The sequence below is a fragment of the Dryobates pubescens genome, chromosome 31 (genome assembly GCF_014839835.1).
Source record: "Dryobates pubescens isolate bDryPub1 chromosome 31, bDryPub1.pri, whole genome shotgun sequence".
In the NCBI taxonomy this organism is placed as follows: Eukaryota; Metazoa; Chordata; class Aves; order Piciformes; family Picidae; genus Dryobates; species Dryobates pubescens.
In genome coordinates, this window is record NC_071642.1 from 2,542,210 (window position 1) to 2,823,958 (window position 281,749).

Sequence of the window (281,749 nt, forward strand, 5' to 3'; positions counted from 1 at the left end):
TTGCAACCATTTTAGTCTGGAGCAGGAATTGGTTTCTCAGTCTGTGGCAGCTTCTCTTGCTCTCATTAAAGCCTGTTGCAACAAGAAGGATTTCTCCTGGCCTGGGAACTGGGTTTGCCACTTGGGTAATTCCATGAAGCAAGAAAGGCTGCTCCTGTTCCTCTGGAATGTGAAGCACAGCTGCTGGGAACTCTGTTCTGCTGCCTGGGACAGGGGGCTCTTGGGGTTGGTTTGTGCAGGGCTCCTAGAGCCAGCTCCTGCTGAGTTGGCATTAGGGCCTTGCAGCTGAAGCCTGCTCCAGGAGCTGGTTTTGCCCAGTGTGGTGTCAGCAGCCTGCTCCCCCCAGGCCCCAAGCTGTCTCCTGCTGTTCCAAGCTCCCCCCCAGCCCTGAGGCTGCAGGTTGGCCAAGCTGGGGTCTGGCCCCTCGTGGCCCCAGCAGAGGGACAGGCAGGGGCTGCACTGCCTGGGGATGGGGTGGGCAGGCTGGGCTGGGCTGTCAGGTGCCAGGACATGGTCTGGGGGCTGCAGGTGGCCCTGGTGAGAGGGACTCAGGGCTTGGTGGCCTTCCAGCAGCTACACTTGAGCAGAGTCGTTTGGGATTGGCCTTTGGATGTGGCACAGCTAGGAAGAGAGGGAGGGCTGAGAGATGATTACTGAGCTGTCACCAACCTTTCCTCCTCCCAGAGATGCTCCAGGCCCCTCAGCATCCTCATGTCCTCCACTGGACTCTCTCCAGTGGTTGCTCTTGAACTGGAGAGCCCAGAGCTGGACACAGTACTCCAGGTGTGGCCTCACCAGGGCAAAGCAGAGGGGGAAGTTAACCTCCCCTAACCTGCTGGCCACACTCTGCCATCCTGCTCTGGCCCTTTCCTTTCAGCCCCTTCCTCCCTTAACATGGATGCTGTGGGGAGCTCAGGCCAGGCTGAGCTGTGAGCAGGAGCCCCTCTCGGCACAGCCCTGCCCAGGGCTCTGGTTTAGTTTCTTGGGCTCCAAGATGCTTAAGCAGCTGAAGGAGGCAGGGGGAAGGCAGGTTGGGTAAGCTCTGAGCTTTCAGCACTGTCACTGTTGTCTTACAGGTGACAGCAGTGTGAGGCAGAGGCTTCTCCAGGCAGCAGAGGAGCTGAGCTGCTTTCTCATCCTGACCTTCCCAGCTGCCATGGGAACCTCTGACAACCTGAGCAGGGAGTTCTCCATCTGCCATGGCCACGAGCTCCAAGCAGGGCCTCTGGCTGCCTCCTGCTCTGGTGAGTGGTTCTTCACTGAGCTTTTGCCCTCCTCCAGAGCCAGGCTGGCACCTGGACCAGCTCAGGGGGGTTGGCAACTGCTGCCCATGGGTGGGAGCCTGAGCAGGCAAGGGGCTGGGATCTCCTACTTGTGAAGCCAGTGCCCCACAGGAGGCAAACATGGACAGAGCAGCAGGGTGGAGATCACCAAAGCTTTTAAACCTCATGGTGGGCACAACCCACACTGTGGTTTCTCAGGGAGCCATGGCCCTGGCTCCTGCCAAGGTCCACCCTGCCACAGCTGAAGCACCAACAAGTGTGTGTCTGCCCCACTGCAGCCACAAGCTCTGCAGCTGAGCTTGCTGGGCTTGTGAAGAGGGCCTGGTTTTAGGAGGAGCAGAGAGAGAGAGAGGGAGAGCAACCTGCTCCCTGGCTGTGGGCACCAGAGCCCTTCCTCCACCCCCCCCAACCCCCCACAGAGAGCTCTGGCAGCAGATCCTTCAGACAATCTTCCTTTAATACAAAGTCAAGATATCTACATACACTGTGGTATGAAAACCACTTACTGGTTCAGTTGGGAACAGTGTGAAAGCAACAGCACTTTGCTCTCATACAAAGGAAAAATAAAACCAGCCTCCCCTCCCTCCCCCAACTCCTCCAGTAAGGTTTTTTGTTCTTTATTTTTTTGAGGCAACAGACTTGAGAAATTTTGGGCAACTTTCACACAAAGAAGAAGGAAACTCTTGAAGAAGCCTTTTTTTAGTTCCTTTCTCTTTTCTTTTCTCTTTTTGTGTGTGTTCAGTTAATGGCAGGGAAGAGCTCCTGCTGGGGCCTCTGGGTGGCACTTTTGCTGGCCAGGATTTGTGCCCCTGCTAGGAAAACAAAACCAAAGGGAGAGCTGCAGGCAAGCAGCAGCCAGGGCAGCAGGGCCTGGCCCTGCCCTCCCCACCTCTGGGGGGCAGGAAGCCTTCTCCTCCCCCACACTTCCAGGAGCTGTTTTTGCCTCTCCAGCTCAGCTCACAGACTCTGGCTGTTGCCTACAGGCCACCTTTGATGTCAAAGCCCTCTGTGGGTGCTGGTGTGGTGCCATGGCTCTGGCTGGCTGCCTCCACTCAAGTCAGACACTGGTGGTAGTAGGTCACAGACTGGGTTGGAAGGGACCTCAAGGATCATCCAGTTCCAAGCCCCTGCCATGGGCAAGGACACCTCCCACTAGCTCAGCTTGCTCAAGGCCTCATCCAACCTGGCCTGGAACACCCAACCAGGCTTGGATTCTTGTCTCCCAGTTCAACCCTGCCCCTGTCCAGCCACAGCTGAAGGGCTGGGGAGTGAGGCTGGCCCTTGCCTGCTCCTTTCACCCCACCCCCCCCAGGTGATATGTCTGCAGTTGTAAACAAACCAAAGGAACAAAGAAACCCAAAGCAGTAATGAAAAAAAAAAACCAACCCAAAAAAAAAAACCAAACCCAAAATCCAGCAAGGAGAAATTTCTGTCCTTAAGGTGAGCAAAGTGAAACCTTTGAACTGGTAGGGAAGGGGGGGGGAAAAAAAATTAAGAGCAAGATGTAGAAGTAGCAATTTGCACTGCATTTTATAGAGCACAGCCAGTACACAGAACATTTCTACAGTGAAAAAATAGAGACTGTCTTTGAACAGAATATGAACAAATAAGCAAAGTTTTCTTTCCTGGTCTCATTTCAGTGACTGAGAGACTTTTGGCTGGGGGTTGCTGCTTTGTTTTTAGGGGGGGGGGAAAAAAAAAGGGGGAAAAAAAAATAATAAAGAGACTGTTCAGGAAAATAAAAAACAACCACCCAAACTAGTCCCAAAATGAAAGGTCAGGTCACTGGGTACAGGTACATGGATGCTTTAAAGAAAGCCACTCACAGGATATGCCACTGGATGCACCTTGCTTTGATCCTTCCCCCACTGAGTCAGGCAGCTAAGGCATGGTCCTAGCTGTGCCCAGCAGGAGCTTGGTGGAACTGGGCCAGTCCTGAGGGGCTCTGTCTCCCCCTCTCTTGCTCCCCAAGAGCTGCTCTGCTCTGCTCAGGGTTGGCAGCAAGAAGCAAGCTGGAAATAACAATTTCTGCTGGGTGCTTCTCGGGCTCCTCTCAGAGAGATGCTGCTGGCCCTGCGTGGCAGGGAGCTGGCAGGAGGTGTGGGGGCTGCTGGCAGCAGCAGTGGGGGCTGTGTGGATGTGCAAAGAGAATGGGGAAGGGGCTGGGCCAGCACTGCATGGGTTCCTAATGCCTTGGTGTCAGCTGGATGTGCTGGGAAGAGGGGGGACAGAACCAGCAAACCCAGCCCAGGGGAGCTGCCACCCCCTCCACCTGGCCCACTGCTGTGTGAGGAGGGGGGAGGCCACAGCACACAGCCAGGCTGGGGGTTGCATCTCTCTCTCTCTCTCTCATCTTAAATATCCTAAAAAATAAAGGTTGGAATTAGAAGAAATGAGGAATGTTCCAAGTATTCAAAAGGTGAGCTAGAAAACCTCTGGTGTGGCCAGGGGCCTTCTGTGACTGCTGTTTGCAAGGTGCCTGTGAGCCCAGACTCATCCCCACTGGTGCTACTGAGGTTCTTAAGACTCCAGCCAGAAGCTCTCCTGACCCCCTCAGGTTTGCCTAAGTGTTGAGATTGATTTAGTTCCTTTCCTCCTCTTGTCCAGAACAGCTCCAGTTCTGCAAGTGACTTCCTTTAAAGACTGCCAACTAGATTAGTAAATAAACTTGAACTCTAATGATGTAACCAAAGTTGGTTTCCTTCCCTTCTCCAGCTTCTCACAAGGTGGGATTTAGCTTTTGGATCTGGTTCATGATGTCCTTATGTCCTCCACAGCGAACACCACTTGAGGTAACAAGAGCAGTTCACCACTTAAAGCAGTCCCTCAGCAATCTCCTGAGCTGCCTCTTCACTGTCCAGGTTACAAGATGGAGTTCCTGAAGGGGTGTTCCTCTCAATCCTTCCCCCCCCTGCTCCCCAAAGCATTGTCCAGATGAAAAGGTTCTTCTTCTGATTCAGTTTTGTTAAGTTCAAGCTCTCCTCCTGGGTCAGAAGAGGCCTTCCAGGACTGAAGTGGTTGGTAGAGTCTGCACAAGGGATGGCTTTTTATGTTGCATAGTGATCAAAACTTCCCAGATACTCCAGAGCTGCCTGGTAACAGAATTGGTATTCATCCTGGGGAGAGGAAAGAGAACCAACTTCAGAGGTGGAAACAGCTCCTGGAGACCCCTGCCCTGCTCCTCAGCCAGCACAGCACCTGGGCAGGATCCAGGGCCAGGCTTTTGATCCCCAGAAGCTCTGAACTACTGGGAAAGGAAATCCCTTCAGCCCTGGTGGAGTTACACAATGGTTGGACTGGATGATCTTCAAGGTTTTCTCCACCCCAGACAGTTCTGCTGTTGGTTCTTCAGGTAGGTACCAACCAGGGATTCACAGAGTACTTTGGGTTGGAAGGGACCTTAAAGCTCATCCAGTTCCACCCCCCTGCCCATGGGTAGGGACACCTCTCACCAGCCCAGGTTGCTCAAGGCCTCATCCAGCCTGGCCTTGAGCACCTCCAGGGAGGGGACATCCACAGACAGTTCCAGTGTCCCCCCACCCTCACTGGAAAGGATTTCTTCCTCCTCTCCACTCTGTCTCCCCTCTCCCAGCTCCAAGCCATCACCCCTCACCCTGTCACTCCCAGCCCTTGTCAGAAGTCCCTCCCCAGCTCTCCTGCAGCCCCTTCAGGTACTGGAAGGCTTCACCTTGACAGAGGCCGAGTTCCCCAGCCCTCCTTACCTCTGTTTGCACCATTGCAGGTCGTTGTGTTCGCAGCATCTTTACTGTCTGGAAGATGTCCACCACCCCCTCGTAGCGCATCCGCTCCAGGACGATGCTGAGCGTGATGAACACTCCGGTCCTGCCCACGCCAGCACTGCAGGGACAGCACACCACAGGGTAACAGCAGCCTACAGCCCTCAAGTGCTTGGTTACAGCCTCTAAATGCTTGGTTACAGCCTCTAAATGCTTGGTTACAGCCTCCAAATGCTTCTCTGCACGAGGTGCTGATGGTGTGGCTGAGCAGCTCAGCACCAGCATAGAATGACAGAATGCTAGGGGTTGGAAGAGAGCTCTGGAGATCATCCAGTCCCAACCCCTCCAGTCCCAACCCCCTGCCAGAGCAGAAATGAAATTCTTTAAACTAGCAAGAAACTCTTGACAGTGAGGGGGGAGCAGGTTGCCCAGGCAGGTTGTGGCTGCCTCCTCCCTGGAGGTGTTGAAGGCCAGGCTAGATGAGGCCTTGAGCAGCCTGGGCTGGTGGGAGGTGTCCCTGCCCATGGCAGGGGGTTGGAACTGGATGAGCTTGAAGGTCCCTTCCAAGCTAAACCGTTCTGTGATTCTATGAAACACAACCCAGCAGTGCCAGAGGTGCAGGAGTGGGCTAGAGCTGGTAAAGAGAGACTCCTAATGCTGCAGGTCAAGCAGTGATGCTGTGGTTCCCACCTCCCTCACTGCAGCAGGTCCAAACATCTCCCCTGGACAGAAAAGGTCCAAGTCCCTGTGGGCAATGCCCTCCAGGAAGGGAGATGAAGTTGGTTGGCAGAAGCAGCAGTGTTTGGCAACCCCCCCAGGAAAGCTGCCTGCATAGATGGGGTGGGAGAGGAAGGAGACAGCTGCAGGGTTTGAATTCCTTCCTGCTCTTGCCCATCCTCAGCTGCATTAGATGTTTCCCTTTTGCCTACCTGCAGTGGACAGAGATGGGTCCATCCTGGCCAAACTGCTCCTTGGTCTTATGCACTTGTCCAATGAAGTCAATAAAACCTTCTCCTGATTTTGGCACTCCTTGTTCTGGCCAGTCAGTGAACTGGAACTGCCGAACAGTTCGTGACTGCCCATCCTGGGGGAGACAAGAGCACGATGTAGAGCAGCCTCTGCTTCTGCTGCTCAATACAAGAGGCACCAAAAAAAGCCTCTCTTTTCCTTTCTTTCCCCCCTGCTACTTCATAAAGGAGCACAAGAAGTTGACCCAACTTTGTGTGAGAAGAGATAAGAGCTGCTGTGTCAAAGGGTGCAGCTGACCTGTCTGGAGCTGGCTTGTCAGGACAGCTCTGAGCTCCTGGCAGGTGAGCTGAGAGCCCTGAGCCCTGTGAAGCCTGCACAGATGGAGCCTTCAGCACAGGAACAGTCAAGGTGAGGGTCTGGCCTCTCTATCAATCTTGAGAAAGAGTTGCTGTGGTGTCAGAATTACAGCTGACAGGAAGATAAATCTTGTTCTACCAGGACTGATGAGGCCTCCTCCTCCTCAACCTTGCAAATAGAATCATCAGGTTGGACATTACTGGCAGCCACAGAGGCAGGAGGCTCTGCCTGGGGAGCAAGGGTTATGTTTGCTAAACACATTTCAGAGGGCACTGAGATGTTCCTTCAGAGGGGAAACCTGGCACTGACCCTAAAATTACCTAACTGAGGGTGTCCCTGTGAGCATCAGTCAAGGTGGCTCCTCTTAAAGCCAGGGTGCAGGCCTGGGGCTTTATCAGCTGTCTGGGGAGATGTTGATGTTCTGCTTTCATCTCAGAGGAGCTGCCAGTAAACCCCAAAGCTGGGTCTGTGTCTGACAGTGACTCACTGCTGTCATCAGGCAGCACAGCTTGGAAAACTGCTTGCAGTTTGTTAAGGTCTGTTCAAGGACAGGCTGGGTCGGGGTGCTGTGGTCCTCCTCACAGCTGGGCTCTCCCTGCTGCTGATAACCCCAGGCTGGCACAGTGCTGGCACCTTCTCGTAAGCCACCTCCCCTGCTGTGTGGCTTTGAGCCCCTCCAGCCCCAGCTGAAGCCCTCCCAGGGGGTTTAACCCCCTCCAGCCCCAGCTGAAGCCCTCCCAGGGGGTTTTACCCACCCTAGCCCTAGCTGAAGCCCTCCCAGGGGGTTTAACCCCCCCCAGCCCCAGCTGAAGCCCTCCCAGGGGGTTTAACCCCCCCTAGCCCCAGCTGAAGCCCTCCCAGGGGGTTTAACCCCCCCCAGCCCCAGCTGAAGCCCTCCCAGGGGGTTTAACCCCCCCTAGCCCCAGCTGAAGCCCTCCCAGGGGCTTTAACCCCCTCCAGCCCCAGCTGAAGCCCTCCCAGGGGGTTTAACCCCCTCCAGCCCCAGCTGAAGCCCTCCCAGGGGCTTTAACCCCCTCCAGCCCCAGCTGAAGCCCTCCCAGGGGCTTTAACCCCCTCCAGCCCCAGCTGAAGTCCTCCCAGGGGGTTTAACCCCCTCCAGCCCCAGCTGAAGCCCTCCCAGGGGCTTTAACCACCCCCTAGCCCCAGCTGAAGCCCTCCCAGGGGGTTTAACCCCCTCCCCCCCGCTGCACCCCTGCGGCTCAGCACCTACCCTGGCGTCGGTGACCTTGAACTCGCGCAGGATGTACTGGGGCATGTTGTACTCTGCCATGGGGTCCACCACGAAGTACTGGTAGCGTGCAGAGCGCTCTGCTGGCCAGTACTGGTGGCACTTCTCCTGCCAAGGGGACAGGAAGGTCAGTGCCAGCCGCCCTGCCGCCGGCGCCCGCTCCGTGCCCCTCGGGCGGCACTCACCCTCCCCATCTCGCGCAGCTTGGTCAGCATCACCACGATGGTTGAGTTGTTCTCCCACAGCATCCTCCAGAAGTCCTCCGTGGTCTCTGCCAGGGGCCCCTGCGTGGCGATGTAAGCCTTCTGCTGCCTGCAAGACAGCACAGACCCCGGGGGGAAGCTCAGGGAGAAGGCCTTGGGCAGCAGCTTTGAGACACAGCAACACCAGGTCCCTAAAACTACCACAGGTGGGGCCTGGCCCAGCCCCTGGGGGTGGGCTCTAGGCTCAGGGGCATGCAGGAGGCTGCCCAGGGGCAGGGGGTGCTGCTCAGCTGTAGGAAGCTGCCCAGGGGCAGGGGGGAGCTGCTCAGCTGTAGGAAGCTGCCCAGGGGCAGGGGGGAGCTGCTCAGCTGTAGGAAGCTGCCCAGAGGGGAGCTGCTCAGCTGTAGGAAGCTGCCCAGGGGCAGGGGGGAGCTGCTCAGCTGTAGGAAGCTGCCCAGGGGCAGGGGGGAGCTGCTCAGCTGTAGGAAGCTGCCCAGGGGCAGGGGGGAGCTGCTCAGCTGTAGGAAGCTGCCCAGGGGCAGGGGGAGCTGCTCAGCTGTAGGAAGCTGCCCAGGGGCAGGGGGGAGCTGCTCAGCTGTAGGAAGCTGCCCAGGGGGGAGCTGCTCAGCTGTAGGAAGCTGCCCAGGGGCAGGGGGGAGCTGCTCAGCTGTAGGAAGCTGCCCAGGGGCAGGGGGGAGCTGCTCAGCTGTAGGAAGCTGCCCAGGGGCAGGGGGGAGCTGCTCAGCTGTAGGAAGCTGCCCAGGGGCAGGGGGGAGCTGCTCAGCTGTAGGAAGCTGCCCAGGGGCAGGGGGGAGCTGCTCAGCTGTAGGAAGCTGCCCAGGGGCAGGGGGAGCTGCTCAGCTGTAGGAAGCTGCCCAGGGGCAGGGGGAGCTGCTCAGCTGTAGGAAGCTGCCCAGGGGGGAGCTGCTCACCTGTAGCCGTCGATGAAGCTGGCGTTGATGTAGTCGGAGCCCTCCACGCCGCGGATGGGCTGCAGGCAGACCCTGGTGGTCTCGTAGGGCATGATGTTGACCAGGCGGTTCTTGAACTTGTTGCAGGGCAGGTTGGCGCTGATGAACCTGGAGGTGTGGGCCTTGGAGTTGGCCAGGCGCTGAGGGCAGAAGCAGAGGCACAACCAAGCTGCTCAGCAGGGGCTTTGCTTAGCTCCCAGCCCCCTGCCAGCCCTTCTCCCCCTGCCCTCCACCGCCCGGTGCGACCCCTGAGGTGGGCACAGAGTCTGAGCCCTTTCCAGGATGCAAAGTTCCAGTCTGAGGAGGGAGCAAGTTCAAGCTTGAGTGGGAATGCCCAGGGAAGCCTCCTGCAGGAACAGGTAGGTGTCCACTGGGAGCTGCAGTAGCAGAGAAGTCATCCCTTCTCTAGCATGGAACCCAAAGTGATCACCAGCCTTAGAAAGGCTGCCTGGCTGCTGCAGTGCCAGCAGAAGGTGATGCTGAGGGGATGGAACAGCTCTGTGAGGAGCAAAGGCTGAGAGCCCTGGGGCTGAGAGCCTGCAGAAGAGCAGCCCCAGAGGGGAGCTGAGCAATGCTCAGCAAGAGCTGAAGGAGCTGCGGGGGGAAGAGGCTGGGGCCAGACTCGGCTCAGTGGTGCCCAGGGACAGGACAAGGGGCAAAGGGCACAGACTGGAAGCCGGGAGGAGAAACTTCTTTGGTGTGAGGGTGCTGGAGGTCTGGAGCAGGCTGCCCAGAGAGGTTGTGGAGAGCTTCCAGGCCCACCCTAGGCACTGTGCCGCTGGGCAAGCTGCTGTGGGTGCCCTGCTGGACTCAGAGCGGATGCTCTCCAACCCCAGCATGCTGGCACCCCCCGATTCAGAAGCGAGCAGCTGTGAGGAGTGACTCCTGTCCCCCGCCCCCCACCTGCCCTCACCTTGAACTCCAGCTCCATGCCCGTCACGTGCTCCCCCACTTCGATCTGCGCCAGCTTCTGGATGTAGGTGTAGAGGTTCCTGGCTGGGACCTCGGTGTTGCCACAGGCAACAGCCTCCAGCAAGGCATCGTGGATGAAGCTGTACTGATCCTCTGTCTGCACCATGTAGTTGCGCTGGGACCTCATGAGGGTGACGTGGCCGTAGATGTCCACAGTCTTCTCGTGCTTGATGCGCTCCAGCATGGCGTCGATGACGATGAAGCAGCCGGTGCGGCCCACGCCCGCGCTGCGGGGCAAGGCACGGCCTCAGGCCGGGGCACAGCCTCGGGCCGGGGCCAGGGGATGGCCCCCTGCCCCTGCTGGTGCTCCAGCAGGCCACCCGTGCCCGGGGTCCTCCCTGCACCACCGGCGGCAGCAGACAAGGGGTAGGAAGAGAGGCACGAGGCAGGGAGCAGACAGCAAAGGTGCTCCGCGGCTCAGAGCATCACAGAATGGTCCTGGCTGGCAGGGACCTCCAAAGCCCATCCAGTCCAACTCCCCCATGTCCCACAGCACCACACCTCTGTGGGTTCTCAGCACCTCCAGGGATGGAGATTCAACCTCCCTGGGCAGCCTGTGCCAGGCCTTGAGAAAACTTTCAGTGAAGAATATTCTTCCAATGTCCAACCTGAACCTCTCCTGGTGCCACCTGAGGCCATTTCCTCTTGTGCTACCAACCCCCACCTGGCTCCAGCCTCCTCTCAGGGAGCTGCACAGAGCAAGGAGGTCTCCCCTCAGCCTCCTTTTCCCCAGGGTGAGCAGCCCCAGATCCCTCAGCTGCTCCCCACCAGCTTGGTTGCCCTTCTCTGGACCTGCTTCAGCCCCTCAATGTCCTTCTTGGAGTGAGGGGCCCAAAACTGAGCCCAGTACTAAGGTGTGGCCTTAGTGGACTAAGGTGCTGAGCACAGGGGACAGGTCCTGGGGACAAGGACCTCTGCTTCCACCCCGAGTTCACAACCTGCAGCTTTCACCCTGTTCAGCTCAGTTTAGCAAAAACCTCCCAAGCCAAGTCTGGTCCAGCGGCACCTGAGGACAGATGGAAGATGAAAAGCTACCTCTGGTGAGGTGCCTGCTGCCCCCTCCACCCTGACCTGGCCACCTCTCCTGCCTCATCTGTGCCCTCCCCAGGGCAGGAGCTCTGCTGGCACACGCACACAGCTCTGGCAGCTGGAGGCAGGGGAGCTGTGGGCTGGCACAGAGGGCTGGCAGGATCTGAGGGCTTACAAAGCAGCTTTAATCACTCACATCTTTCCCCAGCCCAGACCCTCCTGATGCTGTAATGAGGAACACGTTGTCAGCCCTGCTCCTGTGTGTTCTTGTGCCACATCAAACCTGTGTGTGCTGGGCTCTGGGGGCTGTGCCTCTGCTGCTCTAATAAAGGTTTTCCTTTCACTTTTCCAGTGCAGTCTCCCCCTTCCCCCCCCAGGCTCCCTTGATGTCTGCTAATGAGCCTGCCTGGCACCTCAGCCAGGCAGGTGACTGTGGCAGGAGTGGAGCAGCTGAGGTGGGAGCAGGCTGCTGTGTGTGGGGAGCTGGCAGCTCTCTGCCTTCATCTGGGGAGAGGGGCAGCTGATAGCCAGCTGCAAGGTCAGTGATAAGTTGCCCACTCACAGAGGCTCTTTAAAAGGCATCCTCCAGGATGAGCTTCCCCCAGCAGCCTGCAAACTGCAGATGTCTCCTCAGTGCCCTGTTACCTGCAGGCTCCTCCACACCCTCCTGAGGAAGAGGAGGATTTGTGTGAGCTGAGGCTGCCAGCAGTCCTCCTCGGGCTGTAAACTGAATGAGGGATCAGCACCTGCCCACAGCAGCCTCCAGTTTGTCACTATCAGAATGGCACTCAAAAAAAAGCCCTCTTTCAATCACTGTCAGCTCTGCCTCCAGCAGCTGCAGCTCTGCCTCCCACACACCCAGCAGGGCCACCCCAGGCAGCTGGCCAGGCCACACTCCACCTGTCTGGCCAGCTCTGGAGCCCCCAACACAAGGACATGGAACTGGTTAAGAGTGAGTCCAGAGGAGGCCACCAGGATGATCAGAGGGCTGGAGAACCTCCCCTGTGGGGACAGGCTAATTGTGGAGGTTGGTTAGTCTGGAGAAGAGAAAGCTCCAGGGAGACCTTAGAGCAGCCTTCCAGTACCAGGAGAGCTGGGGAGGGACTTTCAACAAGGACTTAGAGTGACAGGGTGAGGGTGGTGGCTTCAACACGGAAGCAGGATTTAGATGAGCCATTAGGAAGACATTCTCCCCCAGGAGGGTGGGGAGGCACTGGCACAGGCTGCCCAGAGAAGCTGGGGATGCTCCCCCTCTGAAGATGTGCAAGACCAGGCTGGATGAGCAACCTGGGCTGGTGGGAGGTGTCCCTGCCCATGGCAGGGGGCTGGAACTGGATGATCCTGAAGGTCCCTTCCAACCCAAACCACTCTGTGATTCTATGATTCCTCCTTTCCCTCTGTGAGGAGCAGCAGCTCCTGCACACAGACCCAGAGGCCAGCACAGCCTGGGGCACTTCCAGTGCTAACAGAACCTGAGTGCAAACTGAGCACTCCTCAGGAAATCCTGCATCCACCAGCCCCCTGAGCCTCCTGCTCAGATGCTGGCCAGGAATCCACTTCCCAGGGCCTGGGCAGGGGGGGTCCTGGCTGGACTCAATCTCCAGAGGTCCCTTCCACCCCTACCATTCCGATTCTGCTGCTGGCAGCTCCTAGGTGTGAATCAGCATCCTCCTGACCTCTGCCTCCCTTGCAGATGGCCCCATGCAAAAGCCAGGTGAAGGGCAGCAGTACCTGCAGTGCACCACGATGGGACCAGCATCAGGAGGGTTGCAGGTCTTCACCCTCCTCAGGAAGGCCAGGAAGGGGGTGGGGTACTCGGGGACGCCGTGGTCAGGCCAGGCTGTGAACTGGAACTGGCGAACCTCTCGCTTCTCACTGGAGCCATTCTGCAAAGCCAGCAGGGCACCAGTGGTGCTGTGAGGCCCCAGCACAAGGCCACCTGCCCTGCTCCTGCTGTGTGTGCAGAGTGTGGCAGAGCCCTTCTCCCAGGGGAGGAAGCTCACCTTGTGAAGGGAGAAGGTGCGGACGCAGAAGGTGGCCAGCTCGATGGTGTCCAGCAGCGTCACCTGGATCATCCCATAGGTGTCTGTGCCTCGGCCTGGCCAGTACTGGTCACACTTTATCTGGAAGACAGGAGGCATTCCTGCTGCAACAAACCCAGCAGAACCAGGAGAAGCTCACTCCAGAACTGGCCTGATGCTGGCCAGGGGAGAGAAGGTGCAGCAGAGTCTTTCCAAAGCACCAGGACAGGAACAGACTCGGTGTGGAAAGCTCCTACTGCCTGAGCAGAGGCTCTGATGCACCACATCCATCATGGAGACAACAGACTGGAATGATCCTGAAGATCAGAGTGGATGTACTGGGGCTTGTTAAACAAGAGAACTCGATGTGAAGCTTGCCACATGATTAACTCCCAGACAGACCCAGCCAGCACGCCCTGGGATTGAGTGTCCTCTGCTCCTGGAGCTGCAAGGGAGGCTGCAGCTGCCCAGGGTGAATGGTTTGGCTTTTCAAAGCAGTGAATCGGGGCAAAGCTGGCAGAACCCCCCCTGGTACCAACGTGGGCTGCAGATCAAAGGGATCTGCTGTTCCCCCACTCCCCAGTCCCCCAGGATTGTGACTAATTTGTCATCCCTCTCATGCCTCTCACCCGTGACTTCTCCTCCAGCTTAGTCATCATAACAATGGTAGCTGAGCGCTGCTCCCACACCATCCTCCAGAAGTCCCCAAAGGTCTCGGGCAGAGGGCCCTGGGTGGCAATGTAGGCATTCTGCTTCCTGTAGCCATCGATGTAGTTGGCATTGATGTAATCACTGCCCACAATTCCTGCAGGGAAGCAGCAGCAGCCAGTCAGGGAATCCTGCAGGACCGGCTTGGAAGCTTGAGGAGATCTTCAGAGGAATGTCAGGAGAGAGCATTGCCCTGCAAACCTCAGCAGCCTTGGGGTTTGTAGAGGAATTCTCCTTAATGTTCCTCCTGCCCTGCAGGCAGGCAAATAACTTCTTGCAGGAGAAGAGAAGGCTCCAAGGAGACCTTCCAGTGATTAAAAGGGCTGATGAGAAAGCTGGGGACAGATTCTGAGCAGGGCCTGTTGTGCTAGGACAAGCAGTGATGGTTTGAAACTGAAAGAGGGAGACTCAGGCTGGAGAGAAGGAAGAGTATTTTCAAACAGAGGGTGGTGAGAGCCTGGCCCAGGCTGCCCAGGGAGGTGGGAACTGCCCCATCCCTGGAACCATTCCAGGCCAGGTTGTCTGGGGCTCTGAGCAACCTGCTCTAGTTGCAGGTGTCCCTGGACTAGATGACCTTTAAAGGTCCCTCCCAACTCTTAAGATTCTCTGATTCCATATTAAAGAGACCAAAGAGCAAGGCTGAAATCCATGATCATCTTCCTGGAGTTGGTAACAGGAACAGAAATCCTGACCCAGGGCTCTTGCTCCACTGGTCTCAACCAGGACAACCCCAAGTCCTCATCCCAGAGCCTGGGCAGCCAGCACCCCTGGATGGTCACTGTGCAAAGCCTGATCCCACGAGGGAGCTGCAGCTGGACAAGGGGAGGGATAAAGCCAGGCCTGGTTCAGCCAGGCAAGGCTGTGCAGTCACAGGCTTTGACTTGCCTGCTCTCATTTATGAGAGGCTTTTTCCACCCACACAAGCTCCAGGCTATTGAGCTCCAGCTGCCTGCCTGTGTCCCTGTTTGAGGGGCTGGGCTGAGTGGCAGGAGGCACTGCCAGAATGAAGAGGGTGATTGGGACATGGCAGGAGAAAACTGCCCTGGAGTTACAATGGGCACTGGCAAGCACTGATGGTCAGGTTCAGCTTTGGAGAGGCAGAGAGGATCTGTGCCAGTTGGTGATTTGGCCCCTTCCTAACTCCAGCAGAGTGGCTGGCAGGGCTGGCAGGGCTCTGCTAACCCATGATTAACTCAGGACACAGCTCCTAACTCCTGTCTTGAGGGAAGCCAAGGGTGGGGAGCAGTACCAAGATGCAATTGGGTTGCTAGTGCTCATCCTGCTCTAGCAACAGACATTGCTGCTTCTGTTGGCAAGGGGCAGCCCAGGCTGAATTGCCTGCCAGCCCTCAAGGGTACTTGGCAATTTCAGCTGCTGGGAGAAATGGCTTTTGATTAAATTTCTGGAGGGTTCCCTGCCCCCATGCCTGCCCAGTCTGAAATTTCAGGGGGAAGGAGGCTGTGCAGCAGCAGCAGGAACGTGATCAAGGCTGAGCTTCCAGAATTAATCTCCTCCCTGCCCGCCTCAGGTCCACTCTGTGCTCTCAAATGGTGGCCATGAGCTCCTGCAACACTTCCCTTGCAGAGCACTCATGGAACTGAAGTCCCTGCTGCTCCCTGACCGAGCAGACAGTGTCAGCCTGCAGCCTTGACAAACCCAGCTGTAAACCAAAGAGAAGGCAACAATTCCTCCAATCCTTTCCTCTCCCAGCCCTGAGTGCAAACAGCAGCCTGGCAGGGAGGAGCAGAGCAGCCAGGACCTGCCACAGCCTCTTGCAAAGGAAACCTTGGCCCAGCAGATCTGCACCAGCAGCCCCTCATGGTGCCCCTTGGGCAGAGTCAGGGCTGCTGCCTGCATCCAGCCCTGTTCTCCTGTCAGCAGAGGCCAGCATGAAGAGTCCTTCACTTCTGCACAGGTGCTCCTCTCCCTCCCCTTGAATGACAAGGCAGCTCCTTGAGGACTCTGCTCTCCTTGGCTCATACAATATTAATCTCAGGAGGAAAACCAAGCCAGAAGAGAGTCATCTGCACAATGAGGAATGCTTAAAATCACAGACACACACAATCATTTGGCTTGGAAAAGACCTTGAAGCCCATCCAGCCCAACCAGCCGAGGCTGGGACTAAACCATGGCCCTCAGCACCACAGCTCTGCCTCTTTGCAACACCTCCAGGGATGGGGATCCAGCCACCTCCCTGGGCAGCCTGTGCCAGTGGTGGAGAACCCTTGCAGTGAAGAAGTTTCCTCTGATGGCCAAATTTTCTTTCCTGCAAGAGTGGTCAGAGATTGGCACAGGCTGCCCAGGGGAGTGGTGGAGTCACCCTGGTGAGGTTCAAAGGTGTGGCCATGGCACTGTGGGACATAGTTTGGTGGCCATGGTGGTGTTAGGACAAGACTTGGACTTGATGATCTTGGAGGTCTTTTCCAACCCAAACAATTCCCTGGTTCTACACAAATGGCTGCCCCCAGTGCTGACTTCTCCCTTCTCCTCAGTACAGACACACTCCACTGCCACCCTCTGCCCTGCTCCATCGCTCCTTGTGGTCTGAATTCTTTAGTCAGAAAGGTTTGGAGCAGAGCTCTGCAAGCAAAGGGGAGACAGTTCCTTGATAAACCAGCCCTTGAGGCAAGCCACTGCAGCTCCAGGGAATGGCAGTCACCAGACTTCAGCAAATGCCTGGTTTGCAGAGCACCTCCTGCGTGCTCAGCACCCAGGGAGGTGTTCAGAGAAGAATACAAAGAGAGGCTAAGAGGGAAGGGAGAGGATGTGCAGCAGGTTTCCCTGCAGCTGCTTCAGCCCAGAGGATCACAGGATGTTGGGGGTTGGAAGGGGCCTTTGGAGCTCATTGAGGCCAACCCCCTTGCCAGAGCAGGACCACAGAATCTAGTGCAGGTTGCTGTGGGAGTGGAGGTGCCCCAGGGGTGCCCCAGGGGTGCCCCAGGGGTGCCCCAGTACCTTCGATGGGCAGCAGGATGACGCGGGAGTGGTCGTAGGCGATGACGTTGGCGTAGCGGTTCTTGGGCTTGTTCACTTCCAGGTTGGAGTGCTCCCAGGTGAACTGCTGGCCAGGGTCAATGGACTGCAGCAATTGGGAGAGAAAATGGAAGGTCAGAGGAGCAGAAAAGCAGCCAAGCAAGCTCTGAACACCTTGCTCTGTGTGGGCCAGAATGGCTCTGAAGGCCTAGCTGAGGAACGCAGCAGTCACCGTTTGCCCCCTCATGAATGCAGAGATTCATGGAATGGGTTGGGCTGGAAGGGACCTTCAGGATCAGCCAGTGCCAGTTCCAGCCCCCTGCCATGGGCAGGGACACCTCCCACCGGCCCAGGTTGCTCAGGGCCTCATCCAGCCTGGCCTGGAACACCTCCAGGGAGGAGGCAGCCACAGCCTCCCTGAGCAACCTGTTCCAGTCTCTCCCTGCCCTCACTGCCAAGAACTTCTTCCCCATCTCCAGTCTCTATCTTCCCTCCTCCAGCTCCGACTCACTGCCCCTTGTCCTAGCTCTACAAGCCCTGGACAGGGAAGGGGAAGGACCTTGGCCTGAAGAAACTGCCTGGTGGCTTTTTCCTGGAAGGGATGAAGGAATAAACAATGAAATGCACTGGAGAGAATAATCCTCTCTGCCTGTCCTGCTGATTTATGCCAGGTTTGGTGGCTGGGGAGGGTTTTTTCCCTCCCTCTAAAGTCCAGCTGTCCCAGATATGGAAATTAGGTTAATTACGTTTACCTCTAAATCCTCAGCCAGAGAATTAAATAAAACAAGGGCTTAATTCCTTCATCATTTCGCAGAGCCCTTGGGGTTTGCCTCAATTGGAGGCTTGGCAGGAACGTGCTGAGTTGTTTCCTGCTGTTCGCTCTCCCTTCTCCCTGCCTGCCGCTCCTGGGTGGTGGGGACAGGGTCCTGCGTTTGTCCCTCTCCGCTTGCCGGGCTCGCCCCTTCGCAGGCGTTTGCTGCCCTCCACTGCTTGTGGCAAGCCCAGGAAGGTCCCCGGCAGCGCTCAGCTCCGGCGGCGGTGCCGGTACAAAAGCCGGCGCCACAAGGAGCATTCCTAACTAATGGGTATTTATACAGTTGTAATGTGGCTGTTTGCTCTCCAGCCCTCTCATCTCCCTCGCACTCATTTCATTAGCGATGTTTGTTTAGCTCTGGCTCTCCCACTAGAGGAGGTTGTGCTGGAATGGAGCCAGGGCACTTGGGATATTGCATTATGCAAATCAGCCTTTGAAATCTGGATGGAGCGAATTAACAGGCTGCTGTTCCCCCCTGCACCCCAATGTGGACTGAAAGACGCCAGCAGAGCAAATCCACCTTCTGCAGCCGGCTTCCGCAAGCCAGCCTGGGGAGAAAGCATCCCAGCAGCAGTCCTTTGTTGAGGAAACACCTCCTCACTGTGCCTGCAAGGTCTGGAGTTGTTGTCAGGCTAAAAACATCGAGGCACACCACCAGCAGTCCAGTCCCGCGGTCAAAAAGCAACTTGTACCCAAGGGCACCGGCAGCTGGCATCAGCACTGGGATTTAACCACTGCTGATGCAGCCACAGCGCTGGGAGCAGCCAGGAGCAGCTCTGTGGCAGCACACAGCCTTTGCCCAGCTGGTGATGCACAGCAGCACTGGGAACAGGGGGCTGCAATGCTCTCTGCCTTTCCCCCTGCCTCAGCCTGTCTTGGGACTGGTCTGCCCTGCCCTGCCCTCTGGATAGTCACTGGGAATGCCACAGGCCAGCAGCCACAGCTCAGCTGCAGGAGCCCCTCCGAGTAGCCAAACACTAGCAGAAAGGAGGGGAAAAAAGCCCCAGAGAGGACGAGGCAGGCAGAAAGCAGCTCAGCTGCAGCTGTGGCAGCTGGGGAGGACTTCTGCCTTGTACCATCTAACTTCAGCTACCCCAAACATCCCTTGGCTTGGTCCTCTCCATGTTCAACAGGAGGCAGCCCAAGGACAGATCCTCATCCAGTCACCTCCACAAAGGGAGCTCAGCTCCTGCCCCAGATGCCAGCTCCTGGGACAGGGAGGGACCAAGCCTCTCTTGAACGACCTGGAGCTGAACCCTAGCCAAGCACCAAGCAAGGATTTCACTGAACACACAAACAGCTTTGTAATACAGAATGAACCAGGCTGGAAAAGACCTTTGAGATCATCCAGTCCAACCTATCACCCAGCACCATCTGATCAACTACACCATGGCACCAAGGGCCTCCTCCAGGCTCTTCCTAAACACCTCCAGGGATGGTGACTCCACCACCTCCCTGGGCAGCACATTCCAATGGCCAATCTCTCTTGCTGGGAAGAATTTCTTCCTACCATCCAGCCCAAACCTCCCCTGGCACAGCTTGAGACTGTGTCCTCTTGTTCTGGTGCTGGTTGCCTGCGAGAAGAGACCAAGCCCCAGCTGGCTACAACCTCCCTTCAGGGAGCTGGAGAGAGCAAGAAGGTCTCCCCTGAGCCTCCTCTTCTCCAGGCTAAGCAACCCCAGCTCCCTCAGCCTCTCCTCACAGGGCTGTGCTCCAGCCCCCTCCCCAGCTCTGTTGCCCTTCTCTGGACACCTTCCAGCACCTCAACATCTTTCCTAAGCTGAGGGGCCCAGAGCTGGCCAAGTCACCTCAAGCAGAGCCTTCAGCTGCGTGTTCAGCTGGCTGAGGGCCTGCTCCAATTCCCTCCATCCCCTGGCTCTGCAAACCCCTGCCCAGCATCCCTCTTGCTCCTACCTCATACTCCTGGGACAGTTTCAGGTTGTCATTGGCTTTGAGGTGCTCTGTGTGTTCAGCCAGCTCGGACACAGGGATGGGTGGGTGGCTGAGCATACCTAGGAGAGACAAAGACAAGCAGGAAAAAGGCTCTCATTTAAGTCATCACTACCAATCCACAACCACTGCACTTTTGATAAGAAAGGAGGGAGGGAAAAAAACCAAAACCCAAAGAAAAGCAAAAATAACTAAATTACAATGTAAGATCTGCAATGAAAGTAGGGAGGTTAGAAGAGAAGAGTTCAGGGCTCGAAATTGTGTCCTTGGAAGTCAAAAACCACCAACAAAGAACCATCAAGGAAATCATAACAACAACAATAAATAAGAACAAAGAAAAGCCACCAACCAAAGCAGTAAAATGAGAGTGTGCCCAGGATGGCCCCGTGCCCAGTGAGTAACTCAGAGCCAAAGCAAAAAGGAAGCTCCAAGGAGCAGCTGTGAGAGAGCTGCTCCCAGAGTGGACTTCAAATGAGCAAAGGCTGCCGGAGGATCCCACGCAGCAAATGGTGCGGCGCCTGCCGAGAGCAGAGCCCGGCTCCCACGCAGGAGAAGGGGCAGGAGCCAGCCAGCCGTGGGGGGTGTGGGGCAGGGGCAGGGCATGCAGATGGGGGGGAAGCAGAGGAGGCTTTCCAGGGGCTGTGCTTTGCCCTGCAAGCTTCTCGGTCAGGTCCCGGCCGCGGCGGTGGAACCTTCGCCGCTCCCAGGAGTCATGGAATCAGGAAAGGGGAGGGGGCTGGAGTGGACCTCTGGAGAACATCCAGTCCAGCCCCCTGCTCCTGCAGCTACTCCTAGGGCAGCTTGCCCAGGATTGCAACGTCCAGGGGGGTTTGGAAAGGCTCCAGAGAACAAAGCCCCTGCTGCGGGGCTCTGGCACCCTCACAGCGCAGAAGTTCCTCCTCAAGTTCAGGTGAAAGCTCCTGGGCTCTACTTGGCATTCCCTGCTCCTTGTCCTCTCACTGGCACCACTGAGAACAGTGTCCAGCACTGGCTGCCCTTCCCAGTCATGGCTGGTGGACCATGTTCCTCCTGCGGCACAGCCAGGGCCGGCTCTGTCCTCACCCTCCCTTTCCTGGGGCAGGTTGTACCAACCCTGTCACAGCCTCTGCTCTGGGGGATGGGAAACAATCTGCTGGGGAGAGGGATGCCTCCTGCCCCTGGTCCAACCTGCTGCCCCTGCAACCCTCACCAACATTTGTGGACAGCAGGGAACAGCCTCCACTGCGCTGAGCTGTGCTGGCACTGGGAGGGCCACGCTGCAGCAGCCTGGGCAGGCGAGGCACAGCTCAGCCACCACCATGGCTCAGCCGAGCAGACAGATGTGGTTTTCAGTCTGAAGTGTGACTGGAGTATCCTGCCCTGAGGGGGGAGGTGGAGCCCTGGGAAGAGCAGGGATCCTTCCCCTCCCGCCGTCTCCGTCGGCTTCGCTACAAGCCCAGGTGGAAAAGCTCTCCGTGCTTTGCTCATCTGCATTGGACCATGGTTTCTCCAAAGGCTTCCCATGCTGTCTGCCAGCCTGCCCTGCCGTGGAGGACAGCAGGCAGGCAAGGAGAGCAGCATGGCTGAGAAGCCCTGGGCAGTGCCCCCGATGAGAAGGAGAGGAGTGGAGGAGGGATGGAAGCCAGGGAGAATTTCGAGCCCCGTGGGTGTCGTGTGAGGAAGCAGCGGCGGTGGCAGCAGCGCGGTCAGAGACTCCAAAACTCAGCACAGAGATGGCAAAGCAAGCATGACAGCCTCAGTTTTACAGTGACTTCTGGAGAGATGCTGCCTCCCCCAGGCCTGGGCACAGGACCAGCCTGCCACAGGGTGGGGATCTGAGCCACCACTCCACCAGGTCTCTCCTAAGCTACCCAGACAGCTATTTCCAGCACGAGGAAGTCTGGCTGCAAATAGAAGCGAGGGGAATAGACCAAAAAAAGCCCTCACAAAAATAACCCTGGAGGCTGTGCTGGCTCCATTCTGGGCTGCTGAGGATCAGGGGAGAAAGTCTCCTGCAGTTCAGGGAGGAGGAGCTCCCAGGTGCATCTTTTGCTGACCTGGTGAAGAGGGGTTCTTCCTTTGCTGCCCAAGGGCTCTTCCTTTGCTTCCCACCTTGGGCTGGAGGGTGGCTGTTGTCCACCCCAATAACCCAGCGCTGGATGCAGACTGGGGGTCTCTGGAGGAACTGGTCCTCTCTCTGGCAGTGTGGGATGGGAGGACCACACTGGTTGAGGGACCAGAGGTCAGAGACCAAACCCAGTTCATATTCTGAACACTTGACTCAGTGTCTGTCCTTCTGCCTCTGAAAGCAAGGGCTGAAGAGAGCAGCAAACACACCTCGAGCTGTAGCGTTAGAGCAAAGCCAAACCCTGCTCAGAACAACTTCTGGAACTCAATAAACCATCTCCAGATCCCTCAGGGTCACCTCCTCACCAATTTCTTCCCCCTGGGCTGGGCCAGAGCTGGGCCAGAGCTGGGCCACCACCACTCGACTCAGCTGCCAAAAGCTACAGGACCTTTGCTGCAGCATGCCAAGGGACACAGAGCTGTAAATGAGATCCCAGTGATGGCCATGGAGCTTAAAAGGGAAAACACAAACCAGAACCCAGTAACAATGAGCAAGCAAGCAAAGAAACCCAGATTCAACTTGGCTGCCAAGTCAGAGAGCAGTGTGGAATCACAGAACTGTTTGGGTTGGAAAGGCCTCTCAGATCACCCAGTCCCACCAGCAACCCAACCCCACCAAACCCTGTCCCCAGGTGCCACGTCCTGGCTTCAGCCAGGGACCAGTGTGGCTTGAAGGACCACACAGCAAGGGGGAGGTGGCAGCTGGACTGGGACACCATCCACAGGAGCAGTCAGCACCAAAAAGACCAACATTTGGATGAATCCATTCAGAACTCCCATCCCAGCTCCCAGGGCAGCACCTGTGCTTCTCCATGGGTCAGCTGAACACTCACAGCCCCTTCCTTGCCCAGCACAGCAAAGAAAAGTCAGCCCCCAGCCCCCCCAGCAGAGCTGGAGCTTGGCTTCTAACAGGGATGAAGTTTTTCAGAGCCATCTGACGTTTCAGTCACTTGAATCTCTCTAACCTTACCACAAAGGACTTGATTCTTTGTGCACCACAGCCAGCTCACCAGAAGCATCACCCTGACAGCTGCTGCATGGGCCAGGGCTGCATGGCACCTGGCATGAAACCCAGGGGGTGTGGAGGACCATGGAGAGGCCTCTGGGCTTTGTGCCCCTGGATGCCAAGCCACAGATCCCTGCCACAGACGGGAAATGGCCCTGGGGGCCTCTCCTCCTGCTCTGCCATGACAAGGTGCCTGTGCTCCTCTCCAAAGAGCGAGGAGACCCTCAGCTGCAGCTCTGCTTTCCTCTTGCCCTCCCTGACAAAGCAACAGACAGAGGCACACACAGGGACAAGGCTCACACCAGGCTGCACAGACCAGGGACATGGAACCAAGCTTCAGAAACAAGAACATCTTGGACAACGAGGAGAAAAGGCAGCTTTGAGACCCAGGCTGTTCTCCAGAGAGACACAGAAGGACAGACAGTGTCCCCTTCCCCACACACACTGCTCCCAGGGGCTCTGTGCTGCTGCTGCTGCTACCCTTGGCTTGCAGAAGGGGCTGGGGTGTGATACTGTAAAACTGGAAGCGCAGTGGAGACACAAGAGATGGCAGAGACGAAGGGGATGAGATGTGCAGACACCGCAGGGGGACAGAGAGCCCAGCCAAAACAAAGCCAAAACAACCCCAAACAAACCCCAGACGCCCCCAAACAACCAACCCCAAAGGACAACAGGGATGAGACAGAGTTGGAAAGGGACAGAAGAGAGGGAGGGGAAAGAAGGCAAAGAAGAGTCAGAAGAGTAATTATTGCAGTAATAATAATAAGTAGTGTGGGGAGGGAAATGAAACCAACAGGAACAAAAACACACAGGAACTAACTTTCCAAGTCAAACTCAGGGTCACTGAGAGGGCTGCTCAGACCAGAATCTGCAGAAAACAGTAAAAAATAAATAAATAAAAAAGGCAACACTGGTAAAAAAATTTCCATGCTAATAAACCAACAAAACAACAACCAAAAGGAAACAGAACGAAACCAACAACAAAGAAACCAACACAAACCTCCAGAGGGAAAGAAAAGTCGGGGGGGGTATTTCGGGTGCGGATCAGGCTCGGGCAGGACCTCTGCTGAGCTCTGCTTCCCCTCCTCCGAGCTGCAGGGCTGCTCACACACACTCCCATCCCCACAGCCCTCCTCTGGCTTGCTGCTGGGGACACAGGGGAGCCTCTGCTTGCTGGACCTTAGGTCATCTGGCTGGAGAAGAGCTTCAGGTCCTCTTCTAATCCACACCACGTTTAATGCAAGTGACCTGCAGAGCCTTCCCCTGCAAGCTGCAGCACAGCCTCTCCAGCAGCACGCTCCCAGCTCCTGGCTTTCCAGCCAGCTCCATTTCCACCCAACTGTTTGTGACCAATTCTCCCCCAAGCCTTTCAGACCTTCTCCTGCTTTACAACCTCTCCAGCAGAGGAAACTCCTTAGATCAAGTGCCCAGCAGAAGCAGGCAGCCAGATAAACTCTGGCTTGATGAACTCCTAAAGCCAGGATGACAGCAAAGCCTGGCAGGCATTTCAGAGCTGCAGACCTCTCCTGCTCAGGTTGCATCTCTCAGCTGTCTTTTACAAGCCTCTTGGAGCAGCAATTCAGAGGTCCAGCATGACCACACCAGCAGGGTCAGGGGACGACAGCCTCCCTTCATCTATCACCTGAAGCTCAGAACTGCCCTTGAGCTGACTCTGCTCTCCTGTGGGGCCAGGGAGAAATACCCAGCAAGGGAAACACAGAAGCAGCACTTCAGCTGCTGCTCAGCAGCCACAACCTTCCATCTTCATTTTGATTTCAGCACAGGTCTGACTTAGGGGAGGAGCAGCTCCTTCCCCAGGCTCTCCCATCACCAGCTGGAGCCAAGCTGAACTCTCCCAAAGGGAGCTGCTGTTTGCATCCTCTTGGTGTAACACTGAGTCCAGACAAATGCAAACTGCTGCTGAGCTGCAGCTGGGGGCACTCAAAAGGTCTCAAACACCTTCAGACTCTCCTGCAAGAGTACCACTCAGAGCTGATTTAGGGACCTGCTGATCTGCTCTGCTTCCAGGCCCTGCATTGAACCCCCTTCCAACCCTCAAGCTACCTAAGCTTGGGCTGATACCAACAGGTTGTTCCTAACTCAGCTCAGTGCTTCCTTGGTGCTCCCCCCCCCAAATTCCCTCTCCTTTGGGCAGCCACTGCCTTGCCAAGCTCGCCCTAAGAGAACTCAGACAACGCTAAGGACAGGACTGGGACGAGAAGGGGAAACAGGAGCTGCAGAAACATTACTAAACAAGCACAAACCAGCAAAAAAACCACAAACAAACTGAAAACAACAGCCAGCCCCCCCCTGCCCTCCCACCCCCCAAAAACACCACCAAACAAAAGCACAGTAAATTCCCTTCCGACTCCTCAGGCACCAGGAGCTCAGAGGCAGAGGTGTGAAGCAGTCACCGCTCAGCATCGCCCAGTGTCTGTGGGGGTGAGGACGTGCCCCTGGCTGCTGGGGGGTGGCTGAGGTACCATGCAGGCAGCCTGGACATGCATGTGGATGGGGCACGTGGCTGTGCAAGGAGGAGGTGCAACTGAGCCTCTCTGCCCGGCAGCGAAGGGCTCCAGGCTCGCTGCTTGCGGCGCTGCCGCCTGCGCCGAGCGGGGAGATGCCGCACGGGGCAGGGCTGGCTCCTAACCGGAGCATCCTGGCGTGGCTGCAGCAAGCACCAGCTGCAGATGCGCTTGGAGCACTCCTGCACGCTGGGCAACCTGCCAGGCTTCATCTCCATCGCCCCTGGGGATCTCCCGGTGCGAGCCTGCGGCAGTGCCGAGCCTGCCCAGCGGCCTGGGGGGGCTGGCAAGCTTGGCGCTGCCGCGGTGCTGCAGCTGTGTCCTTAGCCCAGGATGCAGCAGTTGCACTGGGAATCCAGGGAAGCCCTTCACCCTGCCTTGCTAGAGCCTGCACAAGGTCCCTGAGGTTTCCCAGCAAAGGTTTCTGCCAGCAGCCTCCCTTGGCACAGACAGGGCTGGCTGCTCCTGGGCTGCATCCTGGGTTAGCTCTGGGTCTCAAGGCAGCAGGGCAGACTCCATGCAGGCAGGAGGGGGCTAAGGGAAGGGCAGTTGCTCCATTCCTGCCTTCCCAGGAAGAGAGGCTGGTCAGCAGCCGGTTACCTGGGGTCTGGAAGTTGATTCTCCTCATTTCCACAGGGTCCTTGGGGTGGTGAGGGGTGATCTCAGCATTGTTCAGCAGGCATTTTGTCCTTGGCTCTGAATCCTTCCTTTTGCTTTAACAAAAACAATGAAGGGGGAAAAACAACAGAAAAACAAAGCAGCTTAGCTTAGGAACCTTCCAGTCTTCTCAGGTCCTGCTCAGGCCTCAGCTCCCACCAAGGTCAGGGAGCAACCAAAGATGTAAAGAAAATACATTGGGGAAGGGCTGAGCTGCACCAGGGCAGGGCTGAGCTGCACCAGGGCAGGGCTGAGCTGCACCAGGGCAGGGCTGAGCTGCACCAGGGCTGAGGTTTTGTCACTGCTGTATGTGATAGATTTACAGTGGCCCAGCAGCCCCTCAGCAGCATCCAGACAGCTCTGCAAGATTCCTCCCTTCTCACAGCAGTATGGACAGGCAGCAAGGAGCAGCCCAGGTGCTGTGGACTCCCACCTCAGCCTCCCTGCTCACACAAACCTCCACTGAACTCTGCAGACCTCTGCAGCCTGAAACATTCCAACTCTGGCCAAAGCATTTTCAGCCTGAAAGAACCAGAGCCAGGACAATCATTTGGGAAAGCACAGAGCCTCCTGGCCATGACCTTGGATGTGAAGCACTGACACTGCTCTGCTGCCTGCTTCAGGAGCCCTCTGTGCCTTGCTGCAGACAGAAGGCAGAGCAGCAGTTTTATGCACAGCCCTAAAACTCTGGGTTCAGAAAGCAGAGCAGACAGAGCCTCTCCCATCACAGCTGTGCCTGCTGAGATCTGTCTCACCTCCTTGCCAGAAGCTGAAGCCCCACTCCAACCTGCCAGCTGAGCTGCACATCTAAGTGCTTCCTAATAGATTTTGCTCCAAATGGGTTAGGTTAGCTGAGGTACTTGAAAAGTCTCTGCTGACCTGGCTCCTTCTCCTTGAAAAGGACTTGGGAGCAGAGCCCAGTGCTGATCTGAAGTTGTGATGACCTCTGGCAAGGGAACAGTGACAAGCTGTGGGAGCAGAACTTCTGCAGTGGGCAGAGAACCTGCACCTACAACCTGTGGCTTGCAAACACTGTCCCAGGCCTTACAGCAAGGCAGCTGTAGAGCTGCTGCCTCCTCCTGCTTGGCTTGCTCAGAGGCCTCCACAGAGCTGCTGCCTCCTCCTGCTTGGCTTGCTCAGAGGCCTCCACAGAGCTGCTGCCTCCTCCTGCTTGGCTTGCTCAGAGGCCTCCACAGAGCTGCTGCCTTCCCCTGCTTGGCTTGCTCAGAAGCCTCCACAGAGCTGCTGCCTCCTCCTGCTTGGCTTGCTCAGAGGCCTCCACAGAGCTGCTGCCTCCTCCTGCTTGGCTTGCTCAGAAGCCTCCACAGAGCTGCTGCCTTCCCCTCTTGGCTTGCTCAGAAGCCTCCACAGAGCTGCTGCCTCCTCCTGCTTGGCTTTCTCAGAAGCCTCCACAGAGCTGCTGCCTTCCCCTCTTGGCTTGCTCAGAGGCCTCCACAGAGCTCCTCACTTCCCCTGCTTGGCTGGCTCAGAAGCCTCCAATAATAAGCCTGCAGCAATCATGGCAATTGCTTGGGCAGAGAGGGGGTGATCCAGCCCACTTTTAGCTGCCTCTTAATGGCATTGATAGGTGGAAGCAGTGGCAGGAGCCCTGCCAGCCCTGCATGGGGCAGCACTTTGGAAGGGCACCGCGCTGCAGTCTGGGAGCAGTGTATTTTTGCTGCAGTTCTGCAACTGCTGTGAATGGTTGGCTGGCAAAAGCCATCAGTAACTTCCAGGGAAAGCTCTCCCAGCCTTGGAAATGGCTGGGAAGAAGTCTCAGTTTTGCAGCCATAATCAGGCTGTTAGAAGTCCCTTGGCTGGTGGGGTAAGAACAGCTCCTGCAAGAGGGTGAGGCCAGCTCAGCTGGTGAGGTTCTGCTGCCAGGATGCCAGTGGCTCAGGGACAGCCTGTGTGGAGCAGCCAGACATGGAGAAAACCTTCTCTCACCCCTGACTGCCACACAAATGAGTGTTTCTCTGCTCCATTAACCCAACATTTTATGAGCCATTTACTGTCACTGCTGCTCAGCTCGAGGAAGGACCATTCCATCCCGGGCTGGACAAGCAGGAGGCAGCTGAATTGCTTTGCTTTTTGTGTGCCCTGCTTCAGAGATGGTCCTGAGCTTGTCTGACACAGGGCTGCTGTTAGGACAGACCTAATGATAGGAACAACAGAGCCCCACCACCACAGGCAGCAAACACTGCCTAACACACAGCAACAATCACACAAGGGTAGGGCTTGGAAGGGACCTCTGGAGACCAAGTCCAACCCCCCTGCCAGGGCAGGTCCACCTGAGGAAGGGCACAGAGGAACAGGCCCAGACCAGCTCTGAATGTCTCCATCATCTTTGAGACCATTGAGTCCAACCTATCACCCAACACCATCTAATCAACTAAACCATGGCACCAAGGGCCTCCTCCAGGCTCTTCCTAAACACCTCCAGGGATGGTGACTCCACCACCTCCCTGGGCAGCCTGCTCCAGTGCTCTGTCACCCCTAAACTGAAGAAGCTCTTCCTCAAGAAAGAACCTAAGGAAATGGCAAATCTGATGCTCTTACCTGTCTGGTTTGCTGTCCAGGAAAGCAGTGGAGAGAAGACAAGACAAATGTTCAGGTTAGAAAGGACTTGCAGAGGAAAGGGAGAAGCTTTTGCTCAGCTCTAAGCCTGCTACCACAGTGGCAGGTGGGACCAGCAAGGATTACTTATCAGGGCTAATGGACACCAACAAGGAGCAGCTGAGCACTGCTGGGTGTTTCCAGCAGCCTCACCTGGCTGGGATGCAGGAGGCACATCCAGAGCCTGAGCAGAGGCACCTGTGCAGGGCAAGGCTGCAGCAGGGCTGAGAGCTCCCTCCAGCCTGGGTACTCAACGTCCCTGGCCACAGCTGCCATCCTGCCCCTCCTCCTGGCCTGTTTTGCTCAGCATCTGCTCCCTCTCCTGTCCTCTTCCACTGCACAGTGTGCTCAGAGGCCTCCCATCCTCATCCACACACCACCAGCTGCTCAGAAAGCCAAGGCAAAGGGAGAGATTTCCAGGGGTTGCTCCCTCCCCTCTCCTGCAGGCTCACATTCCAGCCCTGCTCTCCTCTCCCAGCTCCAGCTGAAAGCCAGTCTGAGAACAAGAGAGGTCTCTGCTGACCCAGAGCAGCAAAGGTGCTCTCCCTGCATGCCCCCAGCTGTGCACACATGGAACACAGAAAGGGGAGGCTGTGAGCAGTGATTCTGGAGGAGAAAGGCAAGAGACCTGACAAACTCATGGCACCCCTGCCAGCAGGGGCTGTCTGTGAGACAAGCACAGCTTCACTGAGTGCCAGGGGCAGACTCTGAGGCAATGAGTCCCCACCACCCACTGCTGTCTCTCCTGTGCCTCTCAGACCCTTCCAGGGCTCCTCTCCCTGGTGCTGGTGGAGGGATGTGCTTTCAGCTGACAGCTGCAGGACCAAGGAGGAAAACCCCTTTAGGGGCTGCAGCTGGGGCCATGCAGAATGGGTCAGAGGTCTGGGCAGGAAGCATCTCTTACTTTTTGTAGAGCAGAATGGCAATGACGATGCAGATGATGAAGACCACGGCCAGGACGGGCCCGATGACCCAGATCAGCCCTTCCTCCCCATCTATGATGGGCTGTGGATCAGGGTTGTCCAGCTGGATGGGGTCAGAGAAAGGACTAGCAGCAAAAGTCTGCAAGACATGAAAGGTGGTGGGGCACAGATCAGAGCTGGAACAGGGACTGAAAACCAAGGGCAAGCAAAGAGAATTCCAGGAGAGCAATCGCTGGGCAGGAGGCACAAACCACACAGCAGGGAAAATGCCCTCTGCAGCCTGCAACAGAACTGCTCTGGCAGCAGCTGAATGAGAGCCACCACCCTCCTCCAGTGCTCCAGGCAAGACAGACCACTGAAAGACTGGAGAAGAGCAGCCCCAGAGGGGAGCTGAGCAATGCTCAGCAAGAGCTAAAGGAGCTGTGGAGGGCAAGAGGCTGGGGCCAGGTGCCCAAGGACAGCACAAGGGGCAGTGGGCACAAACTGGAAGCCAGGAGGTTCCATCTGAACAGGAGAAGGAACTTCCTGGAGCAGGCTGCCCAGAGGGGTTGTGGAGTCTCCTGTGGAGAGGTTCCAACCTCCCCTGGCCATTGTGCTCCTGGGCAAGCTGCTGTGGCTGCCCTGCTGGAGCAGCAGGGTTGGGCTGGGTGATCCCCAGAGGTCCCTTCCAACCCTGACCATGCTGGGATGCTGTGAAGCTGCAGACTGCTTTGTGCCCAGGGCTCACCCAAGCTGGTAACCAGGAGGATGCTTGTAGAGATCTCTGCCTCTGCTCCACCACATCCCTGAGGCCTCCCCACTGCCACAAACACACAACCACTTTTTCCAAGCTCTCATGTAACCATCTGGCTTTTGAGAGTCAGAGGGGATTACAGAGAAAGAGGGAAGGGATTGAAACAAGAATTAACACTTGCAAACAGTCTGGGTCTGGTGACTGGAAGAACCCAACCCTCACTGTTCCTGGTGCAGGCCAGGATGCCATTGACCTTCTTGGCCCCCTGGGCACAGGAGATGTGGGTTGGGGGTCTTTGACCTCCATCAGCTCTCAGCAAGCCTGCAGTGCTGGGAGCTGCCAGGGCTGCAGGCTGTGGTGTGTGAGGGTGCAGTACCTTGTTCTGAAGCAGAAACTACCCCCAGCTGCAGTAATCTGATTGAGGAAGCACTCAGCAGTGTGTCAGCCCTAATCCCTTCATAGCCACCACCCAGCTCAGGAGTTACTGGGGGGGAACACAACAAATAAATAAATAAAAACAACCTTCTGCCAACCCTTCATTTCCAAGAGCTCCCTGCTACAATTCCACAGGGGGATTTCAAACCACAAGGTATTAGTCTGCTCCCCCTTGTGCAGGAGGGAGGAGGCAGGTAAATATTGAAGCAGTTGTTTTTCAGCAAGCCAAACACAGCCCCTCTGGAAGCAGCAGAGGTGCTGAAGGGCTGGGGGACACAGGGAGGTTTCCACTGGAAACTGCTCCCCTCTCTGCTTGGCCAAGCAGCGGGTTGCTGCTCTCCAAGCAGGGTGTCCAGGGGCAGTGCCCTGAGGAATAAGAGGACAACCTCTGCAAGGATGACTCCTTGTAAAGGGCTTTGACCCAAGGACCTCTATCCTGAGCAGAGAGTTCAGGACTCCCCATCCCAGACACTCATCTGGAGCATGTCACAGAACCATGGCTGGAGAACACCTTTAGGATCATTGAGTCCAACCATCCTCTAACTCTGCCAAGGCTGCTGCTAAACCATGGCCCTCAGCAAGTGCTGACTAGGAAGACCAGCAAAAAGCAGCAGCAGCAGTGCACAAATGCTTGAGTCACAGCCTGTCTGCTTGGAAAGGCACTATCACAGCATGCCTTGTGTTGAAGGGACCTGTAAAGCTCATCCAGTCCAACCCCCCTGCAGTCAGCAGGGACATCTGCACCCAGAGCAGGTTGCTCAGAGCCCCACATGACCTGCCCAGGACTGGTTCCAGGGAAGGGGCAGCTCCCACCCCTCTGGGACATTGTTCCACCACCCTCTGTGTAAAAAATGTCTTCCTTCTCCCCAATCTGAATCTCTCTCTTCCAGTTTCAAACCACCTCCCCTTGTCCTGTCACAAGAGGCCCTGCTCAAAAGTCTGTCCCCATCTTCCTTATAAGCCTCTTTAAGCACTGCAAGGCCACCAGAAGGTCTCCATGGAGCCTTCTCTCCTCCAGGCTGCACAACCCCAACTGTCTCAGCCTGGCCTCTCAGCAGAGAGGTTCCAGCCCTGCCAGCACTGCTGTGGCCTCCTCTGGCTGCCCCTCCAGCAGTGCTGTGCTGTGGACTCCTGAGCTGGGTGCACATTTCCTGCATGCAGACAGAAGCACCAACAGCTCCAACAGCCACATGCAGAAGCTCAGCAGCTGGCCAGGAAGGTCTTTCCTAAAAAAACAACCCCCAAACCCTCAAACTCTGGCATCTGGTGTGGGAGAGTTGTGGAGAATGCCAGGGGGGCGGCAGGGAGGGATCTGCCTCCTCCTGGTGTGTGGCAGGGACAGAGGGGAACGAGCTGGAGGGGGCAAGAGAAAGCAGGCAGCACTCACGGCCTCGGGCTCCTGCAGCACTGCCAGGATGAAGAGGACATATTTCTGGCCTGGCTCCAGGGCTCTGTTCTCGAAGTTGTCGTAGTGCTTCATGTCCCCCAGGATGAAGTGTGAGGGCAGGGAGCGGAAGCGGGCGGCGATGTAGGGCTTGGGGAAGTCCAGCTGCCGCGAGTGGCGCAGGCTGCGGCGCCGCAGCCGGGCGATGTCCTGCACCAGCTGCAGGGAGCAAAGCAGCACTGAGCCCTGGCGCCCTCAGCGCCACCAAGGAGAGCTCCACTCACACTGGTCACACCTTAGCTGCTCAGTGTGGAGCACAGGTGCCCCAAGCCCACCCTTGCTGGGTTCTCGCTTCACCATCCCACCCAGGACAGCTGTCTGCTGCCTCCCAGCAGCTGGCTTCAGTTCCACCCACACTCAACTCCCTCCTCCAGGTCCATCTCCTCAGGGCTACCCCAAGCCCCCCCTTGCTGGGCTCTCACTTCACCATCCCACCCAGGACAGCTGTTTGCTGCCTCCCTGCAGCTGGCTTCAGTTCCACCCACACTCACCTCCTCCAGGTCCATCTCCTCAGGGCTGCCCAAGGGGTTGAGGAACTGTCCTCCCCGGGACTTCCTTAGAGGCACCACCACAATGTAGTAAGCCCTGAAAGTTGGGAATGATGAGAAGAAACAGAAGGAATTCATCTCCTTCCTCAAGGCACAGAAGCAGAGGGTGCTCACTCTGCTGTGGGAGGCCCAAGCAGCCCCACTGCCCCCCCAGTGCATTCTGAACTTAGCACAGCTGCTCCTGCTGCTCCTGGAACGAGTCTGGATTCAGTGGCAGCCCCACATGACAATTCTCCTTGTCTACCCTTTGCATGCCCTTAGCATCCACTTCCAGCTCTGGGAAGTGGCTCCAGAAGGCTAAAAAATGCAGGGAACAGCCCCTTGCAGGTTTGTAGCATGGCCTCCAGCCATCAGGGCTGACCCTCCCAAGGGAACCTGAGCACCCCACGCCTGCAGCCCCCGCAGACACCTACTGGACAGCCACAGGGCTCTTCACGTCCGGCAGAATCACCACCACGTTGCCATCAGCATCAGGCTTGTGGGTGACCTCTGGCTTCCTGGGCAACATATCAGCTGCAGTCCAGGCTGCCACGTTCTGCTGCAAGCCTCCCATGCTGTTGCCTCTGTTCATGAGGACGAAGTTGTAGAAGGTGCGAGGCCTCAGGTTGGTGATGAGCTTCTTGGTGGTGCGGCCGTCCACGTCCACGTTCAGCCCGTTGTACTGGATCTGCAGCGGGGCAGGAGGCAGCACAGCTGGCACCATGGCCACAGCTGAGGCTCCTCAAAGCCACCAAACTCCTTCCTCCCCCTTCATTGCTTTGGTCTGCAGAGGACATGGGGCGCTCGGCTCTGCCAAGGCTCCGTCCTGCTCTGCCGGAGCTGGAGCCAGCAAGGAGCCATCTGAGCGAGGAGCTCTCTGTCCCTGGTGCTCATCACAGGGTCCCCAAGCACAAAGCAGATGCAGACCAAAGCTTTGAAACTTCTCTGGAAGAGCAAATTTCACCTGGGAAGGGGAAAATGGAGCTAACTTGCCTAGGGAGGAAAAGATCTGGGGACAGAGGTGGGGAGTGCAACCCAACAGCCCTGACTGTCAGCCCTACCACTGGCAACCTGTGCCAGTCTCTCACCACCCTCATGGGGAAGAACTTCTTCCTAACCTCCAATCTGAATCTCCTCATTTCTAGTTTTGCTCCATTCCCCCCAGTCCTATCACTCCCTGACACCCTGGCATCCAGAATTCCTGCCTCTGACAACCCCTTAGTCAAACAACAGAGAAGACCCCCAGGCAACAGGGAAGAAACACAGCTCCAGCTCCTCCATTCCACTTGCCTTGTATGGGGTGGGGGAGTTGTAATTCTCAGGAAACTCCCAGCTCAGAAGGACAGAAGTCTTGGTCACCATCTTCACCTTGAAGTTTTTGGGTAAAACTGCTGAGAGAAAAGTGAGGAGGAAAAGGAGAAAGGAGAAGAAAAGGCGGCAGAGGGAAGGAAGAGTAAGAAAGAGAAGGGAGAGAGTGTCAGGCAGTGGGAACAGGGCCTGCCAGGCCGGGTCTGGCTGCTGCTGCAGAACAAGGGCTCGCTCCCTCCTCCACACTTTGCTTGAGTATTGCCAAGGTCCATCTCCCACTGCTCCCTGTCTGCAAGCCTAACCCCAGGCAGGGGTGAGGAAGGCTGGGGTGGCTTTGCCCCACACACTTTATGGATCTGGGTGGCTGCTGCAGGAACGAGGTGCTGGCTTTCTGAGCATGCTCAGGTGAGGAAACCCCATCCCAGGTCACCTTTGGAGGTCTGCTTTGGTTGCTTGGTTTTTGTTTTGGTTGTGTTTTTTTTCTCAATTGCTTTGTTTTGATAAGATTTTTGTTTGTTTTCTGTTCTCTTTTGGCTGTTTGCAAAAGCTGAAGAAAACTCTGCCCACCTGTCGAGCGCCTGGCCCCCCACCTCAGGGGCCAGAGAAAGCAGGGTGTCCGGACTTAACTGAAGTAGAAAGCGGTAAAAGGAACTTACCTGGCCCAAGGCAGAGGGGAGCTGAGGGACTGAGCGTGACGCCAGAGCGCTCTGCATTTACTCACGAGCCTGGCTGGGCCTGGCTTGGCCTCTCCAGCTCTCTGCCTCCCGGCACCAGCCCCGGTTACAAGGAGAGAGAGAGAGGGAGGAGGAACCGGTGAGTCCTACCTTGGTCCAGCTGGAACGTCCGATACTGGACGGTTGGGCTGTAGGGCCCGGGGCCTTTACTGGTGTGGGCACGGATTTTAACATCGTAGGCAGTGTTGGGTTTGAGGCCGTTGAGGGTGTAGGAGTTCTCTGGGGAGGGGGGCAGGTCTCTCTCCAGGGGGCTGCCAGGGGACCCGGCCTCCCGGTAGGCCACGGTGTACTTGACGATGGCTCCGTTCCGCTCGGCCAGCACGGGGGGCAGCCAGCCGAACTGCACCGACATGGAAGTGATGTTGCTCGCCTCCAGGATCTGGGGGTAGCCCCTGGGGATGTCTTCAGGGGTGGTGAGTTCCTGCACAGCTTCCTCCCCGAAGCCGGCCCGGCTCTTGACGGCCAGCCGGAACACGTACGTGGCGCCCTTGTGGATGCTGCCGGCTGTGTACTTATCCTCCGTGGCAGGGAACTCCAAGGTGGCCAAGGGCTCCACGTCCTTGCGGCCAAACTGCAGCCTGTAGCCCAGCACCTGGCCTTCTGCATCCAGGGGAGGCTCCCATTTCACCAGCAGAGTGTTCTCCTCTGTCTGGTGCACGGACAGGATGGGCTTCCCTGGGACTGGGAGAGAGGAGAGACAGCTTCAGTCAAACCCGCAGGAGAGCTGCAGCTGCTGCCACAGGTTCCTCAGAGCAGTGAGCAGGTTCCAGCTCAGCTCAAGTAGACCAGAGAAGAGGAGGCTGAGGGGAGACCTGCTTGCCTCATAGAATGGTTTGGGTTGGAAGGGACCTTAAAGGTTGTCCAGTTCCAACCCCCTTGCCATGGACAGGGACACCTCCCACCAGCCTCATCCAACCTGGCCGTGAACACCTCCAGGGAGGGGACACCCACAGCCTCCCTGGGCAGCCTGACTACCTGGAAAGAGGCTGCAGTGAGGTGGGGGTTGGTCTCTTCTCCCTAGTGATAAGGGATAGGACAAGAGGAAACAGCCTCCAGCTGCACCAGGGGAGGGTTAGGTTGGAGATGAGGAAAAATTTCTTTGCTGCAAGAGCAGTCAGGGACTGGCACAGGCTGCCCAGGCAGGTGGTGGAGTCCCCATCCCTGTAGGGGTTCAAGAAAGGTGTGGCCATGGCACCTGGGGCCATGGTTTAGTGGCCATGGTGGTGTTGGGTTGATGGTTGGACTCAATCATCTTAGAGGCCTTTTCCAACCAAAACATTTCTCTGCTCTGTGACTCAGTGCACTTCAGTTACCCTCCTGTACACCCAGCTGCTGCCACCCACCCGTGGTGCAGGTGGATGTTGTCTGCCAGGTTCAGGAAATGAGAGGCGCTGCCAATGTGTCAGCTGTGAGGTGCTGACACATCCCTGCGTTTATTTTCTTCCCTTTCCTCAGGAGGGAAAGGGCTGCAGCCTGCCACAGCTGGGGAGAACAAACTCTGCAGTCCTGACTCCTGTCTTGGTCACTCCAGCAGACAGATTCCCAGAGCAGGGAAGAATGAAGGCTGAAGTCTCCCAGCTCCCATCCCCTCTCTCTCCATTACTCAGCACAACTCAAGCAGAAAGAGACGAACAGATTGGCTCAGGCTGGGAAGTCCAGAGCAGCTGAGGGTAAAGTAATGAAGGATGGGAAGGGAAGTCTGGGCAGCCCCAGGTCCCGAGCAGCAGGCAGGAGGCCAGCTAAGCAAGTCTGGCAGGCATCTGATCACCCAGTTGGGTACAGAAAGAAGTGGAAACAGCCCAAAATCTGTGCGAGGCAGAGGGCAGGGAGTTGCTGCTTACTCTCTGCAGTTTCTCTCCTCTGGAGGAAGGGGAAAGACAGCTGAGTGTTGGAGTGCTTTCAGTTAGCTCCCTCCTTAACCCCTCCACTTTTGGGGGGATATTGCAGGAGCTGTGCCTCTGTCTAATGAGCCCTGGCACCGCCTGACTGCTAAGCAAGCCCACAGCCACAGTTAAATGACATGAGCATGCCTGGAGGTTCCTGAAGCTGGGGAAAGCAGAGCATTAATTCCAGCAGCTCACGCATCATTTGCACTCAACTCCACTATTAGAGAGCTCATTTCCTTCTCCCTGCCTTGCTGTTTCTCCTAGGAATGGAGTTAGGAGAGGGCCCAGCCCACGCGCGCAGCAGGAGCCCGGCCGAGGGTCAGCAGGCTGGAGAGCTGCAGAGCAGCTGATGGAAGGAGTCAGCTGGCAAGGATCCTTCTGCAGAGTCAAACTGGAGAAACCACTTTGCCTGACATCTAAACAGTTGATGAAGCAGGTTGAGGAAGGTTCAAGTCCCACTCTGAGCCCTGGTGAGGCTCCACCTGAAGTATTGTGTCCAGCTCTGGGCACCTCAGTTCAAGAGAGCCAGGGAACTGCTGGAGAGAGTCCAGCAGAGGCCACAAAGATGCTGAGGGGCCTGAAGCAGCTCTGGGAGGAGCAAAGGCTGAGAGCCCTGGGGCTGAGAGCCTGGAGAAGAGCAGCCCCAGAGGGGAGCTGAGCAATGCTCAGCAAGAGCTAAAGGACCTCGGTGAGGGGGCAAGAGGATGGGGCCAGACCCTGCTCAGTGGTTCCTCAGAGATAGGAAAGGAGCAACAGGTACAAACTGGAACCCAGGAGGTTTCATTTGAACTTAAGGAGAAACTTCTGTGGTGTGAGAGTGCTGGAGCCCTGCAGCAGGCTGCCCAGAGAGGTTGTGGAGCTCTGCAGAGCCTCCAACCCGCCCTGGGCACTGTGCTCCTGGGCAAGCTGCTGTGGGTGCCCTGCTTTAGCAGGTGGGGTTGGACTGGATGATCTCTAGAGGCCCTTTCCAACCCTCCCCATGCTGGGATGCTGTGACTGTGAGCAGGGGGATGTGGGCTTGCCTGGGAAACAAATGCTTTATTCACTTCAAACTGTCAGAGAACATCTGGGGAGCAGCGCTGGGAGAGCCTCCCTTGGAAATGCCTCTGAAAGCCATTAAAGAGCACAGCAATGCCATTACCTTTATGCCTCCAGTTTTTATCACCAATGTTACCATAATCAGCTGAGCTTGAAAATATTACATTTGCACAACAAATGTTGTTGAGAAGAAAGGTTGAGAAGAAAGCATGGAGGGAAGGGGGAGGGGGGGAGGGAAGTGTTTTATTTTGCAATTGGTTTGGAGAGGAAAGGAGAAAATTGGATGTGTGACTGTGTTTAAATTCAGCCCCTAGCCCTCAATGATAAAGAAAGAAATCTCTCCTCTCAGAAGGTGTGTTGACTCAACACTGCAAGGGAGATAAGAATGTTACCCAGCCACTGGAAAGAGGTTGGGGTTTTTTCCCCCCCTCTTTCAAAAATAGCTATTTCAAGGTGGGGGAGACTGAGGTGGGGAGGGGTTTTTTGGGGGGGGTAATAGCTGCTGTGCTGGAGACAACATCCCTCTGTGACTGATCACCTGCACTGCAGATCCTAATGGGGAGAGATGAGGGAGGGTGACAGAAGGGAGTGATGAGGGAGGGAGGCTGGGAGAAAGGCTCCAAAAGAGAAAAATGACCAGGGGAGAGAGCCTTGGCAAGGGGGAAATGCTGCTGCTTTGCAATCTTTACAAGTCAACACCATGACCTCTGGCTCTCCTGCTCCTCAGGGAATCTCTGTGCACCAACCATCAAAGCTGCACAGGGCCCTCAGCCTTTGCTCCTCCCAGAGCTGCTCCAGGCCCCTCAGCAGCTTGGGAGCCTCTGCTGGATGCTCTCCAGCAGTTCCCTGTCTCTCCTGAACTGGCGAGCCCAGAACTGGACACCATAGTTCAGGTGCACTCTCACCAGGGCAGAGGGAGGAGGGGAGGGGAACCTCCCTGGACCTGCTGGCCACACTCTCCTGCTTCACTAGAAGAGATTTTGCCCCCAGGGCAGCAGGGCATTTGTTGTGGGTCTGTCCTTCATAGAGGGAGTGGGATGACAGAAGCTGAGTCTGGAGAAAGAGCTTCTTGGCTTTAGGAAAGTGGTGAAAGCTGAGGGCTCAGGAGGGGACTCTTACCTGCACCCTTTGTGGTGACCACTTTGGGTTTGCTGCGAGCACCATCTCCCTTCATGGTGTAGGCTGCTACGGTGATGGAATAGGAAGTCTCAGGCTGGAGCCCAGCAATGATCATCTCCTGTTCGTGAGATCCCAAAGGGAAATCATGTCAGTGTCCAGGGACACACACACAGGGACACCTCTCCTCCTCCAGGAGGCTCAGCTCTTCTCTAGCATGCAGGAACAGTCACTGAACCTGAAACCAGGGGACACTCTAGGGCAGCTGGCAGGAGGATGAGAGCCACATTCCCTGAGCCAGAGGCAGGCACAGCCTGGCTGCTCCCAGCCCCTGTAAGCACAGCAGGGCTCTGCAGGGCTCTGCTTCAACACCTTCCCTTCCACATCCACCTCTCACACAGGCCCTATCTCAACACAAACCACTTCAGCCATCAAAATGCTGTTTGTGCTCTTCAAAGTGTTCCTCTTCACTCTGCAGCCTCAGAGGAGGTCTCAGTGGTTTTAGGGAGATGACAATTTCCTTTTTCCCCATTCCCCCTCCTCCCTTCTCTCCTCAGAGATGTTCTTTAATGCCTTCATAGCATTAAAGGGATTGCTTCAACATAAAGCACACAACAACACTTTCTCTGTGCTCTAAAGCTTTCTGCCCCATCCCCAACAGCTCCCTCCTTCCATCCTCTATCAGCCTCACAACACACCTGCATCCCAAGAGCTTTTGTTACAAGCCTGGCCTCAAGAACAACCCTTCCCCAGGAAGCATTCAGCCCTTCCCTTCCCCAGGAAGCATTCAGCCCTTCCAAGGGCTGTGCTGTAGAAGGGAGCCCCATGCTCTATCAAACAGGATGAGTGCACATGCAGCAGGGTTTTCTCCAAGGCCCTGGGAAGGAGGGAGATGTGGATGCTGTCCATGTTCTCTGCCATCCCTCTCCCATCACCTCCCACTGCCCCTTGCTGCTCTCAATATTGTATCTCAGGGTAAGCAGATGGGGAGATTTGTTGGTCCTGAAATTCCCTCTGTTGTCCCCAGAGCTGAGCAGGGTGTGGAATGGCAGAACTTCCAAACAGCAGGGTTTGCATCACCAGGTTTGGAAGCCATCAGCTACAGAGACAGGTCTGTTGTCTAGAAAGAAACCTGTTCTGCTCCCACAGCAGCCACTGAGTTTCATTAAGATGGCCTCAAGTTGCAGCAAGGGAGATTTAGGTTGGGTATTAGGAACAATTTCTTTGCTGCAAGAGTGGTCAGGGATTGGAACAGGCTGGGAGGTGGTGGAGTCCCCATCCCTGGAGGTGTTCATGAACTGTGTGGCCATGGTTCAGTGGCCATGGTGGCGCTGGGTTCACGGCTGGAGTCAAGGACCTTAGAGGCCTTTTCCAACCCAAACAATTCTATGGCTCAGCCTAACCATGCTTTGCCAGAGGTGCCTGCAGACCAGCCCATCTTTAAGTGTATGTTCAAGGTAGTCCTAAATTCAAGGTCCCATCTGTTTCCCCATGAAGGAGCAGCAGCAGCCTCCTGGATCCTCCAGAGCCGAGGGGAAAACCCTGCAGCATCGCTGCGTGCTGACGAAGGAGATGATCACAGAGGGGTGGCAGAGCAGAGTGAGGAGGGTGGGGACGATGCATGGGGACACCAAGACTGAGCTTTAAAACAGGCACACTGGCACTGCAAAAGGTATCACAGAAAAGGAAAACATCACAGCACAACAGGAAGGGACAGAACCAGGACGGGAGGACTTCTACTGGTTTTACTTACGTATTCAGCAGTGTCATCTGTTTCCCACTGGGCAGAGAACAAGAGAGGTTTTGCACATGAGAATACAGGAGGGGAAAGAAGGGAAAGACAGAGACACAGCATGAGGAAGGAGTCCCTGAGCAAGCAGCCACACAAGGTCAGAAGTTACCAGGCCAGCATGAAGGAAGAAGTAGAGTGGGAGAAATTAGTAGATTCCACTGTGGCCTTTTTTTGCCTGTCATAAAAGACTTCCCAGGCACAGGGAGGGTGGATGGGGTTTAGTTGAGTGCTGGGGCAGCAGTTCAGACTCTTCCACACTAGCTATGAGTGCAGCTGAGCTGCAGAGAGACAACACAGACCTCATCACAGAGCCATTCAGCCACCTGCCCCAGAGTCAGGCTGCCTGGGACGAGCAAAGGCGGCCAGAGCACCCACCCCCAACTCAGGCCTTCCACCAGAGGAGCCTGGAGCAGCAGGCAAGTGCTTACCTGGGCATCAGCCAGCATGATATCCTTGATCTGGGGCAGCCCCCTGGCCTCCCCGTTCTCCATGCGCACATAGTGGACCTGGTAGCCGCGGATCTGGCCGTGCTGGCGGCTCTGGACTGGGGAGCGCCAGAACACCTGGATTGCAGTTGAGTTCAGCACCTCCACCTCCACCTTCCGAGGAGGGGCACTGGGCACTGCCAGGAAGGGAAGCAAGGCAGGAGAGTCACTTGCAGATGTCTGTCTGGAGCCTGTCACTTCACCTACGGGATGCACTTCATCTCTGGCACATCCTCACTTCACCCCTGGGATATCCTCACTTCACCCCTGGGACATCCTCACTTCACCTCTGGAATATCCTCACTTCACCCCTGGGATATCCTCACTTCACCCCTGGGACATCCTCACTTCACCTCTGGAATATCCTCACTTCACCTCTGGAATATCCTCACTTCACCCCTGGGATATCCTCACTTCACCCCTGGGATATCCTCACTTCACCTCTGGCACATCCTCACTTCACCTCTGGCACATCCCCACATCCACTCTCCAGCCCTGAAAGCAGGAGGAGACTTCCCCCATAGCTATGCCATCATCTACCATGGCATTTATTCAGTGACCCAGGGAAGCAGCTCTGGGGGATCCAATCAGAGGACCACAGAGTCACTTTGGTTGGAAAAAGGTCTTTTAAGATCATCCAATGCAAACAGTCCCTGCTCTCTCTGCCTCTTTTAATCTGCATGGCTCAGATCTGCATGGAAGCAGCTCCACCTCATAGTGCAGCCATCCAGGTACTTCCAGATCACATCCTCAGGACAAAGCTGATTTGTAATGGGCCAGAAAAGCTCTGCCCTGGCTGTGGGACATGGGGTGGAGAGGATGTGGAGGATGGCTTGCCCTTGGACACAGGTGTCAGAGCAAACCCAGAGGAGGGCTACAAAGATGATCCAAGGTCTGGATCTGCTATGAGGATGGGCTGAGGGAGCTGGGGGTGTTCAGCCTGGAGAAGTCTCTGGGGCACCCTTAAAGCTGCCTTCCAGTACCTGAAGGGATCCTACAGGAGGGCTGCAGAGGGACTTTTCATGTGGGTGTCCAGAGACAGGACAAGGGGGGGGGTTTGAAGCCAAGGGAGAGCAGGGTTGGACTGGAGCTTAGGAAGAAGTTTGTCAGTGTGAGGGTGGTGAGAGTCTGGGCTGGATGAGGCCTTGAGCAGCTGAGTCTAGATGAGAGGTGTCCCTGCCCTCGGTTAGAGTAGATGATCTCTGAGGTCCCTTCCAACCCAAACCATTCCATGATTCTATGATTCCCTTGTCTCTCAGGCAGGGGAGGTGGGTTGGTGCCACCTGCCACTGCATCATCTCAGGCTAGGAAAGGAAGAGATGACTGGGATGGAGTTCAGGAAACAAAACCACAGGGCATGCCAGCTTCATCTGCAAGCCAGCCACAGTGCCTGAGCAAGGGATTGTCTCCACTTGGGCTGAGGTTCAGGGAAACTGGAGCCACACTGGGGACAAACCAGTTGCTGTTTCTCCAATTCTTTTTATCTGGGATGGAGGAAGAAAGCCTGAGAAGTTTGGAAGGGACTTCTGTTAGTTACTGAGCTCCTACCTCACCCTTCCTGTCGGGGTGCTCCCCCTCCATGCACACATTCCTCTTTTTCCTTGGGTTTGCTTTATTGTAGGAGTACCAAGGAAACTGGGCTGGTTGCTCCCTGTGTTTGCCTCTGAACTGGAGTGGAAACTGCTCCTCACTGAAGGGATTTTGCAGGTTTTAACAGATTCTTCCTTTCCACCACTAATCAAAACTTGGCCTGAGAGGAGTGAGTAACAAGGAATGTGTGGGAAGAACTCTTAATATTTTACACCAGTTCCTGGCAGCAGTCATCTCCTCTCCTCTGATTTCATTTCTCTGCTGCCTCTCAGCTGCTTCCTTGCTCAGCAGCAGCTTTTCAAGAATTGTGGTGCAGTCAAGGCTCAAAAGACAACCTCAGAGACTCATCCCTAAAGCAGGGAAGGACAACCCTACAGAGCCCTGCTCTTGGAAGGGCTGGGGAGCTGGGGGCTGCACATCCCACAGCAAAGGTCCTAGTCAGGGCTGGGTTTTGTCCCACACAAGCCATCAACATAAGAACTTCCATCTAACCATGAGAAGGAACTTCTTTAACTTCAGGGGGGGTGCTGTGCAGCATCCATTTGCTTCCAGCTGGGCTGGGCTGGCAAAGTTAATCTTGGGGGGTGGAACTTCAACCCACCACACCCCCAAATCAGGGTGGGGGAGGGAAATCACAGAATCAATAAGGTTGGAAAAAAACCTCAGAGATCATCAAGTCCAACCTGTCACCCAACACCCCATGACTAACTAAACCATGGCACCAAGTGCCACATCCAGTCCCCTCTGGAGCACCTCCAGGGACGGTGACTCCCCCACCTCCCTGGGCAGCACATCCCAATGGCCAATTCCTCTTTCTGAGTGCTGAGTACAGGGCAAGAAGCAGAGAATCATAGAATCAATAAGGCTAGAAAAGACCTCAGAGATCAGCAAGTCCAACCTGTCACCCAGCTCCCTCAGCCTCTCCTCACAGGGCTGTGCTCCAGACCCCTCCCCAGCCTCACTGCCCTTCTCTGGACACATTCAAGCGTCTCAAAATCCTTCTTAAACTGAGGGGCCCAGAACTGGACTCAAGGTGTGGCATCAGGGGAAGTTTAGGCTGGAGGTGAGGAGAAAGTTCTTCACTGAGAGAGTCACTAGTCATTGGAACATGCTGCCCAGGGAGGTGGTGGAGTCACCATCCCTGGAGGTGTTCAAGAAGAGACTGGATGTGGCACTTGGTGCCATGGTCTAGTCATGAGGTCTGTGGTGAGAGGTTGGACTCGATGATCCTCGAGGTCTCTTCCAACCTTTGTGATACTGCAACCAGTGCTGAGCGCAGGGCACAATGACTTCCCTGCTCCAGCTGGCCACACTATTCCCGGTGCATGCCAGGAGGCCACTGGCCTTCTTGGCCACCTTGCTGGCTGTCAATCAGCACCCCCAGGGTCCCTTCCTGTTTGGCAGCCCCCCAGCCTGAATGGGGGGAGGGAGACAAACCCCGCAGGAAGCAGAGGCTCCCTTACCATCCTCATCGGTGCGGACGATAACCGGCGAGCTCTCCGGGCCCGGCCCCACCTCCGTGTGAGCCACCACGGTGACGCGGTACTCGGTCCACTTCTCCAGGGACTCCAGGAGGAGCTGACTGGCGCTTGGGGGGATATCATTCACCTCCTTGAGCTCCGTGTCCTCGGAGTCCAGGGCTCGATAGTGGACGCTGTAGCCAGCCAGGATGCCATTTTGGCTCTCAGCCGGAGGCGGCCGCCAACTTACCAGAATGGCAGTGGATCTGGTGCTGACGCATTTTACGTCTTGAGGGGGGGCAGACGGTTCTAGGAGGGGGGGGAAAATTCAGGAGGGGGGAAAGGGAAAGAAAAAAAAGGGGGGAAAACAAAAACAAAAACAAAACAAAAAAAAAACACAAACAAAAGATGGGAAAGGTAAAAAAAAAAAACAACCAAAACACAAACCAAACACAACCAAAAAAAAAACACCAAAAGGAAACAACAACAACAACAACAACAAAAAAAAAAAAGAAAAAATGGTAACGGAAAAAAGCTAAAAATAAAACGTACGAAAATTTGGTTTTAGGAAGATAAAATTAAAGGAGAAGAGCTTTTTGTTGCTGTCTCTTTTTGTGCTTTTCCTCTTTTGTGGGGGTTGTTGGTTGTTTGTTTTGTTGTGGGTTTTTTTTTTTTCTTAATGGAAAAGAAAGGGGGGAAAATAAAAACAAAACCCAAAAGGCGACAGAAATGCAATGGGAAAGCAAAAGTGAACCACAGCGTCGGAGGGGCCGGAGGAGCGGAGGCGGCGAGCGGGCTAGCCAAGAGGGGTCCTGCTGCGTCTGTCCGGTGTGGATGGCACTGAGATGAGCACCCAGCTCTACCCCCTGGAGGACCTGTCCTTTAGCTCCCTGCTGGTCAGGCCACGCTCCTTACAGTGGAGCCCACTGACAACCTGCCAGGAGGCTCCACCGCAGCTTGTTTGCTGTGAGGCTGCTGGAGGCCTGCGGCAGGCTGCCCAGAGGGGTTGTGGAGTCTCCTTCTCTGCAGAGCTTCCAACCCCACCTGGGCTTTGTGATCCTGGGCAAGCTGCTGTGGGTGCCCCTTGGACTGGGTGATTCCCCAGAGGTCCCTTCCAACCCCCAGCACTCTGTTTTCTGTCAGTCTGGCAAACCCTGCCCTGGCAAACGCTTCGTTTCCAACCTGCAGTCTCTGGGACCTCGACTTTCTTTGAAGGGATTTGGGAAAAGTAAGTAAGAAAAGCAAATCTTTTGCCAGGAGGCTTAAAGTGAAGAGTCTGCTTCCAGATGGAAGTTGTTAGTTGTGTACAGATTGAAGGAGGTGAAAAACCAAGGGGGTGGTGCCCAGGATATTGCCAAGCAATGAGCCCACAACTTGTTTAGAGAGGAGGGGGTTAGAGAAAAGACTTGCAGAGGAGCGAGGCAGCAGCCTTGCCACGGTGCCCAGGTACCCATGGGGGCTTCCCCAAGTGCCAGCAGCTCTGCCTCCTGTTGCACGCTGCCTAACCTACATGAAAGCAGTATCTCTGAAAGCCCCAGGAGGACAAGCCTGTAAGCAGGGCTCCATGCTCATGGAATCACAGAATCATTCTGATGTTCTCATGGTGGCAGCAGTCAACTGTCTGCAGGCTGACTGTGAGGAGCTGGGAAGGTGTAAAACCACAGCTGCCAGTGCAGGGCAGCTCACCCTGGGGCTTTGGTGAGCTGCAGCTGGTCACTTTGAGTGCTGCCTGCTCAGCAGGAAGCAGGATGCTGACAGCAGCTCCATCAGAGCAGAGGTGTGGGGCACATACTGCCACGGGGCTGTTCAGCCTGGAGAAGAGGAGGCTGAGGGGAGACCTTCTGGCTCTCTACAGCTCCCTAAAGGAGGCTGGAGCCAGGTGGGGGTTGGTCTCTTCCCTCTAGTAACAAATGATAGGATAAGAGGAGATGGCCTCAAATTGCCCCAGGGGAGGTTTAGGCTGGACATTAGAAGAAACTTCACTGAAAGGGTTCTCAGACACTGGCACAGGCTGCCCAGGGAGGTGGCTGAATCCCCATCCCCAGAGGTGTTTCAAAGCTGAAGAGACGTGGTGCTGAGCACCATGGTTTAGTTGGGATTGGAATGGTTGGGTTGGATTCAAAGGCCAGTCCCAACCCAAACAATTCTGTGATTCCAAGACATGGCCAGGCCCTGAGATGTGGGGAGAGCTCAACAACCTCAGGTTTGGTGATGGAGATGCCATGGGCCTGAGCCCTTGGCAAGGACTGGACAAAGAGTCTGCCCCTTCTGTGTCCCACCTGTAACCTGGGCACTTTGGGCAACCTCAGGCCAGGCTTTTCCAATCACTGGTTACAACTGATCAGCCCAAGTGAGCAGAGATGATACATCCTGAAGGCAGCCCTGCAAATCTCTTCTAACCCAACACAGTCAAACTGCCAGGAACAGCTCTGAACTCTGCAGACACTGCCAGAAACTGGAGGGGGTTCCTTATAAACCCCCAAAGCATCAGCTGTAAGGAGCAGAGGAACAGGTAAAGGCTGCTCACTGTTTCTCATTCCTCTCTTGCTTTAGTGAGGAGTGATTTGCTCACACCTCATCCTCCCTGAGCCACAAAGAGTCTGCCTTGAGGACTCTGCTACATCCAGTCCCACTCTGCCCAGTTTGCACTGGAGTGGAAGCCACTTTGCTTTGCACCTGCCTCCAAGAAACAGCATGAAGTGGGTTTTGCCTCAGCCTTCCACCTCGGTCCAGTAGGACCTTTTGGGTGCTGTTCTCCTGCTTCTGTGCTTTGTGGCCCCATTCTGGCTCTGTTTTAAAAGGGGCAGAATGAAAGCCCCTCGTCCTCAGGAGCCCCAGAGCAGAGGGTGCAGACCCCTGGCCATGGCTAGCCACGCAAAATAATACAGAACATGGCAAAGGAAGAAAACCAAAGGGAACAAACTGGAAAAACCAACCAGAAATCAAGCCAGTAATTTGAAACAAACAAACAAAAAACATCAGAAAGGAAATCATAATAATAAAATAATACTGATATAAAAAGTGACTCCTTCCAGAACATTCCCAGTCTTGTTTTACCTACCTTCCACGCTTCAACTGCTAACTTATAAAGACTTTCTCATGGGAGAAGAGAAACTGAGCTATGAGGCCAGACCAAGCTCCTGGTGGGTTTCTGCTCATGACTGGCTTTTCAAAGGCCACCCTGCCCCACTGCTAGCCCCTGCCAGCAGGGCCTTGGCTATTGCACTCAGGGCAATTTTGGACCCCAACCCATTCTCTTTTGCTAAGCTAACAGGACAGAGACCAGAGAGCAGGGTGGTAGAGTCCCACTGATGGATTCTCATCCCCTCTAGCTCTCTCCATCTGCTGTGACATCTCCAGAAGGGAGGTGCACTGCTCCTTCCCATACCCCACAGTCCCTTTCAGGGCCCAGAGGAAAAGGCTCAGTGCTCTTCCAGCACCTGCCATGATGCTCTTTGCTTCTTTTTTCTCGCCACCAAGGGCTGGGACGATTAAAAGCCACCTTTCCTGCTTAGCAGTCCAGCCAGAGCCACCAGGGCTGAGAAACCCACTGCAGAGAGGGTCTGACCTGACCTACCCTTTCCATCCTGAAACTCACTCTGAAAGCCCCAGTAAGCAGAGCTGGAGCTCCAGCTGGCCCTTGGGTGCGCTCTGCGTGGCCACGCTCGCTCACTCACCCTCCAGGCTCCAGCACAGGGACCTGCCGAGAGGCCCTGGAGCGAGGCTGCCCTTTGGGATGCTTTGCACTTGCTCTGGTCAAAGAGGCAGCCAGGTGGGTGGGTGATGGGGGAGAAGGCCCAGATCCCACCCGGACCCCCTCCCCGTCACTCTCATCGGCTCTACAGCACCTGGATGAAAAGAGGCACCAAGTGCTGGCTGGCCACACTGGAGACGCAGCTGGGGGGCTCATGGCACTGTGAGTTTCCTTCACAATCCAGCCCACCCTGAGGGACCTGCAGACCTGCACCGGGACAGCAGCCAGGAGCTGGCAGCTGGAGGCAGGAGGCCAAGCATCACGACCCAAAGGGCAGGCTGTGAGCTCACCTCTGCAACGAGCCCCTTCGCTGGAAGGGGAGGCGCAGCACAGGAGAGCGCGTGGAAGTCCCCCCCAGCCAGGAGATCATCCTGGTGGGCTGCTGGGGGGTCCCAGCTCTTTGGGAAGCCCTCCCCACCCTCCCACGGGCTCCAGGCCATCCAGGAGTGTGTGCAGATCCCTGCAGGACAGGGTGGGCTGTATTTGTGAATCCGCTTGAGACCAGCCAGTACTCACCTGAGCTGCACCTCTTACATGCTTTAAAGTTGACTGTCCAAGCCACAAGAATGACCCTTACTGACCTTGTACAATACAGTGTTTTTTAACCCTTTAGGTACCATAGACTTTGGATAAGGTTTTGTTTCACTTCATATACTGTGAGGAAGGGGGGGAAGGGGAGGAGAGCAGAGCTAATGGGTGGGGGACACATCCTTACTTCAGAAGGAACAGGGGTAAGGAAGCTCCCTTGTTCCTCTACACCTGCACATGCAGCCTCACAGCACCCACCCTGCCAGCCCTGTCTGCTGACACATGCTTTGCACTCTGAAATTTCTGAGTAGGAGAGTTGCCAAGGAGCCCTGGGAAGGTCATGGCTAGTTAGAAAGGGCAAACCATCAAATCTCCAACCATCAAAATCTGTTACTTTGCTGTTTTGGTTTTGGTTTTGTACAGTCTAAGTCTCTGGTACTTGAAGAGTTAAAACTCAGCTACTTCAAGAAGAAAAAGATACTTTACCTTTAGTTTAATGGATTTTACTTTGGTTATGATGCTCAGGAGGAGCCACCCTGACAGGGAGGTGGTGGAGGGTGTTGTGCAGCAAGGTGTGCAATGCAGGGAGGGCTGCAGCATGCAGGCTCATGCTTGCCAGCTGAGCTGGGGGTGGGCAGAGAGCATCCAGCACCTGGGCAAGGCTGTGAGAGGACCCAGGAGGCTTGGCTGTTGCAGACAAGATGCCATCATGGTGTGAAACCGCCCAGCGAGAGGCAGACAGACAGAGAGCAGGGAGCTGGTTTCATTGGGCAGTGAGAGCATGCATGCAGGCAGGCAGACAGCAGAAGAGAAAAGAAAGAAGAGCCATGGAGCAGGCCAAGGAGGAGCTGAACGGAAAAGGAGCTGCAGAGGGGAGACACAAAAGCCTGTCCCGAGCCAGAAGGTCTTTGAGCCGAAGGATGTCGCCTGGACCAGGGAGAATTGATTCGTTCCTCCAACAGCCAGCCAGGAAAAAGTGCTTCACCGAGTTACAGGACACTGACAGCTCCCAGCTGATGTTCTCAAGAGTGTTAAATTAAAGGAACTCTCCCCAGGAAAGCTGAGCTACACAGAAATAAACCAGGCCTCATCTGGCCGGGTGCCAACTTAGGAAAAGCCCCAGAGCCTTCCCCTTGCCCAGGTCCCCTTCTCCTCACCCTGCAGGGAGAGATTTTCGGTGTCACTAAGGCCTGCTGCCATCAGCTCCCACAGCCCTGAAAGCACAACCCCCAGACCCTCTTTTCCTCCCCTCCCCACCAATCTCAAGGAGGGAAACCTCTTGGAAAACAGAAGCAGAGTGTGTGAAGTTTGACACTTCTTTTTCAGGTCCCTTCAGTTCCTCTTCCCCCACCCCCACAGTGATGCTCCCTCTGACAGTACCACACTGGGATCAGAACCAGCAGATCTGCAGCAGAGTCAGGAAAGGATTTTCCTTTGGTATGTGAAGAGAGGAAGAAAAACAATAGAAGGACAAAAAAATTGGAAAAAAAAAAGGAGGAAAAAACAAACATTTGAAGGAAGGAAGAAAACAAAACATCTTTAAATGGACTGGAAGCCTGAGAAAGCCTCAGTAAGGAATTCTGCCTGTGCAGAAACAGACTCACTCCCCTTTCCTCCCACTCCTGGGGGGAGAGAAAGAGAAGGAGAGAGAGAGAGAGGGGAAAGAGAGAGAGAGAGACAGACAGCAGGACGTGACAGAAATTAAAACAGAAAGCTGGGGCAGGAGCCCAGCAGAGAGCCCACTGCTGTCCCTTGTTAAGGGCTCTGAGGGATGGGAGCAGGAGCTCTCTCTCCTCACACTGGTGACCAGAGCCATTTCTGAGTTAGTTCTGCTCCCGGCTACTCCAAACTGCAGCGCAGTGATTTAGTAGAGATGAGAGGAGACAGAAAACACAAAGAACAGCTGCCACAGCCACTCATGCAGTGAAAAAAACACCTCGTTTAAAAGCAAAGATCTGTGAAAAGCCCAGGTTGAAATATTGCCATCCAGGGTTATTGTCCCCAGGGCAACAGCGAAGGGAGACAATCCATTAAACTAAAACCAGCACCGTTTGGGTTGGGTTGGCTCCAGCCTGGTGTCATTAATGTCCCCCCCAGCCTCCACATGACTCCTCTCTCTCCCAGAGCCCAAATGGGACCACTCCCAGCACTTGCTGGGCCAGCTGGCCTCCTCCCCACGGCTACCAAGTCGCTCAAGGGGAAGAACACCACAAGGACTGCTCACCCACAGGCTGGTGAAAACGTTGGCCTTGGGATTAATCACCTTCCCTTCTCCTCTTCCTCCCAATTGCCCCCCACTGCCTCCCTGCTCCATTGCTTGTGCCCCGCTCTCAGACAGCTGCTGCTCAGTTTCTGCTGGTGGACAGGCAAGCTGCTGTGTGATGCTGGGGTGCTGTCCTCCCTGAGCATGCTCAGCACCAAGGGCCAGCAGGGCCCATCAGCCAGCTCTCTGCTGCTCCCCACCTCATCAAGTGGATGGTGCTAGCTGGCCTCCCATCCCTCACCACAGCATGCACCAGCCCCACTCTTCATTCAGTCTCAGCTCTCTGGGGCAGCAAAGGGAGCAGGCAGCAGGTCCCAAAGGGGGGTGTGTGTCTGTCTGTGTGTCTGTCTGTGTGTGTCTGTGCGTCCCACCACCTGCCCACCCCCTGCAGAGGAGCCCCAGGCTGCAGCACCGCGAGCGTCCGCCCCACAGCTCCGTACCCCTGTGCCCACCATCTCTGGCTCCCTGACTGTCTTCCCCTCAGAGAAGGGTGGGAAAAGGAGAGACACCTACTAGACTGCAAGGTGCGCTCCCTGACCTCCGGGGTGAAGGCCCCCAGGCCCAGAGCCGAGCGGGCGGCCAGCCGGAAGACATACTCAGTGTTGGGCTTCAGGCCTTCCAGAGTGAAGGAGGTCGCCGGATCGAAGTTCTTCTGCACCTGAGGTGGGCAAGAGGGGCAAGGAACAAAATAAAACCAACCAACAACGACAACAAAAGCAGCAGAGGCCAGCCCTGCCCAGCCCCCTGCCCTGCTGCCCTCTCTCAGCCACCTGGGGGAAGGGAGGGATGTCCCCCAGCCCTCTGCTCCAGACTCACCTCCCTGCCGTGGTCTCCCTCCTTGTAGAGCAGCTCATACTTGACTATGATCTCCTGGCGGGGGGGGCTCCAGGACAACACGATGCTGGTCTCCGTCTTGGCGTCTGCTCGGAAGTTCATCGGCTGCCCGGGGACTGGCAGAGAGAAGGAGCCCATGGGGCACAGGAGGCAAGGGGAGAGACAGCAGACGCCACATGAACTTGGCTGCTTAGAAGACTCCTACCCTGGCTTCCCCAAAGCCTGTGTGTGCTGAGCATGTCAGCAGCAAGATGCCAGGCTGCAGAGTGGGCAGGCCCTTCCTGGAGGGCAGTGCAGGGATAAAACCCACTACAGGGCTCCAGCATGCCCAGAGCTGCTAGAAGAGTCCTACTGGATCATATGCTGGGCAGTGTAGAATCCAGCCCTTCCCACTGCTGCCCAGTGTGAGGAGATGCTGGAAGTGGGAAGCCCATGAGCAGCCCACTGAGGATGCAAGGTTTCCTCACCAGCACCCCACAGCAGAAGCAGAGCACCCCAAAGGCTGCCGGGTGACAACCTGGGAGAAACCAGCTCTTGTTAGCTCGACACATCAGGGCTTTGGTTTCCTCCCCTCTTAGAAAAAAGCCAAAGCAAGGCTCATTTCCCTCTCAGCTCTGAGAAGGCAGCTTCTGAGTACTTTAGGAAGAGTTAAGGTTCATCATTGCTTGGGCTATTAGAGGCATTTAGACACTGGAAGCATGAAGATATCTCACTTTGAAATACAGCCCAGCAGAAATGGATGCTCGCTGTGAAATTGTTTTCCCCACCCTCTGCAGCAACAACCTTTCCCAGAAAGCTCAGCACCAGCCCCTCCAGCTCCAGCCACTGGGCCAAGCTTCCTCCCAGAAGGTGATGTCTTATTTTAACTAAATTGAATCAATAATGGAAAAAACCCACTCTGGTGACACTGCAGCCACAGCTGGATGAGGCTCTAGGCCAACCCCTGCCCCTCCTGCAGCTCAGTGCATCCCAGGTCAGTTACTCCTGGGAAGAGGAGGCTCCAGGGAGACCTAACAGCAGCCTTCCAGTACCTAAAGGAGGCTACAGGGAGGATGGAGAGAGACTGTTTGCAAGGGCCTGCAGTGACAGGACGAGGGACAACGGCTCCAAAGTGGAGAAGGGCAGATTTAGATTGGATATCAGGAGGGTGGTGGAACACTGGAACAGGTTGCCCAGGGAGGTGGTTGAGGCTCCTTCCCTGGAGGTATTCAAGGTGAGGCTGGACGAGGCCCTGGGCAACCTGCTCTAGTTGGGGATGTCCCTGCTGGCTGCAGGGGGGTTGGACTGGATGACCTTTGGAGGTCCCTTCCACGATTCTATGGTTCTGTGATGCAGTGACACTGCTGCTCACCTCCTTGCTGCGTCTTAACCTGGATGGGGTCGGACAGAGGCCCATCTCCCACGGAGGTGAAGGCCAGGACCCGCACTGTGTAGGTTTCATCCTCCAGGAGGCTGCCCACCGTGGTCAGGAGGCTGTCATCCACGTTGTGCTTCTGCCAGTTGCTGACAGGCTGATCAGGCTCCATGGTGTAGTAGACTCGATAGCCACGGATCTGCCCGTTGGGCTCCACCGGTTCCTCCCACTGGATGATCATGGTGGTGCTGCTCAGCATCCGGCCCTGCACGTTACGGGGGGCGCTGGCAGGAGCTTGCTCCCCAGTCCGAGTGACCACTGACTCACTGGGAGGCCCCTGCCCGATGCTGTTGACTGCAGAGACCCAGATCTCGTACTCAGAGTTGGGGCTGAGCCCCCCGATACTGTAGCGCGTGGTGGTGATGTCCTCTTTGATCTGGTAGGGTCCGTCCTGGCTTTTGGACTTGTATTCAATGACATAGTAGGACACAGGGTCTGGGTTTCCCGAGTCCCAGGTGATGGTGATACTTGTGGCTGTCGTCTCTGTCACCACTGGGGTCCCAGGAGCCTTGGGGAGCGCTGGGAAGCAGGGAGAGGAGAGATTTAAGAAAACCCCCCAGCTGCTGAAACGGTGCCTAATTGGGCTAGTTAAGGGCTGCAGGAGCCAGAGGCACAGCACCAATCACTGCTCAGCAGTCGACTAAAGCGCTGCTGAAACGTTATGGACCTAGTTACACACTCTATTATCCTCCTTAAACTGCTCCATCAAAGGGAAAAGCGTTCAGCTAAACATCTGGAACCGCCAGCGGAGAACTCCAGCTGCACATCCGCCGGCTCCGGGGAAAGCAGCTCCGCAGCAGCTCCTCCCGAGCTCGCAGCCACATCTTCTGCAGCCAGCCTGGCAGCCCGGCTCCAGCTCTGCTCAACCTCTCCACGTCCTCTCCAGACAGGAAAAGCTATCAATATTTGGAGTGCTTCCTCTCAAGCCACAAACACGTGTTAATATTCATCTCCCCTGTCCCTCGGCTCCCTTTGGAGCTTGCTGGAGACTGCACCTTTGTGTGTCCTCCTTGCTTCAGACCCTTTCCAACCTCATCTCCTCTAGACTGGAGCACCTCTAAAGCTCTAACTCCTCCTTTCATCTTCTGACTGGGAAAGACTGCAGATGCTTACAGGCAGGAACATGAGGGGGAACAGAACAGAAATAAAATGACACCAGGCAGAAGGTAGCAGTGGGGCAAGATTCTCCATCTGAGGAGAGAGGATGGATGGAAGCAGGAGCAGCATCTCTGACACGGCAGCTTTTCAAATTGATAGTGGAGGACAAGGAAAAAGAGGAAGGGGAAAAATACTCAGGGAAACAAAAGAGCACTTCAGTCCAGCCCCAGGCATCCTTCTGCTGGCACAAGCCCACTCCCTGTGCACAAGCCGAGGAGCATCACGGCCAGGGTCACTGCTCCCTGCTCACTTCTGGACAGACCTTCCTCAGTCAGATCCATCAAGGTCCTTCAGCCCTCCCCTTCTCCGAAGCATTTCTCTTCCTCTCCCCCACCCACCCGCAGCCTTTCCCACCCCCTCTGTCCCCAGACCCCTCGTGGGCAATGCCATCACTCGGAGCAGACAGCAGCTCGCCCAGAGCTCTACACTCACCCAACCACAGGGGCATCACCGCTTGGGTTTTAATACTCCCCTGCTGAGGACAGAATAGATTGAAGATTGCACCCGTGCTCCTCCTGGGAATTGCTAGCTGGAAGCTGGGGTTACTTCCCCACTTGCTGAGGCAACAACGGCCACTAAGATGCTGGAACTAGGTTCTACGGCAGGGGCACACATGCCAGAGATCCTCAGGGCCTTGGCTCAGTCTCTAACCTCAGGGAAGGATGGCATGCAGGCTCCAAGCCATGCAAGGCTCCCTGCAAACAGCCCAGCCAGCCTCACATCCCAGGACAGACAGAAGCATGCAGGGCTTGGCAGCAGAGTTCTCTCCACAACAAACAGCTCAGTTGTCCTAAAGCCAGGCAAGACCTCAAGCCACCAGCTTCCTCTTCACTGTGGATCTCTGTGTGTGGGATGCCCAAAGACACATGCACAGACCCCAGCACATGGCAACGGCGCTGCACAGTTTGTCTCTCTGCTCATGCCCACAGACCCAGACATGGACATCAGGCTTGTACCAACAGGGCCTGGCACACATGCAGCCAGGGACCCACATGCCCAGGCAGCCATGCTGCTCCTCCTCCCGTGCACACACACACTCATGCACCATGACCCTCCGGCATGCCCAGCTGTGCCCCCAGACTCCTCCTGTGCAAACCAGGCTCACCCCATGCAGACAACCACAAGGCCACAGGCAGAAAGAGGTCCCCATGCAGTCAGAGGGTGACATTCCCACTCGTGCAGCGACAGGCAGGCACCAGCAGGGCTCTGCGGACACCCACGTGCACCACGCGCCCGCATGCGCTTCGCGCCCACGCTCAGGCCGACCCCGCACCCAGTGCCTTGCAGCTAGGTGCAGCCAGGCAGCAGCTGGCAGGCTGGGGCTGCGCATGCAGCGGGGCACACCCCCACCCCTCGCTCTCGCAGGCGCTGCTCACACTCCCTTACATTTCACCGTGATCTGAGCAACAGCTTCTATGACTCCCAGGCTGGACATGGCCACGCAGGTGTAGTTGGCTGAGTCCTTGACATCCGTGAGCTCCAAGACATTGCGGCCCACGGGCATGTCATCCTCGGGGGTCAGGTCTTCTGCTCCCTGCATCCACTTGACGTAGGGCATGGGGGAGCCCACGGCCACGCAGGTGATGTTGACGTTGCCCCCGGGCATGATTTCGTGGCTGACAGGCAAGATGGAGAAGCGAGGAGCCACGCGGCGCACTGCGGACGAGACACACAGAGGTAACACAAAAAAACCACACCAAACCAAAGCAAAAAGGAGAACGAAACAGAAGTGAAACAACAACAACAGCAACGACAACAAAAAAAGGAAGGAAAAGGAAAGGAAAAAAAAAAGGAAAGAAAAGAAAAGGAAAGAAAAAAAAAAGGAAAGAAAAAAAAAAGGAAAGAAAAAAAAAGGAAAGAAAAGGAGAAGGAAAAAAAAATAAGAGAAGGAAAAAAAAATAAAGAAAAAGAAGGGAGAAAAAGAAAAAAGAGCAAAAGGTAATTTAAATATAGATGGGGGTTTGGCATCGTTTATTTTCTTCCTTCATTGAAAACAAAACCAACAGCAACAAGAACAAAAAAAAAAAAAAGACAAACAAATAAATAAAAATTAAAAATAACTAAGTAATAACAAAAAGCTAAAAGCAAACAGAACAGAACAAAACAAAATAGAAAGGAAACTTCAAAGAAATGTTTACTTCACAAACAATATAGAGAATATAGACATAAAAGCGGTATTTCATAGCAACAGGGTTCCATTGATCAAGATTAGACCCATCACAGCACAGATAAAGACACAAAAATTTATTAGCAATTTCTCATCTTTACTGGCAGGAGCTGGCGTGGCGAGCGGCCAAACATCTCCTCCGCGGGCGCTGGGGCCCCCAGCTCCCCGCTCCTCCCTCTTCCCCCGGGGTCCGACCCCCACCTCGCCTTCTGCCCCACGGAACGGGCACAGCCCCTCCACCACCCCGGCCTGAAGTGGTCCGGCTGCCTCCTCCCCTCTGCCACCGGCCGCTCCCTGCCCGAGGGATGCTCCGCGGGCGGGGTGGTGGCGGGGAGGTGGTCGGGATGGAGATGGAGACTTCTCTGGATTTATTGTTGTTGGGTTTTTTGCCTTGTTGGACCCAGAGAATTCAACAAAGAGAGAAGCATCACATCTCCAAAGAGCAGCCAGACACCACGCCAGGGGCCAGGAGGCAAAAAAAAACAATAGCCCAAAAAAAGGGAGGAGAGGGAACCCCCGGAGCGGGGCACAATTTAGTCAGTGTCTGGGTGTGAGAAGGGTCCAGGGGGAGGCAGGCCCCCTGGAGCCAGAAGCAGTGTGGAAAAGATGAGAAACTCTAATGAAATTTTTGTGGTTTTCGGGTATAGAAACCCTAACGAAGCCTCTTTAAGATCTGACACGGTTCCATCGATAGATGCAGCTCTCAGAGTCACAAACATCATGCAAAATAGGTAAAAAAATAAAGAGAGAGAGAGAGAGAAAGAGAGAAAGAAAGAGAAGGAGAGAGGAGAATGCAGAGAACTATCGTTTCTGGGCGGCTAGCAAACGCCCGTGTGGCTACTGGATAGAAAGGGGAAGGAGAGAGGAAGGAAGGAAGGAAGGAAGGAAGACCAAGGAGAAGGAGAACCAGGAGGGGAAGGGAGAAAGAAGAGAGAGAAAAGAGAGGGAGGGGAGGGGGAAACCCACTTTAATGCTGCATACTTTTTTCTAGCTGATGTGACCCAATGTGGTGGCTCACATTGTCACATCTCAGCCCTGGCAGAGTCATAAATAGAATAGAATTAAGAAGGAGAAACGAGGTGATGAGACTTGACCGTGGAGGAAAACAGTGACATGTTCTGTGCATCTCCTTAGCAGAGAGGTGGATGCAGCTTCCAGACCTCACACAGGAAGAACATGGACGCAAAGGGGAGGGGGAGGTTTCCTTGGCTCCATTTTCTGAACTGTCTGGGCTGCCCTGGCCAAGCTGGGTGCTCTTCCTCAGGGGGTTCAAAGCAGGGCAAAGGAGAAACGTGGAAGGATCAGAGGGGCCCCAGGGAGGGAGCTGAGGGTGAGATCCCAGCCCGCAAGCAAAGAGGAACGGACACAGACCCCGAGAAGATGCAGGAACAGCAGCAGCTGAAGGAAGAAAGGAGCATGGGAGGACTCCAGCTTCAGGACAGCCATGCAGAAAACTGCCCTGGGGTAGGGTTAGAGAGGGAAACAGGAGGGTTAGGAGTGCAGGGGGCCTGACAAATCCCTGTCCCTGCTGCCCTGTTCTCAGGTAACCTCTGAAGAACCTCCATGAAAACTCAGTGGCAGCTGCATCCATGCAAAAGCAACGCAAAGGGCAGCAGAGCTTGGCCTGCCATTGCTCTTCCCAAGTCCCAGTGCCTTCAGATGTCCCCCAGAACTGATGCCTTGGGATTTTCTTGGTTTCTCTTCCAGTCCCAATTCCCTGGCTGCTGCTCAGCATTCAGGATCTTTTCAGATGGGAAGGATGCTGCCAGGAGAGGTGGTGGCTGGTTTTCATTTACTGTGGCTTTACTCACCAAAAGCCAGCTACAGCCCCTGCCTCCTCCTGCGAGATGTCCTCAGAGAAAGCTGCAGTTTAAAGCTCCTGCAGTTACCACTACCCAGGAACCAGGACTGAGAGGCAGGCAAGAGAAGACTTCCAGAACTGCAGCATTAGGAGCTCAGAGAAGCCAAGAGAAGGATTCCTGCATGCAGGGACTGTGAAGGGAACGGGGAGCATGCCCTCACCTCCAGTGTTGCTGGGCAAAGGACTGGAGCCTGGAGGGAGAGACTACAAACTCACCTGGACACTAAGCCTAGAAGATGACTTTGTGATTAGAGAAAGGTGTAGGGAGAGTGCCAGGGATTTTGCACAACCTCAGGCAGCAGCACCGGCTCAGAGCAGGCAACATGCTCCTTTCTGCCTCCTCTCCCACTGCCCTGGAAGACTCCTAGCCCTAGACATGAGAAGCTGTCCCTGCTGCCTGCTTCAGGAGGGGCTGCACTTCAGAAAATGGAGCCAGGTGAAGACCACCCCCGTCACAATCTGAGACAAGATGGAGAGAACTTGAACAGAAACAAGTGGGGCCAACATGCAGACAGATCTGGGGTGGGGATGACTCTTTTTTTGTTGCTTGTTTTTTTTGAGGGGGGGCTGGTATGTAACCTTCTGGAGAGGGGAGGCAAGGTGGGAAGAGGTGAGGAGAAATGGGGGAGACACAGGCCGGACAGGATCTGGTCAGCAAACAGCATCAACAGCAACAAACAGCGGCAGGTGGGATGCAAACACTGAGTTGTCATGGAAACAGAACAAGACAATTAATCCAAACCGAGGCTAATCACAAAGAAATAAAACCAAACTGAAAGAGAAAGGGAAAAAAAATAACCCAAAAGCAAACAAAGAAACCCCAACAAACCCATAACAACAACAAAAAAATAAACAGAAAAAGAAAGAAAAAGGAAGAAGGAACCAGAATTTAGTAACTGAAAAGCATCATCTGATGTAAGGTGGAGTGCTGAGAATCGGAGTCTGAAGGGAGCAGCCTGCTGCTGTCTGCAGGGGCTGGGGCAGGGACGGACAAGATCCACTCACAAAACACAAGCTCGGGGCCAGGGAGCAGAGCAGCTCTCTCCACCCACCCTCCTCGCAGCACCCAGGGGGTCAGGTCAAGCTCTGGGGGGTCTCAGGGCAGCATCTGGCTGGGTCAGCGGCGTTGGGCACACTTGACTAACAGGGAGCCACCAGCACATCTGGGTGCCAGCCCAGGGAAAGGGAGAATTTGGGGCTGGGCTGGCAGCAGGCGGCTGGGGCCCGGAGCAGGCAGTAGCGCTCTGGCTGCGCATCCTGGTTTCAAAAAAGCTACACCCCGCTGTGTGCACAGACCTGCAAACATCCACACACCGGGCTGGGATGGGGTGATAGCTCCACCACTCAATGATGGAGACCTCAGAGCATCCCTAGATACATCCCTGCTGCGGCTCAGGGCTGGGACAACTGCATTTTACGCTAAGCCTGAGTTGCACTTGTAGGGCTCATCTCTGGGTACGAGGAACCGCCACGCTGCAGTCCCTTTGAATTCCTACACCACTCTGATCTAGCTGTTGATTTGTCAAGCTGAGGTTCTCTGGGTCAGTGTTCAGGTCAGGGCCTAGGAGGAGGAAAGCAGTGGTGGGAAGAAAGCTAGAGATTGAATCAGGAGCAATTTCAGCTCTAGGCCCAGCTGGGTTTCACACAGCACAGCTGAAAGAGGGAGATCTTCCCTGGAAAAAAGGCAGCCAAGAGATTCCTTCCCTTGTGCTATCCACATTCGAAGGACCAGGAAGAGCAGTTGGGATGGGGCAGCCAGGGCTCTACTTTACAGACATTTCTCTACCACTTTGACCAATTTGGGGTTTCCAGAAGCACCTGTGCCCCGAGTTTCAGGGATGTTTGGTTTCCACGACAGCTTTGTCAGACCTCGCATGCGTACACAGAGGTGCATGCTCCATGTGCAACATCTCCCGAGATACACACACAAGCAGGCACACACAAACACACACTGCCAGTGGCCAAAAGACTCTCAGGAGCTTTTTTCAAACAAGGATACAGCTTGTTACTGAGAGAAGTGGATTTTAGAGCTGGACATTCATGGTGCCAAGTCAAATTGTTTCGATGCAGAGAAGCCATTTTGGAGGCACAGAAAGGTTTTGGTTTGCTTTCAAGTGCAGTTAGTTGTGAGTCTGTTTAATGTTGTCTGTTGGAAAAAGGATTTCCCACAGGCAAATCTGCCCCCTCTCCTCTCCCAAAATTCTGCTTAATGACACTTCCACTGGGATCTGAACTGATCCAGAACTTGTCACCCCCCCTCGTAAAGCCAATTGGTTTTGTTGCTGCTCACGGAGGCAGAGGGCTTAACCCAGTTTGTGTTCTGTGAGTGGCATTTTGGCTGCATTGCTCTTTCCAAGAAGGTACCAATCAACACTGCTACGGTTCCCCACCACCACCACTCTGTTCAGAAGAGAGCTGGGGTCCACAGGGTGTGAGAGATGGTTTGGAAAGGGACAGACTTACAGACCTGATCGGAAGAGAGACTGGGAGATCCAGGGTTGACTTTTGCAACACCAGAATCCATCCTTAAAATGTGTTCCCAGGATGCTGCCAGTGAGAGAAACCTGAGGACCAACCAACCAGCTTGAGGAAAACCCTCTGGTGCCCCTTTTTAAGCCCCTTCCAGATTAGCTCAGGAAGAACAAAAATGCTGGGAGAGGAGGAGAGAGGTGGGGGAAAGGAGAAGGTAGCAGCCGAGGACTCATCACTTCAAACCCCGATTCACATTAAACCAACTCAAAGAGAAACAGATTTCAGCTCAGAAAGAAGAACTTAATTGGGGGGGGGGGGGGGGGGGAAGGGAAATAAAATTAAGAAAACAAACAAACAAACAAAAAAAAGGAACAACAAAAGAAAAAAAAAAAAGAAAAGAAGGAAAGGAAAGAAAAGTGAAGTGACTGGTTGAAAAAGCACCAAACAAAACCAAATGGTATTAAAACATTTTGACACTCAGCAAGCTGCTGCTCCAAATGAGGTGAGAAGGCGGACATTATTGGCCATTTTGGTGAGGCAGGACTCATTCCGTCTCGCTCCAAAATGAGGGAGGGGTGGTGGGGGGAAAACGGGGGAAAAGGGTGCCAAAATAATGTGCAGCCTCTAGGTTATTAGTGAAGCTTAGATTACACCTGTCCTCCCCTCCCAAAAGGTGGTCTGGCCCTGCCCCTCTGCTCTCCGTGCAGCCGCCTCTGCCTCCTCCCTCTCCCCGCTCCAATTTGCGAGTTCGCTCCGCTCGTGCGGCTTTGGATTTCCGACCTCCGTCCCTCCAGAGGACGAGATGCTGCCCTCCTCGTGCCCATCTCCTTCCTCATTTCCTTCGTGGCAAATAAGAATCAAGAAGTCAATAGGTCAATAAATAAAGAATGAGACCAAGGCTTGGCATTTGGTCTGGAGGAAATCCATCACCTTCCCAATCATCATTGCTTTATCCACTTAAGACACATCAGGCTGGCTGAACACCTTTGGTCTTTGGTAACGATTTGATTCTGCTGTATTTGGTTTGGTTTTCTTTTGTTTTGCCTTTCGTTTTCCCCCTTTTTTTTTTTTGGCCTTGTTTTGTTTTGCCTTTTTTGTTCTGTTTTGTTTTGCCTTTTTGGTTGTTTGTTTGGCCTCATTTTGTTTCCTTTCGATTTGGTTTTGGTTCTCTTTTCATTTCCAACAGCGCCGAATAGAAAGACAGAATCCGAAGCCCAATTGGTTTTCAAGCAGCTCTGCAACGTTTCAACACAGACTTTTTCTTCTTTCTTTTTTTGGTGCTATTTGATGGTTGTGGTTTGTTAATTTGACAAGGTGTAATCTAATTTTTTTTTTTAGGTTTTTTTTGTTTGTTTTTTTTTGTTGTTTTTTTATCCCCTAAAACAAAGAGAACAGCGATGCAAAAGGTGTAAAGAGACACAGGCAGGCAGAGATTTCGAGATCAGTACAGCACAGTGTTCCTGCAAAGTGCCCTCTAGAGAGATAAAATATAAACACAGAGGTTTGATTTTTGGTTTGGTTTTTGGTTTGTTTTTTTTTTTTTTTTGGTTTTGGGGGGGTGGCTTTTGGTATCCATTTCCCATTTCCTCGATACCCTTGAGAAATCCTTCTGCAGAAACACAGCAAAGGTGGTTTGGGGTTGCTTTGTTGGCTTTCCAACTAGAATTTCAGAGCTGAGGACACCCCACCTATGGCCAAGGTGCTCTCCCTACCCACGGAGGGGCTCAGGTCCCACTGAGGAAGCATCAGGAAATTCTCCCTCCCTCGGCTGCAGGGAAAGGGCAGCGCAGCGGCAGCCGCAGGCAGCAGTGGAGGTTCTGCCTCCCTCCTTCTCCACTGAAGAATTCATCAGTGCTGGGCTGAAGAGGTACTGAAATGCCTACATTTTAAACTAGCCTTGTTCTGACCTTCTGCCTATTTGTTACAGCTACAGTGCAAGTGAAATGATTTCCTCTCTAACCTCTAAATGGCATTGAGAGCCAAAAGCTTAGCAACCGTTCCACTCGTCTGCCGAGGGCTGGGCTTGATGGTCAGATTACACAGGAGCCAAACTTCACCCAGGAGCAGGCTACAGGCTAAATGATTTGTTAAATTACTCACATTTTAATATGTATTTTTAAAAGCTCTATTTCCTGAGGCCCTGGGCACTCTATTTCTGCATTTTCTAAGGGGTTTATTGGAACTGATTTCAGCTGGGTTTGCTGTTAGGTGGTTAGCCCTGGCCCTGTTTTCGTTTTGGGTCTCTCAATGAGTTGAGGCGTTCCAGGGAGCCTTGACAAACACTTGAAATGTTCTCAGCAGGACCTGGGCTGCACAACCTGATTCTGGGTGACTAAGCTGTACTTGAGTCCCACAGCAAAGCCTAAGCAGGGCTCTTCCAAATGCCTGCTCAACCACTGACACCTCCCTGGGCTTGGAAAGAACAGAGCAACAAGAAGCTGGAGCTGAGGGGAGAAAGGATTATCCCTGCAACACCACAGCTGCTGCCTTTTGTAACTCCTGAGGGGGCACCACTGGGAGAAATGGGGGGGGGGGGGGGCATTGCTTGTTCTGTTAAAACTCAACCCTGCCAATTTGCCCTGTGCCAAGAGCAGCAGCTCTGCTCACTCAGGAGGTGCTAAAACCTGCCCCACACAGCTCCACTGCTGGCTCTTCCTGCTTGTCCTGCTCTGCCCTGGGGAGTACTGTGGCCACACTGGGAGTCCTTAGGTCCAGTTCTGGGGTCCCCAGTTCAAGAGGGATAAGAAACTACTGGAGAGAGTCCAACAGAGGGCCACAAAGATGATGAGGGGCCCAAAGTACCTCTGTGAGGAGGAAAGGCTGAGAGTCCTGGGACTGTTTAGCCTGGAGAAGAGCTCTCAAACCAGCCTCTCTTGTGGCCATCCAAGGAGAGCCATGAAGCTCTCCAACACCACAACTGAGACTTAAGTCCTTCATACACAGAACTTGGAACCTGTCCTTTCCTGCAGTCACTATGGGCCAGAAGCTTGACAGTGTTTGCATCCCTGGGGAGACAGAGAAGCATTCAATGAGGCTTCTGAAGGCCAGGTGAGTTGTAGAGCTCCCATAAAAATCAGCATCATCCCCATCCTGAGGCGTGTTGGCTTGCCTGCTACAGCTGTGGCTTCCCTTTCACTGACTGCAGGTGAAACCTGGACAACTAGCTCAGACTAGAAACCTTCCAGCACCCCAGGCTGGAGGTAGAACTCATCTCACCTATTTCTGATCTGCTTTTGTGCATTTGACCTTGGATATTCCCTGCTGGCAGAATCTTTGCTCTTTTGGACCATGGCATGATCATTAATAATACAGAAGGCAAACCCTTAATCAATAACTTCAAGCCCATGCCCACAGGAGCTCTTTTAGGCAGGCATCAAGCCTCTGTTTCCTCTCCCAGTGTCATTCCAGCCTATCAGGACTGCATCCAATTTAGCCTTAGTTTCTTGCTGTTTATATTACTACTATTATTAATTATTTTTATTGGCTCTTAGGGAAGAATTTCACCTGAAAACCTTCTCAGCTCACAAGAGATTCTAGCAGCAGCAGCAGCCCCAGTTAGAAAGATTTTATAGAAGAGAAAAATAAACAAATAATAATAAAAAAAGCAATGGAGGATAAATCCCTTTTTAATTGCACCTAAATCCTGAAACTCAAACTCCTATTCATGAAGGCAAATCCTGTAATTAGTGGTGATTATCACCTTTTAGTCCTAGGCAGGAGGGAGGTGGGATGGGAACACCTCATTTCAAATCCTAGTTCTTCTCTCTTGCTCTTTTTCAATAGAATGAGCCTTGGTTGGTTGGTTTTGGTCGATTTTCTTTTGGGTTTTTTGCTTTGTTTTTTTTTTTCTTTAAATAGAGCATTGGGGCTGGGGGATGTCTTTTGGCATCAACGTTAGAAAGCCATTCAGAAAGACATCGTCACAACAGTGCAGCATTTGGGAGTGGTACCCTTGGAGCTAAGAGGAGAGGGGGAGAGACTTGAAAGGGGAAGGGGAGAATACCAGCACTGAGGGTCCAAGCACTGAAATCTCAGCATTTTAAGGAAAAAAAAGAGAAGGACAGAGAGAGAGAAAGAGAGAGACAGAGGGAGAGAGAGACAGATACTGTGTCAGTACTGCACTGGATTTCTCAAAAATCACACAGCTTTAATACCTGTACACTAGGAAAGCCCTTCCTTGGGTTGATTCTTGGGTGGTGAGGATTGATGGGCAGAGGGAAATGCATCCCCAGGGAAAGGAAGGGCATTCACTTTGCCGCGGGCAAAAGCACCAAGCACCAAGGGTACAACTAACACACTGCGACCCCCTCCCCCCTCCTGTTCGCTGTCCCATGTGGCTCCCCCAGGCAGGATGCTCACATGGGAGGCAACAGGAGCTCTGTGGGGGATAAACAGGGAGATGAGAAGAGGGAAAAGAGGCATTTTTCAGCTAGAATGTCACTTGTCAGATTTCTTGCTGCTGTTTTACAATAGAGATGCAGCTGCCAGATGTGTCCCATCAGCCTCTTTTAGTGTCTGCCACTGCTGCAGTTCTCCTGGAGAAAGGAGGGCTCCACCTTCCCTGGGCCTGGCTGGTTTTCAAGGTGGGTCAATAATGGTTCAGTGACAGGGAAGAAAGGGGGTGACAGGGAGAGGCAGAGATCCAGCTGCCCCTCTGCAGAAGGTGGCTGGCTGCCCTCCATCTCTGACACTGCAAGGGCAGGCATCACCCTCCTCCAAGGGGATCTGCCAGGCTCTGCTGGGGCACACACCGGTGCCAGGGGAGAGGCAACTGCCTGAGCCAGGAGCAGAGCAGGCAGCTTTCTGCCTCTCCCCATCCTGGGCTGCCAGTAGATGACCTCCCCTAGGCAGTGTCTTAGCTCTGAACTGGAGGGCCAGGCACCAATGAGCAAGCTGTGGGGAAGCCCTTCCGAGGGATCAGGAGCTTGTTTTGAGCGCAGGATGTGGAACAAGAGCCACACCTCCAAGAAACAGAAGTGAAACAATAACGTGAGCCAGGGTCTGCTCTTAACTCTTGGAACAACACACCCTGGCTGCTCACCATCTTTTCCACTTCCCACATCTCTCCCTTTCCTCCTCCCTCCCCGCCTCCCTCCCCCCCCAAAACAAAGGCTCGTCCCAAATAAGCAGGGCTTCCATGGACAGGCGTTAGAGCTGTGTGACTCCTTTCCTCCTTGGAGGGATTGAGGAGTTCAGTTACCAGCGGGTGGGCAGGAACACTGGCTTCTCACAATGCGTTTGGAAGAGACTACTACAGCAGCACAGCATCACCAAAAAAAAACAGAAACCAAAACGACCACCTCGGGAACTCAAGAGAAAGCAAAAGGAAAAAACAAAACAACCCCAAAACAGAAACCAAAACCAAAACCAGAACGAGCTGAGAATTTCCAAAAGGAAGAAAAGAAATCCACTTGGAAAAGAAAGCAAAGAAGAAACCAACTGAAGGAATAATAATAATAATAGTAATAATAATAGTAAAAAAAAATAATAATAGCAAAAATAATAGCTAAAATAGTAAAATAGTAAAAATAATAGTAATAATAACAGAAATAAAAATAATAGTAAAAATAATAGTAAAATAGTAAAAATAATAGTAATAATAATAGTGAAAATAATAGTAAAAATAATAATAGTGAAAATAATAGTAAAATAGTAAAAATAATAGTAGAATAATAATAAAAATAATAGTAAAAATAATAGTAATAATGATAATTAAAAAATAATAAAAATAATAGCAATAATAGTAAAAATAATAGTAAAAATAATAGTAAAAATAATAATAATAGTAATAATGATAACAGAAATAAAAATAATAGTAAAATAGTAAAAATAATAGTAATAATAATAGTGAAAATAATAGTAAAAATAATAATAGTGAAAATAATAGTAAAATAGTAAAAATAATAGTAGAATAATAATAAAAATAATAGTAAAAACAATAGTAATAATGATAATTTAAAAAATAATAAAAATAATAGCAATAATAGTAAAAATAATAGTAAAAATAATAGTAAAAATAATAATAATAGTAATAATGATAATAAAAATAATAATAAAAATAATAGCAATACTAGTAAAAATAATAGTAAAAATAATAATAGTAATAATGATAATAAAAAAATAAAATAATAGCAATAATAGTAAAAATAATAGTAATAATAATAGTAATAATGATAATAAAAATAATAGTAATAATAGCAATAATAGTGAAAATAATAGTGAAAATAATAGTAAAAATAATAGTAATAATGATGGTAAAAATAATAGCAATAATAGTGAAAATAATAGTAAAATGGTAAAAATAATATTAAAAATAATAATAACACAATAATGTAATAATAGATGTAATAATGGTAAGAATAACAGTACTAATTGTAAGAATAAATAATGATAATAATAATAATGATAATAATAATAATAATAATACCACAACAAAACCAACAACAAAACTCAAGACAGATTCAGATACCGAGACCAACAGAAAAAAAAAAGGTAAATGAACCAAAAAAAAAAGCCCCACCCCCCACCCCCCCCCAAAGAAAAACTCAATGTAAATCCCAGAATCAAAGTGGAAAAACCAGGAAAGGAAAGTGGCATGCAAAGAAGATTGTTACATTCTCCTATCATGCATCAGGCCCAATGTCCAAGGCAAGGTAACCATGACGACAAAAAGGTGCAAGAACTCAGCAACATTACCAAAGGATGCATAAAGAGAGGCCCACAATGCAACTCAACTCATCTCGGCGAGACCCGGGAACGGGCGGGTCTCACTCTGCTTCGAGATCTCTTGCTTTTTCTCGGTTCGGTTTCTTTAATCGATTGATTCAGTTATTTGTTTGGGTTGTTTTGTTTGTTTTTTTTTTGCATTCTTTTTTTTTCAATATATATATATATTTTTTTTTTTTTCAATTTTGTTTTGGTTTTTGTTTTGTTTCGTTTCGTTTTGTTTTTTTTTTTTTGCTCTTAAGAATGTAAAAATGTGGGTAAAGAAAGTAAAAAAGAAAAAAACCACACCAACCTTCTCGTAGCTCTGAGGGATGTTAAGGGGGTTTGATGCGGAACACAATGACATGAGGAGAAGAGAAAAATAGGGGAAACACAGAGAGAGTAAAAAAAGGCCTTCTCAAGGCTGTCAGCTGCAAATTGATTGTTGTTTGTTTGAGGTTTTTTTTGCTTATCTTTTTTTTTTTCCTCTTTTGTTTGTTGTTTTTTTTTTGGTCTTTTTATTTATATATATTTTTTTTTTCTTTTCTTTTTTCTCTTAACCAAAATAAAAAGAAAGAAAGGTTAAAAAAAACAAAAACAAAAACAAAAACACCAACAGAACCAACCAGAAAAGAAAAATGAAGAGAGTAACTACCCTCTCGTCCTGCCTCCCTGCCTTTCCCCCTCCCCTCCACCTAAGTACCTTTTGGTTAAGACCAACCAAGCTCTGACCGTGAGCAACCCTAACTCGGGAGCGGCACCCACAGAGGTGCCGACCCCAGCCAGGAGTTCCCACTTCTGCAAGTGCCATCTGCTCCTTGGAGAAGAGGGAGCAGAACCTGTAACCAGGCAGAGGAGACCCAGTACAATGGAGATTCCAGGCTGGAAATCTTGTTCCCCAAGCCCATGCGCCCACCGGCTTCCCCTCCCTCCCCCTTCCCCCCGCCGCCCCAACCCCCAGCTCCGCTTGCACTAACTCCAGAATGGGACTGAATAAGGAAAAAAAGAAAATCATTAGGAGAAGAAAAGAAAAGCAAAAGCAAAAACATTTCCTTGCAGTGTTCAAACTTACAACTCCTATCCCAGGTGCTCTATAGAGACAAGCATGTTATGGGAGAAACAAGTCAATTGGAAACACAGGAGTGTTCAAGACTCTTTCCAAACAACAAAACAAAAGGGGAGGGGAAAAAAAAATAAAGGAAAAGGAAAAGAAAAAAGGGAAGGAAAAAAAAAAATATGTGCATGAACTTTCACCTCCCACCAAAGCAAACCCCAGTTCAGAACTTTGTGTTACCTTTCCACGATATCAACACACAAGAAACAAGGAATTAAACAGCATGAAAAACACCCAAACCACAGGCCCAGCTTGCTTACACCGAGGTTTCTGCACTCTCTCGGCCGGCTAAGGCTGGCTTTGATCTCAGGCAGGGCTCAGGCAGACCTGGGCTAACTGGGATAGAAAGAGGGCCAGCTCTGCTCCAGGGCTGGAGACAGGCAACTCCATGGGTACCACACCTCTGTCTCCTGGGTAGTTTCCGAGTGGCCAGAAAGGGAGAGGAAATTTAGAAAGAAAAGAATAATGACAAAGCCAAATCCCCCTTTTCTTGTCCTTTTGGTTGGGTTGTTTGTTTTCCTCTTTGGAAACCCAAGCTGCCTGCAAAGGATTGAGCCCTGAATTGGCACCAGATCCAGATTCACACTCCCCTCACCCCCTCCCCAAAATAAACAAGAAGAATTTGGGAGGGGGAGGATAGGGGGGGGCTAGGGCAACAAGGTAAAGGGGGGGCCAGGGGTGGGCAGAAAAATTTCAGACCCCATTTTCCAGCTGGCCACAAAAGGCTCTTTAAAAATGTAGCTGGGAAAGACTGAATTATTCAAAAGCCTTCTCTCCATGTGCATGTGATTCAGTGAGCGTGAGACACGAGAGAGAGAGAGGAAGAAGAGAGAGAGGAGGAAGTGTGCACACAGGAGCATGGCTCTGCAGGGGGCTGCAGAGGTAACGTCGAGTGTAGGTGGGAGGCTTCCTCTGTCGATGGGATGGAAATGGGAACAGTTTGCTGGGATGGAACTTGGCTTTTTTGGGGGTGCTTTTATTTTGGGGGTTTTGTTCCTCCCCAATGGTATTTTTCTTTTTTTTTCTTTTTTTTTTTTTTTTTTTTTTTTGTGTGTTTTGTTTTTTCATTCAATTTAAAAAAAAAAACAAGTGGAAAGGGCCAGCCCTGCTCTCTCATTACCAAAAGGGTTTGGTTTTGGTTTGTTTTGGTTTTTCACTGTGGAAAGATATTAAACCAAAGCTACACACAAAACAGTTTGCAGGTCAAGAGAGGTTAAACTGAAAATGACAAAGAAAGCTGAGAGGTTCTGCCCCGTTGGGTGGGAGAACATCCAGGGGGCGTGAAGGAGAAGCCAATCCCCCTGGGTCCACTGGAGGAATCTGTCTGCTGTGGCAGAGATGGCTGCTGGCCCTCTCCAGCTTTCTGGTGAGCCTGTGCCCGTGGCCAGCTTTTGTGCCCAAGGAAGCCAGGGACAAATTACTGCTGGCAAAGGGAAAACCAGCTGGGAGTTGTGTGAGGAGCGAGAATGCAGCCTCCGGTCGTGATCTGCTGAGATCCAGGGGACAGAGAGCTCAGTGGAGGGGGCTGAGAGGGTCCTCCCCTCCTCTCACACCCACACCAGCAGAGCTGAAACCTTCCCACTTGCAGAGAGCAGGGATCCTTTGGGAGAAAAGGGGATCAGGGGCTCTCTGCAGCCAAAGCTGTTTATCCCCTGGGGGCCCTGCAGGTCTGATGCTGGCAGGGTCTGGGCCGCACTATTTCGGGTCCCACTCGACTCCGCTGCAGGTGACCCTTGCACTGCCGCTCTGCAGCGAGCCACCGGCACCAGTGAAGAAGGCTGGGAGCAGAGGCATCCCTCTGCGAGGATCCGAGGGACTAAGGCACCATCAGCAGAGAGCTGGGGGGGCAAAGGCAGGCCCTGGTGGGAGATGTGTGGCAGCTGGTGAGCCGAGGAGCTCCCTACCTCTCACGTAAAGGTTAGCAGGGGAGGAGTAGCGCACCCCGGCGCTGTTGCTGGCCACGCACTCGTACTTCCCCTGGTCTGTCTCCTCGCTGCTCTCGATCTGCAGGCCACCTGGCAGGAGAGAAGAAGACCGCAGCAAAGACACCATCATCACCACCTGGTTTTGTTGTGAAGACAGAGCAGCAGTGGCAAGCCTTTTGCCTTTGCATTCGTTAAGACCCAAGGAGGGAGTTCGGTGCCAGGAGGGAGGTGCAAGGCTGCAGCGGCTTGCCCAGAGAGGCGGTCGAGGCTCCAGCCCTGGAGATGTTCGTGGTCAAACTTGATGGGGCCCTGAGCAGCCTGATCTAGTTGGAGATGGCCCTGCTGACTGCAGAGGGGTTGGACAAGATGCCCTTCGAGGGTCCCTTTCAACCTGACACGTTCCAGGATTGCTCCCCTTGGGCTAACGCACACTGGGACACTGCCTGGGCTGGGAGCTCTGGAAGCAGCGAGCCCTCTGTCAGCATCAGCTCATGGCTGCGCTCATTGTCACAGCTGGACACACACCCAACAGGAGGAGAAAATTCAATACCACCCCCCCCCACCCCCCCCTCTGCTAAGTGTTATTCTCCATTCTGAAACGATCAGCAAAAGCACAACTTTTGTGGCTCCTGCAATGCAGGCATTCTGCACCAGAACTCAGGAAATCCACTTCAATAATCCACATGGCTGGGAGCCCCAGAAATCTATCAGCAGGAGGCTGACTTTTCTCTTGCTGGATTTTGAAGCAGTGACCAGAGAAGCAAACAGCTTTGTCACCCACCGCCTATGGGATCCCGGGGGAGCGGTTTCATCACCGCTGCCTTTGTTTTGAGCCTAAATACCCAATTCAGAGGAAGCCTCCTGGAGATAAGAGCCAGTGTGAAAAAGCACATTACAGATAGTGAATATTCCCAAGGGGAAATCCCTGTAAATACTGCACTGGAACTTCAAGAAAAAAAAAAATTTGCCTGTGTGCTTTACACCAAGTGGGGCAAAAGGATTAAGGTTGCTCTGAAAGCTGCCTATTACTGTGGCTGAGGAGAATCTATGCTGAGCCCATACTAAAGACTCCTGTAAGCAAACATGCAGAGATCTGCAGCATGTAACTACATGGAAGAAAATTGCCTCATTTACCTCAGAAGGCTTCGTCCCTGCAAAATTCCAGTTAAAATACATACTAGATAAATAATTCAACAGGCTAGCAAATGTTTTATGTATTAGGAGTACATGATTATACTACAGATATGGACAGAGCTCTCATGCTCCAAGAACTCTTAACTCCCAGGGCTGGGGGGAAAAAAAAAACACAACACAACACAAAACCAAACCCAACCCCCAAGATGGAAACCAAACAATTGCAGCGCGGTGTAATAGTATTGATCACATCCTAAGTGAGGAAAGTGCAAAATGATCTCATTGCTGGCTGCAGATACAGCCTCTTCAGGAAGGAAAAACCCAAGGTGTTCCCAGGAGGAGGGCACACAGCTGAGGTTGCTCTGGGTGTGCACGGGTGGCACGGCGTGAAGCTGGGAGAGCACTTCTGATGTGGGGGTGACAGCGCCACTCCTGCCAGCACCCGCCCTGCCTGGGAGCTCCCAAGGGCACAAAGGATAGAATTGTAACCCCCCAAACCCACCCCCACCCCAAGCCACTTCGCCAAAGTGGCTTGATTTCAGCCCAGTCTGTGGCTATGTCAGCGTAAGAGGAGTGAGAAACTAAACAGACTAAAGCTTCGCAGGGAGACAGCAGCTGAGCAGATTCCACACCCAACCACAGCTCCTGCAGGCTCTGCCCGTGGAAAGCTCCAGGCAGGGGAGAGCTGGCCAGGGAGTTCTCCCAGGAATTTCTCTTAATTTGGACAAATCTGGGGCTTTCTTCCACTGGTTCCAGACAAATGTTTCTGTGTGGCTCGTGAGCTTTGCTCCTCTGAGCATACACGAGGGGAGACCTGGAGTACTGTGTCCAGCTGTGGGCTCCCCAGCTCAAGGACAGGGAACTACTGGATAGAGTCCAGTGGAGGGCCACGAGGATGCTGAGGGGCCTGGAGCATCTCTCTTATGAGAGGCTGAGAGCCCTGGGGCTCTTCAGCCTGGAGAAGAGGGGATCTGATCAATGCTCAGCAAGAGCTAAAGGGCCTGTGGGGAACAAGAGGATGGACCTGGGCTCTTTTCAGTGGTGCTCAGTGACAGGACAAGGGACAATGGGCACAAACTAGAACCCAGGAGGTTTCATTTGAACTTATGGAGAAGCTTCTTTGGTGTCAGGGTCCTGGAGCCCCGGAGCAGGCTGCCCAGAGAGGTTCTGGAGCCTCCTTCTCTGGAGAGATTCCAAACCCTCCTGGACATGCTCCTGTGCAACCTGGTCTAGGCAAACCTGCATTAGCAGGGGGCTGCAGTGGATGATCTCCAGAGGTCCCAACCCCTTCCACTCTATGGGTCTATGATTCTAGGAGACTGAACCCCTCTGCAGAGCAGGAACAGAACCACCAGCTGCAGGCAGGCAGCTCTGCCAGGGAAATAAGGACTCACCCCACTCCTCTTGTCCACTGCAGCTTTGCTGGTGAATGCAACAGTGGAAATTACACTGCAGAGAGGTCAATGAGTTTTCAGCACTTGTCAGGAGCCAACAGAGATGATGTGTGAAAAAGTAAATCTCACCTACAGCACCTCCTGTTGCTTTTACCAGCAGAGAATTATGGACTTTAAAATTTGCCAGTGTGGGCAAAACCAAAGCAGGATCTTCCTAGGGGTGCACACCCAGTCCCTGCTGGCTTTCAGACACAGCTTTGAGGCCTGGTATCATTTTGGCTCCAGCAGAGAGACAGTGCAGAAGCTACTTACCGTGGGGATCTTTCCCAGAGAAACCTGAGGGTAAGAGGAGGGGGGAGGAAGGGGAAAGAAGGCTCTGAGGTCAAACAAATGAGTGAGCTGAGGTGCTAAGTGCTGAAGATCTGTCTGAGCAAAAAGGATTGGAAAACTTCCTCTGCCATCAGTGGCTCAGCAGCACTTTGCACCAATCAAGAGAAGGTCCTAAGTATTCACCAAGCTCTGATAGCATTTAATGCTTAAGATAAACTTCAGTCCTTCACAGTCCTGGAGAGAGATTAGCTCTTAAAACTCTGCCATAAATCTGAGGCAGCGCAGCCTGGGACGTTATCGGCATAACAGCATCAGTGTCACCAAGAGCACCCAGCAAACACAAAAAGGACATCAGAACCACAGAGAAAATAAAGACAGGTGTGGAAAGAGCAAAAAAAAGGAAAGGAAAAGAAACACCCAGAGGTGAAGAAGCAGGACAAGGAAACAGAGCAACAACAAACAACAACAACAAGAGTCTGTGTTGAGCAGAGGTCAATGGAACGGGGACTGAGTGGAGAGAAGTGTTTGGAGAGTGGGTGAGTGAGTGGGCTGGGGGTGTCTTACCTCGGATCGGTGTACCTTCTGCAAAGGAAACAAAGACAAGAAGTGAACAGACTGTAAAACCCCAAACACCTGGACTGCCTGTGGGAAAAGGACCTGAGTCAAGGAAGACAGTTCCCAGTAGGAAACTTCCTGCTCTACCTCATCTTTAATGACAGGGACAGACTGAAGAGGGCTGGGGGGGGTCCTTCAGGTGGGGATGCCCTTTTGAAAGCAGTCCAATTCAGCTGGCTGGTTACAGAGCCTCCGTGGCACTTGGTTTCCAAAAATCTTAAGCCTGGCTCTGTTTCCTAGCTAAGGATGCAAAGCAAATGCTCAAGCTGTCAGCTACCATTACTGCTTGCTGCTTGCAGTGATTTTCATCACTCCTGGGGCAAAGGGTTGGCGTCACAGCCATGTTAAAGGGACATCCAGGTACCTTGCATCACATTAAGAGTTGCAGGTTTGATCTCACCTTTGCTAGCAAATTCCCAGCTCCAAACTTTAGCTCTTGGCACAGATGTGTGAGGAATTCCACACCTGTCCTTGTCAGGACCTTCAGTTATCCTTCAGTGGCTCGGCACCGAGACTGAAGCCAGATGCTCTGCGCTAGAGAAGGTTGTACAAAGGGCTGCACCTCGTGCATCTGCTCTGGAAGTCTAAATGCCAGTGCAGGGGGGCGTTGTATGGGGAGAGAAGAGTCCTGCTACAGTTGCCTGTTGACTGCATCTCCCCTGGGTTATGTTTGTTCAGCCCCACTCCAGCTGTCCCTAAGTGCCTATCGCCAGCCTTTGGCTGAGGCAGGTCTGAGAGATGCGAGAAGCGAGGCGGTGGTTGGTGAGCCACGCCACAGCCCGTGCTGAAATCACTGCTCCCCCTGCTTCAAACTCCTCAGGTTGCAACCATCTTCCTTTGAAAACATGGCAGGTCCTTTTGCTCACAGTGGCATTCAAACTTGTCACACAGCTTATCAAAGAGGGGGGTTCAGTGGGTTGCCTTTTACCCAATCCTGAGAACGGGGCAGATTCCGCAGTTCCGAGCAGTGCCTCTCGCTAGGGAGGTGACAGCTCCGCAGCACCTCCCAGCCAGGGCTGCTACAGCACACCAGAAACGTCAGCCTTGCACCCTCTCCCCTGCCCCAGGAGGTGCAGCAGCACTGCCACCCCTCAATTACGGATGGGGACCCAAGGGAGAGGTGAAGCAACTTGCCCAAGGTCAGCGAGGGAAGTCTGTGGCAGAGGCGAGAACAGGAGCCGAAGCCTCCTGTGTGCCAATCTTCTGCCTTAACCACAACAAACCCCCAAACCCTTCCCTCCTTCTCCTTCAGCCCTGCTCATCCCTGTGCTGCGGTTCAGTCCTCCATTTTCAGGATAGAAGGTAAAAATAGATGGATACTGATTACAGGTCACCTTTGTTCTTCAAAGGAGATGAGGGAAGAGAGGTATTACGGTGTTAGGATATTAGAGTCTAGTTATACTCAGCTTCTAGTTAAGAGGTTAGGTTATTTGCTAGAGAAAAGTTAGCATCTAGTTAGGGTTAGGAACTAGCTAAGGTTAATAAAGCAGGCTGGTTAGCTGTCAGGACAAAGGCTGGAGAGACAGTGCTTGGAAGAGGAGGTGGGGAGCATGTACTTGGGCAGATCTCCAGACAGGAGACGGCAGGGAGGTTTGAGAAAGCGAGCAAGAGAGAGAGGCTAAGCAGCAAAGGGTTACAGTTCAGTTCAGTGGAAATAAAAACAGCCTCTGATACATCCTTCTGTCTCAAAACTGGAGTGAAAATCTGCCATCTGTGGCACAAAACTGGAACAAGGCTAATGGGAAGAGGGTAGAGGAGGGGAAGAGACCCCAACATCACCCACTGCTAGAAAGCTCCTTTGGCCTTGGCTCAGCCTGGCAGTTTCCTGCAAAGGTTCCCTCTAATTGACAGGAGAAACATGCTGGAAGTTGGAGCTGTGGAAGTGCAGACACAAGAGCAGCCATTACCTTGTGTCTGGAGGTCACTTACTCCCTGTTCCCTCTTAGCATCAGCATTGCCCCTGGAAATTGGTTGTCAGCAGCTCTCAGACTGTCTTGGAGAGCCAGGGGAGCCAAGCAATGCCACCTGGGTCTTCCCAGCTCTAACTCTGGCAGGTGGGACACAGGGGTGAGGAGCAAAACATGTTTTAGAAGATGCTCCACAGCAGGGATGGAAGGGGGGCAGAATTTGAATCAAAACCCAACTGAGTAACAGGAGAGCCTTTGAGTGGTGGCAGGGACACAGATGGTAGATTTTCACTGTTGGAGTTTCACATCTAACCAGCTTCATGTTCAACACAGGGGCAGCAGGATGGTGCTAGAAGAGGACCCAAACCACGTTCAATCGTTCTGAAGGACTCTGCCAGGTCTGGGGAAGTTTGGGAAGGAGCTGGGGGAGGGCATTGGCATTCAGGAGCTGGCTTGCCTGGTGTCCTACCACTGCAGCAGGCTGACCACTGTCCAGGGTGGGACAAGGGCTCCAGCTTTGCAGGAAAACTCAAGGAGGAAGAACTCATGCTGGGCACTAAATCCTGAGTGAAGAGCTGGCTCTGAGGTGCCACGTGCAAACTATTCATATTGCGCTGCACAGCCTCCCAGGACCTGGGGATCTGCCTATTTAGGGCAAATTTTGAGGCTGTGTGAGCCCAGATGGCCAGAGCCCAGCATTAAGCAGCAGGGGCAAAAGGCAGCCTCTGGATTAGAAAGGACCAAGGTGGTGCCAGGCAGAATTCCATGTGCAGGTCATCCTCTGTCACAGAGGATGGGATCTGCCCTTCCACCATCCCTTCCTCTGACTTCCCTCAAGCCAAGCTGCATACAGATTCTCCAAGCCTGGCAAACAAGGAGAGGAGGAGGAGGGTCAGCATTGCCATGGCAATGACAGAAAACACATCCCCACCTTCTGCTGGGCCACGTGTGAGAACATGTGTGTGTGTGCTCTGCTCTGCTCCGCTCCCCAGGGCTGCAGGCAGCTTTCTGCTCCAAACAAGCAGGCAATCATCAAGGGGCTTCTGCAATTGGAAATCGCCGGATCCTGGCTGACAGCTGCGATTGCTACATCCCCAGGAACAAAAGGGGACTTGGCACGGGCAGGAAACGTGACGTTAGCCCTGCAGCCAGCCTCCTGCCTGCCTTCTCCTGGGACAGAGATGATCTGGAGCGCGGCTGGGGGTAGGGGTGGGGTGGGCTTCTCTTTTGCTCAACCCTTTCCCCCCCACCCCCATAGCTGATGACCTGTGAGTTGGAGCTTCAATCAGAAAACACTGCTCCCCCCCACCCCCAACCCTCTCCCCTTCTGCAAATGCCAATAACCCTGTCAGATGTGAAACTCCAAAGCCTCCCTGCAGGTGTGAACACAATTATCACAGTTCCAGGGGACAGGCCATTGTGTAATTGGGGAATTCCAGGACAACTGTTGCTATGACACTATAGATATATATATAATAAAAAAGGAAAAGAAAAGAGAAGAGAATAATCTGTGCCATGGTAGGAGGATCATATTTAGCTGTTACCTCTTTAGACAGATACATTAATTAGGATAATGATGGGGGTTTTTGGTTTGGTTTTGGGGGGGGTGGTTGTTTTTTGGGGTAGCCTGCAATGCCCCTGCAGAAATTCATTTCAGAGGGCAGAGCCTCCCTGCTGGAAAGGGTTAGTAGAAGAAATGCACAGCATGCCTCTCAAGAAGCTGTTACAAAGGGATTAGTGGGAAGGGCAAAGGGTTACAACTCTGGCCATCAGCAGGTTTGGGGGTTTTAGTTCATCAATGATTTCTTTTCTTAGGAGGGGGGAGGTTTGGTTTGTGCTTTGGTTGATTTCTGATTATATATATTATTTTTTTTTTTCAATTGAACAAACTTACCAAAGGTCTCTGAGTGTTATAAAATAAAAGTGGGGAAAAAAAAGAAAAGGAAAAAAAAGAAAAAGGGAAAAAAAAAAGAAAAAAAAAGTTTGTTATAGGCAGTTATTTAGGAGACAGGAGACACAGACAAAGACACACAAGGCTTGAGTGTTTCTGGGAGGGCAGGAGGTGGCTGCCTCCTGCTGCCCCCCCCTGGGTGGCACGGCTGCTCCAGATGGCCTCAGACTGCTGGCATCAGGGCTAGGCAGCAATCTCCCCTTCTCCTCCACCACCCAGACCACTTCGGTGCTTAGCCAGCCTGGGTCCCCAAGGCTGAGATGTCCAAGCTTGCCTAAGGGAAGCAGGAGCCCTGACAGAGGCTCTCCCTGCTCCCCTTTGGCTGCTAAAGCAGCTTCAGAGCCCCCAGGCATTGGATTGCCAGCTGCTAGGAAAGCTCCTCTGGAGATGGAAAGGAGAAGGAGAGATGCTGGCTAGAGAAAGGCTGCTATGGTTAATGACACCTCCCCTGTTTCTCCACTACATTGAAGAGTCATAACACAAATGGGTCCCTGGGATGACGTGAACATAATGACCACGGTCTCAGAGGTCCATTTAGGTTGCCAGAGAAGCACCCAGGGTTAATATGAATGAGAACCAGATCTGGACACAGCTACCCAGTCCTGCAGAGCTCTGTGCATGACATTTCACTTGTACCTTTTAATGAGCTCATTTGCATGTTTGCCACTAATTCATCTATTGATAAAAAGTCAGTTCTCAGCACCCTCCATAACAAAGCAGCAGGGCTGCTGCCATCCTGATGGCTTCATCTCCAGGGCAGAACCTGGGTGACTGTCCTGCCCTGCTGCTCTCTCAGCCTGTCCCAGCCTCCAGCAGGGAGCAAGGCACAGGGACAACATAGCTGCTGGTTTCTATGCTCAAGCTTAACACAGTGCAGCACTGGAGCTGTGATTTAGTGCCAGGGTCACTCCCTGCACTCCCATCCACATGGAGCTTGTCAAACACCCCTTGGCTGGGTGTGCTTGTTAATCCCCAGGGAGCTGGGCTGGAGTCACCCTCTGGTGACCTGTGCTCTTTAGCAGTGTCCTGAAGCACCCAGTGCCCTCATGGGTGCTGGTGCCACACTTGTGGCAGCAGAGTTTGTTTTCTGGGAAAGATGAGTGTGCTGAACGCAGTTCTGGCTTGAGCAGCACTCAAACAGGCATCACCTTGCACACCATGCTCAGGATGCAAACACACACCTGGATCTGCTCTGCCTTGGGCTTGAAACAGCTCCTTCCACTGCCCCAGACACCAACACAGCACAGATTACCCTGATGTTCAAATGTCTTCACAGCACAGAACCTGCAAGTTCTGCAGGACCATAAAAGCAGATGGAACAGGAGCAGCTGGAAGCTGGGCAGAGGGAGCCTCATGAAGTTCAACAAGGACAAGTAGAGGATCCTGCACCTGAGGAGGAATAAACCCCTGCACCAGTACAGGTGAGGGGGGACCTCCTGGGAAGCAGCTCTGTGGGAAAAGAGCTGGGAGTCCTGGTGGACAACAGGCTGGGCAGGAGCCAGCAACGAGCCCTTATGACCAAGGTGGTCAATGGCATCCTGGGGTGCAGCAAGATGAATGTGGCCAGCAGGTCAAGGGAGGTTCTCCTCCCCCTCTGTTCTGCCCTGGTAAGGTCCCATTTGGAGTACTGGGTCCGGTTCTGGGCTCTCCAGCTCAAGAAGGACAGGGAACTGCTTGAGAGGATACAGCAAAGGGCTCCAAAGATGATGAGGGGACTGGAACATCTCTCTGATGAAGAAAGGCTGAGGGACTTTGGGCTTTTTGGCCTGGACAAGAGCAGCCTGAGGGGGGAATCTCATCAATGCTGATCAATACTTCAAGGGTGGGTGTCAGGAGGATGGGACCAGGCTTTGCTCAGAGGTGCTCAGCGACAGAACAAGAGGTAATGGGCACAAACTTGAACATAAGAACATCTGAACATGAGGAGCAACTTCCTTAATTTAAGGGTGATGGAGCCCTGGAGCAGGCTGGTGGTGGAGTCTCCATCTCTGGAGTCATTCCAAATCTGCCTGGATGCCATCCTATGCCACCTGCTCTGGGTGACCCTGCTGTGGCAGGGGGGGGTGGGACTAGATGATGTCCAGAGGTCCTCCCTAACCCCTCCCATTCTGTGATCACTCTGTAGCATCCTAACTGCCCAGGAATCTGCTCTCCCTTTCACACAGGCAACAGGTTTCCACCCCTAAGGCCAAAAGGGATGCTTCAGGGTTTCAGCAGTCTCCTAATTCAAAGCAGCTGTAAATGAGATTAATTCTCAGCAGGTACCTCCTGATTTATCAGAGAGGCCAAGAGTTCACTGCCAGGCAAAGCAATTCAGTGGAATTAAAATGCAGAGCTGGGTTGGCTTTGAGGAAAACACCAGATCAAACCCAGTTTAAGAGTATAAAGGCATTCTAGCAAGATGAGAAATGCATTAAAAATGATCTGCCTTTGCATTACTCACACTTCAGATCCTGGGCACGGAGCATGAGCTGATTCTAGTTTACCTCTCATTATTTATGCTGAGTGATTTCTTTAATTTGCATTTGCCTCAGCTGTGATGATAAAACAAGGGAGGTCAATCTCATCTCTGGTTGTGGCATTCAACAGCCCATTCTAATTCAACAAAGCACTTGGAGGAGCAGCTTGGAAGTTTGCTTGGCTGGAGAAGGACCCATTTAGGCAGGCTGTTCAAAAGCCAAGCTGATCTGGAGCTGTGCTGAATCTTCTCCACTGGTAGCTCACAGAACTGAAAATCTTTGTCCAGGATCTGTGCTAAACACAGGAAGAGGAAAAACCAGCTGGTGCCACTCTCTGGTGTTCAGATCCAGCTTCACAGTGGGCAGGAGTGGTTCCCTCAGAGCCAGCAGTGGTCTGGGCAGGAGCAGTTGGCTGACCCTTGCCTAGCCAACTTGTGAAATGTCTGACAGGAAGAGAGCAACCCCAGGCTCTGCATCCCAGCAGGACACAGAGCTGTTGGAGCAAGTGCAGGAGGCCACAAAGATGATCCAAGGGCTGGAGCAGCTCTGCTATCAGGATAGGCTGAGGGAGCTGGGAGTGTTCAGCCTGGAGAAGAGTCCACAGGGACCTTAGAGCTGCCTTCCAATAGCTGAAGGGATCCTGCAGGAAGGCTGCAGAGGGTGTCTAGAGACAGGACAAGGGGGAATGGTTTGAAGCTGGTTAGACTGGAGATTAGGAAGAAGATCTTCAGCAGGAGGGTGGTGAGACTCTGGAACAGGCTGCCCAGGGAGGCTGTGGATGCCTCCTCCCTGGGAGTATTCAAGACCAGGCTGGCTTGAGCAGCAGAGCCTAGTTGAGAGGTGTCCCTCTAGTTGAGAGGTTGGAGGAGACGATCTCTGAGGCCCCTTCCAACCTGAGCCATTCCAGGATTCTCTCTCCCTACACCAATACCATTCTTTGGCCAATAGAGACCCTGGAAAATGCTCCCTCTTGTTTGTCCAAAGGAATGTTCTGAGCAGCTGAAGTGAGAGTGGGGCTTGCTGGGGTTAGTTTTGCTCAAAAGGTAATACTTCCAAAGTCTGTTTTGCATTTGCAGCTATCAGAGAGATCTTAGGGTGTTGTTTAAGCTGGGAAATGGAAGTGCTTCTCAGTAGTCCCCAAAGCTCAATGTACCTGTGCCCTCCTTGCATGCACACACACACAGAGTGAGCTGGCAGCTCCAGTGAGGATAGGACCCAGCTCCTGAACTGGGAGGGTTAAGAGACGTGGTGCTGAGACACACACTAAACAACAAACAGAAAGCAAACAAAAGAGACAGATGGACAAGCAGATGGGGAAAGACAGAAAACTGACAAGAGCCACGATGCTGGGGTACATCTGCCCATGGAGATCACTCTGTGGGCAGTGCCACTGACCACCAAGAGGTCACTCCAGAATGCTCCCAACTGCTCTCCAGCGATGACTGCAGGGACTTGATGCTGGAGAGATCTTGCAAGAGCTGTTCTTCAGTGCCAGCTTTGAAAGCTTCAACTTACACCAACAGGATCATTTCTGACAGTCAGAAGCTGCCTGAGCTGTGCACCCTCTATCAGATGTGTGTGGCCTAAAATGCCACATCTGCTGTAGTGGTTTTCCTTCTTCCTTCCCCAGTTCTTGGCCTGAGGACGAAACCCTCAGCCCCCATCCGGTCCCCAGTTTCCCCTGAGCACCATTATCCAGTGAACTAGTCCTGCATCCCCTGGGTGGGAACCAGCCTCCCTGCTGGGACTCCCTTTGTGTTACATGAGCAGTAGGATGGGTTGGAGAGGAAAACACCTCAACCACTACTCAAGCTGAGGAAGAACAGGAGTCCCAAACCCAAAGGAAAGCTAACATCCCGATCCGTACCAACGGCGCCCGTCTCTGTCAGCCCTCTCTTCTGCTTCAGAGCCCTCTGTCTAGTTCTCAACCCCTCCAATCCCACCCAGAGACCTTACCTGATCTCAGTTGCTTTATTCTCCCATTGCTGGCACTGGGGTCTACAGGCAGGAAATCTTTAAACCAAGTGATCTCTGGGTCTGGGTTCCCACTGGCTGCACACAGCATCGTGGCCGTTCGTGTCCGCTCCACCACCTTCAGCTGGGGCCCCATGTCAATGTTTGGGAAGCCAGGAGGTAGCTGGTCCTCTGAGGGTAGAGAACAAAAGAAGAGTGGTTAAAATACCTGCTAGGGAGCTGTTCAGTCTGGAAAAGAAAGAGACCTCAGCCCAGCCTTCCTGGATTCGAAGGGGGCTACAGGAGAGCTGCAGGGGGACTCTGTACAAAGGCATGGATGGGGGTGATGGCTTCAAACGGGAAGGATCTGGACTTGGATGGGACATTAGGAGGAAATTCTTCCCCATGAGGGTGGTGAGGCACTGCAACAGGTTGCCCAGAGAAGCTGTGGAGGCTGCAAGCCAGTTTGGATGGGGCCTTGAGCAATCTGGTGTCCCTGCTCATGGCAGGGGGGGTTGAATGTCCCTTCCAACCCAAACCAGTTTAGGATCGGATTCTGCCTTTAAATGCAATGCCTTAAACCCCCTGGGGCATGGGAATAGCCATTCCAAGTTTCTCCAGCTCTCACACCGAACTCCTCTGTCAGGTAAGTGACCTGCTCTGATTCTTCCCAGCACAAGCTGCACCCCCCCTGCTCTGCAGAGTGCAGTCTGCACAGTCACACCGAAACCAGGGATTCATCTTCTGGCTCCAGACCCCACAGTACAAACCAGAAGTGCCCAAGAGAAATAATGAAGAGGGCTGTCAAAGGCAGGCTGGAAACTCAGAGAGAAAGGAGAGGAGAACAGTGTCCAGCTGCAGTTACCAGAGGGGACACACAGAACAACGAGGAGCCAAGAGCTGTCAGACAGGGTGTGAGCTTCAGATTTATTAACTCAGAGTGCTGCTGCCCTCGAAGAAGAAGGAGGACAAGGCACCAGCACCTAGAAGAGAGGCTCCACGGAGCTTCCTGCTTCCTCTCAGCCTTGCCTTTGCCTTCGCTAATGAGGGTGAGGAGGGCAGCCCGAGCAGTGCTGACTAATTTGTGATAACTAACACAAACCCCAGAGCTTCCCCCATAATCTTGGGCATGACCTCCTAGCTCCCGTGGAAGGGAGCTGCTCTGGGCTGGCTGAGGCAGCTCAGGAATGTGCCATTTCTCCCCTTTCCCCCCGGAGAACCCCAAACCTCCGGGGGAGGGCAGCGTGGAAGGAGGATGCCAGCACCAAGGCGAGGCTTCACAGGGAGTCTCCAGCAGTGCAAGTGAGGTGTGTGGAGGGATCACAGCCCCGGGAACTTATGGCATTAAATCCATCCCCAATGCAAGGGAGGGAGCAGAAAAGGTGGGATTTTAAGAAAGGGAACATCCATCACAATCAGTTCCCCACTGAAAGCAATGGGAGCTCTCCCAGCAGCAGCAGGGATGGCCTGGAAACCCTCTGCCTTGCTTGGGAAGCATCCCTGCCAACTGCAGACACAACAAGAGCTCATTTCCTACTGCTGGCATGTTACCTGTCAGCAGGAATGGAGCCAAACTAGGTAGAGAACCATCGATTCATGGGCTTGCTTTGGTTGGAAAAGCCCTTTAAGACCCTTCTCTAACTCTACCACATCTGGGGCTAAATCATGGCCCTCAGCACCACATCTCTGTGGCTTTAGAGCCCCTTGAGGGATGGGGATTCAATCACCTGCCTGGGCAGCCTGTGCCAGGGTTTGAGAACCCTTTCAGTGAAGAAGTTTCTTCTAATATCCAACCTAACCCCCCCCTGGCATAACTTGAGGCCCTTTATTCTTGTCTTGTTACTTGGGAGAAGAGACCAACCCCCAGCTGGCTCCAGCCTCCTTTCAGGCAGCTGTAAGGAGTGAGATGTAAAGGCTGAAGCCAGAGATGGTGGACAAGGGAGGATGGCAGTGGCCTTGCTTTGTGGGTGCCTTTTCCTCTAGGATCAAAGCAGGCTCACCAGATGCCAGCGCTGCTCTCCACCAGCTCAGGTAAGAGCTGCTCCACACTGCTGTGCCTCACACTCCATTTGTAAAACTCCATGAATTCAGAGCTCAAGGTTTGTGCTGTGCTCTGACTCCTGAGGCCAAGAAACTCTTGACTAATTCTGTTATTAGCAGCACGCAGCTACAGTGGAGAAGAAAAGGCTTTAAATGCCTCAATTGTGTGTTTAAAAACCGGCATTGTTTCCTCCCTCTGACCATTGCTGGAGAGCTCTAAAGGCTCTATTGTGACTCACTGGAGAGTGAAATGTATTAACCACACCTCTCCTCCTCTACCAAAGGAATCTGACCACAAACACCAACCGTTTTATACCTGCTCCCCTCAACCAGATCCCCCAGCAGGGCCAAACTGGCAGCAGTGGAAAGGTGCAGCCATTTTTGGTGCATCTGAAGCACCTCTCCTCCGGGGCACTGCCTTCAAAACCCACCTTTAATTAGGGACCTGACCCAACCCTCGGGAGTTCTCAGTTCACCAGGCTGTGCTGGGGCACTGCAGGAGTCTCCCAGCACCGTGTGCTTGAGCTGCAAAACCCCGGCCTCCCCCCGCTGCAAGAGTGAGCTCAGGACAGAGGGGCCCTGGGAACGGCTCTGCCTTTGCACAGCTTTCAGCCAGGCTTTTAACGTCCTCCCTTCCCTTCTGCCCTCCCTTCCCTTCTGCCCTCCCTTCCCTTCTGCCGTGCAGCCAGCAGCGGCGGTGCGCTGGGAAGGAGCTGCTGCCGCATTGGCTGCAGATGACATCATTATTGATTCCTGCTTTTATCCTCTCCCTGGCGATGCTCCTGCACCTGCCTCCAGCCCCTGGCCCTTCATTGCACACCGATTAACCCCCAGAGGGCACAACCCTCCTGCCTGGCAGGGGTGGGGGTGTGCCTGCACACGTGTGTGCCTGTGTGTGCTGGGGGAGGCCTGCTCCAACTCTGAGTGGTTCTAATTAAACAAAAATGTTAATCTTGCAGCACAATGTGCAGAATTCCTCTGAGTTTAATTAAAACAACTGCGACTAGAGGCGTGAGCAGACTGGAGGATCAGAGCAGTGGAGGAAGCATCTCTGAGCATCACATATTGCACTGATTCAAGGGCTCACATTTCCTTCCTGCCAGGAAAAGTGAAGCTGCCTCCATCCCCTAACAATTGGATTCCCTCTACTAATGCAATTACAACCTCAACTCAATCCCCACAAGCCATGCACACACACGTCCTGCCACCCTCCCCAGCAGTCCCCAAACAGCACTCACAACTTGGGAGCAAATAAAGAAAATAAGGGATGGCTTGGACTGGGAATTCTCTTCCTGAAAGCAGCCCAGGAAAGCTGCAGGAACAGAAGAGCCAAGTTGGAGATGCTTCAAGGGACATCTGCAGAGGGACTTTGCATGAGGGTGTCTAGCGAAAGGACAAGGGGGTAGGGTTTGAAGCTGAGGGAGAGCAGGGTTAGACTGGAGCTCAGGGAGAGGTTCTGAGGTGAAACTCTGGAACAGGTTGCCCAGGGAGGTTGTGGATGCCCACCACACCAGGCTGGATGAGGCCCTGAGCAACTGAGTCTAGTTGAGAGGTCCCATGGCCCCCATGGCAGGGAGGTTGTGGTAGATGATCTCTGGGGGAGACGACCATCCCTAACCTCAGAGATAATCTCTAAGGTCCCTTCCAACCTAAGCCATTCCATGACCTGGGCAGCTGGAGATCATGGGAATCAGGCTAGCTGAGGCAGGCAAATGCTTTCACATGCTGCACTTGCCTTATTAACAGAGCACCCCAAATACCTGCTCTTGGGCTGAGCTCTTTAAAGGTCCCCCCATGACAACAGGCTGGCAAGCTGCCTCCGAGCCACTGAACAATGCAGGGTGAGAAAGAACAGAGGAGGACGGATGGAGGGAGAGGCAGGGAGAAGAGAGAAGAACACTCCAGTGTTCATGTATAATATATCCTAGCAGAGGACATGCTCTGTGCTGGGGGACATGCCTGGGACCAAGCTGGAGCACACAGACATGCAGCAGCAGCAGCAAGGGTCACCAGCGAGAGGAGAGGGAGACCCTGGTGCTCGCTGTCCCCTTGTCACTGGGGGAGGTGGCAGCTCTGTTGTTTAGATAATTAGCTGTGCTGGAAATGAGGGTGAGAAGCAAAGATAAAGCTTTTGCTGCTGCTCTTTCTCCCGCAGGGTGTGCAGAGTTGTTTAATAATTTAGAGGAGAAGGAGGGTGTGAGCATGGTGAGACACCGTGGAGTCGACGCAGAAAGCCACAATGAGGATGCTGCTGAAGCAAAGACGAGAGGAAATGGCCTGAAGTGGTGCCAGGGGATGTTTAGGTTGGAGATGAGGAAAAATTTCTTTCCTGCAAGAGTGGTCAGGGATTGGCAGAGGCTGCCCAGGGAGGTGGTGGAGTCCCCAGCCCTGGAGGTGTTCGAGAAAGGTGTGGATACGGCACCTGGGGACATGGTTTAGTGGCTCCCCTGTACCCTCAGCTCACTTGTCTGCTGACAGCATCAAATCATCCTTCACATGAGATTCTCTGCCAGGCTACCAAAGGAGGGGAGGGAAAGTACAATCTGTATACAGGAATCATCATTAATAAGGCTGCAGAAGATCATCAAGTCCAACCTTCTACCCAACACCTCCACGACCACTAAACCATGCCCCCAAGTCCCACATCTACTTGGATTTGAACACCTCCAGGGATGGTGACTCCAGCACCTCCCTGGGCAGCCTGTGCCAATCCCTGACCACTCTTGCAGCAAAGAAATGGTTCCTAATCCCCAGCCTAAGCTTCCCCTGCTGCAACTTGAAGCCATTTTCTCTTGTCCTGTCATTAGTTACTTGGTGAAGAGGCCAACACGAGCCTCACTCCAACCTCCCTATAGGTGGCTGGAGAGAGCAATAAGGTCTCCTCTTCTTCAGGCTAAACAACCCCAGCTCCCTCAGCCTCAGGAAGCAATAATAATAATAATAATAGAATTGAAAACTGCAAATCTTTCCTGGGAGTGTGGAGCTTAGAGAAACTGCACCAAGAGCCTGTGGTGCCAGTGTCCAACTCCCTTCCCTTCTGGCCAGGCTGTAATGACAAATGACAGCAGTTGGAGTCAACAGTAACTGGAGAATGCTTCCCCAAACCACTTTCTTTCCTTTTCTTCAGGCCCTGCAGGAATCAGGTTTACAGGCAGTCTGTCTAGCCAGCTGTGGAAAGAACAAGAAGTCTCCACAGCCCTATCAAAACTCAGGTCCCTGGAGAAGCAGAGCAGGAAGGACAAACAGGCCAGCAGAGCCTAAGCTGAACGCTGTCCATCACAAGCTCTGCTTCTCAGAAGCTCCCAGAGGTTTCCACTCCTGCAGCTTCCTGTTTTTAAGTGAATTCATGTGGATTTCTGTCAGGGTCTGATCCAGGAGTAGTCATCTGCATAAGCAAAGAGTGGGTTGCTCTCAATCCCTTCAGCAGCTGCATCTAGTAGAGAAGAATGGATTGGGTTTTTTCCTGCTGCCCATGAGGCTGTGTGCAAGGGGCACGGAGGCAACCCCACAGCTGTTGATGCCTGTGGACAGCATGGAGGTACACACCTGTGTGCCTGACCTGCACCATGAGGGCTGTGGCACACTGCAACAGGCTGCCCAGGGAGGTGGTTGGGGCCCCATCCCTGGAGATATGCAAGGTGAAGCTGGACAGGGCTCTGAGCAACCTGATCTAGTGGAAGTGTCCCTGCTGACTGTAAAGGGTTGGACTGGATGAGCTCTGGAGGTCCCTTCCAACCCAGACCATTCTATGATTGCATGACTGAGATCATCACTGCACAGCTCCTACAGAGCCCATCCTACACAGCTTGGAACAGCTGGGGCCCAGGTTTCCAGCGTGCCAAGGTAACAGCTTCTGCAAGTGACAGCTCACATTCATCTCCAAGCTGTGGAGCAGCCCCCACCTTTATGCTTAGCAGTAGCTCTGGAAGTGAGGGAAGAGAGACAGAGAGGAGGAGGAGGAGAAGGAAGCCTTGAAAAGAAAGGTGGAAAAAAGACAAACAGGAGAGTGGGAAGAAGAGAGGAAGGGATGGCAGCATGGCAGCTCTGCCCTTGTGGGGATGTGAGGATTTGTGCTTGGGCCTTTTAACTTTCCCAGCACTTAAAACCACAGATCAAGAGCAGACAACCTCTGCTGTGTGAAAGCTAAGGAAAGATTAAGGATGGAGTAACTCCAGCTGAGCAGGGAAGGGGAGGGGATGCTCCAAAAACTGCTTCCTTCATGTTTCTCAACATCTCAGCCCAAGCCTACAGCTAATTAGTGCTCCCCCAGACTTCCTCATCCTGGGTACCCCTAGCTGCTGCTTGCACAACTACTTAACAAAGCTACCATCAAGGTCCTCCTAGGCAGCACAGAAGAGGAGCAAAGCAGGCAGCAGCCTTGCTCTGGTGGGATCAGCAAGGTGTGGAATTGGTGGGGGGGGATGGGGAGAGGCAGCTCGGCTGCTGTCAGCTGTCTCTCTGGCTGACATGTCTATGATGTTGATACCGGAAGGAAGAGCTGCACAAAGACACAGATAGAAGCCTGGTCCCTGAGGACACTCCCAGAGCTCAGCTCATCACTTCAGCAGCTTTGCTTTGGGAGGAGAGCATCACAAAAGCACCAGGAGCACGCAGGGGCTTCATGAGGGCAGCAGCAGATCCCCTGCCCCTGCCTGTAGCTAAATTCAAGGGGTAGAAACTTGGAATATGACTGCAGAGGAGTCCTCCTCCCAAACTGTCACAGCCTCCAAGGAATCTCTGGGAATGAGTGTGAAGAGGAAGGCTCCCAGCCCGCTGGGATAACCACAGCTAGACTCAGTCATGTCACAAAGCACTGTTCCAGCTCCTGACAGATACAGCCCCCCACGCACTGCTAGCAGAAGGTTAAATGCCATGCCAGGCAAGGCAGCTACACACAGATCTGAGTGCACCTACACAAATCTGTCAGGCATGAACATGAGCCAGCAGCATGCCCAGGTGGCCAAGGAGGCCACCAGCACCCTGGCCTGGAATCAGCAATGGTGTGGGCAGCAGGACTAGGGAGGTGCTGGTGCCCCTGTGCTGGGCACTGGTGAGGCTGCACCCCAAACACCGGGTTCCGTTTTGGGCCCCTCAATCCAAGAAGGACATTGAGGGGCAGGAGCATGTCCAGGGACATCTCCTGCTACAAGGAGAGGTCAAGGGCTGCTCTGGACTCACTCCAACAGCTCTGTGTCCTCATGGTGGGGACACCAAAACTGGACACAGTATTCGAGGTGGGGTCTTAGCAGAGACTCTTGTGAGACCCCCACCTCAAATCCATCACCCCCTTGCTGCTAGGGTCACTTGCATTGCCCTGTGGTTTGAGTAGAGAGCACCAAGCATCCTTCCCCCTAAAATGGGTGAGTTTTAGCAAGCAGCTTGGCTTAGTGTTTCACACAAGGACTTCACAGATCTCTGGGGTAGTGACAGCAAACACCTAGAGGCACCCACAGCAACAGCATATTGCTCCCTCTCCCACATGGAGTTCAGGGAGCAGATTTCAAACAGATGACATGAAGGAGGCATCCCTGTAAACATCCTCTGCAGTGGGGACAAGGGGAAAAAGGAACAAGAACAAAATGGAGAGGGAAGCTGTTTTCCTGGAGAGTGGATCAGAGCATGTCAGGGGTTGGAAGGGACCCAAAGAGCTCATCAAGTCCAAAGAACCTCTGGAAACAGGGAGGATGCCCAGAAGAGGTGTCCTGCAAGAGGGGAGAGGCTGGCACTGCTACCAAGGGTGTGAGAGCCCAAGCAAATGCATGATCATCATCATCTCAGCTCATCAAGAGAGTCCTCTGTGAAGAAGGCTCTCTTGGGGGTCTGAGTGAATGGTGCCACATTGCTGTGGTGTGTGACCTGCCCTAAGTGGTCCTGCTTTGCCAGGGGGTTGGACTCAATGATCTCTGGAGGTCCCTCCCAAGCCTTTGCATTCTGTGACTCTGGTGCTGCTCATAAAGCTGGGGAAGGAATTTTTATTGGAGAGGAGGGAAGATCATGGAGTCTTTAGATAATTCAGGTTGGAAGGAACATCACCATATCATCCCATCAAACCTCCTAAAGTGGTCCAAGTTTAGCTTTGTTTCCTGCCCAGCAAGTTTATGACTCTCTGGGGCAGCAACAGCAAACTGACCTGAGGGGTCAGAACAACCCAAAAAACCTTTGTGCCTTGGCCACACATTTTGTTCACAGCCTTCCCATTCATGTAAAGGGAACAGGAGGGGCTGGAGGGTCCCTTCTGCCCTGTGACACTGCCCCAGGGTGGGCAGGCATGCTCTTTACCTCGGAGGACAGTGAGCTTGGCGTGGACGGTGACCTCCCCGTGGGGGTTCTGAGCAACACACTCATAGATGTTCTCATCCCGCGGGGTGCGGAGGGGCTGGATCCTCAGGACAGCTCCTGCACTTTCATCAAACTCAATTGTCTGCAGGAGAAAAGCACAGACAGACACACAGTGAGGCAGCAAACCTGCTTGGGTTGCCAACAGAAGGCGCATTCCTGCTTCTGAAGGAGGCACCAGCATGTACCCAGGCCTGTTATACATCCTCGAACACACCTCAGCGCCTGCCAGGGATCTGTCCCACACCAAACTCTGACTCTGACCACTGAGCCACCAAAACTGCTGTGCACTCTGGCAGTGTGTGCAGGTTGGGTGCTCAGAGCACAACTGTGATGAAGGAGGAGGAAGCAAACCAAGCAAAACCAAAGCAGAAATGAACCCTGCCTTGCTCCTCCATGCAGGGGCAGCTGACACCACAGAGCTCCTCTCAGCACACAGCTGCCTGGCAGGGCTGAATCCCACAGCAAATTCCACAGGATGACCTCCCAGTCCTTGCTCCTCCACTCTTGTTTCTATCTAAACAATGCCAATTGCTTGGGTCTGGTTGCCAGCAACTGCATGGTTCCCTCTGGGCTGTCCCAGGGTTAAAATCATGACCCACTGATGGGTATCCAAGGTGTGTTCAGGGAGCTGAAGCACCAGCAGCTCAGCTGAGTTTCTTAGGGAAGGAAAAGGCAGATTTTTATTATATCCCAGGAGAGGGAAAAAAACCAATAAAACAAAAGAAAAAACTCCAGTGAGGTAAGTGAGCCAAGTTCTCTCTTGCTTTGGAACAAACCCAGCTGCTGACATGGCCAAGAGCTTGCATTTCACTCCTGCTGCTGCTACAACTCCTCCCCTTCCAAACCTCCTTTTATTATCATGTCTGAAAATGGCCAAAGCAGAGGACTGGCTGCTTTGTGTCAGTCTCTCTCTCTCTCTTTCCACACAGACTTCAAGGACATCTCTTACCTCAAACCTCTGAGAGTTCACTTTCTTCCCTTTCTTGTTCCAGGTGACCCTTGGCTTGGGGTCTCCAGTTGCTTGGCATACAAAGGAGGCCACCCCTCCTGACACACCAATTTGGTCCACAGGTTTTTTAATGAACACAGGGGGACCTTTAAGGGAGAGAGAGAAAAAAATGACACCATTATTGGCACAAAGGAAAAACAAACTCTAACAGACACTGCTTGTAATTAACAGCAGCATTAGCACTGCGATTCTCTAACGATCCCAGATGAAATTAAATCTCCTGGCCTTTTAAGAACAAGCAATCTTTACCTCCATTCAACAGAGCAAGAAACTGCAGCACCAAATGAGAAAGGCCCTGGGCCTACAAAGAGATTTCAATGCAGTGATCCGGCCCAAGCCTCTGAGGAGTGGACTTTCAAACTGGTTTGCCCAGGGGAAAGTTGGCCTCGCAAAGTCCATCTAATGATCATCACCAAGAGCTGGTAAAGCTGAAAACATCACCTGGAGCCACTGAATTGCACCCTGCCCCCAGATCCTAGCAGACCTGGGAGCAGGGGAGATTTATAAGAAGAGGTAAAGCTGAAAACATCATCCAGAGCCACTGAATTGCACCCCTCAGATCCTAGCAGACCTGGGAGCTGGGGAGATTTATAGGGAGAGGTAAAAGGTGGGACAAGGACCATGAAATAAATGGAGCAGGAAGATAGCATCTAGAGATCTTGAGGATGGTGGTGTGAAACAAGGTGATGCCAGTGGCTTTAGGGTGTGGAAGCTCCTCAGCACCTTTGCTTTCAGCTGCAAATCTTTCCTCTGGCCTTCACAGGTACATTTACGCAGCAACAGGTGATAGGACACAGCCCAGCACAGCAAAGTTGTGATCCTTTCAAAACCACCCGGTTGTCAAGACCCAAGAGTGGAGCAACCAGGTCTGCAGCCTGCTCCTGCAGTTCCCCTGCCCACCATGAGACATCTTGAGAACACCAAGGAATTCACACTGCTGAAGTTCGGAACTGAAAGCTCCTCTAAGCCCTCTCAGAAGCAGATGCCCAACGTGCAGTGATGCCTCAACAACCACACACAGGGCCTGGGGCTGCAGTTTAGCCAAAGGAGCAACACTGAGCATGCAGCACCTCTCCCTCACCTCCTGCCACCGATTTCCACCCATGTCTGACTGCCTTCAAGAGCATCTCTGCAAAGAGAGGAGGCCGAGATGTGCTTTGTGACCAGGGAAGGCGTCAAAGGCTTTCTCACGAGGGGAAGACGAGGCCAGGAGTGTTTGTGCAGAGCCCACGCTGGCTCTGTCCTCAGGGAATCCTCCTTCCCTGCTCTAACCTGTTTTCCCTGCAGAGTTTCCTCTCATCTAGTTAGTTTACAATTTATTGAAATATTTAAATCACAAGGCCACAGCTGTGTTCAAATAAAATCACTCAGATCATAAAGTCGCCGTCTGCTGCTCCCGAGCAGAGCAGCCACGTGACTGCAGCCTGAGCATTTGGATGTACAGAATGGAAGCAGCCTAGCAAAGAGCTTTGCAAGAGGGCAAAAGGGACCTACAGAGGATTTTCCAGGGGCTTTTAGGGGGTTGGAAGGCAAAAGGAAGCATTTTCCCCTTCCCTGCTTGGTGCAACCAGCAGTATATAAATAAAAGCCATTGAGGAGCTGGAGCAGGTCCAGAGAAGGGCAACCAAGCTGGGGAAGGGTCTGGAGAAGAGGGCTGGGGAGGAGCAGGTGAGGGAGCTGGGGGTGGTCAGGCTGGAGAAGAGGAGGCTGAGGGGAGACCACATGGCTCTCTACAACTCCCTGAAAAGAGGTTGGAGCCAGGTGGGGGTTGGTCTCTTCTCCCTAGGATCAGGTGATAGATGGAAATGGCCTCAAGTTGCCCCAAGGGAGCATTAGAAGAAACTAATTGGACATTAGAAGAAACTTCTTCACTGCAAGGGTTCTCAACCACTGGCACAGGCTGCCCAGGGAGGTGGTTGAATCCCCACCCCTGGAGGGGTTTCAAAGTCGCAGAGATGTGGTGCTGGAGGCCACGGTTGAGCATCAGCCTTGGCAGAGTTAGAGAATCGTTGGACACAATGATCTTGAAGGTCTTTTCCAAGTGAAACGATTCTGTGCTTCTGTGCAAAGCCACTGAGCAAGCTCCTGTGATGCAATCAAGCATTTGTTTCCATGCTGGAGGTAAACACAATTTGCAGGAGCTGTTTACGTCCCACCCGGTGCCGTGTGTACAAAGCAGCGGATTTATAAATACCCCAATCTATATTTAGAGGCCAGGGGCTTTGCAATGTTACAGCTAAAGGTTATCAAGCAAGTCCCACTGGAGGTACAGGCACTGGGGGATCTGTCTTCCATCTGAGAAAGGCAGAAATCCAAACCTTGCTTCAGGCTAAACTCTTAAATGCTCACTCTGCCTGCAACCTGACTTCCTGCCTCTCTCTCTTTCCTCCTCAGTTATCTGAAGAGTTTGCAGAAGTCAATTCTGAAGGTACAGCCAAACCCATCCAGGGCTTTTAAGATCCCTTTATTGATGCAAGTTGATTTCCTACAATAAAAGCCCCTAATAACCCTTAATGCCACTTAGGCACTGAAATGGGTGCAAGCAATGCCAGGAGGGGGGAACAAAGGTTCTATTTCTGTCCTAAAGACAGGAATGGTGCTCAAAAAACCCCAAACCAACCAACAAACCCATGGTGAGCCTGGAGCCATTGCTCAGCATCCCTTTTGGGGGACTTCTGTTGACTCAGTGTGTGTGAGAGAAGGGGGGGAAGCTGAGCTGCTGTGTGAATGCTGCAGTGCCAGGCAGCCTACACCAAACTCCCTCTTAGACAGGGAGAGGCAAAAGGAAAGCAAGCAAACAAAAATCCCCTCTCCAAAAAACCCTACTGCATTTTGCTACTCACTTGGAGAAAGCACTGAAAATCCAAGCTGAGTGTTGAGTTCTCAAGTTGCTCAAGCCTCTGAGCTCCAGACTGATTCTTCTCCCTCCCTTGCCCCTGCCAAATCATCACCCATTACACCCTCCACCTCTGCACCCCCAGTCAAGCCTCCAAGCTCCAGACTTTGATTCTTCTCCCCCCCTTACCCCTGCCAAACCATCACCCATCGCACCCTCCACCTCTGCACCCTCAGTCAGTGCAGCCCACACCCCTGGCAGAACATCTCTCCTCTCTCTGGAGAGAGGAGCAAAGCAGGCAAGGTGCTGATGATACAAAGCTGAGACAAATTCCTGCCTGCTGCGTAGGACTCTCACAGCTCCGCCGTGCCAGGTCCAGCCTGCAGGGAAACAAACAGTTGGAATTCTCTGCAAATCACACTCAAAGGCTCCAAAAAGCAGGAGAAGGTGCTGTGGGGAAGGGAAAACACTTATCAGCCCACTCAGAGGGGCTGAAGAGTTTCCCCTCATACAGCTCCCAGGTTGCAGGACCCCGGTTAGAAAGCAAGAGCAGAGCCTGGCATTTTCCAGGTGACAAACTTCAGTCCAGGAGATTTCACAGCACTTCACCAGTCCTCCCTCATGGAGAGCTAAGGACAAGTCAGTCCTGGAAAGACTTCAGTCTGAGATCCCCCTGGGTCCAGTGGTCACAAGAGGTTTTTCTTGTTTCCCTGTCTCTGTTAGCAAAGCAGCAGAATTTGGTGAGGCTTCTTTGGTGTGGTTGTTCTTACAGCATCAAAACAGGAATGGAAAAACCTGGAGCTTAAAAAGGTTTTTCCTACTATGAAAGGCTTCCTGCAGGGTCTGGGTCCCCAGAGAGGAGGTTGAAAAGAGTGGATGACTGCTGTGTACCTGTGATTCCTCTCTACAGCTTAATGGAAAGCCATCAAGTCAAAGTGAACCTTTCACTCCTGCCCACCGCCTCCGCACTTCCCAGCAGCAACAGCCAGGGCAAGCCACACGCTGCAGAGCTGCCACGGAGCACAAGGAGCGACACAGGCAACCACCAACAGAACAAGAGGACACAGCCTCAAGCTGTGCCAGGCTGGATGTTAGGAAGAAGTTCTTCCCCTTGGAATGTGCTGCCCAGGGAGGTGTATAAGAGGGGACTGGATGAGGCACTTGGTGCCATGGCTTAGTTTAGATGGTGCTGGGTGATAGGTTGACGATTTCGAAGGCCTTTTCCAACCTGGTTAATTCTAGTCTATTCTATATCCTATATAACAGATCCACCAGCAGCACACACACTGCCTGCCCTCTGCCCTCCTGCCCTGCCACCCCTCTGCTCCTGGCTCTGTGTCCCCAGCCATGGGACAGCCAAGGGACCATGTGCTGAGCCCTGTGAAGACAGCCTCCAGCTGGGTTCACTCTCCAAAGCCTAGGGGAACAGGGGTGGTGCTGCTGTCTGCTCAGAAGGGATGTGATGCATGTTTGATGCTGGGACATTGTGAATGTGAAGGGGGCTACAAGAAAGCTGGGGAGGGACTTTTGAGGGTTTTGGGTAGTGATAGGACTAGGGAGAAATGGATCCAAGCTAGAGAGGAGGGGAGATTTAGATTAGATGTCAGGAAGAACTTCTTCCCCATGAGGGTGCTGAGACACTGGCACAGGTTGCCCAGGAAGGTGGTGGAAGCCTCATCCCTGGAGGTGTTTGCAGCCAGGCTGGAGGTGGCTGTGAGCAACCTGCTGTGGTGTGAGGTGTCCCTGCCCATGGCAGAGGGGTTGGAACTGGCTGAGCCTTGAGGTCCCTTCCAACCCTGACAATTCTGTGTGACTTCTGATGTAGACTTGGAGAAGCAGCTGTGAGGTGACAGGGGTGGGGTCTCCTCCACATCCCCAGGGCACAAGCACCAGAGGAGCATGGTGTGACATCAAACCACGTGCAAGGATTACACAGCAGGGCAGCTTTCCTTGCAGAAGAGGCAAAAGCTGCTGCCTCACCTCTCCTTCCTCCCTTCTTCCACATGGCACCAAAGCAGAAGAAGTTTTTCCAACACAATCATGTGAAAAAACCCAACAACCCAACATCTCCCAGCTAATCATGCCCAGATGACAAAACAGTCTGGAAAGCTGAAAGATGTAAGAGTGGGGAAAAGGAGGGGACATGTCACCCTTTAAACCCAACTGTCCCCCAGGAGCTGCTGCCATGGTGAATAGAGGGTGATGGACGAGCAGCCAGGCAGACAGCCTGGCCACCATATGCCTGTCTGAAACATCAAAGGCCAAAGACAGAGAAAGGCCTGGAGAACCCAGAGGTGCTCTGAGGGCTGGGAGAGAGGCAAGAGCACAAATGGACAACGGATCTGAGCTGACAGCAAGGGGGGGAAGAAAAAGCACAGCTATGAACTTGCGCTGTGGATCCTCCCTGCTTGCCTCCCCTGCGCCTGCTCTCCGGCTGGAGCCGGCTGGCCCTGCAGCCAGCACTGCAGGTGGGTTTGTGGAGGGACAAGGAGCTTGGGGACACATTTAACCTTGCAGAATACACCAGAGGGTAGGAGCAGCTTTCTCTACACTACCTCACTGTGCTGCAGCCACAAAATGGGAAAGACAGCCTGAAAGGCTGAGGGCAAACCTCCCACCGGCTCAGCTCAGGCAGCCCAATGAAGCTGTGGGGGTGCAGAGGGCTGTGAAAAACCAGCATGGCAGCTGCCAGCCCACTGCCAGCCCACTGCCAGCCCACTGCCAGCACACTGCCAGACCACTTCCCAGCCTCCTGGTAGTTTCATGGAAAAGGGCAGAAGATGGTCCCTGCTCACACTGCTGGATGATCTGCCCCAGCTTTGGGAAGGAATGGGCAGTGTGTGTAGGAGGACCAGAGGAAATGGTTCCAAGCCCTGCCAGGTGAGGTTCAGGATGGATGTTAGGAAGTATTTCTGCACTGGAAGGGTTCTCAAACATTGGGATGGGTTGCCCAGGGCAGTGGTGGAGTCACCATCCCTGGAGGTCTTTAAGCAGCTTGTGGAGCTGGCACTTGGGGACATGGTTTAGTGTTGACCATTCAGTGGTGGCTTGAGGGTTGGACTGGATGAGCTCTGAGGTCTCTTCCAACCAGAGGTACTTTGTCCTTCTGTGAAGCTGCCCCTCTGCCCCACAAGCTCTCCTGGGGGGACTGCAGAGAAACACCTCCACACCTCTGCTTCCCCCTGACCCTTCCCCACCTTTCTCCCCTCATCTCCACAGCCCAGACCTGGTGCTGATTTTAGATGGCAAAATCCATCCCTGTGCTTAACACCCCCTGCTCTGCAGCCCCCTCCTGCCACCTCCAGGAAAGCAGCTCAACAAAAGGCCACAAATAAAGACAAAAGTGCTCAGTTCTTTCCTCTGGCCCCGGCGCAGGCAGCAGCGTCAGCCTGGCTGAAAGGGCTCCTCGCCCACAGCAGCAGCAGCAGCAGCAGCAATCCAGGGAGACAAAAGAAAAGGCAGCTACAAAATGCCTATTTTAAAAGCTTTTGCTTCCATTTCTGGTGGCCCCTGGTGCCTGCTGGCAGGGCTCTGGTAGAGGCCCACGCGCCGGACCCGCGGCGCCGGCACACCAAGGGCTGGGTTTCAGCTTCTCCTCAGCTTGGAGAATAAACTCTCATTATGAGATGTACCTGAGAGGCACCACAGAGGCTGCAGCAAAAGCAAGAGCACAGCAGGCAGGCCATTTCCTCGCTGTTTGCCTCCCTAAATGCATCCAGCAGCCTTCCTTTTGCCCACCGCTCCCGACCGATCTTCAACAAACAGCTCCCACGGGGCTGAGCTGAATTCCCTGCAGAGCTGCCCCCTGAGAGAGGCTCAGGGCATGGCAGCCAGGGACAACCTTTATCCAAGCTCCAAAACAGCCAACAGATCGAAATTCACCCTTTTTGTGCACACCAGAGAACCACAGAATGCACTGGGTTTGAAGGGACCTTGCAAAGGTCACCCAGACCACCCCCCTGCGTCAGGAGGGGCATCCCCAGCTGGAGCAGGCTGCTCACAGCCTGGCCTTGAAGCTGGCCAGAGATGAGCCCTCCACCACCTCCCTGGGCAACCTGTGGCAGTGTTCCACCACCCTCACAGTAAAGAACGTCCTCCTAATGTCCAACCTCAATCTACTCTGCTCTAGTTTGAAACCATTGTCCCTTGTCCTTTGTAAACAGTCCCTCCCCAGTTTTTCTTGCAGCCCTCTTCAGGTACTGGAAGGCAGCTCCAAGGTGTCCCTGGAGCCTTCTCTTCTCCAGGCTGAACAACCTCAACCCTCTCAGCCTGGAGATGTGCTCCAACCCTCTGATTGATTTTGTGGCCCTCCTCTGGACCCACTCCAGCAGGTCCCTGTCCTTGTGCCGAGGATACCAGAGCTGGACACAGGACTCCAGGTGAGGTCTCCCCAGAGCAGTGACAGAATCAGCTCTCTCAATCTGCTGGCCATGCTTCTTTTGATGCAGCCCTGACCTTCTGGCTGCCAGTGCCTACTGCTGGCTCATGGCTGGCTTCTTCACCAACACCCCCCAGTCCTTCTCTGCAGGGCTGCTCTCACTCTCATCCCTCCTCAGCCTGGACTGATAACAAAGATTGTCCCAACGCAGGTGCAGGACCTTGCACTTGGCCTTGTTGAACCTCATGAGGTTCACTTGGGCCTGTTTCTCCAGCTTGCCCAGGTCCCTCTGGGTGACACCCATGGCACACCAACATACACACAGAGAGCTGCAGCTCTGCCTTCACAAGCACAGGTAAAAGCTGAGACCACGAAGCCATCCGCAGTCAGGGTTGTTTTGCTGTTGATGTTTAGCAGAGCCCAGCCTGCTCTTCCAGGCTCCAGATGATTCCCATGCCCAGAATGCAGATCTCCAGCTCTCAGGCAGACTGGGCTGACCTTGGGCACTCAGCCTTCCCCACACCTCAGTCTGCCACACACAGCGAGGAGGTGACAAGCCTCATCTCTCACACCTGCCTGCTGCCTGCCTTGGTCTAGACACTACAAGCAAACTGGAGCACAGGATGGGCTGAACAGATCTGCTCAGCACTCAGCACCCGAGGTGGTGCTGCACACAGCTCCAGCCTCCACACACAGGAACGGAAACAAAACCAAATCACCACCAAAAACCAGCCAGAGACACAACTCAGAGACCTTCCTCTACCTCCACTGCTGGGGGGAGAGAAGGTAAAGCACAAAAGGCAGACAGAGGCTTTGTGATCTCCCAGCGATCAGATCAGATTGAACTGGGACAGCAGAGCTCGAGCAGCCTGGTCTAGGGGGAGGTGTCCCTGCCCATGGTGGGGAGGTTGGATCTTTAAGGTCCCTTCCAACCTAAACCATTCTGTGATCTCTCTTCATTATTTCCCCACCCCTTGCTAACATCAAGACCAACCAGGCAGGAATCTGATGGTCTGCCCACTTCTCCCCTCTTCTCTTCCTATTCCTCCTCTCCTCTCCCTTCGGTTTTGGGCTAAAACTTTCTGCTGATGTGGTGAAACTCCATCTCCATGTTCCACACCTGCTGACAGGCTCACAATCGGAGAAGAAACACCAGGCAGTCCCCCAACTATGGCCCTGGGTGGAGGTGCTTTCATCTCCCCTCTTAAGAGCCTCTTGAGGAACATGAGACCCAGGCCCAGCCATGCAGGAAATGTTTGTCTGCTGCTTTAGGAAAGGTGCTTTGCACACCTGTGCTGCTGTGGTCTGCATGCATGCAGCAGATGCACAACTGCATTGGAGGAGTGGAGATGGGGATGGGACTGCTGAGAGCTGGGAGGCATGGCCAGAAGAGGAGAGGAGCAGTTTTGTCACACCAGTGAATCCAGGAGCTCGAGAGGGGAGCAGGAAGGCTGGGGAAAATCAGTGGGAAAAAGAAGAGAGCAACAGGGAAAATGCAAGAGAAGTGGAGCAAGATGGAGAGGAGAGAGATGTTCAGAGGCGGAGCAAGGAAGTGAAGATTGGATAGAGGAGACAAACCATGGAGGAGATGAAAACAGCACAGAGCAGCCAAATTTGAGACAGATGGAGAGTGGGGAGCAGGGCTGGGATGTTTGGAATGGGTGAGGACTGCAAAGCAGTGGCATTAAGGAGACTGCAGGAGGGGTAGAGGCTCCAGCACCTCCATTTGCCTGCAGGAGAGAGGTGAGAGCTGCAAACTGGGAGCAGGACAGACGCAGATCTCTATGGATTGAAACCCCACCTTGGCCAGGTGCTCCAGAGCCCCTGCTCCCCTGGGAATCCAGAGTCTCCTGACAGATTGCCACTTCCTTTTTTCCCCTCCCCAGGGGCTGTTTTCTCAGTGCCTCACAAACAAAATTAAAATGAGAGTTTTCTGACAGAACAAACAAACAGGGAGTGAATTATATTCCATTTCCCTGTCAATAACTGCTCCCCAACCCAGTCTTCTTATCATCATAAAAAGTCCATTAAGCAGTAATTGGGGAGGCAGGAGAAGGTAAGGCTGGGCCATGAAACAGAAGCAGGCTTGCTCCCCAACTGGCCTTTTCTGGGAAGGCAGACAGGATAATTATAGGTTCAGACAGAGACTTCCTCTTACTGTCAGCAGCTCTTGGCTCCCTTCAGGGAGATGGGACTGGCAAGGTTGGGGAAAGGAGGGGGAAAAAAAAAGATCTGAGGACATTCCTTTCAGGAGTGAAATGCTTCCACCTTGCTGTTTCCCTGCTCCTGATCCACCATCCCTTGACTCGGGGAAAGCTGGGCAGGTGCACTGCAGGCTTCTCCCTGCTGGACACTAGGGAATGGCACTTGAAGGACCACTGCCTCTCCTGCCTTGCAAGGTCCCAGAGAAAGAAGGACAACAGTGGAGGAAGGAAAGGGTTTAACAAAAGCAGAAAATGGGTAAGAAAGATGAAACTCACTTCATCCACCTTTCCTGCACTGGTTGCTTCAATCCCCACAGTTGGCCAACAACCTCAACACTTGCTCCTCCTGCTGCCTGCCTGTGCTGCCAGCTCCCACCTTACTCCTCAGCCAGCATGAGGCAGCAGACCCTCCCTAGCCAGCACCATGCCAAGATGTTCTTGCCATGAGGCTTGGAATTTTGAGGATCTGGCACATCCATAGAGTCTTCAGGCTCCTATTTGCATTGCACTCAGATACAGACCCCTAGGAAGTGGAGGTAAGAGCCTGCAGCAGTGGAGGCAGGATGAGACTGAGGCTACCAAAGCTCTATTCCTAGTTCTGACAGCCAAGGTGAGAAAAACCACATTACCCTGCCTGCTGGAGGGGAAGCAGAATCCTTCCTTCTGGTCTATTTATACTGCTGGGCTGCATGGAACTGTGCCTTATCACATGGGAACAGCAGCTAGCATGTAGTCATCCAGGCTCAGCAGGACTTCTCCATTGGTAGGTATGGAAAGGATCAACCTTCCCCCATGGGACAAAGGGATCTGTCACTGCCACAGATCAACCCCAGACAAGGGAAAGGTTCTTGCAGCTGTGCTTTATGCAGGTGTATAGGGCACACACTCATGATATGCACCTACAGGATGCAAACTGCTCTAGAGGACAGGACAGAGAGAGCTGTCCCTATTCTATAGGGAGTGGGATGGGATTCTGGACCACCTTGTCCCTTCCCTCCCTCCCCCAGATAGGAAAACTGGTATCTGATGTGCACACCCCAGGAACCTGTGAGAGCTGTGGTGTGGTGGAAGCCTGGAGCACCATGTGGGCTTCAGTGTAATGAATGAGAAATAAGAGACTAACACTGGGGGTGAAGGGAATTATATTCTGGCAGTAAAGGGCAGCAAACATGCAGGCAGCTGCTGCCCAGCATCAGAACAGGACTTTGCACAAGGCAAGAAAGGATGAAAGAGAGGCAGCACATGGAGTCTGCACATGAGGGACTGTGATGTAGAAGATACTGAGTTAGCTTCTCAAAGCATTCTGTGGCCTCACTCCACAAATATCCCCCCTTGTGCTTTGGTCTCCTCAGCTCTCTCTCTAACCAGCTCAGATGGAAAGGACTCCAGGTGTCCTCACAGCTTCTGTCTCTGCCTGCACCCAGCACAGGGCAGCTGCAGCCTCCCTCCCTGGTACAAATCCAACTGAGGGGCAAAGGAGCAAGCAGGTGGTAATGCAGATGGACCTCTGGCCAGGACTCGCCTTCACCTTCTGGCTCTGCAACACAATGCCAGGAAGAAAGTTGCTCCTTGTGCCCAGCAAGAGCTGAAGCAGACAAGTGGTGATGTCAGGGAAGGTGGCAGCCCTGGGATCAGCTGCTGAAGGGCCAGCAAGCACAGCAGCACATGCAAGGCAGCAGGCCAGGACCCTGGAGATACACAAGTCCTTTCAATCAACTCTACCAACATCTCAATCCATATTTGTCCACAAGTCCTATAACAAGGCATAATAACCCAGAGCAGAGCAACAGCAAGGAACCCAAGCAGCTATCCTGGCAACTTAATGAAGGCCCCTTGTCCATCAATGCCACGACAGCAACCCCAGATTGTTTGCAATCAGAAGCTCAAGGCAGAGAGCTCTGCCTCCCCTTGCCATGTTGATAGGACAGCTTCCACTCCAGTGTGTCATTGATATTGGCATCCTGGAGCAGCTCAGCACACAGCCTGCCTAGAAAAGACACAGCAAGAAAGGCCTCAGCTCTCTATCAACTTCCACTGTGCTGCTTGAGTCACTGAAGGATCAGAGTCTATGGGGGATACCAGAACATGAAAAACCAGCTCCTATGGGACAAGCCTGAAAGAAGAAATCTTAATGAGCAAGGATCCCAACTCCCAGGAGGGGGATGCCAACTTAATATAGCCCAGCAGAGGTCCTGAGCCACTGCAAAGTGACAGCGAAGTCAGCAGCAGCGGGGAAAACAAACTGCTACAAGCTTCTGCATCTCATGGTCTCTCAGAGGCAGAGCAGTGCTGGGAGCCCCAAGGATGTGATCAGGGAGATCAGTTCTGATCCTTGGCTTGGAGATGACACAGGCTTCTGCAGCATGTAACACACAGAGCCAGGTCCCCTGCCTGGCACTGCCTGCCGAGGGGCTGCGGCCCGACCGCAGGTGCACGATCCCCGCCGAGCTTTGCCAGCTTAAGACATGCACCAGGATCTTCTGGGGCTGAAAGGCACAGCAGGTAAATCAGACAGCAGCTGATGACACTCTGCTCTTTTACTCCTGCAAATAAAAGCTGCATTACTTCCACTTACTAGCTCTTGTCTGCTTCTTTATTTCAGGCAAGAGAGGAAGTCTCCTGGTCTGCAGGAGGTGGGCCAGGTACAATTCCCAGAGCACAGAGTCCAGGGCATTTTCAAAAGCTTGCTCATTAGAGTCCAACCTCTGCTAAGAGAAGCTTCAGGAGGGAAGATTAAGACTGGAGATTAGGAAGAAATTCTTGACAGTGAGGGTGGGGAGACACTGGCACAGGTTGCCAGGGAGGTTGTGGCTGCCTCCTCCCTGGAGGTCTTCAAGGTCAGGTTGATGAGCAGAGGCCTAGAGCAGCCTGGGCTGGTGGGAGGTGTCCCTGCCCATGGCAGGGGGCTTGGAACTGGATGATCTTGAAGGTCCCTTCCAAACCAACCTTACCCTGGGTCTTAGCAGTGGATTGTGAGCTTGTGCTGCTCCTCAGGATTGGGACTGGGATGTCAAAGGAGCTCAAGGTGGCAGATCTTGAAAACAAGAACCCAAAACCTCCTGAAGCCGCAGCTAAGGGATGAACATCATCTTTAACAATCATGAACCTTGACTCCTACCACAAGAGCCATCACAATCCCTGTCCCTGACCCACAGCCCTCATCATTCAGATTTGTAGTGGGCACATCAACTCAACAGGAGGAGGAAAAAAACAATGGAAGAATCCAGCAACAGTGCTGAGAAGTGACAGCAGGAACCTAAAACATTCAGCTTTGAGTAACCACTGAGCCAGAAAAAGAGAGCACCACACGAGTGAGAGAGGAATGGAAACATGGAAAAGCAGCAGCAAGGAGCCCTTGATTCTTCTAGAAGGCAGCAGTTGAGGATGTGAGCTTTTGTTTTAGTAGGACATGTCTGTGTTTGACACTTGCCAAGGGATGGCTGTACAGCAGCCCCTCCAGGCAGCAGGGCAGAAGATGCCTTCACCTTGCAGGGGAAGGCAGACCCTCAAGTGGCAGCTCCTGGGAGGAACCATAATTGGCAGATCCTGTAAGTAAAGAGGAGCAGCACAGCACTCATAAAGCAACCAACCGCACAGGAAGCCCTCAAAACCAAACAGATCCTGCCCACAGAGATGGACAAAGAGAAGCAGGAGCTGAAGGACCTTCCTGGCTCCCAGGAGATCTCATCTCCAGGTGATCTTTCATTGTTGAACTGGGGGTGGGGAAAAAAACTAACCTTACACCATCATCTTTTGAGGCATTCCAATCAAAGATGGGTAAGGATTGGTGTGTTAAGAGCACACTCAGGCTCACTGCTGAGTAAATCCCTGAGTTCTACCAGAGGTGAGGAAGGAAGAGGCCACAGCCAAATTAATTTGACTTTGTTAATTAAAAACAAACCACCAAGTTTCATCCTCACCCCACCCTCCTTCCGAGGCTGGCTGAGAGTAGAGGGGGGAAGCGAAGTGGGGGGGGGGGGGGGGAGCTACTCTCATTAATTATGCAGAAAATGCAAAACTATCATCCTCTGAATGAGTTTAAAATAAGGAGAAACCCTTTCAGAATGGGGAGAAATTACTCCCCAAGGCAGCTGAAATTTCTCTTGCAACTTCAAAGGACAATAAATTATTCAGACCGCTCGCACCACTCCGCGCTCTCTCTCCCTCTCTCCCCTTCTCAATTTTATGCTCCTGAGTCAATTAATGGTTTGGAGGACTCAGAAACTTTGTGGAATGCTAAACCAGTCGCAGTTCTTTCTATTTATTGCTTCCCCCCCCCCTTTTTTTCCCTTTCCCAAGCTCTGCTTTTCCTCATGGCCTCAAAAGGCAGCACGCAGGAGTCTGTGCATTACAGAGAGAACCACAGAATCATTAATGCTGGGACAAAAACCTCATCAAGTCCAACGGCCAACCCAACACCACCACGGCCACCAAACCAGGTCCTGAAACTGGTTTTAACCAAGCTGGTGTGAAACAACAATGCTTTGTGTCTACAACATGCAAGATCGTGGAATGGCTCAGGTTGGGAGGGAGCTCAGAGATCAGCTACTCCAACCTGCCCCAACATGAGCAGTGGACTCTGCTGCTCAAGGCCTCATCCAACCGGGCCTTGAACACCCCCAGGGAGGAGGCATTCTCAGCCTTCTGGATAACCTGTTTCTGGTCACCACCCTCATACTGAAGAACTTCTTCCTCAGATCCAGTCCAACCCTGCTCTGCCTCAGCTTCAAACCATTCCCCCTTGTCCTGTCTCTAGACACCCTCAGCAAAAGTCTCTCCGCAGCCTTCCTGAAGGATCCCTTCAGCTACTGGAAGGCAGCTCTAAGGTACCCCCAGAATCTTCTCCTTTCCAGGCTGAAGCACTCCAGCTCCCTCAGCCTGTCCTCACAGCAGAGCTGCTCCAGCCCTTGGATCATCTTCGTGTCCTCTGGGCTCTGCCCAACAGCTGTGTGTCCTCCTTCTGCTGGGGACACCAGAACTGGACACACACTAAAAACTCTCTCTGCAAAGACCCTGTGAGCAGAGGTCCATCCACACCAGACTCCTTCATGTCAGCTGTTTAAAATCATTCATTGCCATATCCCTCTTCAAAGTCTTAGCATTTCTAATGCTGTGTGCTGGCAATCTGCAGGTCTAGGTTAGCTGTGATCTCTTCCACAGTCGTGCTGTCATCTGCTGTGCCCTTGGATGGAACAGGAGGCTCCTCTGCCAAACCTTAACAGGACTGCTTAGAGTGTCCAGTTTGAGAACCCCAACCCAAGACTGAGGCTCATAACACCAGACAACAACGGGGCAAGAGAAGTCCTTGCTCCCAAAAAGCAAACCCAGGCAAGCCAGAGGAGGGAAGGAGGGTGGAGAAGGTGCAGTCCCAGCAAGAGGACATTCCTGACTCCCAGCCCACAGCCCTTCTGCTGCTTAGCTGCACCACAGGCAGCAGATGGCACAAAACGTGACTGTTTTCATGAACTTTAAAAATATTAGAGGCAGCTGCAGTGCTGGGAACATCACAGCTTTCTAAGGTGGGAACTGGGACCAATTATGTTGCAAGAGAACATCCTTGACTGGAGGGGAAGAGTGGCAGAGAGTAAAGAAAAGTGTTCTGTGGAGATTGTGTCTCACAGGCCAGCTCCAGCCCGGATTCCATCCCACGCACGCCGAGCGACGACATTCCTCTGGTTGGGTGTCCTTGAAAAACACTCTGCTTGCCTTCTAAGAATAATATTGGGCTTTCCAGACCACAAAAAGGGTGGGAATAACCTCACAGATTTCCCCTCAGTGACCCAGGAGATTCTTATCCAGTGGGGCTGGAGAAAACACAACCACAGAGACCTTTGCCAGAGAGATGAAAAGCTGCTGTGACCCAGGGGTCTTGGTGAGCTAGCAGAAAGGTCCTATCCTTCCTGCAAGCTTGTGTCTGGCTGAAAAGGACACCCAAACGGGACAGTGACACAGCAAGAAGCACTGCCTTTGTGGCAAAGCCTGAGACCAGAGTCAGAAGGCCTACTTCTGGCCCCCAGGTATGATGACGCCAGGCGTTTCCTCCATCACAAACACTGTCTAGATGACATTTGCACACAAGCTGCTTGTTTACACAACAAGCAGCTGTTCTTTTCCCCTAACTTAGCCATCTAATGAAGCTGAGCAGCAAGAACCTCTGGTTGGGAAAAGATCCTTTACCAGGAGACACCCATGACTGAGTCCCTAACACCCGGAGCTGCTGCTGTCCCCAGGTGCTCCTCAGCAGAGATTAATCGAATAAGCACTGGCAGTGTGGGGCACAGCTGAGACCAGGGAGGTGACAGCCCCTTCTGCCCTCAAGGAACCTCTTTCAAAAGATGATTTATTTCCTCTCCAGGTCCCCTAGAAGACACAAAGTTTCCAATTTGAGTAGTCTAAAAGAAAAGAGTAAGAAAAAAGAAAGACTGAAAAAGGCCACACACAAAAGAATCAAATAGAACTGGGGGGGAAGCAATTGCTGGGTGCAGGCAGGCAAGGCTTAATTTAATCAGGCACTTAAACAAGGTGACACAGAAACTTAATTTGGTGTCCTTGAGTGGGACAACAACCAGTCCAGAACCCTCAGCAACCACAGGCTGGATCACAGCTGGCAGACAGAGGAGGCAGCAAAGGGAAGAGCACACCAGAAACAAGGACAGCAAGGTGGCTTCTTGCCTGCAACTGCTGCGTGGGGAACACAAGCAGCAAGTGGAGCCAGAGGAATGAAGCTGCAATCTGCCCTCTGGAGGAGGCAATTCAGGTGCTGCCTCCTCCTGCACACCCTTAGCCTTCACTCACTGAAGGAACCATGTGCAACAGCAAGTAGAAACTCCACCACCTTCCAGCTGACCACACAACCTCCTGTACGGCCCCACCTTAACGTCTGCCAGCCCCTCAGCCCCTGCCCACTGAGGGGAAAAACCCTTTCTGCAGCATGCCTGCAGCTCCTCATCCCCAGCAGGTGCACTGTCATGGACCAGAGCTGCTTGTGGGGCAGTTCAGCCCCCAGCACACTTCAACATCTTCCTTCTCTCAGGACAGAGCTGCTGCACTGTCACAAAGAAGTGTGAAACACTTCAAAGTGGAGCAGCTTTCTCCCACAGTGGCGATTCACATCCCACTGATGTCTCTGCACACGTCTATCAGCTCCTCAGATGGAGCCACCTTGCTTCTTCCTACCATCTCTCTGACAGCTGCTGTCTTGGCCAAAAACAGATCCAAGCCAGGACCTCCAGACCTAAGAGCTGTGAGCTCTGCTGCAGAGGCTAATCCTCCGTGGATAAGAGCCCAGGAAGGACCATTCAGAGGAGAAGGCTCAGGTCCAGTGGCTGTGATCTGGATCTCAGCAAGAGCAGCCACACAGCCAGCCAGCAGCTCCCACACCTCACACCCCGGAGCAGGCACCTTCCACAAACCTCTTCTCACTGCAGCAGCTCCCAAAACACAGCTCTGCTTTGCCAGCCTGAGCGTGGACCTCCACCAGCTCCGCTCCCAGCCCACCACACAGGTTTGCCATCCTCTCTGCGAGCCCCACAGGCCTGGTGCAGCCCTTGCTGCCATCTGCTGCCAACCTCCAGGGATGCTCCGAGTGCCCTCCACACACACGAGGCTGGCATGAATCAGTTGTGCTCTGCACAGGAACGCTGGAGCAAGGGCCATGGGAAAGCAGGGGAGGCCAGGGCAATGCATCATCACAGGGGCTTTATTTCAGAGAATCAATAAGGCTGGAAAAGACCTCAGAGATCATCAAGTCCAAGCTGTCACCCAACACCTCCTGACAACTAAACCATGGCTCCAAGGGCCATGGCCAAGCCTTTTTTGAACACCTCCAGGGATGGTGACTCCACCACCTCCCTGGGCAGCACATTCCAATGACCAATTCCTCTTTCTGGGAAGAACTTTCTCCTCACCTCCAACCTAAACTTCCCCTGGCACAGCTTGAGACTGTGTCCTCTTGTTCTAGTGCTGGTTGCCTGGGAGAAGAGACCAAGCCCCACCTGGCTACAACCTCCCTTCAGGTAGTTGTGGACAGCAATAAGGTCTCCCCTGAGCCTCCTCTTCTCCAGGCTAAGCAACCCCAGCTCCCTCAGCCTCACAGGGCTGTGCCCCAGACCTCTCCCCAGCCTCGCTGCCCTTCTCTGGACACATTCAAGTGTCTCAATATCCTTCTTATATTGAGGGGCCCAGAGCTGGACACAGCACTCAAGGTGTGGCCTAACCAGTGCTGAGTACAATTGCAATTTAGATTCAATTATTTATGGTAATACTTCAGAGTGTGCTAGGGAGGCTTCTCTAACGTGATTTAGGAAGGGAAGGAAATCTAAGCCCTAAGTAATGTTCATTGCTGCATCTGTTATTAAATCTTTGCTGGGGTGGAGAGAGCCACATGCCAGCCTCCTGTGTATGCAAAGCATCAATTAGCAAAGCACTATTGTAAAATGCAAAAGGTTTAATCAATGGTGGTGGTGGTGGAAATCCACTTGAAAGCAGCCAGCATGCTGGCACATTTCTGTACAGGAAGGAGATGCTTTATCTGCAGCTGAGGAGCACTTAGAGTGGGCAAGGTTGTTACTTCGGGTGGCACAGCAGGGCAGGGCAGGAGTAGCTGACCACTGTCCTGAGCCCAAAAGGCAGCACAGGCAGGACACATCTCACCCAGCTCCAGCCAGAGATGGGACTCCTTCTTGTGCATGCACAAAATGAGGAGTTTTAATGTGCTTGCTGCAGAGGTTTTCTGGCTGGAGCTGGATGTGTGACCAGGGGATGGCAAGGCTTGGTTCTGTGCCCAGATACATGAGGGATTTGGGAAGCTATTCCCCTGCCCAGACCCATACCCAGACCTCATCCCTCTGGGCTGTGTGATTTTCCCTCAGCTGGAAGGGGCACAAGATCCGCCCTCTTGTGCAGCACACTGCTGCACAGCTCTTGGGGAAGGCTTCCCCTAGGCCACTGCAGGGAGGGCAATGAACATTACTGCCACAACCAGCCGAGTCCCTAACAAAATGATAGCAACTTCCACGGAACCAGAGGTGAAAACAATCCTGGAGTAGGCAATTCCCAGATCTGTGGCTGCCCTTGCCCATGCAGAAGAAACAAAGGAAGTGTCCACATGCAACAGAAGCAGAAGAGGAGAGAGGTCTGCCTCATACCTTGCCATTATTATCCTCTTCAGCTTCACATGGAAGAGCAGCAGGCAGAAAGCAGTGTGGAGCTTTGGTTTTTTAATTTAAATAGCAGTTGCCTTTAAATAGAATGTTCCTGCTGTAGAAAGATTCAAATCACTGCCTGAGATCAATTAGCCTAGGAAACAAGGCAAGGATTTTAATGGTCCTTTGATTGCAGAGGCCGCAGCTCCTCCAGAGCTGCCCTGGCAGAGGCAAGTTCAGGCTCTCAGGCCCACGCTCTGCTGCAAGAGGAGCTGCTCCCCCGCCAAGCTCCAAGAGCCAACGTCCTGGGGGGGTTCCTACCTGTGGCGTGGGCTTCCCACCCTGGGGCTCCAGGGCCTTGGCAGCCCCTCTGGTGAATTGGGGCAGGAAATGGGGTCAGCAGGCGCCAGCCAAATGGAAGCTGGCCAAGGGATTACGCGAGAGGCAGAGTGACAGCGCCCAGGGCCATCTGATGGGAGAGGACTTTGTCAGAACAGAGTGACAGCTCCTCACACAGCCCCTGCAGTTGTGACACACAAAGCTGTTTGCTGTTGGCATGCCTCAGTGGGGAGCACTGCAGACCAGCTCGGATCCTGCTGACTCGCCAGGCTGAACGCAGCAGCCCCTCCAAAGAAAGGAGACATCAGCCAGGCAGGGAGCAACAGCCACAGGGGAATTACAGCTGGGACCTAATGGGCATCAGCCCCAAGGGCAGACAGGTCAGGGAGATGTTGGCTTGCTCTACAGGTTAGGAGAGGAGGCAATGCCTGGCCCAGCATCATCGACATGAGAAGCAGGTAGGGGCAATCCTGCCTTGGACCTGTGAGCAGCAAGAAGAGAAGCACAAAACCTCCCAGTTCAGGATCCAAGGACACTGCAGAACTACAGGAGAAAGAAACTTGGCTGCTAGCAGCAAGGTGTCTGCAAAGCAGTGACAGATTTCAGCAGGGCTTGGGCCACACAACTGGTACCTTCTGTGTCTGATCAGCTGAAGCCCTTCCTGGGGGCACACTTCCACCACCTCCCCTTCGTGGCAGCCAGGGGAGGATGACCCAGCTCTGCTGGAATCTTGGAGCAAATCTTGCCCCACAAGGACAGGCAAGATCCTGGCTCCTTCCCAGGAAAACCAAACCCCCAGAAAAACTGAAGCCAGGCAGCCTTCATGCTGCAAAGTGTCCACCCCAGCACTGAGCACACAGGGCTTGGAGGAGACTTGAGCAGAAAAAAGGAGCCCAGTTTTCAGAGGCGCTCAGACGTCACAGCAGATGAATCAGGGCTCTGCTCACACAGAGGCTCCTGCACACACATGAACCCTCCATCTGTGCCTACAAAGCTGCATTGCTTGCTTTGAAAGCAAGAGGACAAAAGGATTTGGCCAGCAAACCAGTGGCAAGAATGGGACCCTGGAGCCCTGACACTGGATTTGCCACTGTAAGCATCCCCTCCCCTCCTGCCTCTGTTGCACAAAGGGCCAGCAACGGAGATTTCTGCTTGCAGTCCCCTGCTTTGTAGCCAGCAGCTTGCCTACCCCCAGTGCCCAATTTCACCAGCCAAGAAGGCCTCCCTGAGCCCAGGTGGAACACAGCAGCCAGCATCAACCATCCATCCTGGGTGCTTATAAAGAACCTACAAGAGCAGTCACTGCAACATCCAAGCAGGACCCTGGAGGAACACCTGGGCAAAAGTCTCACACCAGGCTCCTCACTGCCAAACACCACACTGCTCCTGCTGCTCGAGGCAGGCAGCTCAAAGGGAAGCTGGGACACACCACCAGCACCATCTGAGGTGAGGCTCACTGACCCACAGCTACACACCAAAAAAGTGGTTCTGTAGTGAGCCTCCTGCAGCCCAGCTCACTCCTCAGGATCATTAAATGAGAAAGAACAAAAGCAGACCTCCTCCTCCTGCACAGGAACATTCCTCCCTGCAAAGAGAGGCTGAGCACAAACAGAACAAAACCCAGGAGTGAAGCAAGGGCAAATCTATCCTCCCTCACCCAGTGCAGAGAGGAGAGAAGGCACCATTCAAAGCAAATGCCCCAGCACCCAGAGGTTGAGGATCTGTTCAATCCCTGCTGACCACATCGTCTTAATAACCCCTGATAACGAAGCGATTACCTTAAAAGCTGTCAAGGGCTATGCTGACCAGAGCAGCCCTCACCAGCTTCAAGCAGCTTTGCTGGGGTGGGGAAAAAAAGTCATAATTCAATCAGCTTGGAAAAGTCTATTCCCCACTGATCCCCAGTGATCAGCCTTCATGTTGAAGGAACATTACATTCAAGTCGCTGAAGATTTTCTCTCCTGCTCTGGTTTGGCCTTTTTTGTGTGGGTTTTTTTCCCACCCCCCCTCCTCTTTTCATTTTTTTAAAGCAAGGATTGAAAGGCAGCAAAGATAAAAACTGTGTTAAACTGGAACTGGTTCACTTGGGGGATGGAGAAACATAATACCCTGCCTTCAGATGCTGTTTTGAATCCAGCCCCAGCAAGGAACATGACAACGGTCACTAGTGTCTGACAGAGGCATGAAAGGCAGGAGCAGGAGAGGACAATATGGGCCAGCTGGGGGGAGAGGGGGCCAGCAGAAGGGGGAGGATGGCTCCAGCAAGAGCTGTCACACAGTTCCCTCCCCTTCTCTCCACCTCTCTGGTAGCCTTAGGGGCAACCTGGGATTCAAAGCCAGATGTAAGGACCTGGCAGCCTCTGCTTCCCTCTAAGGCAGGACTGGGAACAGCCCAAAGGCACCGGTGGAAAGCTAAAGATGTTGGACAATGAAACCAGATGCCAGGTACTGAGCACTTCAGTGCTGAATAGGAGAGGAGGATACTTGGCTGGCTTTAAGCACTAAAGCCTTCTCCTGCTGCTCTTCTCCAAGGGAGGTGAAGCATGGACAGAACAAGGGGCAACAGCACCAACAGCAACCCAAGAGGTTTCACTTGAACTTAAGGGGGAACTTCTTTGGTGTGAGGGTGCTGGAGCTCTGCAGCAGGCTGCCCAAAGAGGTTGTGGAGTCTCCTCTGGAGAGCTTCCAAAGCCCCCTGGATGTGTTCCTGTGTGACCTGATCTAGGTGAAGCAGCATTAGCAGGGGGGGTTGGACTGCATGACCCCCAGAGGTTCCTTCCAGCCCCTACCATTCTGTGATTCTATAGGAGGGGAAAAAAAGAGGAGGAGGGAAGAGCAGGGACTTACTTTCAGCCACACAGCCTACGAGCAGCACGGAGAGGAGGTTCACGAGGGAGACCAGCGAAGACATCCCAGGGCTGGGAAGGATCCTCATCCTCTGCAGTGGCCTTCAGCCCCAGCCGGGAAGGCTCCGGGTCAGTAGCACTCACGGCGTCACCCCAGCGCTGTCAGCACCTGCGGAGGCACAGAGGGCAGAGCGCTCAGGGGCAGGCAGGAGGGCAGCACACGGCAGGGGACAGGGCAGCTGCCCAGCGTGGCGGCAGGGTCCCAACAAAGCCATTGCTGCGCACAGCCCTTGTGTGGGGAGGGGGGGAGCAGGCAGTCCTTAGCCTTGATGCCACCAAGGACCTGGCCAGCTCCATCAGCAAGCAGTGGGGAGGGGACAGGGCCAGGCTGCTCCCTGCCTCGGTGGATTTCCCTGCACACCCTCACAGCAAGGGAGGGAACGGAGCAAGGTAGGGGAGCGTGAGCAGGAGGCAGCAACTGTGCAGAGCCTGTGTTTAAAGTTGAGCCCCCCCTGGCTTCCCTCTCCTCCCCAGCACAGGAGGAAGGCAGCGCTGGCCGAGCAGCACAGGAGCAATGAGGTGTGAAGGGATCTGACCCGACAGGGCCCAGGGACCCTCTTAAAGGGCAATTTTTCCACAAAAGCGTAGGGAGGGCGAAGAAAAACTGAAGCCTCACATGTGAAATACCCAGGAATGAAGAAAAAAAACCCCAATCCTGCCCAAGAGGGAAGATGAAGCAGGAGATGTCTCCCCTGTGTCCCCTTTTGTTGGCTGAGGATCCAAGCTACCGGGGCAGGGATTTGGTTCGTGCCCAGGCAGGCTCTGCCTTGTGCAGCACTCACCCCAGCACAGCCAGCCTGCCCCTCAGCCCTGGGAGCAGAGTAGGTGCCCCAGAGCCCCTCTTGCAAGGCAGGTGCAAACCGCTGGCTCTTGCAGGCTTCTTACCACAGCTGGGATTACAGCAACTACTCTGCATGTCTGAGAGGCCCTACCCAGCTTGGTGCCTTAGTTTCCCCACCTGCAACACTCAGGGGAACCACATTACTGAGCTAACACAGCACTGAAAGAGACAAAACCCGGAGCACAGGGGACCACAGCTGATCCTGACGGATCTAAAGGCACAGCAAGGAAACACAACCTCCAAAGGACACAGGAGAGATTTTCTCCTGGCTGCTTCTGCCCTGGACATGGCAGAAGGCTTCAGGATAGCACCAGCACATTAGCAGGGCTGTGAGAGGGGGCAGCAAGCTCAGCACCAGCCGGCTCCCCTCACCCTGCCTGCACATTTCCATGGAGACAACTCCTGGCTCCAAAGGGAGATGCCTGCTTATGGCTTTATCCTGATCCCTCTGCAAAGCTGGAATGGCATTAAGGGAGCTGTATTCTTAGCAACAACCCCAGTCCTGTGTGTCAATATCAGTAAATGCTTCATCCAGTGATAGAGGAGAGGAGCTTTGCCCCAGAAGGGCTGAAAACAGAGGCAGAACTGTAGCTCCAACCTCCTCGTAGGGCTGGCAGCGCGAGCTTCCTCCCTCAGGCAGACCCTGAGCAGCAAATAATGGCTGGAGTTGTGTGAAGGATGCTCTCAGATCTGTGCAGATTCCTTCCTGCTATCAGTTACCCCAATTAAAAAAATCAAACCCAGGGTTTATCACCTTTTGGAAAAGAGCCAGGTAGGAGATATTGTACAGGGATCAAAGGCTTTGAAAGGACTGAGGGGATGACAGGGACCAGGCTGCTTAAGCCTTCTGACAGACATCAGGGCATGAGACCATCGGGGCAGGCAGTGTGAAGGGGCATTTTAATCTTTTTCTGTCCCATTAACTCTCCAAGGCTGAAGTGTAGAGAATTAAAAGACAAGCCAGGATAAACAAGAAGTCCCCACATGTACTCAGGCCCTAAAGAGCAACTTTTCAGAGAGAGGCTCAGGACTTGCACTTTGAGGATTACAAAGCCTCTGCTGTGTGCTCTGTGCTCGTCTCGACGCATCGTGCTTCAGTGCTGGCTTCTGAAAACTGAGCACAAATGCTGATACTCACCCAAATAACAACAACAAAAAAAGATTAAAAACCACCCTGGATTAGACCACTGGGAATCTCTTCAAATGTTTGTTCTAGACACACTTAAGAGAAACACAGAGAGGCTGCAGCCAGACTCCGTGCAGGGTTCGCAGGGTTCCAGGGCGCAGCACAACGCGTTGGGGTTTCTTTTGTTGCTGTCAGAGGCCAGCAGAGGCTGGGAACATCATGAATAGCTGTGATGGGAACTGTTAATTAAACTGGGGAAGTGGTAGCAATGCCAGCACAACAAATGGAACCATGCTGCTGTTTGCTGGCTCTCCCTTCTCCCTGCTTCAATCACACAGCTCCCAGTCCCCACCAGTGAGGCTGGAGAGGGAGAGGGCAGGAGACAGCGACAGCAAGAAACCCTCCCAACCATTCCAGCTCTCTACATTCAAACAAAACAATCAGGGCCAGCTTGGCCAGCCTTTCAGAAACTCTTGGTTTGCTTTATCAGAGCCTCAGCAAATGCCACCAAACATCTCCTTGAGCCTTGTCTGCTCTCCAAATGTGGCACCAGCTACCTTCCACAGCTCGGAGCAGCCCTCCCCGTGCAGCACGCCCCTCAAGTCCCCCCCTGATGACAGAGCTGAATGCAGGCATGTCAGGGAAATGTTCCACCTCCTCCCAAGAGAGGAGCCTGGCAGCTCTGCTCTCCCACATTGAGCACAGCTTTTCATGCCATGTAATGGGCTCAGATGGGGAAGGTCTGGTAAAGGGGATACAGCAACAGCTCCAAGATTAGAGAAGGAGATGCCAGAGGGTGACACTTCCGCTCCGGTGCTAATGTGCTTCCCGAGCCCTTGACAGAGACAGAAAGTGCTGGCAGAGATATTAGGACATGTCAGCTTCAATCCAGCTACTCATCCTTCAGAGCAGGTACATCACTGCCTGTCTCCCCCCAGACAAGGGGTTTTCAGGACAGCGAGATGCGCACCCACCTGGCTCCCCTGCAGACATGGGGGAGAGACTGGGGGGCAGGAGCTTTGCTCTGCTTTTGTGTTGGCAGCCTGGCAACAGGGAGGCTGCAAACAGCCTCTCACCCATTGCATGATCCCTGCCTGCAGAACAGGCAATGTTTGGCAACCCAGCTGCCATGCAACAAGGCTCTCCTGCCCTTCTGGAGGTGCTGAAACCCAGGGGGAATTGCTCTGCTGAGTGCTCAAATCACAACAGCTCTATCACCCATCCTCTCCACGCCTCTGTGTGCACAGCTTACCTTGCCTGTGCTCTTGGAAGCAGCTTTGCATCCCTCCTGCCTCTCTGCTGAGCACCCAGCCAAGCTCCTGGCACCACACAAGTAAACATAATGGCAGGTTTCCTGTGCTGCTCCACAGACCTGCAAACCCTCACTAAATTCTCTGGCACAGGATCCCCTGCAACAGAAGCAAACCACCTAATAGAGCTCAAGCCTTGCTAAAGAATGCAATTAAGTGAAGCCGTGGCCCCCAGTGGGGTCAGATTTGTGCTAGATATGGTCACATTTCAGGAATAAGATTAATTCTTACAGTAAAAGAGCTCCTGTAAGGCATTCATTCTCGTGCTCTGCTTGATCTCTAGCTCTAAGCATGTCCATGTCTTCATCTTGTAAGCCCCAACCGCAGGATCAGGAAGGGTATTATTAGAAATGATAAAACTGAGAAGTGCTTTTGCAAGGAGCAGCTCTCTCATTGTGGCTCCTCCAGCCAGCAGCAAGCAGCCAGGGATCTTGAGGGACCCAAGGGTGCTAGGCACAAAGGGTGAGATGCTCAGAAGCACCTACATTGCTTAAGAGCTTAAGTTCCATTGAGAGTCAAAGGGACTTAACCTAAGCCGCTAAGATGCTTTTGAAGATTTTCCTCCCAGCAGCTCCTGTTTCAGAGGGTGCTGGACACCAACTCCCTTAAGCTACTTTGGGTAGCCAAGGGGATAGAAGAGGACAGGGCTTTATCTCGAGACCAGTTTGGCCAGCTTGGGCTCTGCTGCTTCAAGAGGGAGCCCTGGGGGAAATGCTGCTAAAAAGGAGGGGGCTGCAGACACTGGGGTGGGTCAGAGCTTTGCAGGTATTTTGCCATAGGTTACCTTTTTTTTGTCTTAGCCCTCATGGAGCCAGTGATTGAAAGGTTTGCTCTGCATTTGAAACAATCCTGGAGGGAGGGATCTTGCCTGCATTCCACATTTCTCAAGAGTATAACAACCTGGGGAAAAAGCCACCCAGAAGAAAATGGCATTTGGGCTCCTCTGCTGTTTCCCCTCCATGAGGGAAGGAGAAAGGCAATTTTAAAGAAATGCTCTGTAAGAAAACCCAAAAAAAAAGTAAGTTCCACACAGATCTAGCAGATGATTAAACATCTTCATTTCCAGCTGCTGCTGAGGGAGAATGACTCCCATTAGACAAATCAATCGAAGCAAACACCTTGCAGGCAGAGGGCTGCACCGAGGGCTCTGTTCCCTCCAGCAGCACCAGCTCGGTTTGTGCTGCGTATTACCAAAGGTCACCGGGTCACTTCATTTCCTCCCAGCAACCTCTTTAAAGAGAGAAAGAAAAGCTTTTAGCACAACCACTCGCTCCTTTGTCACCTCCCCTGGGCAGGGGAGAGATGAAATTCTAATTTGCCACCTCACGTTTCTGTCTTGCTCCTCTCCAACAGCCTGCCCTGGGCAAACCCAACCCTGCCAGGGCCGAGATGGGGATGGCAGTGCTGCTGCCTCATGAAATGTGGGCAAGCTGCCTGCCGGACCTGGCCTGAGACCCTCCCATGGGACCTTCCCCACGGGTGCTGGGGAGCAAGGAGATGCCACCAGGCAAGCCCTGGAAGCCCACGTGGGCCATGGCTCCACACTCAGGTTGCTTTGCTGGCAAGCATTAGGCTCTTCTCCTGGGGAAACAGAGCATGAAGAGATGAGCTTCAAAGTCCACGTTCCTGACACTCATTCCCCCTTCCCCACCCACTGATGTGCTGACCAGCTAGGCCCTGTTTAAGGGGAAGGGGGGCAGGGAGACATCACAACCATCATGGATCCCTATCAGGCACTGGAAAGCTGCTGTCAGGGCAGAGAAGGAGATGCTGCTGAGGCCTCTGCTCCAAAAGCAGCCCCTCAAACCCTGGTTAGACAGGAGAGGCCCTGGGGAAGCTGACCCAGAGAGCAGGGTCTGCACACAAGAGCAGCATTGGTGCTGCTCACAGAGCTAGCTCAGGGGAGAGAAAACCCAAACCTGCAGGCACAAACCCAAAATGCTGAACATCCCAGTGCCAGACTCAGGCACATCCCTGCCCCACACTGGGAGATTCCTAACGCTCTGCAGACCTCCCTGTCCCCGCTGAACCACCCAAAATGGCTTTGCCATCTGGGCCACTTCATCTCAGCAAAGATGCCTCATATGTGGGAGCCTGTGGCTGCTCCAAGGACAGCCTCTGCTGGGGCACATGGGACAGGGATATTCTTGTCCCCCACAGCACCCACCTTCCCCATGGCACTGCAAACACCTTCATGCAACAAATACAACCCCACCCACCAGTGAAGCTCACCTCAAGGCCATCTGGTGGCTTTGGGTGCCCAGCTCCAAGAGCTCTGCAGAAAGGATTGATCACAAAAGATGCCTGAAGGTTTGCAGCTGGAGCAGGGCAGAATTAGGTTGGACATCAGGAGGAAGTTCTGCACAGTGAGGGTGGTGCCACACTGCAACAGGTTGCCCAGAGATGTGGTTGAAGCCCCATCCCTGGAGACATTCCAAAGCAGATTTGATGTAGCCCTGGGCAGCCTGGTTTAGCTGGAGGGGTCCCTGTTGCCTGCAGGGAGGTTGGACAAGATGCCCTTCAAGGGTCCCTTCCAGCTCGATGCATTCTGTGAATGGTGCCTGGAAAATGAGCTGCTGGAGCATTTCCACACCAGTCCCTTCCCCTCCAAAGCTGCTGGCCACACTTCCTCCTCTACACTCCAGCGCAGCTCCCCAGCCCACTTCAAAACACAGGCCATGGTCTTGGCACACACAATTAGAGCAGGCAGCAGAGATCCTTCAGAGCTAAGCAGGACTGTTTATCTAGCAGGGACTTACTTAGATCTTAGAAAAAAATATTTACAAGAAAGAGGCAGAGTAGTATCTTCAGTGGGGAAACAAACACAGATGGAGAAGAAAGAGCTTTGATCAGGGCTGTCTCGGTCCTGTATGCTGCTTTTCATCCCCAGATCTCCAAGTGCTTTGATATGACAGAGTTATCCTTTTTTACAATGTGGGAAACACTCAGACAGCACTCTGAGCATGAAGTCATGATGCCTTTCACAGGCTTTGCACACACACACACACACACACAAACACACTCACTCTTTTTTTCCTTCCTGAGGCATTCCTGGTCCTCTCAAAGTGCCCAGAACTGTCCCCAGGGGATGGATATAGTGCAGCACAGTGGGTGCTGGAAGAAATGCTACCTTCCTGTCCCAGGGCATGATGGCATGGGGAGGGTTAAGCCATGGTCACTGCAGAAGAAATGAGACAGGAGAGCTCCAGGTTGGGTTCCAATGGTCAGGAGAAAACAATGTCCCCCCAGCCCCAATGCTCCCTGCAGTGATGCCTCTGCCGTGGCTGGGAGCGTTCAGCAGGTGCACAGAGGGGACACTGCTGCAGCCACAGTAAGCAGCACCGAGGAGGAAGAGGAGGAAGAGGAGGAAGCACAGCTCCTGGCTGGGCTGCACGCTTGTTAAGCCCAAGCCTAGTCATGCTGTGGGGTGTTGCAGCCACAGCCTGGGGAGGACCCTAAAGGACCACCCCTGCTGCAGTGAGACAGCTAACAGGCTGTGCTGGTGGCACTGCCAGGGCACCACCAGTGAGAGGGCAACAAAAAATGCCAGGAGCACATTCCTGGGCCCAGCACAGAGCTGGGATGAAGGTGTGGGCTTCTCCTCTGCCTCTGAGCATGCAGGGCAGGAGCTGGGCTGCACAAAGACACAAGGCAGGGAAGAATTGGACCCAGAGCTATATTCCCCTCTGCCTCCCCCCATCCCCTATCCCTTTCCCCTCTGTCTCCCCCCATCCCCTTCTCCTCCCTCCCCCCCAAACAGCCACCAGCCTTCAGCTCTCCCACCAAAGCACCGCAGCTCTGCGCCGAGCGCCTGGCAGCAGCAACCATCGCCGACCACACTTCCTTCTGGTTCAGGAGAATACTTTTGCCTTTCTCTTTCCAGGCCTCCAAGCTGCTTTTTTCTTTTTTTTATTATTTATTTAGGAAGTCATTCATCATTAGCCCCAGCTCAGCTGCCTGACAGACTGGGAGCTCCTTGGGGCACAGACTGCAGCTCGTCTCCACGCTCGCCACGCGCACGCCGACAGCGCTCGGTAAATAACCGTCCGTCAGCCCCAGCCAGCCTCAGTGTGGGGAGCAAACAGCATCATCCCTGGGAGAACACCACCAGGGAGAGCAGCACCAACACCCCCTGCCCTCCCAAAGCACCCACACCCCGAGCCTGGGAGCTGGGCAAAGCGGTGGTTAGCGGCATGCCAAGGTGACCTGGCTTGGGTCGGGAACAGTGTGGGCAGCAGATCTGGAGATGTGACTGTCCCTCTGTACTGGGCACTGGCTGAGTACTGGCTTCAGTTCTGGGCCTCTCACTACAGGGAAGATATTGAAGTACTGGAGTGTGTCCTGAGAAGAGCAACCAAGCTGTGGAAGAGCCTTGAACTCAAGTCCTGTGAGGAACAATCTGCCCACCTATTGCTGTTCTGAGTTTGGGTCCAAGTAGAGCATCTTTCACATCCAGCAGATCAAGAGAGGTGATGCTGCCCCTCTACACTGCTCTGGTGAGACCTCACAGGCAGCAGTGTGTCCAGCTCTGGGCCCTCACCACAAGAAGGACATGGAGCTGATGCAGAAGGTCCAGAGGGCCACAAAAATGATCCCAGAGCTGGAGCAGCTCTCTTAGGAAAACAAACTGAGAGTTGGGGTTGTTCAGGCTGAAGAAAAGAAGGCTCTGGGGAGACCTTAGAGCAGGGCATGCAGCACTAGGACAAGGGGCAATGGTTTGAAACTAGAGCAGGGTAGGTTAAGATTGGACATTAGGAAGAAGTTCTTTACTACGAGGGAACAGATTGGCCAGGGAGGTGCTGGAGGCCCCATCCCTGGGGATGTTCAAGGTCAGGCTTGGTGGGGCTCTGAGCAACCTGCTCCAGTTAAGGGTGTCCCTGCTGACTGCAGGGGGATTGGACAAGATGACCTCTGAGGTCTCTTCCAACCCAGTGCATTCTGTGATTCCCTGATCCCTGTGCAGCCAGGCTGGAGCCACAGGGCAGTGCTGTGTGGGGCCAGGGCTGCAGCACACACTCTGCTTACCAGCAAAAAAAACCAAGTGAGAAGAAATGAAAGTAGCGAAGCAAAGAGGGCAGGTTCAGCCTAATTACCACTCGGTGGTAAATGAAAATCACCGTGGCAGCAGCACAGCTGATGATCTGTTTTGCCTCCTCCACAGCCCATGGCAAAGGGGCAGCTGTGTGCAGCGAGGAAGGGTTAGGAGCAGCAGCGGGAGCAGGGGGGTGAGCCTGGCTGCTCCGTGTGGCACAACCGCACCGGCAAATCCCCCAGCAAGTGAGGCCAGGGCTGCTGAGCTGCAGTAAGAAGGATAGAGAGGCTTGTCTGCCTTTGTCCATCCCCTGGAGCCGGCTTTGCCTCCACAGCTTGCATCTTGCTGATTACAGACCAGCAAGTAAAGCTAATCGAGGTTATTAGAAGCGCTGCCTGCCCTGCCTTCGGCAGCAGCCTGCTCGGAGCCCTGCACGGGAGGACGCTCACCCAGCCTCAGCATGCTGGGGACATTCCACCCCTCCACTGGGACCCATGCTGGCCAGCACACAGGGCAGTGTGCTACCACAGCCACAGGCCCCTCAACCCCTCCGTGGACCAAGCATGTTGTGGTTGAGACAGCACAAAGGCAGAGGCACCCCCTGGGCACTGAGGGCTCAGGGATGTCCCTCCTGCTCCCCCCCATCTCCACCTGAACTTGGCTTTTCCTTCAGCTCTTCTCTCCCCACCACTTCCCTGCCAGGCTCTCCAGCCCTGCCAGCCAACACAGAGGGTTAAATTCCACAAAGAGGATTTGGTTTGGAGCTTGCAAGACAGAAGATGAGCAAATCCCTTCCCTTGCTCTGGCAGGAATCCTGTGTCTCAGACCCACCAGCCAGGGGAGATTAAGAAAGGAGGAGCAAAAGAAAAAACCCATCCATCACTGCCTGCCATGAGCTCATCTGAATTTGAGTGCTAAGCTGGGAGGATGCTAGGTCACTGCTTGGGCTGGTGGAGGAGCTCTGCAGACCAGCAAACACCAAAGCAGACTGGACAGAGTCTTAGGCTGCACTGCTCAAGGTCAGCAAGAGGGTTAAGAGGCTGTGTCCATGTTCTGTGGTTGCTTCCCTTCTGATTTCATTCTGGCCTCCCCGTCTAGGGAAGCCTCTGGCTCTTGTCACGTCCTTGTAGAGAGCCCAAGCTCCAATGGATGCCTCCAGGAGTTAACCTTACTGCATGGAGTGAAACCCCAAAACACACAGCAGTGTGCAGCACCCCTGAGCTGAGCAGCTGAGCCAGGCCAGGCTTGGCTGCAACTCTCACCTTCCATCTAAGATGCAAAATAAAGAGGCTGCTAAAGCAGCAGAAACTGGGAGTCCTATCATCCTTGGGATACTCCAGCTTCTGCCTGACAGCCTGAGCTCTCCCTGCTGGTTTACTTCTCTTAGTATGATTTTCCTCCCTTTCTGCTGGAGCAGCATGGGCCTGCTGGGCTGAGAGGCATCCCGCCCCAGCCCAGGCACATCCCACATCAGAGGTAGCTGCATTTCATTGGTTACAGTAAAGCAACCCACGGGCAGCCTGCCCACACCAGATATGCATCAGAGGCAGCTTCAACCACTGATAAGCATTCAGGGACTGATCAGGACCCTCCTGGAGAGCAGGCTCAGGAAAGGAGCTCATGAGAGGAGCCTGGGAGATCCTCCTCATCACCTAGGATTCAGAAAGCCTCCACCTGGCAGGCACAGCATTTTCCATTTCACTTTAAACCAGCACCAAGGTTTCCTTAACAAGCTGCTGGGAGCATCTGGGTGTCTGCTCTTGGTCAATCAGCACAAAGATCAGGCACAGAGATTTGTCCTCACATAACACAGAGGGGGTCTCTCACCTCCTGAGCACCACACTCTGCTTCTGGGAGCTGACCCACAGCTTCCTCAACCCAGCTCAGCCCAGGCTGCACCATTTGGGTTCCACCTTGCTGGAAAACTGAGCTTCATGTGCTCCAATTTCCTGAAAGCAGAGTTGCTGAGTACCTCCATTCCAACCCTTTCCCAGAAGCAGGGAATGCTGTGGTCACTCTGCAGGGGTGACATGGAAGGAGGACATCACTAGTGGCACCCCCATGTGGGGCTGAGGTGGCAGTGGGGCCACAGCAGCACAGCCCAGGGACAGGAGCACCTTCACTGCAGGTTCTGAAGAGGTCAGGCATGCAACTGCCTCAAACAACTTCCAAACACACCATGCTGCCTTGGGCCAGAGAGAGGAATTAACTGACCTTCAACCTCCCTCCTGGCATTGCCTTCCAGGATTTTACAACCTCTCTGAACAGTTCATTTCTCCTGAGTGAATTCCTGCTGCACCCTGCTCAGCAGCCAGTTGTGCAGCACCTTCCTCCAGCCACACACTGCTGAGGGCAAACCCTCTGCAAAACCCAGGGCAAACCTGGATGAACCCAGCTTGAGGGCAGCCCACAGGGAAGAAAATAAGGGGTGGGGGGAACCCCAAACACCTCTTTCTGAGAAAAAGGGAAAAAGATAACACTAAAGGTATTGAGAAGCATCTTAAATCCCTCAGCTTCAGGCCCATTCATTGCCCTGAACTAAAGCCCAGACCCTGAGGGTGATGCCTCATGGCCAGGGTGGCTCTTGCCTTGGAGGGGTCAACGATTCCAGCAACAGGGACACCAATTAAAGCTTTTAACGATGCAAGCCCAGGACCTTGCTAAGCCCTGAGCAGCCTTCCTCGGTGCTCTCTCCACTAATAACCTGCTGCCATGGCCAGAGGATGGGTGCTGGGCTGCCTTAAATATTTATGACGATCAGAGATTGCGTCTTTCCTCTCCATCTCGTGGGCCCCCCCAAGAGTCCCTCAGTGCCTGTCCCTGGTCTCCTCCCAGAGCACATCTCTGGAGCTGCAAGGCAGGCTGCCAGGGGGGGATTTGATTTTGTTTTCAAAGCCTCCCCCCCAGCCCTTTCCCACTACAGCCTCAGCTCGGGTTCTCTCGTTAATCTAATTGTTCTCCTAATGAAGATCTGCAATTCCTCAAACATTAATTACCAACGGCAGCAGCAGCAGCAGCTGTGGAACAAGAGCTCCCTGTTCCTAATAATATGCTTCACACTTTTGCCTGCCACAGCTCAATTTAGCTTTGCGTGATTTGGCATGGGGGAGATAAATAATATTGCAGCTCCTGGGCTCTGCAGACAACCCCAGGAGAAGACAACACTCTCCCCATGCCCAAGGTCCTCTGCAGCACCATAAGTCCTCACCCAGCTGCTAAAAAACAACACCCTTTTGGGTTCCAGCTGCGGCTCCAGCCCCTGGGTTGGGGCCGGTGCCTCCATCACGGCACCATCTCCGTCAGCCACAGCTTTTAGCAGGTGTAAAGAGCTCCGCAAACAGCTGGAGCTGCGCCAGCTGGAAGCACAAGGGAGGTGTCACAGCCCCGGTCCCCGCCTGCACGGCGGCGCAAATAAAGCGGCAAGGGAGGGAGAGCAGAGGGGCAGGGAGGAAAACAAACACCAGCGGGATGGGAACCAGGCAAGGGATGGAGGAAGAGAGAAGGAGGAGAGAGGCTGGAGGCAGAGCACAGAGCCCAGGCCGTCCTTTGTCTCGCTGACAGTAAAATGGAAAGCTAACTGCAGGGGAAGGTTAATGGTGCCGGTGAAACCGGAGCCTTCGGTGCGCCTGCAGGGACCTGCTCGCACGCACCCAGCCCTGCCACAGGCAGCCTGCCAGGGCACAGGCACCAGGAGGGACAGCGCAGGGCTTGTGGCACGGCTACAATCCAGGCAACTCCTGTGGATGTCAGAGTGTCCCACACCTGCCAGGACCCAGAGCATGCTCCTAGCGTGGCCGGAAACCAGAAAAGGTTCTGGTTGTGGATGCGGAGATGAAGGAAAACCAAACGCAGAGGTCCAGAGGCAGCACTGATCCTGGCACTGCATTTGGGGGGCAGCTGAATACTTACAGCTTCATAGAATGGTTTGGGTTGGAAGAAACCTTAAAGATCATCCAGTTCCAATTCCCCTGCCATGGGCAGGGACACCTCTCACCAGCCCAGGTTGCTCAAGGTTTCATCCAACCTGGCCTTGAACACCTCCAGGGAGAGGACATCCCCAACCTCCCTGAGCAACCTGTTCCAGTGTCTGACCACCCTCACTGGAAAGAATTTCTTCTTAATCTCCAATCTAAATCTGCCCTCCTCAAGCTTCAATCCCTTCCCTCTCATCCTACCCCTACAAGCCCTCTTCCACACCCCTCATCCACAACCCAGTCCAGTTCGCCAAGGTCAACCAGTTCCACTCCCAGCAGCAATGGTCCCCTCCAGCCCAAGGGCACATGGGGGAGAAAGATGTGCCCAGGCAGAGAGCTGCCAGCCAAGTCCTTACAAAAAGCAAGGCTCAAAAGCAAGGGTTGGGAGAAGCAGCTGGAATGACCAGAGCCAGCCAAAGCTGGAGCAGCCCTCTCTCGCCAGCGCCGCGCCGCCAAAAATACACCAGGGGAACAATACACCACGCACACACACACACAAAACAGCAGCCCCCAAGAGTTTTCAGGGACAAAAGCAAACAAATAGATGTGTGAATAAATATTGATTTGCCAGGAAGTCAGACAAAGCCTTCCAAAAGCACACCCTGGCACCGGGGCCCTCTCCCGACACCATCAGCAGTCGTCATGGGTGCCTTGGCACAGGGGGCACTCGCAGCTGCTTTGCTGGGCTGCAGTTTCCAGGGGGTCCTGGTACCTCTTGTGCCAGGCATCACACACCAGCAGCAGCCTGAGAGAGTTCAAGAAATAAATGCAAGGTCTGGAGAGAGATTGGGCAAGTGTGCAGCAAAAGGGACAGAACACCCACTGGTCACCCTAGAATCTCTCTGGGACAGGAGAGGTTAAGGCTCACCAGTTTAAGTTCACTGCTTAAAGCTCACCAGCTAAACTCACTAGTTAGTTAAAGCTCACCAGCTCAGGCTCACCACAGGCTCAGTTTGCTCCAAAGGAGTTAAATGTTTCCTCCAGCCAAAGCATGGGGCTGAGTCACAGACCCAAAGTCAGGGGGGTGATGGGATGGATGCTGCTTCACACTTGCATTTTCCTGACCACAAACACATCTGCATGTCCCCTGATCCTTCAGAGACACACACAGAGGCCTTTCATCCCGGGAAAGCCTTGGTAGAGCCAGAGAATGGCTGGACTGGGTGACCTCAAAAGGCTTTTCCAAACAAAGCGATTCTACGGCATGCAACAGAAGGACCAAAGTGGCAGATTTCACCTGGTTCACCCTCAGAATCACCATGCCAGTAAAGAAAAGAACCCTCACCACTGCCAGGTCCTTTCAGGTCATTGCACACTGGCTGGAGGTCAGCAGAAACACCCTGGACAAGGCCTACGTGCCGCAGCCCCACAGCTCAGCGGGCAGCCAGCGCGGCTGGCGCTCAGCACCCACGTGGCTCGGGGGTGAGCATCTTGGCACGGATCCTGCACACCTCCCAAAACAAAAACAACAACAAAAAGAGATTTTTATTTTCTTTGTTCAGCTTCCTCCCAGCACAGCAAAGAAATCCCAGCCCTGTGAGCACCATGAGGGGCCAGTGACGCTGATCCCAGCTTTCCTGCTCATTTCGTTTTCAATGAGTGAATTAGCAGGCAGCCAGCTGACTTGAACATCCCCTTATCTCTGCACCAAGCTCGCTGCTGAGGATTTGCATAATTTTAATCTTTCCCACCAATGAGCATGAAAAAATTAGTTTTCCACTATTTTATCTTCTATTTGTGTTCAATAAACAGAGCTGGTGGCTTTGCTCCATGTATTTAAACTGGGAACCTTGAGGAAGAGAGGGGGAGGCGGGGGGAAAAATTCCCCCATCCCCAGCACTTGGCCAGGTGGAGGGGGTTAAAGAGAAGGAGGGCTCTGCAAAACTGCTTCACAAACTGCAGCTGGAGATGCGTTTGAGACTGAAGCCCAAATAGCCTTATCCAATCCCAGTTGTTTTCTCCTGAGTCCCTTTCCTATCTCCCAGCACCAGCAGCCAGGCTTCCTCCCACCATCGAGACATTCGGTTTTCCTCTCAAGCAAAGCATTTGCTGGACTCGCCCTGAACACAGCCTCTACATCCCATAAACATCAGGACTGCAGGGATGAGGTGGGAGATTCCAGAACAGTGAGGTCCCACTTGGAGAAACCTCCTGGTCTCCATTAGCAGGGAACTGTTCAGATGTGGAGACAGGGTCACCGCAGGTCCCTGCTCAGCGTTCTGCAGCCAAGGACGGTTTCAGCTCTTCGCTGCGGGTACTGAGCTCTGCAAGACCCAGCAGATCCAAAGCTCTGCCCTTCTCCATCCTCAGCAGCCCAAGCTCACCCACACACCCTTCTCTTTGTCTACACAATCCTCCATCCAAACCACTCGTGCTCCATGAAAGAGGGAAGGGAGAGGGAACCAGGCAGAAAAATCACCGCCGTCAATGCAGAGCTCTGGGTGGTTTTTAATTTAAAGCTTTCTTGAAAAGAAAAGGATGCACCAAAAATTAAGCTTGTCCATACTGGAAAAAAAAAAGGCACTTGAAAGGCAAAGCTCCTGCTTTTGTGCTTTCTGTTGCAGAACAAGAGCATCGTTTTTGGCAGCACACAGCAGCGAGGGACACACACTGAGCCCCAGAGCCCACACCCAGGCGCTTCTGGATTACGCAGCTGAAGTCAGGGCTGCAGTGAAGGGAAGGAAATGCAGTGGGAAATGGGGCTCTGCCTGCGTGCACCCCACTCCTGAGCAGGGAGGAACACAGGAGAGGTCTTGCTGAGGAGGGGACAGGGGTTCAAGAGGCCTGGGCCAAGGCAGGTTGCAGCTTCAAGGAACTAGTCTCTCCCTCTCCTTCTGTCCAGCTCTTCCCTCTGATCCTGGCCTCCACATGGCCTCTCCCAGCTAGCAGCAGATCTGCACCCAGAGGTGCAATTACCTTCCATACTTTCCCTATCTACGCTCTAGGAACCATGTAATTTTCTAGACCAAAAACATAATTAAAGAGCTGGAGCTCCCTGGAAGGGAGCCCTCTCTCCTGCCATCACTCTTATCTCCTCTAAAAATACCCCAGCACGGCAGCCCTGTGCCAAAGGTCAGCTCGTGGCAGGGCTCAGCCACGCAAGGAGGAGCAGCCCTGCTGCAATGGGTGCCCTGACAGGGGAATGCACCCAAAAGCAGCTGCTTTGGCCCCAGAAAGGGCTTGTCCCAGTGGGAACTCTCTGCTTTCCACCCAGGCCTTTGCTGCAGTCAGGGCTCCAAAGGGCTGCCTGTGCAAGGAAAGGTTAATTCAGATTTAACTTTTAATGCAGTTTATCTAACCAATTTTAAAGCCTTGGGCACACACACTAATTGAGAATTAAAAGGACTTTGATGATCATTGCTCTTCCAGCAGAACCAATCTGGGGTTGCATCCAGTTTATCCCAGGATAAATCCAGCCTTCCAGAGGAGATGCAAAGGCACAACTGCACAGGGAACATCAGACCCCAAAGCCACCAGCTGGACAACAAGGAATCAAGTGCTGGCTGTGGCCCAGGAGCATTTCAGACCTTGCCCAAAGAGGGAGCTTCCCAGGTGCAAGAGGAGGTGCCGATGCCACAGTCTCGGGCACAGCTCGCTGCCCCTCCAGCCGTCACTGCCAGCCAGCAGGGCTCAAAGCACAGCCCTCGCTCCAGCTGCTCCTGCCCTGCTCCGCACAGGCCCGGAGCTGGGTCCAGCTCCCCCGGCCCCTGCAGCTGCGCTGGGCCGCGGCCAGCAGTTCCCTGCCCGGCTCGGGGCAGGCCGGCGGCAGAGCCCTCTGGCTGCTGCTCCCTTCCGGCTCCACTTCGCTTCATCTCGGGCTGCGGCGCCCAGGCAAACCGGACCGCTCCCATCGGGGCTCTGCGGGCAGGGAGCGGGGTCCCGCAGCTGCACGTGTGTGGGGAGGAGGAGGAAGAGCAAAAACATGGAGGAGGGAGGGGGAAAAAACCAAGAGAGGAGTGAACACCAACTCTGAAACAGCCCTGGGGGAGAGGCGCTCGCCCTGACTTGCTGTAAGCAGACTCCTACTGCCGAATGCTAAGCTCCTGGCTCTGCCCTCTCGTAGAGCTGGGAGAAGGAAGGTGAAAGAAAGATTTTTTTATTATTATTATTATGATGATGATTTTTTTTTTAATATCCTGAAGGGTCAAAACAACCTTTGTAACTTGCCAGCTAACAAGTTCAAGCAGGACTCTTTTAAAGTGCTGCTTTCCATAGCTTGCAGGGAGAGCCATTCAGGCCACTCAGCTGAACTCACAAAGTCCTCCAGGCCAGAAAAATCAAGGTAAAGGTATTGGCAACCCACCCCAAAACCACTTCCCAGCCGAAGTGCCAGCCTGGACACAGCACACGAAGAGGAGCTGCAGAGCTCCAAGCCCAGCTCCACCACCCCATGTCCTTGGGCAATCACATTGCCTTTCAGCACGCTGCTTTCCACATCCTTCCCTGTAATTATGCCCTTCATCGCCTGCTCTTGTTCTCCGCCTGCGTGCGCCGCGCGCATTCCCCTGCCAGCACAAGCCCCACACGGTCCCGGCCAGGGAGGGAAGCTCTGCCATGCCCTTCACATCCACCACGCCAAACCCATGCCAACCCCCAACACAAACACTGACTTTGGTTTAAGAGACCTGCTTGGGGCTGGCAGGGCTTTAGTGTGAGCATCACCCAGAAGCCAAAGCACACACTGCTCCATGAGCTGGGTGGGGACAGAGAGCCAAGGGACCCCACAAGTTTTGCCTTTGCTTGTTAATTCACCTGAATACCTGAGTCTGCTTCTCCTGAGACTGCTCAGCCCATGCACAGCCTGCAAGGAACCAGCAAGTCACCCAAGGGAGAAAAAGAGCATCCACAGAGCCTTCAGTGCCAGCTTCCACAAATGCATGGCTTCCACAGCTCCCCTTGGCCTTGTGTGCCAGGTCTCCACATCACTCCTGCCACCCTAGTGCTGCTGCTGCTGCTGCAAAAACCCTTCTGAAAACTCACTTTTATTGCTTGAAGCGCTGGCAGTCCTCTATCTGCTGCAGCAGTCCTCATCACCTTCCCTGGAGATACCTTTATGGTGTCCAGAGGAGGTCTGGAAGTTCCTCCAGCACAGGGGAGGCTGAAGGATGCTCCTCTGCATTCCACTTTAGAGTTCTTTTAGATACTTTTGAATACACCAAAGTAATCCTTCCCAGTCAGAGACTGGATGGGTCCACCAGAAGAAGGATGGATGCTCCTGAAGGCAGGACCTTTATGCTGATGAGTCTGGAGGTGGCTCTTTTGAGAGCCTGGTGGTGCTGACCATCCCTCCTCAGGCAGCCTTTAAAAGGAGCCACTGGTCTGGCTTAAAGGTGAGTCCAAGTGATGGGTGTCCCATGGGTCTATCCTGGCTGCATCTGCAGAGCTGTGGGGATCCACTTCCAACACATCCAACACCAAGTCTGACGTTCAGGTTCTGAAGTGATTAGAGGAAGGGTCTGATGAGGACTCCTCCATGTTTGCTTTCAGTGGTTTTCATTTCAGCCTCTCACACAATATTTACAAGGGAGAAAAGGTGTCTGAAGAAGCAGCTTAAAAACACAGGCATCTCTGTAAATCCTCCCACTGCCAAGATTGTATCAACAAAAGAAAGGAGGAGGAAGAAAAAAGAACAAGAAAAAAACCCCAACCCAACGTAAATAGAAGCTTTGCATTGACAGGGCCCCTTTGAACACTTTTCAAAGGGCTCCACTACCAGCTCTCCTATTTGATTTTGGCTTCTCAGAATATCTACAGCCTGTTCCTCCGTGTAGCAAATGACTCCACCAGCTCAGGTCCCTTTTCTGAACCGTGCCTTGAAGAAAGCACTCCTGGGTCAGCAGCTCCCACAGCAACTGCCTCAGATGTCTGCTCAGGACCGTGGCTCTGCCGAGATCTCCTTCAGGGCTTGCTCAGAGGGCGAAGGGCTGCACATTGATGCTGAAGATCCAGGAGCTATTCCCTGCTCAGATGCAGATCTGTGGTGGCTGTTTCTTTTCAAGGTAGAGGTGGTCTTGCACCAAGGATATCCAGCATGGAGAAGAGCTGAGCCATAAGGGTGGGATCATTATGGTTCTTTACCATGAGGGTGGTGCAACACTGGAACAGGTTGCCCAGGGAGGTAGCTGAGGCCCAACCCCTGGAGATATCCAAGGTAAGGCTTGACATGGCTCTGGGCAGCCTGAACTAGTTGAGGATGTCCCTGCTGACTGCACCATTCTATGATTATGAGTGAAAGCAAGTAGGAGTCTTGAGTGCACACCAAAGCTTGGCTGCTGAAGACACTGAAAGCCCCAAAGCCTTTTGCTGGATGCCATAACCTTATTTTTAGTTGCCATTTCAAGGCCTCATCTAACCTGGCCTTGAACACCTCCAGGCAGGAGGCATCCACAGCCTCCCTGGGCAGCCTGCTCCAGCATCTCACCACCCTAGTACTGCAGAATTTAGAGGGATGTTCTAGTTTGTGCCTGTTACCCCTTGTCTGGTCACTGGGCACCAGTGAAAAAAGCCTGCCCCATCCTCCTGACCCCCACCCTTGAAGTATTGATTGGCATTGAGAAGCTTTTCCAGATATGCTTTGGCATCCCCAGGCAGTGGGAAGTGCTGCTGGACAAGGACATTTTCCATCATACATCAGCCAAAAGGCCATGGAAATCAACATGAATCAGATCCCCACTTTACCCTTCCAGTGATGAATGCACTTGGCCAAAGTCTTCTGCCTCAGTTTCCCCCACCCTGTGCCACATGAAGAGAGAAAGCTGAAGAGCTACTTAACAACACCAAGCATCTAATTCACTGAAGATGCTTAAGTGCCTTGAGATTTCTGAAGAAGCTGCTACAGGAAAGGCATCAATTTAAATATCCAGTGGCACAGAACATAATGCCAGGCAGATTCTCTCCCATTCTTTTATAGCAGCTTAATAATCCTCCAAATAGTTCCATTGTTAATGTTCCTGTTGTGTATTTTATTAGGGTTTTTTAGATTGTAAAGTCAGGTAAACACTCCACATTCCTCCAGCACCTACCAAAGAGCTGCTCAGAAATAATTACTTAAGCTGCACAAATCCCAGTGTGGGGGGAACCTTCTTATCTGGAGAGCAGTGCACCACCCCCCTTTCCACCAAAGCCACCCAAGATACTGTGAAGCTAAACAGCAGCAAAATGCACTTTCCTCCCTCCTCCCCCAGACTTTCCTTGCTGGCTGTTGTCTCCTCTCTCCAAGACCCACCAATTATTCCAAATGAAAGGAGCAGCCTCCAGCCCCCCCAGCAGCCACCCTCCAGCCAGCCCCCGGCGCTGCCCCTCGGACTGACTCCTGACCCCTCACAGATGGCTGCAGAGGGACCAGCCATGGGCAGACAGTGATGCATCTTCTGTCAGGAGAGGAAGGAGACAGCAATTTATTCTTTTACAACCTATGAAAACCCTGTGGCTGTCAAAGCCTGTCCAGCCCCAAAGACAGCACGGCACACTTTCCCTTTTCCTTCTGCTCCCTGCCACTGCAGGGCTGCTGATGCTCCTCTGGCTTTCACAGAATCCCAGCATGGTGGGGTTGGAAGAGACCTTTGCAAGATCACCCAGTCCAAGCCCCTTCTAAAGCAGGACACCCACAGAACCTTGCCCAGGATCACAATGGCCAGGGGGGGTTGGAAACTCTGCAGAGAAAGAGACTCCACAACCTTTCTGGGCAGCCTGCTCCAGGCCTCCAGCATCCTGACACCAAAGAAGTTTCTCCTCCTGTTCAGATGGAACTTCCTGGCTTCCAGTTTGTGCCCACTGCCCCTTGGCCTGTCCCTGGGCACCACTGAGTCTGGCCCCATTCTTTTGCTCCCCACAGACCTGGTGTGATCTTCCAGGGCAGGGACAGGCTGAGGTACTAAAGACAAAATAAAAGTTTTGTGTCCTATCAATCACAGAATCCCAGAGCACATCCAGTTGGAAGAGACCTCAAAGATCATCCAAGTCCAACCCTGGATTAGCAAATCATCCTGCAAACAACAGTGACAGGAGAGGAAGGAGAGATGTTCAATTTGTGAGCACATCTCAGCTCGAGATAGAAGAAGAAAAAGAAGAAAGAAAGAAAAAAAAAAAGTCCTTTTATTGGCCCTCTTGGGGAACAAATAAGACAAGAAATCTGAGAAAAGAGAGTAAAGTTTTCTCAAGTCTACAGTGACAATCATCTCCCCCCTAGAAAACACAGACAGAAAACTGCCACATCAGCCAGAGCCACTGCTGGGGAGGCTCAGGGGGAGGGGGGATGCAGCCACTTATTGAAGTTTTGCAACACAAAGCTTCAATTATTTATTAATTTTGGGGGGTTATTACCACATTCTAGGGGAAAAAAAAGGAAAAAAGGAAAAAAAAGAGAGAGAGAGAGAGAGAGGCCCAAGAGCAGCTTCCTTGCTCCAAAGTTAACAACTGTGCGACATCATCTCCGCATTGTCTCCCTGGTTTATCGCCGCGGCGCAGCGCTGAGCAGATTCCACCCCGGGGCAGACACAAAACCACAGGGCCATGGTTTCTAATTATCCCCCCTTCTATTCTCAGGGAAATGGTTTATTTATTAGCTCTCCCAGCTTCCCTTTCATTCATTCTCAGCCCCAGTCCCGGCAGCGAGGGGCTCTCGACAAGAGGAAATTTATTAGGTTCTTCTCTATTCTCCACCTTCCCGGCTCTGCGCTCTCCCACCCAGCCTCTCCCCATTCAGCATTTCCAGGCAGTCTCATCACTTTTAATTCAATAACTTGCAGTATAATTACTCTGTAATAACACTATTATCTTAACATTTACTCAGCAGCTGTGATCCCCTCGCAGCGAGGCGAGGAGGGAGAGGAGCAAGGGAGTCTCCGGGGAGCAGCCATGGGGAGAGCCGCACAGGAAAAAGACCCAAAAATAATCCCCAGCCGGAGATGGAGATGCTGCAGCGAGCGATAAGCAGCAGGGTGAGGGGTGAGGCACTGCACCCACAGCCCTCTGAGCCCCTCCATTTTATCTCCCTCTCATCAGAGCCTGGTAGGAGAGGAGGGAAGGGATGCTGCGTACGCACAGCCCGGCTCCGCAACACCGCGGAAGCCATTTAAACATCCACTGTGCCTCAGAACAGCCCTGAGAAACCTCTGCCTTTGGGGAAATGGACAAAAAATAGGGGGTGGGCAACAGAGAAAGGCTCACTGAGTGTGCTCTGTGCTACAGGAAAGAGGATCATCTCCTGCAAGTCATCTCTTGGAGCACAAATACTCACCGCACATTATCCCCGCTATCGCTCGCCGCAAAGCCTGCTTTGAATTTTCACTCCAGCAACCCCCCCAGAAAAAAAGAGGAGTTTCCACATTTTACAACAGCACATTTGGTAAACAGGCAAAGAAATGCCTCCAAAGTCAGAGACTAACACTCAAATAACTTGTGCAGCAAATGAGGTGGGGAACAAGCCTATTAAACAGCAGACCCAACCGACTGCAAGCCCAGAAGAGCAGGACTGCAGCCTCCAAGCCCTCACAGCGAGCTCGGCTGTTGGCACCTTTTGCCTCCTTGCTGCGGTTTTCGTTTCTGTGCTATTTAAACAAACAAGCCCACTGCATATTTAGGCAGAAATGTTCCTACATGCACCATAGAAAGAGCAAGTTGGTACAGCCCCCGGTGAAGCCAGCACCATTCTGAAGCCTGCAAGGTGAGGTCAGGTTCACGCCGGTATCAGATCCTGGAATCACACCCGAAACTCAGGAGGGGGAAAAAAAGTCAACGTTTAAGAACACTTCAGGCTCTAACATATCTGCTTCATAGCCAGGCTGCAGCAGAGGGGTAAACAGGCTTGGTTTTGATTGATTAGCCTTCGTGTAATGCAGAGCTATAACTCCATCAAGCCATCAAAGCAATTAGATAAATCACAGGAGGAACGTGCGAGAGCCTTGTCGTTAGAAACTCCAAATGGAATTTCCTCCTCTTCTATTGCTCCACACTGGCTTGGGTTTTAATAATACAGCCAGATTATTTTGGTTTCCAACTTGTTTACATGCCTCTCTCATCGACCAACTCACTGGTTACTGCTGATGACACATCACATCAACATGAATAAGACATTTTCTGCTGCCTTCTACTCCACAGGAAATTTCCAAAGCAACCAAGACTGAAATGCAGGCGGTGGGATGAAAATCACACCCAGTGCTGTGTCACCCCCACCCCTCAGAAATGGCTGAGCCTCAAGAACCCCAGCTGTAATCACACCTAAGAGGAGACTTCCCACCTTCAGCCAGGATATTTATAGAATCACAGAATGGGTTGGGTTGGAAGGGACCTTCAAGATCATCCAGTTTCAAGTCCCTGCCATGGGCAGGGACACCTCCCTCTCTAGTCCAGGTTGCTCAAGGGCTCATCCAACGTGGTTTTGAACACCTCCAGGGAGGAGACATCCACAACCTCCCTGGGTAACCTGTTCCAGCATCTCACCATCCTCACTGTAAAAAATATGATGAAGGATGCTACAGGGAGCTCTTGATCCAGCTCAGGTTTCAGGATAGAATTGTACAAACACTTTGCTACTCAACAGATCCTCCATGTGGACATCATTTTATCTCTCTGCATTATCACAATTAAATCTACAATCAAGTAACTAAGGGATGTCTTGATGCATTTTCCAGACACTGTTTTGCTACTCACTAGTTCAGATTTAATAGAAATGACAACCCCACTCCTCAGGATATTCCCCATGGAAGTGGCTGCTTTTGGACTCCCCCTCAGACCTTATCAATGAGGGGTGGGTGTCAGGATGAAGGTGCCAGGCTCTTCTCAGTGGTGCCCAGTGACAGGACAAGGATCAATGGGCACAAGCTGCAACACAGGAGGTTCCACCTCAACATAAGGTGACACTTCTTCACTGGAGGAGGCTGCCCAGAGAAGTTGTGGAGTCTCCTCCTCTGGAGAGATTCCAAACCCCCCTGGATGCATTCCTGTGTGACCTGGCCTGGGTGATCCTGCTCTGACAGGGGGGTTGGACTCAATGATCTCTGGAGGTTCCTTCCAACCCCTACCATTCCGTGATTCTGTGACATGACTACAGTCTCAACACTGGGGCAGAGACCCCCTGCACAGCTCCCCAGAGCTCATCCTCCACCAGCCCAGATGAGAATGAAACCCCAAAATGCAGGCAAAAGGCAGCAAATTGCAGCCTCCTTGATGCTGCTGTCAGTGGGCTCTGGCTTGACCACCTCTGCTAATCGCAGCTGCAGAGACCATCCCTGTCAGGGACACAGCCCAGCTCCTGTCTTAGAAGAGGAATCATTCCAAAACTTTTAAGAGCTGATGGCAAAACTCTCCTTGAGTGAGCAGATCTCATCCTGCTGCTCTGCTCTGCCAGCCCAGCAGGGAACTGCAGAGGGACACCACCACTGAAGTCACCTCCATGATTTGCCTTTTGCTTGTCTTTTCCACTTGAAAGAGAAAAATAAATCCAACCACTCTGGCTTGAACTGTGGACTCTAAATCACTCTTCATAACCTGTCTTTCTTTCAGCGATTTTTTTTGGGGGGGGGAAAGGAGGGAGGGGAAATGACAAGAAAAAGCCCTGCTGAGCTGTGCCACCCAAGATAAACCCAAGCAGCACTAAACATTGTGCCATTAAGTGAGTAAAGACCACAACTTTTGATGTGACACTTGGCTGCTTGCTGGCAGGATAAACTATTGCACACTAAAAAAGTTTGTTAAATGCTCCATAAACTTTAACACATTGCTGAAACACTTTGAACCAGGAATTTTTTTATTTGCCTGTCCACAAACCCGTGGCTCTTAGCAGGTAAAGAACAGCACATGTTGGGCTCCCTCGAGAAACCCCAGGCATGGTTGCGTTCCTTGAGCTCAAAACAGGGAAATTAATGCAGGTAGGGCTAAGGATTTCCTGAGGAGAAAGCACCCAAGCTGTGTCTGCCACAGGAGGAGAGCTGGGCAGAGAAGGGCAACAAAGCTGGGGAGGGGTCTGGAGCACAGCCCTGTGAGGAGAGGCTGAGGGAGCTGGGGTTGCTTAGCCTGGAGAAGAGGAGGCTCAGGGGAGACCTTCTTGCTCTCTACAACTACCTGAAGGGAGGTTGTAGCCAGGTGGGGGTTGGTCTCTTCTCCCAGGCACCCAGCACCAGAACAAGAGGACACAGTCTCAAGCTGTGCAGGGGGAAGGTTTAGGCTGGCTGTTAGGAAGAAATTCTTCACAGAGAGAAATCAGCCCTTGGAATGTGCTGCCCAGGGAGGTGGTGGAGTCACCATCCCTGGAGGTGTTTAAGAAGAGCCTGGATGAGGCACTTAGTGCCATGGTTTAGTTGATGAGATGGTGATAGGTTGGACTTGATGATCTCAAAGGTCTTTTCCAGCCTGGTTAATTCTGTATTCTGAAGGCTCAGTGATTGAATCTTTGGAGTTTAATCACACAATTACAGAATGCAGGGGCTGAAAGGGACCTCCAGAGACCATCCAGTCCAACCCTCCTGCCAGAGCAAGGTTACACAGGATCACATCCAGATACTTTCTAATATCTGAAGGGATTCTACAGGAAGGCTGGAGAGGGACTTTTCATAAGGGTGTCCAGAGACAGGACAAAGGGGAATGGAGCTTGATTTAGATGAGACATTAGGAGGAAATTCTTCCCAGTGAGGGTGGTGAGGAACTGGAACAGGTTGCCTGTGAGAAGCTGTAGAGGCTCCAAACCTGGGTGTGTTCAAGGCCAGTTTGGATCGGGCCTCAAGCAACTTGGTCTAGTGGGAGGTGTCCCTGCCCACGGCAGGGAAGCTGGAACTGGATGATCTTTAAGGTCCCTTCCAACCCAACCCATTCTATGATTCAAAGATCCAAACCAAGGCCCCAGCCAAGAAGCAAAACTCATCTGTTAAGTAAGAATCCCCTGAGGTGTTCATGTTAATGTTCATTGCTCACCACAAATAAAACTGGGAGGGAAATGGCAAAATAATGAGAAAGACTCAAAGCAGGAGGGAAGAAAATCTACTCCCCAAAGGCACAACAATGTGTGAAGCATCCCCTGAGCTTCCCACACTTCCCATCACCTTGACCTCCACCAGAGTGTCACCCTGGACCTGAGACACTTTCCAAAGGAATTGTTTTGTCCAATAAAACTTGCTGAAAATGCTAAAATCCAGCAGCTGGCTTAAGCATCATTGGCTTTGCATAAAACCTAAAGCCACTTTGAACATGTCACTCATCTTCCCTATTAAGCCTAATGGAAGCTGGGCACCGTGCAGCTCCCCGCTTAGGGCTGGCTTGGGAAGAGCCACCCAGAGACACAGAGGGATCCAAGACAAACCTACACCCTGCACAGCAAGGCCATGGGTGCAAGGGACAGAGGAGGGTACAGCCACACATCCCCCTCCCAGCACACAGGAGGCTGCAATTTTCTCCTGGTTTATAGCAAGCAGTTACTGCGGTGCTGGCACAAGGGAGAAGCAGGGCCAGAAATTCATTTTGAATCACAACTGCACCTGGGGCTAAATCATTTGGATGGTGCGATTTACACGTCCCCACCTCTCAGGGCAGTGCATAAAGCAGAGAGCAGGCCCATCCTTCATCCCAGGATATTGCTCTGGAACGTGCTGTCAAGTGAGTGTTTCATGGCACGCCGAGGTTCGCTGCGAGGCACGGGGGTGAGCGCGGCGCCCGCTGCGACGCTCCGCCCTCGGGAAGAGAAATGGACTCCTGGTAATGGACTACAATTCCTTCCCCTCCAGCAAGGCAGCGCTGCAGCCATCAAGCACGTCAGGCTGGAGGCAAGGGTGATCCATCTAGACCAGCACATCATGGCCAGCAGCACCCAAAAGCTGATGCTTCAGAGGAATCACCTGTTGGGGTGAAGCTCTTTCCTAGCTCCGAGCCACCACTGCTTGGCAGAGGACCTGAAGCAGGAGTGGTGGGGCAGGGACCACAGAGGAGCTCTGGTCTCCTGCAGAGCCTATGGCATCCTTCAGCATCCAAGATACCAAACCACCAAGTCCATTCAAATAAATTCATAAGATAAATTCCTATTTATCTACCTTCCAATAGCTGAATGGGTCCTACAGGACAGCTGGAGAGGGACTTTTTCTAAGGGTGTCCAGAGACAGGACAAGGGGGAATGAGTTGAAGCTGAGACAGAACAGGGTTAGACTGGAGCTTAGGAAGAAGTTCTTCAGTGTAAGGGTGGTGAGACTCTGGAACAGGTTGTCCAGAGTGGCTGTGGATGCCTTCTACCTGGAGGTGTTACAGGCCAGGTTGGATGAGGCCTTGGGCAATCTGGGCTAGTTGAGAGGTGTCCCTGCCTATGGCAGGGAAGTTGGAGTAGGTGATCTCTGAGGTCCCTTCCAACCTGAGCCATTCTATGCTTAACAGTGGAGAAACAGCAGCAAATAGTCAAGTTTTCACTCAACCATTCCACAGTTAGGTACAGGATGTGGCTGGCACCAAAGCACCCTGAGAGCAGGACCCACAGGATACTGCAGTATAGGGGCTGGGGAGATCAGAGCCTTCCTGGCTACCAGGACTCATCTCCAGCAGGAGTTAATCTACCAGTTGCAATCTGAACTTCTGCAAGCTTGGGGCTGCAGCTCTCAGCCCCAGCACAAACCCCAGGTCTTGGTTGGAGAAATGACCCTTTGAACCCCAGAGGCTCCCATTTCACAGAACAACACAGCTGCTCACTGCCCTGCCTGCCTTTTTACAAGGGCTTCTTCCATCCTCTCTTCCCTCCCCCAAATTTTTCCACCTTTTGCTCCCTGAAGTTCAAATAAACACATTTCCAGGCTGGCAGTTGTAACTTTATCCCTTAGTTTTCATTTTCCTCTTCTCAGAGCAACGTTTCAAGGCTTCCTGACTTCCGAAACCTTGCGAGCAACAAGGTTTGCTGCATCCCCACAGCCCTTAGCCACCACTTTGCCCTACAGAGTAGGAATCAGCATTCAAAAGGCTGTTCAGCAACCTTGACATCAGGACTACAGCAACACAGGGAAAGGCAAAAGATTCCCTATTCCAAACCCTCCAACACCCCTCAGGTGTCCCTCATGTTTTGCAGTACCTCACTCATCTCAGTCCTGAAGTTTCCTTCATTACACTTCAACTTCCTGCTTCTCTCCACCAGCAATTTGCTCAATTTCTGCTGGAAAAGGGAAAAGAAAAAGAAAAAAAACAAACAAAATCACCCATGAGGGCTTATTTTACAGCACAAGCAGAGAGCTCCCTGCCTGGCTGAGGCTGCCCCTCTGCTCTTCATGGCTCAGGTCTGGCAGGAGGAGGGGGCTGCACATCCCTCCCTGCTCCATGCAAATCCAGTCCTGAACCCACCTGATGTTTCTGACACATGTGGAGCCCCAAAACACGAACCAAAGCCCCAAAGGTGCTTCCTGGAGAGCTGACCTCCCTGCAGCACCATTTCCAGGAGGTAAAGCCAGCAGACATTAAATCTCCCAGACAGATTTTACACATGGATTTGATGCTCAAACACAGCACTGGTCTGAGATTGGATTTCACTGGGGCTATTTCTTGAGGTGCCCATTTTCATCAGTTCCCAGTGGCCCTTGCCACTATGCAAACCCTTCTGCTCTTGCAGGCAGACAAGGGACAGGGCATTTCCACCAACACAAGGACACTGGCTGGCACACAGAGCTCCAGGAAAGGACCGTGTGATGCACCCTGGCAATGCCCCCAGAAGCCTCAGTCCTACCCTAAGAGCCATTTTCCCAGCAAGAGCACACTGAAATATCTGCCTTAGGGGAAGCTTTTAAAAAGCAGGATTTTCTTTCCTACCCTTCACTCAGAGATCAGAGGCAGAAGATATCTCACATCCCCCCTCCTCCTGCTCCAGCAGCTCAAAAGCTGCTGATTCCCGACACAGCCCATCTGGTGACCACGGATGGACAGGGACAGGCAAACTACCCAGATCCTGTAACAGAGCATGGGGAGAGGCTGCTGCTTGCTTCCTTAAGTAAAGGATAAAGTTTTAATTTAAGCTGATCTCTGGGGAGTGAAGAAGGTTATTGAATCCATAGGAAACAGCAGGGAACGAAGCAAGTGACCCCGAGGCCAGGCAGAAGCAAGCAGGATTCCCAAGGGTTACAGAGCTGGGGGGGACAGACTGGCACCAGATTTGCTGTGGATTTTTTTTTCATCCCCTGCACTCACATCTCCCTTGAGCTGCCTCCCAACGCACACGAATGTCATTTCCTCGGGAAAACTGGAAAGGTGGTTTGCTCCCCAACCCTTCCCCCTCCCCAAATCCTGCTCCCTTTGCAGCTTGCAGTAGAGTGCCCCTAATCCCCAAATTCTCCCTCTACCTGCAGCAAGAGCTGAAACCCTACCCGTCCCCTCCCCCAGCCCTCCAACCGCACTAATCCATCACATTCCCTGGCCTTGCAGCCCACCCCCAGCCCCGACAGCAGCAATCCTGGCACCAGATGTCCACTGACAAAGGCAGCGCCAAGCATCAAAAAGCACTCAGCCGCCCCATCACCCCTGTCCCGATGGGGCCCCTGGGCAAAAAGCGAGCTCAGAGCTCAGCAACCCTCCTGCACGGCTCCGCAGCCTTCTGCGGCTGGGCACCGGCCTGCCCCCGAGGGGCCACATCCTTCACCGGGGCAAGACTCCAACCGCAGCCCAGACCCTCGAGAGGGTTACCATTCCCCCTCTTCTAGAGCAGGGATTCATAACCAGGGGCCCCTGCTGGAAAAGGGATTCTATTTTACAATCAATCAATCAATCACCCCCCAAGCAAGACATCTGTGCTGTGTCCACACGGAGGCTGAAGCAGCATCAGCAGCGGCTCTGTTTAAATAGGACTGCTGCAAACCCCTTCCCGGCATCCTCCTCGTCGCCTGCCAGGAGGATTTTGCTAGCCAAACCACGCTCCAGATTAGCCATCTGGATTATCTGCATTTGCTAAAACCCCACCACAAGCCTGGCCTTTAAGACAACACACACCCATCTCCAGGGAGCTGCTTAGAGAAAGGAAAGTGGAAAGGAGGATAATCAGCACTCCACGGCCTCAGGAACTTTGTTAATGTGCTGATATTTGATATTATTTTTTTCTTTTTACCCTTTCTTCCCTTTTTCCTTCTGCTCTGGGAGGTTTTGGTGCTATTGCTGCTGCTGCTATCAGGGCATGCTGCTCACATCAACCTCCTCCGTCAAGTCCCGCTGGGCAGTTTCCAGTCTCAGCCCCCATCATTATTTCACAAATGCAATTTCAAGCTTTCCCACATTTCCCGCAGAGAAAACGGGAGAGGCAACGTGCTGGCAGGCACAGACGGTCCCAGCACCGCGCAGGAGGGACAGGCTGTGCGTGCAAAGGCCCTGCCTGAGCCCCATCCCACAAAGAACTGTCTTAATGGAGCCGGCACGCGAGCAGAATCCGGCCCAGGGCAGAGCCTGCAGAGCTCGGCCCCAGGGCAGAACCCAGCTCCAAGGGCAGAATGTGGCCCAAGGGCAGAACCTGCCCCACTGGCACAACCCAGCTCCAAGTGCAGAACATGGCCCAAGGGCAGAACCTGCCACACAGGCAGAACCCAGCCCAAGGGCAGAAGCCAGCTCCAAGTACAGAACCTGCCCCATGGGCAGAACCCAGCTCCAAGTGCAGAACCTGCCCCATGGGCAGAACCCAGCTCCAAGTGCAGAACCTGCCCCATGGGCAGAACCCAGCTCCAAGTGCAGAACCTGCCCCATGGGCAGAACCCAGCTCCAAGTGCAGAACCCGGCTCTCAGAGCAGAATCTGGCCCCAGGGCAGAGCCCAGCCCCGAGCACAGAGCCCAGCACCCTGCTGGAAGAGCCACGTCCCATTTCTACACTAATTAATTAATTGCAGCAATCTCCCCAGTCAGCTTTTGCAGCAGCTCCAGCTAATGGCTTCCCGGATCTGCATGGGTGCTGCAGGATGAGCTGCACCCCTCCCACACCCCGCAGGCACCCCTGTGCCACGGGGACAGGCTCTGCTCCATCCCTCCCCAGCCACCCACGCTCCCGCCTCACTCCTCCGCGGGCAGGGACCGTAGGTGACAGCTCCCGGCGGTAGGGCCCAAGGCGTGGAGGCTCCGGGGGAACTGCAAACTGTCACTTTCCTCTCTTCCACCCAGGTTTAGTGCTGCTGCTCCAGCATCATGTTATTTATGGGATTACTGGTGTCATTCTAACGATCCTCCATAAATTCCACACACCGATTCCATACCAATCCTGGCTGCTATTACAGTAATGATCCCAGCTGAATGGCACCGGGGCCATTATCAGGAAATCTGTTTGTAATAGAGAACCAAAGGGGGGGCTCAGCCTGGAGAAGAAAAAGCTCCAGAGAGACCATAGAGCAGCCTCCCAGTACCTGAAGGGGGCTACAAGAAGGCTGCAGAGGGACTGTTTCCCAAGGCCTGCAGTGATAGGATGAGAGGCAAGGGTTTGAAATTAGAGAAGAGCAGAATGGATGTTAGGAGCAAGTTCTGCATCATGAGACATGATGGAACACTGGGACAGGCTGCCCAGGGACGTAGTTGAGACCCCATCCCTGGAGATACTCATGGCCAGGCTCCACAGGGCTCTAGGCAATCTGATCTAGTGGAGGATGTCCCTGGTGACTGCAGGGGGTTTGAACTGGATGACCTCTGGAGGTCCCTTCCAATCCAAGCCATTCTATGAATCACATCCTTACAAACCCCTACAAGCTGTCCTCTGAGGGTTCTTTAAACCCAAGCTCATTCAAGCACACATCAGCTCATGCAAAACCAAGGAGGCAGTTGCTTTGGAAGCGACATAAGATGCACAGGAAAACTAAAGGTGTTGTAGGGTTCAATTTAGACTAGACTGGAATGACCAGATTGGAAAAGACCTTTGAGATCGTCAAATTTGGTAGATCTCTCTACCAAGATCTTCAGCTACCTGAAAAGAGGTTGTAGTGAGGCCCGTGGTGGTCTCTTCTCCCAAGTAAGTAACGACAGGACAAGAGAAAATGGCCTCAAGCTGTGCAAAAGGAGGTCAGGTTGGATATCAGGACAAATTTCCTTGCTGCAAGAGTGGTCAGGCATTGAAACAGGCTACCCAGGGAGGCGGTGGAGTCACCATCCCTGGAGGTGTTCAAAAACTGAGTGGATCTGGGACTTTGGGACATGGTTTAGTGGTCATGGAGGTGTTGGGTAGAAGGTTGATGATCTTAGAGATCTTTTCCAACTGTAATGACTCTGTGAGTCCATCCCTGCGTCAGCATGTTCACAGCTCCCAGGCGCCTCCTGATTCAGAAGGTTTCACCTACAGCAACAGTTATTACTCCTACAGAACAGTTCTGGAAGGGCAGCTACTCCTTCAAAGAGAGCTTCTGACAGATGTTTTCCCCAGCACCAGCATCTGAACAAAGACAGTGTCTCACACCTTCCACAGGCCCTCATTTTGCCAGTTCATTCTTCCCACATGCCAAGGCAGCATGAGGTAAATTCCAACTGCCCTTCCCTGGTGCCACAGGACACCTGGCAACCTCTGCCCAGTCCAAGAGCAAAGGAATAAAACATGACTGGGGTTCAAAATCTCTTCAAACAGAGGGCAGGAGATGGCTTGGTGGGGAGTGGTAATGGGATGGAGCTCCTTTCATCTCCAGGTGACTGGTTAAAGATTCAGCCCAGGTGAGCAGCATCTACAAAGCCATCACTACGCAAGGGCTGCACAGAAGCCAGCATGAAATGAGTAAGTGGCTTCAATCCAGCTCTTCATGGACCAGTGTCAGACAACTTGTCACTCCTACACCTGGCACCACAGGGCAGCCCTTGCAAAAGGCACCAAGGATAGGATCCTGCAGCCTCAATTCTCTCCTTTACACCTAGCTGCTGTTCTTTTCTGGCCTGCACCCACACGCCGGAGCTGGAGCAGAGACACCAGCAGGCACCGCTCCCGGCATCGCTGCCGGCCTGCCGCAGGAGCCGGGGCACACCTCCCTTCTACCTCAGCTCCTTTTTGCCATCTCAACCCGTGGGACCTCAGTGGTTTTCACTGGTGGACCCCACAACACTTTCTCTAAAGGAGTTAGGCATCGCTACTGCCATTTTACAGAGAAGGAAGCCAGCAGATTGCCATTTCCCCAGGGCTGTTTTCCTGGCACGTTCCTTTGAGATTAAATCTAGTGAAATAGCTCTGCCGTACAAGAATTCGTACCCACAGGCCAGATTCAACAGCAGAGGGTAAAGAGGGTGCTTGCAACTTGCTGTGATCAAGGTTAAGAAACACAATAAAACACCATATCCTGCTTTTCCAGCTCTGCAGGGTAATGAGGGATTTCCTCATCTACCTGCTGCACTGTCACCTTCGCAGGAACTTAGTGGTGAATTCATTCTCCCTTTGCACACTGAACCTTCAGATGGCTGAGTTTGGTACCTCCACCTCCCCCCAAAAATGCTACACATCTCCTCCAAGCCAAAAGCATAGTTGAGCCTTCTGTGGTTCAACACCTTTGGAGCATCACTGCCTTGCCTGCTGGCTGCAGGAGGAGGCTGCAGAGCAGCAGGACTGCAGAGCAGGAGCCTTGATGCTTCCCCACTCTGAATGACAGAGAGATTTGGAACAAACACCTGCACCACTCCTGGAGGTGATGTACCTCTTGCTGCACCAAGGACCAGCAACACACTCCTAAGGCAAAGGACACAGGTATCTCCCCTTGGCAGGAGTTTGGAGCAGTAACTTGAAATCATGAGGAGTATTACAAGTTTTACCCCAGGGATGACAGGCAAAAAGCTGGAAGCACATCCCCAGAGCTGCCAAGCTCAGTTCCAGGTGCAGACCACCTCATTTAGCCAGAGCTGCTGCCTGAAGGAGCCTTACTCACCATCTTCCAGCCCACATTCCAACACCCTCCTCCACAAGCAGTGAGAGGGAGGCCTGAAAGGCACCAATCAACTCCAGACGCTCCTTACGTTAGAGAAAACGCAAATCAGGAAGAAACTGTTAAAATAGCTCAATTAGCTCAAATGCAGATTTTTCACTTCCTCCGTTTTTCTGGGGGGGAAAAAAAAAGAACCAAACAACAAAACAACCAAAAACCCAAACAACTAAACCCTAACCAACAGCATCAGCCTGAAAATATCTCTTAGGCTGGTAAAACCCAGGGAGGACGAGCACCTCTGCAGCCAGGGGAAGCCCCTGAGGTGAGCTACACCGAGGAGCTAGTTAAGGGAGAAGAAAAAATGCCCCAGTGCAGGTGGTTTATTCCTCCCAGCTCAGCTCTTTTCAGCTTCTCTGCCATTGTGTGTGGTGATCCCACTGCACCCAACTTTGTGATTTCTCCTCCAGGTTCTCAGGAGAAGGGAACTGAAGGCACAGTGAGATGCAGCTCTACAAAGCACGGAGAAGCCACCTTTCTTCCTTATTTTTTTTTAAGGCATGAGCCATAATGTTCATGTTTGAAACTCCTTTTCATATATAGCAACCATCAGCTTAATCTTTACTTTTTTTTTTCTCCCTCCCCCCCCGCCCCCCCACTGCAGAATTTCTCTGCCAGCCAACGAGATAAATTTAAACTTCATTTCAAGTGTTCCTCTAACTGCCTCCAGTCAGACCAACTGCTGGGAATTCAAATTCGACGTTAAAGTTACCTGCAACATAAAAGTCTTTTGCCTTTGCCAGAGTTAAGGAGGAGGGGGGGGGAAATCAGAGAAGGATAAAATACGGCCATTCCTCGGGAAAGTTCCAGCTACACAGTTCTCACAGCAAAACGAACATCTTTCTTTCTTTCCCCCTCTTTTATGTTTCTGAAACGACACATTTTAGACAAATCCTCATCTCCAGCTCGAGCAGTAGTAGAGCAGCTAGCGAGCGAGCCACACAGAACCGAGAAAGCAAGAGTTGTATTTTCATCCCGGGAAGGCAGCACAGAAATTGTGCAATGTTTACAGTGAATAAATTTTGTACGTTATTCAAATGCTCAGAGCCCGTGTCCTGCCCCGAGCTGCAGAGAGCATCATGCAGGCAACGGATGCAGCCCTGGGCTGCCTTTTACTCATTAAAAAATAAAAGGCATTTCCAGTAGAGAGAGAAAAAAAGAGAAAACACAGAACCAACCCACAACATGTAGTAAAAAGGATAATTTAGAGGAAAGGGTGAGCTGGAAAGCTCGGCCCTTTGTATCGCCCAGCACAAACTGGGGGGTTCTGGAGGAGGGTTTTTTTTTACTCTTCGTCTCTTGTTTGGCAGCGAAACGCTCCCGTGAGCCACTGCCTGGAGAAAAACAGGGGGTGAAGGAATGGGGGTGGGGGGGTGTCCCTTTCCATCTTCCAAGCACCACCCCAGCCCACGCTCCTCTCCATCCCAGCCACGCTACCCACAGCCCGGCAGCTCCCCCGACGGAGCCAGCCCACCGGAGCGCTGCGGAACCGGCCGTTAGCCGCGGGCGGGCAGCGGCCGGCGGCCAGCCCCACCCCGGCACCCCCGGAGCCTCCTCGCTGTACCTCCAGCCGCGGGTCCGTCCCGCACACGACGGCCGGGGGCCGCGGCCGCGCTGGCTGCTCCCCGCGGGAAGGTTGTGCCGGGGTTTTGTGTCTCCCCTTCCCCAAACTGGATGAACAATTGCATCTTTAAACCAAACCCACCGGCTGCAGTCCCGTCGCGGTGCCGGAGGGGCTGCGAGAAGGGGGCTGGGGCGAGGGCAGCCCCTCGGGGAGCGGGGCTGGGGCAGTCACTTACCGGGAAGGGCCCGGCCGTCCCACCCGAGCCGCCCTCGGCACGGCGCCCCGCGGCGCCTAGGGGCCCACGGCCGCCGCGACCCCGCCGAGGAGCCCGGCGCGGCCCGGGCGGGGGGAGGCGGAGCCGGGGCGGGGCCGGGCCGCGGAGCTGCGGGGCCCAACCCGAGCCAGGCAGCGGAGCGGCGAGGCGGGGGGAGGCTCAGGGGGGCAGCCAGCCCGGGGGGGAGCGGGAGGCCCGGGGCGGGGGAAAGCTGCGGCCCGGCCAGGTCTCCAGTGAGACCCCCCCCGCTGGAAGCCCGGCCCGGGGGTACCCCTGGCTGGACTCCAATTCTGTCATTGGTGCCCCTGGGGATGAGCTTTTGGGGTGCCCCTTGCCTGGCCTCAGGGTCCTCCCGCTCCAGCCTGGGGTGCCTTTGTGGCCCGTCTCCGCATAGCGGTCCCTTAGGTTCCCCTCACACGCAGCCGTGAACCCCCAGCTCACACAGTACTCCCCAAAACGAAAAGCAGAAGTCCCCCTCGCCCTCCCTTGCCAGGGGTCTACCGCTGCTCCCCCAGCACCCTCGGCCATGCCACCGTGAACACGTCCCCACGGGGCAGCCGCTCGCTGGCAGCGCTTGGCCAAAGGGGACATCGAGGCACCGCAGCTGGCACACAGACACCCCCCAGCCCCTCCAAACAGCAGCACCCGGGCACTTCCCTTAGCAAACACCACCCGAGCAGAAGCCAGGGCTCCCCCTGAGCCCTCCAAACTCCACCCGAAGTGCAAAACCCTGCCGATGGGGCAGCGCCAAGCGGCCCCGTGCCAGCCCCATGCCAGCGCAGAGAACCAAAACGGAAAGGGTGCAGCTGGGATAATCCCTACCTGGGACGTTTGACAATACAAAGCCCAACACCCAAGTCCGTGCTACCTCGGTCCTGGCTGTGCTGTCAGATAAACTCTCACCTCCAAACACTTAAAAAAAAAAAATAAGGAAAAGAAAATCCAACAATAAAAACCCCAACCTTCCTCATTTATTTTTCATGGAGCTCTGCAGACATGCAAAGCTCTTGCAGCCATCTGTAAAGAGAGAAGATAATTCCTAGCCTGAGGACTTTATAGTTTAAATAAGACATAACCCAGCAAGAGGGGACAGCTAAGAGAAAGGTGGTGGAGGGGGTACAGTAAAGAGGTTTCTTCACAGATTAAGATCCAGTTGCTACGTCTCCACCTCTGCACGGGCTCTCTATAGGATTTCAAGCAGCTCTGTTATCACTGGGCAGGAACAAAACACTCTGTACTTGCTCTTTTCCAAGTCATTCCAAGGAGCTGGAACCAAACAAAACCCCCAAACGCCAAAGGAAAAAAAAAAATCACAACAAAATTCTTTCCCTCTTCTTTTTTTTTTTTTCCCCTTTTCACAGAGAGATATTTTGCCTCGGTTTGTTGGGTTTTTTTTTTCCACACCCCCCCCCCCGAAAGTCAGGGTTGAAAATCCTGGGGTCATTTGGGAATTCTCTGAGCCAGCGACCGGAGCAGGGTTGAGTGCAAAGAGAGAGAGAGAAGCTCTTGGCAGGCCCCAACGTGGAGAGGGCTGTGCTGGAGCATGTGCTTGGGTGAAGGGGGGGATGTGAGGGGGCAAAGGAGGCCACATACGTTTTTAGAAGGAGAAAAAAAATATATATGTATTAAAAGAAAAGGGGGGGGGGGGGAAGAAAAGGGGGGGAGGGGGAAAAAATCCAAACCCAACCTAAAAGCGTCACCGAGGGCTGCCTGGCGCGCACGCCAGCGCTGGGGGCTGGGAGCGGGGGAGCGAGGGGAGGAAAAGGGCTGGGTGGATGGAAGTGAGGATCCAGATTGAAAACAGATGGGATTTTTCTTGCCAACCTGACATCCGAGACCGCGGGAGGCGGGGTAAAACTTCCCCTTCGGAGAGGCTGGCAGCCAAGAGATATGGGGGGGGGGGGGGGGGAGGGGGGAGGCAGCCCCGAAAAATCCCAGTTTGGTTTAAAATCTCTGCTCGTTCCCTCTTGCTGGGGCTGCCCTGGTGGCAGAGAGGAGCCCGCTGGGGCTGGGTTGTTTTTAATACTTTTGAGAGGTTTGATTCTACCATTAAGTGTCTGATTCATCTGCTCCTGCCTGCTGGAGCTAAGCCCAGCCTGGCAGTTAATACTTGCCCTAGGAGGCATTTCAGGGGCATTTTGCACCCACACCGCTGCCTGTGCACAGGAGGGGAGCCCAAGTGCCTACACAGAAATCACCCCTGCACGCCTTCGCCCTCCCACATCTCACACTGTCAGCCTGCAGTTAAACACCAGCCACAACCTCTGCCCGGGGACCAGCTGGGATGTGGCAAACCCATCCTGGAGCGTGGCTGCAGAGATTCACATTTCCACATAAAGGAAGCCCCAGAAACCACCGGAGAACCTCAGCCTGGGCACCTGAGCTGGGAGCTTCCAGCAACCCAAGCTGCCCAGGTTTTAAATGCTGCAAATAAAATGATGCCAACAGCCCTGAGGTGACCTGGGGGTGATTCACCCAGGAGTCAGTTTGTGGCTGGTTTGGGGCAGGGCTGCAGCAGGTCTCTGTGGGTCATGCTTCATCCCTCCATCCACACCCCACACGTGCCAGAGCAAGAGGGCCCAGCTGGTGCAAATTGGATACTAGAAGAAACCTCTTCACTGCAAGGGCTCTCAGAGACTGGAACAAGCTGCCAAGGGTGGGGGGTGGGGGTGTGTTGAATCCCCGTCCCTGGAGGTGTTTAAAAGCTGAGGGCCATGGTAGAGCAGCAGACTTGGTAGAGTTAGAGAATGGTTGGACTCAATGATCTTCAAGTTCTTTTCCAACCAAAATGACTCCATTATTCTAAATCCCACCTGCTCTGCAACAGAGGTGGCAGAGGGGTTCCCAGTGACCCAGAGGCCACAGAAGGCCCCGTGCTGAGCACCCACACTTTGGGATAAAGTTCACTGCAGGACAGCAAAAGGTTCAGGGTGTGCACAAGCCCTCCAGCAGGGCACGGGCATCCTCCCCAGCCTGGCAGGGGCATGGGGTCTATGCCCACCCCCCACCCCCCCAGGATTTCACAGTCACTTTACAAACCAGAAACACAAAGTTAATGGTGTGGGCTTGACCACATATTTTCCAGGGGCTCTGGGAGACCAGCTCTCCACGAGCCAGCTAACACACACACTCTTTTCATTCAGAGCTTTAAATACCCAATTGTGTCTGTTTTCAGCACGCTCATTTTTAGCATTTTAATGATATGGTGCCCAGCTCTCACCCTCTCTGGATTGGCCACAGCCTGGGCTTTGGGTTGGGGTTGAGTTTTTGCCTTTTTTCCCTTTTTTCCCCCTCTTTCCTCCCCCCCCCCCCCCCCCCTTTTTTTTTTCAAACATCTTGCAGAGGGAGAGGGGAAGGGGGTTAGCAAGAGGTCAGGCATTTCTCCTAAGCCAAGAGTTTTTGCAGCAGGCAGGGGGTCCTGCTGGGGACAAAGGCAACGCAGCCTCTTCGGCTGCCTGTCGGCTGCCAGCGCTGCACCTCCGGCCGCGGGTGCCCGGCGCAGTGGCGGGCCGGGAACGCTGCCCTCGCTGGAGCGTTTTGGGAGGGTGGAGGAGCAGGACACGCTGCCCACGAGAAATTGACACAGATGGGGTGCGAAGGGTTAGCAAACGGTTGGACGTGATGATCTTAAAGGTCTTTTCCAACGGAAATGATTCTACGATTTCAAAGGGATGGCTGCAAAACCAACCCCTGCTTGCCACTCACTGTGCTGCTCACAGTGCCCACGCAGGGCTGCTGGCACACGGGGGACAGTTTTGCTCTGCATCGTGGGCAGCCATCCCTGCACTGACACATCAAAGCTGCTTTGGGTAGGGGTCAGCTTCAGCATCTCCACCCAGCCCAGCTCCAGGCCCTGCTCACACAAGGCTCTGCTGGAGTCAAGGAGGCATCGGAGAGGAACCAAAACGTGGGGATCCTACCTCCATCCCTGAGCAAACATCCACATCTCTCTCCCCCTCCCTCCTTCCAAGCCCTGCTTGCTTTTGCACATGCCACTGTGACTCAAGTCTCGGCCCAGGCCAGCCCTGAGGGATGTCCTTTCCGTCTGTCTCCATCATCCCCCAGCACCATTCAGCATTTTCCCCATCCCCTCTGCCCCAGCTCTCCAAACTCCTCACATCCCTCTCAACCACCCTTCACAGGATACTTCACCATCACTCACTCAGCAGATTTTTCTCTTTTTTTTTCCCCCCACCAAGTAATATCAAAATGATATTTATTAAATTTGCTCTCTAAGTCCCTCAATCTGCTCCATAATACAGTGAATCTGCGAGGTGGTTTCGCTGATCCCGCCTCAATGAGACCAGATTAAGGCAGGATGATCCCAGCTTTGCAGCTCCCTGGGCCCGGGGAAGGGTCAGAGGTTGTGTGGCAAGGCAGAAGCCGTTGGCAGTGCTGCACTGGAGGAAACCACATGGCCTCTCCCAAAGGGTTCCCAGGTTAATTCCAGGTGGGATGAGGGTGGACACACAGCAACTTTCTCAGGCTTCGGGAAAGCCTCCTGGCTGGTTCATTTCAGCTTCTCTTGCTCTTGGCTCCTTCCTCAAGCACATTGATTGCACCTGCCCCCACCCCGCTCCCCCAGCAAGGAGCCCATTAACTCTAAAGTTAGCTCCAGAAAGGTTCATCAGCTCCATTATCTCTGCATTCAGCTAAATTATGAAAATCATTAAGATAAGGAGGCATGGAGCCTATTAGTTTCCTGGAGAGGATGCTCTACAAATCCACACCACCCCCCCCCCCCCCCAGCTTCCACATTTAATTACCTTAAGTTTCACAGTATTTAATTCCATTTATTAAACCTTTAATACTTGGGGACACACACACAAAAACCCCACCAAAAGAGCAAACCCCACTGCTGGTTGCCTTTAGTGAGGCTGCAGAGCAGCATCTGCCTACTCCATCCTCTTCCCTGATCCTGCAGCCATGCCTGGATACTCTAAGCTCTGCTCCTGCAGGATGCATCATTAAGGATGTGGCCTAAGGTCCACACAAAGGGAAAGGGAACAGCACCAGCCCTGGATCTCCTGGAGGCTCCCCCAAGCCAGGCTGGTCCCTGAGCTGGCTGCTGGGAGCTTTGCTCCAGCTCGGGAAGCTGACACAAAGAGCAGCAGGGTTGTGGGCACTCTGTTTTTCCCCTAAAGCTGCAGGAGCAGAGTTTAGTCTGCAGTGGCACCAGGGAGCCCAGCAGGGATGGCATTCCCACAGGTAGGCACACAGGGATCCTTGCTGGTGTCAGTTTTTGGCCAGATGCTATTTCAGGCATCTGATAGCAAGCCAGTGGAATCAGCAAAACCTCCATGTGCTTCAAGCAAGGTCAAGCTGAAGCATTAGCATTTCTCCAGCAGCATTTTGCCTTCCCAGAGATGCTCTTTAGCAATCTTGGGCACTATTAGAGCAGCATCTAAAACCTCTTTATCCTGTCATGCTGAACAAGCTGCAACCCTCACACCAGGCTGCTTCTTTGCCATCTAAACAGGATGGAGACCAAAGAGTGAAAACAAATTCACTGGCACAGAGAGAGAAGAGCTCAGCAGAGGGTCACCCATCATGCCACATCTGCAGGGGAAGACACCAAGCCCAGCTGGTCCCCAAGCCATGCTGAGCCCACAGCACAAAGACTGCAGATCCACATCCCTGTGAGCACACAGACAGCTCCATTCCCACACACAGAATGCTAGGGGCTGGAGGGGACCTCTGGAGATCATCAAGTCCAAACCCCCTGCCAAGGCCACACAGGAACATGTTCAGGTAGAGTTTGAATGTCTCCAGAGATGGAGATTCCACCACCTTCCTGGGCAGCCTGCTCCAGTGCTCCCTCACCCTTAAACTGAAGAAGTTTCTCCTCATGTTTAGATGGAACTTCTTATGTTCAAGTTTGTGCCCATTACCCTTTGTCCTGTCACTGCACCTCCAAACCCCTCCTTGCAGTAGAATAGAATTAACCAGGTTGGAAGAGACCTTTGAGATCATCCAGTCCAACCTATCACCCAGCACCATCTAATCAACTCAACCATGGCACCAAGGGCCTCATCCAGGCTATTCCTAAACACCTCCAGTGATGGTGACTCCACCACCTCCCTGGCAAATCTCTCTTGCTGTGAAGACCTTCTTCCTAATATCCAGCCTGAACCTCCCCTGGCACAGCTTAAGACTGTGTCCTCTTGTTCTGGTGCTGCTTACCTGGAAGAAGAGAGCAACCCCTACCTGGCTACAACCTCCCTTCAGGTAGTTGTTGACAGCAATAAGGTCTCCCCTGAGCCTCCTCTTCTTTTGACAGATCATGGAGCACTAAAACTTCTCCCAGGAAGCTGTGGGCATTGATGGAGGCCCTCACAAGCCCTTCCTGGACCCTTTCCTCCAACACTTCCAAGGCAGGGTTTGCAAACCCCGCTGCCTTCAGGGCCTGCCTGATCACACATCCAACCAGGGCCCCACAGCTCCAAGCACTGCAGCTTCTTCCCATCACCACCTTTTGGAGGATGAAACCTCAAGCCTGGCCTGCATTTTGCATTTGGTTTTTAAATAAAAATCAATAAAAAATAAGAAATCACTGTGGAAAAGTAGCACCAGGAAGGCAAAAATAAACCACCCCACCCCAACTTGCTGAAGTGCTCCCCAGCAGCACAGCCACAGAGCTTAATACAGGAAAGCTGCTGCTAATTTAAAAGCCAAACATTCCAGCAATCAAGCATGTTCATTTAATTTGTCCCTTCTGTGCCAGAGAAGGCCCTGAGCAGCTCGTGGTGGCTGCCACACAGCCCTCAGGAGCATCCCTGGTGAGGTCCTCACAGGTTGGGATGGGAGCAGCTTGGAGCCCCAGTGCAATGGGGAAAGTCTTGAGGGGAAAGTCAGCTTCTTCCAGCTTTCACGAGAGGGTGCCCTAGGGGCAAGGGCTTCCAACTGGAGAAGGGCAGATTTAGATTGGGTGTCAGGAAGAAGTTCTTCACTATGAGGGTGGTGGAACACTGCAACAGGTTGTCCAGGGAGGATATCCCTGGAGATACTCAAGGGGAGGCTCTACAAGGCCCTCGGCAACCTGATCTAGTTGGGGATGTCTCTGCTGACCGCATGGAGGTCTGGCTGGATGACCTTTGGAGGTCCCTTCTGGCCTGGACCATTCTATGTAGGCTTGAGGTGAGGAGAAAGTTCTTCACAGAAGGAGTGATTGGCCATTGGGATGTGCTGCCCAGGGAGGTGGTGGAGTCCCCATCCCTGGAGGTGTTCAAAAGGGGACTGGATGTGGCACTTGAAGCCATGGTTTAGTAGTCATGAGGTGTTGGGTGATAGGTTGGACTTGATGATCTCTGAGGTCTTTTCCAACCTTATTGAGTCTATGATTTGAGCCTCAGACCCAGCACCCCAAGGTGAAAATGGACATCCAGAGCCTAAGGACTTGGGATTCAAGTGATTGCTTGCATACAGCATGGACCTGATCATCTCTCCATGAGCAGGGCAACTTCAGTTCCTTTGCCATCACTGCAGACAAATGGGTTTTTCACTAAGAAGACAAAGAGGGTTAAGGATGCACAGAGACAGCTACAGGGGACCCCAGAGCCCCATAAGGAATCCAGCTGCCCCACCAAGGTGAGACACCCCTGACCATGGACCCTTTCCATCCAGGGGCTCCCAGGAACACACCAGCAGCAGATTAAAACCACACCTTGCACTCTGGTTAATTGAGATGCTCTGAATGCAGACCAGCTGTTAGTTAAATATTCCTTGGTAGCACGATGGGACCTGAGAGCCATCTGCTAAGTGGGTTGGGAGCTTCATCCACCACCATGGAGCACACCTTCAGCTCAAGGGCTGCCTTGTACCACCTTATGGCCACGTTCCCCAATCAACACCAGCCACAGAGCTGCATCTCCAACAGCAACAGTAAACTCAAAAGGGACTTTCCCCTTCCCCCCCTTTCTCCCAAAGCCTTGCCAGCAGTGAGCTAAATCCAGATCTGCTCTTCACACCCACCCACGAGCTGGGGCAGCCAGCAAAGGTTCATTAGCAGGAGGAGCCTGGTTCTCCTTGCTTTGAACATGAAAGCAGCCCAGAGCAGGGTATTTTGTGGGGGAGGAGAAAATTCATCACAAAAACCAACCCCGAAACACAGAACAGCAAACACTGCCTTCAGCCTCCCTGATGCCAAAAGGCCTCCTGTGGATGTGGGTAAGCACAGGACATTACCCAAAGCAGGCTGGGGGGAAAGGTTCTTCTCAAGTCATCTTTCAGAAGACCTCTGGCCACTCAGGCTGTGGGACATGAGTGTTGACCTGCTCAGCATTCCCTCTGGCCTCCACACTGGCACAGCTGGGGCTGACTCTTACACTCACAACCAGTTCATGCTCCCCAGAGGCAATGCAAGACCCACACAGCACTAAACCAGTAAATAAACAGCCCCATCTCCCAGCTGGACCAGCCCTCCACCTCTCTAGACAAGAGATCTTGCAACTTTCCCACCTTCAGCATGAAACATTCCTGAAATAATTAGGCAAAGAGGCAAGTTTTGAGGAGGTGCAAAGCGAGCAGCTGGATGCCAGCCCCCCTGAAACTGCAACAAGCTGTGGGATGTCTCTGCTGCAAGGCTGCAGGAGTATTTTGGATGCCACTGAACACAAGGGCTGGGGAGAGACAACACTGGGTGCAGGTTTGCTCTGCAGTGATGAAACCCCGAGGTGAGGATGCTCCTTCAGCCTTCCCACACCAGGAACTCTGCTGGATGCTCTCATCATGTGATGGCTTATCCTCAAGGCCAGAAGTTCAAACGTTTCAGTGGTTAACCCTTGGAGGGCAAACACAGAGTAGCCACTAGCCCCAAGGAGCCAGGCAATGCTGGCTGCTGCTTTGAGAAAGTCCTCAGTAGCCCAAGGAAAGTTTGGGCTTCTCAAGTGCCATGGTTTGGCATCAGATTTGGTAGAGGTAGAGAAGGGTTGGACTCAATCTTAAAGATCTTTTCCAACCCAAACTCTTCTATGATTCCAAGCTCATGGCTGTCATGTGCACCCCTCAAGGATTCACAATTATTTCAGTCCTGGGCTCCTGAAGCAGAGCTCTGCAGGTGCCCAGTTCACAGATGAGAGCATTCAGGGCTGAACTGGTGAAACAACATTCCCATGGGCTGCAGCAAAGCAGGGAATGGAGCCTGCCCTTGATTAGCCTTTCTCCAACAGCCACCACCACACATAGCAGCTTCCACCAGCCACCTGCCAGGAGCAGCCTCTACTCAACAGCCTCTAAGGGACCCAACTCATCAAGAAATGAGCAATAACCACAGGACAGGGACCATGGATAATCCAGATTTCTGCTGAACCCAAAAGGCCTCAACAGACCCAAATCTCAGAGCACAAGGGAAAAACTACTTTACTTTGACAGTGATGAAGCCCTGCAGCAGGCTGCCCAGAGAGGTTGTGGAGTCTCCTTCTCTGCAGAGCTTCCAAATCCCCCTGGCCATTGTGATCCTGGGCAGGTTGCTGTGGGTACCCTGCTTGAGCAGTGGGGGTTGGACTGGATGATCTCCAGAGGTCCCTTCCAACCTCTACACTGTGTGATTCTCTGAGTCCCCAGGGAGGTTGGGGAGCCCTGGGCCAACACTGGGAAAACTCAGCCCCAGGCTGCAGATCTTTCCCACCACAGCACTGCCAGGACCAGCAATGCCTTGGAAAGGGAGCAGGAGAGCAGGAGTGTGAGTGAAGGAGCCATAAGCAGGAACTCAATTTTGCCCATCATCATCGTTGGCTTTAACAAATAGCTTGTGGGGATGGCAGGTAGGTTATTAATTTTCCCCCTGTGCAGCATGCAGGATGATTGAAGAAATCACTGCTCTGCTGATTTGTTTGCCTCCCTTGCCCAAAATAACCAGCTATTTATTTTTAAACAGCAGGATGCATCAAATGCTCAAATCGAGGTGATGGAGCCAGGAGGATGTACCACACACATCCATGGCACTGCTGCCTCAGCACAAGGTTGCAGCCCCTTCCTCCACATTGGAGATAAAGCTGGGTGCAAGTCTCCCACTTGCACTTCAGACTGGTGACAATGGAACAAAGGCATTTTCCACCCCACCAGGTTCCTCTGTCAGCCACTACTGGCAGTTCTTGGTGGACTCAGTGCCTGCCCTGCCTGAGCTTTGGTATAGTTTGAAGCCCAAGGAGAGTTTGGGCACCTCAGCTTCAACCTTGGGCTCAAATATAGCCCCTGGCCTTGTACTTGGCTCTGTGTCCCCAGTGCTTGGGGTGGTGGAGGTCCTCTGGGTGAAGTCAGGATAGGAAACACTGTGTCATGCACATTGGGGCCCAAACAATCTTGGAGGCACTTCTCTAATAGGTCTCTTGGAAAAGCACAGCCATGGGGGACACCAGGCAGGGGCTGCAGCACCTTGCTGAGTCCTCTAACATCTTCCCAACACCTAACCAAGATGTTTGCCACATCCCTCAGCTCTCCCAGATCTCTCCGAGGTTGGCAGCAAGCTGGGATCAACTCAGGCTCATGTTGGAGCTGAAGCTCCTCTTCTCTCCCAACAGCCATGGCTGCTTGCCCAGGAGGATCCCAGATTTGCTTTATGCCCTCCTGAGGGATTGCTCCAGGAGCACAGGAGATGCCCACAGCAGCAGCTGATGCACAAGGCCTCGTGTGACCAAAACAGGAGGATTAATCATCCCTCCGGAGGAAACACCTCTGGGGCTGTTTTGGTGGTGATCTCCAGTGGGGCTGTGTGGGCAGGAGGAAGCATCCAGTCCAATGACATCTGCAGGACAGGACATCTCCTGCACAGCCCTGCTCTGTGCAGACCTCCCTCAGGGGAAGGAGTTGCTCAAGTCACACAAACCCAGCAGAAGTGACGCGAGGCAGCGTCGAGATCCCCAGCCCACAGGCCCCTACAGATGACCTTTCTCTGTGTGTTTTTTTAAGCACCATCTCCATTCTTCATGGTTACTGAGAGTGTTTTCCATCTGAGCAGCACTGGAGAGCCTGCAGCCATCCCACACTGGAGCCTGCTGAGCAGCCAAGCGAGACCTGCAAAACCCCAGCGCAGGCTGCGAGCTGCCACGCGGGCAGCAACGGATCTGCCGAGGGCTGAGGACAAAACCACTGCCAGGGAAAGGCAGCGCTGGGAACATCAGCACAGACAGAGGGAGCCACAGCAGAGGGGACACAGGGACAGAGAGCAGCCAGCCCCAGCACTGCCAGGCTGGTGCACGGTCCCCAGGGCAGCAGTGGCAGTTCAGCAGGGAGCTGGCTTCTCCACATGCACACTCACCTGCCTGCTCCACAGAGAGCCTGCTCTGCAGAGAGCCCTTTGGATTTGTTTTCTTTCTCTTTTCTTAATTTAGAATAAAGGAAAAAGGAAGGGAAGCAACTTTGCAATTCTCCAGGGCCCCAGGAGTCCTGGTGCTCACCCCCAGAGCAGGGTTAAACTGCATTAAGTCTGCACAGAGCTCTCTGACAGAGGCTGCAAGCAGAAGAAACAAATGACCTTCCCCTGCACACGAGCTTCCTCCTGCTCCCCAGGGACAGCAGAGGGGACCTGGGGCTGCACCTTCTATCTGCCATACACATGCACCATAAATAGTGTGACAGAGTCAGTCAGTGGCTGGAAAAGACCTTCAAGGTCATTTTGTCCAACCATTCTCTAACTCTACCAAGGCTGATGCTAAACCCTGGCCCTCAGCACCACATCTCTGCAGCTTTGAAACACCTCCAGGGACAGGGATTCAATCACCTCCCTAGGCAGCCTGTTCCAGCCTTTGAGAACCCTTTCAATGAACAAGCTTCTTTTAATATCCAACTTAAACCTCCCCTGAAGCAACTTGAGCCCATTTCTTCTTGATCTATCACTTGTTATGTGGGAGAAGAGACCAACTCCCCCTAGCTCCAACCTGCTTTCAGGCAGCTGCAGCCTCGTTCAGCAGCTCGCTGCGGGTCCTGTGCAACTGCTGCACCTCCAGCCAGGCTGAGCAGCAGCACAGGTCAGTGCCTGTCTCCCCCTGGGGAACGAGGCCCCTGCTCTGTGCAGACATGCCAGGCTCCTGCCCACAGCCCTGGCACCTCCCCACAGCACTGCCCTGTCCAAACAGGCCCAGGCGTGGGCTGCGGTTCCTGCGGCAGAGGCATCGGCGCTGCTCTTGCCGTGCGGCGGTGGCTTGCTGGGGGAAAGCAGCCCGAGGTGGCATCATCCCATGGAGGGAGGGAGGCAAAGACTCTGCTTTCCTGGCTTGGGAGACAGAAACAGCAAGTGCCACCTGGACCAGGCTGGGTTGCAGCACTGCTGGGACTGTCCCGTGCCTGATGCAAAGACCAGTGGTGTAGTGGCCATGGTGATCTTAGGTTGGACTTGATGATCTTAAAGACCTCTTCCAAGCCAAACAACTCTGATTTTATGAGATCCATCTCTTCCAGAAAGACCTCCAGAAATGCTGAAAGCACAGCAACTACTACACACTGCTGCATAACACTGCTCCCTCCTCTTCCTCCTCATGTCCCAGCCACAATTAATCTCTTCCTTTCCCACCCTGTCCCACCAGCTACTGGCCACAGAGGGGCCCTGCCAGCTGTCAGACAAAGCTTCAGGTTAACAAACCCAATCTGTGGGACACAAAGAGCCAAAGCATTTCATTTCTGCTGGCTTCCTTCTTTATGAAATTGCTCAGACATTCGAGATATGAAATGTCACCATGGCACTTGGTGGCAGCTGAGGGCACGAAGCTGGAAAGGTCAGAGATGGTCTCCAAGAGCTGCCTCTGCTCAGCTTGAAGGGAAGGAAGACAGGGCAGCTGGGGCCACTGTCACCACTGGGGACAAGGTGCCCATCAGCCCACGCATCCCTGTGCTGCAAACCCAGTGCTCCCAGTCCAAGTTCTCAGCAAAGAGATGTTAACCACCAGTGCTGGAGCACAAACACGCACTCACGACTGCAAACCAGGCCCTTTTTGCTCTCCTTGGCCCCAAACCCCTCCACCATGCTCCCCTGGATGCAGGGGACAACTGAGACTGTCACATTTCCCTGAGCTTCCCCAGCTCACTCTGACCACCCCAGGGAACAGAGGCCTTGGTTCTGCTCCTGTGCTCACCTGGGGCCAAAACCCACAACCACGACGCTTGGCCAAGCCCTTGCAACCAAGAATAAGGAGCAGGCCGGATGGCAGGTCCACCCCAACAGCCGAGGAAGAGCCAGGCTGCTGGCTGTCCCTCAACAGGGCAGAAAATCCACTGCAAGACTCCCCAGGGAAGGGCAGGAGCTTGCCTGTGGGCTAAGACTTGCTCAGAGCCTGCCAGCAACACCACAAGCAGCTCCCTCTGCTCCTGCCAAGACAGTGGCTGGTTCGCAGGTGCCCCGCAGCCCCCAGGACACTGCTCTCTGTTTTCTGTGCAAAGAGTGAAAGCAAGAGCAAACATCAAAGGGTTTTTCCTAGGGCCACTCAGGACATCTGCCACCTGGGTAGGACACAGTGGCAGTGTTGCAGACACAGCAGAGGCCATTTGTATTCCACCGAGGAGCAGGGAAAAGCTTTGGCACGTGCTGGTGAACCACTCGGCAGCGCTTCGCCACAGCCTCTGCCTCTCCCGAGCTGGGTCTTGGAGCAGGGGGTGCCCAGAAGGGTTTCTGCTGCCTTATCCTGCCAGGAGCACTCAGGGCACCCTGCCTCCAACCCTCCAAAAGCTGTGTCAGCACAGCAGGACCTGGTCACAGAGGCCATGGGCTGAGACAGGGCTGCGTTCCCCGCCGGGTCATGCCACGGGGCAGGGAGGGAGCGCAGCAGCCCCTGGGCACCTCTCCAGCCGGCAGGGAACCCGAGACCTCCCCTCGAGGTGAATTTACTGCAGGGAACATAGAGTTACAGCCCAGCCGAGGCTGGAGGCCAGGCAGAACAGGACACCCCACGGCACGAGGCCCAGCCATGCAAGTTATGAAAGCTCCTGAACGTGAAAACGGTTCACGATCGTTTGTCCCCCGGGGCCACAGCCGCCAAGCCGAGCAGGGGCTGCCTGTCCCGTGCTGGGAGCGTCCGTGGGGGCGAGATGGAACCTGGACTCTCCTGCAGCAGTGGGAGCTCCCACTCCCACGGAGCGGGGCTCTGCCAAAGCCTTGCAGCATCCTCCTGGGAGGGGGCGGCCGCAGCACGGAGCCCTGCCGGGAGAAGCGGCACAGCCGGGGAGGGGGCAGCTGGCACCGAGCTGAGCAGCAGGGCTCACACCCCCTCCGCTGCCGAGCCGCACGGGCTGCCGCCGCTCCCGGCGTCCCCTCCACCGCCTCCTTCCCGACGGCATCCCCCACGCACCCGTCTGCTGTCCGCCCCTAGCTCATCCCATCCTGCCTGCCCCAGAGCCTTCCTGAGAGCCGGAGAACCTTCCCCAGAGGGGTGCCGCCTGGCAGGGAGGTAGCTTTTCCCAGCCCTTGCCCAGCGGTGCCAGAACACGGCCTGAGCAACTCGACGGCAAGCAAATACTCCCAGCATCAGCCAACTGCGAGCATAAAAGGTACCAACGGCCACCTGTCCTGTGCTCTCCTGCTCCTGTGAGGATGCAGTTCCTAACGGACAGACAGAGAGGAATGGACAGACAGGACTCCATTTGATGCCATCCCTTCCAGCAATGCCTTGAGAAGGGCTCTGAGGAGGCAACACAGCCATCTTGTGACTTAAAGCCCAAGCCTGGCAATTATTCCCATAGGGAAGATTTTGGGATAGGAGGTTTCCTTCCCTCCTAAAAGATGAATGATTAGAAAAGTGGTTTGAAAAGAAAGCACCTTCCAAGAGTAATGCAAGCTGAGAGTCTTGCTTTAGTCCTATTCTGAAGATTAAAGCTGCAGTGTTCTGGGGGCTCAGCATGAGTCTAGCATCACAAACTCCTCAGATACATCCCAGAAAAACCTGCACCTGTAAACACTCCTCAGGAGGAGACTTTGAGGGCTCAGAGGAGAGCAAGCCTGTCTGCAGCAAGCACTGCATGAGACACTGCCAGACAGCCCCTTGCCTCCAGAGCACCTGTCCTGCCAGAGTCAGGATGGAGGCTGAAAAATGGAGGCATGGATAAGAGACACAACTCAAAGACATTGGAAAAAGTTCAAGGGTAAGCCAAGAACAAAGCCTCGGGCTGGGGGATCCAGTTACAAGACAGCACAGCCTGATTACAGCCTGGCTGGGGGGAGCTTGAACAGCGACATCCAAGCCTGTGTGCTCCGCAGGCTGAACTGGCTGGGACAGTGCTGGGGACAGACCCCTCTGGGGACAGCCCTCTGCCACCCTGCCGGGCAGAGCTGAAGTGCTTCTGCCCTTGCTTCCCATCCCCTCAGCATGTGCTTGGCTGCACCAGCAGCAGGAAGCACTCCAGCATGCAGCAAGCTCACCCCTGCGAGGAGTCACCCAAAGACAGCACAGATGTCACCTCCTTGCCCATACCACTTGACCAATCCTGTCCCTAGCTCCCCTAGACACAAAGCAGAGATCCATACCAGATGCATGGGGACAGTCTGGGCAGTAAAGCACAGGATGAGGTAGGACTCCTGGGACACTGGCCCAGGTGGGCCCTCGTGCACACCCCTAGACCAGGAAGACCCCTGCCAGCTGCAAATGCACCTCTGGGGACGAAAACTGCATCTCCACTCTTCATCCTCCCCTTGCTCAGCCCCCAAATCCATCTCCTTGCCAGGCCTGGTGTGTGCTGGAGGACCACAACATGCATGTGGGCACTCATCTGGGCACCCATCTGAGCCCTCACAACCCACACAGCACACTCCCCAAGGCAGCCAAGATGAAAAGCCTTAGCTGTGAGGGCCATTAAATATTTTATGCGCCTTCTCTTCTTATTTCTAAGAAACACTTCAGTTCCTCCCTACCCCCCTGCTTTTCCCTCTTTTCAAAGCAGCCTCACACCTATTTTTAGGAGGTCAGGACATCTTGGGGCTGCTGGATGGATGCTGTCCCCACATCACCTCCAACAGGAGGAGAAGCAAAGGGATGCTCCTGCCCTCCATGCTGCTGGGGCAGCTCAGCTGCTCAGCCTGGGGATTTTCAAGCTGCTTTGCAGAGGGACAGAGAGATGAATGGATAAAGAAAGCACTGAAGCCATGGTCCTGCTGCCTGCAGCTCGGGAGCAGATGCTGAGAGCAGTGGAGGTCGTGGTCACTCTGAAAACCCCGGTGGGATCCCCTTACAGGGACCGGCAGCAAAGCCTTTAGGGCACGTAGTCCACGAGCAGCCACAGGGACCAGAAATGCTGCTGCTCCCACCCCACCAAGCCAGACGGGCTTCAGGAGGTCAGGCAGCTAAAAATTGAGGTGCTGAAAGGTGATAGGGGCTGCTGGTGGCTGGAGTTTCCTCCTTGTCCCTCCTCAAGGAAGCAGGGGGAGATCAGAAGGACAGGCAGCGACGTGGCTTGGCCTCAGACCTCGCTGCCAGCTCCTACCCTGTGCCCGGCTCCACTCAGAGCACGACAGCTGGTTCAGCCTCATCCTCTGATGCTGCCAAGTTGTGCTCTGGGCTCCTGGAAAAAATAAATCTTCTTATCAGCGTGGTGCAACAAGTCCTTCCAGGAAGGAGGTAGCAGGGAGCTTGCTCGGCTGTCCTCGGGGCTCTGAGCAGGTCTGGAAGCAGGGCCAGGGCTCATACAGCAGTCAGGCAGTGTCCAGGGATTCCAAATTCAGGGGAACTTTCCTTCTCCTGACATGTTTTACAGCAGGACAGAAACTGGCTGTGAGGCTTAGAGCTTGGATGCCAGAGAGGAACAGAGGTGACAGGAAATCCCAAACTAGACAAAAATTCAGCTTGTTCTGGGTCAAATGCAGAGGAGGAAGCAGAGGCAGAAATGGAGGTGCAGGGAGAGGAAAGCCCTTTCCAGAAGAGCAGCCCAAGAGGTCATAGTCTGTACCAAGCTTCAAGGGACTCATAATGCTTCAGTTCTGATGCCAGAAGTTCAAGCCCCAGAGATGAGCAGGAGCTGGTTGCCCCAAACCTCCAGGGTCCTTCCCAGGAGGGCTCAGAGGGCAATTAGCCAACAATTGTCTAAGGCAGAGCAGTCCCAATGGCACAGGGACCAGCAGCCATTATGTCCCACTGCTGCACAGATGAGAAAACAAATCCATCCCAGGCACACTGGATGTCACCTTCACTTTGGAGTGGGTGACTGAGGCTGGCAGCTGAGCCAGGGTGCACCGATCCAGGTGGGGAGGGCAGACACTAAGCTCCCATGGTCAGAGCCCTCCATGAAAGAGCAGCCCTTCCCCAGTGGCAAACCCAGTCATCAGAGCAGCAAGACAAGCAGCACTTTGATGGATGCTGTTGGCAATATGGAGACACAGAAGCCACCAGTGTGGAGCTGTGCCATCATGGCCAGGGCACCAGGAAGGAGATGAGCTGTGCTGCTCAGTCCCTGAGCTCCTCAAAACAGCCTGGAAATGGCTGAACTTCTCCCAGGACTTGCACTGGGTCCTGCTCACTCCCATATGTGCTCCAGACACTGCAAGGAGAAGAGCAAAATGGCTCCTCTGAGCCCCTCTGATGGCCATAGGCAGGGCCATCACCATCCTGGCATCCTGCAAGAGCCAACATAAAGCTGCATCCCCCTCTGCCCAAATCCAGCTGGGAAAACAGCAGGGATTTACCCCTGGTGAGGTGGAAGAGGCAGCCTGGCTGGTGGGGGTGAAGCTGCATTAGGGGGCTGCCCCAAATCCTCAGCCACAGGGTGCAAGGGTCCCTTCAGAAACACCACCAGGTACTAACAGGGACAGCAGGGTACACCCAAACCGCCACCATTTCAGAGCCCTGAACAGCAACAGCCACACACAAACACCACCAATATAACCTGGGAAAACCAAATCTGCATCTTGCCTTATTTATCAGCCAGGCAGATGATTCTCTGTGCACAGAGAGTGGTGGGAGAGCAGGAACACATCCCCGAGACACCCTCTCCCAGCTCCAAAAATGTATTCATTACGCTCAGGCGGCTGCTGGCAGGGCGGAGAGATCGCTCCCCGATTAGAGATGTTTATCAGGAAGCTATAATGAAGGTGGGACACTGACACTGTGATGAATATTATATTTCAGGAAAATTTAAATGAAATGATCCATCATGCCCAGCAGATGATCAGCAGCACCTTCTGCCAAGCACCCACACCGAGCTCCTCAACCGAGGCTTCGCTTTGGAGACCTGCGGTCACCTTGGTTCTCCGCTCCGGAGGAAAAACAGCAGCAGGAGATAAAGCAAAGCACTTTGGATTTCCAAGGGCACACGGAGGCAAAGCAGCAGCACTAACCAGCTCTGGTGCCAGAGAGCTGCAGCCTTCTTCAGCAGGGCAGCACTGGGACAAGCCACGCTTCAGTCACGTTTGGGTCCCGGCGCCCTCGGAAGCAGGAATGGTCCAGGCAGGATGCGCAGGGGAAGGGTTAGGGAGCGGCGCATCCCCGGGGTGAAGCACTGCTGCCATCTCGATGGAAGCAGGAGGTTGGTCCCTCCTGGGAGGAAGCTATCAGAAACCGCTCTCCATCCGAGCCTGCCTAGCCCACGTTTTGCTACCTGTTGCCTTCTGCAGTCAGGCAAAACACTGGGAAGAGCACAAGACAACATTCAAAAGGCAAGAGTGGGAGCAGCGGCGTGCAGGGAAGGGACACCCGAAGTGCTTGGAGCTGCTGCAATCCAGACACGAATGCATTACACATTCATCTGAATTTTAAATACAGAACATTATGACTGGCATCCTCACAACTGCCACAGCAGCCTCGGCACTACAGCTTTTATGGTAATTCACAGGGAGTTACCCACAAGGCACTGCAGAGATTTTCTTGGCAGCCATCCTAAACTAATTTTTATAGGTTAGGGTAGGGGTAGACTTCAACCTTCAAGAGAAATAAAATGGCAGCTCGGAGGGAAGGACCCCACCAGCAGGTTTCTGCTCCATGCATGGTGTGTGATGGTCCAGCACAAAGTGTCATGAGGCTGAGGTCTGCGCTGTCATCAGTCACCCCCACGCTGGGGACCAGGGGGCAGGAACACCACTTGGTTCAGCCACCATGGCACCCAGCCCTCTGCCTCACTCCTGCACCAGTGCCTCTAGGTTTTCAGAGCAGCCCTCTGCCCCTTGCAGGGTGTTCAGCTCAACCAGGCTGTATCTGGCCAGGAGACGGCACTGCCACCACCCTGCCCACTCGCAGATGGCCATCAGGTGCCTGCCAACAGGTATGGGCGCTGGCCCCCACCTTCCCCTTCCCCCAGGTTGCCCGTGGGGGTTGGGTGCCCTAATTAGCTGCCTGGAGAAACCACAGCATGCCAAGAAACACCTTTGAAGCATTCTGATACCAAATTCTCCCCATCACCATCTCTGCCCATCACCCAGGCCACCCCCTCCCATGGGGAGGAAAGGCCAGTTTGGTCCCCTCCTGCCTATTCAACCTCAGAGCTGCCAGCAGGATGTGGCTCCAGCCACCACCTTTGCCTTCTGCATATCCTGAGCTCCACCAGAGCCACAGGAACTTCACGTGGTGACTGGAAACTGCTGCTCAGCCTCACAGCCGACGGAGGGAACAAGTCGAAGCCGCTGCCAGCGAGCGACAGCAGCTCAGTAAACAAAGGAAAGAAGCAACGGGAGGGAAACCTTCATCAGTGTGAGCCAGAAGCAGCAGCCATCTATGCTTCATGGGTACCAGAGCAAACACTTGATGATATCAGAGCTGAAGATTAGTTTAGAACAAATCCCCCTTTGCTGCAGATTTCGCATGCACACACGTGTGCGTCCGCGGCACGGCAGGCAGGCGCTCTGCCCATCTCTGCCTCTTCACAACAGCAAAATGGAGGGGAGCATGAGCAAGACTTCTAAGGAGAGAGTCAGATTGAAATCATCAGTGGAATTAGCAGCAACATCGATTTGGATACCGGGATACCACAAAGAAGCAAACAATTAAGCAGCAGCTCAGAGAGAGAGAGATGGTGAGATACAACTCAAGCACCACAAAGAGCCAAGGAGCCGAATTTCAGGCGAGGTTGCTGTTTTCCCATGATGGGCATATTGCATTTTGGGAAGCCACACAGAAAGCAGCACACCATGTCCTCCCTCTCCTTCCTGCTAGTTGCCATCCCAGCTCAGTGGCTGCAAGCAAGGGAGATGGAGAGCACTTTGCCTGCAGCCTTGTGCCTTCTGCACCCAGAGCACGTGGTTACCCTGTGGAGCTCCCAGTGCATCATGTGTCAACTGCCCACAGAAGGGAAAAGGGGGAGAGAAAAAAAGCAACAAACCAGCATTATGTAAAGTTAAGGCTTTGCTGAAGGTAGGATCTGATGTAGCTCAACTCATCCCTCAGCCAAGTGTCTAAATCTGCCACCTCCCAGGGACTCAGCAGCGAGTGCTGAAGGGAATGAATCCTTCCTGAAGTCTGAGCAGAACACCTAACCTCTTGGGCTCTGAAATTGGCTAACCAGCAGAAACTCAACATTCAAAAGCAGGACACCAGATGTGCTCCTACCTTCATGCCTCCATGGACCACATCTGAGACACCCCGAGACCAAAGCGGAGAGAAGGCAGCAGGAGAGGCAGGACCCCCAGGCACTGTGCACCCCACGTACAGGCTCACACGTGACAGCTTCACTACTCCAAGCCCAACAGGTTTCAAACCCCCCCAGACAGAGACACCTCCTGCAAACCACCTGCAGGACCTACCACATGTTGCAAATCACAGTTTGCAGCCAAACCAGCCCTCATCTGAATCTCCTGCTGCAGCCATGCTGCCATCCACCCTCCCACACCACACCACTAAAAGCCTCTCAGCCTTCAGGTTTCCTCCTCTGTAGGACATCCCCACAAGGGCGAGGGCTTCTTGGCTGCTTGTGAGGTGCCAGCCAAACTGCAACCCTCTGGTCTGACGTAAACCAGCACTGCACAGAGCAACCACCTAAGAATGAGAGTGTAAACAAGTGATTCAGGGGCTGCTTTGCAAAAAGAGGAGACCTCCAGGAGCTGGGCAGAAATGGCCAGAGGCTTCCTAACCTAACCCATCCCACAGCCCCCATTTAATCTGATTTATGCAAATGCTAAACCAATTTAGGTGTGCACATTGCACGAATCACCAGTTTAATTTGATTGGTTTTTAAACCTGTTTAGACAAACTAAGATCTGCTTTCTAATCTAGAGCAGCTCTTAATTGTCTAAGTGCTGCCAAGGAACTAGAGCATGGACGTCGTGGCAGGTCCTGTTTGTGTGACAGAGCTCACGGTGCAGTGGCCTGAGCTACGACATCTGGAGAGGGCAGTGCTAAAATCACTCTCTGGGCTGGGTATGGGCATGGCTGCAGAGCTCTGAAATCCCTCTGCTACCCCAGGAGTTGTGCAGAGCTCACAGCTTTCCAAACCCAAGATGCACAAGCCACAACAGGCTGGCACTGGGATATGGTGAAGCCTCACTTTGCCAAGGTCCCTAATGAGGCCAACAAGTCCCAAGGGCAGAGAGAATTCCCAGTATTGGGTCCTAGTGTGTCCCACATCCTGACGAGCTGGGCTGTCCTCACCACCCTTTTGTCCCCAGAGACAGAGCAGAGCATCCCTAAGCACCTTTAAGGATCTGCATCTCTCAACACTCTTGGGTCCACGTACAGCCCACACCACTCCCCTCATACCCTGTATTGGGTTTGCATGGCAGGGCTACACATGCTGCCTCCCCGCTCACAGACATCCCAGGGGGTGCATGGACATCCTGGGGGACACACAGACATCCCTGTCTCCTTCCCCAGCTGCAGCAGCACCTCCACCTCCTCTCCCTTTGGCGGCTGCACCCGGCGTGTGCTGCTCGCATGCGCGCGTGGGAGCCGCGCGCCGGCCGCGCCTGCCCTCGGGAGCTGGTGGGAGGACAGGAGCCAAAAGGCTTCAGAGATTAAAAAGGAATAATAAATAAAGTCTAAAAACCCCTCACCCCTCCCAGCCAGCACCTCATGCAACACCAGCTGAAATGACTGCTTTGGACGGGGCTGGGGCTGAAGTGGAGCTCGACATCTTCGAAGGGCTCTGGGCGCAGGGCAGGCAGCTCGGGAAGGGCTCGTTCAGGGAGAGCAGCAAATAATCCGAGAGCACAGGCAGCAATTGCCCCAGGGATGCCAGGCTTGATAAATTACTAAGCCAAGACAATGATACCCAAGCTAGAAAATAAAAGAAGTGGAAGAGAATTACATTGGATCAGACCCAGAAGTCTCAAGGGTTTACGAGTTGAAGGATAGGGGGGAAGGAAAAAAACCCAAGCCCACAAAACAGACAATTTCCAGCTTGCTAGGCTGATGTCAAAGGAAAAAAGCCCCCAAATCAGTCAAGTTGTAAAGCAAACAATCAGAAAGAGAGGACAAGTGGAAAAAAAGCAACCACCCAAACAACACAACTAAAAACCAGCTAACAAACAGAGCCCTCAAATTGTTCCAGCTTATTGTGTAATAAACTTTGCAGGAAAGAGCTGGCCTGAGCTCTCCTACTGCAGGGCTCGGGAGGTTAAAATCCACAACAATTTATAAGCAATAATGTTGTTCTAGGCAGACACCTCCCAGCCCAGACATCTTCTGCCCGCTGCAAATACCACAGCACCAGGTCTGGGGACCCTGCCTGGAGTCACCAGCCCAGAGTAAAACCCAGGACCACCGATCCTGCTCCCCCCTGCACCAGAAGCAGGAAGCAAAGAGCCTCATGGACGGAGGGAGCTGGGCTGAGGGGAGGGAGGAGCTGAAGCAGAACGCTGAGCACATTTCTCACGCTGCTGAAGCAATGATGTTTAGCTGAAGCCATTTGCAGGTTGTACTTTTTAGGGGAAGGGGGGGGGGGGAGTTCTGAACAATCTGCACATCCTTATCAAACACAAGAAGAATTTAAAGCCCAAAGTTCGGCAGACACAAATTAAACTACTCAGCAGCACCTTTTTTAATGCAGTTGAACAACCTCCCTCCTCACCATGCTGCCCACACGGACTCAGGTGAGCTCTGGCTTCACTTTGTCTCCGGATCCTACACTCACAATTTTGCTATCTCTGCAAATGCAAAAGAGAGAGGAGAGAAAAAAAAACAAACCAAAAGCCCCAAAACAACAAAAACACAACTGGTTTAGTCAGGAAGAGAGAAGGGTTCCCATAAAATCCACACGTGGTGGCAGGCCACGGGCAACACCTCGAATCCAGCACAGCAACTCCCCACCCACGCAACCTCGTACGCCACGTGGGAGAGTGGATAAACAGCTCAACACACGCTGCCTGGCTCAGTCACTCTGCCACAAGCAGAGCAGCTGGATGGCATCTCCAGCCTGTTCCACGCCTGCTGAACCACACAGGGCTACAGCCACGCTGGGCACCGCCAAGGGCAGCCATCCTCACCCACTGCTGGGCTGCGCTTTGAGATCTCGAAGCAGCAGCAGGTGGAACACTTGCCCCACCTCAAAGACAGCTTAGAGGTCTCTGGATGTCATAGAACGCTCTGGGTTGGAAGGGACTTCCAAAGGTCATCAGGTCCAACCCTCTCTGCAGTAAGCTGGGGCATCATCAAGAACAGAGTCACAGAATACGGCCCAAGCCCTTTGGGCACGCGTGGCAGGCAGGAGTTATTCCTGTGCTACGAAGAACCACAAACATCCTCCCCTTCCAGCCTGAGTCCCCCCAGTGTGTGGCCACAGCATCTCCTCAGACATCCCACCCGGCTGGGCCTCAGGTGTCTCTTCACCCTCATTCCCACCTCTCCCAGCAAAGCAGCAGCACAATGAGGTGTCTAACAAGGAGCAAGGGTAAAGACACATTTTTCCTCTTCTCTTCAGGCTAGGCATCACATCTTCAGCATCCAAAGGGCTGAGCAAACCCACTCCCCTCAGAGCAAGACACAGGAGACAGCCCAGAAAGATGCTGCAGCTCCCAAGCTCACATTTGTAAAACCTGGTGAGCACCAGGGAGCAGAGGACAGAGACCCAGGAGGCACAAAGGGCCTGACCCTGTCCTGCCAGCAAGGCTGATGCCAGAAGAGGACTTGAGGATCTCCTGCCCCTCATCACCTTCAACTCTCCACAGCCAAATGCACAAACAGCTCCACTGGGGGGAACCCTGTGGGCAGCCCCCCATGTTAGTTGGTGGCACAGCTTCAGATGGAAGCTCTGCTGGCATTACTCAAGGTATTGATGACTTTTCTCCCCCATCTGAAATCTGGGCCCTCACCATGCACAGGAAGGAGGAGGAGAGTGCCAGCAAGCTCATTAATTTATAAGTCAATCTGGCAGGGAACGACTAACAGCTTTCCCACCACCAGCTTGGCAGGAGGAGAGGGCCTTCCCCCAGGGCCCCAGGAGGGTCCCTGCATTGCCACACACTCTGCCCTGCCCAACCTGGCTTTGAGCTCATGACCCAGACAGGACATTTTCCCCCCCTTCCTCAGTCTAGGACCCCCTTCAGGTCACACACCACCATCTCCCCCAGCCCAGCAAAGGTTCACAACACCAAAACACAATTCACAGTGAGGGTGGGGGGTAGCACAACAAAACAGAGAAACCCAGAGTATTTTGCTGCCTGAGACACAGGTCCCTGCCCAAGGCAGCACTGACAGCCTGGGAGCTGCAGGCAGGAGCAGGGCTCTGCGTGCCGGAAGGGAATGTCCCCTGCAAATTTACCAGAGGTTTGTCCAGGGAGAAGACAGAAACACACTCCAGGCACAAACCCCCAACCCCTACAGGGCCTCCAGCTCAGAGGAAGGGCTTACAACACCCTCCAACCAAAACTGCTTTTCCCCTTCCGATTGCAACAAGAGCTTTCGCTAAAGCAAAGCCTCCCAGGGACAGCAAACCAAAGAGCAGAGATGTCCCCAGCCCCGGCAGGGTGCAGCACCCACTCTGAGGCACTCTGTGTCCCCACAGAGCCCAGCAACCCTCCCACGGGTGTCACCTCTTCACCAGCATTTACCTCCCCTCCCCACTTACCCCACATCTACACCACTAGCTTCCCCAGCAGGGACTGGAGCCGGATCCTCCCAGTGAAACAGACACCATCAGCATTACTCTTCATTTTGTTGGGGTTTTTTTTTGCCCTCTGTGTGCCAAGTTTTCGCTTGGGGACACCAGGGCAGCTCTTGCCCACTGCAGGATGGCCCCAGGGCTTGGGGCTTTCAGACAGAATCCCCAAGGGTGGATGGAAAACGCCAAGCCCAGGAGTGCGCCTTGGTCCCCCGAGCCAGCCGCACCTTGCAGAAGCAGCAGGTTTGGTGTAGCTGCCCCAGCACAGGGGTGGGGACACTTTCCCCTGCACAGCCCCCTCCTCTCGGGTACTTTTAGGGTGCTCCAAGTCCCTTCCTCACTGCTGTCACCATCACTGGGCTACCACAGAGCTGCAGGGAGTGGAGCAAACCCCACTTCTCAATGGGCTCCAGAGCTGGCAGAGGACAAGGCACCTTAGGGGCCACTGGTGCTGGGGTGGGGTGAGGGGAGCACCCCGAGGGGACACAGCCATACCTCCAGGCTGCAGCATCACCCTGCCAGCGCCGCGGGGAAAGCTCTGCTAATCCCGGCAATGCTGCTCCGGGAGTGACACCGGCTCCGCCACCAGAGCAACCCCAGCACACGCGGTACCGGCAGATGAAGAAGCCACCGATGCCACTAAGGGGGGACATGGGCCCCACGGGTGGTCTCACGGTGATGCTCAGCCCTTAATGCGGATGACACCAGAACACCCATGGGTCCGAGCACCCATTCACCTGGTACGACAGCGGTCGGGAAGAGGTGATTGGGGTGGGGGACACAGAGGGACAGGGCAGGAGAAGCGGTGCCAGCAAAGGGACACGAGGCTGCCGTGTCCTAAAGGCGGGGAGGGCGGAGGGGATGAACCGGTACCGGTGTACGGGACGGAGCAGAGCCTCGGCACCGAGTGGGTACCGGACACAACCTCGACACCGGGGCATGGGACGGAGCACAAAGCACATTCCCGGCACCGGGACATGAGATGGAACACGGAGCGAATTCCGGGCAGTGGAGCACCAGAGTACCAGCCGGTACCGTGCCACGGAGCACATCGCCGGTACCGGAGCACTGGAGGACATCGCAGACAGCAAAGCGCATCGCGGGTACCCGAGCAGATCGCGGACACCGGAGCACATCCCGGGTACCCGAGCAGATCGCGGACACCGGAGCACATCCCGGGTACCCGAGCAGATCGCGGACACCGGAGCACATCGCGGGTACCCGAGCAGATCGCGGACACCGGAGCACATCCCGGGTACCCGAGCAGATCGCGGACACCGGAGCACATCCCGGGTACCCGAGCAGATCGCGGACACCGGAGCGGAGCTCACCGCCGGGACCGGCACCGGGGCGTGGGATGGAAGCGCCCCAAGACGTTCTCCCTGGGGCTCCAACGCTTCCCAGTGTCCATCCCGACGGTACCGATGCCCCCAGCCCCGCTCTCCCTCGCATCCTCCCGCTGCAAGTGCCGGTGGGTCCAGCGCGCCCCCTCTCTGCACCCCCACTATAGCGCGGCCCCTTCCCCTCGGTGCAGCCCCTCGTACTCCTCCCCTACGCCCCCCCGCCCCTAACTATACCCCCCCCTCCGTTCTCCAGTGCCACCCACCCGCACCCCCTCACTACAACGCGGATCGCCCCCCACCAACGCCGGCCGCACCCCTCACTATAGCGAGACCCCAGCACAGCCTGCCCACTCCCCTCGCTATAACACTCCCCTCGACCCCCTCCCCCAAATGCCAGCCACCCGCACCGCTCGCCCCCCCAGCACCGCTACACCCTCTCGCACCCGTCGCTACATGGCGACACCCCGCTACAACGCGACCCCTCCTCAGACCGTGACCCCCTCCCCGCTGACAACACCGCCTCTCACTGCAACCCACCGGCGCTGCTCTCCCCCACCCCACCTCACTACACCGCGTCTCTTCCAGCGCAACCCACCCGCCGCCCCTCGCTCTCTCCTCAGCCGCGACCCACCTGCGCCCCCCCGCTACAACGCGGGCTCAGTACAACCCCACGGGCGGACAAAGCAGCCCCGCCGCGGCGCCCCCACCCACCGACCGCCCCTCACTATAACGCGCATACCCCTCCCTTCCCACTCCCCAGCCGTACCTGCCGGCACGGCCGCCCGCTCCCATGCTGGCCGGGCGGAGGGGCGCGGAAGGGCCGCGGCCGCCCTCCTCCTCCTCCACCGCCGCCGCCTCCTCCTCGCCGCCCTCCTCCTCCGCCTCCTCCCTCCTCTCCCTCCGCCTCCGCCCGGCGGCTGCGCTGAGGCCGCGGCGCGGGGACACTGCGGCGCGAGCTCCCGCCCGCCCGCCGCCGGCCACTCGCACAGGTGATGTCATTCCCCGAGCCGCCGCCGCCTGACGTCACCGCGGGGCGGGCTCCCCCCCCCCCCCCGCCCTTCCCCTCCTTTCTCTCCTGGAGGGGAGAGGAGGAGGAGGCGGGGGGCGCGCGGGGGGCGCTGACGTCAGCGCGGAGGCGAGGGGCGGGGCCGCGCCTTAAAGGCCCCTCGCGTGCTCGCGCAGTGGCGCGCTCGCGTTGCGGGCACGTGGGCGCGGAGGCGCGAAGGGCGCGGAGGGGCGGGGCGCGGGTGGGTTGGTTTTGATGGTCCCAGGTACATTTTGGTAGCCCTGGATAACACAGAGCGTCCACCAAGCTGTGTGGTGCTGGACTCGAGGGCAGGGATGGCACCCAGAAGGTTCTGGAGCAGTCGAGAAGTGAGTGCCAAGTGCGTGGGGTTCAACAAGTCGTAGTGCAAGGTCCTGCAGATGGGTTGGTGCAATCCCAGGCACAAGTCCAAGCTGGGTGCAGAGAGTGGCTCTAAAGAAAAAGCCTTGGGTGTGCTGATTGATGAGAAGCTCACCGTGGGCCACACTCTTCTCAGTGGTGCCCAGGACAAGGGGTGGGGGGCACAAACTGGAAGCCAGGAGGCTCCATCTGAACAGGAGTAGAAAATTCCATCCTGTGAGGCTGCTGGAGCCCTGCAGCAGGCTGCCCAGAGAGGTTGTGGAGTCTCCTCTGCAGAGCTCCCAACCCCACCTGGCTGTGTGGGGCACTGTGGGTGCCCTGCTCTAGCAGTGGGGGTTGGACTGGATGATCTCCAGAGGTCCCTTCCAACCCTGACCATGCTGGGGTTCTGGGATTACATAGCAACTGGATGAATGATGTGGGAGAAAGGATTTAAGACCTCTCAAACAGGCAAACACAAAAGCGGGGGGAAAAGAGAAACAAAGGAATAAAAAAACCCCAAAAGAATTAGAGGAAGATTTTTCTGTTTATCACTTTCCTTTTCCAAGCCTCCCAAGTGTGCCCGTGCTCTCGCTGGTGAGGACAAGCACCCTGTTCCCCCATCTGCTGCTCTGTGAACTTTCCTTGATCCCCTCGTGTGCCTCCTAATACTGACCAAATGTCAGCCCAGCGCTGGGTTTAACTGTTCTGGGGAAATCCAGCAGAAAATTGTTATTATTTCTCTGCCAGGGGCCGAGAGGAGCTGCTCTGCCCAGCAGCCTTGAGGTATGAGCATCCATAAGGGATTTTGCCTATTATTCTGCGTGCTGAGAACCACTTGTTGCTGAGCCAAGAGGCTGCCGTTGCTACGGCCTTGGGAAGCAATTGTGGGCGTTAGACCTGCTCTAGTTTCCTAGGTGCACCAGGAAAACACCATCAGGTCTCTGCAGTGTTGTCACGGTGGCCTTGTCACGTGCTGCGTGACCCAGGAGGGCATGGAGCAGCACGAGGAACCTCCACATTGATCCTTAAATTAATTTCCTTCTGCAAGAAAGAGCCATTTCCAAGGATGGGAGCTCATGGAGACTCAGAGAGCTTCATAAGAGCCCATAGGAACCCATCAAGACCTGTAGGGGTCTATAGAAGTTCATACAGAGCTGTAGGAGTCCTCAGGAGCCAATACAGATGTGTACAGGTCCGTAAGAGTCCACAGGAGTGCATAGAGATCTGTACAGGTCCATAGCAACCCACTGGCCCCAGCATGATCCATAGTAGCCCACAGGAGCCAGTAGGGTGCTACAGTGGTCTGTAGGAGCCCATAGAGACCTGCAGCAGTCCATGGAAGCCAACACAGATGCACAGGACCCTCTAGCAGCCTACAGGGGACCCCTCCAGAGAGGTTCATGGGAGTTCTTGTGGACCCACAAAGACCCATAGGGGTCTACAGGAGCCCACAGTACCCCAGAGGGATCCATAGGAGTCCATAAAGGACCCACAGTCATAGACTGGTTCAGGTTGGAAGGGACCTCAGAGATCATCTACTCCAATCCCCCTGCCATGGGCAGGGACACCTCTCAGCTAGACTCTGCTGCTCAAGCCTTGGCCAACCTGGCCTTGAATATCCCCAGACAGGAGGAATTCCTTGGGCTGTTCCACTGTTCCACAGTCTCACCACCCTCATACTGAAGAGCTTCTTCCTCAGCTCCAGTCTAACCCTGCTCTCCCTCAGCTTCAAACCATTCTCACCCTCATGAAAAGTCCCTTTGCAGCCTTCCTGTAGGATCCCTTCAGGTACTGAAAGGCAGCTCTGAGGTCCTCCTGGAGTCTTCTCCAGGCTGCACACCCCCAGCTCCCTCAGCCTGTCCTCATGGCAGAGTTCTTCCAATCCTTGCATCACCTTTGTGGCCTCTGCTGGACTCGTTCCGAGTCTCTGCCCCTGACACCACTTTCCCATCTCCTATAAAACTGGGATAAATCACTGATCTCCTCCCTTGCCCAGACAATCCCTGCTTTCCCCACCAGCCCAGCTCCTTCTGGGATGGCTGCAGATCCTGGTGGCAAACACTACATCCCTGTGGCTCCCACGTCCTATCTGCTCCATCTGTGTTCTTAATGGATGTCGAATCCTTTACAGTAATTTCCTCATTTGTCATGCAATCAAATCCTTTGATCAGACACGGGTGAGATGTAAATATCAATTATTAACCATCCCATTCCACTACTGCCTGCCTGGATTTTCTTATGATTATTTTTTGGGGGTGGGGGGTGGGGGGGTGGTGTTTGGGGGGTTGGGGAAGGGATTGATTTATTTGCAATTCAACTCGCTGACATAGTTTTAATTAGGACACTTTAGGGTTGTGGATATCATTTTGGAAAGGAAAAAGAGATTTGCTGGTGAAAGCAATCGATGTGGCCATGTATATTTTATGGCTGAGAGATAGTTGTGAAGGGAGGTGTAAAATGGGGGGGGGGGGGGGGAAGAGTTCAATCCTGTGCCTGGAGAAGCTGCTTGTTACCACTGCTTGAAGTCTCAGTGGCCAAATTTGCTGCTGCTCAGTCGTTTATAGACCTTCAAAGCCTGTGAAGCGTTGGCATGAAATGGAGTGGTGGCCAGGAAACTTCTGACAGCAGATTAGGTCTGGGGTTTTTTCTTTCCATCTGCAAATAGTTTTTGGAAAGGCTTGGTTTGGTTTGGCTTGGTTTGGTTTGGTTTGGTTTGGTTTGGTTTGGTTTGGTTTGGTTTGGTTGGGGTTTTTGTGTTTGGTTTGGTTTGCTTTGGTTGGGTTTTTTTGTTTGCTTTGGTTTGTTTGGGGTTTTTTTGTTTGGTTTGCTTTGGTTTGGGTTTTTTTTTTTTTTGTTTGGTCTGGGTTTAGTTGGGGTTTTTTTGTGTGTCTTTCTCTTTGTTTGTTGCTGTTTGCTGGGCTTTGGTTTGGGGTTTTGTTTTGGAGGGGGGAGTGTCGGTTGGTTGAAGAGCGAAGGGTTTCGTACAAACACATTGCCTTAAGCCAAAATGGCCTTGGAAATGGAACTAATAAGGGTGACATTCAAACTGCTTTCTTCTTTTGGCTCTCCAGAAGTTGGAAAGAGGTTTTCTGACGGACTTTTGGAAGTTTCTGGGGTGTGTGTATAGATTAAATACAAATTATGGGGGGGGGGTGTTCCATATAAATTATATCTCTATGTATCATCTACAAACTATATGAGTGAGTATCATCTATAAACTGTAGCTGTATGCATGATATATAAATTATATATGAATATATTATATATAAAAATGTAATATATGGAGAGAGAGAGACATCAGGAGGAAGTTCTTTACAATGAGAGTAGTAAGATACTGGAACAGGCTACCCAGAGATGTGCTTGAAGCCCTATCCCTGGAGACACTCAAGATCAGAGTCGATGTGGCAGCCTGATCCTAGTTGGAGGTGTCCCTGCTGCCTGCAGGAGGGGTTGGGTAAGATGACCTTTGAGGGTCCCTGCCAACCCAGTGCAGTCTCTGAAGCTGTGAATTGTTTGTTATAGTTTTGGGGTCTGTTGTGACAAGAGAAGAGGTGGTGGTTTGAAACTAAAAGAGGGAGGTTCAGATGAGATAGAAGGGATAATTTTTGTACAGTGAGACTAGTGAGACCCTGTCCCAGGTTGCCCAGAGAGGCAGGAGCTGCCCCATCCCTGGAAATATTCCAGGTCAGGTTGGTTGGGGCTGTGAGCAACCTGCTCCAGTTGGGGATGTCCCTGCTGAGTGCAGGGGGGGTTGGACTGGATGAGCTTCAAAGGTCCCTTCAAACCCAAAATATTCCCTGAGTCAGTGTTTCTATGATTCCATGATTTTCTGTTTCTGGGATTCTGTGATTCCATGATGCTTCAATTCTATGTTTTTATGATTCCATAATTCCACAATCCCATGTTTCTGGGATTCTATGATTCCATGATGCTTCGATTCTATGTTTTTATGATTCCATAATTCCACAATCCCATGTTTCTGGGATTCTATGATTCCATGATGCTTCAATTCTATGTTTTTATGATTCCATAATTCCACAATGCCATGTTTCTGGGATTCCATGATGCTTTGATTCTATGTTTTTATGATTCCATAATTCCACAATCCCATGTTTCTGGGATTCCATGATGCTTTGATTCTATGTTTTTATGATTCCATAATTCCACAATCCCATGTTTCTGGGATTCTATGATTCCATGATGCTTTGATTCTATGTTTTTATGATTCCATAATTCCACAATCCCATGTTTCTGGGATTCCATGATGCTTTGAGTCTATGTTTTTATGATTCCATAATTCCACAATCCCATGTTTCTGGGATTCTATGATGCTTTGATTCTACGTTTTTGTGATTCCATAATTCCACAATCCCACGTTTCTATGATTCCAGAATGCCATGATCCCATCATTTTATGTTGCCATGATCCTATGATTCCATGACTCCATGATTCCATGATTCTCTGCTTCTATATCCAGCCCGAAAAGCCAGGCTGGGGCTGCGACACACGTTTCAACATCCACCCTTCCATGACATTTTCACTGGTGCCAGTTTTGCAGGAGGTAATCCCCATCCTCCCCACCTCCCCAGTCCCAAATTTGGCTAAACCCTCAGCATTCTGGGAGCATTCTCCTCTCAGCCAGGCTGTTTATTTGCTTTCTGGAGTTTTATTGAAGCTCTGAGAGTTGCATTTTGCAAGCTGTCTTCCTCCCGAAAGCGAGCGAGCTGTGCCTCTTCCTTAATCATCTGCTTTTGTTTGCTGGAAGGAAAATACCAAATATCTCATGACTTGCCATAAAGCTGTGAATGACTGCAGGGATCTGCAACTGCTGGGTGTCCGCATGACTAATGCCTGAGTTTTCAGGTGCACGTGGAGCCTGGGGAGATGTGCCCCCAAATCCTGCTTGCTTCGTTGTTTTTTTGCCCTATTGCTTCATCTGCTGAAGTGTGTGAGGGCTCCTCAGGAGCCCAACGGTGGCTGCTGTAGTGAAGCATCCTGGGATGTGGAGCAGTCACATCTTAATGCCACCTTTGTCATCGTGTTGTGCCAAGAGGATGTGGTCCAGCTCGTGCAGACACGGTTTGTGGGTCCTCCACGGTCTGCTCTTGTGGCCAAGAGGGCCAGGGAGATCCTGGGGTTCATGGGGAAGAGTGTGGCCAGCAGGCTGAGGGAGATTCTCCTCCCTCTCTGCTCTGCCCTGCCCTACCCTGCTGAGGACACAGTTTTGGGTCCGGTTCTGGGATCCCCACTTCAAAGAGACAGGAAACTGCTGCAGAGAGTCCTGAGGAGGCTACAGAGATGCTGAGGGGCCTGGAGCAGCTCTGTGAGGAGCAAAGGCTGAGAGCCCTGGGGCTGAGAGGGGATCTGAGCCATGCTCAGCAAAAGCTAAGGGGCTTATGTGGGGGCAAGAGGATAGGGGCAGACTCTTGTCAGTGATGCCCAGGGACAGGTCAAGGGCCAGTGGGCACAAACTGGAAGCCAGGAGATCCCACCTGAACAGGAGGAAAAAATTCTTTGGTGTGAGGGTGCTGGAACCCTGGAGCAGGCTGCCCAGAGAGGTTGTGGAGTCACCTTGTGGAATCTGCCATTGTGATCCGGGGCAAGCAGCTGTGGGTGCCCCTGCTCTAGCAGGGGGTGTTGGGCTGGATGATCTCCAGAGGTCCCTTCCACCCCCCAACATGCTTGGATTATAACTTCTTGAAGGAAAGAACATCCTTTAGCCTGTAAACCCAACACCCTCATCCAAAAGCATCCCATCTTCTCAGAAATTCAAAGATTTGGGCTTGACCTTGACACTTGTGGTTTGTGCTGGAGCTGACTTGGCTCCTCACTTCTTTTCCAACCTATTTTTGTTTCCACTGGGTTTTAATTCAGCTAAAAGCTGGGTGGAAAGTGAGTCAGCTCCAGCAGCTGGAGCTGCCGTGCCCAGACACCGTCACTGGTGGGTTGTGAAAAAAGCTATTGATCTCCCCCTTGACAGCATTTGAATTCAGTTCTTAAATTAAAGCTGGTAAAACAACAAGTTGAAGAACAAGCCTGGCACTCGATCGATGCCAGCTCCTTCCCGGTTGGAAGGGCAGGTGCCAATCCATAGACCCCATCCCCAGGGAGCGGAGCCGGTGCCGTGACCCCGAGCCAAGGGTGGCAGTGCCTGCTGTCACTTCTGGAGATGCTGAATCTGTACCTGTGGCCTCGGGTGGACATGCCTGGGGTAACCAAGTCTGCAGCCTCATCAAATTCTCTGTTTCATTCCCACTTTCTCCCAGCCAGAGCAGGTGGGTGGTTTCACTGAGGGATGCTGGCAGGTCAGCTGCAGGGAGTGACCCAACCCTTCCCAGAGCCTTCCTTATTCCCTCCTGGGGAAAGTCTCCTTGGTGGCTGAGACATCACCCCAGAAATCATCCCAGGCTCTTCCTCAGTCAGAAACTCATCTGAGGTAATTAACAGAGTTGTTCTCTATTGCTGTTGTCCCACCAGAACCCAGCTCCTGCACAGCAGCAGTGCTGGGACAGTGAAGCTGATGGAGCAATGGGAGGGAGTAAACCCAAGCTCAGCGTTGCCTTCAGGGGGTTTTGCTCCATCTTTGTGCTCTCTCCTTGCTCCCAAGTCCTTACATGTTGTTTTCTAGAGAATAAATCCCTCTATAATCACAGTGATGGGTGGGAACTGCTGTGAAGGTAACCTGCATGGGGCTGGCCCCAACCTTGGCCCCCACACTGCCCAAATGCAATGATGCTGCCAAGGTTGATAAGGAAAAAATGAAACCTCCCTCCTGAGGTAAGCAAACAGAGCTGGGGGATGTGCTACAAGGCACATCCCTGCCAAGGCTGGAGCAAAGCTGCCCCCGCTCAGAGGCTCCCCAAAAGCTGTGTGTCCACAAGACACAACAAAGCTCCCTGAGCTGCAGGAGCACGTTTGAGGCACAATTTGCCATCTGGGGTAATCAGCACCGAAGGCAAATGCCTCCCAGTGAGGGTTTTTTGGGGGGTGTGATGGTGCCTGGAGACTGCAGGGTAGCAGCTTGGGCTGGAGCAGCGTGGGGACACCCCCAGCGCCATCCCCAGATTGGTTTGCAGCAGCTTTGCCGGTGTCTGGGGGACCCTCGCCTTCGGGGTTAGAAGACAAGCGTGTGTCAAAGAGAAAATGCAGGCTCTGGCAGTGCCTGCCCGCTGCAGAACAATAGTTACTCTTTGTGTTAGTTCAGTTACAGATCAAATAATGTGAAAAATTCACAAGTGGCTGCGGATACAAATTAACTTCACAAAACATTTTGAGAGCGGCGCAGCCGTGGGGGAGAATTCAAATGCGGCACAGGCGGGCAGGAGCCAGGAGCCAAAGAGTCTTCCCCACCATCAACATTTTCCCCGCGTCAGATAACACAGAGAAGCAGCTCAAGCTGGATGAAATATCATAAGCAGGCAGTCCAAGATGGAGCTCTGCCATATGGAAGCGCGGGGAAGTTTGCGCTGCTCTTTGCTCCGCTGATGTTTTTCAGCTGTGTCATTGGGGCTTGGCTGTCTCAAGAACATTCCGGGCTGGATTCTGTCTTTGTGGTGAAAAATGGCAGGCTGGGGGTGTCGGTGGTGTGTTGCTCTCCATTGCACCAAAGTCATTGGTGTTGCAGGAAGGTAGAGGACAGAGGGATTTGGCTTGTGGTCACTGTTTCATCACTGCGGAGCAAAAGCCATAAAATCTTGATGAATCCTTTTTAGCTTCCAAGCCTAAAAGCAGCTCTTTGTGCTCCAGCCCGGCTCGGTGCAGATGCAGGTGCTTTGGATCAAGGCAGCAGCATCTTTGTGCTGAAAGCAACTTGTTACAGGCAGGAAGCAATCTGGTGGGGAATTAAACCAGCAGCTCATTTCCCTCTCCTTTTCCATCCCAGGAGGGACATTTCCAGCTCAGCTGCTCGGTGGGGATGAGCTTCACCCCCTGCTCCACGGTGCCTACACGGGGATGGGGCTTGGTGTGGGGAGAGGAGCCCGGGGGATAAATATGGAATGGGCTAAATAAGGAAAAGCTGTGTGGGATGCTGCAAACAGCCTCACCACGAATGTAACCCACTCTGTATGTAAGGTCCAAGCTCCCCCCCATGCTGGGGTTTGGCTTTCCCCACCACCAGCCAGAGCTGGTGTGAGAACTCACCACAGCAGGTGCCCTCCCAGGGCAATTCCCAAACGCTACCTGGACCCTGCTGGAGCAACAGTGGAGGAAGGGAGAAGCAATGGCAGGAGTTCCCTCTCCTTGCTGCACAGAAATGTTCCCTTTTGCAGTGGAGAAGGTGAGTGGGTGCCGGTGGGTCTGTGAGTAGGGAGCATATCATGGCCACAGCTGCTGGCATACATCACCCAGGGTACTATTAACCAGGCTAAGGACTTTCCTGAATGCAAAGCAATTGCACATTGCTTGGTGTGGATGCAGAGTGTTGCAGGTTGTGCCTTGGGGTGTCTCTGCTCCTGCCTCTGGGCTAGGTTTCCACCCACCAGTTACACTCTCCTTCTTCCACCCCCACCTCTTAAACCAGGCTCACTTCCCTTGGGTTTCTCCCATGCCACACACACCTCCTCCAGCTCACTACAGAAGGACTCTGAGCTCTGATCAGCCCTGCACCCCTCTTCCTGCTGCACCCCAAGGTCCCACTCGGTGCAGGCCGACCCTATCCCACCTCCTCTGCACTGAGGGTCACCCCACAGAGCTGCCATCAAATAAAAGAAACCCCTTTTGGGCAGCAGAGCATGAACGGGAGCCACCCACATCACTGCTACTGCTGCTACCGCTGCTCCCCCCGGGCCGGAGCAGGCAGCAGAGGCTTTTTGTCTGAATGGAATGAGAACAAAACTGGCTGGAGTAGCTCGGTGAGACTCGTCATTAGTCACTTCACCTTCTCCAGGAGCTGCTGCTAATTGAGACACTCAAGCATTGCTGTCACCTGGAAGGTGACTCAGCCCAGCCCCGGCGCTTGGACCCTCCCCCTGTGCCAAAGGGACCGTATTTATGGGCATCACTCTGCACGTCCCTGCTTTTGGGTTTGTCCTCACGGGCTCTGGAAGCTAGAAGGGGGAAAAGGGAGGAGACAAACGGAACTCGCAAACTCCAGTGGGTACAGCACAGCATCGCATCGCGGTGCGGCAAGGCACCAAGCTGCGGAGAGGAGCACAGGGAGAAGAGGGAATCCCTCTCTGCTCTCCTTGCTGGTGCAGCAGCAGATCTGGCCCCGAGGGCTGTCATTAACCCTCCGCCCTGCTTTCCTCAGCCTGGGAATTATGGCCGATCGATGCCTGGTATTTATACAGCCCTCATTACCATGGCAGCCTGGATGCCCGGAGGAGGGAGATGCCGTCACGCCGGGTGCCTGCCTGCAGCCCTTCCATCCTGGCAGCCTTGCTGGCTTTGCCATCTCCGGGTGGCTGCTGGATCGGCAGCACTGCCGCCCGCAGAGAGCGAACCCTGGGGCTTGCTGTGGGACGGGAGGGGTCCTGCCACTGCCGCTCTCTGCTCATGGCTCTGCCAGCTGGCACCCGGCTTTGGGTGCTGCCCTCCCTGAGCCAGCAGCAGCCCCGGGGGCAGCCCCACCACGGGCAAATGGCAACGGGGTGGTGACGTCCTCCCGGGGCCAGAGCCCTTCTCGTTCACACCAGAAAGTGACTGCAGGCTAAGATCACTGTGGTGGGGACAGGAGTGAGCTCAGGAGTTGGGGCAAGAAGCATCAGGAAGCAAAGCTCTGGTGCTGAGGCCAGAGTATTGTCACCTCCCAAGAGGTGGCAGCTGGCTGAGGCTGCCTATGGGCACCTGCACGTGATACTTGCCATCACCATCTCCAGTGCCCCTGGACCCGATGAAGCCAGTGCCTCTTTATGGGGAAGTCCGTCAGAAGGAAATGCCAAGAGTGGCAATTCTGTAGTCCAGAATACATCACTGTGTGTCCTGTAGGGCCTGATGGGGAAACAACCCCTCCAGCATGAGCTGGAGGTAAAAACCCTGCATCTGTCCCCCAGATCCATGCCCTAGTGGAGTGCATGAGTGTATTGGGGAACTGCCCTGCTCAAGGCAGGGGGAGAAGGTTTTGTTTAGGCTGGATTAAATTATCTGGACTATAAACCAGGAGACTAAAGGTGATGTGCTGTGTGGGGCTCCAGTGAGCTCTGTGCTCAGCAAGTGAGGGCTTAACACTCTGCCTGCCCTTGAGGAAGAGAAGACAATTCTTCCTTCCTTCCTTCCTCCCTTTTCTCCTTTTCCCTTTCCTCTCATCCTTTCCCAAACCAGAGGCTGGCAGGGAACTGCAGGAGATTTGGCTCCATGTCAGGCAGAGAAGCCCCTAGAGACCCAACTGCTGCTAGCAGAAGGGCTGGCAACAGGCACCTCGTGCTCACACCACACAGCAAAGGAAAGATTTCCCCATCCTGGAGGAAGCTCCTGCATCCCAGTCACCTGCAGGATGGGAGCCTGGACCAACCTCTTTGCAAAGAGGTCTTCTCCTGATTGAATCCCTCCTCAGAGCTTCCCTTGTGCCTGGGGGAAGTGGAGCTCCAAGGGGATTTCTGGCTTTTATTTGTGTGCCAGCACGAGTGGGTGGGCGGTTTGGAAGGCTGTTCCCCTTTCATTTCACAGCCTCATTGGGCAGCTATATTTAGGCCACTTTCTAATTTTCTGGGCTTAATTAATGAGCTGAAGTTCTCACTCGCAAGCACTCAAACAGCTTGGGAAGTTCAGCCTGGTCACCAGGCAGAGGGAAAAAAAACCAAACCCACCGAGTGCCTGTGTTCTCTGCAAGCACTGAGAGGTGACCTGCACATAACCCTGGAGGAAGCATCTCCCCAGGCTGCCTGGGACACGTCAGCCCTGACCCTCGGGCACCCTGGGCATGACACAGGCTTGCACACGCGATGCCATGCAGCCACACGCCACAGCCACCGGCTCAGCACCTCCCCCCCCACCCTGGGACGTGCTGCCTGCTCTCATGGCATCCATTTGGGCACCAGTCCCACAGGGTGGTCTCTTCTCCCTAGCAACAAGTGACAGGGCGAGAGGCAACAGCCTCAGGTTGCACCAGGGAAGGTTTAGGTTGGATCTTAGAGGAAACTTCTTCATTGCAAGGGTTCCCAGCCCCTGGAACAGGCTGCCCAGGGAGCTGGGGAGCATACATGGCACATATGTATGGCACACCACTGGCACAGATGAGCCCACAGGTACCTCCTCTAGAGATTTCCTCTGTTTGTTTCTGTCTCCCAAAAGGAACTCAGGTGCCTCTTGGCTGCATGCTGGGTACAAGCAGTCCCACTTCCCCCTGAGCACAGCCTGTGGTCCTTGCTCTAATCACATAAAAGGGTTGCAGAGGGTGGGTGGCTGTAAATCTTTGGAGTTTTAAGCCCCCTTTCCAGCTTCAGGTTGCCACCTGACTCCTTGCCAAATGGCTTGGCTGAGGTTCCTATGGACATGACAGACACCCTTGGAGCACCTCTGGAGGCCTGCTGGCCATTTGTCCCTGGCACCTGGGCTGTGCTGAGCGAGGGTGCTGCTCTAATCCTGCCAGCTGCATAGGGTGCTCAGGGAGATGGGTGCAGATCCCAGCCCATAGACTCATGGAAAAGCCCTTTTGCTTGGAAAAGCCCTTTAAGGTCATCCAGTCCAACCATTCTCTAACTCCACCAAGGCTGGGGCTTAACCATGGCCCTCAGCACCACATCTCTGTGGCTTTGAAACCCCTTAGGCAGCCTGTGCAAGTCTGAGAGAACCCTTTCAGTGAAGAAGTTTCTTCTCTAGGGTCATCCAGCTGGACTGAGACCAGGGAGCTGGAGCAGAGCCCTCCTTCCCTCATGCTGTGGGGTTTGCTGCTTTTCTCCCAGCTGAGCTTTGCTTGGCAGGACCTGCAGGGTTAATGCTGCAGAGCCCCTGCTTGTTCCCTGCCTGCTGGGCTCTGTCAGAGCCATGCTCATCTGTCCAGATGTGTTAGGGCTGAGGAACCCACGTCTGCCAGATGTGCCCCTGCACTCTTCTACCTCCTCATCTCACCAGGTGCACTGTGGCAAAGGGGAGATGTTGGTGCTGCCCCTTGCACCCTGCATCTCTCACCCACCCCTCAGTGTCCTGCTGTAAGTCCTGGGGATCAGCTAGAGGGAGGAATGGAACAGCCACAGAACTGCTGGAGTGCAGGGGGTGGGGGCTGGAGGGTGACCTCACAAAGTAAATGTCATTCTTCCAGGGGAATATTGAGCTAGGAAAGAAGGAAATTAGATCTGGAAAGGCTTTTGGCGTTGGGTTTTGCTGCAGTAGCCTCTTCCCTGGTATTAACTAATGATAACCACTCTCTTTTGTGCTTGCTTCCCTCCTGACCCCGACCAGGACTTCACTGTCCCCTGGCACCCATGAGGTCATTTACACCCTCAGAAAACAGGCAGAGAGAGAGCTGCAGCTCAGGGCTGAGCCCTCCCTCGCTCTGCACCAGCGATGACTCTCACAATGGTCCCAGTCTGCCAGTGTTGGCATAGCAGGGAATGCTCTGGGCACTGTTTCCTGCTCCAGTCAAGCACTGGGCATGGGGTATCAGGGTTAAAAGCCACAGGAGAGAGGAGAAGCAGCTGGAAACCGAGGGGGTTTCTGCGTGACAAGGCTTAATGCCACAGATCTCCATAGCTCCACGTGTAAACATGCTCACTCCGCTTCATTTCCCCCCGGACAGGCACCAGCTTAAAATAGATCAAGCTTAAAATAACACCTTGGTTAACCCCAGAGTTGCTTCTCATGCCACAAGCAGGGGCTTTGTTTGCTGCCAGCGAGAACCCATTCAGCTGGGGGCCAGGGAGAGAGGGGTGATGGCATCACAGCTACAAAGCTGCACCTCAAGGTCAGTGGCTGGGTGTCCCCGGGTCACCCTGCCTGCAGCTGCCCAGCCTCTTTTGGGCTGAAATCAAGCAGATTTGTGGGCAAGGAGGGTGTTTCTGGCATGGAAGGTGCTATAGCAACCAGGTGAAGGTGCTGGGAAGCAGCTCAGAGGGGAGATAAATAAAATAAAAGCATCTTTGGAAAGCAGAGGGATGGTAAAAGGGGGAAGGGAACCAGAAATTCCTAGGCAAAGGGTAGGGAACAGAATCCCAGGTTCCCAGCATGGCTGGAAGGGATCTCTGGAGATCATCCTGCTAAAGCAGGGCACCCACAGCAGCTTGCCCAGCAGCACAATGGCCAGGGGGTGTTGGAAGCTCTGCAGAGAAGGAGACTCCACAACCTCTCTGGGCAGCCTGCTGCAGGGCTGGTAGCAGATTCTGCCACAGCTCCCAGGGAGCAGGACTTCTCCCACCTGTTCAGTTGGACATCTGACCATGAGGAGAAACTTCCATCCTGTGAAGGTACTGGAGCCCTGGAGCAGGCTGTCCAGAGAGGTTGTGGAGCCTCCTTCTCTGCAGAGATTTCAAACCCAGAGCAGGGGGGTTGGAGTGGATGATCTCAAGAGATGCTTTCCAACCCTACCGTGCTTGGATTTGGGGATTCTGTGGAAAATCACCTTCTGACAAGAGTAGAATAGAATAGAATAGAATAGAATAGAATAGAATAGAATAGACCAGACCAGGTTGGAAAAGACCTTCAACATCATCAAGTCCAATCTATCATCCAACACCATCTAATCAACTAAACCATGGCACCAAGCACCCCATCAATTCTCTTCCTAAACACCTCCAGGGATGGGGACTCCACCACCTCCCTGGGCAGCACATCCCAGTGGCCAATCTCTCTTTCTGGGAAGAATTTCTCCTCACATCCAGCCTGAACCTCCCCTGGTGCAGCTTGAGACTGTGTGCTCTTGTTCAGGAGAAGAGACCAACCCCCACCTGGCTACAGCCTCCCTTCAGGGAGTTGTAGAGAGCAAGAAGGTCTCCCCTGAGCCTCCTCTTCTCCAGGCTAAGCAACCCCAGCTCCCTCAGCCTCTCCTCCCAGGGCTGTGCTCCAGACCCCTCCCTAGCTTTGCTGCCCTTCTCTGGACACCTTCCAGCAACCTAACATCTTTCCTAACCTGAGGGGCGCAAACTTTCTCCCTCTTACCTTTGACTTTATTCCTCCTTTCTTTGCCAGCCCTTCCCTCCCTGCCACGTTTTGGCAGGATTAATTCGAGCTCAGGTCCCCCTGAGTGACGGCCCTTTGCTTTTGTGCTCTCCTCCTCTATTTTCCACCTCGCTAAACCTAGAAAAACTCCCGAGAAATTCTCCAGCTTCCAGCCTTGCCAGGGGGCCCTGGCGCAGCCGACACTCATCTGCCGTCTCGGCCTTCAACCGCGGGAAGGGGAGGGGGAAGGGAAAAAAACCCTCCCTCTGACAAGGGTTATTTTTATTTCTAATGAAAAGCAAAAGCCTGCTGTGCACAGGTGGAAGGGGATGGGTGACAGGTGCTGAGGTGCACACATCAGAATGATTGAGAGCTCACATTCCCCGCGGGACCTCTCTTTTTTTGTTGTTGTTGTTGAAGATCATAGAATCAGAGAATTGTCAGGGTTGGAAGGGACCTCAAGGCTCAGCCAGCTCCAACCCCCCTGCCATGGTCAGGGACACCTCACACCACAGCAGGTTGCTCACAGCCACATCCAGCCTGGCTGCAAAAACCTCCAGGGATGAGGCTTCCACCACCTCCCTGGGCAACCTGTGCCAGGCTCTCACCACCCTCCTGGGGAACAACTTCTTCCCAACATCCAATCTGAATCTCCCCATTTCTAGTTTTGCTCCATTGCCCCCCAGTCCTATCACTCCCTGACACCCTCCAAAGTCCCTCCACAGCTTTCTTGTAGCTCCCTTTAGACACTAGAAGGCCACAAGAAGGTCTCCTTAGAGCCTTCTCTTCTGCAGACTGCACAACCCCAACTCCCTCAGCCTGGCCTCATAGCAGAGCAGCTCCAGCCCTCTGCTCATCCTCGTGGCCCTTCTCTGGACACCTTCCAACACCTCCACATCCTTCCTGTAACAGAGGCTCCAGAACTGGACACAGTGCTCCAGATGGGGTCTCACCAGAGTGGAGCAGAGGGGAAGAATCACCTCCCTCGACCTGCTGGCTGTGCTTCTCTTGATGCAGCCCAGGATGTTTGTTTGGTTTCAGTGTTTTGGTGGGTGGGGTAGGGCAGTCTGTGGTGTTGGGTGGTCTTGCAGCCTGATCACAGAATCACCAAATCCAGGCATGGTGGAAGGGTTGGAAGGGACTTCTGGACATCACCCAATCTAAGTCCTCCTGCTAAAGCAGGGCACCCACAGCACCTTGCCCAGGAGCACAGTGGCCAAGTGGGGTTGGAAGCTCTCCAGAGGAGACTCCACATCCCCTCTGGGCAGCCTGCTGCAGGGCTCCGGCACCCTCACACCAAAGAAGTTTCTCCTCTGCTTGCTTTTCCACCTCAGGAAGGTTTTCCCAGCTCACTCCCAGTTTACACCAGCATGCCACAGAGCAGCCCCAGCGTGGAGGATGGGGTCAGGGGAAGTTTGTTGACACTCTGCCTCCTCCCAGCCGCATTATGCAGCTCCGGTAACTGCCCTTTCCATCTTGCTCTGATCATTAGCTGGGAGTATTCCGCTCCAGAGCTTTGCTGTAATGAAAGGCACTGAACTTGGGGCTCTCAATTAACTACAGCAAATGCTCTAGATCCTGGGAAAATGCTCTGCTCAAATTATATTGCAATCATAATCTGGACGTCCATTTACTCCTCCGGAGCGCGGCGGAGCAGGCATGCGCCGTGGAGCTCAATTTTGCTTCTCTCTCATGTCATTAGCTTGATCCCTACATCTCTTTCCTGCCCAATGCACAGAGCCATTCCTAATTCCTGGCCTCCTCTGCCAGCTCACCGAACGAAATCAAGCCCTAATGCCACCCAGCACTCCAACCCCTGCCTGATAAATAAATCCCAGCTCTTAATGAACGTCACCAAGTCATTATAATTAATAAACAGATGCAGGCGCCCCGTCCTTTGCCTGATCACTCCTTGATTTGCAAAGCTGTCACTCCAGCAGTTGAGATCTTCACAGCTGGAAGGTCATGCTCCAAATCTGGAGGGGGGGGGGGTGAGGAAAAGGGGGGGGGAGCAATTTGTGGGGGGAGGAAGAAGCAGCAGGATCTGCAGCTTTTAAATAAGCAAAGGTTTCTCGTGGCATGGCAAGGAAGGAGGCAGCGACAGGGGAGGGTTTGGGGTTTGGGCACCTGCTTGCTCCCCACCACCACTCCATCAGCTCATGGTGAGGGGTGCTGTGAGGGCAGGAGTGGGTGAGGAGTTTATTTTGCTGGTGGGGTGGGGGATGTGGTGTTGCCTGCGTGGACTGGGCTGGCAGGGACGTGCTGTTGCCACTGCCCAGCGGAACGCCGCTGCTTTCCCACTCTTGCCCAGCCTGCAGGAGTCTAATAAAACAAGTCCACACGTTACAAAATCAATTTCCTCTCTATTAATTTGGGTCTCTTAAGATTTATCATCCTCTTTCATCACCAGATTAAAAGCAATTGGCAAAGTCTCAAATAACCTTTTAATTCTGAGCTGGGAGCCAAGATCCAGATACCCGGAGCCGTGTCCTCTGAGGGGGCACTGTCCAAACAGGATGGGGTCCAGCACCCCAATTCCAGCCTGGGGCACTGCCTCATCCATAGCTGTCCTCCCCATGGTGAGCCTCAGCCTGGCTCTTGGTTGGAGCAGGAGGATGTTTCATGGTGGAATTAATTAAAGTTCTTCCTCTGCCTTCAATCGAAGCCTGCACTTTGATATTTATGCTCCCAGTTGTGGGTTGTGGCCTTGATTCATTAAGATTTGCATAGTAATTGTTTTCTTCTAACGATCTGGGAGGATGGCACCGTGGGGAGATGTGTCCTGCACGGGGGGGGGGGGGGGGGAGGCGGGGGGGCTGGAGCAGAGTGCTGAGCAGCGTCGCCACCCCCCCGAGCATCACACCTCAGAGCAGGGCCAAAAGGAGGTCAGAACAGGGCCAAAACAGGGGCAAAATGGGGCTGAAGGTTTCTGCATCCCCATCTCACCATTCTGTGCCCTGTTCAGGATACAGGGCTGGGCCATAGAATCAGGGAATGGAGATCACCCAGTCCAACCCCCCTGCTCAAGCAGGGCACCCACAGCAGCACCATGGCCGTGGGGGAGTTGGAAGCTCTGCAGAGAAGGAGACTCCACAACCTCTCTGGGCAGCCTGCTGCAGGGCTCCAGCACCGAAGAATTTTCTCCTCCTGTTCAGATGGAACCACCTGGGTTCCAGTTTGTGCCCACTGCCCCTTGGGCACCGCTGACAAGAGTCTGGCCCCAGCCTCACAGGGTCATAAAATCATGGAATGGGTTGGAAGGAACCTTTAAAACTCATCCAATCCAACCCCCATGCAGGCAGCAGGGACATCTCCAACTAGAGCAGGTTGCTCAGAGCCTCATCAAGCCTGACCTTGAATATCTCCAGGGGTGGGGCAGATCCACCCACATCTGCCACAGGTACCTGGAGGCTGGGGTTGCCCCTGACATCACAGAGCTGGAGGGGACCTGCAGCAAACATTTGCTGTTGTTTTTCCTGTTAAAACTTAATTTTTCCCTGGCCAGACCCAATTTCCACATCTTCCTGAGCAGCACCTTTGGCTCTGATGGACAGAACGAGTCTGAAACGATCAACATTTCCTTTCTGGAGCTCAGAGAGAAAAACTTGCCTGTTCCTCCAGCTTGAATTGGGAACAAATTCACTTGCAAAGCAGCATAAAAGGCAGGAACCATTCCCAAATGACGGAAAGATCTGATTTTATTGAAGCCCTCAGCCAGCTCTGCCCTTTCCCCTTCCCAAACCGCTACAAAACCTTCCTTTCCCTTTAGTTCCTGTCAAAGGGTTGGCTCTGGACCGGGATGGGAGGTCTGGGCAAAGAAAATTTCCTTTGCTAGGGAAAAATAAGTCAAGAAAAGAAGAATACAATCTTGTTTCCTTGCTCAAAGGCCAGCCCCAAGTCTGTGTGCCCCTGGTGAGAGCTTGGGGAGCTGCTGCTGCCTCCCGGGAGCAGCGTGGGGCCGATGAGAAGCTCCTGGCTCCCATCCCAGCTTTGATGGCTTCAGTTCTTCCCCACCCCCTTCCCCTCCATCCTTCTCCTCATTATATTTGTATATTTGATGATCATTTAACATTCATGCAGCGGCTGGGGCTCAGAGGAGAGCAGCAGGAGCTCTGCAGCTCCATCACCAAACAGCCAATTTCTACCCCCAAGCGTGGTTAGCTTCTCCTGACGGTAGTAAACGTGATCAGGGCCAGCTTGGCCATGCCTCCTTAGTCCCAAAATCGTAGAATCATGGAATCAGGGACTTCTAGAGGGTCATCTTGCTGTGTGTGGGACCCTGTGAGCACCAGGTTGTGCTGAGACCAAGCAAAGAGCTGCCCAAGACCTGGAGGATGGGAGGAGGCTGCAAGTAAGTAGCAGAGTTAGATAATGGTTGGACTGGGTGATCTTAAAGGTCTTTTCCAACCAAAGTGTTTCTGTGATTGTAAATGACTGCACAGCTCTGAAGTGACAAGGAGAGACCATCTGAATCCAAAGCAAAGGTTAATGATATCCTGACAGTGCCAGAGGATCTGCAGCTTCTCCTCCTTGCAGCTCCAGAGTGGGAAATTGCAGCTGAGTGACAGCCCTGAGAGCTGGAGATAGCAGGGATGGGGTTGGGCTGGGAGGTAAAACACAGTGGGGACAGCAGCAGCCTTTCAGCTGACAACCCAAAAGGTTATGTGTGGGTGACAGAGGTTTATTTGTGCTCGTTGGTGATGGAAAGGAAGGAATTGGTGTGGCTTGGCAGGCTGAACGGCAACTGTGCCAGGGGAGGTCCAGGTTGGAGATTAAGAACAGTCTCTTTGCTGCAAGAGTGGTCAGGCATTGGAACAGGCTGCCCAGGGAGGTGGTGGAGTCCCCATCCCTGGAGGTGTTCAAGAAATGTGTGGCCGTGGCCCTTGGGGACGTGGTTTAGAGGCCATGGTGGTGCTGGGTTAATGGTTGGACTGGATGTGATGATCCAGCAGGGAGAGGGCACAACGATGCTCCTCTTCCAAGGGCCACCAGACCTCAGCTTACATCTTAAGGGTGATGGTAGCTCCTGGTTCAGTTCTGGCTTTCTCACCACAAGCCCTTTCCAGCCCCCTCCCTGCTTTTCCCTGGGCAGGCTCCCGCTCTCCTTCCACCCTCGTTAGAGACACATGCCGAGCACTTTGCAGCTTCTTAAGCTATTCCCAACCAGCATCTCATGGGAGCCAAAGCAGAAATGCCTCTTCTTTGAAGGGCCCACACCAAAGCCTGTCTCTGAGCTTTGAACCTACCACGTGTCATAGCCTGGAATAATTCATGTTAAACATTTGCTCATAGCAGTGCACGGACCAGAGCTCCCCTTGCTCCTGGGCTGTGCTGGAGAGCAGGCAAAGGGCTGAGAGCATCTTCAGAGTGTTTGTGGGATGCCCACAGGTCTGCAGAGCCTCTGAGGAGCAGCACAGCTCATGGGGTCGATAGGATGGGACACAGGGAAGGTGTTGGATCCCTGGCAAAGGGCTTCACAGGACCCATCCTGCCCATGGGGGACAGGAGGCTGGGAGCAGCTCCTGTCCCTGCCATCGCTGTGTATCTGTGAGCAGAAAATTGGTGCTTGGGAAAAAAACCAGAATCTGAGTGCAAATTTAGAGGGAAAACTAAACTATGGCTTTGAGCAAACACCTCACCTGTGCTTTATGTTCTCTGGGAGCAAAGGAGCACATTATTCCTCCTCCTCTTTCCTCTTTAGAAATAAAAGCAAACAGGGAGCGAAGGCAATGGGATTTCGGATGTGATTTAGGGACAGGCTGGTCCCACCTTGAAGGGAAGGAGGAGGGAGGTGGAGATGGGAGACAGCAAGCAGAGCTGAGAGCTGGACACTGATGAAGGCAGAAATCACATCTCACTCGGGCAGCTCTGTCTGGCTGAGAGGCCCAAAGTGCTGCAGGATGGGGAAGAGCTGCCCCTTGCGAGCCAGACGCCCGCTGCCCAGCTGGGATCAGCACCCAAGGGTGCTGTGGGAGCCCAGCCTTCCTCCCACTCACTGTGAAGGCACCAAAGAAGCTCTCAAAGTCCAAAGCAAGTGAGAGGGCACGTGCCAGCCTGGTGCATTCCACCTCAAGCCATCACTTTGACAGATAAAAACCATGCTGGGAAAGCTGCACTGAGAATCCGTCCACGAGGGCTGAGGAGGGAGGGAGGGAGGAGAGAAGGGGAGAGAAGGGGAGAGAAGGGGAGAGAAGGGAGAAGAAGGGAGGAGAAGGGAGGAGAAGGGAGGAGAAGGGAGTAGAAGGGAGGAGAAGGGAGGAGAAGGGAGGAGAAGGGAAGAGAAGAGAAGGGAAGAGAAGAGAAGGGAAGAGAAGAGAAGAGAAGAGAAGAGAAGAGAAGAGAAGAGAAGAGAAGAGAAGAGAAGAGAAGAGAAGAGAAGAGAAGAGAAGAGAAGAGAAGAGAAGAGAAGAGAAGAGAAGAGAAGAGAAGAGAAGAGAAGAGAAGAGAAGAGAAGAGAAGAGAAGAGGAAGGGGAAAAAAAATAATCCACCAAAAACTCCTGCAAAAAGGCACAGAAGCAGAGGAGGCAGAATTCAATATTTCTGTTTGTTCTTATCCAAATAAATTGAGATGTATTTGTGGAAGTGTCAGAGAAGCCTGCAGGAATGAAACTATAAAATAACCCAGCTGCTTCCTGAGCCTCTGACAGACAGCCCAGATTAATGTAGCGGCGTTTTTATGGTCTGTTAACAACTGATATGGGTTTTAAATATATTATCTGCCATTGTATTGTCTGTCAGTTTAAAAACTGCTCATGTCTATTGTGTTTGCTTTTAAGAGGTGCTTATGGAACAATCAGCCACTTCCCCATCTCTCCCCTTCTCCCCTTCCTAGATAGATCGCTGTCTTTCCCTCTCCTCTCTCTCTCTCTCCCCTCTCTTTCTCTCAATATATTTTTTTTGCCCTCAGATAGGTTTTCCCCAGCACTTTCATGGCCAATTTATTCCAGAGCCTAGGGAAGCCCCTCCTCATGGTCCTTTATACAAGCCCTGTGAGGAGAGGCTGAGGGAGCTGGGGTTGCTTAGCCTGGAGAAGAGGAGGCTCAGGGGAGACCTTCTTGCTCTCTACAACTCCCTGAAGGGAGGCTGTAGCCAGGTGGGGGTTGGTCTCTTCTCTCAGGCACCCAGCACCAGAACAAGAGGACACAGTCTCAAGCTGCACCAGGGGAGGTTTAGGCTGGATGGTAGGAAGAAGTTCTTCCCAGAAAGAGAGATTGGCCATTGGAATGTGCTGCCCAGGGAGGTGGTGGAGTCACCATCCCTGGAGGTGTTTAGGAAGAGACTGGATGGGGTGCTTGGTGCCATGGTTTAGTTGATCAGATGGTGTTGGGTGATAGGCTGGACACGATGATCTCAAAGGTCTCTTCCAACCTGGCTAATTCTATTCAGTTCTATTTTCTGTTCTGTTTTCTATTCTATTCCAGCAGCTTTCAAAAGCTTTGCCACCTTCACACCTGGTTTTCTTTGAGCTGTGGATCAGCTGGAGAGATGGATCAGGCTGGAGTGGTGATGGGGATGAAGGGATGCAGGGGTGTAGAGGTGGCAGGTAAGTCCTTGTGCCACCATGGGCTGTGATGTGACCATGTCCAGGTGTCTGGATACAGCATAGATCCATAGAATCATAGAATGGTAGGGGTTGGAAAGGACCTCTGAAGATCATCAAGTCCATCCCCTCTGCCAAAGCAAGATCACTGAGGGCAGGTCACACAGGAACACATCCAGATGGGGCTTGAAAGTCTCCAGAGAAGGAGACTCCACAACCCCTCTGGGCAGCCTGCTCCAGGGCTCCAGCACCCTCACAGCAAAGCAGCTTTTGCTCATGTTGAGGCTGAACTTCAGGTGTCCCAGTTTGTATCCATTGGCCCTTGTCCTGTCACAGGCCATTGAAAAGAGACTGCCCCCTTCTTTTTGACATGGCCTTATCCTTGGCCAGGTATCTGCTTGGACAAGTGAGGGGCAGAGAAAAGGAGCCAGAGGTGAGGTCTGGGTTGGGGGAAGCAGGGGATGTATTCTAGTGGGTTTTAAGGTGTTGTGGCATCCCTGTGTTAGCTCTCAGCATTTGCTGGCTGGGCAATATCTGGGGTTTATTCTTGGCTGGGACTAAGGAAGGATGTGACCATGAGAGACAGAGCTTCTGGCTGCCTCAGCAAGCAGCATTTCAAGCCAGACCCCTCTCAAACCTCTCCAGTGAGTCCCTTGGCCCAGGAAATGCTCTCAGGCAGAAGTTCCCCATGACTTTGCTTTCACCACCTCACCTTGTCATATCTTGCAATGAAAGATCTGTGACCTTCTCTGCCGTGCCCAGCTGGGCTCCCATCAGCAGCAGCATTGTCCATCACTGCTAATGACTCCTCCAGCCCACCCTGAGCATCGTCCATCACTGCTAGTGACTCCTCCAGCCCACCCTGGACCTTGCACCACTCCTTGCATGGGAGATGCAATGAGATCGATGACTGCAGATGGCTCTGCCACAGATGGAGCCAGGAGGAAACATCTGGACCATCTCCCTGGCATCTGGCATGGAGCAGCATTCCAGCCAAGCATGGGCACATCAGCAGAGGAAAACACTGCCCACTGCCAGCTCCTGACTGGTCCCACTGACCCCACCCCTCTGGGTGCCATTCTCACCCCCAAGGGATGGCATCAGGACCAGAGATGCTCAAGACCTGCGCCGGCTCATCCCCATCCTTCATCCCACATGGCTCTGGAAATGTCCTTTTCCTCTGCCTTGCACCCCTTAAACCCAGGCAGCCCCAAAGCATCTGTGGGGCTCCCCTGGGAGCATGGCAAGGTGTGGGGGAGCGAGGGGTGGTAATGAGTGTGTGCTGGTGCCATAATCTTCTCCAGAGGCTTGAATTGCTATATTTGAAATTACATTAGATTGCAAGAACAAAGATGCCCTTTTGATGCTCTGGAGCACCACTGGAGATAATGAAAGGAGAGGAATCTTGATAAGGATGAAAGGTAGCTTCCTTTGGCTTCCCCTGGCTGAGAAAGAGCTGCCCACATGAAGAGAATTTCGAATAAAAAGCACCACAAAAGGACAACAAAGCAAAGGGGGTCCAGAGATGCTCCAGCAGGGGAAAATGACACCGTGGAGGGGAGACAAACAAGACAATAAAGAGAAGCACTCAAGGTAACAGGGAGAAGGACAGCATGGGTTTGAGATGGGATTAGAGATGCTGGGGGCAACTCTAGGGGAAACAGCAGCTGGGAAGTGTGCCAAAGGTGGGAAAGCTGGGCTCCTGCAGCCCTTGGTGCTGTGCCCCTTTGCAGGGGCAGCAACAGGAGGGCAGGACCAAGGAGCTCCTGAAAAGTGGTGGCCAAAGAGCTCCTGGGCAGGGGACTCTGTGTGTCCCTGTTTGCAGGCAGGGGCTGAGCCCTGGGGCAGGGCTCCAAGTTTGATCCCTGCTCTGCTCTGAGGCTCACTGCAAATTTGAGCTGCCTTGGACACCCTGCCTGGACCCCAGCTGTGCCTGGCCATGGCTGGCCCAGCTCAGTGTGGTGCTCAGCTCTGCCAGCTCCCGGGGATGCAGCCTGCAGCCTGCTCTGCACTGCCATGGCAACCAGGGATGCAAAACTGCTGCTTAAAACCCCAAACAAACAAATCCTTCACACCCCAAACCCCAAAGCATCCTTCTCACCTTCTTCCCTCCAACCTGTTCTTTTCTCTTGGGACCTGACCAGAGCTGGTGCTGCCTGGTGGCATCCAGAGGTGTAGGTGACTCTGGCATCCCACACTCCCCTCCACGTCTACCTTCCCAGGCCGTGTCTCAAGCAGGTCCTGTTGGGAAGTCTGTTTATCAAAACAGATGATTTCTAGCTCTGTGCTTTGTACCTTCCTCAGTGCAGAGGTGGTCACCACCTTGGCTACTGAGCCACTATGGCTTTGTGGTCTGCTCCTTGCCTCAGCAGCTTCAGAAGGTTAAAATAAGCCAAATAAAGCTGTGAAATGTCCACAGTCCCCAAGGCTGAGCCATTCCTGTCCATGTCCCCACTGCAGCTCTACCTCCACCCCTGAGCCTTTTTAGAAGGCTTCAGGATGCCCTTGAGTGTCCAGGTGAATGATGCAAGCCAGGAGCACGCAAATGTGCCTGCAGCAGCCTTCCACCCTGCACACAAGGTGCCTGGGGACATCATGCAGCGTGTGACAATTATCTGCCACAGGTTTTGGGTGGTTGCTGTGCCTTGCTGAGGGTCTGGCCCAAGTCCAGTGATTAGCTGACTTCTGGGTTGCCTGAAAATTGGGATTTCGTTTCCCTCAAGCCAAATGTTCACCTTTTCACCTTCATCAATACTCCCTGGCTGGGCCAAAGCCACCAGCTCAGCCAAAGCCAGGCTGCTAGCTCAGTCTTGTGTCACTGCACCCATCCCAGGCCCAGAGTTCCCAGCAAAAAACCCATCAGCCTGAGGCTCCAGGGCTGCACTGGGAGCTGGAGCCAGAGAGATTAAGCTGATACCATTTACTCCCTGGGAACCACAGCAAGTGTCTGAGAGAGAAATCCCAGGAGAGGCTCAGAATATTTAATGGGGACAAAACCCAATGGGTGTCCACAGAAATGATCCTGGAGGGAGCAGCAGCAGCTCTCCTCTACAGCAGATGTGCCTGCAGAAGGGCTGGAGGAGCCTGGAGATGGAACTACCTCCATCTGAGCACCTGGCTCTGGAAAGTGGACAGAGAGAGCTGGCATTTAACTGAAGGCTTCTTCAGACACCAAGGGAGCCCAGGAGCCAGAGCATCCATCAGCCTGGAAGGGGAATGCTTTGTGCCTGAAGGACTCTGCAGATTTTAGGCAGCTGTTAGGGAAAGGCCACCTGGAGTCATCCCATCTCCATTTTGACAGTGGGAGGGTGATTTCTCCAACCCAGATATCTCCCCTGGGGCAAGGTGGGCTGCTGAGACAGGAAAGAAGCTGAGAGCTCACTTCTGGGAGCAAACAGGGTAGTTTGGGGACTGCACAGTGTTGTGCTGCAGTTCTTGCTCTGCTGCTGGCCTCTTGGTTGGCATGGGGCAGGTCTCCATGGGATGGGAGGGCACCAGGGATAGAGATGCTGCAGAAGGGGCTTGTGATAAATGCTTCCAAAGGCAACTTAATAAAGAAACATTCTGGGGAGATTATGGTTTAATCATTTGATCTCCCAGGTAAATATTAACCCAGGAAAAGCATTTGGTTTATTTTCTCTAAATACCTGCAGTGCTCCCAACCAGGCAGGATTTAAACCTGTCCTTATCCAGCTCTGAAATCTCCTGTTGGTCAGTTCCTGCCTGGGTCAAAAGCAAAGGGACCTGATGTTGGCTGGTGGGGTCAAGGCTGGCAAGACCCTCAGCTTGGCTAGATCCCAAACGAGCCCTCAGACTCCAAGATCCACATCGAAACCAGCTGGGTGGGGTGGGCAAGAACTGGAGCAGGCTGCCCAGAGAGGTGGTGGAGTCCCCATCCCTGGAGGTGTTCAAGAGGGGACTGGAAGTGGCACTTGGTGCCATGGTTTAGTAGTCAGGAGGTCTTGGGTGGCAGGTTGGACTTGATGGTCTTTGAGGTCTTTTCCAACCTTGTTGATTCTGTGATTCCGTGATTCAGGACACGGCTTAATGGCCATGGTGCTGTTGGGCCAGCAGCTGGACTCAATGATCCTAGAGGTCTTTTCCAACTGAGATTCTAAGACTCTTTGATACTTTGGTTCTAGATGCCTTGATTCTTTGATTCTATGATTCAGTGATTCCATGCCTAAGGTCCATGTTGGCTTCCAAGAGGTGCTTCCAGCTGGGTGTCCATGTCTCAGGAGCACAGGAGGAGGGAAGGTTTACTGCACCCCGAGTTTCTCTGTGGCAGGAGGACCATGAGTGGGGACTTCTGCTGATGCCCAGGTTTTGTACCATAGAGAGGACAACACACAGGGCTCATCCCAAGGGATCAGCATGATGGAGAAGCTCTGTCCCTCTTCACCTCTGCCCAGGGCACACAAAGGTTACAAAGCCAGGAGGTTACAAAGAACTTCACACCCCCCTGCAAAGCCAAAGCAAAGTGAGAAGCAAAGGGGTGAGTGAAAGGGATGAAGCCTAAAGGAAGGGACTGAAAACTGCTCCTGGAGAGAGGTGATGCCTCCTCTGTACACATCCCCTCTTCTCCCAACCCCATGATCCCATCCCTGCACTTCATCCCCAGCATCAAACAGGGAATTAAGTTATCAAAACCTTTCTCCAAGGAGTCTTGTCTTTCCTTCCTCCCTTCCTCCCTCCCTTCCTCCCTTCTTTCCTTCCTTCCTTCCTTCTTTCCCCCAGAGCTGTCTCTCTGAAGCCCCACATAGTAGGAAGCATCTACAAATGCAGAGGGAATAAACAGCAGGAAGTGTCTCCAGCAGCCCCAACAGATCAGGAGCTCCAATCTCCCAGCCTGTATGCAGCTTCACGCTCCAAATCACCGCAAGGATTCGCAGGATCGCTTTTCTCTCATAATTAAAGATGTCTGTCTCCCAGCAAAGGGAGGAGAGCTTAGGGGACTTGTCACCATCCTTAATCTCAGCTGCCATTCCTCAGCACTGCTGGCAGGGCAGCAGCAGAAGGGTTGTTTTATTGTAGGGGGAGGCTGAGGGGGGAAATGTGTCTTCCAGGATAGACTTTGAGCGATGTCCTGCGGCTTTGCAGCCTGCTTTGGTCAAAGCAAAGTGGAGGCAGCAGCCTGGAGAAGAGCAAGGAGGGGAGGAGAGCAGGAGGGGTGCTCTGCAAAGTTGGCTTTGGCAGGCTGAGTTGGAGCTGTGGGTGTCAGTGGGGGCAAGGAGGTAAGAAAGGGATGGGGCTGGGGTGCTGAGCCCTGCCCACCTCTATCTATAGACATCATGTCTGGTCTGGGGGAAGGAGCCAACCTTATCCACCCAGCAGATAAACTCTGAGACGAGCTGGGGGCAGTGCTGGTGCCTGATCAGCTGTGTCCCATGGTAAGAGGAGCTCCTCCAATTTCCACACCCCCTGGGCCTCATCCCCAGGCACAATCCTAGAAATGTTACAGTTGGAAAAGGCCTCTAAGCTCATCCAGTCCAAGCAGCAACCCAACACCACCATGGCCACCAAACCATGGCCCCAACTGCCATGGCCACAGGTTTGTTGAACACCTCCAGGGATGGGGACCCCACCACCTCCCTGGGCAGCCTGTGCCAGTGCCTGACCACGAATGCCCCATCCTTGTGCAAGCATCCTTGCCATGAGCATGTCCAAGCCTCCATCATGGCCTCACCAGAGGAAGGCAGCTGCACATGTGGCATTTTCCTCGGTAGAAGTGGAGCTGCTTTGTGTGGCAATGCCAGTGTGATTCCAGAGGGTGGGAAATCAATGGAGTCCAGCATGAATTAGCCATGGCTGCAGTGGGGGCAACCATTCCAATAAAGCTGAAGGAAGCTTTTCAGCCTGCAGCTGGGGCAGGATCCATCTCGACACTGGATGCTTCCAACTTCATTTCCTTTTGCTCTCCTCCATCCATTCTCCCCTCCCACAGCTCCCGTTTCCCTCACTCCGTCCATCCCTGCTCCCATCAGGAGAAGCCAGTGAGCCCTTCCCAGTGGAGACCCAGACCAACTGCTGCTTTCCAAGGGGGCAGCCTCCAGAGAGTAAACAATGATTAACCTTAAATTAAAACTGGCTGTAATCTTTGATTACTCGCCTGGCCCTGCGATGTGCCAAAGCCCATTTTGTTTCAGGTTTCCTTGGAGATACCACCAGGTCTCCCCACCCCCTTCCAGCTCTGCTCCAGCTCTACAGCAGGTTTAAAAACAGCTATTAGGAGAGCTTGTTAATCATCCTACCAGGCTGCTAATGCACTCTGGCCACAGCTAATTGTAGCGAGCTGCAAAGATGCTCAAATGCGTTCGGTGGATGCAATCACCCACCCCCCGCTCCTTCCCCCCACCACTTCCCCCCTTGGCTGCTCAGCAGGAGCCCCTTCTCTGCCCAGCAAATCTGGGTGCAGGCTGCCACTTGGCTTTTTTGCCTCTGGCTTTGCTGGTGGTGACTCCTTCATGGAGCTGGGGATGGACTGTGAGCCCAAACTCACCTCACAGCTCAGTGGCAGCGGGACCTGAGCAGCAGGAGAGGGAGATTTGGGAGCGTGGGGCTGGGAAAGGTCAGGCTTGAGCCATCTTGGGGCACCTGGGTGCCATTAATCCCTGTTGGTGTTCAATAAATGCGTGGCCTTGGCACTTTGGGATGTGATTTCGAGGGCATGGGTGGTGTTGGGTTGATGGTTGGACTCAGATCTTTTCCAACCTCAAAGACTCCGTGGCTCTGTGGTTCTATTCTCACGCAGGTTACCCTGCAGCCTCCTCCTTGCTCCAGCAGCATGGGAACCTCTTTTTTACTCATCAGTCCCCATGCCTCAGCTGTGCTGTCAGCTGCACTGTGAGCAACATTCTCACTGAGAAAATAAATACATGGGGAGGGGGGGGGAAGCTGGAGATAACATATGTGTTCCTGGACCAGCTTCATGGCTAGGGCATCCTCCTCCTCCTCCCTGGATCTCCTCCAGCTTCCTGCTGCTGTAGGTGGAGGCAGGTTTGGCTCCCAAGGTCTCCAATTTGTAAATCAGTTCTGCATGTTATTTTTCCCCCAGTTAAGCAGTCACTTAAAGATTCTCCTCATTAAGGTCAGAGCATGGGGCTGGTGCCACAAGAAATAGGTCCATGGAGGCAAGAGGTGTGATGGTTGTTCTCTTCTCTCTACTATCAGGTGATAGAACAGGAGGAAATGGCCTGGAATTGTGCCAGGGGAGGGTTTGGTTGGAGATGAGGAAAAATTCCTTTGCTGCAAGAGTGGTCAGGGATTGGCACAGGCTGCCCAGGGAGCTGGTGGAGTCCCCAGCCCTGGAGGTGTTGCAGAAACCTGTGGCCATGGCACTTGGGAACATGGTGTGGTGGCCCTGGTGGTGTTGGGTTGAAGGTTGGAGTAGATGGCCTCAGAGGCCTTTTCCAACCAAAATAATTCTGTGATTCTGTGATTCTGAGTACCTTGAGCAGGGGATTCCATGATTCTGTGATTACTTTGAGCAGGGCTGGTGAGTCTGAGGAGTGGGATTGGTGGGGATGAACCCCCCCCAAGCCCCTTTCCCCCAGCACCTCTGGCTGGCAGCAGGCAGCTCTGCCCTCCCTGATCCCATTTAGCAGGGGTTGAGCTGGGTGCTCCACCTGCCTGGGTGTTAATTGTGGCTCTGGCTGTTCCTGCTGGAATGACAGATAGGGAACAATTCTGCTGGTTGACAATAATTGTTCTCCTAATTACAGCAGTGACATTTACTGGAAAGCCACTGCAAGACTATTACCTTCTTATGCTAAATTCTTTGCCTTTAAAATTCCAGCCCCTGCCTCCTTCCCCTGCTACAGAGCTCTCTGGGCACAGCCTGGCTTTGCTTACTCCATCTGCAACCACACAGTGTAAGAGCAGGTCCTGGGGTGTCCTGCAAGAGCCTCTCTTCATTTAGATTTGGTGGATTTTGGGGTGGTTGGTGGGTTTTTTCCCTCAGAGGGGGTGGTTGGGTACTGATAATTGTTAGCATTTTTTCACCCTGCATTTCCAAGCTCTTCACCTGGCTGGGGGATGGATTGGATGTCAGGAAAAGTTTCTTTGCTGTAAGAAAATGGAGTTAGAGGCTTCCAGCTGCAGGCTGAAAAGCTTCCTCCAGCTTTATTGGAATGGTTGCCCCCACTGCAGCCATGGCTAATTCATGCTGGACTCCATTGATTTCCCACCCTCTGGAATCACACTGGCATTGCCACACAAAGCAGCTCCACTTTTACCAAGGAAAATGCCACATGTGCAGCTGCCTTCCTCTGGTGAGGCCATGATGGAGGCTTGGACATGCTCATGGCAGGGATGCTTGCACAAGGACGGGGCATTCGTGGTCAGGCACTGGCACAGGCTGCCCAGGGAGGTGGTGGGGTCCCCATCCCTGGAGGTGTTCAGGATACCTGTGGTCACAGTCTCACAGTATCACCAAGGTTGGAAGAGACCTCAAAGATCATCGAGTCCAACCTGTCACCACAGACCTCATGACTAGACCATGGCCCCAAGTGCCACATCCAATCCCCTCTTGAACACCTCATGGCACTCGGGGCCGTGGTTTGGTGGCCATGGTGGTGCTGGGTTGCTGGCTGGACTGGATGAGCTTAGAGGCCTTTTCCAAGCCAAACAACCCTATGAAGCCTGCTCAGAGCTGCCAACACCTGGGTGCCACCCCAGGATGAATCCATCCCATCAAGCCAGAAGAAGATGAGATCCCACCTAACACAGGGAGGAGCTTTGACAAGCAGATTTCTCTTGCTGTGTGGCAAGGAGCCTGCACTTCCTCCTCCTCCTCTGCCACAGAGCAGTGGAAGGTGCCTGTGAATAATTAATTTTTAAGACCCTTAATATTTTATAGTGGGTTGTAACGAGCTGATGTTCTGTTTTGTTCAGCTGTTTGTGTGCCATTAAGTCAGGAGGCTGTGAACAAGATACTTCAGTTTAATGCCTTGCCCCTCAGAAATAGCTTTTAATAAGTAAAGGGCTGGAGTTATTCCCTGGAGAGCCAGAGTTTGGTTAAGCCACATACCTGATGATGGTGATGATGATGATGATGATGGTGGTGATGATGATGGCTTTCACCAGCTTCTTCTTTACACCCTTTCTCTTTCACAGGCTCACAGGATGTTAGGGGTTGGAAGGGACCCAAAGTGACCATTGAGTCCACCCCCAGTGCCAGAGCAGGACCATACAATCTAGCTCAGGTCACAGGGGAACACATCCAGATGGGCATTGAAAGTCTCCAGAGGGGGAGACTCCACAACCTCTCTGGGCAGCCTGCTCCAGGGCTCTGTGACCCTTACAGTAAAGATGTTCCCCCTTGTGTTGAGGTGGAACCTCCTGTGCTGCAGCTTACATCCACTGCTCCTTGTCCTTCCCAATCAACCAGATCAAGTCAACCAGCTCCTTGTCCTGTGCTCCTTGTCCTTCACAATCCTTCCTTGTGCTTCACAACCAACCAGCTCATCCAACCAGCTCCTTGTCCTGTGCTCCTTGTCCTTCACAATCCTTCCTTGTGCTTCACAACCAACCAGCTTGAGTTAATTATTTAAAAGAGGGGAAAACACAGATTTTCCTTATAGGGAAAGCCAAAGGAGGGTCATGGGCAGCATCAGAGCCATGTCCCAAAGCTGAGCTCTCCTCCCCACCCATCACCAACCACCATGGTCACAGCTGGGAGGGAATAAGGGAAGGGCTGAAACTCAGGGACAAAGGCACTGCAGAGAAGCAGGTCCCTTCCCTCTGCAGTTTGGAGGAGCCAAAGAGGTTGGCCTACCTCCAAGGCAGAGAGGAGCAGAAGCACCATCTCCACGTTGAGTTATAGCCATTTTCCCCCTTCTTTTCCCTTAAAAACAAAAGAAAAGAGAGAGAAAGGGAAGGAGAGCGAAGCATCTTTCTCTCTGCAGGACAACTGCTGGGAGGGGATCATTTTTCTTGGAGAAACTGAGGAAACTTGTGGAGAAATGAGGTCATTTGTCAGCTCAAGTCATCCTCTTCCCTCCATGAGGTAGGGGGGGAGAGGGGGGGGAAAAAAAGCCCAACCCCAAACAAACAGCAACCAACTCCTGGCCAGTGCAGCTGCTGTAAAGCCTAAATTGAAAGCAAATAGCAAGCAGGGCAGTTGTTGGTGAGCAAACCTCCCATTCTCCAGCTTCCTGGTGCAATATTTATTTTGTCCTCTTTATAACTACAGGGGCTGTCTCTGTGTGTTATTAAAGTAATGCATTTGCTTAACCTGCACTTAAATTCCCTTCCCAACCTTCCCTGATTGTACATCTCACTGCTACATGTTCCCAGCCCGCTGGTCTCAGCTGGACAATTATATTAACTGCTTCTATTTGCAATTACTATGAATCATAAAGCAAGGCTGAATGGATTGTTTTTCTTCATGGAAAAAAAGGTTTAAACTTAATGCATTGCAAATGTCACAGCCATGGGGCTGCTCCTCAGCTCTTTGGGAGGTGCCTGGCTGCCTTCAGCTGATGGTGATGGAACGGTGAGGATCAAGTTGGTCATTTCCTCCCTGCTGCCCAACTCTTTCCCCTCAATTCTGAGAATCAACAGGGTTGGAGAAGACCTCAAAGATCATCAAGTCCAACCTGTCACCCAACACCTCCAAGTGCCATGTCCAGGCCCCTTTTGAACACCTCCAGGGATGAGGACTCCGCCACCTCCCTGAGCAGCACATCCCAGTGGCCAACAACTCTGTGAAGAACTTTCTCCTCACTTCGAGTCTAAACTTCCCCTGGCACAGCTTGAGACTGTGTCCTCTTGTTCTGGTGCCTGGGAGAAGAGACCAACCCCCACCTGGCTACAACCTCCCTTCAGGTAGTTTTAGAGAGCAAGAAGGTCTCCCCTGAGCCTCCTCTTCTCCAGGCTAAGCAACCCCAGCTCCCTCAGCCTCTCCTCACAGGGCTGTGCTTGAGGCCCAGGTCTCTCAGTCTCTGTTCATAACAGAGATGTTCCAGTCCCTTCATCATCCTCACAGCCTCCATCAGACTCCCTCCAGCAGGTCCCTGTCTCTCTTGAACTGGGGAGCCCAAACCTGGACACTGTATTCCAGGTGTGGTCTCAGCAGGACAGAATAGAGGGGCAGGAGAACCTCCCTAGACTTGCTTCTCACACTTCTCTTCATACACCCCAGGATACTATTTGCCCTCTTGGCCACAAGGGCACATTGCTGTCCCCTGGAGAACTTGCTGCCCACTAAAACTCAGAGTTCTTTCCCCATTCCTTTGATATCTCCATGAGAGCAGGGGCTGGGAGGTGATGAAGGCATCCAGCCCCATCCCAAATTGTGATGCTGGCAATCAGCTGAATTGCAGAGGAGAGCTGAGCCTCAGCTTCACCTCCAGCTCTTCCCTCAGGCTGCCTGCAAGGTGCTGCAGTGATGTTTGGAGAATGCTTTGGGGTGAGCACAAGGCTGCTGCAGAAGGGAGCAGCTCTGCTGCTTCCCATCCTTTCTTCTGGATGCTCCTAAGCTCTACCAACCTCATTTTGGGTTTCCCCTCCAAGGTGCTCTATCCCAAGTTGCTAGGACAAAGTCGTGGAGCTCCTGTCTCTCTTTGGTGTCCCTTGGTGCAGAGGCAGGTGAGTAGCAAGGGGCTGATGGATTTTGTCCAGCAGGAATTGGATGATGTCCCACAAAGCACTCTCATTCTCACAACTCATCTTGCAGCCTTCAGCTGTGCTTTGCTTTGCTTTGCTTTTTTTTCCCCAAGTCCAGCCAGGACAAATTCTCCTTGTGCTGTGGGTCTGTGGTGGTTGCTGTCCCTGGATCACACTGGTCTGACTGGTGTGACAAAATCAAGGTGACCTAAAGCCATGGAATGTTGGAGGAAAGGGGTGGGTGGGGTGGGGGGAATCATTAGAAAAGGACATTTCTGGTCATTGCTGAGCTTGAGAGACAGGCAGGTTGTGCCAGCCCCTGTGAGTGACAAGGAGCTGTGCTTGGAGAACAGGCTAAATGAGATGACTACACTTTGATTTCTTAATTAATATGTTTGAAATGTCACTGCAGGGTGGTTTGTGCCAGCAAGCTGAGAGAGCTGCTGAATGGAGCACAGATGGGCCTGACCCAAATCCTGGCATCCTGCAGCTCCAGGAAGGCTTGGATTTGGCTGGGGCCTGTGTCTGACTTGCTCTGTCACCGTTCTTGAGCCCAAAATGTGAGGCTGATGATCCAGCTGTGGAAAAAAAAAACCCTCAGTTTGTTTGTTTGGCCTGGCTGCTCCTGGGGTCTGTGCAGGACAAGGTCTTCTCCATCCCATGGCCTCTGGGTGCCCTCATTTCACAGGAAAGCCCTGGGGTGGGCTGAAGATCTTTGCAAGCCTCCTGTGGGCTTGGAGAAGGCTTCAAGGTTGGTTTTTCTGCATTGAGGAGCTGCATTTCTGACACTGTGCAAGACTTGCAGCCCAGGGTGGACCTGTGCCAGCTCTGAGCAGTGCCAGCACAGTGGGTAGAGCTCTGAGCTCACTCTTGCTTATGCCATAAACTGGGAGTAACTCCAAGGACGTGGGAGAGGTTGGGCAGTGGAGAGCTGGTTCAGGATGAAGCAAGGCTGGCTGAAAGCCAAAACAAATCCACTTATTTATTTATTTCCCCCCCACACTACCCCTGAGACAGAGATTTGCAGAGCTGAGTTCAGACTCAGCTCCATGGTTTTGGTTCAGCTCAAAGCTGCTCCTTCCACTTTGGGTCTCAGCAGCATCAAAGCCTCCTTAATGAGATTTGTAGCCCCTTCCATGGTCGTCTGTCGCAGCCGGAATGGCAGCGTCCCACATCCCATAATAGTTGCAGTTCTGAAGAATTAAATGCTCTTTTTTTTTGGGGGGGGGAGGGGGGGTTGCTATTGTTGTTTGGTTTGTTGTGGGTTCCCCCCCTCCCCCCTATTTTAAATTACTTTCCAGGTTGAGGCAGAGCAAGATAAGAGTGGAGATGAAATCAGCAGCGCGCAGAACGGAGAGAGAATTACTCAGCCTTAATAAACTTCACGCACGGCTTCTGATTGCAGCTGGATAGCAGAAGGGAAACAATGAGAGCTGCTGTGCTGGAGGAGTTGGTGCTGCTTGCAATCAGATGGCCCTGAGCAGGGTTACCCATCAGAGAATCAGAGGATCCCAGCGTGGCAGGGCTCGGATGGGACCTCTGGAGGTGCAGGAAAGCTGCTGCAGGAAAGCAGAGCGGGGAGGAACAAATCACAGCACTGCAGCATCACAGATCACAGATCACAGCAGCACAGCAGCACAGATCACAGATCACAGGATGTCAGGGGTTGGAAGGGACCCAAAGAGATCATCAAGTCCAACCCCCCCTGCCAGAGCAGGACCAGACAATCCAGCACAAGTCACACAGGAACACATCCAGACAGAGCCTTGAAAGTCTCCAGAGGAGGAGACTCCACAACCTCTCTGGGCAACCTGCTCCAGGGCTCTGTGAGCCTCACAGTAAAGAAGTTCCCCCTTGTGTAATAATTCCTAAGCATAGGGTAGGGAATGGAACCCCAGGCTCCCAGCATGGTGGGGGTTGGAAGGGACCTCTGGAGATCATCCAGTCCAACCCTCCCTGCTAAAGCAGGGCACCCACAACAGCTTGCCTGGCAGCACAATGGCCAGGGGAGGTTAGAAGCTCTCCACAGAGGGAGACTCCACAACCTCTCTGGGTTTGAAATCTCTGCAGAGAAGGAGGCTCCACAGCCTCTCTGGGCAGCCTGCTCCAGGGTTCCAGCACCCTCACACCAGAGAAGTTTCTCCTCCTCTTCAGATGGAACCTCCTGGCTTCCAGTTTGTGCCCGCTGCTCCTTGTCCTGCCCCTGGACACCACTGAGAAGAGTCTGGCCTCATCTTCTTGCCCCCCACAGACCCTTTATCTCTTGCTGAGCATTGCTCAGAACCCCTCTGGGGCTGCTCTTCTCCAGGCTCTCAGCCCCAGGGCTCTCAGCCTTTGCTCCTCACATCTTTGTAGCCTCTGCTGGACTCTCTCCAGTAGCTCCTTGTCTGTCTTGAAGGGGACACAGTTCTGGGCTCTAGGTGATGCAGCTTTTGTCTTCTCCAGGTGGTTCAGCTTCCTTCCTTGGCCCTCACCACATCCCCAACAGTTGGGCTTTGCATCTAGAGCTCTTCTTTCCCCAGATTTCCCATGAGGAATGGCTGAGTTTCTCCTGACTGTGTCCTGCCACCACAGCTGAGCTTTGCTGGGATGCACACTCCCTGTGCCCAGCCCTGCTTTTGGGGTATTCAAGATGATTTTGGTGGTGGTGGTGGTGGGGAGATTCATGTTAATATCCACCCCCAAAAACCCCAACAGCCCTCTCCTGTTGGCAGCTGTGACACCCTCCACACGGGCAACAGCCACAGGACTCAGTCCCTCACCTCCTTCCCTGGGGAGATGTGGGAGACACCAACATGCCAAAGCAATTCAAAAACAATAATCACAGAGCAGCAGAGAAGGGAAAAAGGGGGGGGGGGGGAGGGGAAGAAGAAGGCAGAGAAAGTGGGACTAATTTTATGACAAGAAATGAGGCTGTAAAACCAGGAGCAATTAGACCACAAAGGCAATTACAGCGTTTTCAAAAGGCTCAGTGAAATTTATTTACTTCTTCCTTTTGGGTTTTTGGTTGGGTTTGTGTTTCCTGGTTTGGTGTTTTTTTTTTTCCCCCCCTCCTGAGAAACTTTTGGGGAGAAGGAGACATTTAGAATATCTTTTCCCCCCTCCACCTCACCCCCGGTGCTGGCAGGGACCTGCCACCAAGGCTTTCCCCTTTTTGCCTCCAGATCTTAACTCTTTGTTTCTGGAGCTTAATGTGGGGGGTTGGGGAGGATAAAAAAAAAGGGCAGGAGCCTCTCCTTGCAGCCATTGAGAAGCTGGTGAGGAGCAGCTGAAGGACCTGGGGGTGTTTAGGCTGGGGAAGAGGAGGCTGAAGGGAGACCTCATTGCTCTCTACAACTCCCTGAGGAGAGGTTGGAGCCAGGCAGGGGTTGCTTTCCTCTCCCCAGTGTCAAGGACAAGAGGAAATGGCCTCAAGTTGCACCAGGGGAGGGTTAGGTTGGACATAAGGAACAATTTCTTCCCTGCAGGGGCGGTCAGGGATTGGCACAGGCTGCCCAGGGAGGTGGTGGAGTCCCCAGCCCTGGAGATGATCAAGAACTGTGTGGCTGTGGTGGGGTTGGGTTGATGGTGGGACTGGGTGATACTGAAGGTCTTTTCCAACCTTAATGGTTCTGTCCCACAGAGCATGAACCAACCTCTGAAGGTGCTGGTAGCCTGTTCCTCACAGCATCTTCTCAGGCAGAGATTTTAGGTGGTTCTCCTCCTCACAAGGAAGGATCATGTGGGTCTGGGAAGAAACACACCCAGAGGGAAGTGTCATCAGCGGGGAAACCTCTGTGGCTCCCCAGATCCTGGATTTACATCCCTGTGCCTCTTTGGGAGCCAAAGGTCTCGGTCTGAAGCTGAGGACATTTGACTTTAAACCTTAATGGTGCCCTAAAATTTCAGTGGGACATCAGGAAAATCCTCTGCTGGCAGGAAGGGAGACTTTCCTCAGGGAGGTCTCAGCACTGGCTGCACCTGGAAGCTGTGCCCTTGAGCATCCTATTGCCTATTTTAGGCATCACGTTGCCTATGTTGCAGCACCTAAAGTGCATCTCTGGATCTCACCCTAAATCCTGGAGAACTCACTAAGTGCTCACATGTGATGATGATGAGTTGCCTATAACTCTAAATACCTCCCTATATATATCTCCAGGTTCACTTAAAGGCTGAAGCCAGCTGACTGGAATATTTATCACCCTGTTATTTATGCTGCTGGTTCCCGTAGCCTGGAGGTGGAGCAGGACCCTGAGCCCAGCTGGGGAGGTTTCATGGCCATTAGGGCAATGTCAAGTCCCTCATTATCTTCCCCAGCCTGTGACTGACTTGTGGGAGCCTCCAAATGACTCAACCTGACCCCCAAATCTCCCTCTTCTGCCGTGGTGGATGGAGCCACTGTCAGGCATCTTGCAGGGAAGTGGCTGGAGTGCTCCTCAGGGTGAGGTCACTAAAGGGAATTGGGGAAATCCCAACTGCCTCGTGGTTTAGGACCTCAGAGAGATTATTTTTCTTCTAGGAGCGCAGCTTTATTTGTCATGAGACCCTTGTAAATCCCTTGTGCTTTGCTTCCCTCCTCTGCCAAACGGGTTGAGCCCCGCGGAGTGGGAAGCCCTGGCTGCTAGCGTCCGCGGGGCCCCTGCCTCGCTGCTTTATTACCCTGCTCACATCCACGTCCAGCTTGGTCAGCAAACTGCAGGGACTCTTAATGGCCGAGAGGCAACGTGACATCACCTCTTCATTACTGCTGCAACCTGCCCTCTGCAGCCCGCAGCTGCTCTGCTGGCCGGGGCTCCTGTCCTGCCTGCCTCCTCTCCCTCTTCACGGAGCAGCTGAGGAGCTCCAAAAGCGACGCCGCAGGAGACGCTGTCCCGGGTGGACCCAGAAGGGTGGTTGAAGCTGTTTCAGATCCATCAGTGATAAATCAGCAGAATTACAGAGTGCTTAGGGTTGGAAGGGGCCTTTAAAGCTCACCTAGTCCAGCCCCCCCCGCAGTAAGCAGGGACATCAGCAGCCAGGATGCTCAGAGCCCCATCAAACGCTGAGATATTTTGGGGAGGAAGAAATTCCCCCAGCTCCCTCTAGCCCCCACCCCTGCCAAGAGCCTGCACCAGCTCATGCTGCTCAACCTCAACTTTTCTTTTCTGGTCTGAATCTCTCCTGATTTCTCTGGATGATTTCCTGGTTCATAACTGGAAGGAAATGAGGTTTTGAAGAGCCCCCAGCCTGGGATTTATTCTGCTCCTGCTCCCTCCGAATCGGGAACCCTCAACAGCCCTGGTGTGTCACCAGGCAGCTAAATTACTGCATACCATTTCAGCTGCCTAATTGGATGAATGAATTTTAGAGGAAATTAATGAATGGTGAAGAGGTCTTTTCAGTATTTTTTTTTTCATTGTAATTTTTTTTTTCTCTTTTCCTTTTTTTTCCCCTCCCCTCCCCCCCCCCCGCCCCCCGCCCCGTACCAATTTCTGGTGCCTGGAAATCAATTGTCTGCGCTTGAAATTCATGAGGCATTGAAGGGATCCCCACAGCTTTCCCAGCTCCCTGGTGGCTGCCTTGGGAGGGCTGATGCAGAACTACAAGCAGCCCAAAAGGAAAGAAAAGGAAGGCAGGGGGGTGGGGGGGAAAGGTGATTTGCTGGAATCGTTTTGCGAATGGATCTTTGGAGGGGTTTCCCCTGCTCTGTTTCCAGCCTAGAGAAAGGGGAGGGGGGAAGGAGGTTGTCTGTCACCTCCCCAAGGACCCTGCAGCGGCTTGAGGGTGGGAGTGGTGCTGGGGTGCGTGGTGTCTGTGTGCTCAGCTCATTGCTGTGGGCTTTGACTCGGTATAAAGTGAGAGATCAAACAGCTGAAGGAAGGACTGCAACGTTTCTGTTCTATATGGAGCAGGAAAAAAAGTATGAGAAGTAAGAGACCAAGTCCACAAAGTGGTGCAAGGCTGGGGTGTGTGCAGAGGTGGATATAAAGATCTGCATCTCCAGAAACTCAGGAGGCTCTCCTGCCCCTTTACTTTGCCCCAGTGAGGCCACGTCTGCAGTGCTGGATCCAGTTCTGCTGGATCCCCAGGTCAAGAGCCAGGGAACTGCTGCAGAGAGTCCAGCAGAGGCTACAAAGCTGCTGAGGGACCTGGAGCAGCTCTGTGAGGAGCAAAGGCTGAGAGCCCTGGGGCTGAGAGCCTGGAGAAGAGCAGCCCCAGAGGGGAGCTGAGCAATGCTCAGCAAGAGATAAAGGCTGGGGGGCAAGAGGCCGGGGCCAGGCTCTTCTCAGTGGTGCCCAGGGACAGCACAAGGGGCAATGGGCACAAACTGGGAGCCAGGAGGTTCTATCTGAACAGGAGGAGAAACTTTTCTGGTGTGAGGGTGCTGGAGCCCTGCAGCAGGCTGCCCAGAGAGGTTGTGGAGTCTCCTGTGGAGAGCTTCCAACCCCCTCTGGCCATTGTGCTCCTGGGCAAGCTGCCTTGGGTGCCCTGCTGGAGCAGGGGGGTTGGACTGGATGAGCTCCAGAGGTCCCTTCCAACCCCACCACACTGGGATTCAGGGTTTCTGTGCTATCAATATACACATAAACCAGCAAGCTTTTACTCCATCCATGAAGAGTTAATGTCTTGTCGCTTTAGGGCTACTGACCTGCCCCAGGGCTTATTTAGCTGCCCATGGAGGGCAGGGGGACTCTGGATGATGCTCAGTGCTGCTGCAGGGTGGAAGCATGGATTATTTTGGGAGTTTTCTTCAGGGCACATTTTGTGCTTCATTTGTTTTATCCTCTCTCCTGGAGAGAGGGAGATGAGCTGGAGGGAAAGGAAAAATAAGTTGGGAATGGGGAAAAGAGGGCAGGGATGGATGGATGGGGCTGGGGAGAGGGGGGTGGGAAGCTGACCTAATTCTTCCATCATATATGGCTTCATAGACAGGGCCAGGTGTACTTATTTCCTCTTGGATTTAAGGCAGGGAAGTAAAACAGGACCCAGATAACTGACCTGGTTTAAACCACTTTGCAGGATTTAACAGCAGGGGAAAGAAAGAAAGAAGAAGAAGAAGAAGAGGGGGGGAGGAAAAAGTCCCTCTGGATTTCAGAAACTTCAGCTGAAGTTTCCCCACTTGCAGCACATTTGAACCTCCCCAGGTAACTTCATTTGGTTTCCTTAATGAAGGCAGCTCAGCAGGGTTAATTCTGCTTTCTATGTAAAAAGATTAAGTAGTAGTTGGGTAAAACACTTCATCACCAAAGTGATTCTCAGGATGTGCTCACTCCGAAGGCACAGATGTAATACCTGCTTTTAAATTCAATTAGCTCTGACTCACTTTGTGTTGCTGGAATACATTACCCCAGCTTGAGACAGGCCCTGGTGGTTTGGAGAGGTGGGGTGGAAAAATAAAGGGGGGGGGGGGGGGAGGAAGAAAATGGAGGAAAAAATATAAGGGAGGATTTAGAAAGAAAAAAGGAAAAAAGGAGGAAGGGGAGGGGGGAAAGGAGGAAGGGAAGCAGGAAAAGAGGGAGGGGAAAAAAAGGAGGGAGGGGAAAAAAGGAGGGAGGCAAGAAGGTAGGGAGGGAGGGGGGAAAAGAGGGAGGGAGGAAGGGAAGGAGGGAGGGAAGAAAGGAAGGAGGGAGGGAAGAAGGAAAAGAGGGAGAGAAGAAGGAAAAGAGGGAGAGAAGAAGGAAAAGAGGGAGGGAAGAAGGAAAAGAGGGAGGGAAGAAAGGAAGGAGGGAGGGAAGAAGGGAAGGAGGGAGGGGGAAGAGGGAGGGAAGAAGGAAAAGAGGGAGGGAAGAAAGGAAGGAGGGAGGGAAGAAAGGAAGGAGGGAGGGAAGAAGGAAAAGAGGGAGGGAAGAAGGGAAGGAGGGAGGGAAGAAGGGAAGGAGGGAGGGGGAAGAGGGAGGGAAGAAGGGAAGGAGGGAGGGAAGAAGGGAAGGAGGGAGGGGGAAGAGGGAGGGAAGAAGGAAAAGATAGATGGGAAAAAAGAGGGAAGAAGGAAGGGAGAGAGGTGGGAAGGAAAGAAAGTGAGAAAGGAAAGGAGGAAGCAATGAAGGGAGGGAGGAAGGAAAGGAAGGAGAGAAGGAAAGGAGGGAAGAAACCACCTCACAATTCATAGCAATTTATGAATTAAAAAAGAAGGGGGGAGGAAAAAAAAGTGTGGTTTAAGGTTAGTGAAGCAATGCTGAACAGCTGCCTTTTGTTGGCTTTCCCCAGCACATCCATTCATTGTCTGCCTGCTTCTCTCGGCTATAAACCATCTGCTCTCTTGCTGGAGTGAACACACTCATGCCTGGGCTGCTGGGAGCTCCAGCTCCCAAATATTCCTCCAGGGATTAGAAGGGCTTTTGGGGTCCTCAATCCCTCCTCCTCCTCCTCCTTCTTCTTTTCCTTGTCCTCCTTCCATCTACCCCTGGTGGCAGTGGATGGGTTGCTCTGTGCACCGTGGGTTTGGATCTCATGGGTAGAAGGTCCAAACCTGCCCTAGAATCAGAGAATCAATAAGGTTGGAAGAGACCTCAAAGATCATCAAGTCCAACCTGCCACCCAACACCTCCTGACCACTAAACCATGGCTCCAAGTGCCACATCCAATCCCCTCTTGAACACCTCCAAGGATGGTGACTCCACCACCTCCCTGGGCAGCACATTCCACCAGCCAACAACTCTCTCTGTGAAGAACTTTCTCCTCACCTCCAGCCTAAACCTCCCCTGGCACAGCTTGAGACTGTGTCCTCTTGTTCTGGTGCTGGGTGCCTGAGAGAAGAGACCAACCCCCACCTGGCTACAACCTCCCTTCAGGGAGTTGTAGAGAGCAAGAAGGTCTCCTCTGAGCCTCCTCTTCTCCAGGCTAAGCAACCCCAGCTCCCTCAGCCTCTTCTCCCAGGGCTGTGCTCCAGACCCCTCCCCAGCTCTGTTGCCCTTCTCTGGACACCTTCAAGTCTCTCAATGTCCTTCTTAAACTGAGGAGCCCAGACCTGGACACAGGACTCAAGGTGTGATCTAACCAGTGCTGAGCACAGGGCAGAATGACTTCCCTGCTCTTGCTCCTTTGGAGAAGAAACTAAGGCAGAGCCTTGGTCTCCAACAGGAAACCACCAGTGGCCACACTTTGGTCCCAGGCTGACCCCAAAGCCAGTCAGCTGGAAGCTGATCTTGCCAGAAGTGCATTTGCACAGGGCAATCAATCTTGAGACAAGTCCTGGTCCTGTTGAGTTCCCCACGTACCAAAGGGGACCTGGGGTCACCCACCCTAAGGCTTGCTCCTTAAAATGCAGCCTCCAGGATTCATTTCTGCTCCTTTCCTGCCATTGCATCCACAGGCAGAGATGATTCCTCCCCTTCCTCCTTTTCACCAGGCCGCTGAAGCTGAGGTCAAAATGCTGCTCTGCACACACCTTGAGACACCCTCAGCTCCAAAGAGGGAGGCAGGGCAGAAGAAGAGAGCTGCAAAAGCTTCTCTGGTTGCTGGAGAACTCAAGGCATGGAGCAAGTCAGTGACCTACCCAGGGAGGAAGCCTTTAGCAGAAACAGGAGTTGCTGCTGGGTTTTCATCTCTCAGTCTTACAGGCAAGGCCCCAAACCTCATGAAAAACTCTGGGTCCACCTTGATGGAGTGAGATACAATCAGGCTTTTTGCACTCACTCCCTCCCCTCATCACTTCATTTCTCTCAGCTCCTTTCTGCCACAGGCTGCAGGGCCTCTGGCTGCTGTGCCTTGGCTGGAGGAATCCTGATTAAAACTATTTTAATAGCAGGTTCTCTCTCTCTTTTTGTTGTTGTTGGAAGCCTTATGGGCTGCATGGCAGATCAGAGCAAGGGCAGGGCTTCCTGCAGTGAAAAAGGGGTGCAAGGGGGCTGGAGAGTGGCTCTGGGTAAATCCAGCCACAAGTGCAGCTCCTCCTAATGAGTCTTGCTGGGTTTTCTAGCTGGGAGATTCCTGCAGGACTAGAGATGGAGTGTGAGCCCCTGGTAGCTGTGCTGATCTGGGTAGCAGGCACAGCAGCTCATTGATTTAATGCAGCTTTGCTCCACAGAGCTCTTTAGTTGTAGCTGGTGGAGGTCAGTCATGAGGAAGCAGAGAATCACCGAATGGGAAGGGCTGGAGAGGAGGTCTGGAGAGCCTCCAGTCCAGAGCAGGTTGCACAGGATGGTGTCCAGGTGGGTGCTGAATGACTCCAGAGATGGAGACTCCCCCACCTCTGTGAGCAGCCTGAACACAAGGGGCTAAAGCCAGCCTGGCTGGGAAGGCTTGGCTGGAGATGCTGCTAAGTGTGGGGCAATGATGGAGGAGGCTGCTGGTGCCCAGCAGAGGCCAGGAACCACAGGGTGAGGGATGGGGACACCTTCAGCCCCACATGTGACAGTAACTCCCACCTGCAGGGACACATCAGTGGGGCTCAGCCACTGCCATGTCTCTACCCTTGGGGCCCCTCCATGCACCCAAGAGGTCACCTCTGCTCTGCTTCAGGCCCTGGCTGCAACGGGCAGCTGCTGCTTGGAGCTGTGTGAAGGATTTGAAGACAGAGAGAGTCCCTTTTTGTGCCTGAGCCCATGGCCAGGGGGCTGTAGGGGGACAGTTTTAACTCTGGGGTTCATTCCCCATCATTTTCAGTGCATTTCTGATTCCCTGGGGAATCTCCTGAGGCTGCCTGGCTTGATGCCCACAAGGTGCTCCTGTGGCAGCCCCTACCTGGCCATCCCCTCTGTGGATTGTGGCTGGGCTAAACTTGCTGGGGATGCAAGGACATGCCCTAGGCTGTGGTCATGCAAGGAGAGACTTGCCCACCTCCCCAGCACTGGTGTAACTGGGGGGGGAAGGGGTTGACTCATCAGCTGCTGCAAGGGGCACTTGCTGGGAAGCTGCAGCTCTCTGTGCTGTGGAGAATCCAATTAAGCTTTTATTAAATTAATTTGCAGCTTGGGTTTGGTTGTGGGCTGGGTTTCTCCCCCCTGTCCCTAACTTGCTTTTAGAGCCTTGGGCTGGAATTTTCCTCAAGGAGCCTCTTCTGCTGGTTGCTTTGGCCCTGGCAGAGGCACCCATCAGCTTCAGTGCTTCAGGAGGAACTTGCTGTGCTCAGCTCTGGGATGGACTTGGCCACCCCAGCTGCAGCAGGTGTGGGAGAAGAACAAATGTCTGGAGTCTGCTGCTGCTGCAGACAGAGGTGCAGACAGGGGTGCTGGTGCTGCTGCAGACAGAGGTGCTGGTGCTGCTGCAGACAGAGGTGCAGACAGAGGTGCTGGTGCTGCTGCAGACAGAGGTGCTGGTGCTGCTGCAGACAGAGGTGCAGACAGAGGTGCTGGTGCTGCTGCAGACAGAGGTGCAGACAGAGGTGCTGGTGCTGCTGCAGACAGAGGTGCTGGTGCTGCAGACAGAGGTGCTGGTGCTGCTGCAGACAGAGGTGCTGGTGCTGGTGCTGCAGACAGAGGTGCTGGTGCTCCTGCAGGCAAGGCTGCTCCTCCAAAGAGAGCTGCTGGCTCTGGAAAGTCCCCAGTCCCACTCTGGTGTTTGCTCCCTGCCTGGTGTCCAATCCATCTTGGAGGTTTTTCTTCCATGCTCTCCACTTCTGCTCATTTGGGGACTAGGAAAGGAGCTGGGGAGCAGTTCTGCAGGAGGAATTAATTCATCCCCCAGGAAAACCTCCCCAGCAGCTGCAGGTTTAAGCCCAAGAGGCACAGCAGCACCTCCCAGGAGGAGGTACAGAGGCTGCAGAAGGCTCCTGCTGAGTCAGGGTGATGGATGAGGGATGGTTATTGCTGCAGACAGGAAGGTGAGGTGGGCTGAGAGGGGCTGGCTGGGGTTACAGAGTCCTCCTGCACCCTCTCCTGCAGTGATTTCCTGCACTGGGCTGGGTTTGCATTGCTGGGTTTGTCATCTGAGCACCTCAAAACTCAGCTATCAGTATCAACAGCAGCAGAGGTCTCTCAGAAAGGGAGGAAAAGGAGGCAGAGGGTGACAAAAGAAATTGGGCACAGCCCCCCTAGCATGAGTCCCTGGGTGCCAAGCAGAAAGCTGGAGGGGCTCTGGGTTCCCTCCACCTGCACATTGCCTGCTCCCAGCACCCCTGCAGCAGAGCCCACTCGAGCAGAGGGACAGTCCTGTCCCCAACTCACCCACCCTAAGGGCTGAAAACGCAGCTGGGAGGGGAGGATTTGGGTCTGAGCCCAGCTGGCTGGGACAGGGTGTCCCCAGCCCCTAATGAAAGCATTTCAGAGCCTGGCTGGAGCTTCTCAGGCAGGAATATTTGATTTCTGATATGAGTCAATGATGTTCTTCTGCCAAAAGGCATCAAAGGTACAGGCTGATGAGTCAAAGGAGCTCCATTTCCATAATGGATTTGTTGCCTGGAAGAGGGAAACAGGGATGGCTCTTAACCTCCCTGGAACAGTGGGCAAGGCCTGGGAAAGACTTTGTGTAGGTAGATGCACACCAGACTGCTTGTCTAGGTAGGTAACCCAGCACTGGAGGGGCAACAAAAGCCACCAGCACAAGCCTTGGAGGTCCAGTGCTGGTGTCCCCAGCAGAAGAAGGACACAGAGCTGGTGGAGAGAGTCCAGAGGAGGCCACAAAGATGATCCAAGGGCTGAAGCAGCTCTGCAAGGAGGACAGGCTGAGGGAGCTGGGGCTGTGCAGCCTGGAGAAGAGAAGGCTCCAGGGGAACATCAGAGCTGCCTGCCAGATCCTGAAGGGATCCTGTGGGAAGCCTGAAGAGGGTCTTTTCATGAGGGTGTCTGGAGACAGGGCAAGGGGCAATGAGTTGAAGCTGAGGCAGAGCAGGGTTGGACTGGAGCTGAGGAAGAAGTTCTTCAGTCTGAGGGTGGTGAGACTCTGGAATAGGTTTCCCAGGGAGGCTGTGGCTGCCTCCTCCCTGGGGTATTCAAGGCCAGGTTGGATGAAGCCTTGAGCAGCTGAGTCTAGCTGAGAGCTGTCCCTGCCCATGGCAGGGGGATTGGAGCAGCTGAGCTCTGAGGTCCCTTCCAACCTGAGCCATTCCAAGCTTCTACAGCTCTACAACCCACCAAGGATCCCTGAGGAGCCTGCAGCTCAGGTATGCAGCGTGGGAGAGCAGAACCTGCACCAAAGGCTGTGATTTGATCCCCACTTTCCCAGACTGAATGATTTTCCATCCATCTCAGGATCCCTGAGTCCTGCCTTGATGATTTTGTCTCTCTTTCAGCCCGCAGTGCTGTGATGGCCCTGCCGCTTCCTCTGCTGTATAAAGATTTCTCCTGTCAGTGACAGGAAATGTGAGTCCCTCTCCCCCCCAATATTTGTATTAATTCTCTGTCTTTATTTCTGGCCTCTGAAAGCATGAAGATTTGTGTTTCCTAATCTGTGCAGGAAGGCTGAGTTGATGTATTGGTTGCAAATGAAGAGCAGCTCGTGTGGCTCTTCCCCAGCAGGTTTCATTTTCCTCATCTGGCTCAATCATGGCAGCAGATGAAGGGCAAACCTTCAGTGGAGTTGCTTTGGCATCACTTGGCTCTTTTGGTCTTCAATATTGAGGGGGATCCTGGGCTGGGGAATGGGATAGGATAGGATAGGATAGGATAGGATAGGATGGAATGGAGTGGAATGGACCAGGTTGGAAGAGACCTTCAAGATCATCATGTCCAACCTATCATCCAACACCATCCAATCAACTAAACCATGGGAAGGAGGCATCTCCCTCTTTCTTCCTCTGGCTGATACCCTGCCAGGCTGTGCTGCCATCCAGCAGGACCTGGGCAGGATGAGAGTTGGGTAGAGGGAACCTCGTGAAGGTCAAGGGCAAGTGGAGGGTCCTGTACTTAGGGAGGGATAACTCCCTGCAGCAGCACAGGGGAGGGGGGGACCTGCTGGGGAGCAGCTCTGTGGGAGGAGAGCTGGGAGTCCTGGTGGACAACAGGCTGAGCAGGAGCCACCAATGAGCCAGCAATGGCCAAGAAGATCCTGGGGTGCATCAAGAAGAATGTGGCCAGCAGGTCAAGGGAGGTTCTCCCCACTCTGCTGTGCTCCAGTGAGGCCACATCTGCAGTCCTGGGTGCAGTTCTGGGCTCCCCAGTTCAAGAGACAGGGAACTGCTGCAGAGAGTCCAGCAGAGGCTGCAAAGCTGCTGAGGGGCCTGGAGCAGCTCAGTGAGGAGCAAAGGCTGAGAGCCCTGGGGCTGAGAGCCTGGAGAAGAGCAGCCCCAGAGGGGAGCTGAGCAACACTCAGCAAGAGCTAAAGACTGGGGGGCAAGAGGCTGGAGCAGGGCTGAGTACCGGGGGGATGCTCCCTGCCCTGCTCCTGCTGGCCTCACCATTGCTGATCCAGGCCAGGATGCTGGTGGCCTTCTTGGCCACCTGGGCACACCCTGGCTCAGGTTTGGCTGCTGTCAACCAACACCCCCAGGTCTTTCTCTGCCAGGCAGCTTCCCAGCCACTCTGCCCCAAGCCTGGAGCGTTCATGGGGCCGCTGTGACCTCCTGTGTGTTGCAGGCGTTGTGCTTCCAAGCTGCACCACCTGAAATGGAGACATTTTTCCTCTTTAAGAAGCAAGGCATGAAACAAACCAACCCCCACATCCTCCACTTTTTCACCCAATAAGTGCTGTGTCCCCCATTTCCCCTTACAAACGGGTGATTAACCAGCCCTGGGCTGGGCTGGAGTGAAGAGGCTGCCTGGTTCTTGCTGTCCTCATGCCTGGTTGCTTGTAATAAATCACCAGCAGGCAGAGGAAAGTGAGGGCTAACAATGCATGACTCCATCCTCCATCTCCCTGTCCCAGGACCTGAGGAGTGAGGAATGGGCACTGGCTGGCAGGGAAAGGAGGAATGGAAAGGGAAAGAAAGGCTGTGGGTGGATGGGGGCTGGCAGGGCTCCTGCAGTTGGGGTGCTGTGGTTTGTGTCCTCGTTGCTCTTTGCTTGGCCACTTTGGCAAGGTGAGGATCTAAGGATTGGGGTGGGAAAGCAGTAACTGAGCAATTCCCTCAGTGACTGAGTGCCCTGAGACAGAGGCTAAAGGTACAAGAGACAAGTAGAGAAGAGGGACATGGTTTTCCCCATGGAATTTCAGTCACTTGGAGCAGTCCTCCTGGCCTGGCAAGCAAAGCTTTTTATAGTCACAGAATTGGTTTGATTGGAAAAGGTCTTTAAGGTCATCCAGTCCAACCAGTCTGCCAAGGCTGGTGCTGAACCATGGCCCTCAGCACCACATCTCTGCAGCTTTGAAGCACCCTCAGAGATGGGGATCCAAGCACCTCCCTGGGCAGCCTGTGCCAGGCTTTGAGAGCCCTTTCACTGGAGAAGTTTCTTCTAACATCCAAGCAGAGCAGGTTGCTCTGCTGGCCCTGGTGTGGCCACAGCCATCACAGGAGGCTGTCACCCACCCTGGGTGATGGAGCACCAAGTGCTGTAGAGCGAATCACAGCTTCAAGTGCTGCTGCTCCTTAGGGATTGGCTTTGGAGCACGTGGCTGTGGAGCACGTGTGCTCCCCTGGGATGTTGCCTCCACTGCAAACCCAGAAGCAGGGCACCTGGGCACTTAGAATCCTCAAATCATTTTGGTTGGAAAAGACCTTTAAGCTCATCCAGTCCAACCATTCTCTAACTCCAGGTGCTAAACCATGCCCCTCAACACCACATCTCTGCCTCTTTTCCTTCTGTTCCAAGCTGCCTTGAGCCGCAGGGATCTGCTGCTGCCACTTGGATTACCAAAAGGAGTCCACATCAGTTCAGCTTTCACTTGGAATTCAAGAAGAAAACGCTTCCTTCCTGACAATTTTATGTATTTATCCCTTTGGCTACAGCTTTTGATTCTGAAGAGCTCAATTAGCAGGCAGTGGGTGTGCAGTTTGACTTCTACCCAGAGCAGCTCCTGGTGCAAATGGAGAGCTGGGCTCTGATGAGACACAGCCCTGCCCCTCACCCTCCCTCCCTCCCTGATTCGGTCCCACCGACAGCCACCTGAGGCAGCCTGCAGGAGGGCTCTGTAATAACAGCGGTGTCCTGGGCAGCCCTCCCAGCACAAGCCAGAGCAAAAAAGTGCAGAGCAGAGACTCACAGAACCACAGCCTGGGTTTGGAAGACAGTTCATGAAGTCCAGAGCTGCAGGTGGGGCAGGTTTCTACTTGCCTTGAGCTCCAGCTCTGTGTTGCTTCATTTACCAGGGTCCTTGAAGGATCCCAGCATGGTGAGGTTGGAAGGGACCTCTGGGGATCATGGAATCATAGAATGTTAGAGGTTGGAAGAGACCTCTGGAGCTCATCCAGTCCAAGTCCCCTGCTCCAGCAGGGCACCCACAGCCTCTTGCCCAACAGCACAACGCCCAGGGGGGTTGGAAGCTCTGCAGAGGAGACTCCACAACCTCTCTGGGCAGCAGGGCTCCACCATCCTGACACCAAAGCAGGGGGCACCACGAGCATAAAAACCCTGTGGGATGTGGAGAGGGATGTGGGGAGCTCCCTGCTGAGATGACAAGGCAGCATTGCCTCCAGGGAGAAGCCTTTGATTTAGTGAGACCCCTGCGAGACAGCAGCTGAGTCAGGCAGGGAGCTACGTTCTGAGTGGGCAGACCTGGAGTGGTGGCTTCCCATCTGCAGCTCTGCCAGGTACTAATAATGGCTCTAATAAACACAATTCCATCGTGTTCCTCTGCAAGCTGCTGTGGCTGCCCTGCTGTGGTGGGGGGCCTGGACTGGGGGATCTCCAGAGGTCCCTTTCCAAGCCCTAACACGCTGGGGTTCTGGGGGGAAAAATGACTTAGGGACATTGCTAAAGGTTGAGGTCCCTCTTGCCACCAGGCTGAGGAGCTCAAAACCCCAAAGAAGGACAAATGTTTTGGCCTGGGCTCGCACCAGGGGCCACCTTCAGCCTTGGTAATGCACAGAGCTCAGCAGCAAGCAGCTCGGTCCCCTTCGGTCTGCTCTGGGCTGCTGAACTCCAACTGTTCTGCGCTGCTTTGGTGGGGGGAAAAAAGCCAACAACAAACCCAAACAACAAACCAGCGCTGCCGAGGTGTAAAATACCAACGACTTTGTGGTGCTTTGTATGAGGCCAGTGTAGCTTAGGTGGGAACAAAGGAGCTGGGTTGTTTGCCTCCGGGATGGAAGAGCAGAGCTTGCGGCAAGCAGTGACTCAGAGGAGGATTTAGGGGTCATGGGTGTCTAACTCCCTCATCATGAGCTCCCAGCTCTGAGCTGCAGGGGGAAAAAAAGAAGCTGATGTGATCCTTGATTGAGCTGGGAAATAAATAAATAAATAAATAAATAAATAAATAAGGAAGAAAAAGGGGAGTGGGGGGCGGGAAACAAAGCAAAGCCAAGCAGTGCTCTTGAGTCTGGTTGAGCTAATCTGAGGCCACCCCTGCTCACCAGCCCAAAAGGGTGAAGGGGATTCAAAGGGGTGGGAGGTGTGGGATCCCCAAGGGGAGTTTGGAGAGCAGTGGTGCAGGGGAATTGAGCTGCTCTCTGCATGCTGGGCTGGAAGTGGAGCCTCCAGCCTGCCAAGCAGAACGCTGGACAAGCTCTAACTGCTGGAAGCTGAAGGCAACCTTGGAGGAGGACACACCGGAGGGCAGCGAGGGCTGATGGAGAGCAAGGGACCAGGGATTTACTGTTGCTCAGAGCCTCCAAAATGAGATTTGGTATTGCTACAAACCAGAGGCTTTAATTCAGCTGCTGAAGGAGAAAAATAGCTGCAGTGTATGCATTTGGGAGGAGCAGGAGAGAGTCAGGGTGGCCCTTCCTGACCTGAATTCATAAATCCCTCCTGCTCCTGCCCTCGGGGAGGAGGCCATCCTGCTCTGCCCTCGAGAGGTTTGGAACACTTGGAGCTCTGCAGCAAAGCCGTGGCTGTAACTTACCCTGAGCCTCATCCAGTTGTCTGGAGGAGTTGAGGAGAAATGGGTTTTCAGGCTCACATCTGGCCAGCTGTGCTCCCAGGTGCTCCAGCTCCCGGCAGGGTGGGAGGTGGGATGTTGGATGGGCAGCCAGGGTGGGGATGGGGGTGTGGGGACTCCTTCCTGAGACACACTTGCCTGCCAAGCCTCCCTGAAGTGCTTGATCTGATTAGCAGAGATGGGACCAGGAAGGAATTTTCCACGTGGCAGGAACCAGAGAGGGCTTTGCTTTCCCCTGCATCATGGAGTGGGAACTGTCTGGGTGTATCAGCTACCCTGGGCTGCAGGAGACAAGAGCATCAGCAACACCTTGGGCTGCCTGAGATGGATCCCCAGGGGACGTGCACTGCCCCTGAGCTGACTTTGGGGCTCATCATCCTACTCCCACATGGGGCTAGGGTGGGCAATGCACCACCCACAGCACCGGGACAAGGTTGCAGGTGGCTCACAGGACCAGCAAGTGAGGAAATAACCCTAAGAACTGGAGCCATTAAGTCTGACCTGGGTTATGGGCTCTTACTTAAGGCTGTGGTTGAACCTCATAGATCTTAAGTGCACTAATTGGCTTTAATTGCCCTGAGCAGCCACCCCTGGGGCCCTACCCACTCACCCAGGAGCTGTGTTGAAGCCCAGGATGGGCTGTGGTGGGTGTGGGTTGTCCTCTAGTTCTGCTTTTAGCATGGCCTGGCTGTTGCCTTGTCCAGACCCTGGAGCTTCTCCCAGAGATGGCTATCACCCTGCCCAGATGCCCCACGATGTGTCCCCCGTGTTTGTGTGCAAGCAGAGGTGTGTTTGAAAGCCTCAACCAGTCACCATCCATCTGATGCCAAGACGTTTGTTGTCTGTATCCCTGAGTTGCTTTCCAGCCAAAATCTGTGCTAATTTGGGATAAATTAGCCTTAATATTCCCAGTCCCCCCCCCTCCCCTCCCCCTTGCCCAGCCCAAGTGAGTGCTTTGCCTGCTTGCTCATGGTGCTCCTGTGTTAGTCATGCCCCAGCTCACCGAGCTCTGGCAAACCTGCAAAGCAAGGGATGAGCTGAAATTTCCAAAGCAGCACTTGGAATAAAATCCAACTTGGTGGAAAATGTCACCCTGGCTGTTTTGACAGACAGATCTCTTCCTTCTAAGCAGAAGGGTTGTCAAAGCCAGCCCTCTCCCTGCAACCCCCCAGCCCTCTCCCTGCAACCCCCCAGCCCTCTCCCTGCAACCCCTCAGCCCTCTCCCTGCAACCCCCCAGCCCTCTCCCTGCAACCCCCCAGCCCTCTCCCTGCAACCCCCCAGCCCTCTCCCTGCAACCCCTCAGCCCTCTCCCTGCAACCCCCCAGCCCTCTCCCTGCAAACCCCCAGCCCTCCCCATGTAAACCCCCAGCCCTCCCCATGCAAACCCCCAGCCCTCCCCATGCAAACCCCCAGCCCTCTCCCTACAAACCCCCAGCCCTCCCCATGCAAACCCCCAGCCCTCTCCCTGCAAACCCCCAGCCCTCCCCATGCAAACCCCCAGCCCACTCCCTGCAAACCCCCAGCCCTCCCCATGCAAACCCCCAGCCCACTCCCTGCAAACCCCCAGCCCTCCCCATGCAAACCCCCAGCCCTCTCTGTGCAAACCCAACTTCTTTCCTGCTTTTCCCAAGGGAAAGGCTTCACTGCAACAGCTCCTGACCCAACTTCTTGTGGAGAGGTGAGGACAAGCTGAGAGAGTTGGGGCTGTTCAGCCTGGAGAAGGCTCCAGGGAGACCTTAAAGCAGCCTTCCAGTCCCTGCAGGGGCTACAGGAGAGCTGGGGAGGGACTTTGGGCAAGGGCTGGGAGTGCCACGGTGAGAGGGAACAGCTTTAAACGGGGAGAGAGATTTAGACTGGGGATTAGGAAGAAATTCTTTAGAGTGAGGGTGGGGAGACACTGGAACAGGTTGCCCAGGGAGGTTGTAGATGTTCCCTCCACAAGGAGGTGTTCAAGGCCAGGCTGGATGAGACCTTGAGCAACCTGGGCTGGTGGGAGGGCTCCCTGCCCATGGCAGGGGGCTGGGACTGGATGATCTTGAAGGTCCCTTCCACCCCAGACCGTTCTGTGTGCTACCAAAGTCCTAGCACCTCTTGGGCTTCTTGAGTTCAAACCTTTCTCCTTCCAAGAGCCAGAAATCCATCTTCAGCCTAAAGCTTTGGCTCGTGGAGAGGAACCTCCCGGAGCGGTGCTGAAAGCCAAGCAGAGTGCCCCGGGGTGCCCCAGCCTGGAGGAGAGGAACTTCTCATGCAGGGTGGGGATCTCCTGCTGCTTCCCAGCTTTGGCTACTGCCACCCCTGCCACCCCTGCCACCCACCCCCTTCCATGGCAGCCTCCTGCTCTTAATTACGTTGTAGGAAAGTCTCACAACTCAGCGATTCAAGGTGGCATTTGAGAGGAATGATTCCCTTTAGCATAGCTGACAGCTAATTTGTGTAAAGTTTAATTACAGCTAGCATTAATTAACTGGCAGTGTGTTGCCATACTAAAGCACAACCATCTGTTCTTTAAACTGCCTCCCCCAAATTTCAGCCCTAATAATTTTGGTGCCGAGGAGGTTGCTCCGGTGGACCTGGGCTGACCGCAGCCGTCGTGGGAGGCTGTCACCCACCCGTGGCTGATGGAGCACCAGGAGCTGCAGAGTGGCTTCCAGAGCTGCTGCTGCTGCTGCTCCCTAGGGATTGGCTTTGGAGAATCATGGAAATGTCAGGCTTGGAAGGGACCTCAAGGCTCAGCCAGCCCCAACCCCGCTGCCATGGGCAGGGACACCTCACACCGCGGCAGGTTGCTCACAGCCACCTCCAGCCTGGCTGCAAACACCTCCAGGCAGGAGGCTTCCACCACCTCCCTGGGCAGCCTGTGCCAGGCTCTCACCACCCTCCTGGGGAACAACTTCTTCCTAACATCCAATCTGAATCTCCCCATTTCTAGTTTTGCTCCACCCCCCCAGTCCTATCCCTCCCTGACACCCTCAAAAGTCCCTCCCCAGCTTTCTTGGAGCCCCCTGTAGATCCTGGAAGGCCACAATTAGGTCTCCTCAGAGCCTTCTCCTCTCCAGACTGCACAACCCCAACTCCCTCAGTCTCTCCTCACAGCAGAGCAGCTCCAGCTCATCCTCGTGGCCCTTCTCTGGGACACCTTCCAGCACCTCCAGATCCTTCCTGGAACAGAGGCTCCAGAACTGGATGCAGTATTCCAGGTGGGGTCTCAGCAGAGCGGAGTAGAGGGGGAGAACGTGGCTGTGGAGCATGTGTGCCTCCCTGGGATGTTGGCTCCACTGCCATCCCCACCCTGTGGGGCACAACCTGGGCACCTGGGCATTTAGAATCCTGGAATGGTTTGGGCTGGATAAGAGCTTTCAGCTCCTCCAGTCCAACCATTCCCTAACTCTGCCAAGGCTGCTGCTAAACCATGGCCCTCAGCACCACAGCTCTGCAGCTTTGAAACGCTTCCAGGGTTGGGGTTTCAACCACCTCCCTGGGCAGCCTGTGCCAGGGTTGAAGAAGCCTTTCAGTGGAGAACTTTCTTCTGATCTCCAACCTAGACCAGGTACAACCTGAGGCCATTTCCTCTCATCCTGTCACTTGTTACTGGAGAGAAGACACCAACCCCAGCTGGCTCCAACCTCCTGTCAGGGAGTTGTAGACCTGTACTGTGGCCTCCTGGGGTAGGTATTGAAGGGGAGGCTCAGCTCCTGCCTTCCTGCAGTGTCTCTGCAGAGGGGGATCAGTCATGAGGGCTGCTCCAGGTGCCCAGGTTGTGTCCCACAGGGTGGGTTGGCAGTGGAGGCAACATCACAGGGAAGCACCACATGCTCCAAAGCCACTCCCTACATAGCAGCAGCTCTTGAAGCCATGGCTCACTGTGCAGCACTTGATGCTCCACCACCAAGGGGGGTGACAGCCTGCCATGGCAGCTGCAGTCACACCAGGGCCCCCAGAGCAATCTCCTCAGCAGCTTAGCCTGGAGCCAGAAAAAAACCAACACCCAAACCCTGGGAGTTGATTTTGGCCTCTTCTGCTGTCTGGAGCCATATCTGGTGCCAGGGGACAAGTGGCACTGGGTGCACACAGGTTGCAGCAGGCTACAACAAACCAGCCCAGCTCATCCTTCCAACAGCTTGGAAAGCTCCTGGGGGAAAGAGAGATGGGGCCAAACTCCACAACCAAATGGCCTAGAGAATCCCATCTCACACCAGTGCAGCTGCTTTGATCTCCCCATGTAAATCTAGATGAAAACAAAGGCATCTCCAGCAAGAGAGGAGTTCATCCTCCAGGCTCTCAGCCAAGCCTTCTGCTTGAAGGCTTTGAACAGGGCTTGGCAGCTGCTGGTGGGAGGAATTTCTTTGGTCAAACTGCAGCTCCCAGCTTGCCTCAGCTGCTGGTTTCAGGGTCGAATGGAACCTTTCCTTCCAGCCTCCCCCTCCCCAAATTTGGAGTTAGCTTAGTCCTGGAACTCAACCCTGTGGCTTGGGTCCAGCCTTTTCACTCCCAAGCTGTTGAGTCCTGCCTTTGTGCCAGTCCCTGGACTGAATGGGGCTTGCTTGGTGCCTTGATGGAGCCTCTCTGGTGGCCCCAAGCACGTTCAAAGCTGGTGAGCAGGTTTTGGTGTGGAGCTGGTGTGCAGGAGGAGGGCTGTGTGCTGTGGCTAGGGGGCTGGCTTGGGAGACAGCAGGATCCTGGATCCTGCTTTCCTCCATGCTCTGGCATGAGCTGCCTGCCTGAGCCTGCTTGAATCACAGAATCAGAGAACTGTCAGGGTTGGAGGGGACCTCAAGGATCATCCAGTTCCAACCCCCCTGCCATGGGCAGGGACAGCTCACACTAGAGCAGGTTGCTCAAACGGGAGCTCAGAGGAGATGCTGGACTCTGCTGCCAGCCCAAGTGAAATCCCAGCTTCCCCATCTCCACTGCTGCCACCAAACTCCTCGGGCACAGTTTGTTTCTGATGACAGGAGCCATGTGGTGTGCCAGGCACTGACAGACGTGGCTGCCTCCCACACCCTCACCCAACGCAGGGAGCGATGAGGCAGCCCTGGGGAGTGGGACAGGGTAAAACCTTGGCTCTGATGATGCTGGTGGAAGTCCTCCATGGACTCCAGGTGGGACTGAGGGTGAAATCCCACCTCCTAGAAGCTGCCTACAGCTCTGCTTCCACCTTCTTGTCACAAGAGCCTAAATCATGGTTGCATGCAGTCAGGTTAGCCCAGCCTCTTCTCCCAGGCAACCTGTGACAGCACAAGAGGACACAGTCTCAAGCTGCATCAGGGGAGGTTTAGGCTGGATGTGAGGAAGAAATTCTTCCCAGCAAGAGAGATTGGCCATTGGAATGTGCTGCCCAGGGAGGTGGTGGAGTCACCATCCCTGGAAGTGGTTAAGAAGAGCCTGGATGAGGCACTTGGTGCCATGGTTTAGTTGATCAGATGGTGTTGGGTGATAGGCTGGACTGGATGATCTCAAAGGTCTTTTCCAACCTGGTTAATTCTGTGTAAGTTCTGTATAAGGGTGGGCAGTGCAGTGCCTGGCTGCTAGCTCCCTGCTGCTGTGGATCCAGAGGGCAACACCAACTGAGCTCTCCCACAACCTGCACTGCCCTAATTCATTCCACCAGCAAGTGCACCAGAGCTTCCTGCAGCTCAGCTGATGAGAGGCAACTTGAACCTCTGCTTTTTTGTGCTGCTTTCCCCCCCCCCCCAAATTCCCCGTTTTCCCAGGCCAGCTGCAACCTAGTGCACAACTGCTCTGAAAGGTGGCTGAGGGACCTGGGGTTGTTCAGCCTGGAGAAAAGGAGGCTGAAAGGAGACCTTGTGGCTCTCTACAGCTCCCTCAAGGGAGGTTGGAGGCAGGTGAGGGTTGGTCTGTTTTCTGAAGTAAGAAGTGATAGGACAAGAGGCAATGGCCTCAAGTTGGCCATGAGGAACAATTTCTTCCCCTTGAGGGTCGTCAAGGGCCTGACCCAGGCTGCCCAGGACAGTGGTGGAGTCTTCATCCCTGGAGGGGTTTCCAAGCCCTGAAGATGTGGTGCTGAGGGCCATGGTTTGGTGCTGACCTGGCAGTGCTGTGTTTATGGCTGGAGATGATGCCCTGAAAGACCTCTTCCAAACCAAAGCAATTCTGTGATTCTGTGATTTGGGGGGTGGTGGGGGGGAGGGGGTCAGAACTGGATTGGGAGTGGGGAAAGCCTCCCTCCCTGTGCAGCAATGAGGGCTGTGGGCAGACCTCTGGCAAGCTTGAGTGGTAATTAAACAAATGTTCACTGCTGTGGAAAGTGTCTTTATGCAAAAGAGCCTTGCAGAAGGTTGTGGTTCTACATGGAGTGCGCCTTGTTGCTGCTGGAATAAGCTGGGTGAGGGGAGGGGAGGCTGGCAGTGGGGAGGGGGGGCAGAGTGAGGACTGCAGCCTGGCAGGTCCCAGGGTGGTTCGGTAGCTTTGAAGGGTCCCACATCAAGGGGGGGAAATCTGCACAGCTGGTTAAGAGGCACCCAAAACTCCACCACTTGGCAGCCCATCCATGCTGACCGTGCAAGCCTGGGGCCGGCTGTGCAGCCGCTCCTCTCCCAGCCAAACAGGGAGCGGGGGAAGGGGTAAGAGCAGTCCCGGGGGAGTGCGGGCAGCGATTCTCACCTCGGCGGCTCACAATTAGTTTAATGAAGCCGTTTGTGTGATATTGTTGCCCTCTATTGGACCCAGTCTGAACGGCTCGGTCGGTGCTGGTGTGTCCAGTTCAGGTGGGGAGGGGTCTGGGGCTTCTCCGCAGCCTGGAGCCCGGAGTGCTGCTTCCCCAGCTAATTGCGCCGGGGCTCCTTGGAGAGGGAGATTTTGCCCAGAGCTATCGTGAGCAAAGAGCCAGAGCTAATGCCAGACGGAGGTAATGAGCCTTGCCGTGGACTTCAGTGGAATTTGGATCAGACCATTTGCAGTCTCTGGGGACAAGTCAGCTCTGCAGCGTCTCAAGCGAGGGACTGGAAAGGCGCCCGAGCTGCTTGCAGGGAGGCTTGCAGCTCGAAGGGACTCGGCTCGGCTCTCCTCCTTCTTTCAGAGCAGGAGAAGTAGCTCCAGGTGCCAATGCCTAATGTAAGCTGCTCCTCTGAGCATCCTGCACCTGCCGGGGTCCCGGCCAGCTCTCCCAGGCTGTGCAGACCCGGCAGGACCACTGCAGGGGCTCAGGTGGGTGAGCAGTGTGCAGGCACCGCTGCCACTTCTTCACTGACCTGCTCCTGCTCCTGCTCCTGCTCCTGCTCCTGCTCCCCACCACACGCCGGGAGTGAGGGCAGAGTGGGTCTGGGTTAGACTTAGGGATGGTGAAGTTCTTTCTGAGAGCACTGAGGGAGGCTCAGGTTGGATGTCACCTGCAGGCTGTGACACTGATGAAGGTGCTGAGCGGAGCAGGTTCTCCTCTGCCTTCACCATGGCTCCTGGGTGCTGCAGTGTCCCTGGGCTGGCCAATGTTTGGATGTGGGATAGCCCATTTCAGTGAGGGGCCCATGGGCTGCCCCTGTGGGAACATCAGGAGATAAAAGCCTTCCTAGCAGATGGATTTGATATTGGGTTTGAGCTCTTTCCCAGTGCTCACTTGTCAATGACAGGACCCTCACGTGGAGCTTGGCAGAGCTAAGGGCTGCCAGACAGGACAAGGTGCAGGCAGGGCCAAGCTGGTACCTAAAGAGGTTCCCTTCCCTCTCCTCCTTCCCTCCTCTCCTCCTCCTTCCCTCCTCTCCTCCTCCTTCCCTCCTCTCCTCCTCCTTCCCTCCTCTCCTCCTCCTTCCCTCCTCTCCTCCTCCTTCCCTCCTCTCCTCCTCCTTCCCTCCTCTCCTCCTCCTTCCCTCCTCTCCCTCTCCTCTCTTCTCCCTCTCCTCTCTCCTCCCTTTGCTGGTTGCACACTGGTGGGACGCTGAGGAGTCCCAGCACCACTTGGCAGCGCTGCTCTGGAAGAGAAATGCCCCCACGGAGCTGGGGAGGCTGAGCTGCCCCGGGAGCAAAGGTACCAAAATAAACAGAGCCTCTCCTTGAACACTAAATCTACAGGACTAGAAAGGGCTTTTCCTTTCCTGCTTTTTAACTGAGAACAAGCAGGGAGAGTTGGAATAGCTGGGAGTGTTATAAATGATGACATGGCTTTGAACTAGCAGCTGGGTGAATGTCTCATCCCACGCTGTCTCTGTTCATGCTCCCCTGTCAGCTGCTCGCCAGGGCTAATAGAGATGAAACAACCCAAGGATGGATTTCCAGGCAGAACTGTTCTGCCAGGTGTCTCCTCACCCTCCAGCAAGGGACCTCAAGGAAAAAAAAAAGGGAAAAGAGAGAGGCTACAGTGCCAAAATCTCCCTGGTGAAGGGGAGGGAGTTATGCCTGGGATGAATCACAGAATCACAGAAACCTTCAGGTTGGAAAAGAGCCTCAGGATCACCAAGTCCAACCCAGAACCCTACTCTACAAGGTTCACCCCTAAACCATATCCCCAAGCACCACATCCAAGCCACCTTTAAACACATCCACACCACCTCCCTGGGCAGCACATTCCAATGCCTGACAACTCCTTCTGTGTTTTCCTAGTGTCCAGAGGCTTTGGGAAGGAGGAAATGGGTGGCTGGACCTCCTGCAGCAAGGGAACACTCTGTGATCAAAGCCTTCTGCCCCAGAGAGGCATGGAAAATGTGTGGCTTGTGTCAGAGGGTGACTTAGGCACTGACAGATGGCTTCACAGTGCTGTGGTCCTGCCTGGCTGCAAGGAGCATCCTACCTCCAGTCTTCCTGTTTGATTTCTACCTGCTGACCCTCAGCTGAGCTCTGTGCCTCTCCTCACAGCAATGATGGTCCTCTAGCAGATGGGCTGGGAGCATCTGACCCCTGTAGTCATGGCTGCTGTCACCTGCTCTGATGGGAGACCTCCTTTCTCCCTACAGCTACCTGGAAGGAGGTTGGAGTGAGCTGGGGGTTGGCCTCTTCTCCCAAGTAACTAATAATAGGAAAGAGGAAATGGCCTCAAGTTGCACCAGGGGAGGTTTAGGTTGGGGATTAGGCAAAGTTTCTTTCCTGTGAGAGTGGTCAGGGATTGGAACAGGCTGCCCAGACAGGTGGTGGAGTCCCCATCCCTGGAGGTGTTCAAAACACATCTGGGACCATGGGGCCATGGCTTGGTGGCCATGGTGGGGTTGGGTTGATGTTGGACTTGATCTTAGAGGTCTTTTCCACCCAAAATGATTCTATGGAGCCCCAGATTTGAAGCTGAACAGGTTTGAACCCCTGGGGACAAGCTTTGGTGGCCACCTAAAGAGGGTGGATGGTTTTCCTTAGAAGGTCTCAAAGTGTCAGCGGGGGAGAAGTGGAGAGAGGATGAGGTCTCCTGATGTGAGGAGCTGCACAAAAGATGCTGTTCCTGTTAGACCAGCACTGTCTGAGCAGCTCTGTGCTGCTTGGGGTGGTCTGGATGGATGCACTGACTCTGCTGTGCTGATGAATGAGGCCAGAGCTGCTTATCAAAATCAATCAGGACTCCAGTTAATTAGGGTAGTCAGGGCCAGGGCAGTCTTTTGCCCTCTTTCCCCCAGCCTGGTGGCACAGGGATACAAAGGTCAGAAGCAAAAAACCAAATGACTCAGATCTCCATCCTCAGACTACTGGAGGAGTTTACACTTAGTCAATAAGAGGAGGGGAAAGGAGATGCTCTGTGGAATGGGTAAATAGAGAGCCTTGGCTGGGCCCTCATTCTGCAAGCATCTCTGTTCCCTACCCATGAAGTGATGATTTCTCCTCCTGCTTTCTCTCTCAGGGGAATTCTGGGTTTCATCCACAGAGATTAGTTGCATCAGACAGACTTTTCTGAGTTCCTTGTCCTTCTCTTCCCTCCAGCTTGGTGCTGGCAGTGGGGCCAGCAGTCCTCTCTGGGCAGCTCTCCTGCAGACCCCTGGGCAGTACAAGCACAGGGAAGCCTCCCAAGAGATAATGTTGCTGCTGCTGCTGCTTCTCTGCAGAGGCTTTTCAAAGCCTTCTTCAAGCTCCCTGCTTGTTTTTCAGTTCCTTCCTCCAGGCTCTTGGATTTCTCTACAGGGCCATTCACACCCCTTGATTTCTGGGAGATAAAAACTTGTCTGAGTCACCAGAAGACAGCATCTTCTTTTCTTTTCTTTCTTTAGGATCCCTGGTTTGGCTCTTCAGGCAGGAGATGCCTCTGCAGAGGATGCTTCCCAACACCTCCACTGCCAGGCCAGTGGTACTTCTGTTCTCTCCTTCCCAGTGGTGCTGTGCTTAGTGGAATCTGGCCCGGGGGAGACTCCTCATCCTGTTGATGTGTCGTTTCTTGAATGGCTTCTCTGCAGATTGCAAGAGAGGGGAGAGATCTCTGGAGAACATTTTTGGGTCAGGGAAAGAGGCTTGTACCTTATCAGGCCTCATGTCTTGAAGGGAAGTGTGGGATCAATCTCTGTGATGAAGCAAGGGAGCAGGGAGCTCGAAGCCTCTGAGGCTTTGCAGTCTGCTCAGGTCTTGGTGCAGATGCAAAGGGAAGAGCTTGGCCCTGGGTTTTTTTTCTGAGTCTATGTAAAGAGGGAAAAGAACCAAAGAGCAGAATTGTCCTGCTGGCAAAGCAGGCAGGGAGTGAGAAGTGTGATCTCTCCTGACAAGAGGAAAGGATCAGGAGCAACACAGCAGAGCTGTGCCTTGCTGCTTGCCACCTCAGCATGGGACTGCCATGTACCTCCATCGGGGCAAGGTGTTCCCACGCTGCAGCCCTGGGCTGTGCAATCCCAGGCAGAGCCTGAGCTCAGAGCTGCTGGAGTGGAAGCAGATTTGGTGAGTCAAGCTACCTTTTGGGTTTGTTTTTTTTCCCTCCTCTCTTTTCTTTTTTTCCAAAGCCCTGATCCCATTTCCTTGTGCTCTTAAGTAGCTTCAATCCATCTTCCTGCATTACAGAAACTGTGGTGATTGTTCTGCTGTAGTGACTAATAACCAACCATGCTCTGCAGGTTACCCCAGAGAGGCTCTACTTGCCTTCCTGTGTGCAAAGATTACCTCAGGGCAACCTGGTTTGGGGCTGATTTTTGTGTTGTTTGGGTTTTTTTTTTAAGGCCCACATGAAGCTTTTCATGAGCAGGAGAGAAAAGAGAGCACCGTGGGGTGTGGACACCAGGCAGGAGGGGTTTAGGAGATGGATTGGTGGGAGGGAAAACCAGGCATCAGAATCTAGGGTAGGAAAACATGACTTGGAAAAGGAGGAGGCTAAAATAAAATAGAGGAAGAGATGGAGGAAGGGATCCTAGAATCCTAGAATGAAGAGTTCAGTCTTGAGAGGGCCACCCCTCTGTCCCCATGTGCTCAAGATGTTTGAGGAAGAACAGGGAGTTGAGTAGTGAAGCTGCTTGTGCCTAGAGGTCCCTGAAGCTCTCTGCTCCTGCATGAGCCCCGAGGGTGAGATGGAGCAGAGCTGCCAGAGCCATCCCTCATCCCTGCTGCATGGGGGATGGGCCTGTGCAGCAGGCTGGGCATGGAGATCTGCAAGGAAGGTCCTGTTGGTGAAATGGAGGCACTGAGTGATGCTTACCTTGCAAAGAAATAAAACCACCTCCTGCAAGATGATGGTGTGGGAGGTAGGAAGCTGAGAGGGAGAGAGGGAGGAAGGGAGAGAGGAAAGGAGGGAGGGAGGGAGAAAGGACAGGAGGGAGGAAGGGAGGGAGGAAGGAAGGAAGGGAGGGAGGAAGGAAGGAAGGGAGGGAGGGAGGGAGGGAGGGAGGGAAGGAAGGAAGGAAGGAAGGAAGGAAGGAAGGAAGGAAGGAAGGAAGGAAGGAAGGTAGGTTGGTTCCCATGGATGTTGCAGCCTTTGGGTAGCAAAGGCTCCTTGCCCTGTGGGCAGGCACTTTGTGTCCTTCATCTCCATCCCAGATGGATTTTGGAGATCAAAGGTAAGGCTCTCTGCTGCTGCAATGCTGCTGTTGTCAATGGGGTTGTGCCGGGGGGGAAGGTTTGCTCTCCTTTTAATTACAGCAGGTATTAAACTGGAGCCTTCAAGGCTGGAACTCCTACCTTCAGTCTGCACAGGATCTATAGATCACTCAAATCTCACTTAAACCCTCCAAGTAGTTCTTTAAATGTTGTTGTTCAAGGCTTAGTGCTGGTTCCCTGCACGGGCAAAGCGTCTCCAGCTGGATGGCTGCCCACAGGCTGCCCATGGGGCAGGCAGCCACCCTAATTGCTCCCAGTGATCTATAGCATTGACATTCTGGTGCTGAAGTCAATAGTTCCCAGTGCTGGATCATCAGCTGCTTCCCTCTGGGTCACAGTCTGGTGACTCTCCCAGCAATATTCTGAGCTGTGTTTGTGCAGGGGGGATGGGGGGAGGGGGGAGGAACCACAAACCCCCTGCAATAAAATGTGCAAGGGACTGAAAGAACCTCCTGATAAATGAGAGCTGTGAGGCGGCCTCGGAGGGCACGCCGGAACCTGGTTATTGCTTAATAGACTATGTGCACTGGAGCTTGGATTATGGGGCAGGAGCTTGCTGAGAGGAGGAAGGCTTCCTGGCAGCTCAGTTAAGCACAGTTTGGGTGTTCCCCCAAGGCAATCAGTGGAGGTTCCACATGGGTTGTACTGCTGCTTCCAGCCGGTGCTGGTGCCCGGAGCAAAAATGCCCAGAGAGAGAATTGTTTGGGTTGCAAAAGACCTCCAAGACCATCAAGTCCAACCACCAACCTAAGGCCACCATGGCCGTTAAACCATGGCCCCAAGTGCCATGTCTGGTGGCTCATCCTTGGCTCTTTCCTCATTGTGACTTTCTGATGGGGTCATCAGGGCTTTGGCTGCTCCTCTAAGCTCTTGCTGGCTGGACCCATGAGATTGCCTTCACTTTCCTTCTCACCTCCAGTTAATCTCTCTCTGCACAGCAGCTGGCTAAACTGTTTCTAGTTATCCTTTTCCTGGCATGAGTTTGAAACCCTGCAGGTGCCATTTCCCTTCTGCTTGAGCTCTGGGACTCAGGAAAATCAGGGCTCCCTTCCCAATAGCTGCTGACTTCTCATCTCCTACCTCCCCTCTGTGGCTTGGTGACAATTAGATTTGCTGCCATTCCAGCATCCCTGCAGAAGCCATGAATCCTCCTGGAAGACCTGCCCACACCACCTTCCAGGATGGCCTTTTCCAGACCTCATCTACCTGGAACTTCTCTCCTGGTTCACCACCAAACTGCAGCACAGCTGAGCTGGGACAGCCACATCCCTGGGCTGCTTTAGGATAGGAAACTCCATCACTGCCCCACAGTCAACAGCTCTGCCCCAGCAGGGCCCAGAGCCCTTTTCCCTCTCGTTGTCTCCTGTAGTTGATTTAAAATGTTGGGATAGTGCTACCTCCAGAGAAGTTAATAATCCTCAGGCAGGCTCCAAGGGCTGCATGTCCCACCCTGGCAATAAGCTAACCTCCTTGTGTTAGGAGTTCCATTACCACTGATGGAGGGCAGTGGATCTGACAGCTGCAGGGCTGGAGGTCAGCTTTGCTGTGGCACACATCTCAAATGCTCAGTGCAACATAGGCTTTGATAACATTAGAGGGAAGAGCTTTTCTTACCCAGATTCTCTTCCTTTATTGTTATTCCCCCCCCTCCTTTTCAAATGAAGGCAATGCAGTGTTGCATTGTCAGAAGGGATCTGTTTTTCTACTGACCCATTTTGGTGGAAATTCAGCCCATCTTGAGCATGTGCTGCTTTTGAAGATGGAAAGAAATTCACAGATATTAAGGGCACTATGATCATCTCATCTCATCTCATGCATAACACAGCCTGGGGAATTCTTTCCCCCCCCAGCCCAGGACTCTCCTCTCAAGCCCAGCGCTCTGCAGCTGGATGACATCCTGGCTTTCTGTGTGATTATCCAGGCCCATCTCTAGCTCTGGCTCAGGGGGGTTCTTGCTCAATCACTTCTCCTTCATCAGTAGGATGTGAGATGCTTGCTGTGGGAGACAGCAGCCTGGCTTGGCCCTTCCTGCCACCAGCATGCAGAAAACGCTGGTCCCTCACCCTGCTCCCTGCGTCTTGGCAGCATCCGGGAGTTTTTCAGACCTTGGCTGAAGGAGAAGGAGGGCAGGGAGGGTGGTGCTGAGGCAGCTGGGAGTGCTACCAACATCTTCCCCTTCACTCCCTCCCTTTGAGGACATAGGGTTGCCTATCTCAGTGTGGGTTATGGGCCCAGGGGAGCTTTCAGGTCAGCTCCAGACGCTCAGCAGTGGATGAAGGAGAAGATATTTGTGCAGCTCAGCTAAGCCAGTTCTCTCTCCTTCCAAGCTGCTGACAGGAGAGTTACTTCTACAAGGCAATTAAAGGCATCTGAAAAGAACTTCCTGCTGCTAATCACCATCTGAAGGACCTGTCTCCTTCCTCAGATGGAGACAACTGCCTTTGCCTTCTCAGGCACCCTGAGGGGCCTTGTTCTGGATGGAAATGATGTGTGGCTCCCAGGAGGCTGCACACCCCGCAGAGGAGGGCAGGTTTCTTCTGAACTGACTTTAAACATCATCTTTCCCCATTTGTTCCACAAATGAAACGAAGCAGCTCAGTCTGAGGACTTGCAGAAGGACTTGTTTCCATCAAGCCCTTGGAACTGCTGTCATGTTTCGTTCCAAGAGAAATTGGTTTGAGGCTTCTCCACTGACAGACCATTCTGAAGCTGCAGCTTCCTCTCGTCCTCCCACCTGAAGCTGTCTGAGGTTCCCTGGGGCAAGAGTGATGGGTTCAGGTCCACCTTTCTGATGGCCATCTCAGCTATTTGTGTATCTTTTCCCAGCCCTTCCTCAGATGAGGGATATCTTAATGCTGCTGGGGTAATCTCGGTGCTGTCATTTCAAAGTCACCGAGGTTTCTGTGCTGCAGAGATCCTGCTTCTCACTCCTGCAGCAGGAGGCTTTCAGACAACCCCTCTCTCAACTCCTGCCTTTTTCAGTCCCAGTGTAACCCCTCCAAGAGCAAAGTCCCCCCAGGCACCAGCCCGGTGTGAGGCTTTGTGGCGTGGTCCTACCTGTGATCTGACAGCCCACTCCTTGGACACTGCCCAGAAGAAAGAGGATGTTTTATTTTTAGTGGAGAGCCTTTGATTTGGGACTTCAGCCTTGGGCCAGCTGTGCAGGTTTGATGTCCTGGTCACAGGGTGTTAGAGCTGCTCCCTTCCTTAACGTCTGGCATTTGTTGAAGAGGTTTGATGCCTTGCTTTCATTTGGATGCCTTGCTTTCATTTTGGTGCCTTGCTTTCATAGGAGATTAAATGCTAATAGTATTTTTTGTGAGTGTTTCCAGCTCTCTGTCCCCATATGTGGTGTGGGCCTTGGCTGGCTGCCCCATTCACAGTGGGTGTTAGAACCGCTCGTACCAGCCTGGGGAGCCAGGGCTGGTTTCTGCTCCTGCTCTCTCTCTCTCCCTCCAAGCAGCATTGCAAAATGTATTCTGAGGCTGCCCCAAATCATCTGCCTGTGGCTGGTGTATCTAGAGAAGAGATGAAGATCTGTTTGCATCATGTTAGTACATAAATCCAGCTCCCCTTAAGGTGCTTAGGCACATTTGGATAACGACCTGGAACAACCTAGGTAGCAGGAGGTTACGTGTACCTGTCAGGTCAGCCTCTCTGAGCATGTGAGATTGCCAGCCAGCAGGCACAAGCAGCCAATTATGCCACGCTCAGAAGCATTTCAGTCTTTTTTTCCACCCCCCCTTTCCTTTCCATCTACTCAGCTCCACAAAGCAAATCCTGCTGCAAAGACCTCTGCCGCCCGCTGGCATCACCTCCTGTCTGTCTTTAAAGTGCCCTCAATATTTCCAGGGTGGTTTTTCTGCTGGTGTGGTTGAAGGCCACACTGTCCTCTGCATCCTGATGCTACCCTGATGCTTGGGGGCAGTGTGGGTGATGTGGGGGTGCTGGGGCTCCTCTGCTACCCTGATGCTTGGGGATGGTGTGGGTGATGTGGGGATGCTGTGGATCCTCTGCTACCCTGATGCTTGGGGACAGTGTGGGTGATGTGGAGGTGCTGGGGATCCTCTGCTACACAGATCCTTGGGCATGGTGTGGGTGATGTGGGGGTGCTGGGGGATCCTCTGCTACCCTGATGCTTGGGGACAGTGTGGGTGATGTGGGGGTGCTGGGGACTCGGGGGCTCTGTTTTCACCACTGATGAGAGGGGAGAGTTGCTTTATCTTTGCACATATCCCTTCCCCCTCTCTTACCTGTCAGGTCAGGCAATGGTCCCTGCTGGCTGCCACACACTGGGGACAGTTCTCACCTGGCTTTTCTGGGCACTCCACTTAGGTGTCACTGAGAGGCAAGATGCAGTGTGTTTGTGTGTCCATACACATGCATCTTGGGAGGGAACTGAGGAGGTATCCTAGCAGATGCAAACCAGCTCCCATACCAAATGTTTCTAAATCCCTACTTCCCTCCTCCTTTTGGCTTCTTCCCTGGTGCTCTGGCTCAAGGACTGTTTGGTGTTTCCAGAGATTTCATCCTTTTTTTTCCCCACTGTAGGGACCAGGCAAGGGGAGGCAAAGCTCCAGTGTGACAGAGCCATGGAATTGTCCCAGCTGGAAAAGACCTCCAAGATCATCAGGTCCAACCATTAACCCAACACCATCATGGCTATCAAACCACGTCCCCATGGCCACACATTTCTTGAACACCTCCAGGGATGGGGACTCCACCACCTCCCTGGTCAACCCATTCCAAAGCCTGCCCAACATGTTAATGGGCTCCCAAGAAGAGCAAGGGATGAAGGAAAGTACAAAGATTTCTCTTGGTTTAATGAGAAATTATCCTAGCCACAGCTCAAAGGACATTGGTCTCCAGTGCACCAAGCAACTCCCCTCCCACTATGCTCACATCTTTCTTCAGCTCCATTTCCATGCCCTCCTCTGAATGCTCAGCCACTGTGGTCACCGTGTGGGAGGTGAGGGAAGGGGGCAGGATCTTCATCTTCAGGGCATCCTGTTTCTTGTACTTTGCCATGCAGAGCATACAGGCCTTGTACAGATCTCCCTGCCTGTAAGTGGGCTGCTTTGTCTTGTGAGCCCTCTTGTACCACGTGAAGCCAACCACAACTGAGATAGCAGCAGGCACGATGCAGAGCCTGACCCAGAAGCCCTGCCAGGTGGGCCTCCCCTGCAGCGTTTTGACGCTGTCTTCACAAGCACTCAGGCCACGTTTGGGGGGCAGAAGTTGGATGTATTCCCCTTTCTTGCACTGCAAAACTCTTTGCAAGTGCAGGGAGGCTGATTGTCCAGTGAAGAGCGATGGGATCTTCACCAGCTGCTCCATCTCTTTGTCCTCAGCCCTCATGGTGATCAGCTGCTCGGAGCCCACGTTGTGCACCACAGCGATTTGGTACCCAGCCTGCTGGGCGTGAAGGACCTTCTGGACAAAAGAGCACTCACCTGCCTTTATGAGGGCCACATAGATCTCAGAGGCTGTTCTTGGTGCTGGAGGATTCTCTATGGCATGGCAAGCTTTGGGTGGCCTCACCTCCATCAAATACACTGTCAGCTCTTCTGCTGGGAGCTGTGGCCCAAAGCATGCAGGTTTGGCTTCGTAGGCGACGCACTGGGAGCTGTCATTGTAAGCCAGGTAAGCAAAGGCTTCTGCTGGAGCAGCACTGCAGGAGGCAATGACCAGCACAAAGTGAAGAAGATGGAGCCAAGGATTCATTCTGACTGCAGCTGGGTTGCTCTGAAGATAAAGTTCTAGGCTGGTCTTCAAAGTTCAAGAGACAACCACGGAGGTATTACCTCACCTGGGTTTTATCACCATGCCACAAGCTGGAGGTCACAGCAGGGTGAAGATCAAAGCCTGCTTCTGCCCTGGAGGTTTCTGCAAATTTTTCTGGAGGTTTGGAGGTTCCCAGGACACAACTCATCCCTTGGTCTCCACCTGCTAGGCAACGTGCTGACCTCACCTCTGCAGATCTGTGACATCACCCAGCCACCGCTTCCCGAGCCTGGGATGCATGCAGCATCACTGCCATGCAGCATCACTGCCATGCAGCATCACTCCCAACCTGCTTGAACTTCTCCCTTTCCTTCTTGGCCTGCTCCAGACACATCATAGCTTCTAGTTTTATCTCCCTCTGGGTACTGATGGGGTGCTGGTTTCTCTTATTTCACTGGTGGTGTGCAGGCAGGAGAAAGGAGCCTCCTCCCCAGCTGTGTGCCCACTGCAGGCTGGAATGCTTCACGCTTGGTGCTGAGGGCCATGGGTCAGTGGTGACCTGGCAGTGCTGGGTTAGTGGTTGGGCTGGATGATCTGAAAGGTGTTTTCCCACCTATTCTGTGATCCTCTGTTGGTGGCCAAAGCAATTCCTGGAGGATGTGGCAGAGTGGGAAGGAGCTGTCAGCCTCCATCCAGTGCTGGGGGTTTGGGCTGGTGAATGTGCAGCTTTTCCTTCAACTTGTGATCTTTGAACCCTACCAAGGCAGCTCAATTGCTTAGGGGTTGAAGGGAGCTCTGCCACTTGAAGTCACTCAGTAGCTGCCAGTCAAAATGGCAGCTGGCAGAAGCTGAAAGTCTTTTTGTCTGCCATCACCCAAACTCCTGAGAGAGCAGATCCACCTTCAGGCTCTCTGAGTGAGCAGCTGGGTTTGCTGAAGGGGGCTGACACACTTGGGTCTTGCTGGGGCTGAGCTTGTTGGGCTCCTGCCCCATCACAGCGAGAGTGGGCGAGGGGTGAGCTTGGGAGGGCTGCTCTCAACTTTTGATATTGGGGCTTGGGTTTTTTTCACCTGGTTTACTTTAACACCTCAGCTGCTGCCAATGAAAAAAGTGCTTTGGCTTCTAGCTGTAAAACCTGCTTTTTAACCTGTGGTTGTGATGAAAAAGCTGAAAGGGGGAGTGGAAAGCACGAGGCACAAGTGCTGTCCCCCTTCCCCCAGCGTGTTTGAGAGCAGGAGGCTCCCATCTTTCAGGCACTTCCCAACTCATATGGTGACTGCTCGGTGCCCAGGGGAATGCCAGCCTGATGGGAGTGCAAGAGCTCTCCTGGCTGTCAGAACAAACAAGGTCCTGAACATGCAGTGAACCCAGGGTCACTTCAGAACCACCCATCCCTCAAAAGCTGGGCCTTTTACCAAACAGCCCTTTTGCTTTAACGATCCACTTGAGACCAGCCCCATGGCTCCCAGTGCAGTTTTGTTGGACCTGTAGTTGAAAAAAAAAATAAGAAAAAAATCACTCTTGTACCAGGCAACTGATTTGTTACTTAGCCCCCTTGGGCTCTGCTTGAGACAGATTTCCCTGGGAAAAGAGCTACAGAAAATGTCAGCAGACAGTGTGTGTGTGTGTGTGCCAGAGACTCCCAGCAGCTGGGATTTCAAATCGATTTTATTTCCCCCTCATCTAAAGAGTTTTGCACTTTGCAGGGGAGACATTTTGATGCATTTAGAAACAAAACAAGGAAAAGGTTTGGGAGGGGGGGAAGGGAAAGGGGGGGCAGAGAGAGTGAAGCCAAATGTTTCCTAGGAGAGTGAGAGCCTAAGAGGAAAATGGAGGTGCACTGGGAGACCCTTTTAGGAGGGCTTGGGTTTGTGCTTCTTGTGATGGGCATCCATCATCCTACTGTCCTCTGGCATCTTTGTCTCTTTGTTTGCACTCTGCTCCATTTCTGCCTCCTAATCAAAGCTTTTTATGAGTGCCAGTGACCTGCTGCTTGTGCAAGGTGTAGGCCTGCAGGGCTGTCTTTGGGGCTGGACAAGGAGCTATGTGCTGTGTGAGCTGTGACAAGTGTGGGACCAAGGAGTGATTCCCCTCTCTATTCTGTGTGCTGTTATCACTTGGCTGCTCCAGCTCTTATCCCAGAATTGGCAGAGCAGGAGTGAGTTGCCATCCTGACTTGCTGGCCAAAAGCTTTGGTTAAAAGGTGGAATCAGGGGTTCACAGTTTCCAGCCTGGATCTCAGTAGTTCTTAGCAGTAACCCAGGGAGATGTGGGCAAAAGGACAAATCCTCAAGAGAGGTTGGAGGGCAAGGAAAAGGGGAATGGGACATAGAGAAGGCTGTGAACAGTGAGGAAAAAAGGAAAAGCTGAACTCTGGGGAGCAGGAGATCCATATCCCACCCACAGGCAGTGTGAGATAGGAAACCCTGGCCCTTAGCCTCCTTCCAAATCCCTGAATGCTTTTGCAGAAGGAAGGACAGGAGGGCTGCAGAAGGACTTCAGCCAAGATGGTTTTCACTCAAAGAGCCAAAGTGATGACCCATCTGCTCTGATTTTCCTTCATGCTTTCTCTTTGCATCACTGCTTTTTGCTTCCTCCATCATCAATGCCCTGGAAGCTTTGGCTCCAGAATCCCACCGCGGTGTGGGGCTGTGCCAGGCTGTTCTCCAGCCCCACGCTGCGCTCGTTACAGCCAGCGCCGTGCTCTGCTTCTCACCCTGCCCTACCCCTGTTAGATCCAAGTGTTAAACGCACTGCAGATGCTCCTGGACGTATTCTTGACCCATTTTCTCTGGAGCCCCTGCAATCTACTTTGTTGGAATAATTGCAATTTATTTAAATGTCAACAAGCTACATGTGCACAGGCAGTTGTGTGCAAGAGCAGAGCAATTACAGGGAACAGGTCCCATTTTACCACTTGAACAAAGATCCAGGCTAGAAGAAAGGAAAGGACCATTTACCTCTATTAACTGATCACTTACTCCACCGCTCCCCAAGTCCCCACGTTCCTTTATGCTCCACCTTTGGGGTTATCAGTGCAGGAGCTGGGAGATAAAACCAGCTCCTCCTTTTGCTTGTACTTCTCTATTGCACAGAAGCATCTGCTCCATCCAGAGGAGTTGAATGCTGATTGAGAGCCACCTGACTGCTAGCAAAATCTAGCCCCTGGTCCTGCCCAAACAGCTTAAATGATGGTAGAGGTGCAGAGGAGCCTGACTCATGTGGACATCATCACAGCCCCAACACCACAGACATTCCAGGCTCCAGATCCAGCATTGGTTTAACTCAGGGAACAAGCCTAGATGGCCAGCTTTTATTTCTTTCCCCCCTCTCTGAGGTTTTTGCAGCATGAAAAGAGCAGCCTGGCCGTGGGATGATGTGAGGCTGCACACAATCAGACTTCTTGTCCTTTATCTGTATTAGGTTGGTGTCTCAGGTCTGCAGGCAGTGGCATTGCACAGACACGATGGCCTCTCCCTGCCCTCAACAACCAAAGGCCAAGAGCCAGGGAACAAAAAGAAAGGGAAAAAAAAAAAGCCCCTGGGGCATTAAATGCTTTGCTCAAGACACCTTGGCAGATATCCCTGGTTCTAGCTCGCTGCCCTTCTTATCAGGGGCATGCTGCTCCTTTTGGGGGTCATGCTGCAGGATTAGAGAAGACCAGGCTGAAACGCTGCTGACTTCTGTGAAGGAAGATCTGGGGCCATCTAGTGCCCTTCCAGTGCAAACCTTTCTCCTCCCAGTGCTCCCAGTTGCTCTCACAAGGAAGATATCTATGTGGGACACACTTCCTCCCTCCTGCTGACTGAGCAAGTCCCCAGCTCTGCAGCGAGCCAGCTGGAAGGCAGACCTGCACCCTGGTAATGATTTTTCTTTCGCTAGGAGCTGATTTAGAAACTGGTGCATGTAACCACCTCCTTTCATCTAGGATGAAAGGAAAGGATGACCCAGGTCTTTGCAGAGTAGAGAGCTGCAAACAGAGCCACCCCCCAAAATGGGAGCTGGGCAGGTGAGAAATGGAGCTGTGTGTGCACGGAGAGGTTTTGTTCCTTGCTGGCTGCCACCATGGGAGAGGGATGGAGAGTGGCTTTGTGGGAGCCCTTCAAGCCCTGCTGCGTGCACCGTGCCCTGCACGTGTGCTCCTGTGCTCTACCAGGTGCCTCTCCTGGATTTCCCAGGAGGGGCAGGAAATCTTTCCTCTGTTATTACCAAGTACAAGCATGATAATCTGGGCCCTGATGCAGACAGGAGATTATAAAGCTGTGCTTGTTAGACCTGCTCTAACAGTACCTGCAGTCTGCTAATGCCCACAATTGAAGATAAAGACAGAAAAGCAAATCTGGGGCATTGCAACTTAGTCCCAGTGTCTGGCAGTGGATTCCAGGTCCAGCTGCTTGCCTTGCTGTGGAGGGAGACATCTTCTCTACTAGATATTGGTGCTGGAATGAATATAGAATCATAGAATTGGATTGCTTGGAAAAGACCTCTAAGATCATCCAGTCCAACCTTCAACCCAACACCAACACAGCCACTAAATCATGTCCCAAAGGCTGTGGCTGTCCCCTCCCTGGAGGTGTTCAAGGCCAGGCTGGATGAGGCCTTGAGCAACCCTGGGCTGGTGGGAGGTGTCCCTGCCCATGGCAGGGGGTTGGAACTGGGTGAGCTTGAAGGTTCCTTCCAACCCAAACCATTCTGTGACTCTATGAGAAATCCAAACCAGGTTGTCACCAGTGTGTAAGAATTTCCATCATCTTTCAAAGCCACTTCACAGTGTTGTAGTTTGAGCTGGGTGCCCCCCTGGGGCATTCACTTCCTGTGTCCAGAAGTCCAGCCCAGAGGGATGGACACAGGAAATTGTGTATTTCCTACCATAATTCTTTGCACCACTATAAGATCCAGTGCGGAGTCTGGCACTTCCTCTTTCCTTCCCTCTCCGAGACTTGGTAACTGGGGGAGAGATCTCCCGGCCATGAGCCTGATTGGGCCCAAGGCCACAGGGGGATGGGCAGTCTCAGGCCTGGCCAGCTGAGACTAGCCCAGCAGAGGGAGGGGGAAGAAGGAGCCCTGGGGGTTTTGCATGCACCCTCAGGTGGGGATGGGATCTTTCTTTGTCACTGCGCTTTGGGTTTTCTGTAACATTCACTGCTTTCTATTTAAACTTTCATCACTTTTGCAATCCGTTTGTCTGAGTCGTTATTTCTGCCTGTGGTGGGGAGGGGATCTGCCCCAACCCATTACACACAGCTAGATGAATTTCTAGATGAAGCTTTTCATAGAATCACAGAATGGTTTGGGTTGGAAAAGACCTCTAAGATCATAGAATCATAGAATCAATAATGTTGGAAAAGACCTCAGAGATCATCAAGTCCAACCTGTCACCCAACACCTCATGACTACTAAACCATGGCACCAAGTGCCACATCCAGTCCCTTCTTGAACACCTCCAGGGATGGCGACTCCACCACCTGCCTGGGCAGCACATCCCAAAGGCCAACAACTCTGTGAAGAACTTTATCCTCACCTCCAGCCTAAACTTCCTCTGGCACAGCTGGAGACTCTGTCTTCTTGTTCTGGTGCTGGGTGCCTGGGAGAAGAGACCAACCCCCTCCTGGCTGCAACCTCCCCTCAGGTAGTTGTAGAGAGCAATAAGGTCTCCCCTGATCCTCCTCTTCTCCAGGCTAAGCTCACCCAGTCCAAGCAGCAACCCAACACCACCATGGCCATTAAACCACATCCCCAAGTGCCATGGCCACAGGTTTCTTGAACACCTCCAAGAATGGAGACTCTACCAGATCCCTGGGCAGCCTGTTCCAGTCCCTGACGAGTGTCATACCTTGGCAAAATGCCCTGTGGACCTTGGATATAAAGCAGACTTCTTCTCCCTTTAGCTGTTTTTTGGGGGTTTATTGTTCATTTTAATAATCTGCATGCCAAAAAGAGAATTCATGTAGCCACTGGTGCTTGTTTTGTCAGCCTAGGTTTGGTGGTGAAAAATTAGCTGCTAACTGGTAATTGGCCCCTTTGGAATAAACCAGGCTGTGCAGCCTTTGAGGAAGGAGAGCTTGAATAGAGCAAGAGAAGAAACCCCAGGAGGAGCCATCCAGGGGCTTGGCAAGAGCTCGCTGCTGCTTCAGGTCTGTGGTCGTGGCCTTCACAAACCTTCCAGCTTAAAGCAGACCTGTATGTGATCAACCTCCCCCCCTAAAACTGGGCAGAGCCAAGGATCTGTTCCAACATTCCCTTTGTTCTCCTCTTCTGCACTCCCTGCTCCTTTCACCTGGGTTCTTCCTCCTGTGCCCTGCTGGTGCTTCCCGAGAGGCTCTGGCCGCAGCCGGAGCTTGGGAGGCAGAGCCGGCGGCAGCGTGTCTGAGGGGCTCGGTTTTCCAGGAGGGGGTTTGGGTGAGCCCTCCCTGGGTTACTGCTGCTGCCGGCCACCTGCAGCCAGGGGCACCAGTGCCACCACGGTGACGGTGCGCAGGCAGAGCGGGCAGGTCCTGGCCCCGCGCTGAGCCCGGTGCCAGCGGTCGATGCAGCTGCTGTGGTAGGCGTGGGAGCAGGGCAGCAGCTTCAGCAGCTCGCGGGCCTCGTAGGGCTGCAGGCAGATGGCACACTCAGGGGCTGCAGCCCCCCAAACCCCGCCGAGGGAAGGCCCTGGCCGCTGCTCCTTGCTCTGCCGTTTGCCGTCCCTCGCGCGCCGGCAGCTCTGCAGGCACCTTGTGAGCAGCTGGAGGGCCGCGGCCGTGGCGCCCAGGACCGCGGTGGCCCGGCACAGGGGCACAACCAGACCGCAGTAAAGGAGGTCTAGGTGGTGGGCGAGGCTCCTGCAGGCACGGCGGCTGGAGCTCCACACGAGGCCGTCCCCGAAGCAGCTCTCACCCCGGGGGATGATGGTCTCCCGCTCAGCCCTGCAGGCCTTCCTCCGAAGCCTCATGCTCACCGCCACGGGCGCTGCCTCCCTCTCCCCACTGCCTGCTGCCACATCCCCAGAGCCTGCTGGGCTGCTGGTGGTCTGGCGCCCACCTCGCCGAGCAGGGAGGGCCAAGGGAGCTGCCTGGGCATGGTGGGGAGCAGGGCCTGCCCCCATCTTGTCCTCCCTGAGGGGCAGCCCCGGGCACGCAGCAGGAGCCTGACCAGCAGGCCTGGTGCCGTTGGCGTGGCTGCCGGCAGCCCACTGGAGGCACAGGATCGCGGTGGCCACGCAGAAAGGCGACAGGAGTGGGTGCCACATGCTGGTGGCAGCAGTGACAGGGGGCTGGGGAGCCGCAGCGCCGAGGGGAGGCTCTTGGCCGGCGCCTGAGGCAGCCCAGGCTGGCGGCCTCCTTCCAGAAGCTTCTTTGGCCTTGCACAAGGTCTGTGGCCTCGCAGGGAGCCTCTGCCTTCCCCTCCTCCCTCTGCCACTGCTCCACATCTTCTCTCTCTTGTCTGGATTTCTTTCCCATCTCTGTTCCCTCCTGTGGTCCATGGTGGTGGCAGCTGTGACAGGGCTGCCACCCTTGTGACAAGGGGGGACCAGGCTTCCCTCCCCTCGGGGTGCCCTGGGGAATTTGGGTGTGCAAAAAACGGAGGTGATTTGAGCAAAAATGGCTTCTGGCCCCATCTCCTGGCTGAGATTTGCCCTTCCTCCATGCTGTGCCAGTGAAGCCCAGTCACAGCAGCTTGCCAGCCTGCTCTGCAGCTGAGGTTACACCATGCTGGCACAAGTCTATGCTCTCCCAGTTGTTTCTCATCTTCCTTGTTTGTGTTTTTTTTTTTCCCCAAGTCTTTTTTTTCCCAACCCTTTTTTTTTCCCTTCCCAACCCTTTCCCTTCCCAACAGCCTCTCCCTGTCCCCCCTCCTCCAGTCCCATGAAGTTCACTGGGGGACATTCACCCTTGCAGGACAGGGCACCTCCATTTCCTCATGACCACTAGCCACACACAGGCTCCCTTCAGCTTTCCACACCTCCCCACCCAGATTTCTCTGTGCATTCCTTCCTGCAGCCCCATCCTTCTGACCAGGGATGCTGCAGGCAGATGCCTGCCCGCCCCCCAGAGCTGGTGGCACAGCAGAGCCAGGAGCGTGGCTCCCTGGGGTAATCTGCAAAGTACAAGTTGTTATTACTCACTACAGCAGAACAATCAGCACGGGCTCAGTAATGCACTGAGATGGATTGAAGCTGCTTAAGGCTGGAGGAAAATGGAATCTCTGCTTTACAACAAGGAGTTTAGCTCCTGCAATCCACCACTGATGAGAGACGAGACCCGAGCAGAAAAAAACCAACCCCGGCTGGAAAATGACTGAGTCTGGGGACCAAGATGGGGCTCTGCAGCTTGAAATAAGATCAGAGCTGGATCTCAGCTGGGCACAACAATGTGCTGGATCTGTCCTGTGAGGGCAACTCTGCATGGGCAGCTTTCTTCCCAGTAACCATGGAAGGGATCCTGACATCTCACACTGCTCAGCAGCAGAGATGCTGATTTCTTCTCCTCTGCTTGGAGGGGATTTTAGGTTGTGTTCTAATAAGATCTGGGTTATTACATGTTTCTTATTTCTTCCAACGTGAACATGAGTCTAGCTTTCCTCCTGCTTTGCCTAAGATGAAGAGCAAATCCTCTGCTGTTGCATTAAGGCAGCTTTAAAAATATAATAAACCAGCTCTCTAAACCTTTGTCATAAACCAACCTCCAACTGCTTTAGAATTAAGGAGATGCTTGTCTTAACTCAGCCAGCTATTTTAAACACTTAGAATAGAATTAGCCAGGTTGGAAAAGACCTTCAAGATCATCAAGTCCAACCTATCACCCAACACCATCTAATCAGGACCATAGGCCCAGGAATATCTGGCAGAGAAGGAGTGAAGAGCATCTTGGGGTAGGGATCTTTTTCCATTGGCACATCTGTATCTGGAAGGAGACATCTGTCTGACCTGGAGGTGTGATGATGAGCTGTGGTAGCTCTGTTTGTGGGCATCCATCTGCCAGAGAAAACTTCTCCCCTCTCCGTTCAGCCTGTGGTCAGGAGCAAAGGTGCACAGCAGAATGGAGCAGCTTCAACCTTCCAGCCTTTGGCCAGGTGTGAGCTGTACTTCAGCTGATTTGAATGTCAGAGAATCATAGAATTGTCAGGGTTGGAAGGGACCTCAAGGATCAGCCAGTTCCAACCCCCCTGCTCTGGGCAGGGAACCCTCATACTAGAGCAGGTTGCTCAGAGCCACATCCAGCCTGGCCTTCAAAACCTCCAGGGATGGGAGGTTTTTTGAACAGCTCTTACTTCTAATTCAGCCTTGCCCAGGTTTAGCCATGGGTCTGGTGGGTGAGAGCACTCTCTCCCTAGCTGGGTTGTTTGCAGAATGTTTGTGTCCTGCAGCAGGCTGTGAGCATGTGGATACCCTGAGCTGTCAGGCTGTCCTCCTTTGGTTGTTGTAACTGTGAGCAGATGCTGCATCCCCTTGAGGCAAAGCAGCTCTGACCCAGTGATGGCAAGTGTAACCCTGAATAAATCCTGGACACTTTGCTCCTGCTTTCAGTTGTCCTGACTGCTTGTTATCACACCAGGGGATTGGTGTTAGACTTCAGTGCCAGGCTCTGCTCTGAGGCTGAGGCCTGAAGTAAGGAGGAGCTGGGGCTCCCAGTTGGCTCTCCAGAAGCTTGCTTTGGAGGTGAGCCTGGCATGCAGAGCAAGGAGGCAGGCTGCAAGAACTGGCCTGAGAGACCCTGAGGTATCTCAGAGGCTTGCTAGGAGGACACATGCTGACTGTCCTGCTCTTTCAAGGTAAAAGGAAAGCCAGGGAGGTTTAACTGGTCATAAAAACATAAGGTTGAGAGGAGTAAACAACTAGGTGCATGCATGGGGAGGTGGGAGGCTGGTGGGGGTGTGTGTGGGGGGGGGTGTGTGTGTGTGTGTGTTAAAAATAATGGATCTTTAGTGCTAAATTATCCCACTGCAAGGAAACTTGTCACAGTTGAACTTTGCTGGTTGTGCAATGCTTCCTGCATGGCTTCTCATTTGGGGGAAGAGGAGGCTGAGGAGAGACCTCATTGCTCTCTACAGCTCCCTGAAAGGAGGTTGGAGTGAGGTGGAAGTTGGTCTCTTCTCCCTAGGTGATAGAATGAGAGGACGTGGCCTGAAATTGTGTCAGAGGAGGTTTAGGTTGGAGATCAGGAAAAATTTCTTTGCAGGCAGGGTGGTCAGGGATTTTAAGAGGCTGCTCAGGGAGGTGGTGGAGTCCCCAGCCCTGGAGGTATTCAAGAAATGTGTGGGGATGGTCCTTGGGGATGTGGTTTAGTGGCTATGGTGGTGTTGGGTTAATGGTTGGACTTGATGATCTTGGAGGTCTTTTCCAAGCAAAACAGTTCTGTGAGCTCCCAAGAGGATATGCTGTGAGCAGCTGCAGCCCAGTTGGGCTCATGGGGTCGAGGCAGAGAATTTTAGCAAAGAAGGATCCCCAGCTCCAGGGTTAAGCTGGAGAGGGACCTGCCTAAGGCTGGGAAGTGAAGGGGGATGTTTCTGATCTTTTCCCATGTTTAAAGCCACAAGGTGAAGCTGGTGACAGACACCTGCACAGAGGTGTGCTGAGATTCCCCTGCCTTGGTATTCACCCGACTGAACTGCTGCGACTCCAACCTGCTAATGAGCCCCTGGGGGGAAGAAGGCAGAGGCCACGACAGAGCCTAATCCAGCCTCAACAGCTGAGCTCTCAGCCTTCCAAACCCCTGCTCAGCTCCTTGTTTTTCTTTCTAGATCATCTTCAAGTGGCTGCTGTGTGCTGTGAGACCCCAGCTTCCCTGGAGCCAGCGTGGTGGCCGCGCTGCCGGCGGCGCCGCCGCTGCCCCTCCTCGCGTGCTGCCGGCCGGCATTTGCAATCCGACCGCATCGCCTTCATTAGCAGAGGTCCATCTCCTCCCCTTTACTGCTTCACCCGCTGCTGTTGATTAAGCTTCTCTTTGCAGCTCTTCCAGGAAGCCAGGGGCCTGTTGTTTTGGAGATGGCTTTAATTTGTTTACTTGTGCATATGTTCTGTCTTGTACGATGATGCTTCACAGCTGGGCTCGAGCAGCCTAGGGCGCAGGAGAAGCAGCAGGTTAAGCTTAAACCAAAGGCAGTCGCTGCAAACCAGCCCAGTGCACTAATCCAAGCATGGGCACCCTGAGATTGCTGTGGTGAAACAGGTCAGCATCTGGGATTGGAGAAGATCTCTATGTTTAGTGCAGGTTTTTGTCACAATCTGGACGCGCAGCCGCGGTTCGCTCCTGCAGAATGTCAGCTAAGAGCTCAGACCTAAGGATGGAGAGCTCCCTGCCTCTGGGTCTGCTGGGCAAATGGGCTTTGGAGCTTGGATACTGGGGAAAATACCTGCGTTGGAAAAGTGGCCAGGCGTTAGAATATGCCCAGCCAGCTGGTAGCCCCAGTCTCTTGCCCCACACAGGTCCTTTAGCATTGCTCAGCTCCCCTCTGGGGCTGCTCTTCTCCAGGCTCCACAGCCCCAGGGCTCTCAGCCTTTGCTCCTCCCAGAGCTGCTCCAGGCCCCTCAGCAGCTTTGCAGCCTCCACTGGACTCCCCCCAGCAGTTCCCTGTCTCTGCTGACCTGGGGAGCCCAGAACTGGACCCACTACTGCAGATGTGGCCTCCCTAGGGCAGAGTAGAGGGGGAGGAGAACCTCCCTCAATCTGCTGATCACATCTTCGCGCTGCTGTAAATCTGCTGCTTCTCCCCTTCAGCAGCCCTTTAGGAAAGAATTTAAGAGAAAAGCAGAAAAAAGCTTTGTTTAATTTTGCCAGCTTGCAAATGGCTCCTAAATAACAGAGTTGTCTTTGGCTCAATCGATCACAGGGCTCTGCCCATGAGGATGACAACACTTTGCAGCCTCAGATTTGTTGTCTTCCTAGCTGGATGCTGGTTGGCTTTGTTTTGTTTTGCTTTCAAATGATTCTCTTTGGAGGCTGAGGCTGAGCCAGAGGACTGAACGTATAGAAAACTGCAGAACTGCTAGAAAATTAGCCTGGTTTAATAAACTTCATGCATGGCTTCCTATTGGAGCTGTATATCAAAAGGAAAATAAATCTATTGACTGGATCTGCTTGCAATAGCATCTATAAGTCACTCTGTGAGAGAAGCCAATTGCACAAATGGTTATGTGAGGCCATCTGATTAGAGGAGAAAGGGATCATGCTCAGGATGCTTGGGTCCTGCTCTTGCTCATGACCTTGAAATTCAGGCCAAGTTTTCAGGCATGTCCCTGCAGATTGTTTTGCCTCTGGAGTTTTACTTGAGATGCTGAGATGGATGCCTGGTAGCTCCACATCCTGCCCTCCTCCTCCCCATACCAGGGGCAGTTTCTGGGACCTGATGGTACTCCATTCCTCTGAGGCAATTCCTAATGGTCATTTTTTCAGCATGGTTTTATTTCTTGGGAACTACTGGAGAGGGTCCAGCAGAGGCTGCAAAGCTGCTGAGGGGCCTGGAGCATCTTTGTGAGGAACAAAGGCTGAGAGCCCAGGGGCTGTGGAGCCTGGAGAAAAGCAGCCCCAGAGGGGATCTGAGCAGTGCTCAGCAAGAGCTAAAGGACCTGTGGAGGGCAAGAGGCTGGGGCCAGACTCTTCTCAGTGGTGCCCAGGGATATGACAAGAGGCAACAGGCACAAACTGGAAACCAAGAGGTTCCATCTGGACAGGAGGAGAAAATTTCTTGCTGTGAGCATGCTGGAGGCCTGCAGCAGGCTGCCCAGAGAGATTGTGGAGTCTCCTGTGGAGAGCTTCCAACCCCCCCTGGCCATTGTGCTGCTGGGCAAGCTGCTGTGGGTGCCCTGCTTTAGCAGGGGGGTTGAGCTGGATGATCTCTGGAGGTCATCACCCCCCACCATGATGGCATGCTGTGACTTCCCATCATCCAGGCCTCCCTACAGCAAACAAACAGAGGCATATGGAGCCTCCAAGCTCGCTTCTATTCATCTTCATTTGCCTTGGCTGTAATGGACAGTGGCCACACAACTGTCCTCTGGAAATTACTAAGGCGAGACTGTAACTGCTGCTCCATGGCTACTCCATCTCTTTGCAGCAGAGAAACAGTTGCACATAATTGTACATGGTTTGGACATGTTGCTCCTAATCCTGCGTGCAGCTGCCTACAAGGGCATCTGGCACGCAAAGGTCTGACGGCAGAGCGTGTCGGGCAGCGCCAGACGGCTTCAGGAGGAAGAACACACAGAGCAGCCCTCCCTGCTGGCATCTCCAGGGGATGCTGAGTGCCAGGCAGGATGCAGGAGCAGATGGATTGCCCTTTAGGATGCATCTAACCAAAGTGCAGCTGGGTGGAGAGTGAGCGATGGGAGGTTTGAGGTCAGGTCCGTTCCTTGTCTTGAGCTGAAAAGCAAATGTCCATCTCTGGACATGAAAGGACATCTCCAGGGCTGAAACTTGCTGTTTACACCTGGAATCACTGAGGGGGGAAATGTCCATCTCTGGGCATGAAAGGACATCTCCAGGACTGAAACTTGCTGTTTATACCTGGAATCACTGGGGGGAAACGGGTGACTGAGTGCTCTGGGATCAGTTCTCTCAAGGTGTGGTTAAAAGCAGAAGGAGAATCAGGTCCTCTGAGCTTCTTTGCCTTTCATCTGCAGTTTGCAGTGCACATGGGGTCCTCACCCAGCAATGAGTCCCCTTTAGTAGTCTGCCACTGTCTCTTGTGTGTTTTGCCTGAACCCACCACTGATTTTCTCCTGATCCCTTGCAGAAAGTAGATCCATGAGTGGAGCAAATCAGCACAGCTCCCACAACTTTGTGGGAGCACAAAGAGGTTGTGCTGGTGGAGGAACTGGCCCCCGGTATTTTCCTTCTCCAGCTGTAGCTGCTCCTGCAGCTTGTTGACTGGAGGTGGCCCCTCCTCCCCCGGAATGAGGTAAAAGCTGGAGCAGCTTTCCAGCCGTGCATCTGCAAGGGGACAATAAGTGAGGAGGATGAGCAAGTCCCAGGTGGGTGTTATTGCTGGGGATGTTAAGCAGATAACATCATTTCCAGCTTAAGTAACCTTGAAGCGGTGTTCGCAGCGATGGAGCTGCTGCCTGGGCTCTGCAGTGGGCAGAGAGGGACGAGGGCTCTGCTGGCAGGATGCAGCTGCCTTCATCCATCACCCAGTTAACCCTGCAGCTAAACTGCCCCTCAGTAAATAACCTCTTTTTCCTCTTTTTTGCCTCCCCTCCCTTTCCACACTACCCAGCAGCTTCCCTGGATCCCGTGGCTGCTGCATCAGGCACCACGCTGGATGCAGAGGGGAGGGGAGAGAGGTGCTGGTGAGCAGCTGGGGTTTGCTCTCCCTGTGTGGTTGCCCACTGGTGATGTGTGTGCAGAAAGTGAGATCAGACAGCTGAGGGCGAGGAGCAGGAAGGATTTGGTGGTGACAGAGGCAAGGGGAAAGCAGAGAGCAGAAATGTGTCTGTGAGCCACAGGCGGGTAGGTGTCTGCTGGGGGACGGCAGGGAGCAGGCTGGTGTGTGGGCACAGGTGTGAGCAACAGGAACGCTGCAGCACACGTCAAGGATGTGTGCACTGAGGCTCAGGCAGAGCTAAGAGTAGTGTCCAGATGGGAAGGACTGGGCTCCCCAGGTCAAGAGAGACAGGGAACTGCTGCAGAGTCCAGCAGAGGCTACAAAGATGCTGAGGGCCCTGGAGCAGCTCTGTGAGGAGCAAAGGCTGAGAGCACTGGAGCTGAGAGCCTTGAAAAGAGCAGCCCCAGAGGGGATCTGAGCAATGCTCAGCAAGATATATAGGGAGGGGGCCAGGAGGCTGGGGTCAGACTTTTCTCAGTGGTGCCCAGGGACAGAACAAGGAGCAAAGGGCACAAACTGGAAGCCAGGAGGTTCCATCTGAACAGGAGGAGAAACTTTGGTGTCAGGATGCCAGAGCCCTGGAGCAGGCTGCCCAGAGAGGTTGTGGAGTCTCCTCTGCAGAGCCTCCAACCCCCCCTGGCCATTGTGCTGCTGGGCAAGCTGCTGTGGGTGCCCTGCTCTGGATGGTCTCCAGAGGTCCCTTCCAACCCTACCATGCTGGGATGCTGTGGTAAGTGTAAAATTCAAGGAGCAGGCTGTTGGTGTGCAAAAAGACATGGGAAGGGGCTGTGTGTGTGACCCCCACAGTGTGCAGGCAGCGTGGTGCAGCTCAGGCAGGGGCCCAGGCACGCTGCCCACCCCACCATGGAGCACCACATGGCCCTGTGGAGCAGCTGGCCACTGCTGGAGCACAAAAACTTGACTCTGGTGGCCTGGGTGCACAAAAATCATAGCTGTTCACAGATCTGTGTTTGAGGCAAATCTTGTTTCTGTACCACATAAATGAATGTGGGGTTTGGTTTTGTTACTTCTTTTCCCCCTCTCCTTTTCTGTTGTTCTTTCTGCCTCTGTGGCTCCCCACTGCAGGAATGCTGATGGGCAGATGAAAAGCTGACTGCTGGGAATTCTCCAGCTCAGCTTCACAGACCCAACACATGCCTGAGCTGCTGTGCCCTGTCTCCAAACCCCATCCTCTGTCTTGTCTTGCTGGATGCTTTCTCTAGCTGCTGCTGTAGTCCTCCAGATAATAACAAAGCCTCTGAAACGTTGGAATTTCCCTTCTCTCTTTAATGAAGATCAAGGGGAGGGTTATGTCCCAGCATGTAGGATAATAAGCAGCACGAGTTTACTTTGTCTGCACTCAGTGTGTGGAAGTTGCTTCTTATCTTTGGTTGTTTTTGGTGGTTTGTTTTTTGTTTCTAGAGGAAATGTGTGAGCCAGAACCGTGCAGAGAAGAGCTCAGTGGGGTGATGCTGCCTGGAGAGAGGCAGGATCAGGGTCACACCTTTGATCTGGGCTGCAGCAGCTAAGGTCCAGTTTGTGAAACAATGTGAGGTCCACCAAGGTCAGGTGGTGAGTGCTGCACTTGGGTCACAACAACCCCATGCAGTGTCACAGGCTTGGGGCAGAGTGGCTGCAGAGCTGCCCAGCAGAGAAGGGCCTGGGGGTGTTGATTGACAGCCATCTGAACACGAGCCAGCATGTGGGCCAGGTGGTCCAAAAGGCCAATGGTATCCTGGCTTGGATCAGGAATAGTGTGGGCAGGAGGTCCAGGGATGTGATTGCTGCCCTCTGCTCAGCACTGGTGAGGCCACACCTGGGGTACTGCCTTCAGTTTTGGGCCTCTCTACAGGGAAGACTTTGAGGTGCTGGAGCGTGGCCAGAGAGGAGCAACCAACTGATGAAGCCTTGGACACAAGGCTTATGAGGAACAGCTGAGGGAACTGGGGTTGTGTAGTCTTCAGAAGAGGAGGTTGAGGGCAGATCTCCTTGCCCTCTACCACTGACTCAAAGGCGGCTGCAGCGAGGCAGGAGTTGGGCTCTTCTCCTACGCATCAAGGGACAGGACAAGGAAACTGCCTCAAGCTGTGCCAGGGGAGGCTCTGCTTGCATATCAGGAAAAACTTCTTCCCAGCAAGGATTCTTAGGCTCTGGCACAGGCTACCCAGGGAGGTGGTGGAGTCCCTAGACCTGGTGGTGTTTAAAAGCTGCATGGATGTGGTGCTGAGGGATGTGGCTTGGCAGCACTGTGAGCTCTGGGCGAGCGGTTGGACTTGGATGATCCCAAAGATCTCTTCCTTGATGCTGTGATTTAACTCAAACTGTACATGAGGCAAAGCCTTCCTTTTGTTGTCCCTCCTCACTTTCCCAGTGGAAAACCCCTTCCACTTGTGAGAAGCAGCAAACAGCTCTGTTTCCCTCCTGCCTCCACTCCAAACCTCAGCCATCCTTTTCCCTCTCCTCTCGGTCTGCCGTTTCTGGCTAATCAAATAACACCTCCCCCTTTTTGTCTTCCACAGCATAGGGGTGGGGGGGGGGTGGGGGGGAAGCCCCAAAACAACACATCAAGGTCTCTTTCAAACCTATTGGTGTTTTTATTAGGCTCTGAAATCCTCCTGGAAGAGAAGGAAGGTTTCCCATCCAGCTCTGCTGTGTCAGTTTAATGTGTGAGCAATCACAGTGTGACATATTCGCCGAGCAGCGTATACAAATTGAATCTCTACGTGTGGTTGTCAGGAAACAAAACATGTTCAATATCTGCTTCAAACACAGTTTTGATTCTTTTCTCTCTCTCTCTCTCTTTTTTTTTTCTCCCCCTCCTCATTATTTGATTTTTTTTTTTAAATTCTATTTATTTTTCAGTGGAAAACTTAGCAACGAAAGAAATTAAACCAAATGACTCCAGCAATTGGGGAGCAGGTAAACAAGACATTGAGAAATCCATCAAAATACCATCCAGGAGTCTCCAGGGAGGGTTTCTTGCATGTAGATTCATGCTCAGCCAAGGGAGGAAGGAAGGAAGGAGTGAGACCAGATCCCACTCCCTGGGATCTGAAATCCCACTGAAGTCATTTGCAAGCAGATCAGATCAGCGCCGGCCTCCGAGTGTGATGGAGGCACCAGCCCGAGTTGCAGGGCTCATCAGCAGTTCAAGTACAACGTCTTTCATCTCCTGGGTGGTCCTCAAGTCAGAGCCCTCATCTCCTCTTTCCCCCTCCTTTCTCAAACGAGGCATTTGCTGATGCCATTGTTTAATCCAGCCAGGGATCTGCTCCATTTTCCATGCTCCAAGGTAATTTTTGGTGAGGCTGCTCTGTTCTTGCATGCCACTTACAAAAACACTCTCTCAGGCAGGTCTCCTTCCATGGGGCATTTGTAATCCTGTGAGGTTTGTGTGTAATAAATCTCCTGGCCTGTCTGCTTTTCATTCTGGGGGAAGGCTCATGGTGTAAAATCCCAGCCTTTCCTCCATGTGGAAGCAGCTGACAAAGAGCTCTTCTGATAATTCCTTCCAGATGGGGCCAAGCCAGCTTTTTCCCAGCACAGAGCTCTGCAGATGTACCAAGGCCCTTCCTCAGCTCTCTGGTCCCCATGGCATGGTGGAAGAGGTCCTGCCACTGGTGTGTCAGAGTGGGGAAGCTCCTGGGCTCAGCAGACTGCAGCACATGGCCTGGCTCTGGAGGCTATGTCCTCATGGCAAGCACTGCCACGCAGCAAAGGGGAAAGATTTTGCCTGGATGTGAATAAAGACAAAGACCTCAGAGCACATCCCAAGAGCTCTGGACCAGGATCCCCATGGGAATAAAATGGGACCAAAACCTCCAGCACCGTAGGATGGAGAGTGGCTTCTGAAAGAGGATTGCAGTGCTGGCAGCTCCTGGCCACAGGGGCTGTGCTGGCTGACTCAGTCTCTTCTGTCCTGCACCATCAAGCAGCAGCACCTGGCTGTGTCCTGCAGCCTGGGTAAAGAATTCCCTTTTTTGATGCACATTAGCAGAGCTGCGTCCTGCCTCACACGGCAGCGCTGGTACAGCCACAGGGCACAGCGTTCATTCTCTCTTAAGCTACTGTGACATCCCCATTACAGCAGCCCCCTGTCGGCTCCTCTGGGCTGTGCAGGGCTCTCCTCCGCTGCTGCACAGCCGATGGTGCCAAGGGACTCCGTGTGCCATCACAGCCAGCTGAGAGCTGCCCCTGACAGCCTGTGACCGCTGCCTGCCTCTCTGCTCACAGGCAGGGAATTCACAGAGGGGAGAGGCAGGCCACTGCTTGGGGGGGGGGGGGGGGGGGCTACCAAGTGGAGAACACACCAAAAAAAGAGCCCAAAGGGTTGGTTGGTTTGTGTCCAGGATTACAGAATCCCAGCATGGTGAGAGGTGGAAGGGACCTCTGGAGGTCATCAAGTCCAAAGCCCCTTGCCAGAGTGGGGTCACCCACAGCAGCTTGCCCAGGATCACAACAGCCAGGTGGGGTTGGAATCTCTGCAGAGAAGGAGACTCCACAACCTCTCTGGGCAGCCTGCTCCAGGCCTCCAGCACCCTCACAGCAAAGAAGTTTTTCCTCCTGCTCAGATGGAACCTCCTGGCTTCCAATTTGTGCCCATTGTCCCTTGGCCTGTCCCTGGGTATCACTGACAATAGTCTGGCCCCAGCCTCTTGCCCCCTACAGGTCCTTTAGCTCCTGCTCGGATCCCCCCTGGGGCTGCTCTTGTCAGGCTCAACAGTCCCAGGGCTCTCAGCCTTTCTTACTAAGTGCCTGGTGCTGCACTGCAATGGCTGTAACCAGACTGCAACCTCATGGTCAGTATAGGAGACCTGTCCTGCTCCAGGTCTGTCTGTTCCTGCAGCCCTGTGTTGCAGCAGGACATCACATGGCACCATCTCAAGGCACTTTCCAAAGGCACTTCAGTGCTGCTCATTATCCTCAGTGCAAGGACCACAGGCCAGCTTTCAGCAGCACTTGACTCCATTTCAGGCCAGAATTTCAGTCTTCTGTTGATGCTTTCTTGCAGCTAAAGGAAGCAGGAGGTTGAGTTTTGCTTGGATTGTCCCTGGCAAAAAAGAGAAGGCGCCCACACGCTCCATGTGCTTCGCAGGCTGATCCAAAGCCTGGTGGATACACTCCCTTGGACTTCCACACAGTTGGAATTCAGGCTGGTGGTGCTGAATGAGCTCACCCCTGAAAGGGCTGTGCTGCTGCTGCAGGCTTGAAATCGCAATGACCTAATGGGACTGGTAGCTGCTGGGATCTGTCTCATTTGCTTCCATTCCCAGAAGATCATAGAACCACCGAAAGGAACCTGGGGGTACAGACTGACAGCCAGCTGAACAGGAGCCAACAGTGTGCCCAGGGGGCCAAGAAGGCCAAGGGCATCCTGGCCTGTATCAGGAATAGTGTGGGCAGCAGGAACAGGCAAGTCATTCTGCCCTCTGCTCAGCACTGGTTAGGCCACATCTTGAGTCCTGTGTCCAGTTCTGGGCCACTCAGTTTAAGAAGGACATTGAGACACTGGAAGGTGTCCAGAGAAGGGCAACAAAGCTGGGGAGGGGTCTGGAGCACAGCCCTGTGAGGAGAGGCTGAGGGAGCTGGGGTTGCTTAGCCTGGAGAAGAGGAGGCTCAGGAGAGACCTTCTTGCTCTCTACAACTACCTGTAGGGATGTTGCAGACAGGAGGGGGTTGGTTCTTCTCCCAGGCAAGCAGCACCAGAACAAGAGGACACAGTCTCAAGCTGTGCCAGGGAAAATTTAGGCTGGAGGTGAAGAGAAAGTTCTTCCCAGAGAGAGTTTTTGGCCATTGGAATGTGCTGCCCAGGGAGGTGGTGGAGTCCCCATCCCTGGAGGTGTTCAAGAGGGGATTGGATGTGGCACTTGGTGCCATGGTTTAATAGTCATGAGGTCTTGGGTGACAGGTTGGACCTGATGATCTTTGAGGTCTCTTCCAACCTTATTGATTCTATGATTAAGGTTGGAGAAAGGCCTCTAAAATCAAGTCCAACCATCAACCCAACACCATCATGGCCACCAAACCATGTCCCCAGGTGCCATGTCTGCACATTTTTTGAACACCTCCAGGGATGATGACTCCACCACCTCCCTGGGCAGCCTCTTCTAAAGCCTGACTGCTCTTGCAGCAAAGAAATTGTTCCTAATCTCCACAGCCTGAGTTGTACCTCAGATGTGTTTTCTTCAGCTGATAAAACAAGGAAGCAGCAGCTTTGCAGCCAGGGTGTCCAGTTCTCACAGCACTCCAAACATGATAGGACTGATAGGGCTGGGGGAATGGAGCAAAACTAGACATGGGGAGATTCAGATTGGATGTTAGGAAGAAGTTCTCCCCCAGGAGGGTGGTGAGAGCCTGGCACAGGCTGCCCAGGGAGGTGGTGGAAGCCTCATCCCTGGAGGTTTTTGCAGCCAGGCTGGAAGTGGCTGTGAGCAACCTGCTGCGGTGTGAGGTGTCCCTGCCCATGGCAGGGGGGTTGGAGCTGGCTGAGCCTTGAGGTCCCTTCCAAGCCTGACAGTTCTGTGATTGAATGAAACAAGGTGCAGTTGGATGCTGTAGGAAAGGTTGCCTGAAGGGTGGCAGCAGGCATGGCAGCTGCGTTGGTGTTCTTGGCTTTGCCAGCTCAGCTCTCTGCAGGTTTGTTGTTGTGGTTTGTTCCAGTCCTCCAGGCACAAGCTGGATTCCCACAAGCTGCATCTTTCTGCTTGAAGTGATGGGATTTTGGCAGCAGGTTTTCTTGTGGAGCTGGAGCAAGGCTGGCTGGTGTTGGCAGACAGGGCTGTGGGTGCCACCCATGCTCTGATGTCAGTGGTGCAGGGGTGATGCTGGGCACGGCCTGGGTTAGAGATGGGCCCTGGGATGTTTCTTTCTGCTCATGGCAAGCAGGTGAAGCTCACCAGGCTGGTGCTTGCCTTGGGCCAACGTGGCTGGCTGTCAGCTTTCAGCAAAGTTATTCTTGGTTTGTGCTGCTCTGAGGTAATGAAAAATCAGCCCCTCTGGGTATCAAGCTGTTTGCATTGCAGAGTGTTTGGAAAGTGGTGCCAAGGATGACAAAAGCAAAGATCCTTCACCCCCCATCCCCTCCCCCCAGGCAAAGAAATATTCTGTCTGTGTCTTCAGAGCACTGAGGGGTTTGTGTTGGCATCAACCCATGGGGTGTCGTGGTCTGGAGCAGCTGGGGGTACCCAAGTCCTTGAGCACAGCTACATGGGTTGGGGGCTGTCCTGTTTAGAGTCAGAGAATCAATAAGGTTGGAAGAGACCTCAGAGATCCCCAAGTCCAACCTGTCACCCAACACCTCCTGACTACTAAACCATGGCACCAAGTGCCACATCCAATCCCCTCTTGAACACCTCCAGGGACGGGGACTTCACCACCTCCCTGGGCAGCACATCCCAATGGCCAACAACTCTCTCTGGGAAGAACTTTCTCTTCACCTCCAGCCTAAACTTCCCCTGGCACAGCTTGAGACTGTGTCCTCTTGTTCTGGTGCTGCTTGCCTGGGAGAAGAGACCAACCCCCTCCTGGCTGCAACCTCCCTTCAGGTAGTTGTAGAGAGCAAGAAGGTCTCCCCTGAGCCTCCTCTTCTGCAGGCTAAGCAACCCCAGCTCCCTCAGCTCAACACTATGAGAGGCTAAATCCTGGTGGTTGTTTTGTAACCAGGGATGTTAGAGCAACAAACTGGGGAAGGGTCTGGAGAACAGGGTTGGGAAGGAGCAGCTGAGGGACCTGGGAGTGTTTAGTGTGGAGAAGAGGAGGCTGAGGGGAGACCTCATTGCTCTCTGCAGTTCCCTGAGAGGAGGTTGGAGCCAGGTGGAGGTTGGTCTCTTCTGACATGCAGCAAGTGACAGGACAAGAGGAAATGGCCTCAGGCTGCACTAGGGGAGGGTTAGGTTGGAGATTAGGGACAACATCTTCCCCAGGAGGGTTGTGATGCCCTGAGAGCCTGTGGAATCCCCATCCCTGGAGGGATTTAAAAGCTGTTAAGATGTGAAGCTGTGGAGCACGGTTCAGCAGCAGACTTGCTGGCATTGGGTTGGACTCGATGATCTTAAAAGTCTTTTCCAGCCCAAACAGCTCTGAGCTGCTGCTGGTCCAAGGGACATGCTTGGCTCTGCTGAGTCTCTAATTGCACAGACAAAGCTTCCCCAACACGGCCTTGTCATGCTGTCCTCTCCTCTGCCTGTAAACACCTCCTGGGGCTCTCCCTGCCTCAGTTTACCCTTCCCTCCTACAAATTAGCTGAAAACCACCCCCATCAAGCATTCCCATTGATTTCACCGGGGTGTTTGGAGACTTAATTAACAGCCAGCAGAAAGCACTGAGATCATCAGATGAAAGCAGCTATAGATATGCAAAGCAGCATCATTATGCAAAGATAAAATTTAGATCCTTTGTAAAATAAGTGTTCAAATGAATGTATCACAGCGTGTGTCTGGCTCTGCTCAGCTCCCAGGCCCTCCCATCCCATCACCTGATAATCCCAAGGGAGCTGGGGAGAAAATGAGGTTTAGGGGAGAAGTGTGAAAATTCAGAGGCAAGGTCTTAAAATCAGATTAAGAATGGAGAAGAGAAAAAAAAATACTGACAGACACAGAGAGAGAGAGAGAGAAGGTCTGAAGGAAAAGAAAGAACTTGTCCCTCGTTATCTCTTGGAGGGCTATGGATTCCTGTGTGCTGCCTTCAGTTTTGGGCAGCTCACTCCAAGAAGGACAATGAAGGGCTGGAGATAGGCAAGGAAGCTGGGGAAGGGTCTGGGGAACAGGGCTGGTGAGGAGCAGCTGAGTCCTGTGTCCAGTTCTGGGCTCCTCAGTTTAAGAAGGACATTGAGAGACTTGAAGGTGTCCAGAGAAGGGCAACAAGGCTGGGGAGGGGTCTGGAGCACAGCCCTGTGAGGAGAGGCTGAGGGAGCTGGGGTTGCTTAGCCTGGAGAAGAGGAGGCTCAGGGGAGACCTTCTTGCTCTCTCCAACTCCCTGCAGGGAGGTTGTAGCCAGGAGGGGGTTGGTCTCTTCTCCCAGGCACCCAGCACCAGCACAAGAGGACACAGTCTCAAGCTGTGCCAGGGGAAGCTTAGGCTGGATGTTAGGAAGAAATTCTTCATAGAAGGAGAGATTGGCCATTGGAATGTGCTGCCCAGGGAGATGGTGGAGTCACCATCACTGGAGGTGTTTGGGAAGAGCCTGGATGAGGCACTTGGTGCCATGGTTGAGTGGATTAGATGGTGCTGGGTGATAGGTTGGACTTGATGATCTCAAAGGTCTTTTCCAACCTGGTTAATTCTATTCTATTCTATTCTGTTCTATTCCATTCCATTCCATTCCATTCCATTCCATTCCATTCCATTCCATTCCATTCCAAGGGAGATCCTGACTCAAGTTTCAGGCTACTCCCACTTTATTTCCTTTTCTTTTTTGGCACGGTCAAAAAGAAATTTGTGGGAAAGAAAATTAATTTCAGGTACAATTGAGAGAGAGAGAGAGAGAAAAAAACCCTGTCTGAGAAGGGACACACTCCATCAACTAATTAAACATCTACCAGAGGTGCAAAAAATAGCCCCCACTTAACTACAAAGGTTTGCTTCCAGTTCTAATTGCTGACAGTTTCTTTTGGTGCCTGTGTGCAGATTAATTGTCTTCAATGGGTAGCTGGTTAGCTTGATAATGTAATGTTTGAAGTGGAGGTGGTAATTACTTTGATTATGGGGCTTTTTTGGGCCTTTTTTCCCTTCAATTCCAAGTGGTAGTTGGAGGTTGGGCCTGGGGCTTGGAGCAGCAGCTAAAAAAAACAACCAGTAAAGGGAGAGAGAAATGTTGGGGGGGTGGGGAATGAAGTTTCTCTTACTGTTTAAAGCTGGTGGAGCAAAAACCTTCCTGTGAGGTTACAGAGGAACAGGTTGCTCAGGGAGGTGGTGGAGGACTCACCCCTTGGGGCATTGAAGGTTAGGCTTGATGGGGCTCTGAGCAACCTGATCTAGTTGAAGATGGAATGGAATGGAATGGAATAGAATAGAATAGAGTAGAATGGAATGGAATGGAATGGAATGGAACCTGGCACTTAGGTGTGTTCAGTCTCATGCCCTTGGACTCTGCCCATGTGTCCAGCCTGTCTAGGATGGCCCTGCTGACAGCAGCAGGGTTGGACTAGATGAGTTCTAAAAGTCCTTTCCAACCTATTCTGTGATTCTAAGTTGGGACCTTCCAGCCTGGAGAGGAATCCTGCAGGCAGTGAGTTGTGATTTGGGCACCAACAATGGAAGCTGCTCAGAAGTTTGGACCCAGGTTCCCTCTGTGTGAAGAACTTCTTCCTAACACCCAATCTGAATCTACCCATTTCCATTTTTGTTCCATTTCATCTGTCCAAGGTACCCTGTAGAAGGGATCCAGACATGCAGGAGCCCCTGCAGGAGGGACCCAGGGGCTCAGAAGGCCCTGCAGAAGGGACCAAGGCATCTGGAGCATCCTATGTAATGGACCCATGTATAAAAGGCCCAGGTGTTTGTGTCTAGGCAGAGGTGTGGGAAGGTTCTGCAGTGGCCCTGGGCACCGTGAGATGGGCACTGAGAGACTCTGTCTGTGGCAGCAGCTGCATGTGATGGATGGTGAGGTCCAGCGGGCACAGATGGTCCCTCCGTGCTCCATCCCAGTGTCCTGCAGCCTCCTGGCAGCCAGCGAGGTGGGGGGCAGGGGGGCAGGGGGGCAGGCATAGCTGCTGGCAGCAGGCTGCTTCCCAGCCCTCCTGCCTGGCCCTTGGGCCACTCCTGTGATTTATTTCTGACTTCTTTTCTGCAGGCGTGGGAAAGCCCCAGGGCAGGAGGCTGAGCCTGCAATTCAAACCCCAGCTTCCCAGCTGCCCCTCCACTCTTGGCAGCTGAGAGGTCTGCTTGCTGGAGCCCAGGGATTCCCAGGCTTTTATCCTCTGCTGGCTGTCAACTCTCTGGTATGAGATGAAGTCACCTCCTTCCTTCCTGCCCAGTGCTGCCACTCACAGCAGCCCACCTCAGCCACCCTCTCCCAGGCTCTGTCCTGCAGCCTTCCCTTTCCCTTTCCCTTTCCCTTTCCCTTTCCCTTTCCCTTTCCCTTTCCCTTTCCCTTTCCCTTTCCCTTTCCCTTTCCCTTTCCCTTTCCCTTTCCCTTTCCCTTTCCCTTTCCCTTTCCCTTTCCCTTTCCCTTTCCCTTTCCCTTTCCCTTTCCCTTCAGCTCTGCTTTCTCCTCTCCTTTCCAGCTCCAGGGCTGTTAGCAGAGCTGAACCATGTCCAGGAGGAGCATGTGTAGGAATTGGATAAGGAACAGGATCCAGTGGCCTGTGAGGAACTTGGCCAGTGCCTGTGCCAAGGCTCTCCGTTCAAGCAAGGCTCTGGCATGTGCTGGGGGAGGGAGGCTGGGGGGAGTGGGACAGCACCTAGGCTCAGCCTTGGGATCCTGCCAGCCCTCTGATCCCAGTCCCTCCAGCCACACAGCCTCCTGCTCAGTCTCTGCACACTCCCTCTTCCCTCCCCTGCCTCCTCTTCCTCCTGGCTATCTCCTGATTCACCCTCAAGCAGGCTGGAAGGCAAGGAAGCTGCTGAGGGGTTTGGAGGGCAGGTCTGGGGAGAAGAGGCTGAGGGAGCTGGGGTGGTTTAGCCTGAAGAAAAGAAGGCTGAGAGGAGACCTCATGCTCTCTACAGCTACCTGGAAAAGAGGTTGGAGTGAGGCTGGTGTTGGCCTCTTCTTCCAGGTAACTAACATCAGGGCAAGAGGAAATGGCCTCAAGCTGCACCAGGGGAGGCTTAGGTTGGAGATTAGGGAAAAAATTCTTTCTTGCAAGAGTGGTCAAGGATTGGAAGAGGCTGCCCAGGGAGGTGGTGGAGTCACCATCCCTGGAGGTATTCAACAACCCTGCAGGCACCTGGGAATATGATTTAGTGGCAATGGTGGTGTTGGGCTGATGTTTGGACTCAAGGATCTCAGAGGGCTTCTCCAACCTTAACGATTGTGGGATTCACCCTCAGCTGGGCTGGAGAGCAGTGTGTGTGTGCAGAGGGCAGGAACCCAAAGGAGCAGAGGTTAACAGCCAGGCTGGCTAGGAGGGAGGTTTACCCTGCATGGGAAATGGTGCCAGCAGTCAGCAAGGCCAGATGCTGCCCATTTTAATTCCTCAGCTGCCATCAGCCAGCAGTGATGGAGGTCATTTGTGGGTGCAGCTCTGGGCCCCTCTGGAAGAGGCTTGCAACAGCTTGTACCTCCCAGCAAGAGAGAGCTGTGCTGCTTTTCAGATCATAGAACCATTAAGCTTGGAAGAGACCTCTGAGGTCACCCAGTCCAACCATCAACCCAGCAAAGAAATTGTTCCTCATGCCCAACCTAAACCTCCCCTGGTGCAGCTTGAAGCCATTTCCTCTCATCCTAAGATCATTGCTGCAAGTGGGGAAACTGAGGCACAGGCTCTTTACTCAGGGCTTGCACAAGAAGGACCTTCTCTGGTGCAATTTTTCAGCTGAATTTTCTTGTTTTCCACTTTGCTCTCCTGCCTTGGGCAGGAGGACTTGGGGAGACTTAAAATACTCCAAAGCCTTGTCAATACTTCAGGGGTGGCTGGCAGGAGGATGGGACCAGCCTCTTTTCAGCGGTGCCCAGTGACAGGACAAGGGGCAATGGGCACAGACTTGACCACAGGAAGTTCCATCTAAACCTGAGGAGGAGCTGCTTCAACTTTGAGCACTGGAACAGGCTGCCCAGAGAGGTGGTGGAGTCTCCATCTCTGGAGTCATTTCACCTGTGCAGGTTTCTGGACAACCTTCTCCAGGTGACCCTGCTCTGGCAGGAGGCTTGGACTTGGACTTGGTGATCTCCAGAGGTCTTTCTGTGATTCTGTGATTTTGTGTTGAGCTCTTCCAGACTGTGCCTGGCCACCACCTTCCTTTCTTTCCTCCAGGTCCACCAGGTCTCACTGGACTCGACCCTCTCAGGTGGGGCCTGCACCTTGCATGCTGAAGCCCAGATTTAAGCACATCCTAACAGGAAGGAGAGAGGTTTGTGAAGCAAACACTTTAATACAGTTTTTCTCTTCCAGCCACACATCATCACATGGCTCTTTTAATGTCACACTTAGGGGAGATGATTAGGTGCTGGATTTGGTGGTGGTGGTGCTCTTGTATTTTCTGACTCCCTCTGCCTGTGAAGCTGAGTTTCCCTGGTTACCAGGTCTGGGGCTCTGAGGCAGTGGAAAAATTAGAATCATTAAAAAAGAAAAGAAAAAAAGGAGGAGGGGAAAGGGGAGGTGGGGGAAAAGCCTGATCACAACAAGCTGAGACAGCTCCTGTGGCAAACTGGCCACTCCCAGTTTGAAAGGGCTTCAGAAAGCCTCTTGCTGAGCTCACTCCTGGACATGGCCAAGACTAGGAGGAATAGAATGGAATGGAATGGGATAGGATAGGATAGGATAGAATGGAATGGAATGGGATAGGATAGGATAGAATAGAATGGAATAGAATAGAATAGAATAGAATAGAATAGAATAGAATAGAATAGAATAGAATAGAATAGAATAGAATAGGACCAGGTTGGAAAAGACCTTTGAGATCATCCAGTCCAACCTATCACCCAACACCATCTAATCAACTAAACCATGGCACCAAGTGCCTCACCAAGTCTCTTCCTAAACACCTCCAGGGATGGTGACTCCACCACCTCCCTGGGCAGCACATCCCAATGGCCAATCTCTCTTTCTGGGAAGAACTTCTTCCTAACATCCAACCTGAACCTCCCCTGGCACAGCTTGAGACTGTGTGCTCTTGTTCTGGTGCTGGTTGCCTGGGAGAAGAGACCAATTCCCACCTGGCTACAACTTCCCTGAGCCTCCTCTTCTCCAGGCTAAGCAACCCCAGCTCCCTCAGCCCCTCCTCACAGGGCTGTGCTCCAAACCCCTCCCCAGCTTTGTTGCCCTTCTCTGTACACCTTCCAGAATCTGACCTAGCCTGGCTCCTGGGGAGGGTTTGTGCTGCAGGTTTCTGATTAAGAGGTGGTTGCAATCTCCAGCCTCCACCTGAGCAGCCTTCTCCTCCAAGGGAGACAGTCCCTTGCACCGTGTGCTTTGCCAAGCCCCCATCTGAACTGCAAACTGCAGCAAACCCCAAATCTCTTCCCCCCAAGGGCCTTGGTTTTGGGGGTGTTTGGGGCAGGGTGGTAATGCAGGTGCCTGCGCTTGGCCGTACTCCTCCTCAGCCCATGTCTTCGTGGCACAGGGGAAAGAGGGTTCCCACTCTCCAGCAGATGGGAGGGGAATGGGGTCCTGGCAGCAAACTGGAGCAGAGCCTGGGGTGCAGTGGGGTCACAGCTGACACTGCTTGGCTTCTGCTGTGGAAGGCACGAGTGAGTCACTCACAGAATCCCTGAATGCCCGGGGTGGGGGTGGGGGGTTGGCAGTGACCTCTGAAGGTCATCAAGTCCAGGCCCCCTCTACTAGAGCAGGATCACCTAGAGCTGACCCCAGTGACCTTGCTCTCCAGCAGTGGGGCTGAGAGCAGCATCTCCCACCCTGCCCACGGCTCTGGGGGGAGGTGAGGGGCAGGTTCAGAGCCTGCAGCATCGCTCAAGCCCAGCGACTCGGATGAGAAGCTGGCAGGAGGCAGGGAAAAGCTGCCAGCCCCTTGGCTTCCAGACACTGTCCCTTCTCCAGCCAGCCCTTGAAGGAGCTGCTGCTGCTTCTGCCAGGAGCAGCTCGGGGCTGTGTTGAGGGCAAAGCAGCTCTCCAAGGCTGGACCTGGCAGAGAGAAAAGAGCTCTCCTTTAGGAGGCAGGGACAGGCTGTCCTGTAGCCCTGAGCCCTGCCAAGGCAGCCCGAAGCGGGGTAGGAGGCGCCAGGGCCAGCCTTGTGCCCTCTCCAGCTCAGCAGTGACATCTCTAGGAGAGCTCTGCAGCTCCTCAGCCATTGCCATGGTTTCCTGGAGCATCCTCTCGCTGGCATTAACCACCACTGCTCCAAGCACCGAGGGGATCTGCTTGCCGCGGGAGCCCCTGTGGGGATTTTTCTCCTGTTCTGTTCGATAGGAAAGGGGGGGGCAGAGAAAAAAAAAAACCCCAACAAAAGAAACCAAGAAGAAGAAAAACAAAGGCTTTTTAAGATGGTTATTATGTTCTGCCATCTCTGCAGTCATGAATTGGGCCTATAAAACCCTGTGTAGGAGCCTGTTCCTCCTTCACTTGATCTCCTTTCATTCCCCAGAACATTTTTCTCATCAAAGCTTTGCAGATTTCAGACACGCCATAAGATATTTTTAATCATCCTCTGTCACGAAGTCCCCGAGTTTAAAGGAGCCTGTGCCACGCAGGGAGAAGTCTATTTATTCTCCCCTTGTTTAAAATACCCTGGCAGTCATTTTAATTACAATACCTTCTCCCCTGCCCCTCCCGGGATGTGCAAATGTATTGACACAATTTACAGGGGAAGAGGTTTCCCTTCCCCCCTCACCCCCCCCCCCCCCAGCTCCCCATCCCTCTCCCCCTCCTTCTTCCCCCCCCTCCCCACTCCATGCATGGAATGTGCACAGTCTCCAATCTACACAACTTGGCAAATAAATATTACAGGATCCAATACTTTAGGAGCCACATTTGCAAGTCTGAGGCTAATTTAATAAATGATGGCAGGAGCTCTGAAAGATGTCTCCTATTTAAAGAGCACACCGGCGAGCTGGGGAAGGAACTGCAAAGTGGGCTAAAGCTTGAAAGGCTTTAAATGAATCCCTTCTTTTTTTCCCCCCAAAAAGCTTGAGAAATTAAAACCCTCCTGAGTTTGTTTTGGTTCAGCTCCATCAGAGCAGACGTAACCAGGACCTGTGAGTGGCACCCAGCGCATCGCAGGCTGCGGGCTCGGCATGGGACGGGAGGAGGCATCCTTGCGTTCATCCTTGGCAGGAGATGAGGAATCACAGAATCTCACCATGGTACGGGTTGGACCTCTGGAGATCATCCAGTCCAACCCCCCTGCCAGAGCAGGGCACCCACAGCAGCTTGCCCAGGAGCACAATGGCCAGGAGGGGGTTGGAATCTCTCTGGAGAAGGAGACTCCACAACCTCTCTGGGCAGCCTGCTCCAGGCCTCCAGCAGCCTCACACCGAAGGAGTTTCTCCTCCTGCTCAGATGGAACCTCCTGGCTTCCAGTTTGTGCCCATTTCCCTTTCTCCTGTCCCTGGGCACCGCTGAGAAGAGTCTGGCTCCATCCTCTTGCTGCCCACCCTTTAGCTCTTGCTGGGCATTGCTCAGCTCCCCTCTGGGACTGCTCTTCTCCAGGCTCTCAGCCCCAGGGCTCTCAGCCTTTGCTCCTCCCAGAGCTGCTCCAGGACCCTCAGGATCTCTGTAGCTTCTACTGGACTCTCCCTAGCAGTTCCCTGTCTCTTGAACTGGGGAGCCCAGAACTGGACCCAGTACTGCAGATGTGGCCTCCCTAGGGCAGAGTACAGGGGGACAGGAACTCTCCCTCAACCTGCCAGTTTCACTCCTCATAAGGAAGGGAAAAGGAAGCAAAGAGCAACATATGGGGCTGGAGCAAACCCTGAAAGTCAGCTATGGCTCTTTCCAATCCACCATATGAGCTGGAGGCTGAGGTTTCCCTGGTTTGATGTCCCCACTCAGGACCCCAACAGGTGTGGGTGATGCTGCAGCCTGCGCTGGGGCCACCCAAGCAGGGAAAACCAAAACTCCTCCCAGTAACTAGGAGGTCACAGAGGACTTTGAATGTTCAACCAAAACCCAAACACACATTATTAGGGTGAGTTGCTCAAAAGCCTCCTGGACCTTGATGGCTTTCCACCACTGTAAAAGTGCCCAAAGGAGCACTGAGGTCCAGCACTTCACCCTCTCCTCCTGCTGTGAGGTTGAGTTATCCCTCTTGATGCTGGCAGGGTCCCAAACCACCTCCCTTGGTGCTGGATTTCCAAAGCAAGCTCTGCTCAGCAGGATGTAATGAAGTCAAAGCCTTGGTTTGAACAGTTGGAGCTTGGAGGGGGTAGTGGGGTGAAGGAGGACAGAAATATATCTCTAAATCCTTCTCCTGTGTGCTCTTATCCGCTGTGACAGCTACAAAGAAGCACTTTATGGCCGCAGTCACTTCACATCTCAGCGTGACATGAGCCACCACGGGGAGACCCCCCACAGCAGGACCTGGGAGCAGCAGCTCCTCTTTGCATGCTGAGGGTGAAGGAAAGAGGAAATAGACTCAGAAAAGACCCAAAAGGCTGCTGAGAGAGAGCATCAGAGACATAACAATGGCCTGTTTGGGATGGTGGTCAGGATGCTGAGGAGCTCAGTAACAAGCATGTGGCTCCATCCTGAGGCAGCCATGCTCCCTTCTGGACACTGCCACGAACCAGTCTTCACCATCTGGAGGGACACACTCCCAGTTATGTTATTTTCCCCCACTTTTTGCCAGCTCATACCATGGGAGACCTTCCTCCACATGAGGTGAGAGAGAGAGGAAAGGTTTTCAGTGAGGCAAAAGGTCTTCAGTGAGGCAAAGCTGCTCCTTTATGGTGCACCTGAGCTGCTGGTGCTGCTCAATAACATCTGCTCAGGGGCTATAACTTCCCCAGCACTGGGGGGAGGTTTGCAGGCCCTGGTTGGATGGGTGCTTGCTGAGAAGCTGGAGAAATCCTCGTGGGAAGGCTCCTGACCAGAGGTGAGGAATGAACCATTTCTTTGCTTGAGTTTGAAAACGAGAATGACACCACTGGGGGAGGAGAATAATAGTGGAGAGTGAGCTTGCAAGGAAAAGCAAATCAAGGTCCACAGAGTATCTGTCAGCAAAGAGCCCTGGCATGCTCTGCTTTCAAATCTATCTCTTGTTTTGAATTATACTTCCTTTTTCTTCCCAGTGTGGATAATGAGGACCAGGAGCCCCAGTGCCACATGGCCTGGCTGGATATAGAATCACAGCATTGTCAGGGTTGGAAGGGACCTCAAGGCTCAGCCAGTTCCAAGCCCCATGCCATGGGCAGGGACACCTCACACTACAGCAGGTTGCTCACAGCCACATCCAGTCCAGACTTAAAAACCTCCAGAGATGAGGCTTCCACCACCTCCCTGGGCAACCTGTGCCAGTGTCTCACCACCCTCATGGGGAACAACTTCTTCCTCACATCCAATCTGAATCTACCCTTTTCTATTTTTTTATTCTTTCCCCCCAGTCCTATCCCTCCCTGACACCCTCAAAAGTCCCTCCCCAGCCTCCTTCTAGCCCACCTTGGATACTGGAAGGCCACAAGAAGGTCTCCTTGGAGCCTTCTCTTCTCCAGACTGCACAGCCCCAACTCCCTCAGTCTGTCCTCACAGCAGAGCAGCTCCAGCCCTCTGCTCAGCCTCATGGCCCTTGTGGATGTTCTAAGGTGTTGGGAGAGTTAGAGAATGGTTGGGCTTGATCTTAAAAGCCTTTCCCAACCAAAACAGCTCTGATTCTGTGTTACTTTGTACAGGACAAGGCACCCACTGCTCACTGCTGCTCCAAGGCCAGTGGCACCATCCCAGCCCTGGGTGCTCCACACTTTCCCTAGGGTATATCTTGAGGGCTGCCTCCAACAGGTTGTTTTGTCTCCCCAGCCAGAAACATTGCTAGGGAAGAATTTGGGGACCTCTCCTGTCTCTGGGATTTCTCCTCAGGGTGTCAGACTCACTGTACAACCACAGTGGGACTCACCTCCACAGACCATCTGCTTTCCAGCCTTGATGTGATGCATTTGGTGCTCCACGCTTCCGTGCCGGGAAAGTCTCAGCCAGAAATAGAACAGCCTGTCCCCGAGGCTCCCTGCTCACGGGGCTGCCTCATCCATGTGGAGAGCATCAATCCCTCTGTGCTGGGAGCATCCCTCTGGAAGCTGAGGGTCTTTCCCCCCTCTGCTCCCTCGCTGCTTTTCGTCAAGCCTGTTGGCAGTGGGGTGCCGAGGTGCTGCTGCGCGTGGGAGCAAGCCAGAGACCTGCGGAGCTCATTGCATGTGTGAGCAGTGCAGTTCAGGGTTCTCCTGCTGGGTGGGCAGCTGGGTGGGCAGCTGGGTGGGCAGCTGCGTGGGCAGCTGCGTGGGGTGCTGCTGGGGCTGTGGTGGGAGCGCTCAGTCCCCAGCCGTGCGGTGAGGAAGGCATGGGGCCGGAGAAGCTCAGCAGGAAGCGGGCGGTCCCTGCCCGCACACCCACCTCGGCCCCAGCAGCAGTGAAGCAAAGTGCTGGCTTGGCCCTGGGGAGCTCTGTGTCGAGCAGAGAGATTCAAACCCCCATCAGTGTCTTTTTATCTCCTCGACCGGTGCTGTGATGCCATGACCTGGGCAGTCAGAGCCCAGCCTCTCCCCTCCACCTCTCCCCACCACCCGGCATGGGCTGTTGATGTATTTTTATTGATCTCTTTTATGTAAAGCTCAGCTCTGCCATTCACTCCTGAGTAATAACCAGGGCTCTTTGTCCCCCTGCACGGCAGAGTGTCCCTCCACAGCCCCCGGGAGAGCAGGAGATGCTTTGAAAGGTTAATGCCTCTGTTAGATTACAAATCGCTCCGAAGCTTCTGCTGTCACTCGCAGGAGGCTGGAAATAATCACCTGGATCCCGGAGCTGCTAAGTGAGCCTGAACCAGCTGCACTTCCAGCCGTGGAGGATGGCTGTGTTGGTGCTGCTGCCTCTGGCTGGCCAGGGAATGATCCTTCGACTCGCCCCAGCCCCTGAGCAATGCAGGGTTTGCTGTGCTGATGTCCCCGGGGCTGCTCTCCTTGCCTGGAGATGAGCATCAGGGCTGAGACACTGGGATGGCCTGGTGAGGGCTCAGCTGGAGTATTCAGCTCTGGGCTCCCCAGATCGAGGAACAAGGAGCTACTGGAGGGAGTCCAGCAGAGGCTACAAAGCTGCTGAGGGGCCTGGAGCAGCTCTGTGAGGAGCAAAGGTTTAGAGCCCTGGGGCTGAGAGCCTGGAGAAGAGCAGCCCCAGAGGGGAGCTGAGAAATGCTCAGCAAGAGATAAAGGAGCTGTTGGGGGCAAGAGGCTGAGGCCAGGCTCTGCTCAGTGGTGCCCAGGGACAGGACCTGGTTTAACACCAGACTTGGCAGAGTCAGGGAATGGTTGGACTCTTGAAGGTCTTATCCAGGCAAAACAATTCTGTAGGTGCTGGGTCTATCTGTGCACCTTGCACGTGGTTAAGAGGTTTCCTTCCTTCCTCTCTGATCATCCCACTCAGGGAGGGAATTGCAGGCCAGGGAGCTGCCTCTGAGGGCCAGGAGGAGAGGACACCCAGCTTTTGTCATTGCCACATCTCCAGCAGCCCAGGTCCCAGCTGGGAGGCTGTCAAATCATTGCTGCAGGCATTAGAGGAGAAAAAACCAAGTCCAGCTAGATCCAGCTCCTGACTTTGGCTTGCCTGGGGAAACAGCTGGGCTGTACCTCAGCATGACAGTGAGAAACAAATCTGCTGCTCTGCCTCCTTTCACCTCTTCCCTCAAGCCTCCCCCCCTGCCCAGTCCAGCAGCTCCTCGACCCGTTGTGGTAGGAGCAGCCTTGTTAGTGCTTCATGCAGCCACATAGTGGTGTGTGTTGTGCTCTTGGTTGAGTTGAATCCTAATTTGTCTGTCTTTGGGGGCTGGCAGACAGCTGCTTTAATGAGTTAACAGTCGGGTTTAAACTTACCAGCATCTGTTCTTTGTGTGAGCAGAGGCTCTCCTTCCACAGATCTGCCTTCCAGAAACAGCCTTGCAGGGTAGGAGAGTGCTTGGGGCTGAGTCCCTGTGGCTGCAGCCTCACTCACCTGCATGGGATGAGCTTCCCTTGGCAGGGCAGCCAAGCTGCTGGAGGGACTGGAGAACAGAGCTGGTGAGGAGCAGCTGAGGGAGCTGGGGTTGCTCAGCCTGGAGAAGAGGAGGCAGAGGGGAGACCTTGTTGCTCTCTCCAGCTCCCTCAGAGAGGTTGCAGTGAGGTGGGGGGTGGTCTCTTCTCCCCAGGATCAGGGGACAGAACAAGAGGAAATGGCCTGAAGTTGTGTGGGAGTGTTGATCTCTTGATTCCTCTGCAAAGGGATCTGGCCAGGCTGGGCTGAGGTCAGTTGTATGAAGTTTAGCAAGGCAGAAGGCTGGGTCCTGCACTTAGGTCACAACCACCCCACAAATCCTCCAAGCTTGGGGCAGAGTGGATGGAAACTGCCTGGCAGAGAAGGACCTGGGGGTGTTGATTGACAGTGGCTGAAGAGGAGCCACTGTGTGTGCCCAGGTGGGCAAGAAGACCACCAGCATCCTGGCTTGGATCAGCTGTAGTGTGATCAGAGAGGTGATTGTTCCCCTGCACTCAGCACTGGTGAGGCCACCCCAGCCCTGGGCACACAGCACAGCCACCCTTGCTCCCCCAAGTCCTGAGACACACTGAGTCCCATGGAGCTTCTTGTGGGCCCAGATTGATGCTGCTGAAGTGGCCAGTGGGTACCCAAGCCTCTCTGTCCATCAGCTGGCCTTTGAAGTCCTTTTCCTGGCCATCACCCACATCCCCTGCCCTGGGAACGGATGCTGGGAGTGAACTGGAGATGACCTCTGTGTGTGACTTGGATCCCTTCGCTCGTAGGTGAAAGCAAAGTGGTGTCAGAGCTGACTGAGCTGGGTCCAGCACTGCAAGGAGATGGCCAAATCCTGACAAGATGCTTCCCACTGGGAGTGGGACCCTGTGTCCAGGCTGCTGAGCCTGGGAGCCAGCTGCCAGCCCAGCTCCCTCCCCCTCTCATTGATGGGCTGTGGGAGGTGGTGGAGCTTGGGTTTTTTCCTGCCGGATGCACCCAGCGCAGCAGGCTCTGCACGACACCAAATTAATTAATGTTGGGCAGGCAGAATGCAATTAACTACCCTGGAGCCCTGCCAAGGCAGGGGGAGCATTCTTCACTCCTGCAAGGAGCAACCCAAGAGCTTTCCCGGGCAGGACCTTGCTTTTGCTGCACAGCTCAAGGGCAAGAGGCTTTGATGGGGACACAGCCTTCTGCAAATGCCTCCTCTGGGCCCTCTTGCCCTGCACCCTCCCTCAGATGCCATCCTCAGGTGTGATGCCATCCCCCTAAACATGATGCCATCCCTCCAAATGTAATGCCATCACCCCCAGACCTGATGCCATCCTCAAACATGATGCCATCCCCCCAAACAGGATATCATCCCCCCCAGACTTGATGCCATCCCCCACAACCTGTTGCCACCCCCCAAAAGAGGATATCATCCCCCAAAACATCATATCATCCCCACAGACCTGATGCCATCCCCCACAACAGGATATCATCCCCCAGACTTGATGCCATCCTCAAACACGATGCCAACCCCCAAACCAGGATGCCATCCCCCAAAATGTGATGCCCTCCCCCCCAAAAGTGATGCCATCCTCAAACATGATGCCATCCCCCAAATCAGCATATCATTCCCCCAGGCCTGATGCCATCCTCAAACATGATGCCATCCCCCACAATGTGATGCCATCCCTGCCTCTTTCCCACCCCCATCCATCCCGGGGAGGTGACAGGCAGGGGGAGGCAGCCTCTGCAGGAGGTTGCAGCACAGTTGGCCGAGTCCCGGGCAGAAGCAATCAAGCTGTGGTAGCGTTTCAAGGACCAACTGGCTGAGCTTTATTTATTGCTGCCACTCACTGAGAAAATGGACTCGGGAGGAGGTTCCTGGGCCGTGGCTGCTGCTCGGGATGGGCAGCTCCTGTTAAATAGAGCATTGCCTGACAGAGCTGTGATTTAGCTGGGGCTATTTAAAGGGCTTCGGAGGCAGCCAGCGCGGAGCAGCTGCGGGCGGAGCGGGCGGCGCTGGCGGCTCGGCCGCTCTGGAAGTCGACTACATGAAAGCACAAAAGCTGCTGCTGAAACGCACAGCACTGAGGAGGGGGCTGCAGAAAGGATTTTAGGGGAGGCAGAAAGGAACTTGTGGGTTTTGGGGCACCAGAAAGGAACTTGCGGATTTTGGGGGGAGCAGAAAGGAACTTGCAGGTTTGGGGAGGGCAAAAAAGAACTTGTGGACTTGGGGCACCAGAAGGAACTTGTGGGTTTGGGGGTCCAGAAAGGAACTTGTGGATTTGGGGAGGCAGAAGGGAACTTGTAGATCTGGGGAGGGGGCAGAAAAGAACTTGTGGATTTGGAAGGGCAGGAAGGAACTTGTGGACTTGGGGCACCAGAAAGGAACTTGTGGACTTGGGGCATCAGAAAGGAACTTGTGGATTTGGGGTGGCAGAAAGGAACTTGTGGATATGGGGTCCAGAAAGGAACTTGTGGATTTGGGGTGCCAGAAAGGAACTTGTGGATATGGGGTCCAGAAAGGAACTTGCAGATTTGAGGGTTCAGAAAGGAACTTCTGTATTTGGGGGATCCAGAAACCTATCCTCAGCAAGCCACCCAAAATCTGGCTGTCTCCTGGACCATGAGCTTCACCTCTTCCTCCTTTTAGCCTCTCTGGTGTTCTTGCTGTCCATCTGGACTTCT

General features: G+C 53.6%; 2 protein-coding genes across 22 annotated transcripts; both read right to left on the bottom strand.

Annotated features, from left to right (window-relative positions):
• Positions 1–3,666: 3,666 nt before the first annotated feature.
• Positions 3,667–174,880, bottom strand: PTPRS (protein tyrosine phosphatase receptor type S). 21 transcript variants are annotated; one of them, XM_054174815.1, is made up of 37 exons: positions 174,756–174,880; positions 140,064–140,141; positions 112,691–112,858; positions 90,884–91,029; positions 89,875–90,016; positions 81,559–81,747; positions 69,792–69,902; positions 67,087–67,098; positions 54,955–55,224; positions 52,348–52,929; positions 50,979–51,112; positions 50,676–50,820; positions 43,621–43,926; positions 40,511–40,704; positions 40,044–40,070; positions 38,294–38,411; positions 34,341–34,931; positions 33,499–33,596; positions 32,643–32,896; positions 32,173–32,266; positions 31,625–31,840; positions 29,051–29,208; positions 28,090–28,101; positions 25,474–25,586; positions 23,169–23,216; positions 19,201–19,298; positions 16,455–16,578; positions 13,421–13,596; positions 12,774–12,893; positions 12,502–12,656; positions 9,683–9,968; positions 8,731–8,909; positions 7,781–7,907; positions 7,578–7,703; positions 5,950–6,104; positions 5,006–5,141; positions 3,667–4,399 (listed from the first exon to the last, which is right to left on the bottom strand). In XM_054174815.1, the coding sequence occupies exons 3-37, from the start codon at positions 112,776–112,778 to the stop codon at positions 4,331–4,333; spliced, it is 5,799 nt and encodes a 1,932-aa protein (XP_054030790.1). In that variant the 5' UTR covers positions 112,779–112,858; positions 140,064–140,141; positions 174,756–174,880; the 3' UTR covers positions 3,667–4,330. The 21 variants fall into 21 exon arrangements, with proteins under 21 accessions (XP_054030790.1, XP_054030789.1, XP_054030791.1 ...); XM_054174814.1 differs by having other exon boundaries at positions 140,064–140,144; XM_054174816.1 differs by lacking the exon at positions 174,756–174,880 and adding an exon at positions 147,681–147,770 and having other exon boundaries at positions 140,064–140,144.
• A 68,260-nt stretch (positions 174,881–243,140) lies between these two features.
• ZNRF4 (zinc and ring finger 4) lies at positions 243,141–244,016 on the bottom strand. The gene has a single exon (XM_009901168.2). The coding sequence runs from the start codon at positions 244,014–244,016 to the stop codon at positions 243,141–243,143; it is 876 nt and encodes a 291-aa protein (XP_009899470.2).
• Between the last annotated feature and the right edge of the window lie 37,733 nt (positions 244,017–281,749).

What these genes read in the sequence shown, in the direction of transcription:
- ZNRF4 (XM_009901168.2), bottom strand. Translation starts at nt 244,016, where the DNA reads ATGAATCCTTGGCTCCATCTTCTTCACTTTGTGCTGGTCATTGCCTCC.
- PTPRS (XM_054174815.1), bottom strand. Translation starts at nt 112,778, where the DNA reads ATGAGGATCCTTCCCAGCCCTGGGATGTCTTCGCTGGTCTCCCTCGTG. An exon ending in CGTCCGCACCGATGAGGATG is followed by an intron (nt 40,705 to 43,620) that starts GTAAGGGAGCCT and finishes CCTTCCTGGCAG; the next exon opens with TGCCCAGTGCCCCTCCTCGG. An exon ending in CCCATCTCTGTCCACTGCAG is followed by an intron (nt 5,142 to 5,949) that starts GTAGGCAAAAGG and finishes CTGTCCCTGCAG; the next exon opens with TGCTGGCGTGGGCAGGACCG.